Source organism: Emydura macquarii, unplaced genomic scaffold (genome assembly GCF_026122565.2).
Source record: "Emydura macquarii macquarii isolate MOO-44397 ecotype Brisbane River unplaced genomic scaffold, CSIRO-AGI_Emac_v2 contig_2768, whole genome shotgun sequence".
Taxonomy (NCBI): domain Eukaryota; kingdom Metazoa; phylum Chordata; order Testudines; family Chelidae; genus Emydura; species Emydura macquarii.
Window position 1 is genome coordinate 13,181,726 of NW_027132905.1, and position 288,358 is coordinate 13,470,083.

A 288,358-nucleotide genomic window follows, 5' to 3' on the forward strand; every position below is an offset into this window, starting at 1 on the left:
GCGGAGTTGGTGTGTGTGTGAAGGGATGGATTGAAGCATCTCTTAATAAAGTGGAGAAACTGCAGTGGGAGGCCAATTCAAGGACTCAAAACCTGTGTAATACCAGACATCACATTTCAGCAGAATTTCTAGTATATCTTTATTAATAAACATCAGGAAATCCTTGCTTTCTTCCTTCAAAATGTCCAACACTGGAAGCAAAGAAATCAGAGGAGCAGCAAGAAAATAAACATATTAAGAGAACAAAGCTTAAGCCTTTTCCAAAAGTATTGAACTGATATTTTGCTAATGCTTTGACAGCTTGAAGTAAGAAAGGACACAGATAAAAAGAGTTGGCAACAGTTTGATTCTATAGCCAAGTTTTCTAAGTGTGGGACCTAGGGAGTAGGCTGAGAATTCATCCATAGAGAGCTAGCTAATCACAGGGTTTTAGAAAGGTCCAGTGGTTCAGATAGTAACCTAGGACTTAGGCGATCTGGGTTCAAGTCTCTGCTCTTTGACAGACGTCCTATGTGACCTTGGGCAAGTCGCTTCACCTCTTTTCTTTAAGTTCTTCATCTGTAAAACAGGGATAATAGCACTTTCCCTTTTTCACACGGGAGTTGTGAGGATAAATACATTAAAAGATTGTGAGGTGCTCAGGTACTATGGTAATGGGGAACAGATAGAGAGTTCCTCTGCCTTTTTTACAGCTGCTAAACTGACAGCTAAATACTCTTTCATGTCATTTTTCCATGTAAGCAATTGCTTTAGTTGCCATAGGGATGTTCACAATCGTAGAGGGGGAGAGGAATATGTCTTTGTGAACCGAGGAGGAAGTGCCCACAGGACAGTCTGTCTTATAATGGGATCCACTCTATGAAGAAGTTTGAGATGCCCTGATCTGATGTGTTACCCTGGAAGGAGGAAATTACACTGAGACCAATACAAATCTTTCTTGATTGTGTTCTGGTTGAAGGAGGTGACGAGGGTTCCTGCTGAAAGGGAGGAAAAACTGGTTCAGACTGCAAAATTGGAGCACTAAGTGTACAACATGAAGTGGCAATGCTTTCTCAGTCATCACCAGGGTTACCCAGTGCACTGAGGCTTACAACATCTGTGCTAATTTGAAATGAATCCCTTGTTCTTTGCAGGAAATAGAAATCTGAATGGGTAAAGTTGTGAGTTAACTGCTTTGTAATTGAATTCCTATTGATGTACAGATGGGTACAGATGCAGTACAGATGAAGAGGGAGGACAAAAGGCTTTCTTTCTTGTGATCACCTGTGGTGGATCAGAGTTTAGCTTTAGAATGAGCAATACTGCATCAGATATGCTGCAGGCCCACCTAGTGGAGAACTAAAACTTAACAAGTCCTAGTTACTATTTTTTTTTGGTAAAACATAATATAAAATAATTATTAAAACTTAAACCATGCTATTTAGGCTTAGTTTTTAATCTGTACCATTTACATGTATATCACCTGTGCTGTGAGCTTTAAATATCCTTAGAAAACACAGAGATTCTATTTAATTCAAAATAAAACAAAAACTGCTGAACTAATGGAGGAAATAAGCCAATGGTGGAGATTTTCAAAGGTACGAATAGCAGCTAGGAGCCTAACTCCAAGAGACTTTCAACAGGGATTATGGGCTAGATTCACAAGAGAATTTAGACATGGTGATGCTGACTATTGCCATGCCTAACTTTTAGGCATCCAGAAAATCACTGGGATTCATAAAGCCTGTGTTAGACACCTATGCTCCCTATCCAATGAATGTATTGACATATGCACCATTAAGCACTACAAATCACTACATATTTAAAGTCACCATTTTGATGCTACTGTGCTCCTTTTTACATTCACTATTTTACACCTACAAATTACTCACAGTATGTCACACTCACAGACAAAGCACTAGAGTGACTGTCACTACCCACTGAAGCACATGGCCTGGCACTTCAGTCACAGTGAGTGGTCTGCTAAGTGCAGGCCAAACCGGAAGGCACTGATTTTTAGAGTCCTGCCCCTCCTCAAGCATGGTGGGTCCTTGCTGCTCCGCCAGCAGTGCCCCCCGACCCCCATTGCAGCCAGATGTAAGTTGTTCAGAGAGAGGGCTGCCTTCCCACTAATCTCCCATCCCTCTGGCTGCATCAGGGAAACCACATACATTCTGTAGCCCTGTGCACTCCAGCTGGGTCCCTAGGCAGTGGCTCCCTTCTGCAGCCAGGAGGATTGGAGATCAGTGCTCCCCTCCCTCTGACTCCAGCAGGGACCCCAGCACCTATGGACCCAGGTGGAGCGCTTTGCCATGCTCCCTACTACAGCCAGGGGAAGAGGGGAGCGCTGATCTCCCACCCCCTTGGCTGCAGCAAGGCGCCTATGCCGTTCTTGTAGCCCCGCAGTAACATACTCTGCCTCAGGTAGCAGCTCCCTTCTGCAGCCAATGAGAGGGGAGCGGTGGCCACTTTGAAAGACCCCGGGGCCACGGGTTGGGAACCACTGCACTATGTGGTTTTGGCAAGAACCTGGGGAGGAGAAGGATCTCCCTTGTAACATTTAGCTCAGTGGTTGGGGTACTCATCTGAGATATGGGAGCCCCCCTTTTTCCTGAGGAGTAAAAGGTATTTGCCCTCTCCCAAGAGAGGTGCTCTAACCATTGGGATATGGGATATTCTGATGTGGGATTCCCTCAGTCTCTCCTGTAAAAGCTGTTCCAGTTTGGATTAATAAAGAAAGAGTAATTAGGCCAAAGTAAAGGGAAAAACAAACTTGAGAATGAGTTGGTAGCCTGATGGGTTGAAGCACTCATCTGGGAAGTGAGAGATCCAGTACCCCTGCTCCAGTGACTTTTTAAAAATTCTTCCCAGTGGAGCAGCTAAGTCCTTTGTGAATCTAGCCCTAGCTGCCTTACTGCCATTTGTTTCTTTGAAAATACACCCGAAGATTGGACACTTGATGTTGACTTAAACACTCCGATCTTCTGGAGTCTGCAAAACTTGGCTGCAAACCTGCACGATTAGGCTTTCTTGGGAGATTCTGGTAATTTTGCTTTCCACTGGGCCTGAGATGTCAGAAAAACAACCTCATTTCTAGTGTTTCAGCAGAAATAAGGAAGTGTAGAAGTGTCCAAAAAAGTAAGGGTGGAAAAACTGAACTTCATACTTTCTAACCTCCAAAAGTAGTTGGTTCAAGTTTCAGGCAACTGTTCATGTCTCTTGTTCTTACACTTTCTAGATAGAGTAGTGCACTGGAAATCTCATGAGATTTCCAGCCCAGCTGTTTTTGATCCAAGATGTTTATCCAGCATAAATATTGAGGTTTCTATTGTTCCTTAACATATGGACTACAGTGAAAGTGCATCTTCATATTCTCAGCGAGGAGCAGCCTCCCTAAAAGCAGGTGTGACAAAGGGTGACAAAAGGAGATAATTTCATTGCTGGATCAGAATTAGGCTCTTAAACAGCCGAGCCTTTAAAGAGGCACCGTTACAGCTGTGTCCCCTCAGCTTTTGTTTAACATAGCCCTCAGTGAATGATCAAATGGGTTGTTTTCTTTTCAATTTCTTGTTATAAGAAGTCCTATAGTGTGAAACTAAATTATGATTCTGGACACATGTGCTGGCCCAGCATGATTGTAACATAACTGTGAGCATATGTTGTTGATGAAAGATTTATAGCCCAGGAGACTGAAGTCTACAAAGAAAGTACAGGCACAGGCACCAGCTATGCAAACTTTTCCCTTGCAGCTCCACAAGTTTTTTGGCCAGGACAGTTAGTTAAGCATGATTTCACAGATTAAGAAAAAAAATTCAATGGTCTAGACTTTTTTTTTTTTAACATCAAAACTTTGGACAAATAGTAACACTTTCGCTTTTGTCAAACATTTTCTTTGAAATTTCTTTGAGGTTGTTGTCAAAAACCTGTTTAATGCAAATTGAATCCTATCGCCCCTCCCCCCCATAGACATTTAATTAAAAAGCCCATTTTTTTGTCAAAACTTTTTTATAATTAATTTTTTCAACCAGGAACATAGATGCCTAGGGAACTTTTACTGCAGAAACTTAGGTGTTGAGTGAGTTTAGGCACCTGGGGTGGTAGCTGAGCAGGAGTCTTGCAGATCGCAGTGGTACATAAAAGTGGGACTCAGGTGCATAAGTGCCTTTGTGGCTAGCACCCTTTGGCTTTTGATAGGTGGGTAAAATATCATTCTTTTCCATTAGCATCAATAACCAGGATGATTGCAGCTGAGTTGGCTGTCTGGGCTGGTAACATTTCCAAACAATTCTGTGAGGCTGTGGTAAGCTATTTAACAAGAATAAGATTTTTGGGTTTAACCAGTGTTGACTCTTGTATTTCAAAGTCAAATGGCAAAGCCTAATGGTAAATGCAATACTTTTGTCAAATGTTTGACTTAGTCTTTAGTAGTTGTCCAGAATATCTAAGTATTTCAGCCCTGCATGATAAAAGGTGTGTGTGTTTTGTTCCCCCCCCCCCAACCTAATAGAATGTGGATTTATTTTAATTAGTAAAGTATGCCTGGTAGATTTTTCTGCCTTTTCCTTTGTTTAGAGTCCAAATTATGTTTTACCTTTTAATAGATCTGACCATGACCAGCAGCTCAAATATAAACACAACTTCTTTTTTTCTTCTGTTACTCATTCTCTGAGCCCTGCTAGTATTTAGCAGTGCAATGAATTACAGGGGTTAAGGCACACAAGCGATGACTTAATTCCTACAAGTGAGTGTAATTCAAGAGACATGGTGAAAGTGCATCAGACAGAACATCCAACAGACATCAAGTGAAACTAAAATCACGCCAACAAAGCCATCAAAGATCAAGAAAGTCTATGCCAAACATATAATCTTGAGATAATATAAAAGGGCTTTAAAGGGATACTCCGACATATGTCTTTTGGAAGCCAGAAATATTGCTTTTCCTCCCGCTCAGTGTAAGAAACATTACTTTTCTTCTGTATTTTGAATGGAGTTGAAATGTATCAGGTTTTGCATAGCTGTGCCATACCTTAAATGCCTTGAAAACACTAACCCAAATAGAGGTTGCCTCTAAACCTCTTAATGTTTGGTTCCAGATCTCTCCCCTTCCCCAGAGCATGGGGTTGTTAGGGCAAGCCAAATGGGAATTGGGAAGGGTGGAAAACAGGGAGAACTGAATTTAGAGGAAAAATATTCACAGGTGAATTGATCCACATAAAGGCCTTGCTCATAGTTCTGAAGATAGCTAGAGGAAGGGAGAGTCCAAGAAAAGAAACCACTAATTGAGAAGGCCCTCCCTTGGCCTGATCTGGTTCACAGAGCAGACAGCAAGAAAACAATGTTTTATTTTGCCATGGGGAGGCCTAAGCAGAGATGATCATTAGGTCTTGCTCAAAGGGATTTATTAAATGTTAGCAACAAAATAGATGGCTGCTTTTCTTCAGCAATTTATAAAGCACCACTTATGCCAGAAGCATCTTGGGGTTTGTGTACTAGCATAATCAATGCCTGGAGCGCTTTGGGAAGGTTAGTTTAAACAGATGCAGCAGAGCGTAAGCATGGTGTCTCTCAAATCTTTCATTTGGCAAATCCTTCAGTTGGCTTTTTTCCCCTTAATGTGCTGTGAGCAAATTCTCCATGAGATTTAATTTGGGAGGGGTAAAAGAATCATTTAAAATGTTAAGTTTTTTGTTAGAGCTGCTGGTATCTGTAGAAGCCACCTATTGTGTTAATCCTGAAGTTTACAGCATATGGGAACAAGTGTGTTGGATTGTTTTAAATAGTCTCTGTACTAGTTACTTGTCACATGCTTAATTTAAAAATGAACATTCTAATCCGTATTAAACCCATAACTGGTTAGTGTTGTGGGCCCACCTGGTAGAGTCTGGGGGGAAGGATGCTAAACTTATATGGCATAAGGAAATGTTATTTAAGTACAGGACTGGCTCAAGGCCGGGTGAGACAGTATGAAAAGGGAGACAGGCATGGGCACGACCCAATGTTTACTGTTCTCGTAGCACATTTGCAGAGGTGCTACATTTCAGTTTCAGATATGATGGAGAGCTGGGAGATTGCACACAACTGAAATTGACACTATAGACAGCTCAATTATGTTCTAGCAATGGCTCCTGAATAACAGCTACCTCTATATATTTAAAAGTTCCAAATCAGTTAGCGGTAGATGAAAACATTTGTTCTGAAGATTTGTTCATCATCAACAACAATATCCAGTAACAGATCGTGATGCGCCCAATATAAAAACTAAGTTCAACCATTCCCGGAGATGTTACATGCAATTTGATTCAAATTGCAGGCAATAGGTACCTCAAAGCAAGTGACCTGAAAAAGTTGCTGTCAAAATGCCACATTTAAATGGACGAGCCAGAGAAAAGTGACATAACTGAAGACTTGTCACCACTGTAGCGCTTTATTGAAGACATTCCTACGTCAATGGGAGAGTTGCTTCTTTGAGTAATGGTCCCTATGTGGATTCCATCGTGGGTGCATGTGCGCCAGAGCTGGAGCTGTTGAGAGCAATGCCCATCGTCCACGTGGTACTTCTGAGGTCTTATGTGGCTGCAGGGGTCAATGCCCCCTTAGTTTCCTCTTACCACAGCAGGGCTAGTCAAAACATCCTACTTCTCCTCCCTCAAATCTATGGAGCAAAAAAGCCAAATGTTTTGTTAGTAATTAGAGCATAGTTAGAATATAGTTTTAGTAAAAAAAAAGTTAGACAAAGTTATCCAAGTTCTCCCCCCCCTCCTTGTTGTGGGGGAGTATGCCAAGACAAGATGTTAAGAACTGCGCCACATGGCCTCAGTCCTTCTCAGTGAGTGATGAGCACCAACGTTGTTTATACTGTTTGGGTGGGTCCCATATAGTCTCACAGTGATCCATCTATTGCTCCTTTCTGTTGAGAACCCAAGAGGCGAGACAATTCAGGCTTTGGAAATTCCTAATGGAAGAAGCAATGCGTCTGTGTGTGCACCAGGAGGTGGCACCAATGGACCCACCAGAGCGCCCAACAGTGCTGGCGACTCCAGCACCACCAATCACACTGATAGCACAAGCCAAAACTCATAAGAAGAAACATGGCCACAGGCACAAGGGTGGATCGCCGAGAGGGACCACCTCTAAATGCCACGTTCCCTCCCCAAGCCACAATCAGCCAAGCAAGAAGTCACAGGCGGACTCGGAGGTTCTGGCAGCCAAAAGGGCAAAAGCTAAAAAGAAATCAAAATACATTGACACCGCTACTCTGACCGGCACCACAGCCCCCACAGACTACAGATCATTGCTGAGCCCGCCGGATCCGGTAATGCACACACCAGGCCGCTTATCGCCGTTAACCCCCATGGCAGGACTGATGGAGAGCTCTGCACACAAGGAGCACAGAGTGCCATATGGCTCCTGCCTTCAGCTGATGAACCGCTATCACTGTACCACCCACATTTTACCGCTCCGCTGGTCATGCTGCCTCCGTCAGCCCCGCAGCCTCAGTTGGCTCCGCTTGCACCAACGGCACCACCACTACCAGAGTGGTCAGATTCCAACTGGTCTGTCAAACCAGAACAGCATTTTTCCTGGAATGCAGCCTGCAACAACATTATGCACCCTACAAGTGCCACCACAACAGTAGTGGTTCAGATAACCACAGGTCCCAGCCATAAGACCGGACCACAGACCTTACTGGCAGGGATGGGACCCATACTACGATCGAGCAACAACCCTTCTCATCCCTCATCAATATATACCGCACCATTGGTATCCGGGGAACAGCGGAGTGCAGCGGCACTATGGAACCAATGGGACTGATGGATCTACCGCCTCCTACAGGAGTTTCTTCATCACCGGACAAGGCCGTCATTCCGTCATCCACATCTCTACTAGATGATCATGGTCAATATCAGGATTTCCTAAGATGCATGGTAACAACCCTGAAACTGCCAGCAGATGTCACAAAATTGCAGGATGAATTTCTGGACATTCTTCAACTAGTGGGTTCATCCAGGATTGTGTTACCAATCCATAAGGCCATCCTACAGCCAGCGGAAACAATCTGGCACACTCCAGCATCCTGCGCTCCAACACTCAAGTGTGCAGAATGCAGGTACCGTGTCCTGACAAAGAACACCGATTTCCTCACTAGTGGTCCAAGCTGCGATGCAACGAACCAGACAGCAGCATCCCAGAGTCACCCCTCCACCCCCCCAGACTGGGATGCAAAAAAGCTAGACTTTGTCGGCCGCAAGGTCTGTTCATCTGCTGTCTCCAGTTCCATATAGCCAGCTATCAGATCATACTAGCAAAATACGACTTTCAATCTTATTCTAGGCTGGAGGAATTCTAGGTCTCGCTACCAGAAGAAAAACTAGCAGAATTCCAGGCCTTAATTGAGGAAGGCAACCTGGTCTCCAAGGTCTTGCTTTAAGTGGCAGTGGATGCAGCAGATTCAGCAGCTTAATCCTAGCATCTTGTCTTATACTAAGACGAGACTTGTGGCTACAGACCTCCGGATTTCCAAAGGAAGTCCAGATGGCCCTAGTAGACCTGCCATTTGACAACCAAAAGTTGATCAGCAACAAAACAGATGAGAGCCTTCACTCCTTGAAGGACGCCAGGGCCACACTGCGGTCACTGGGTCTTTATACTTCAGTCCCCACAAGATTTCAACATCGGCAAGCATATCAACCTTGGTACCAATCCCGGCCTGCTTATCAAACTTATCAGCCCTACCCTCTGTGTGCACAGAAGCAGCACCGCCACTGGCAACACTCAACACCTCCAACACTCCCCTGCTGTCACACCTGCCACCTCTACCCATCACTAACACCTGCGACAACACATTTGACTCAGCTAAAGAGCTGTGAACCCTCTCCATCCCAACTTTGGTCCGCCCCCCGCCCCCCAGTTTGATTGGGAGGTCGTTTTGTTCCCTTTTTCAACTGGAGCCAGATCACCACTGACCAATGAATCCTAGATATATGGTATGACGAAGTTACTCCATAGCATTCCACACCTTTCTGCAACTACACCTGCCACCAAGGCGGACACAACTCAAATCCATATCCTACACAAGGAGACACTTACATTGCTCCAGAAAGGTGCCATAGAAAGAGTTCCCTCCTGCTATCAGAACCATGCTTTCTACTCCCCCTACTTCCTCATTCCAAAGAAAGGAGGAGATCTTCAACCCATCTTGGATTTGTGAGGTCTCAACAAATTTATCTGCAAGTTCAGCTTCAGAATGGTAATGATACCTCAACTCACCCTTTCCCTCAAACATGGGGCCTGGTTTGCAGCTCTTGACATGAAAAATGCCTACTTTCACATGGACATCCACCCAACCCACTGCAAATTTCTCCACTTCAAAATAGGGCACTCCCATTACCACTTCAGTGTCCTCTCTTTTGAGATAGCGACCGCACCGAGAGTATTCATGAAGTTCTTTACAGTTTTGGCAGTACATGTGCTGCATGGGCCACTTCCCTTATCTAGATGACTGGTTATTGGTGACGTCTCACAAACGCCTGCTATCCAGACTCTACAAGACCTTTTTGCTGGCCTTGGCGTATGCATCAACAAGGACAAATCCACTCTTATTCCCACCAGAAAGCTCACGTTCATCGGAACCATGGTGGACTCCTGAGTAGTGTGAGTGTTCCTCCCCAGAGACCATTATACCGCCCTTACAACCGTCATTACACGGTTGCAGCACCATCCACGAACGAAAGTCTGTTTGTGTGTCTCTCTCCTTGGACACATGGCAGCGTCCACATCAGTCACCCCGTATGCCTGGATCCGTATACAATGCCTACAACAGTGATTACGGACAGTGTACGATCCGGAGAAGGACCACCTGAACAGCTTCCTTCCATGAGCGCTAGTCTCCTTGGCATGGTGGCACGACACATCCAAAGTTCTGGTGGGCATACCATTCCACCGACCCCACACCAGAGACTATCCTGGTGATGGATGCGTCACTTGCGGGCTGGGCACCCATGTGCGGGACCACACAGCACAAGGACTGTGGCCCCCAGAGAGGTGCAGATGCATATCAGTATTTTAGAAATGAGAGCGGTCCTACGCTCCTGCCATGAGCTTCTTCCCCTGCTCCAGGGCAAGCACGTTCAACTCCTTACAGACAATATGTCAACAGTATTTCATGTGAACAAGGGGGAGCCAGATCCCTATCCCTTTGCCAGAAGCAGTCCGCCTGAGGAACTGGTGCCTGCAATACAATATCACACTACAGGTACCATGCTTACCTGGTATGGACAACGTCCTTGCGAATGAGCTGAGTTGCTCCTTCCATCACACTCACGAATGGGAACTCCACGACCCCACTATCCAGGACACCATCCAATAGTGGGGGGAACCCCCAGATGGGACCTCTTTGCCTTGACAATAAACAGCAAACTTCTCCCCTCCTGCTCCGGGGGGTGTTAGGTCTGGGATCACAAGGGGACACCTTCCTCATCCCATGGCCCTACTGCACCTATTGACCCGCCCGCCAATTCCTCTCCCCCTCCTACCAAACCTACTCACTCGACAACACGGCCACATCCAGCACCCAATCCAGCACCACTCCACCTCACAGCATGGCATTTAGATGGGGCTTGCAAATAGACAATGCTTACTCCTCCCCAGCGTGATAGAAAAGGACCTGGGGGTTACAGTGGACAAGAAGTTGGATATGAGTCAACAGTGTGTCCTTATTGTCAGGAAGGCTAACAGCATGTGGGGCTGCATTAGTAGGAGCACTGCCAGCAGATCAAGGGAAGTGACTATTCCTTTTCTGCAGAACTGCTGCCTAGCCAGTTGGTCCCCAGTCTGTATGCACTGCTACAGTGCATGGGATTCTTCCGTTTTAAGTGCAGGACTCTGTACTTGTCCTTGTTGAACCTCAGATTTCTTTTGGTCCAATCCTCCAATTTGTCTAGGCCACTCTATAGCCTATCCCTACCCTCCAAACAAGGCATCAGCATTTCTTCCCTTTGTCCTGCATTGTCTCTTGACATTTCCACACTACTCAATTTAAGCTTTTGAATAAGAATGACAGTTTTATAGATTCCATTGTTACACCCACTCTTCAGATTGTTTGTATTCCCACAGCACGCAGGCCAGGTCTCCGCTACAGACCTATATCGGTACAACTGCATCCCTCAGATATGTGAAAAATCCACACCTCTGAGTGACGTAGTTATATTGAACCCCTGAATAGACAGCACTATGTTGACAGGAGAGCTTCTTCCGTCAACATAGATAATGCCTCTCGGGGATGTAGATTAACTTTGCCGATCGGAGAAGGGAAGGTTACTTACTGTAAATGATGGTTCTTTGAGATGTGTGGTCCCCCTCTGGATTCCATTGTGGGTGTGCATGAATGCCATGCGTCAGAGCTGGAACTGTTGAAAGCACTGTCCGTCAACTCGCATGCATGCCTCGCATCGTCCATATATCGTCCAAGATCTTATGTGGCTGCACGGGTCAACACCCCCTCAATTTCCTCTAACAGGCATCAAGCCCTAAGCAGATAGGGATGTATCTTGAAGAACCATCAGTTACAGTAAGTAACCTTCCTTTCTTCTTTGAGTGATGGTCCCCCTATGTGGATTCCATTGTGGGAAGCGTAGAGGTCGGGCTAGGGCTCTGTGGATGCTAGAGTTTGTGGGATGGCTCCTGAAAGCCAGTAACAGTTGACATAAGCAACCCAGTGTGTACACTCTTGCGTCACCCTAATTTCATTGACCATGACTGTCACTGGGGTAGGTGGTAGTACTAAAGCAGCATAGAGAAGCACTTATGCCAGCGGGTAACAAATTTAAGTGAAGACACTTCCACAGCTAGGTTGACGCAAGGCAGTTTACATCAACTTAACCATGTAGTGCAGACCAGGCCTGAGTTTGAAAAGATAGGGAATACATGACAATTTTTTTCCACAAGTGATACAATACTAAAACCACATTTGAGCATCAATCTTAGAGCGTGTGAATATAAATTTGTATATACTGATGAAAAATATCAAAGTGTTTGAAGGAATCAAGGGGTGGGATGACAGGGAGCATGAGTACGGGAAACTGATAGTTTATCCAACTCTCCAAAATGAGCTAACTCAGTGGGGTCACATTACCTACTCTTTTGGAAATTCACGACATTGAAAGAAATACCTCTCAACCTAATTTAGGCCCAAAATTTAAATTTGACTTTTACAATTGAATTGACAATTTCTACAATTGAAAAAAGTTCAGTTAACACAATTTAAGAATTCACTTCTATAACAATGTGGACCCAAATACCACAATTGTGCTAGTTACCAGTACACGGGAACTACCTAGTGAAATGAGACTAGTTAATTTCAGTGTCTGAGCACAGTAAAAATGGAAAAAGTGAATTTACTTTTTATTGGTAAAAGTTTTTGTGGAAGGTTTTATCCTGACAGTGTCCCTCTAAATGTCAAAACCTATGTTTTATGACTCTAGAAAAATGTGATACAGAAATTGTAAATATTTTTTCCCATTGCTTTGAAGTTTTCCCTATCCAAACTGGTGTGATAACAAGTTAAGACAACTAGTAGACTAGAACAAAAAAATTGATTGTTTTCTTCCTTCGCACTTAATTTTCTTATTGTGTCACAGTGTCAGAAAAGCTATTTAAAAACAGTTTAATGCATAATTAATCACAGTGCTAGCTATCTGCAGATTTAGTGCTAGTTTTCAAACATTAAGCAAAATTTATATATTCAAGGTAGGACTAATTAGTCTTGCTCAAAAATGTAATATGAGTTTTAGAACCTAATGTGCTCAAAGTATTTGAGCTCTGAAATTTATTAGGGGAACAGTTCTGTATTTAATTACTTCTAATTTAAAAAGGTAATCATTTTAATTTACTTGCACAAATACAGGACATCGTGCTCCATCAGCAGATAATGTTCTTCATTAAACAGAGTAGGAACTTTATGCACTGGGGCAGCTGTGGTATTTCCATCTATGATGAAATTTAACTACAAAATATTGAGTGAAATGCTTTCACTTTACGACAAAATTAATTTTCCTAATCTTGGTTTGAATAACTTGTAATAAGGCATTGAAAGGATAAGATTGGCAACATAATCAACTACTCATGAAAAGAAATTCAAAGTTAAGGCATATATATGTATCTACTATGGCCCAGAGCATCTAGCTATATTGTATATGACATTTCAATTCAGTTTTGAAACGTCTGCCACACTGAATTAATAGTATGTAGTAAAGAGAGAATTTTATCCTTTGCTTACTTTTTGTAGATATGGGGGCACACACAGTTCCCATTGATGGCAGCTGCAGATAAGGATATATTCAGCACCTCTGAAGAGCAGGCCCAACTTCCATGGACGCTACTGGGACATAGTTACCTATACACACTTTCCCGCAACAGTGGGAGAAGGGTTAACTAGTGTCATGTACCGTCCCTTCAAAACTCACTATCCATGCAACATTAGATACTTGCAAAGTTATGATCAGAGTTTGAACTGAAAATGGCAGTAGCTTTTAGTACCACTAATTGTTTTGTTAAATCTCCCTTTAAAATAAGACCTATTGTAAACCTAGAATTTACCCTGGTATAACATAACAGAATTTAACAAAAAAGTTTCTAAAGTGCATCCAGTTTGTCAAGAAGTTATTTTTAGGGTGACTGCATTATCTTGGGACATGAGCATTAAATAAAAGCAAACTGTTTAACTGTAAACACTATTAGGGCAGAGAAGGAAAAGTGGAACAATCATTTAAGTTAAAACAGACAACAGCTTTGCTTCTGTTAGATGGTGTCATATTAATCTCACAAAAGTAACTTGGTCTTGATGTTTACACAGAGCAGTCCTTCTGGAAAGATTCTTCCCTAGTCATTGTGTAAGATAAGAGAAGAATGAGAGAATATTTTAGTTACACAAGTTTTAGCTACTCAAAGCCACGAACTGTAGTGTCCAGTGATGCAAAATTTAAGTTTTCAAATTGTGTAAAGTATTTTTGTAACCTGTCTCCACACATACCATTTAACTGGTTTTAAGATTTTATGCTAAGTCATTTTATGCTAAGTCCCTCTTTCAGTCCTATCAAAAAGTATTCAAAACATGTATCATAGGCAATTCAACTCCAGAACTGTAAAAATAGATTATACTGAGTATCTGACAGTGGGTTACACTGATATAAAACTGGAGTAACTACAATGCAGTCAACGGTTACTCCAGATTTATACCACTCTAAGGGCAAAATTTCAGCCTAGAACTTGTATTTGATAAGAAATTTTAGCAAGAAATATTTCCAAAATAGGGACAAAATTTGAATCCTTAAACCAAACTGTGCCTGTTGAAAGAAGAATTTCATAACCACACAGTACAAAAAAAATTTAGAAGTTTCTCTCATGCATGTTTAAAAAATTAGCAGTATATAAACTAAGACTGCCCATCTTCCTTACCTACTTATTTTTTCCATGAAGTTATTACAATGCTGGGTCAGAGTTGATTGTCACCAAAAACAAGATAATGCTTTTACTGCAAGATTAAGCAAAGTAAAAAGCTGTAATTCAAATATATTAAAAGAGTAACCAGAAGAAGGGAGAGTACTACTGTTTTATTTAAGTGTTGTGGTTTATTCCAATGTGAAAGTTCCAATTTCATTTTAATAACTGAAATTCTCTAGTCGTTATGGTCATTCAAAACCATACAGCAGAAAGAGGGTTTAAAAGTCAATTCCAGCACCATCTCAAAATTATTTAGGGGTAAATTTAATCAATATGCATCAAATGATCTTTACAATAACTGCAATACTGACAACCATGACACTTTAATATGTTTTTCAGAATGGGTCCCCCCCCGGAAGTAAATACTTCCAAAAAAAAAAAAAAAAAAGTCTACTTTTGAGTCATTAATATGTGTATTATTAGGACAAGCTCCTGGCAAGTAATCTTAGTAAACCCAAAATAAGGTATAGCCACTTAAACTGATGCTAACATTTAAACACATTCACATTTCAAGTCTGAAACTTATCTGTCTACCTTTGACTAAAGGATGTGTTTTCAAATTAAACCATTTAAATTACATCTTGAATTATGAAATACCAACACATTGTATAAACAATAACAGCTTAAAGAGTATTTGCTAAATTGAATATTTTCTGTATTTTTCAACTTGCTTGAGAAACTCTCTGCAATAGAAGTGACAGGAATTGGGATCACTAAAGTATTTTTTTTAAAATAAAGACTGCAATGTCTGTAGTTTTATTTACTTTTGCTGATAAAAACCTACCAAATAACTGCAACCCCACTCCTCCTGTTCCCCGCCTCTCCACCTCAAAAAAAAACAAAACAAAAAACAAAACCCAAAGTTACTTTACTAAAGGCTGTAGAAATGGTAAAGAAATATTAAATTTTTATCTGTATAAGCATGAAAACTGAAAGCTATAGACACTGCAGATTAATTCAAAACAGTATTCAAGAGTCCTATAAAAGTGAACACGAGACATGTTTGTTTCCACTGCTCCATCAGACAATTCAAGAGTAAGTTTGCATGATAGCAGTGATGTAGCTGTTTGCTGGTCCAATTAAATGTTCCAAGTTGATTTTTTTCAGTTTGGCCCACTGAAGTCCAATAATCAGGACAGTCAATTCAAAACACAGAAATAAGAGCGAAGACTCCGTATAATAAAGCACAGGGATATGCTACTAGAAGCTGTTGTCCTTCCATTGCTAAGGCAGAAATGAAGATTTTGGAAGCAGAAAAACTGCACCATCCAATAATTCCAGCCGTGAGAATAATTCCCATCATCCCTCTGCAACATACAAGAAAAGAACACTTTAGAACATTGTGTGTACATGCTTAGAAGAAAGTAGGAATTAAAATATTTTCTAGTAAGTTAAATATTTCTTTCAAAGGTTGTTTTTAAATTTTATACTTAATTTTATCTTTGAGGGGTTTTTAAATGTACATGGAATTTCAGTAAATATGAAAAAAATAAGTGCTACTATTCAGTAAAGATTTTAGAATGAAACTAGCAGGGAAAAAAATGAAATTCTAGGTACAAAATGGGAGGTAGAATTGAGTAAACTTGAAACGAAGTTTTCGTTTGTACATCTGTACATGTAGGTTTCTATGATGAGTAAGGAAGCTAGTGATTCTTTTATAGGGGCATTTAAACTCAGTTTTCCAGACTCGACATTAAACTATATTACTCAATAAATCATTTTAGTGTTCTATATCCTGATATACAACTTATTTAATTGTTTGACAAGTAAATATGTCCAAAGTATCATAATTTGAGCGTAAAAGCGATTTGTAATAACTGAAAACAGGTAGTGTGAGTAAGTATTCATGCTGTACAAGTGTTTACTTCATTTGACATCCATTATTAATACAGTATAAATTCCATCTAACAGAACTTCCTTCCCACTTCACCCCACACAAGAAAAATCCACAATATATGGAAGCAGGATATTCTAAATAGTTCGTATTGATACTTACTGCAAAGAAAATATAACTGCAAAACTGGAAAGCAGGATCATAGGAAGAAGACAGTATCCCAGGACACTAGCAACACAGCCAAACGAGACGCCCGTCATGCTCATTAAGTTCAGCAGGCAAAATATTCCTAAACATCCAATTGCACTAATTCCATACACATACCCAAACTGAATTTTACCAGCCTAAAGATGAGAGGAGTAACACAAGTTAAACATTTTGTCTTAAAATTGACTAAATATTGCATTTTTACAAATAAAGAGAGGATAAAATTTAGTAAGCTTTGAGCTAGGGATGAATCTGAAGTAGGATTTAGGAGAGAAAGATGAGAGAGGATTAAGAAAAGGTATCCCACAAACAATCCAAATGGTAGAGTACTTGTATACCAAAATGTCCAAGAGGCATATTTACTGTATCAGTTTTCAATTACAAAATGGTGCTTCTAGAAAGCTGCAAACTTAAGTGTGAATATGTAATGTAGTTCTCATTGAACTACAAAATCTTATGAACTTTGCTTGATTTACTCCATTATATTTGCATATTGATCCTACTCTGAAGATTATCTTGGTTTTTTTTTAATCACCACCTTTACTACAGTAATGTTCAAAGGCTAAATGAAAAATGTAAATCAGTGATGTATTGATAAATGCTACATGTGAAATAACTCTTTCCATCTCTACTAGTGATTCAGATTAATAATTTTGCCTTCAATTTTTTGTGAAGTGCCATGCTTACCTGAGTGTAAAATCATAAATTTCAAATTTGTGTGCACTTGTTTATTACATTTCCTATCTAGAATTATTAATACACTGTTTAAAAATCCGATTCCATTAAATTTAGGTATGTATCCTCAGAACATGGCTTGGAGACATGGTTTAAAAGAATGCATGCAATATAGACAGTACTCTGTGACTGCATTAGCTTGACAGATACAAAAATGTTTGAACTACAGCCCTCAAAGCACAAGGAAGTCGTTCTTAGATTTTTTTGGGCTGTCTAAAAATTAGTACCAAATGGTTGAGTGCTTTACAGACATAGTGAGATATCTGGGGAAACAGGCTGTGAACACCATGAATTCTGGACCCACCTACTGGGAGGCAGTATCAGCTAAGTGAAAGACATTGCAAAAAATTCAAGACATTCAATAAACCAAATGCTGAGTTTTATTAAGTGATATACCCACCATTGTAATATCCTCCCATATACCAGTTTCCTCTGCTATTTTAATTTCAGTATATTTTCTATTGTCTTAGACCCCACCTGTTTCTCAAAGCGTGCCTACAGTACACATGACCATCTTCAGATTAGTTTTCAATTCACTCTCAAACTGCTAACATACACAAGCAGCTACTTCCTTCACTCTTAAATTAGTTAGTTACAAAATAAAAACAAATGGTAATGCAACTTAGACTAGTCTAAGGCTATGTCTACACTGATGGTGGCAAATTTGCCGCCGTCAGATCGACCTATCTGGATCGACTGAGCGGTCAGTGAAGACCAGCTCAGTCAATCCAGAAATCGACATATTAAGACCACCTTCTCAAGTGGCATAGCGCTGCGTCGATGGGTGCATTGAAGACGGAGTGCAGAACAGAAGCCGACAGGAATTATGCAAGTTTTTTGCATAGTTTGCGTAACTCCGGTCGACTGCTGCCATATCTCCGAGATAAGTGTAGACAAGCTCTCGGTAACAAATATTCTTGCTGATAACTGAATAAAATGTAGCTGAGCATGTCAAGCAGACACTTGGAAATTCATAAAATAATAATGTTACACCTCATGAATGGTCCTTTACAGAAGGAATGTGTTCCTCTCAATACTAGGGGCTGCATTTTCCTTAAGGAAATATGTTACTGGCAACAGCCATCCTGGAATCCCATTGTTCCAAAACAGTGGTCTGCATGTAGTGGCTATTTCATATTCAATGAGATTTCAGGTCAACAACAAAAAAAGGGTAGTAATTGAAAAAACTTACAAGCTTGAAATTGATTTAAAATATTAACATTTACAGTATGGAGATTGGTTTGTTCCTACTTTAACCATTTATGCTTCAGAAAACTAACTATTGCTTTACACTTCATTGATAATAATGATGAAAGACTATGCTTACTTTTAGCCCTGTACATAGAACAACTTTGTCAATCTTATTCCAATTAAGTTGAATGGCAAAACACCTATTGGCTTCTATGGGAAAAGGCCTATTAGCAAATGTTAACAGTTCTGGACATTGTTTTGCTGAATTTGTGGTAAGTGTTTATTAATACTGACATTAAAAATCACATCTAATGTTGTCAACCACATCAATATAATTTTAAAAAGTAATTTATTAATTGTGATCCTCCTTTATTAAGTTTTCTTAAAGACAATCAGCCAAAGGAACAACCTCAACAGTAAACTAGGTATATTGAACAAAGAGATCACTAAAATAAAATAATCCAATATAAAATTTCAGTGCATGGAAACTGGAATGATAGAAAAATCTACTAAATGTATATATTGAATATGTAGCAAGAGCCAAAACCATGGATAAGGCAACCCAATTAAAACATTTTGTGCAAATAAAATAATTACATTATATTGAAACTGTTTCTAACAGCAAACGACATCTTGATTTGTAGAAGGAGAAGAAATTGAAATATGGTTAAAATCAAAGATTTAACTTTATAAAACCAAGGACAATGAATCATCTGATTTCTTTCCCAAATGGTCCTCAGTCTTCATGACAACAGAAGCCATATTCTACAAAAAGCAAGATACTTAAAGAAACATGGCACATTACATAGGGAGCATGAAAGGTCTGCTGACCCAAAGTGTACTGAGGACAATGGAAAGACTCCCGTCAAGGGGCTTTGAATCAGGCCCAAAATTATGTATTAATGAGCCACAAATCTTTGGTTAAGACCTACTTTGTGACTTCCAGGTGTTAAAAGATTATTCGGAGACTCCCCCCAGGATAATTTGGCTTTTTCCAATGTTTTTGGACTATGATACACATTAATATTTTGCAATCTGTATCTTACCAGCAATAACGTGGCTCCAAAGGCAAGACAGAAGACCATTGGTCCTGCCAAATCAGTCTCATTCATGATGCTGCCATCTGCTACTTTTAATGGGTGTAGCACTGTTAGTGTCTTCTGCCAGATGTGGTCGAAATTGATCCCTAATTCTACAGGTTACATGAAAAAAATTATGCAGATTTGTTTCCCTTTTTATTTCTCCTTTGCCCCCATTTTCTTCACCATTACTTTTTCCTGCCCCTTCATTTTCAAACCTGCTCCAGACTGAAGGCAGGACATAAAGGTTATCGGGTGTCATTCCTCAGATGACCAAAGAATGATAGACAGTCTATCTCCCCTTTAGGGGTTAAACACACTGTCTCTATGGCACTCCAGTTCTCAACTGCTCAGGAGTGAAAGACTGCTAGTCTCGCAGGCCCCGATTCTGCAATCAGATCTGCTTCGATGGACCCAATGACAGAATTGCTTCTAAGACTGACCCTCTGCATAGTACAGTTTTGATTTACCAACTCAAGGAGTGAGACACCATCTATCTATATAGAATAGTAAACCAATTTTGCAAATAGTTTAGTACTAGAATGTACATGATGTGCTTCCATCTGAAGTGTACTTCCCCTGTCATTAGTAACAGGAAGGGTAATCTGTCTTAAAACTCTGACTAACACAATATAACAAATGTAGAGAGAAGGTGGAAAATCCAGCTATCTATCAATTCTGGCATCTTGTATAGGCAGTAATCTATGTAGGACATATCCTACATGTTTATTACTCCCGTCCTCAAATAAGAATTTGGGTTCTAGACATGCAAAACCTGGTATTTATAATTAAAGGGGCAATATCAATTTAAAAACCCTCCTGTTTTTAACCTTTTATTGTTGTAAATAACACCTATTATAACAGACTGAGAAAAAAATGTTTTGTTTGTTTTATTTCTACATTTGACATAACTCTGTGTACTGTCAATTTCCCATTTAATTTATGTGGCTCTTTCACAGTGCAAGGGGGAGAGAAATAACAGAATGGGACTGTAAAACTAGAGAAATTGGCAAGGGAACTCAGAGGCAGACAAGACAGGTACAATTATTTAATTTTTTTTTTTTTAGTTAATTAGATTCACTTGACATTGTTCCAGTCAGAGCAGAAAGTACATTTCCTACTTCTCAGGTTACCCCAAAGTTATGGGTAATTTTGTCAATGAGTAGTAAAGAATAAGTTATACCTTCTAGTAAGGGTGGTTCATCCTCAAAACTGCTTCCATAGAAAGACTGTGCTGCTGTTGGAGTGTATGTTTGTGTTGGCTGGTAAATCTGCCCTGTGTAAGGCTGTTGTTGCTGCATCATCTCTGGAGGGACAAATCCACTTTGCTGAGAGTAGTCATAGCCACTATATTGTCTGTGGAGAACAACAACATATTGGCAGGCACAATTCTCTTTTTTTAAACCTTCCATCAGTTACATAAGTCACTCCTTTTCTATATAACAATTTAGTATATATAGTTTATATAATTTTATAAGTGAAGCTAATTGCTCCCCCCACCCTCAATGTGTACACCCTCCTAGCTGCACAGATGAAGTCAAATCCCTCTCTCCCCCTCCAAGGTGTACATTATGATTTGAAAAGGTATATGGGTTCTATAGACTCCTTATGTCGAGTTCTCTAATTTAAGTAATCAGGTCAAATTTTGCTTAGTTTCAGATTTTATATCTTTTTTACCATTAGATGTCACACGATAGTAGGAAAATTAAGAAGCCTACAAGTAGTAACATTTTCAGGCCAAAACCAACCCAAACCCATTTAATCTGAAAATGACAAGATTGGGCCTATAGCAGACTAGCAAAAGATATCTCTAAATCAATCCAAATATAGCCCGTTCAGTTCTATCTGACTCCTATAAGTTATCAAATGACAGCATGAATTTATACACTCTCAGTATTAAAACCTATATTTAACAGAGCTCACTCTTGAAAGAAGATCTCAGGTCTTCATATTGTTCAAGCTCTCTGTATATTTTCATTGAGCTGAAAGACAGCCTAGTCAAATTCACTATTGTCCCTCTTCCCATAAAACAACTGTATCAACCACTACTCTTAACATACATGTGATAAGGATTATGACATTCAGAGACTAAGCACACATTATGACATCTACCAGCATGACCTGATGCAGATGACAACCTTAGTAATATTTCAATTTCTAACCCACATTTTATCAAACTCTGGTCACAGGAGACTAATTCTGCATCAAGCTTGCACTTTTGAATATAAGCTGTTTGAACTATGTGCTTCTGCCCACACCCTTCAAAACAAGAATATTTTTAACATTTTACTATCTCACTGGTAGCTTGAAACTAGGTCTGCAAAATTTCACTCGCAAAGAATCACACTACTGTGACACCCCGGATGGGTACCTAACCATCAACTAAAGAAAACTCCATGACTGTACAGAGACATTTAAGTAAAAATGAATAAATTTTAGTACAAGGTTCTGTATTTTCCCTCCCTCCATTCTCCTTCTAAAGCCCACCCAGAAAAGGAACTTTCCACATGCAAATCTCCCTTTCCACCCCTGTGGAAGGGAAACTCAGCCACCTTTGCAGCACTGTGATCCTCTTGACCTTCCTGGGGGTGCACAGACACATTTACTTCTCTTCCACATCCACACAAATTCCCCTTTCTTTGCCTACATGCCTTCTTGCATAGATGAACATGATTTGCTGGGGAAAAGTCAACACAGCTTTTGTAAAGGGAAATCATGCCTCACCAATCTATTAGAATTTTTTGAGGCGGAGTCAGCAAACGTGGATAAGTGGAACTTATGATGAACTGGTGGATATAGTGTATTCAGACTTTCAGAAAGCCTGTGACAAAGTCCCTCACCAAAGGTTTTTAAGCAAAGTAAGCTGTCATGGGATAAGAGGGAAGGTCCTTTCATGGATCAGTAACTGGTTAAAAGACAGGCAACAAAGGATCGGAATAAATTATCAGTTTTCACAATGGAGAGACGTAAATAGTGGTGTCCCCCAGGGATCTGTACTGGGACCAGTGCTGTTCAACATATTTATAAATGATCTAGAAAAAAGGGTAAACAGGGTGGTGGCAAAATTTGCAGATGATACAAAATTAAGATAATTAAGTCCAAAGCAGACTATGAAGAGTTACAAAATGATCTCACAAAACTAGGTGATTGGGCAACTAAATGGCAGATTAAATTTACTGTTGATAAATGCAAAGTAATGCATAGTGGAAAACATAATCCCAACTATAGAAACAAAACAATGGGATTTAAATTAACTGTTACTACTCAAGAAAGAGATCTTAGAGTCATTGTGGATAGTTCCTTGAAAACATCTGCTCAATGTGTTGCGCCAGTCAAAAAAAACTAACAATGTTAGGAACCATTAGGAAAGCGATAGATGGTAAGACAGAAAATATAACACCACTATATAAATCCATGGCATACCCATATCTTGAATACTGTGTTCAATTCTGGTCACCCCATCTTAAAAGATACATTAGAATGGGAAAAAGATGCAGAGAAGAGAAACAAAAATGATTAGCAATATGGAACATCTTCCATATGAGGAGAGATTAAGGAGATAGGGACTTTTCAACTTGGAAAAGAGACAACTCAGGGAGAGTAGGCTGGAGGTCTATAAGATCGTGAATGGTGTGGAAAAAGTGAATAAGGAAGTGTTATTTAGTCCATAATACAAGATCCAACGGTCACCCAATGAAATTAATAGACAGCAGGTTTAAAACCAAAAAAAAGGAAGTTGTTCACACAAAACATGGTCCACTTATGGAACTCATTACCAGGGGATGTTGTGAAGGCCAAAACTATAACTGGGTTAAAAAAAGAATTTGATAAGTTAATGTAGGAGGTCTATCATTGGGTATTAGCCATGATGATCAGGGATGCAACACCATGTCTTGGACGTCCCTAGCTTTTGACTGCTAGAAGCTGGGAATGGATGACAGAATGGATCACTTGATAACTGCCGTTCTGTTCATTCCCTCTGAAGCCGCTGGCACTGGCCACTGTCGAAAAGATACTGGGCTAGATGGATCATTTGTCTAACCCAGTATGGACAGTCTTATCTGGAACAACTTTGGGGTTTTTTTGTGTGTAAAAAATTGTACAACTTACTTGTTGTATGGTCCCTCGCTTCCACTGTAATCATAGGAGTGTGTCTGGTCATCAATGCTATAACTTGTTTGGTAGAAATCAGTATTGAAGTTGTCAAACCCAGACATTGCAAATGATCTGTAAAATAAGATCAATGCTTGCATAAGTCATAAATGTTGACTTTGGCTTCTGGCTGTCATACAGCTCTAATAAATTGTTGATGCCTTTATGGACAAACATTTGCAGGCAAACTCAAAAACAACACACAAAAAGAGATTGTGATACTTTAGATTGTGTATATATCTACGTGTGCATGTGTAAATGTATAACATATAGTTTACAGTACCATAATCTCTCAAAACATATTTTTATAACTGGATTTAGGAAGAGTGTTTCCTTTCACAGACACTAATACAAAAATTAAATGTGTCACCGGTGTAACAGTTACACAGACGCGTTAAACAGTTCCGAGGAACACCAGGCTCCATACAGCCAGGAAACCACACCACAAACCTCTCGTGTTTTCAGCATTACAAGCACGAGGCGCAGCTTTAAATAACACCAAAATGTGCACTGTCGACAAGTTGACGGCCCTCACGCCCCAGTCCGTATGCTCGGAGTCGGGGCTCCAGGGGATCACCCCCAATTTCTGCCACTGTCTCGCTGTAACCTGGGGCCAATCGGCTCATGCCTCTACACCTGTTTCCCGCTCTAGAAAGTGGAGACAGCGATCCCGACCCAATCTGCCGGGGGAAGGGAAGTGTGTGTGTGTGTGGGGGGGGGGGGGGGGTGACGACGACATAGGCTCGCAGCAAAGCAAGGGCCCCCCGCTGTTGTGAGGAGAACTCGGGGAGCCGCGGGACGTGGTGGGGCGAGAATCGGGGCAGCGCCAGGGAGAAGGCGGTAGGAAGGCGGGCTGCGGGAGGGATGCACCGGTGGTGTCGGGATAAAGGGAAGGCAGCCCCCGAGTTGGTCAGCTGGGGAGCAGGCAAACGGCTCTGCGGAAGGGCAAGGGACTAACGGCCCGTGGCTTTCCGCAGACTCACCTAACGGCCCCTCCTCGCAGCCCTGAGAGAATCCCCTCGGCTGGCCGCCACCGCCGCCCCTCACCCTCTCCGGTCTCCGCCGGAGCTGCGACGTGTCACGAAACAAATGAACCACTTCCGGGTCAAACGGGATGGGGCATGCGCAACGGCGGCTCCGGCCTTCTTCGGGACCTTGGGGGTTACTGAGCATGCGCGGTAACGATTCCCCCTCTCCCCCCCGCCTTTCAGGCGGGTGAGCATGCGCATTGGAGGGAGCGGGGCGGGGCGCAGGACAGGTGAAGGGATATCTGGGCGCTGTCTGGAAGGTGGGACGAGGGCTAGGAGAAGGGGGACGGTGGGGGAGGCGTTGGTTGCCCCTTGGTTTATTGTTAGGGCCGGTTGGAAACAACGACATTTCAGCAAAGGAGGGGGGAGGCTGCCCAGGGGACTCGGGCCGTTTCCGACCCAGCTCGTCAATGCACAAACCTCCCCCCCCCTTTGACAGGGAGAGCCGCGGTGGTGGCCGAGCAAACTGGAAAGAAAGACAACACCCCCTTCCCCCGCTCATCCGCGCCGTGCGTCCCCTCCCCTCCCCTCCTGTCAGTCGCGGCCGGTCTGGAGGCTGTAGCGGTTCCCTAGTTCATGGTGAATGTCGTGATGAACGCGCTTCCTCCAGTCTTAAAGCACCTAACCTGAGTTGCACGTTCACCTAACGCTGATCTCTGCGGTATCCCGCAAGCCGCCTTCTCTTGTTCGCAGTTTTCCAGCTGCGTGAAGAGGAATGGAAACGTCCAGCATAAACCAGAGCGCCTCACTGTAGAAAAAATGTACCTGCGAAAGGGAATCTGTGATATAAACGATTGCTTGGGGGACACGATTGCAGAAACAAGGTTCTTTTGTATCGTTCCCCATGGTACGATTTGCTCACTCCATTTTAAATTACTGACATTTTGGGACTTCTCTTGAGCTATTGTTCCAGGCCAGTAGAACTCACTGTTTGCAAATATTTATTGTGTATGGTTCTGGACTGGTGTCCTTTCCTTTCTCTCCCATTGCTGCACAATTTTACTAGTGATAGAAATGAGATTTACCTATCGTAACTGCCGTGATTGCAGAGGCCAGAGGTAACTGTCCATAGCAGGGGGAGGCGGAACCTGAAAAAAGAAAGATACAACCTCTGACAGAAATCTGGGGGTGCATGTGACCCCCACATGACCTTTCCTCCTCTGCTGCCTCTGAATGATTGTTTCAGGGAGAAGGAGTTTAGGTTTCTGTGGGGGTTTTTTGTTTTTCATATTAATGATATTAATGATTTTTGCAAACTTCTTGTACTTACGTGCTTTTCCATGATTTTAAAAGAATAATAATAGTTATTAGTTCAGAAAGTAACTCCCTGAGTTAAAAACATGCTGATTTTTATAAAATCTCTTTAATTTTTCCTTTACCTGCTTGTATTTTTTTCATGAGTGACTGAACATATACACTTGTTATGAGATGGTAGCACTTATGAAATAATAAGGTGGAAAAATCATTGTGTATTTCTGCATAGAAGAAAACAACATCTAATAGCTGAAGAAAAAAAGATTGAATCCAGATCTAAAATTTTCTGTACAATTTTAGTTAATGTGAATCACAGTAAGCTTTAACAGAAGGAGGGTAACATTACATGTATCACTAGTGTGTGTGTATATAAAGTTTTCTAGGTTGCTAAGGCTTTTTTATTAGAATTCCTCAGTGTTCTTTTTGACACTGATTCCCATAGTGTTATCTTACAGACAAATTTCAGCTATTTATCATTAGAATTGAATAGGATTCAGTATTTGCCTTTAAGAGTGTCAGCTGGTACTAGTCTTACATGATATGGTATTATCAGGGCTAGTTGCAGCTACAGGTGATCCAAGCCAGACTACATAATAGGAACCCTGGAGATTTTTTTTTCAACAAGAGATTTTCACAAACATAATGAAAATTTGTTGGTTATACAAATGGGGTTATGAGCATTTCGTCTGATGTCTTGTCACATATTATAAACACATTAATGGGTAAACATTGGAAGCTTGGGACCCAGAACAGCAGCGCCAATATTGGTGGATGTTTTTACTTTTTAAAATGAATCTAGTGCTGATAAAATGACGTCACAGGAAACAGAGAGCCTGATTCTGATCACAAGACTGTTTTCACACTGCGGTAATCACATTGACATTGTTGGTTTACACTAGGGTAAGATCAGAACTAGACTCAGAAATCCCATGTTTATCCAAAGGTATATCATGAGTTGTGGCAGAGCAAGCTTCCCCCACATGATAACTACAGTAATGTGCCTCAGCTCTGACCTAGTGGAACTACATCCAGGGAATAGAGATTAGTTTAGTTTCCTTGCCTGTTCATTCTTCAGCATCTTTGCTGAAACTGCCAATAAGAATGCCACTTAATAACTGTGTGGTGTTTTTTATGTTAATTCTTTCCATTATTATGCCATTAACACCTTCCAAATAGGCTATGAAACAGCCATTAGATAGACGGTAAGCAGCAGCTGTTTTTAATATGAGACAAAAATTAACAGAGACACATTGGTTTAACAAATGCACCCCTTCACTTAATAACAATATGTATTGTAATGTTAGAACACTAACTAGTTAATCTTCATAGGAAACCTGTTAGGTATATGACATTTTTAAATCTCCATTTTACAGATTGGGAAACTCAGGAAGATAGGTGAAAGGGGCTAGCCACTGGCTCTAGAGCAAATTAGAATCAGAACTAGAATTAGAACTCTGTCTATTTTTAAGCCTGTGCTTATTATACCTTTGGCCCATGTACTTACTTATGCATCATAAATAAGGTTGCTTGTTTTGATTATCTTCTGAGACTGACCTCATGTGCGACCTTATTTAAACAGAAAAATTCACCAGCTGTTATTTATACAGAACTCAGATAACAACAACAAAATTTACCCTGTCAGGTTAAAAGATCCTTTTTGCCTATAAGTGTGATGTTTTTCAATAATTGGCAATTTCATATTAAAAATAAATCATGGGAAATATTTTGCCATCAAGTGATAAGCAGAATCCCACTGAATTAAATGGAGAGTTTTTCTTGAAATGTAATGGCTTGAAATGGCCTGGTTTTAAATTTCATTACTTTTTTAGGTTATTGAATCAGAAGTTTAGATATTAAAGAAAAATTGTTCTAATAAAACAAACATTTTTATTTTCCTATTGTAACTAAAGATGCAAAAACTAACCTGGTAAAAACAACCAAACAAAAAAACTCAACAGGAAAACTGAAACTAAAAAATTCCCCTGTACATTTTATACCCAGATCTCCTCCTGCACTAAGGAATTGCTTGGAAATGTAATCCTACTGAGATTTTTAATGCAGAATTATAATGCTTTCAATATTCTTGACCCCTATACTCTGCTGCTATTCAAGTTGACTGTGAAACTCCCATTGAACTGAAAGCGGGTATGATCAGTTTTTTTGGTCTATAATAAGAAGCCTGAGATACTGTTAAGTGCAGTATTGTGAATAGTATAGTGTAATACATTTCAAGCCTGTCTTAGCTAATGATGCACTGTGATTTTCTTTTCTGTGTGTATAGTTAGTGACTAAAAATTTCTTTAAACTTCAGTCAACACATTTTTTTACTGAGTAGTATTTAGTTCCATTTTTCTTCAGTTTCTGAAATAGCTGATTTACAACATCTAAGGGCAATAACTCAGGGATGGAGAGGCAATATATGTATTAAAGATTTTTTGAACAATGATTTTAGAGACTTACAGTGATATTTATGTCAGTGTTTTGAAAGAAGATTCCCCATTCTTCATGAGTGAAGTATACAATTTTCTTTTGATGTTGCTGTGGATACCAGAGGGCTCAATCTTGCAAACCTTTCTTCATGTGAGTAACATTATTAAAAACATTGAAACCCTTATTCATGCAAGTAAGGGTTTGTCAGAAAAGGCAGTGTATATTAATCAAAATGTGCAAAGAGTATACTTGTACCCAGATTTAAGACTTTATTTGGGACATTGCCTGGAACAATTTTTTGTGAATCCATTAAATCACCAAAAGGTTTATGTTCATACAGAATTGTTATTTCCTCCTGTTTTATTCTGTGTGATGGATGTTGCAGAGTGTTCTTTGATCAATATGTCTCGCTTGTTTTTACTGCATATTTAAATCTTCCATTAGAGAATGAGTTTTGGATTTGCAGATGTCTGCTTTATGTGTGTTGTAGACAGTATCTTTCCCATAATTCAGAGTCTCATTAAGAATATTGGATCACTTAATCTTGAACTGCAGATACTGCAAACTGATAATCTTTCTGGTTTTTGTTTATGTCATTTTTAAACTTTCAGTTTGAATTACAGGACACTTTTGTTTCTTGCAATCATGCAGAGAGATGTGGTAAAGTCCCAAGTCTCAGTACCTAGTAAAGAAATAGGAAAACACAATACAAAGTGGTTAATAGAGCATTTGGAGATTATTTTTACATCACGTTTCCAGAATCTCATGTACACAAATATATAACATATCTTCAATGTTAATTATTTTACATTTCAGATATCTAAGAGCTGGGTCTGTTTTTTCCCTCTGACTTCCTGATGGTTCATTGTCATCTTTTGATAGCATGAAGAAGTCAAAGCTGTCTGTTTTTCTGCTGATGCATGAGTCTATTGTAGATAACTCTTATTAATGAGTTTTAAATCTTATGCATTCCCCATGCATCAGTGGAAATCGGGCATTTTTATATATTCTGATATGTTGCAAAATTGTTGCTCATCATGAACCCAAACCTGCTTTATTTCTGCATTGTGTTTTGTATAGTCCTAGCACAATGGGGTTGAGGCCTCTAGGAGATATTGCAGTACAAATAAATAATAATAATCTAAATCTCACCCGAGTTCATTGGAAGTTTTGGATACACAAGTAATGCAAGACCAGGCTTCAGGGAGAATTAAAATGATAAAGAATTAGTAGTCACAATAGCACACATCAAAGGGAGTAAGGCACTTAAATACCTTTGAGGATCTGGGCTTATGTCCTTTAGAAATCCTATTGATTTGCATCATCAACTTCTCTGGGCCTCAGATTCCCCATCTATAGAATGGAAAAATAATAATTACAATTCCCCTTTGAGAAAGTGGGTAAGTGCTATATTATTGTTAATTTTTTTATTTTATTTTACTGACCTATTTTATTAGGGCTGGAATTAAAATGTAAAGCTTGATATTGGTCATAATTCCACCCAGCAGTATTACCCTGCAACAGATGGTGAGCACAAACCTGACACACCCATGTAGCCCCTTGCTGAGATGGTGGAGAGTGAATGTGCCAATTTAAGCAGGAAGAGGACTTTCCTTTGTGCAGAAAAGGTTATCCGTGTCAGCTCTGCATAGGTCAGTGTGGAATGTGTCTTGGGCAGAACTGGGTGAGGGACCATGGGATCTGCTTTATATGAATCCAGTGAACCTGCTACACTACAGAAGTAGAGGAGAAAGGCTAGGATTGCTCTTCCAGTTCATAGTCTAGAGTATTAGCATCAGGAGGCAGAGGCTATGGAAACATGCTATAGCCTCATGGCCTGATTCTGCGGTAAGTGTTGATTTTACCTCCCTAACCCTTCTCCCGCTCAGTTTGACTTTCATAAAGCCTGCTTGCTTAAGCTTTATGTGGGTGATGTGAATTTAATCCTTAGTGAAGATTGTATTAATTTTTAATCTAACTTCCAAAGCTAAAAAACACAGACTATCAAGTTTATAGTATGTGCCAAATTCACCATGTTTGCTTCTTTATGCTCATTGCAGTAAGCAACTTTCATCTGGGTGCACACATTTTAGTTTTATCTATGGAATATGAGCACAGACAGCACAAGAGAGGAATGTTTTCACTTTAATGTTAAAGTAGCTGAGGTCGCTGTGGATTTTTTTTTAAAGTAACTTTATTCTGTTGTGAATGGGCTCTGTTTCCCAGGGTATTTGTTCTGTTATTCATTAAATGGAAAAAGAAACCAAACAGAGCATTATTGTTAGACGCATTGTAAATATGGGGAAAATATGGATAAAATCCTTCTTGCTTAAACTGAGCTCTCACTGGCTTTTAATGGGAATTTTCTTTCAGTAGGAGAGCATGATTTGGCCTTTGAGCTTATATACTTTGTATAAAAAAATGTTCATTTGACATACTTTTCCTGAAGCTCATAGCTTAGTAACATGAAGTGGTTTTACCCACAGTGGTACCTCCTTGGGCTATGATCTGCTTAGATTACCTAAATTAAGCAGGGTGAGTTCTGCTTAGTACTTAGATGGGAGATACCACAGGAAACCCTGCATGTTGCAGAAAGGGGTGGATAGTTGGTGCTGGTTTGAAAGGAGACATTGCTCCTTGTGTGATAGCACTGAGCCAAGGCTCCTACATAATGTCCATATTCAGTTAGAGGTGACATATTTTGGAGGAGACAAAATTATATTCTAATCACTTAGTCATTAAAGGTATCACATCACTTCTTGCAAAATTGCATTGTTAGATCTCATGTACTGGCAAAATTCTGTTTACTTTTCATTCTGCCTTCTTAAATTCTCCCTTCATGTTCAGTTAGATACAGTTCTGCCCTTCATTTCCTTTCTTATGGTGTTGCTATTCAGTAGTTATTAGTTGTTGTATCCCAGCACAGAAATGAGAACAATTCTTTAATGGATAACTGATTCTTGTGTATATTGGTTTTGTTGTTTGTAAAGTACTTTGGGATCCTTGAGAATGAAACTCACTATAAAATACAAGGTATTATAACTATTTTTCTACTTAAGCATATGTCAATTTGCAGTATTATATAATACTGTATTCTTGTTAAACTTAGATATAAATGTCGAGCCAGTAGAAAAAAAATAAAATCTATAGATCCTAACACATACAGAACCTTATGTGTTATTCTGGGCAACTCCATTACGTTAAGTTAAAATTGGTACCTAAAATATGCCAAAATTTACTTCCCTCAAAATTCATCTACTGGATAAAGCTATGATACAGTATCTTGATCTGGGAATGATAATATAAAATACTGAAAAGTATAAAAAACCAGGAGAAAAATTATTACTACAGAGCCTTAACTGATTGTTAACAGTTATTTTTAAAATGTGAGCTAGTGATTAAAGCTCAGTGTTGGGGGTCTGCATTCTTTGTTCTATTCCTTCCTCTGCCACTGGCTTGTGTACTCTTGGGCAAGTCACTTAAAGTTGGATTCTCTTACCCTTCCTCATGAAAGAGAATGGGGCTGTTAATGGAGCAAGATTCTACTGAAGATGAGTAAGTGACTAATCCTGTGCCCATTGAAGTCAATGTCAGAACTTCCACTGCCATCCCCACAGAGCAGCTGAGCATGCTCCAGCCCAGAGCTGTAGGGGCTGAGCAGGACTGTCCCTGCAAATGATTCTTCTGTGCACCAGGAGGTGCTGCATTGCTGTGCACAGGAACTGAGGGCAAAGAGACTGTCTCTCCTGTGCTTCCAAAGCCTCTCCCATGCTGGAATGCAGATGGTCAGGGCAGGGGTAGTCAATAGGTGGACTGTGGACCAATTCAGGACTGCCAGACACTTGAATGGACTGCACATTCTTGTCATTATTGTTATTGCAGTGTGAAAAATGTTTCTCTGGGAGTCTGGACCTTGACTATACCTTGACCAAGAAATTTGGACCTTGACAAAATATAATTGACTACCCCTGCAAAGGGGTGAGTGTGACAGATATTGCAAACTTATGCAGGATCTGTGGGGTTTTAACTTTTTAAAGGCTGTTTGTATGGTTGAGCCAGACCTTGAAAGCATGAAAACTTCAAATACTATTATACTGAGATGAGCCAGATGCTGTGGGCCTGTAGAATATTCATAGACCATTGTATCAATACGTATTATGTCTGTGTGTGCCTGACTTGCTGGGTGGATTTCATTTGAATTGGAATCACCAGCGGGATGATTAATGCAAAATCCCAAGGCTGGGTAAGCAGATGTCCAGCCTTTGAATATTTGTCCCCTGAGGAAAGGAGCAGTGACTGATTTTACGTGTTTCAGGAGGCCTGGGGACAAAGGCTTTTGGGGTATAAAATGCAAGAGGGCTGAAAGGCAAAGGGATAAAGGCCCATACCCAAAGAGAGGTGATGGCTAGAGGCCTGAGAGGACATTTCTTGTACAGACCAGTGGGGCTGCTGAAGGTGTCATTACCCCAAAACTGTGACAGTAAGGAGCCAGGAAGAGAGAAAAAGAGTCTGGGGTGGGGACTGGGACAAGTAGCTCAATGGGTTGGGTGTCTGGAACTGGAATGTGGATCTGTAGGGAGACTGGGGCAAAGAGCCAATGAAGAGGTAGGGAGAGGATATGATAGACTGTGACAAGGAGAAGAAGGCTTGGGGGAAGATGAATTTGCACAGGCAACCTTATCGCTAGCATTTCTTAACTTTGGAGTGCTGAACTTTGCAACCACAACATTCTTTTCGAGTAGTTTTTGTATGTAATTATTTAAAATATTAAACACAACACAAGAATGGTTCAGTATGTCTCCAAGGTGCTCTCAAATTGTATAGCTGCTGGCCTGCTGCTAATTTGTCCTCAGAGATCTCCTTTTTCATGCATTCCTTATCCAGTTGCTTATTTACTTCTTCCAGTGTCATCATTTGCTCCCCCTTTTCAGTGTAAGGCCAGGGAAAAGGGCATATTCTCAGACTCTGTGTTAATCAGGGTTTGTTTTTATGAGCTCTGGGGTAGAGCTATTTAGTACAGGATTCACTGCTGACTAAGATGAGCTTCCATGGGAGCAGAGACAAGGAAACCCCCAGCTGAGGTAGTTTAGCTGAGAATTCATAGTGATATGAATCATAATTGCAAGTTTGTTATTGTTGCTGAATAGGTGCATGGTAATAAGGATCAGAAAATGTGTTAACTGAGCACTTACTGACACTTACAATCCCCACTGCATGTGAATCTGATTTGTATGTGCACATTGGGATTAAACATTTGCAAGCTGGGCACATGTGCTTTAGAAAATATGAGCCTTTATTTTTGAAATAAGTGCAATTTTTCTCTGCCTTTGGGTTTCCATTTTTGGAATACGTTTACAGTTATTTTATTATGAAGCTCTCTGCTATGTAATGGTCTCTTGGTGAGATAACTGTACTCACATTTTAGTTCCATTGAAGTCTTTTATCAAACCTTCCTTATAAAACACGCCTTGCAATGAAATCTAAATGCTGGCTCTCCTAAAAGCAGCCCCATTGAAAGTGTGCATTGTGTCTGTGGAAACTGAATGGAATAACAGTGCTGGAAATACAGCCAAAGGTAGGGCAGAGATCAGCAACCACAGCACAGGTTTCTTTTTGCAATTTTATAGTTCAGAGGAATTACTCCTTTGGCAGCTCAGAAGGTACCCAGTTCTCATGGAAAGGAAGACCTTTGGAGCAAGCAGGGTACATCTGATGATTTAGTGACATTTTTGTTGTACTGTATTATTTTGTTACAGTTCACTAGACAGTAAGCTAAGAGCCCCCAATCTCAAATCTCAATCTGCATACTGCTTAAATGTGATTTGGTGGTTAAATTCTCTGTGGTCATAAATCTATTTGGATTCATTTAGATTATTAGACTCTGCTCACAGGTCAGGATAGCACTTTCATTGTCTTAGCTCCCTCTGTTTGCACAAGGCAGAATGACACTACTTCAGGCCATACACTGGTCACTGCAATGGTTAGTGAAAAATTCACTCTCATGTGCAGCAATGAACAGTTGGCTAGGTGCATTAGAGAAGTTTTACCATCTTTTGAAGCACCACATATTGTTCATTGCCAGAAGTAGGATTATAGATCGGTATCGGTGGTTAAAAAGTACCACAGTGATGAGAGCCGTATATGAACCTGAATAGAATTGAATGTAGGAGGGAACAATAGGAGATGTATCCCTTCTCCTCATCTGTATGACATGGGGGAGCTGATCTCCAGTGACCCTCTTCCTTCTGGACCAGTGAAATGAGGATTTACTGAAGTGTGAGCAGCAGGAAGAGCTGCCAGGTTAAGAAGTTTCTGGGCCTGCCAGTAGGTGGAGCAGTAGCAAAAAAGAATGATCTACAGTCCCTATGCCCCTCCACAGGAATAGCTATCCACCACAAGGGGGAGCAGAAGAATGAAACCTGCCACCACCAGCATCCTTTCCCCTATGGAAAAAAGACACCAGTAGGCAGAACCAGTATGATACATAATACTTAGCAATTATGCATAGCATTTTCATTTTGAAATGTCTTAAAGTCTAAAATTCAGGACATTTTTGTGGCTATTTCACAAATTTCTGAGGAAGGACCTTTCCTGAATCCCTGTATCTAGTTTTTTTTTCTGTCACTACAGACTGTCTATTCTGGTCATGCCTAATTGATGCTTTTATGTGAAAGGGTGTGGTCAGGGATATGACCCTTTCTCCATAGGTGTGTGTGCATGCACACACACACATTACCTTTGTATGTACGTAAGTCTGCATGGGAACATGAAGTCCTTCAGATACTTTTCTTCTCTTGTCCTTTATTGATACTTCCTCACAGTAAGATGATCATGCAATGCTGCTGCACTGCACAACTTCAAGAGCCATGGTGATAACCACCAAAACTGGTAAACTCTCCTTTTTATTTTGATTTTTTTTCACCCTGGAAGTCACCTGGTGTGGAGATTCATATTTACCTACATACCACCTGCTCTGGACCAAATCCTAGAATTCGGCCAACTGAAGTGGCTGGGTTGTAGGATAGGAATTCTGTGGCTCTTTGGATGAGGAGGGCTCCTCCCAGCGGGCTATGGAGTTGCAGTGGGGTAGTCCCTGTTTCTGATGCACTCTTGCTCCATGAATGAGATTTAGAAAATGAATTTTAACTGGAATATCATCTCTTTACTATTACCAAGTACATTTCATGCTCTGTCACAAAGACATATTTCCAAACAAAACAAGCCCCCCTCACTTTGGTGTCTGAAGTAAAAGGACAGATAGTTGAGTGCTGCAAACCTCAGCTCTGTATCACTTTCTGTACACACACAATTCAAGAAGGTTGTTATAAATAGTCTCTGTTTCTTTTTTCCTGGCTGCATGTGCGTATTTCAGAGTTCAATAGGAATAGGCTCTATTGTTAAAGTTCTTTTTCTGTGTTGACTAATTTGGATTTAATATTGATTTTACCCTGTGTAATTTGGATGATACAGTGCAGATGCTTCTTCAATAATGCCTTCTTTATATCTGTTTTACTTAAAAGCAAATCTGAGATGTTCAATTTATCAGTAAGTCTCAATGGCAGATTTGACAATACTCTTAATTTTTTAACTGATGAATTGTCATTTCTCTCTGACTTTCTTCTTTTAATACTGTCATTTTCTCAAAGGTGCATGAAAAGTGTCATCCCTTTAAAGTAGTCTTTATTTGCCATCATATAAAGCTAATACAGGCCTTAGCTTTCATGTTGCTGCCATTTACATGGTCTTTTGGGGGATTTTATGACCTTATTTCAGAATAAAGCATTTGATTTTCAAAAGCCTGTCTTGATTTTAAAAAACCTCTGCGTTTTAAAAACATACTGCAGCTATTGAAATTCATACCTCAGAGAATGAAAGAGAAACTCTTGTGCTCCTGTCAGTGGAGGAAGTCATGTGTCCTTGAATTCTTGCTGGGGGAGAGTCAGCTGCAGAATGGGGATGTGCCAGATCACAACATGCTCCTTCCTTTTCCCAAAAGGTCTCCCTGCTCTTCAGAATCTGCAGTAGTTTGTTTCCCCCTTTTCTACAGATTTGTTTGTATGGGCAATAGCGGTCAGTTTTTTGAAAGAAGGTTGCTAAAAGAGAATCTGCTATTTTCTTCTCTTATATACATGTGGGATACATCACTGTAATATCTGAGCATCTCACGATCTTTAATGCATTTACCCTCAATACCTCTGAGAGGTAGGGCAGTACTGTTGTCCCCATTTTACTGATGGGAGACTGAGGCCCAGATCCTAAAAGGAATTTTGCGCCTAATCAATGGGAATTAGATGCCTAAATACCTTTTAGGATCTGGATTAGAGAGACCAAGTGATTTGCCTAAGGTCATAGAGGAGCTCAGTGGTGAACGTGAGCGTTTTACCTGGGGGTCTCAGGCTAGCCCCTAAACACTGGCCCATCCTTCCTCTAAATCCTCTTGTTCATTGAATGGGGGCTTGTATGAACAAGACAAACATAACAAGGCTCATATGCTGCCATGAGACACAGAATGCCAGGAGCTAGGTAATTGAGCAGAGGCAAGGAGCAAGCCTGTAACCTCCAGATGATCCCCTGAAAGACATGGCCTTCCCCTCTGTTACTTCTGCAGTGTGGAAAAAAACTTGCCCTTCTCCCTGGAAGAATTAGAACTCATGGAGTTTTCATTCTATATGTGAATTATTCCTATGTTGGGAAACAGAGGCCCAAGTGTATTTACATGAGATTATGTACCATAGAAATATCTACCATACACTGAGGAACAAATTCTCACTCAGTTGAAACACCATGAATTCACTGAAGTCACATTGATTTAATTGAAGTTGCACCAGTGTAAATTAAAGAATGAGGACCAGAGGCAGAACAACACTCTTAGCTCTTCTTCTTACAGCTTTTCCCGCACTAAGCAGGGTCGCCAAAAAGGTTCATTATGGTCCTTCTCCATCCTATACAATCTTGTGTATCTTCTATCTTAAGCCCAACACTTTCCACATCTCTCTTCAGCACATCCTTCCAACAGGCATTTGGCCTTCCTCTCTTCCGTGGTCCAGGGGGCTCCATTTCCAACACTCTTCTCGTCACATGGTCCTCGCCTCTTCGCATTACACGTCCATACCATCTCAATCTCTTCTCCTTCAACTTTGTTGCTACCTCTATCACTTTCAGAGTCCCTTGAATGTAGTCGTTCCTTATCTTATCCTTCTTTGTTACACCACAAATCCATCGCAGCATCCTCATTTCATTCACATTCAGCCTAGCCTCCTCTTTTAACGTTGTTGCCCACGTTTCTGCACCATATGTTAGTGCTGGTCGGACAACAGTTTTGTATATCTTCCCTTTCAGTTTAACTGGTATTTTCCTATCACAAAGCACACCTCTACATTTTTTCCAGTTGTTCCATGCTGATTGTACTCTGCTTTATTTCTGCACCCATAACACCTTTGTCTTGTACCACAGATCCAAGGTACTTGAAGCTTTCTACCTGTTTGATTTCTCCTCCTTCAATTTTCACTGGTGCCTCCCATTCCTTATGAGTTCCACTAAATTTTCAGATCAGCAACTGGGTCTTTGTTCTGCTGATCTTCATTTCTCTGTCCTCTAGTACTTTTCTCCAGGGTTCTAGGTTTTCCTCCATGTTTTCTTCTGAACCTCCACACAGCACAGCATCAGCAAAAAGCATAGTCCACGGGGGATCCTTTCTCACACCCTCGGTAACCACATCCATTATATCAGAAATAGGAATGGACTCAAGGCAGATCCTTGGTGCAGTCCCACTTTTACCTCAAAGTTCTTCCCTCTTCCTGCTGAGCATCTTACCGAAGTCTTGGTTTCAGAGTACATATCTTGGATCAATCTGATGTACTTCTCAGGAACCCCTCGCTTTTTTGCACATCTCCACACTTCCTCTTTTGGCACCTGGTCATAGGCCTTTTCGATATCTATAAACATCATTCTCAAATGCCTTTGTCCTTCTCGGTGCTTCTCCATTGTCATTCTTAGTGCAAAGATAGCATCCGTTGTGCTTCAGCCTGGCATAAATCCAAACTGACACTGATCAATTTCCACTTCATTTCGTAGCCTTTTGTCTATCACTCTCTCCCATATCTTAAATGTGTGGGCTAAAAGCTTGATTCCATGGTAGTTCTTACATTCTAGTATATCTCCTTTTCCTTTGTATATCGGTACTAGTATACTTTCTCTCCAAGATTCAGGCATTCTTTCAGTGACCATAATACTATTAAACACATGACAACACTCTTAGCTCTACTGTGGATAAATAGGTCACATCTTAAGAGGGCTTTGAAATCAGGAGAGGGTTAGTTCGATAAGGAGTCTGATAAGGAAATATTTTGGGACAAATTAAATAAATCTGCCAAAGGGTAATTGGATGATAAACAATTTCTTTACAGTTTCAGTTCATCTCTGGGTGTTTGTGTGAGTGTGAATGTGGATGAGACCTCTGTTTACTCTACCCATGGGGCTATGCAGTGGTGTACCGTTGTGTCACATACGCACAGGACCATTTGTAGGTCAACCTGTGCTTTTGAACAGAACCAATAAAATCCCAATAGGTTTGCCAACAAAGGATACATCAGTTCCTGGTTGAAATATTGTCTGATGTGCAATGACAGTCACTGAAATTGAATGAACATGCCTCTGCTTGCTGTCAGTTTCTGAAAACCTGGGCCTTGTGTGAGGTGTTTGTCCTTTGGATGGTAGTTGATAAAGGTAGCATGCAGTTTTCTCTGCAGAAGCTGTGCAGACATCCTGTATTTTACATGGTGAAGAAACAATGTTTTCCCACATCCTATTATTTCAGTTGCAGGCTCTCTCTCTCTTACACCTTGTCTACATGCTGAGCAGCTGTGAAAGTCATTCTTTTTCTCTCTTTTCTGATGGACATGCATTATGCACTCAACTTATGAATAAAAGATCTGGAGCAGAATTTCATAATGCCTTACTCTGTATATTTTAATGAATTGTACTTTATGGCATTCAAGCTTTTTGGCTGGCAAGCCCTTTTCTGGGACAAGTCGGCCATTTTGTGTTTCTTTATGTAGTTTCTTCAAAGTGAAAGATTATTAGGACTTCTAGTTCACAAGGATTGCTGAGTTTCAGCAGGTGAGACTTTTACCATGTGTAACTCGTTCTGCTGTATCAATGGGCAACCTGTTATTTCAACTGATTGCTGTACCTTTCCTTGTCATATTCAGCACTTGGAATTCTTTGTCAATTTCCAAAGCTCACTGAGAGATCTGAAGATTGCTGAGTGCTAGGAAGTGAGCACTGAGTACTATGCATTTTATAAACATTTCTAGGACACCTTATTTTATTAAAGGTACATTACTGGAGTAGCTTGGAGCTCGCATCTTCAAGTACTCTTTTGCCTCTCTGTGAAAAGACAATGTCACAGGGTTAGATTGGAGGCTTGATTGGAATTGCTAGAGCAGGGCTTCTCAAACTGGGTGTCGTGACTCCTCAGGGGGTCGCGAAGTTATTATGGGTGGGGGAGGGTTGCGAGCTGTCAGCCCTCCTTGCATGCCGGCAAGGATGGCATGCCATGGGGAGGTCATCACAGCCTGAAATATTTTCAAAGGGATCCCAGAAAAAAAAGTTTGAAAACCCCTGTGCTAGAGTTTGTCTACAGGAGTTGGTGTCTTGTTCTCATTTGCACTAAGGATTCTTTACACTGCCCCTGCAGTGTAAAGGGGCCTTAAAAATGTACATAAAGGCTTAGTGTAAATCATGCTCCCCAGGAACAGCACCATCTGCTGTGATTGGCTCCATTCTCCTAATCTAAGTAGTGTTGGGTTGGATCAGGACGTTAAGTATGAAACTGCCAAAGAACAGCAAGTGCTGAAGGATATGGCACTTTTCCCTCTCAGTCATTTCTGAGTCAGTAGTGATGTTAGAGAGCACTATGCTGTTGGAGTGTGTTGTCTTTTGGGTATCATGTAAAAATGAGATCCTGCTCACTTGTAGTCATCAAAGTTCCCAACTCAAATGTTCCAGCCAAATTCCAACTCAGACTATTATAGTCTTCCTCTTAAAATGAATTCTTCAGTTCCAGTTGGATACTGTATTAAACTACTGATTAGTGTTGCTGTGTGCTGTTAAACAGCTTCCACATTTCACACTGTAGGTGCACTCAGTACAAAGCAAAGTGAGGCAGAGTGAGCCTCATGCCTCTGTAGTATTGCCAAGACCTGCTATCCCAGAGGCTGGGAATTGGAATTCAGATCTTACTCATGGTAGCATGTTGTGCTGTCACTAGGATCTAATTCAGCCCTGGTAGAGCAGGCTCAGCTTTTACTGACCAGTGATGAACTAATCCTAAAATTCCAATCGAGCCTGTCATTGGCCTCGTCTAAAGTAGGATAAAAGATGTGTTGTTGGAACATATAAGTTAACAGGTTCCATCTAACACATTTGAGAAGTCCAGAGAGTGTAGACAAGGTGCACTGCTTTTTAACAGGTGCTAAACTAACTGAGTTAAATCCTAGTAGAAACGTATGCATCAACCCACCCAGTTAAGTACTGTATGTGTTAAACTCTACACTACCTTGTCTGTATTAGGCTTTTCTAATGTGTTAATTCAAACATGATAACTAACATGTTCTAACATCACATATTTAAATACTAGTCTAGACAAGGCCTTTGTGATCTTGGAAATGGCAACTATTAAATTGGTCTAAAGGGACTGCAATTAAGTGACACGAGAGTCCCTATCCCACCTCCTTCTGATGCTCAACTACACAACCTCCATCCACAGTGTCCTGTTGAACTGGGAATTAGAAGTCAAATCCAGAAATTTAATTGAGATACTTGACCTTGGAACCCAACTGTTGCTTCCAACTGAAACCATTTAAAAAAAAATCCAAATTGGAATAAATATACTGAACTCTTCTTTTGAACATCAGATTTAGATTTCATCTTTCACTTTTTAAATCAAAAGGTATTCAAATAAACAATTTCTCCCTTTAATTTTGATACATTACAGTAAAGTGCATCTTTCAAAACACTGTCTTGGTATTTTATTTAAATAAAATTATGGGTACATTTTGAAAGAAATCTGAGTCTGGGCTCTGAAACTGCAGACACAACTTTGAATGAACAATTTTTGATTACCCCATTTTTACAAGCACAAAATCTCAGACTGAGTACACAAATTTACATTTGAATGGCCAAGGCAGGTATAGACAACTAAACCATGCAAAAACGTGGTGATGAAAGTTAAGTTGTGCTTAAAACTGTGCCTTCAGTATTTGAAAGGGTTTTTGAAAATAAGACTTTTATTTTTTTATCACACTTGCAGAGATGTATGAATAGCATTTGTTTTTGGATAAAGAATGATGTGCAGTAGACATAGGATCAGCCTTTCAGTGCATATGTAATTTCAGGTTGATGTGTGTTGCAAACAGGTAAAGCATGTACTAATTATGGATTTGATTTAACAGAGCATTTAAGCTAATGTTTAAGTCCTGTTGACTTAACTTTAAGCATATGCTTAATTCTTTGCTGAATAAGAATGGATTTAAATATGTGTTTTCTTATTGAGGACCTATGTAATCAGAAGTACAGCATTCCATGAGAAGTTGTTTTCCCAACAATGTATAATTGGTATTTTCTTTGAATTTCTGACTTAATTTGAATAGATAAAAAACAAAATGCAAAAATAGTTCACACAACAATGCTTCATGAATGAAAGTTGAAAGCTAGCTAAAGATGTAGAATTACAGCCACCATGTTCTCAAATAATGTAACTGTATTTATATCTCAAAGCCATAAGGTGGCACTGTAAGCATGCTAAATATACTGTAGTCTTGCACTATGAAAAAAGTTATTTAAGCTACAACAGGTTAATGCATTGGTTGAAGAAGCTGAATTAAATATAAATAAGCAATGAGAAGTTTATTAATGTACTGACTATGTAAAGTGATCTGGACATTATTAGCAGGATGGTGACTAAACCAGGCATTATACATGGAAATACTTGTCTTTTAAACAATTTTAAAGATTAAAAAGGTTTAAAATGTGAATCAAAAGTTGTGCATGCCTAGCTGAAATCAGTGTTTAAGTACTACAGAATGTGCAATAGATATATTAGTTGGAACATGATTTTGGCCATGTTTAAATATACTGAGGCTGATGCTGATCTGAGCTACACTGTTGTAAATCATAACTTCAGTGGAAGCCAATGGAGTTACACAGGAGTGAGATCAGAATTTGCCTCATAATAAAGGAAGTAAAATATTTATTAAGTTGTAGGTTTACTTGTCATTTAGCAAGGTGATTGTTTCAGGCATATTTATGAGTCATGAGAAATTTATTTACTTTGTCAAAGGGGTTATCTAGATTGGGAAAGTGAGTAATGTTTTTGAAAATGTTTCAGCTAATATGTGTTAATTAACATTATATTATATACCATTGAGCACATATTGTATACAAAGACAGAAGTGTTTAAAAATGTGTTAGATGGTCACGGTCAATTCTAGGGTCTATACAGGGCCAAAGAGAAACTGAGATATTGTCATGGTTGAACTATTGGAAAACAATGTCCCTGATTCTTCCTTGCCTTGCTGACAATCCAACACTGATGTGGACTCCACTGATTTCAGTGCAGGTAATGCCAATTTACACTATCACAGGTGAGAGCAGATGAAGGCCCCATGCTGAATGGCATTTGTTATATTTTTTGTATTGGCTGAAGGTTTGCTCAAAACTCTAATGGCCTATTAAACCTGATGTACCAGTAAAATAAAGCTAATTAATACATATTAACTAAAAGGTATCCAAACACTGCTCATTTTTCTAGTCTGGACAAGCCCTTTGACAAAGTCCCTATGTCAAAAAAGTCCCTATTTTTAACTCCTGTTTTAGAATTCCCCTACAAATTAGTTTAACTATGAAATTACAGTTCAATGGCAAAATTCTGCTCCTATTCTGATTATTGAAAAAAAAAACCTGCTTCTCTCTTGTACATTCTGTTTATTCCACATGGTTCCTGTAAATTCTGTCAGGGATTTGAGAGAAGAATTAAACTACTGTGATAAATATAGATACGCTCATTTTAAGTCTTACACGTTCGATCATTTTGCTCTATGTATCTGTAGGTCCTTGAGTAAAATCCCATTTGGTTCCATGCTGTATACTACAGAGATAGAGGCATTTTTGTGCTTTAGGAGAAATATATCTAATATTAAAAAATGAATGAAAAAGCCCCCTGTGCTTAGAAAATGAAAGAACTTGAACTTAAAAGCAGAGAAAAAGAAGCAGCACTTGGAATCTCTCCGTCCATCAGAGGATTAAATAGAAAGTCATAGTTCAACCATCCCTGGAGGAGCCTGTAGCTGCTTTCGGAATAACTGTCTATGGCAGCATTGGGCAGTGCTGCTGCTTCTGTAACTTGTTAAAAAATTTAAAAAAAAAGGGAAATGAATCAGAAAGTCCCCCTCTAGGTTCTTCTGTTTTCTCAAAGCCATATTCCTTTAAGATGATGTAATAGTCATTTCCCTGGATGGTTTCTTCCCTGCACTGCTGAAACAACAGCATCTGAACTGCACTGGGAACTGTGGAACCACCCAGCTCAGCAGCCAGAGCAGCAGCTCGGGCAGCAAGAGCAAATCAAGCAGCTACCCTGGGCATCCTTTCAAACTGCTGCAGGCTTGTCTTCTTTTACCCTTGCTGGGAACATGGGGGATTCTTTGCCCTTCCTGCTAGGCAGAATACTACTTTGGGAACCCACTGAAATGTGTCAGTTCTTTTCTCAGATTCTGGGGTTTCTGCAAGTCATCTAAGCCAAGATCCTTTCTGAAACTCTCTCTTAAGGATCCTGATTGGGATTTATTTTGGTTTTTTTCCATCTCAGATACTGTTATATATATATTGGTTTCTCATTGTTACCCATCACATTGAACTTTCCTGTGACTCGGTTTAACTCTTGAGAGCTGCATGGATGGCTATTCCTAAGAGCACTTTTTTTTACCTTTTCTGTCCCTTTCTGGGGTTGGATTCGATATTAATTGGACTCTGTGTGCCTATGTGTGTGTTCTGATTGATTTGAAAATTTTCTTTCCTTCACACGAACTATGCATTAACTGTAACCAAGGTAAGACTTGATGCTCTCATTCTCTCGTTTGCATAGGCTCTAAATTAGATACTTGCTTAAAGTTGAAGTATGTATTTTCTTGTTAAGATGTTATCATATGTATTACCTCCCTCTCCCCCAAACACGGTAATTATTGCTTGGGGGAGGAAAAAAAACTTGCCAAAAAATTAATTTAGCAAAAGATCTTGATTTTCTCCCCTGAAATCAGTACTAGAGGGGGCTTTGTAAACTGATTTCATTCCCTCTGTTTAACTTTTATGATGTTTAGGGAAATAATTGTCTTATTTTGTTTTCCCCCTTCAACAGACCTGTGAATAATCGTAGGCTTGGCTTGACCTTGATTTTTGGGACTTTATTGGAAGATCTGATTGCATTTCATGAAGTTATTGCTCTCCATCCATTGTTTAGGTTTTAAGCCGCTTGCCCAGCTTCTGTGACATGGTCACTTATGGACAATTCTGATTTTTTTAATAAACTAACTTTTTGTTTACCCCTTTCCTAAATATTATGAGCCCTTTTGGGGGTCTGGTGTAGGAGCCTTATTTTGCTCTTTGATGTGATTGATAGTCCTGCGATTCCTCGTGGCTGATTTTTTGTTTTAAAATACAATGGCTCTGAGTGGAAACTGCAGGACTTACCTTCCTCCTAGAGAACAAGGGGCTGGTCTACACTCCTTCCCAGAGGTGGTGGAGCTAAATGTGGGTGGCCAAGTATACTTCACTCGCCATTCCACCTTGGTGGGCATCCCCCACTCCTTGCTATGGAAAATGTTCACCCCCAAGAGAGACACAGCCAATGATCTAGCTAAGGACTCCAAGGGAAGGTTCTTCATTGATAGAGATGGTTTCCTCTTCCGCTACATTCTGGACTATCTCAGGGACAAGCAAGTGGTTCTGCCTGATCACTTCCCAGAAAAGGGAAGGCTTAAAAGGGAAGCTGAATATTTCCAGCTCCCAGACTTGGTCAAACTCCTAACTCCTGATGATGTCAAGCAAAGCCCGGATGACTATTGCCACAGTGACTATGAGGAGGTCTCACAAGGCAGTGACACAAGAATATGCCCCCCATCATCGCTCTTACCTTCAGACCGAAAATGGGGTTTCATTACCATTGGGTACAGGGGGTCGTGCACCATGGGCAGAGAAAGCCAAGCTGATGCCAAGTTCAGGAGAGTTCCACGGATTTTGGTTTGTGGAAGGATTGCTCTAGTCAAAGAGGTCTTTGGAGAAAGTTTGAATGAGAGTAGAGACCCAGATAGGGCTCCAGAAAGGTACACCTCCAGGTTTTATCTCAAGTTCAAGCACCTGGAGAGGGCTTTTGACATGTTGTCAGAATGTGGATTCCACATGGTGGCCTGCAATTCCTCAGTGACGGCTTCTTTTGTCAATCAATACACAGATGATAAGGTCTGGTCCAGCTACACTGAATATGTCTTCTACCGTAAGTACAAGAGATTTTCAGGGAAAAAATAATAATCTGGTTAAAGCCTGTCTGCTTTGGTCTGCCTCTCCTTTTCAAAGCACTAGCAGATTTGATTTCATTGTCTGTGCAGCTGACTGAAGTTTTCTTCTGATAAAACAGAATCCAAGGGGATATGCTTTAGTTTAAGCTTTTAAAATGTTAAACTAATGCTGAACTCAGTGGCATGGTCTTGGCTAGGTGGCAGCACAGACTGTCAAAAGCACCTCTCTTTCACACAACCGAAAAGTGCTGCTATCCTTGGCTTTGTAAATCAGCCATTTGACTACCTTACACATTTCCTGAATACTCCCTGGATGTAATGTAAGCCTTGCAAACACACTGCAGATTTAATTACAGAAAATCTTCAAATGAGATTCAATTTACAAAGGTAATAGATGTTTGATAATAGGCACAGTCAGTTAAGCCATCTGTCAACGAAGCTGACACACTCACATACAGGGAAGTGGAAAAAATGTAGTTGCACTGGCTCCTTTTCAACGGAGATCTTTTTCAGAACTAACTTATATTCTTTAAAATGAGGGTTCAGTGGATAGATAGGCAGGTGGCTACATGCTATTATGAAACATGTTATAAAAAGCAGACCTTTCCTAACTAGAAGGATATGTCCCACTAACTGGAATCACATCAGATCACATACTGTTATACTAATTTTGATCTGATAGCTCTCGCAGGCTCATTAACTTTCTAAATTGATATTCAGCCAGGGACACTGTTACCAATGGTAACATCAGGGTAATTTTGATTCCATAATCCTGTATCAGAAAATCATTCCATAACTCTGGGACTTAAAATATTCTAGCAGTGGGCTAAGCTATTGTACTTTTACTTCAAAAGGGTAAAGGAGAGAATGTTTTCCTAGTCCATTTGCACAAGTGAATTTTATCTTCTTTCTTAAAGGTAATGTGTTGGGCAGAGGAATTGAAAGGTGTATAACATCTACTTCTCTCCTGCTACGCTGTATAACTACTGTAGTCAGTATATCGCCAGTAACATGAAGAGTTGAATACGGTTTCTGTTGAAAGATGTCCCAGAATTGAGTAGTTTATTGACATGTAATAAACTACAGTGCAACACTAGCTTGAGTACCACGTACTCCTGTTACTGAGCTCAACAGGCAGCCCAAATCTGCTTATGTAATGGTGCTTAAGTTAGCTTTTCAAAAAAGCCTCTGTAATTTTGATATGAAACTCATTTTAAATAAATCTATGCATATCAGGACTTCTTGGTAAAATACTTCAGAGGTCTTGGATCATCTCAAACTCAAGCTGAGCTGGATGATTTATATTATTAGGTTTCTAATATTTGAAATCAGTATCTTACATGAAGTTACAGTAGAATTACTGTAATTCCAGACATGTACTGTAGTAAATTATATTTAAATTAAAAAATCAGAAAAATATATAAGCTTTCTGGAATTTTAGCAAGTATTTTAAAAACGGAAGCGGGACCCAAATAATGTTATGTTAATTAGCATACAGATCACTCATATCTTATATTCATATTCTTCAGAACCTTATCCTTCATAGACTGTGCTAGGTATTGGCTTTCTTTTTGTGATTATTTGTGACGATGCTTAGATACCGGGGTAATAAGCACCTTAGAAACATGTGAAAGCAAAAGAAAGAGTATGAGTGTGTGAATTGGACTTGACCCAGCTTCCTTAGTCCATCGGTACAGGCCTGATCCAAACCTTTTGAAGTCCTTGGAAAAACTCCTATTGAAATCAACAGGATTTGTGTCTGACCCTATTTGAACACACTTCAGTTTTATGGATGTTTGAAATTCTAACCTGGTACCAGACCTGAATTTTTCAAATGGTCCCTATTTGTATAATGGGCCAAACCGATGACCAAGATGCAAACTCATCCTCGTCTATCTAGATCCAAATCAGACTGTGGTGATTTGTTTGTTTCCAGTTACTGTAACAATTGCCATTGTTTAATTGCAGGGAATTTACAGCTGCATGTTCATAATTTGGTCCTGGGTAGAACTAATGTAAGAACAGAGGCAATACATTAGATTCTGTCTAGAGTAGAAAAAGCACCTTCGTATCTAATCTCCAAAAGTCATTTTTTTAAGCTTTGAGGACTAGCAAAATTGACAGCTGGCTTTCTAGTGGGACATTACAACTTCTGTGCAGCTGCTTAGCCATAATTATTTAATTAGAAGCTGCCAACTGTGCCTATATAAGCATTAATTCATCAAGCTGCGGTGCTCAGGTTAATGGGCCGAAACCATGGGAGGTGCTCTAAAGCAACTAGTTAGTTATGTGCTAAGATGTTCTTAGCAGAGCAGCTTAAGTATCTCCTGTGAAAATGCAAAACTCAGATACGCCTCAGAGATGGGGAATGTATATAAAAGATGTTCATTTAAAAAAAAAAAAAAAAAAAGAATGGAGGGGAAAATGGTGTTGGTCTCTGACAATGTATGTTCCAAATGTTTGGAATCTGAAAGCCCATAGCTGGCATGCAGATAAAGAATATCCTGCATGGGGAAATTAATCCATTTGAAAGTAGTCAGATGGACTGAAGGAAAATATGCAAAGTGGAAGTTATACAGATAAGTTAACAGTTACAGAATGTGCAGTCAGCAAAATGTAATGTTAATACTAAGGGACATATTATGCATATGTAGGTGCCATTAAGGCTAATGGGAGATTTATGTTCACTGTGGGTGAAATTTACCCAGAATTTCAGAGGCCACAGAAAGCATCCAACATTGCAAACCTGCAGCTGTGCTGCTGAGAAGGGCTGCAGAGCAAACACACAGAATGACTGTGCAACCCCCCGTTTTATGCAGTGCAGCTGGGTTTCCTTCCAGTTTCAAATAGGCCAGTGCAAAGGGGAATTTGGAGACGAGCTATGTTTGTACCGTGGGTCCACAATTAAACAGATCCAGGGACTGCAGTGTCTGTGTAGAGAGTATGCAATTCCTTCTCAGAGGTGGGACAGTAGCTGAGGAAGAGCCGTGCCCATGGGATGAAGGATAGATATCTTTTCATCTACTCAACCCCCTAGTTCTCCTGTGCTAAGCCTATTTAAGCAGAGTTTATATTGGTGATGGATGAATTTGACCCAGTGAGAAGAGTATCAACTCCAATACTTTTGAAACTTTGATGTGCTTTCTCTACTACTACTTAAGTACAGATGGTCCTGAATCAACACCTTACATCCAAACACCCTGATCTTTGAGAGTGTTCATCCTTTGCACTTGAATATTACTTTTTGAAATGTTTTCAGTCTTTACAATATGCTGAACCAAAAGCTTGGATTTGGATATCCCTTAACCTTTGGGGTGTTTGAAATCTGGAACTGGATCAGAATTTTGTGGCATGAGTCCCTCTCTAATTTTAAGGCAATGTGTACATACATGCTTCTCCCCCCCTCGCATTAGGAACATATTACAAAGTAAAATAGAGTCTCAGAGTTATGAACTGACCAGTCAACCACACCCCTCATTTGGAACTGGAAGTACGCAATCAGGCAGCAACCAAGAGGAAAAAAAAAACAAATACAGTATAGTACTGTGTTAAACACAAACTACTAAAAATAAAGCTAAAGTTTAAAAAAAATTTTTTGACAAGGTAAAGAAACTGTTTCTGTGCTTGTTTCATTTAAATTAAGATGGTTAAAAGCAGCATTTTTCTTTTGCATAGTAAAGTTTCAGTTATATTAAGTCAATGTTCAGTTGTAAACTTTTGAAAGAACAACCATAACCTTTTGTTCAGAGTTACGAACATTTCAGAGTTACGAACAACCTCATTCCCAAGTTGTTTGTAACTCTGACATTCTACTGTGAATCATTTCACTTGTTCCCAAAATTACACTCTTGCCAGAACAATTGGCTTCGGTCTCACACAAAAATGTCTCTGAGATCTTAGGAAGTAGGAGAGGAAAGAGGTTGGAAAACTGAAAAGCCCCAATTTTAAATATTAGCTCAGTGGCTCCAAATTGTGCGTGTGTTTGTATACCAGAGTAGTTCAGAGGGTACAGAATAGAGGAAAATAGCAACTTGAAGTGGGATAGGAGAAGATCTATGACCCATATCCCTTCTGCTCCCACTGCAAACAAGCTTCTGCTGTAAGTAAAGCCACTCACTTCTCTCTGCTTCTCAGTGGTGTCTCACATAGCTGGCTGTGGGAGCAGTTTACATGCATATGGCTGCAAGTCTAGACTGTAGCCTATCATGCTAAGCTCCTGTTCTCTCTTCTTACAGCTCTCATTTTAGCTAGGGTGGCACCAACTAATAACCCGATTCACACCCCGAACAACAGGTAGCTTTCTGTTGAGTTGGAGGAGGAATGGAGAGTCACTAATGGAAAGAAAAAGAAACACAAAAAGCTGACAGGGAAAAGAAGAGAAAATACAGAAAAGAATTAGAGAGAGAGAGCAAATGAACAGACAGGAGAGACTGTGACAACTGTGCCAAAACATGGTGCAAGGGGACTTGGGAGGGGTGCCCATTGTCCAATGTATCCCAAGGATTTTCCAACAAAGAAAAAGGTTGTGGGAGCCATTGAACTAGATTAGATTATTGCCAACATAATGAGTACAGTACATGCAAATAAATAGTTCTTCGAGCCATTTTCCAAAGTCTAAGCAAGTATGAAAGTTACTTTTAAATTTGAGAAAATTATGCACATTTCCTTAAGCCTGGCCTTGAGTAGGCACTTCATAGCCATGCACACAGAGCATCTCAAGTAGCTGTAATGTTCAAAGGAAACTTTGAAACTTCCATGGCAATATGACTGTAGGCTGAAAATTAATTGACAGGATTCTTGCTCCTTAAAGACATGCTCTGCCTACAGTCATTATAGCAACTGTTGTAGATTTTTGCCCCATTCTCTCCTTATCCTTTTAACAAAATGCTGTTTGTTGAGGGTTCCCCCCTTCCCCCGCTTTGATGGTAATAGTTTGGTATAAAGATATGGTTGTGGAGTATTCTCAAATTATCCTTATCTGAATAAACATATCCTATTATGTGGGGTTGGACGGGGGAAGAAGTAAAGTAATTGGTATCCACTTAGAATTTAGCTTGACAGCCTTTAACTGGAAGTGCAAAACTCAGACATATAATCTGTATGGTATTCATATGGCATATTTTACCTGAGGTTGATGTAACCATCTGCAGCAGCAGGTCAATGTTTTCATGTGAATACAGCTGAAAGAGCATTTAATTAGTGTGTGTGTGTGTGTGTGTATACATATACTATAAATAACTTGAGCCTTAAGCAAAAAGTTTGATGAACAAAATTCAATGCAAATGTACTTTGAAATCCACAAGATATAAACCCATAGGGATTAGGCATAGAAGAAAAGACTATTAAACTATCTTATCCATCTTCCTGCCTCTTCAAATTGTTCTCTTTATTATATTTTCTATATTTTCTTCTGTCTAATTTAAATGTCTTGAGTGAAGAAGATCAAAATGACCAGAAAAATAACAAAATGAAACTAGGCCCTCAGAATTATTCATTCTTCAGTTCCAGCTGATGTGAGATGTTCAAACCTACCACCCCTCCCCCCAATTGCCTTTCTGATCATCATCATCATCATCATCATCTGTGCATATTCTACTGCTGGATGAAAAGCTTGTTCAGCAGTGCTCCTTGTCTATCATGCTGAATAAGAGGTTTGTCTGAAGTCTCAGTAGGTTTCATTTCTGCACTTTGGTGAGGGTGTGACTGTTAGCCAAGTCTGTTTTACTGCTTATGTTACTTCCAAATCAGAAGTTTTCAAGGGCCTTGCTTAGTGGCACTGTGTCAAAATTTGGGTGAGGGTCAAATTATGTCCAACTTGTTATCTGGACTGAATAGTGTGCTCATCAGAATTTTATTAGAGTGGAACAGTTTGGTTAGAGTCACCCCACTGATCAGAAGTTTGATTATTTAGATGTTGATTCATAACCTGAATAATCAGGTTATTCTAATCTGATTACAAACAAATTGACCCAATGATTTAGGTTAAGGTCTCATTTCAGGAATTATGTGAAACAAATCCCTTGAAAAAATGATTTTGCATGTTTTAAGGAGTCTAATTTCATTGTTTTGTCTTCATTCTTATCCAATCCTATTAAACTATGTATGACTATTGTTGTTCAGGAGATTTAAAGTAGGAGATGGCACCTATTGATGCCTTTCTAGATACACAGTACTCACGGTGAGGAGAAGTTATCTTAAATCTCACCTTGGATATGTCCTATGTAGACTTGCATGTTTAATATAAATAAGCAGACCTATCAGTTTGCTGTAATTAAAAATGCCATTTAATTCCTGGTCCACTTTGAGGGGCTATACATTTGCACTGACCTGCATCAGTGTTAGGCTGATTCCTGGGCAGATTCACCCACGAGCGAAGGTACTCAGTATTGCCACCTCATGCTTACCTAGATCTCCACAAGAGAAGAAGAGCTGTGAGTTATAGTTAGTACTCCTGTGAAGTCCCACTGGTCGAGGCTGCTGAGTGGGTGCATTGATCTTGGCCATATCCTTTTGCTGACTTTCTGCTCACTCAAACCTTTTGCCACTTGGGCTTTCTACCTTTTGAGTGGTAATTTGCTTCATTGTGTTGGGTCATATTGTGCCATCATCTTTTAAGCAGAGTAGCTCAATGATGAAATCTTAAAAGTAGGTGTCATGATCTCTATGGAAAAGTCCTTTAGAATTTAACAAAGGTAAACACAATAGGGTTGTATGGTAATGTAATAGATTTTTTTAGAAATTATCTAGAGACCTATAGAATTTAATAAAGGGTGAACACCTTTCTATAGGTATTTTAACTGTCCTATAAAATGGGTATAGTTTTTTATGAATCCCTATAGGATGGTTTAATGAACCTTTAGAAAGCTTATAATTATCTAATAAATTCTGTAGGGGCTTTTCCATGAAATGATATGGTCCTTTCTAATCTGAAAAGGGACTAATAAAAATGGCACCTTTTTATGTAGTGTTGCAGATCTGCTGTGCATCCCAGCTCACGTTGACTTACCTTAGCGACAAAACATTTTTACTATGATTTCCTTTTCATTAGCACTGCAGATCCACAACAACTTGAGGAATGTGAGCTAAATTCTCTTCTGGGTGTCATCAATTTTAAGGACCTAATCCAAATACCAGTGAAGTTAATGAAAAGACTCCTATTGAATTCAGTGGACTGGATCAGGCCCTACGTGCAAAGCGCAATTTTGTTTTCAGTTATGCCTGCGAAGCCTATTTTCTGCAATGAGGTTAAGAGGTACAAGTGAGGACAGAATCTGGCTTGCAGAATCTTTATTGCTGCTTCTTATGAACAAGCCACATAAATAATCTAGTTTGACTACCAGTGCCCAGTTTGAGTTTACAGGGCTGGCAGTTAGAAAACCCCATCGTTTTAATTGTAAACTGAGCACATTTGATCTGGATGTCAATGAGAGGCACTAACCATGGGATCTCAAGAATGCTTATTTCACAGATTCACTTTTGAGAGTAGAATTGCTCTGTAATTTATATAATCTATGTAATAGTGCTCTGGGGAGTCTTAGCACCAATCTCCCTGGAAAAGACATGGAAGAAAGGAACCCCAACGCTGGACTCTCTAAAGATAATGTGGGAGGAAAATTCCAGTTGCTAGATTCTCTGAAGAGAATAGAATTATACAAATGGAAATGTATTACTGTCATTTTGTATGTTCCCTGAGGACCAGTGCAAAATTGTTCTCAACAGTCTGTTCTCTGGTGCTTTTTCCAGTCTGATGACTTTAGATTTTTTTAAAAGTTGGTTGCACTCTAGCTGTGGTTCTTTAAAAGAGACAACATAAGAAAAAATAAAAGAGTGAAAATGAGAGCGCACAGTGAAGCTACTTATGTTAATTGGATTTTAACAAACTTACAAAATATACCGACAAATGTTTCATTGTGGCAATTGTTTTTCAGTTATTCTGAAATGGTTGGAATTTTTATCAGCAGCATTTTCTCTACTTGTCATTTGCAGCTTTTCAAAGGCTAGGGTAATGCATGGCAGACTTGGAAACTGAAAGCACAATTTAAATTACACGTTCAGAATGAATTAGAGTAACCTTTTATGAATTTTACCGTAAAACATATTCTTTGTGGTAAAGAAAGAAAATAGTTATTGAGTGGGTTAAAGTTGGTGGAATGATTTAAATTGTCTCTAAAAATGAAGTGCGGTGTGAGTAGGCCGGGCTAAGGAACATTATATGAGTGATTTTTTGCCTTATCGCTTTCAGAGGATGTGAACAAGTTAATATAGGGATAAAATAAACAAAACTGAAGACAAATACTAAGCCATATCATACTATTTTTTTTAAGCAAATTTTCCTATTAAAATCACATGCATTGAGTCAGTGTATTACATTTGTAGTGAGCTATATTGGGCTATCGTGACTCATTTAAAAACAATAGGGCAGTGGTCCCCAAACTTTTAACGGGGCACCTCCCTTGCCCCTGTCCACACCCCATTAAAAGGGACCGAGACTGGGGGCTGGGCTGGGGGCCACGGTTGGAACCATGGCTGGGAGCTGAGCCAGGGGCCAAATCCAGGCTTGGGAGCGGAGACACAACTGGGGGTGGAGCCAGAGCAGAGAGAGACTGAATGGCACACCTTCCCTGTCCCCCATTGGGGGCTGGCCCTGGACCGCCACAAACCCCAAACATTCCTCTGTGCCCCAGGGAGGCACACACCACAGTTTGGGGACTTCTGCAATAGGGAATCTGATTTAAAAACTGATGCCTCAATATGGCGCACTGTTTGCCTGATTTTTAGAGGTGCTGAGTACCCCATAGTTCCCCTTGAAATCTGACCACAAACTCTGTCAAGTAAAATGTAAAAGTATAATAAGGAAGGCCAAGAAAGAATTTGAGGTGCAGCTTGCTAAAGATGCAAAAAACTAATAGTAAACATTTTTTAAAGTACATCAGAAGCAGGAAATCAGACAAAGAGGGAGTGGGGCCACTATACAACAAAGGTGTTAAAGGAGCACACAAGGAAGACAAGGTTATTACATGAATGAATGAATTCTTTGCATCAGTCTTTACCGCAGAGGATGTGGGGGAAATACCCACATCAGAGCTATTCTTTTTGGATGACAAATCTGAAATACTGTCCCAGAGTGATGTGTCAGTAGAAGAGGTTTTGAACAAACTGATAAACTAAACTGTAATAAGTCACCAGAACCAGATGGTGTTCACCCAAGGGCTCTGAATGAACTCAGATATGAAATTGCAGAACTACTTACTGTAGTATGTAACCTATTACTGAAATTAGCCCCTGCACCAGATGACTGGGAGAGGTGATCCTGGCAATTACAGGTGAGTCTAACTTCAGTACCCGGCAAATTGGTAGAAACTATAGTAAAGAACAGAATTATCAGACACGTAGATAAATACAATTTGTTGGGGGAAGATTCAACATGGCTTTTGTAAAAGGAAGTCATGCCTCAGAATTTATTAGAATTCTTTGAGAGAGTCAACAGGATTGTGCATAAGGGGGAATCAACTTGATATAGTGTACTTGAGTTATCAGAAAGCCTTTGACAAGGTCTCTCACCAAAGGCTCTCAAGGAAACTAAAGTGGCTATGGGATAAGGGGGAAGATCTTCTCATGGATCAAACCTAGTTGAAAGACAGAGGGGAAAAAGAGGTTAGGAATAAATGGTCAGTTTTCACAATGGAGAGAGATGAACAGCAGAGTCCCCCCATGGATTGTAGTGGGACCTGTGCTGTTCAACATATTCATCAGTGATTTGGAAAAGGGGATGAACAGTGAAGTGGCAGAGTTTCCATATGGTACAAAATTATTCAAGATAGTTAAGTCCAAAGCAGACTGAAAGGAGTTACAGAGAGGGAGCTCACAAACCTGGGCAACAAAACAGCATATGAAATTCAATTTTGGTAAGGTTTCTTGGAAAAAAAATCTAAACTATAGTGATGGGTACTAAATTAATTGTTACCACACAAGAAAAAGATCTTGAAGTCACAGTGGATAGCTCAATCAAAACTTCTTGTCAATGGACAGCAGTGGTCATAAAGGCTAACAATATGTTAGGAACTATTGGGAAAGGAATAGAAAATAAGACAGAAAATATCATAATGCCACACCTTGAATATCATAGTGCCCACATCTTGAATATGTGTCCAGTTCTGATCACCCCATCTCAAAAAAGATATAATGGAACTGGAGAATGTTCAGAGAAGGACAACAAAGATGATCAAGTGTATGGAACAGCTTTCATACAAGAAAAGGCTAAAAAGATTAGGGTTGTTCAGCTTAGAAAGGAGACGACTATGGGGGGAGATGATAGAAGTCTATAAATTATGAATGGTGTGGAAAAATAAAGTAGAGAAGTGTTATTTACCGTTTCACACCATACAAAAACCTGGGATCACCCACTGAAATTAAAAGGCAGCAGGCTTAATGCAAACAAGATGAAGTATTTTTTCACACCGTGCACAACTAATCTGGAACACATTGCCATGGGATGTTGTGATGCCCAAAAGTGTAACTGGGTTAAAAAAGAACTGAATAAGTTCATGGAGGATAGGTCCATCAATGGCTGTTAGCCAAGATGGTCACAGACACAACCCCATGCTCAGGGCAATCCTAAACCTCTGATTGCCAAAAGCTGGAAGTGGAAGACAGAGTTGGATCACTCCATAATTGCCCTGTTCTGTACACTCCCCCTGAAGCTCTGGCATGGGCCACTGTAGGAGACAGGATACTGGGCAAGATGGACCATGGTCTGATCCAATATGACCGCTCTTATGTTCTTATGTCCTTGGCATGCTATTATTCTTGGTTCCACACATAAGCTTGTTGTATTAGCCTTCTAATAATATTTTAAAAGGTAACTAATAATCTGATAATGTGATAAAACTTTTACATTTTACTAGCTGGTTATGAGCATTGTTGAGATACCCATAAATATAAACTGTTCAGTTAGACAGAATGTGATCCCATTGACCGCTTATTGAATATCAATCACATAAAGTGCTTTTTTATGTATAAACCGAATGTTGATGTTGAATACTCTACAGTTGTAATAGACAAACAGGCTTAGAAAGGTGGTTCATAAATTGGTAATATTAATACTTTTATAGTGCTTTTTCAGAATCTTCTGGCGAAGGGATTAGCATTTTGTAGTGCTTCATTAATTAGCTGCTGCAGGCAGTTAAAAAACCCCTACAAAATAATAATAATAAAGAAAACCCTGGCCGTCTTGGTTTCTAACCCATCCTGAAAACCCCTTATAAAACTGACCTTATTTAATAAAGAACTGAACACTATGCTTCAGCTGACTACTGGAGTATTCTGTTTGCTTCCTTTGGGCTCCTGAGACTACTGAAATACTGGTGCTGTGAGCATGGTCAGCACTTTGCTCTAGGTGTTGAGTGTCTAGATGATTTTTAGATTGCTTGGTAGTGGCTCCTGGGAAGAAAATACTTAGTGCTGTAATGTACCTGTTAGCTTTAAAAGCAAGAAGGCCTGATGAAGTAATACCAAATGGCATCTTAGTGGTGTTCAGCAGGAGGGAATGGGAGAGCCTTGAATTTGTCATACTATTTCAGTCCCCGTTAAATGAAGCTTTTCCTTAAGAAACAATTGCTGTTTTTCACTTCCTCACCATTCCTTTTGTTTTATTTATAAGTTGCATTCATTCTTGGAAATATCATTGATGCTCTCTGTTTATTATAGAGGTTTAAGATGCTCTTTTGAACTCCCGTAGGCAAAATTATTGAATAGTATTTTTTTTTTTAAATTTGATAGCTCATTATTAATGAGTGGACAGTGGTTGTTGTTAATTTCCTTTGCTTTCCAGACACTGTAACAAATTCACCTTAGCAGCTCTCTTCTGCTTATAGTTGTCCCTTAACATATTGCTCCTCTCACTGACAACTACTTTTTGTAACCTCAGGAACTACATGATAGTTTGAAGCCTGCTTTCCACATTACAAATCCTCCCCACTCAAAAATCTAGCCCCTGTTTCTCACCCATGTTGTAATCTGTAAACCTGCTCAGCCATGGTTCTGACATGGAAGTTCTGGGATTGATATGGAGATTACATGCTTTACATGAAGATTTTGGGATGTAATTGATACAGAGATCACATGCTGCATTTCAAGGATAATGTAATCTTGTTTGAGAGAACAGCGATATGAGGGTAATCTAAATCTGAAGAGAGTTAGTTTGGGAATGGAGTTCCAAGCTTTCTCTGGATTTATCAGCCTCTGTCCAGATCCTGCAAACCTTATTCAGAATATTCCCATTCTCTGCACACCTTTGCTGGAAACCTCAGCCCCATTTCAAGTGAACATGGATTAAGTTTCCAGCACATTTTGGTCAGTTTATATTTTTACATCAAAGCCAAATCAAGTTGAAATAGAATCAGTGAAATGTAGTGGTTGTGACTTGAGTTTTGTATTGTGTTTTTAAGTTTGGTCAAAGCCAAAATCTCAGAGCAAAACTTGATGAGTGAGAATTTGCTGGGATAGAACCGGAAGAAGTGTTTGCATGTGCTCCTGTTAAGGGAAACCTGCTGAGTTCCTTACTGCTCAGAGTTTTAACTGGCAATATAGGAAGGTTCAGATATTTAGTGCTAGATTTCCAAAGATTGTCACGAGAGCTGCATTTGAAAGCACAGTTGGCTTTCTGCAGAGGTATGCTTTGTGCACTCCTTTGAAAATATGATTATTGATAATAAGCCAGACTATGTGTAACAATGCCCACATCCAACATATGTGCAGATTATTTTCCTTATCTAAATTAGGCAGATTTTTGTCTCATCGTGCGAATGTTTTAGGGACTGCATTAAAAAGGAGGCTTGGACTGGGAATAAAAAGATAAGATTGTAATTCTTGAAAAAGTTTAAAGACATGCTTCACTGAAAAACAAGCAAACAATGCAAAAAGATTTAATTGTGACATGCATAATTACTGTGTTTTTACTGAGCCCATAAGGAAGAGTTTGATAGGTTTGTGCTAATTTACAAGTATTTTGGCTTTATTAATTTGTGAGGTGATGATCAATTCAAGTTGGTGAGCAACAGTCCAAATGGATCAGATGAACTTTAAAAAACAAAGAATTTTGAAAACATGTGGGATGTGTGGCTAGTGCTGAATTACTGTATCTCCTTCAATTTCATATGTTGCACCATAGTACTGGGGCATATTACGCCACTGATTTTTCAGCAGACCTCCCTTAGAAATCTATAATTTCTCAGGAAGTCAAATGGGAATTCTGTTTCAGAATCGATGGCACAATAATAATAATAATACTTTGCATTTATATAGTGTTGTTCATCAAATGATGTCAGAGATATGATTTTCTGTGCTTTATAGGTATCATTCATATTTTGTGTACAAACCCATGGTACTCAGTATATCAAATAATTACATTATTGCAGAAATAAATTATATTTATAGCAAAAATAAAAATATTTTCCTTTCAATACAATATACTGGCCCAAATCTCATTTTAATAGATACCATACATGCAGTATTCTTATTTAACATCTGTTCTTGCCCTTTCTCATACAATTGTTCACTCACTCTGTTCTTCAGCCTTCCACCAAATGGCTCAACCCCTGTAGTATGGCTCCGGGGGTAGAGAAGTAAATCTCCAGCTGGTGTTAATTGGCAAAGCTCCATTGACTTCAGTGGAGCTGCACCGATATATAGCAGCCGAGGATCTGGCCAAGAGAATTGCTACAGTATTTTATTACTGTTCTTACTTATTGCTCCATGCCATTGACAAAGACGTATCCCCAGGTGGTTTGGCTGATTAGAGAGGCTCACTAAGTAAAGATTTATTATTCCTATACATAACAAGTATATCAAGTTTACTTCTATTCAAGTACCTAATTTGGAACACACTTGTGTTTTCTCAAGAGGTTGCTACTTGAGATATTAGAGAAATTAGCAGAGAGACTGGACTAGGCAACCTACTAAGGGTTCCTTCTAATCCTATTAGTTTTATGATTCCATTCTATAGTCTGGTTATATTTACCCTGCTACTCTACCCCTCTCTCACTCCTGTCCTTCTTAGGATGATATAACCTTCAAAGGACCCAGCTGCCAGGCTGCAGAAGAAATTTTGTACAGTGGCAACAGCAGCTGGCTTCTCAGCAAGCTCCTGAAACACTTGGCCTTTCAGTTTGTCAGGGGGTTATAGTGCCCATTGCTTGATTAGACTCTTTCATTCTCTTGGACATTATTTGTCTTTGTATGTTCCATATACTTTTCAGGACTATCCTGTACTTCCTCTGGAGCAGCAATGGTGCACCAAGACCATATGTCTTCTATCCATAGGGCTATGCAGTTTCTCTTAGCAAATTACATAATGTTCTTTCTACAGCAGCCAGTAGACTAGGTCTTCATTTATTTTATTGAATTGGTGTGTTTCTATTACTTGGGGAATAATACCTTGTCCCTATCGTTACACCCACTGTAATGGTACATAGGGATTTATTGTTGTAATTAATATTAACTTTATAATACCTGTAGTGTGCTAGACTCTTTATAGACACATGTAAAGACAGGGTCCTTGCTCCAAAGAGTTTATAATCTAAACAATGTTTACTGATGCCCAGTACCTTGATAATTTTCTAAGTAGCTCTGTGCACTCATCCAGGAATGCCCACATATGTGAAATACACATTTTGAGCCTATGCTTGAGCACGTGTGCCTGTTTAGGTGCCTGTCTGTGAGTTAGACGTGAAAAACTTTTGATGCATGCATACAATCAGGTTTGCATGCAATCTGAATGTGTATAACCCCAATTTGTGTGTGCGCTGTGGGAGTTTTGTATGACCATGGGTGTTTATAAATGTGAATTATAAGCATGCACCTCTTTGAAAATATGGACTTAAGTTTCCTTCGTATGTTAGGAATAAATAAGCAGGTTGTCTGTTCTGTATTGACAATATGCACATTCTTCCCAGTAACCTGTACCTGAGCCATTTCTTTGTGAACCCATGCCTTAGTGTTGCTTGGTAAATGGAGTTCAATCAAAACAACAGACAAGGCCCAGTAAATGCTGAAGTATCTTGGCATAGGCAATGCTCAACCATCTTTTCCTTGTCATACACACGTTAGGTTCTGATAATTCATCATAGGTTAGTAAAACATAATGGGCAATGAAGTTACAACAGTGATAAACTTCACCAGTTTGAAAATAGTTAATTAGCTTGAAGTTCCATAAAAATGATAATTTATAGAATAACCCTGAATTTGGTTGAATTTGGTTGAATAGTCAATGTCTTCTTGAGATCACCTTGGACTCCCCACTCACACAAGGAGCCATTCATGATCTGACTCTCCACTGCAATTAAACAACCAATGTACAGGTGGAGGATGAAGTCCCCCAGCACTTCTAGAATTTCAAGGAGCAACACTGATTGAAACTCAAGCAGGGAAATCTCCACGTTTGTCCTCTCAGGAAGATGCTTAAACATGCAGAAAGTTACATCTGAATCCAAACAAATTTATCTACAAAGTAACCAGAAAATTCTTCAGAGCAAGTAAAACCAAGCTACCAAATACATGGAACAGTTCTAGTATGTATGACTTTGCAAACATTATGCAGATGCAAAGAAACCTTTTTTTGTCTCCCTTGCATCCATGGCATAAATCTTTAAAAATTCTGTGGATTGCAATCAGTTGGGCTCTTGATTGGGACTTTCACACCAGCTATATTTCATGTTAATCTGTCATGTATCCTCTATAAACTATGGTGATGTGGGAAAGTAAATCCAAAAGTGAAGGATATTTAGGAGGCACTGTATCAGTAATCTTATTTTTAAAAAGCGCTAATATTTGAATGGTCACTTCCAGCCCTCTTCTGAACACTTGATCCAGAGTGTGACCATCTATGTATGAGGAGCAAGAAGTCCTGGGGCAGCCTCATAGGTGCTACGAAAGTCTTGAACTCTTGAGTCAAATCAGAAGAATCATTATCTTCTTAGACAGACACTGAAGTCACCTAGCACTTGCAGTGCCACAAGAAAGAGAAACAAAACTAGGGCTTCCATAATGGAGTAGTGAGATCTACACACCAGCATTAACCTTGTCTTCTCTTTATTACAGTGGACAGATACACTCGATTAAACATATTTTTGGAGTAGATAACCTTCTCCATTTGAGACTGTGTGTAAAAAGCACAGCCATTGCTTCTCCCCGATTCACTCTCAGTTTGTGCTGAACTGAGGGTCCAGCTGGAACTAGCGGATCCAATATTGGTCTTGCAATTTTGTTCATCCAGGTGTTATATACCTGCCATCATTACTACCATCCCAGGGACCACAGAAACTTCCATCTGGAAATCTTAAAGTTCTTTAGAAATATGTATGAGTAAAGACTTGCAAACACTCCCTCACTTTTTCCACCCACCATCAGATGGGGAAATTTTCTCATCAGATGATGGAACTGAAATATTGAGTAGTTGTGTGACGTTGTGCAAGTCACTTAAGAAGTCCATGACAGTCTGATGGAATGGATATCTGTAACAGAATGGCTTGCCTTTGAGCTGGATAGCCTGAGGCCAAGCCCTGATTATAGAATGAAACTCACCTGACGGGAGTTAGGCAATTTCCTATAAAGAGCAGGAGGTGGCTGCAATAAGGGGGATGCTCAGGAGGCTGTAGTGAGACTATAGAGAGTAAGAGGAGCTCCTGCAGGGAAGACCCTGAGACCAAGGGAATTGCTCCAGCCAGGAAGGGTGGGGAGTAACCTGCTATGGCAGAAAAGACTCTGAGCAGAGCAGGGGAGTTTGGGCTGTTTCCAGCTGGAGGGAAGAATTTTGTGTTTAGTTTTGAACTTTAAGTTAATAAATCAGACCCTACGGCGGGCTGTGGTGACTGATACTGGAAAAACCCTGTGTGGCCACCGGGGGCACTGCAGGCAGCCACTTGTCTACAATATCCCTTGACTCCTAATCTTATTTTAAGTCACAATACCATTTTTTTCTCAAACTCAGGTCTTGGCTGGTAGAAACCTATTCCACTTACCATTAAATAGTCAGAGAATGTTTTAAGAAGTGTTCTGGTAAAAGGTTTCTTTCAGTAATGATTTATGAGAGAAAATCACTTGCCAGGAAGGATCCCATAGGACAAGGCAAAAGTCAAGGGATATTATTTATTGCAAAAGGGACTGAAAAGCTAATTTTTGTTCTAACTTTGAGAAAACATAATGTTTTCAATGGGATCTTGTGGGAGAAACCAGACCCATCATTACTACTTCTTTACATTCTTCCAGTGAAATTTGCAGTGTATGGGTTTTTGCTAGAATCAATGCACCCTGCTTCTCTTATTTGAGTGATCTTAACAGTCAGGGTCCCTTACTGTGCTCACGACTGGCTTGAGAAAGGTGCTTTTGATTTTAGAAATCAAACCTCTAAACATGCTTACATTTTCTCATGTTATCATAAAAATGGAGAGTTTAGTGGCAATGTTGTTATTCTATACATTAGACAACAGGACTGCCCTTTATGATAATAAATAAAATAAATAAGTTCCATCCTGGAAGGGCTGTATTGTCACATAATTTGAAAATAAAATAGAAATGGATCTAACAGTCTGTTTCTCTTGTTTTACATGTGTTAGATCTTTTGTTTTTGTGATGGATAATTAATATAAAAGAACCCATCTTGCTGTTCTAAGATAAAGCAGAATTACCCAGATGTGAAATTGTGCTGACCATTTTTTTCAACTCATGATAAATCTGTGTGCACTGGATACTGGCAGATCCAGTGGAGATGGTTGCTGATCATGACAGAATCAGAATCAATCTCTAATTTTCACTCTCTTTTTTAATCTCTGTAATTCTTTATTTGTACCTAGGAAACAACAGTATTACTTAACAAAAGTCTTTGGGATTAGGAAAACAAACTAATCTTACACAGACTAACCCAGTGTAGAAAATAAACTTTAAAGTTTGTAGAAAATGATCAATTTTAAGATTCAATAATTGCATTTTTTCCTCAACAGCAGCTCTCACATTTATACTAATACTAAACAGGTGGTGCATTAGCAGCCAAATCATGTTAATGCTTGGAAAATGATGGATTCTTTTTTCTCCCCTAAGCATGTCTTTAATCTCTCATTTCTAAAGACAAGATAAACAGTTCAGACCTCCCGTTCGGAAGAGCACCAGGCCATGCATCTTAGAAGGGTTTCTTCTCTTTTGCCCAGGTGTTGCACACAATTGCACAGCTTGCTATTCTAAAATTAACTCCACTGCAGCATCAGAGAGCTTTGAGACTGTTCATTTGTATAAAAGGTTTTAGTATGCAACAATAACAGAGTTAGGGCCAAATTTAGGCTCGATGTAAGCAGTTAAATCTCTGATTGACTTCAGTAAGAGTTGCATCTGCTTATGCCAGAGTCGAATTTGGTCCATAATCTGCATTTCTTTTCCAAATAACATTCCATCCCATTCAATATTGCATGTGTCTGCTATTTAGTCTCACAGGAAACACAGAAGCAATGCAATAGTACAGCTTGTTATCCCAACATCATATGAATCTACGGGTTTATGCAGAATCATAAACTGAGCCAATGCCTCCCGTGTGAATTCCCTGCTTCCACAACGGACTTTGGGAATTCTGGATTAGAAACATGCTTTGCAACTGGCCCATACATCTATAGTGGATCTAAACACCTTTAGGGAAATCTGGTGCTGGATCAGACTTTGCAGATCAGGCCCATCTCTATTTCAATGCACAAACATATAGATAGATAGATTCAGGTTGAGATTTTCAATCCTGCCTTGAGAATCTGGCTTCCAGATCTTTTATTCAGCTTTAAAAAACCTCAGCTTTAAAGTATAAATAATGAAAATCCCACAAGATGTTGTTTATAGAAAAATTATGTTAGGGTTGAAATGAACCTCCTGGGTTATCTAATCAATTTCTCCAACACTAATGACAGGTTGTCCTCTTCTTTGGTAGCCAAAGTGTTTTATCTCAACAAAAAATACTGTGTGAAGCCCTTCAGTAACTCTGTTAGTGGTCTGTATTACATTTACATTTTTCTAATGGATTTGTTGTCTGTTAGATAGCCTGGAAGATATCTTCTGTTACTCCATATACACATACACATTTCCCTTCCTTTACTTTGTCTTGTCTGTTTAGGTTGTAGCCTTTTTGGGTTAGGGACTGTTTTGTACTCCATGTTTATACAGTGCTTAATGTAATAGGGCCTCAGTTTCTCTTACAGCCTGTATGCACCACTGGGATAATAATGGTAGATTAAGATTCTTCATGATTTTTGTTTGTTTAAACATCATTTTAAAAATAAATTTCATTTTTATTTAAAATTTTGTTGGGTATCAAAAATAACTAATATATCTGAGTGGGGAAGGGAAGCCTATATTTTAGGTGTGAAGGAACTTGTTCTCACACAGGTATGTAGGTAGGATTTTCAAAAGAGCCGAAGTGATTTAGGAGCACAAGTCAATGGGAATTGTGTTCCTAAATCACATAGGTACTTTTGAAAATTGCACCTGTAGAGTACAAACTGATGAGAAAAGTTCTCAGAGAAATACTTTGGGACTGAGCAGAATAAAGAGGCTGAAAAACAGCCTGGTTCTCCGTTTATGTCATTGCACAGAGCTTTATCCCAACTAGTATCAAATGGAGCAGCAGCTGAATGGGAGCTTTCACTTTAAAATGAGGAGCAAATATTCCACAGCTGAATACACCAGTGCTAATGTGGAAACTCTTAAATGCTGGTATTTACTCCCTTGAGTGTCTCATTGAACCTTAGTAGCAACCTAACATGTTTGCATTGACAATGAAGATACAACTCAGAGCTATGCCAGGTTACATTATGCAGATATTGACATGTTGGACCAAACTTTTTAGATTAAAGGTCAAGGTACCCATTTTACTACAGCTGGAACCAAATTTTGCCCATCTCTTTAGTTGCTATCATTCAGCCAGATTCTGTCCTTTGTTATGCACTCTCAGCTCCTATTGAAGTCAGTGGAAGCCATGAGTGTTCATCTGAAGTTTGAAAATACGGAAGCGGGGTGAGAGAAAAATGTTGTAGGTTTTCAGGTGGATTGAGCACTGGTATAAATGCAGTCCAAGGGTCATGAACCTGCATGAATCCAGAACTAGGAGAGTTTTGCTAGTGGCCTCAGTGCAACTGGGGTTAGACCTGAATTCAGTATAAATACATCTATGGATTTTCTTTTATTAGGGTTATCAATATATAGGTTGAAAAACAAGAAATGGCACCAAGCCTTCAGGCAAACCATTTCTGAAAGGTCTTTCTTATCTTCTCTCTGCTAATGAACGTTGAATTGAAGCAATAACTGACCATTCTTTGAATGAAAGCTAAAAGCTACATGACAGGCAATAAATAAATAAATTGCAGTGAAATCAGTTTGTTTGAGGGAGATAATCTAAATTATATTTCATGAACATGCCTATACACTTCTAGTGATCTGAAAAATGTATTTGTGTTGTGTTTGAGGATGTACTTATCTAACTCTATCTCTCTCTTTTATTCCTTTATATGGTCCCCATCACTGTAGTATCCTTGAGAAGAGAACAAAGTCCTATGGATTTTTTTTTTTTTTTTAGTAACTGATTCTGTTTCAAGATATGTATATGATTTTACATACACAATAAAGACTGCCCAAAAACATTCTGCAGGGATGGTTAGCAGATTCTGCAGAATTTTGTGTTAATCTCTGTTTTCCAGTGAACTTCTTGCACTAGGACCAGTGGAAATGGTTTGCAGGTTTTCAGCTGTCTCACTAGTATTATGTAATTATAAGTAATAACTTAGTCATCTGTTTCATGCTACCCTTTACATTTTTGAAATAAGAATAACTGCTATAAGTGCTAATCAGGGGCCCATAGTGATGGGTGCCATAATGTTCCTGCTCACCAGAATTTACAATTTATTTTAATATGTAACATATTACTGACATATATCCACTAGTTGTATATATTAGAGCCCAGCAACATTTTTGATTCATACCTTGTGAGCACTTAAAACCTGCCTTGTTTTGAGTTTGAGCTTCATAACATATTATAATATTTTTTATGCCCATTGAGACATTTGGCAAATTTTTTTTACTCTAGCTGGATAGTAATAAACTTTTGAAATCTGTTGTTTGCTGGTGAATTTTGTATTCAAATTTGAGGGCTCATCTTCAGCTGAAAATCTGGAATGTGTTCATAGGGAACAAGTCACCTGATGCAGGTCCCATGGTACGGCCTTCTTCTTGCTTAGAGGCCAGTAAACCCTGTGTGAATCCATGCAGATTTATGTGAATGTGCATTACCCTGTTGGCCTTGTGAATTTTGCAGAGCCATATGCGGAGGTGTTCACAAAGCTCTAAATTAAACAGAAAGATTAATGATGGGCCTAAATCAGAGCTTCAAACACAATTCCCCTTGAACTTCAGGGGGTTTAGTTTGGAATCCCCAATCCCAATTTGCACTGCAGTTTTGGTTCTGGGTCAGATCCAAAACCACTTAGAAACTGTTTTTCAGATCTGGTTTGTATATAGCCCAAGATGATAGAAATCTTATCAGACCACATTATCTTGCAAGATTCTGACTATATCTCACTGCAGCAGCTTGCCAGCTTTTGGTGCCATCTCAAGTTTTGGGTCATCCATGAAGTCGTACTCCAACCCCTAATCTAAATCGAACTGGGATCTGGATGCAGATACAGATCTGAACACCAACTCTCTTAAAGATGTAAAAGATAGAGGTGTAGCTGATACTAAATTAACTTCATTTAGAGGTGGACATGAGCAATTGGACTATGCTGTTCATACCCCTGATAATGCAATAAGTGGGTGGTTTTAGTCATAACAAAGTGACTTCACACACTCTCCGAACAGTGAAAGGTATCTACTTTTTGTGGGAAGGATTCTTTGGGCAACTAAAGAATGACAAAGAGGCTCTTGGTGCTCGAAGAAATGTCCTGCTCCACAGTCTGCAGAATTGTCTGTTTTCTCACTGGTCTTGTATCTTATACAAATTGATCTTTTCATACTCTTGACTGTGAAAGGGCGGTGGCTACCTGAGTTCCACTAACAGCATGTGTCTGTTTATTCCACATCAGGGCCAATTCATTTTGCTCCAAGCTGGCTGCCTCTAGTTCCCCATCTCATTAAAGTACGGTAGCAAGTTATTTTGTAAATGAGGAGGCTGCTGTCCTTGCTAACATAATTGTGATTTGGCATATTGGTACAGTATTAAAATTCCAATTGAACAGATGGTGTCAGGATTTAAACTTATGCTTATGAGATGCAGATGGCCCAAGTAGTGAACTTGTGTGATAGTTATTTTTATATTGGGCAGGTTAAGCACAAATTACTTTATAATTATTATTATTGCTGTACTTGTCATTTTTGGGGGGTTTTGCAGGTGCTCTCATAACTTGTCTTTTCCTCATAACTTTGTGATTAAAATATCCTCCTTCTCTGTCTAAATTTAATTTTTCTCTCTCTTTATTCTCTCTCCTTTCCCAAGTACCTTTCAATTTCACCTCAAATCTGTTGCTGGTCTCCTTGAAACTCTTGCAGTGATAACTGCAAGAGAAGACCTGCTGGAACAATTACATTTGCGTAGGTTTCCGGAGGTGTCAGTGCTGTGTGTTCAGCTTATTCCCCTCTGAGGGAAAATCACCCTCTTTGTCACTAAGGAGAATAAATCCCATGCCAGGCTCACTGAAAACCAGACATGCTGAGATTTCTCCATGGGGCAGATTCCCAAGAGGGGAGTTGTGCAATCAGATTTTGGTGAATGGAAAAATGAAAGACTGTTGTAACCAAGGAGTCTTGGTCAGGATTCTGAGTCCAGTTACATTGGGGTAACTCCAGAGTTACTGCAGATTTACACTGAAGCAGAATCTGACCCCTGATGTAACCCTGTTTCAAAACAATATTAGACAAGAGAAATAGGTTAACTGGAGACCTTTAAAAAGAACTGTTCTTCATTCTCTATTTTTGTCACAATTTGTAAGACCATGCATTCATTTATAGAGAAGAAAAAAATAATGGGCCAGGTTCTCTGCTGATGTAAACAGGTAAAGCCCAGTTGGAGCCAGTTTCTGAATGTACTATATATTACAACCTTTATGTAGGGATATCCAGGTACTTTAAAAAACTTCATTATTCCTCTCAACACACTGTGAGGTAGGTAGGTAAGCAAGTGGAATATGTAGATTTGTAAACTCGAGCCCAGATTGTTCACATGATATGGCCAAGCTCATTCAGTAAGCATAGAGTAGAACCCAGAACACTTGATTTTAAGTCCCCTGTCAGATCACCACACAGCACTTAGCCACTGCATCTGACTCACATATGCAACTTTTTTATATTGTGTCTCCCTGCCCATCTCGGAGGGAGGCCATGCCCCCTCGCTACATCACCTCATCAAGTCCAGCTCCCAGGCTTTGGGGATGCCCAGGCCTCCCTTGCCCAGCTATGATAGCCCGTCAGCATTTGCTTTCTCCTTACCGGCCCGATGTTGCACAGTAAATGCAATGGCTGGAGGGTAAGGTACTATCTCATAAGTCTGGCATTGTTCTCCTTCATGGTTTGGAGCCACTTGAAGGGTGCATGGCCCGTGATTATGTTGAAGGGGGTAGTACTAGGGGCCCTTAACCACCCACTTAACTGCCAGAGCCTCCTTCTTGATGGTCGAGTAATTGCACTCTTGGGGAAACGGCTTTCTGCTAAGGTAAAGGATTGGGTGTTACTCTCTGTCAGAGGTCTGGGAGAAGATGGCACTGAGTCCCACCTCTGAGGTGTCAGTTTGGACTACAAGTCCATGGGTAAAATCAGTCTGTAGTGTATGGGCTTGTGGCACAGGCGGTCCTTCAAAACCCAAAAAACTTCCTCACATGATGAGATAAGGCAACTCTGGGGCGACCCCCCGGGCATTGTCTGGGTCAGTCTGGCCACGGTCAGCACCACCTTGGCCATGGGGTACGTCTTCACATCCCCGTAGATGCAGCAGAGGGGAATCTGACCATGTGTCTGTCTGTGGGCCGGAATCAGCCACTGATGCACTAAGGTATGCCCACACCCAGAATCAACTGGGGCTTGTAGGTGTAGCTTTCCAAGCCCCCTGTGGACTGGGACCTTGGTGGCACAGGGATGACAGGCATGGGTTTTGCCAGTACACACCTGGACATAGGAGCTGACTGGCTGTTGTCATGAGGCAGGGCCTGCTCCACAGTCAGAGGAGGGTTGGAGGGTGATATCTCATTGCAGGAGCCTTTGACCGCCAGGAAATCCTCCATCAGCCATGCAGTCATGCTCAAAGTGGAGGGCTGGTGTCGCATGACCCAAACCTGGCCTTGCACCCCCAGTCACTATAATAGTTGTTGCTGTTGCTTGATCTGGCAGCTTGCGGTCGCCACTGGTTCTCAGTCCACCATCTCACCAGCTGGTCCCAATCCATGGTGGCCTCTGCTCATGGTGGACTAAGAACGGGTGCAGTCCTCCTTAACTTCAGAGGCAGCGAGATCGATGCCCGCATTCTCCACCACATGTAGGGGTGTGGGGTTGTCCCTCCTTGTCAGTCTGTGAGGGAGGCCACACCCCCCACACTGTCACACCTGTGCAGGCAGGCTCAAAGCAGGGAATTAGCTCTCCCTGTTGCCCAGGCCCTCAGGCAGGGCAGGGTGACTAAGCAGTCTGTGGCCATGGCCCCGCAGGCAGGGCAGGCAAGGCCACCAGACACTGTGTGGCCCTGGGCCCTCAGGCAGGGCGGGGCAGGGATGAGCAGCAAACATTGTTTAGGGCTCACAGGCAGGGGTGAGCACTGAACCCAGTCTAGGGGCCCAGGTAAAGGTCTGAGTGTTAAGCGGTCTAGGGCTCAGTTCTTTGGTGAGGGTTCCTGAGGTTTGGTGTTGTCAGTCTCCCAGGAGTAAATGGCTAGTGGCAGCTCCTCAGCATCCCAGATGGCAGGCAGCTCTGTCAACTCCTCAGCATCCCAGGTGGCAGGCAGCTCGAGGTCAAACTCCAGCAGTGGAGGAGAGATTCCCTTCTCCTTCAACAGCTTCCCCTCAAGTGAGCAGGAGGTCCCACTTTATATTTCCCCTCCGTGCCCTGCCCCTCTGTTTTCTGTAGGGTGGGCGTGGATTCCCTGACTCCGCCTACCAGGGAGTGGGTGCGGGTGTCTCCCTGTCTGTCTTAGAGGGAGGCCACAGCCCTCACTACAAGGGGCTATTATGTCACCAGAGCAGGGTAAAGCAACCACACCCGGAAAAAAGAATTGACAGGGGGAGAAGGCTTGGAGTTTTACAAAGTCATTGGCAGTTTTGCCATACAGGGGAACTGGAATGAGGCATTTTATGAGATCACTTTTACGAGTAGAAGGAGATTAAATAAAAAGAACATGTAATATAAAGCCAAGAACCCAGCCTCCAAAATCCCAGGCAAGCAGGCGTGCAAATTATTTTATGGTAATTAGTAGCTGTCAGATTGGCACCACAGGGGATGGTTTGGTTTGGTTTGGATGCTTGGTTTACTTGGAACTGCAGGTTCACATGGTTGCATGGTTGATTCAGCTCATTATTTTTCCAAGCTAGATAAGCAGAACTCCATGTAATATACTGGGTTAGGGTCTCTCTAATAAGAACTTAATATAATAAGAACTCATCTGCTGTACATGGGTTTTAAGGATCCCAAGGCACTTTTCATAAGAGGAAGGCTTTGCTAAAGTTGTTTCTTGCCACTATGCTGGTTGTGCTGTTGCACTCCATTCCAGAGGTGGCTGCGTGTCAATGGCAGGTTGAGTGATTCTTATTTGGGGTCCTACAGAATGTGAGCTCCTATAAAAGATAAGATACACTTTATTATCTATAATTATTTGTTATGCCACAAATTTAGCCTGGTTAAGACTGGAATTTATTGTGAACCCACCCGTTGTTCTTAGGTAGTGTAGCCCATTTGCTCTTCTTTCAGAATATCTCAGAAGAGTGAGCCATATACTGTGTAACATATAAGATGCTATTTATAGGTATGGACAGGTCATTTAAGGACACAGTTCAATCTGTATTTTGCACTTAGTGGCTTTTGAGGTATTTAAATATTTAATTATGTGAAGGTGGGTGATGGGAACTTGTTCATGAATAACAATTAAAATGCTGTATATAAAAGCAACTTATGTCATCGTATCATCACTGCCACTTCCTTACTAAAGATGGTATTTTTTTCTTTTTGGTTACCTGATGTGGAGTGAACCATGAGTCAGTGTCAGAGGAAAAAGTACAATGCACTAATTCAATGTGCCATGTTTTGCCTCTGAAGCATAAATATTTGAAAGTTTGCATTGCTATTTCTGAATGAATGGATTGAGTAGCTATGAAATATTAACGTCTGCGCTTTATGCTATGGTTGAAACATCATTACCTTCAAAAACAAAACCACTGTGCTCTGTGAAACATGAAAGGTGTCTCCTCCTTCCCTCCCTGCAATTTGCTTCATTTAACACTTTGCAGCCTGAAATGATACAGCAGGAATTGGCCTCTCTGAGTCCAAAAAGCTGCAAAAAACCTCCCCGGTTTCTCTGTCAGATAATAGCTGACTTCAAAGATGAACCAAAGCAGAGTTCCCTTTCCTCAGGACTTGCATGATCTCCCATTAGCACAGGCAGACAGCTTGTAAAGAGCCATGTTGTCATTGCTCTGTCTGTGCCCTGTCAGGGATCACACAACCAGCACTTCAGTATGCATGCTGGAAGTTTAAAGCGAGTATTTTTACCTCTCCCTCTCTTTTATGTTGCTGCTACATAAATAAGAAAGTGCATGGCCTAGTGGGCATTTTCCTTTCATCATGCAATAGTCTATGATAGAAAACTTGTCACCAGCTCTCACAGCAGCGTGCACCATCTGTATAACATTGGTTTTGAAAGATAATACTGAAGCACTGTAGTATGAAAGCAGCTTCCCTCACTCAGACAGGCGTATCATATAGGCTTCAGTAGCATTCAATATTTTAGGATAAAGGATGATGGGGAGAGGGATCCTAATAATTCAGGACTCGCATATTTGCAGAATGTATTTCACCTGTATCTTGTCAATATAATTGAGATTAGCTAGGGAATGTTTCCCTCAGGATAAGGGCAGTTTTAGGACTCGTGTGAAACGCTCTTCTTTGCAGATGCTTCCCAGAGGCCTTCTGTGGCCGACAAATTCCTCACGGTTCTGCAAGAAGGCATTCTGGAAATCAATTTAAAGTGCTCTCTAGACCACTAGTGATCCACAGACCATAGTGTGCAATCCCTGATGTACCCCAGGGGATGCCCAAAGCGAGGCCCATAGGCTTGGTATGCTGTAGTCTTCTGCTATGAAAGAGTCATTTTTCCCATGTGTGGCCTGCTTACAACAGCTGCATCATGCTGTAAGAGCTGAAGGGTACATTAGTCTCTGACTTCTGTTTGATCCCATCAGTTAATAGGAAGAGAGAAAGGAGGTGACCGTGAAGCAGAAATAAAATCACATTTCACACTGAAAAAGATTGTGCAGTAAAGCAGGTAAGCTCCCAAGGGACAGGTGAGCAAAGAGGTAGCAGCATGAAGTAGTGTAATATGCCAGTAGGAAAAAGAAGGAGTAGAAGCTGCAGCTGAAAAAGCAGCAGTATTAGTGAATGCAGCAGCATAGGCACCGTAAATGTTTTCAGGCACTATAAACCAGTTTCCATTTAGTACTGGTTTTATAAGCAGGAGACTTCACCTGTTTTCTTTTTAAACATGAAACCTTTTGCTTATATAGAAAGGTTCCCTCTGTCTGTAAGGGAGCCCTCTGTTTACTTGTCTGGTCCACTGGTGGATGTGGGGTTGGTAGGCTTTAGGCACAATACCTCATCAAACCACTAAATTGATAATGTGTCCAGCAGTAACATTAAGAGAAAGCATTTCTGGCATGAAGTGATCTGTTCTTCACATGCAGGAGATGCAATGTGAGAACAATCTGCATTTTAGATTTAAGAGGCAAGCAGTTTAGGCTGCTGCATTGAATACAATGCATAAAGCTTTCTTTTTAGTGGGAATTTGGAAATGCCTCTCCTAGAAGGATCTAAGAATCCATCACAGATCTTATAAAGAAAAGCTGAAAACTTCCTAAGATATATAGTCTATGGTCCTTTGTATAGTGCTGAAGCTGTGTTTGCCAGACTTGTTTAAATGTGAATTTTGCTAAGACTGTTTCACTTACTAGTGTAGACAGAGCATGCATGTAATAAACATTTAACAAAATTATCTACAAGTATAAAATGATTATCACACATTCACATGCTGCTTTCTGCAAGTGTTTGATTTGGGCACTCATCATCAGCATCCCTTCCCTTTTTGTGTTTGTACAATAAGGCCAGTGTATGGGAGATGTATTTGTTGAATAGTTGTGTATATGTTTGAGGTTACAGTACACCGCAGATAGGAGGCTGTACTGATGATTATGCTGCTTCTGCCTTTTTACCAAAATCAGCATCTTTCTGGCCACACATTTCAATATTTAACATTGTCATTTGTCATTGTGCATATGCCAAGTGTAGCCATTGTGTAGGTTTGGGAATTTAGCCTATGGGAGTTTGCCACAATCGCTGTTGTGTGTTTGGACAGCAGAATGGGAATGTGCATGCAATTCTTTAGCCCTTCTTTTGTGATTGCAGCTGCCCAGCTATTATTGCTGTGGTCAGGTCAAAGTTCGGGTATCTCATTGTGACTCCGGTATTAGTCATGAAGTTATTTTTCAATTGGCTGTGAAAATTCTGGAGAGGAACAGATGGGCTGGGACTTAGACTCTATCTTACATTGTACAGCTAGTTCCTCAGCGGAGTGAGGGTGTTACATGTTTTACACTACTCAAATTACTCCACTTAGGATCTTAAGCATTATCATTCCCCTGTGACTCTGTGTGTGACATAGTGTGGGTGTAGCTTTACAATGATGGGTGCTTGGTTTGCTTTCTGCTTGAGTTACAGCAGTCTGGGGCAGTTGTGCTTTATGCTAACTATTAGTAAACTATCTACTGGGTTGCACTGTACTGCATCTAGTGTGATACAACCTTTCCCCCTTTCAAACTTAGCACTCACACACGCTCCTCCTCCCCATTTAACTTCAGTTATATCTGCTTTCACCATCTTGTAATCCAATACAGCTCTTTTCAGGCTTCAGCCTCACCTTTCGCATTACCATATGCTGCGGTGTGATGACCTGAACTCGAAAAAGGAAGTGGGTCACACATCAGTGGACATACATCTGCTTGCACCTGGTCTGAATTTGGCCCTTAAGTCCCATTTAAGTCTTCAAAATAGAGCTAATGAAATTTAAGTGATACGGAGGCCTTATGTAGGTTCTATGTACAGGAGTGACTCCTACTCCCAAAGTGAATTTCAGATGATCATAGAATCACAGACGTGTACGGTTGGAAGGAACCTCAAGAGATCACCTGTGCTGAGGCAAGACCAAATATACCTAGGCAATCTCTCTCTGTCTAATAATCTGTTCTTAAAAATCTCCAGTGATGAGGATTCTATAACCTCCCTTGATAACTTATTCCAGTACTTAACTATCCTTATAGTTAGAAAGTTTTACCTAATATCTAATCTAAATCTCCTTTGCTGCTTCTTTGCCCATTACTTCTTGTCCTACCTTCAGTGAGACATGAAGAACAACTGATCCCCATCCTCCTTATAACAACCCTTAACATATTTGAAGATTGTTATAAGGTCCCCACCGAGTCTTCTTTTCTGGAGACTAAACATACCCAGTGTTTTTAACCTTTCCTTACATGTCAAGTTTTCTAAATCTTGTATCGTTTTTTTGTTGATTTCCTCTAGAATCTCTCCAATTTGTCCATATCTTTCTTTGAAGTGTGGTGCCCCAACTGGACACAATATTCAGCTAAGGCCTCCCCAGCACCAACTAGAGAGGAACAATTACCTCATGTGTTTTAGTTCCAACAGTCCTGTTAATACACCCCTGAATGATATTAGCCTATTCTGCAACTGCATCACATTGTTGATTCATATTCCATTTGTGATCCACTATAACCCCCAAAATCCTATTCAGCAGTGCTACCACCTAGCCAGTTTTATACATTTGATTTTTTCCTTCATAAGTACTTTGCACTTGTCTTTATTGAATATAATCTTTATAGAATTCTTCAATTTGTCAAGGTCATTTTGAATTCTAATTTTGTCCTCCAAAGTGCCTGCAATCCCTCCCATCTTGACATCACCTGCAAATTTTATAAGCATATCCTTTGCTCCATTCTCCAAGTAATTAATGAAAATATTGAATAACACCAAACCCAGGACAGACCCCTGCAGAGCCCCACTGGATACTTGACTAACAACAAACCATTGATATCTGCTCTTTGAGTGTGGTTTTTCAACCAGTTGTGCACCCACTTTATAGTAATTTTATCTAGACCACATTTCCCTGTATTGCTTGTTGGAATGTCATGTGGGGAGTGTGTCAAAAGTTTTACTAAAGCAAATGATGCACTCAAATGTGGTATTCCAAATCCCCACTGTGTTACATAAATCATCCACCCAAGGAACAGAAACAATTCCATGTGACTTATGTACGTAGCCAATGCAATACAAATTGCAAAGTTCCAATATGAAAAACTCACAAAGAAGTGTTTATAAGCTATTTACACAGTAAACCATTTAATGAAGAAATTCAGGAAAAATTGTGGATGAAGATACTTGGGAATTTCCTGATCTGTTTGTGAACATTTCCCAAATAGAGAGGGAGTTGAAGGGAGAAAGTGAAGTTTGATAAATAGATTATTAGTTAGAATTTATTTGTTCAGCCTTAAGGAAAACTCTAGTTAAATACCATATTATTTATGTTTGTAGATGCAGTTGTTACAGACATGGGGCAATAGCAGAGATCAAAACATTGTTTGGAAAAGTGATCAAAGATTATGTTTGCACTCATTTGGTAGCTCATACTTAAATACTGAAAGCAGTTTTAAATCAGTTTGTACTGGTAATGGAAATATAATGCCTGTTCTTGCTTGTAGAGATCCTGATTGCATCCACATTTAATGTGCTTGTTCCCAAGAAATGAAGTGACTGAAGAGAGCAGATTAAGTTAAATGCTAATGAAATATTAAAGTATGTTTTGTGCTTCTTAGGGAGAAGGATATGCTCTATGGAGGGAATTGATTTACTTTGACAACAATTATTAGGTGTTTGATTGTTTATATTTCTAACTGTTTATCCAAATGACAGTTCATGTATATGGCACTGGGGCTTACTTATCAGTGTACTTTTCTGGTTTCTGTGACACTTAGGGCCAAATTCTGGCTCAGGAGTCTGCATGACCTATAGTCAGTGGTATTAATCAGCCTTGTGGAAGACTGTAAAGTTGTTTCCTGTTAAATAATAAGAGCACTAGGGAGGTTCAAAGGCCCCAAAATGTGTTCTAAATGGGTATCTAACGATTCCCCTGGCATGAAAGAATCCTCCATTGGTATAAAACCAAAGTAACCAGATCTGTGGCATGTCCTTCCACTCCTTCCCCCACACCATTCCCATCATAGGGGATGTACCTGAGGCAGCTGATGATATTTCAAGGAGAGGCGGGAGTGCACTGCACTTTGATGATCCTTGCTAGTATAATGGCACATGGTCAGCCCCTGGATTGGAGGAAGGGAGTACTTGGAAAGGTAGCTTTGTCTTTGCCTCTCCAACTCAACTGTGCTAAACTTTTTTCTAGTGCCACTAAGGATTTAGCCTGTAGACTTTAACTGAGTTAAAAACTTTGGACCCAAAGCACTTTCTGTTATACAGATTTAAAAATACAGACAAAAAGAAAAACTCAAATACATTTTGAGAAATCCTTTGTATGTTAGCCTGCCATTATCCACTTTGCAATGCAATGCACCTACTTAACCTGTAGTGACACAGCATTATCTCAAAGATACATCATGCTTGAAAAATTCAAAGACACATAGTTTGCCAAAAGCTGTTTGAATATATGGTATCCAAAATTTTAATGAACTGCTAAGTACATGCCCATCTGAGTATAAAGGGGATGTAATGCATCTGCCTGAAAATATCACCTCATATACAATTACCTCCTTTTATAGCAAAGGAAAAAAGTTGAACTTGTCTGATTATCTCTTGATCATCGATGCTTAGAGCTTGCATATACAAATCAGAAGGCCCTTGGTGAAATCTTTTCATAGCTGTTCTGGGACTTGGAATCAAACTGAGCTGCAAAAGGTCATTACACTAGATAGTCCCATTTCAATTAATCCTTTAAAATATCCTAAGCAGACACATGCTCTTATTTTATTTGTTATATATTGCACTCCAGGTTTTTTGAGGCATCCTAATGGAATTTGTGACTCCCAAAGCTGAATTGCTATTGATAACTGTCTTTCAAAAGTTAAAATGACATAACCAACTAACCAGTCAAAAACCAGTGAAAATTCTCCATTAGATCCAAGCATGCTTAGCATGGTTCTCTTGGATATGCCTCCTGAAGATTAATCTACTTCTTCCACATATGAATTTCTCCAATTTCAATTTGGGTGCAACTTTAGATTTCCCTGCCTATTAGAAATCTGAAAAGGTCACAATAATTCAAGAAAGGATGTCAGAAGATTACCACAAGTATAGAACTGGTTTATAGAATACGAAACAGAAGCAAGAATTTTCTTAAAATATGTAATCCTTAATGAGATAAAGGATGGTGTAAATAGGCTATTCTTTTCAGTGTGCTCTCTGTGAGTGAAAACATTTACTCCTGGAGGGGCTACTCTCTACTATGGCCTTTTATTGGGCCTGGTAGCTCTATCCTGCAAGTTGACCCATTTTGACATATCCCTTCATGGACACTCAATGGCCATGGGGCCACCTGTGGATCACTTTGCAAGACTGGGCCTGTGTTTGTAAAACTGAAGGCCTGCTGGTATCTTACTACTTGTATGGCAGCAGTATTGCCAGCCACAATGATTCAAAAATCATGTGAGCCTTGAGGGTGCACTTTTCATGCTTTTCTTTGCAACCATGAGGTCTAAAAACTTAGCTGTTTTTTTTTTTTTTAATGAAAAGTGAGATTTGCATGTAACTTCCTGACCCCAGGAGCTGGAGCTTTAATTAAAACACCAGATATCATGAGACGTCATGAGATATCATGATAGAATCACAGAAGTTGGCAATCTTTTGCCAACAGTAATCTATGTAATACTTTTTATACTCACCTCAATTAAGAAGCATAACCTTCCCTCACATTCTCCCACACAATCAACAGACTGGTCTCTGATTTGGAAATTGTTAGCTTAAAAACCATGGTCCTATTCCAACTAAAATCAATGGGAGTATTGTCACTGAATTTAATGGGAGCAGGAGCAGGCCTCAGATGTTTTAAACAAATATGTGTATTTGTCTTACTAATTACATCTTAGATTATTCAAACAGAAAAGACTCCAGTTTGACTTTTTGCTATTTATTGGGTTTTCTTTTTACGTATTTCTCCTCTTCAGCAATAGCAATCAATGATAAAAATTTCACTTTTGTTTACAGTGCGAAATATCTGCCATTTCCTGGCGCTGTGATGTTTGGGTTGCAAACACTGCAGATTAATGTGTATTTGTTTAAAAATAACTTTAGATATACATTTTAAAAATTTTTTGGAAACATTTCTATTCTAGTGAGTAGCTGTCACTGTAGTGTGCTAACATCTATCGGAAGAAGTAATTAAAACAACACGAGTCACTTGCTATAAGTGAAGTTATGTGAATTGAATGGAATGTCGTCAGAGAATGATTTATCTTCTAAAAATAGACATCTTGGTTTCACATCATCATATATTCTTGATAAATTATTCAGTTTGCCCTCTCATTTGTTTATTAACAAGAGACCATCATCCTATGAGAGTGTTCTGTGTCCCATTGGCATTGTATCTCAAGTAACTTTTGAGGTCTGTAAGAATGGCATCATTAATAGTTGTTAGCAATGCCTTTGAAATCCTCTTTCTGTCTCTCTCTCTGGCTGCATGAATGAGTCTCTCTTTTTCTCCATCACTTTCTTACAATCACCACCATCTATGCCCATCCTTATCTATTTGATACAGCTTTTACTTCAAAAATCACAGCACTTTCATCCCTAGTGGAGTTAGTTTAGTTACACAGCCTAGAGTGAAGACCATCTGTGATATGTATGGAGAAGGGCACTAAATGTGAAGTTATGAGTCACCATCTGATCTGAATCCAAACTTTGGGAGTTCTGGTTTGATCCATATTAGAGATAAATCTAAGTGATGAATTTCAATGGGCACTGACTCTGATGTCCCAGCTTCAGGCTCAGGATACGTACAGGGTAAAATTGACTTGATGAGACTTTATTTAGTTCCAGTGTATGATTCAACTGTACAATGAGCTAAATATTTGCAGCAGTTTATGCACAACATAGTCGCTGCTTAGGTGAGACTATGAAAAGACTTCAGTTTTTGAAAAGTGAGGATAAAAGAATCTGGGCAGCCTCAGAAATTACTGTTCTCTTTGATCTCTCACTTGATGCTCAGCAGCACCGAATTCCACAGTGATGTGAAAGTGAATCCTCTTCTCCACACCAAAGAGTTGCTAAGTCACTGCTGCTTCATACTGTGCTTCCTTACAAAGTATATTGTACACAGACTTGGATAGACAAGTCAAACTGATCATCTGAAAAACAGATTATTGTTTTTCTTTTTCAAGCCATTCTGGTTGCCTGTGATTAACATAATGACAGTGAGATGTCTTAATATTCTGTTGCTTTGAAAGAAAAAGAATGCAAATTAGGCATTTCAGACATCTGTACGGATGTTGTTAACAGACAGTTGGTCCTTTGCACGTGTTGGTCAGCTGTACATCATTAGTACAGCACCTGAAGTTCTCTTTCCTTTCCTTTGAAGATGATAGTGCGTACTCTATAGGCTGTGTCTTCCTTTCTAGTACAGTGTTACACTGGTAGGCAATGGGGAGAGAGGAGGAAGTGGGGACTGCGCCCAGTAATTTTATAAATGGAAAGCATGTTCAGTCTCAATCTAAATTGTTGCTGATTAAAGTGATATTACAAGCTTTCATTAGGATTTATTCTGTTTTGGGGTTTTGTTTTGTTTTTGTACTCAGGAATTCTCTGCCAAGTCTCTGCAGTTTCTTTTCCTAATAACTTACCTGATATTGGCATCTCTTTTGATATAAATGTTGCTAGATTGATTGGAACACAGAAGGATCACTTCCTAACTCCAAGGCATAAGTGTACCAGTACTGTTCAAATGCTATAATAACTATGAGAAAGATGAAGTGCGTGAGGGACTCAAAAGAGGTTATGATATGCATTTTATTGAAGAAAATGATAGAGAAATTAGGCTTTTGTCTATTTCCCCTTCTGACTTTAAAAACGAGCTTCTGGCTCTGTAAATTACAGTGCAGCTCATGGTGAGACATTACTTAGCTGAATTATTTATAAAGCTATAGCAAACTGCAAACTCTGGAAAACAAACCCTGTAAAGCTCACAATCCATCTGTTTATTTTTGCCTAGTGGGCTCAGTCTTCACCTAAATGCTCCCATTTATCTCAATTGTGCAGAAGGATGAGCCCTGAAAATTTCTTCCTAAATTTGGTCCCTCAGGAAATTCAGGCTGCTCCCAAGCACATGCAGCTGAAAGGAAAGCTAAGGAATATTTAGAATGAAATTTCAGTCTACACCAGGGGTTCTTGATTGAAAGTGCTTACTGCGCTTATTTTCTGAGTAGTACTGTGGCCAGGTACAGTCAGGTGAAGTGGTACTTGACCTGACTACGTGACCGGAGTGGTACTCGGGGAAAAAAAGGTTGAGAACCGCTGGTCTACACTAAGATTTTGCCTCAAACCTGCAGGTCAGGGGTGAACTGCATAGCTTTGGAGTATGATAGAAAGCTTGCACTGTGTCTCCAGGAACTAGGCCTCACACAAGCCTTGTATTGAGAATCATAACTTAATTCCAAAATTAGCAGCAGACATGTTCATGTTTGGTGTTTCCAGGACATAAAGAAGAAACACAAGGAGCCTGGTTCTGACTTCACTTTGTTTTTACACAGTTTCAGTTGTTTCCATTGATTTCAGTTGAAGTTCTCTTGATTCTCACTGAGAGCAGACTCAGGCCCACATTTTCGTTTAAATATGCTTGCATAACACCCGTTGTATTAATCAAAGTAATGTGCATACGTCAGAGGAAATTAATCACTTACAACCTGATCCTGCCAGGTGCTGAAAGCCTCTTGTAATGTGCTGAATGTTCTCTGCTCACCAGAAGTGTGATTTGTCCCAGTGTAGAAAGAGTACATCTTGAAATGCATGTGCGATACTTTCCTGGCTCTTTGGAGTTCCTTGCTGTACTCCTTATCTTTAAATAGTGCATTTCTGTCACCCTTCATTTCCCCTACAAATCACATCTTCAGTAAGCCAGTCTTTTTTTTTTTTTTTTTCCCTTAAACAAAGTCCAATAAAGTTATAGTATCTCTGAAACCCAGTTTTGTTGGAACTGTACTTCTCAGTAAATCGACAGTTCTCATTCTCCTCAAAATGTGAACATTGCTCAGATAACACAGTATTCACATTAAAAGATTTCTTGAAATTCTGTAAGTGCACATTAAAATGCAAATCGGTCTTCTTATTAAAGATTTCTGGAATTTCTCTGACAACACATTTAAATGCAAATCACTGAAACGTAGACTCAGTATTAAAAACCAAACAATTATTTGATCCACATGCTGAAAATTAAAATGGAAAAGCATTATACATCTTGGTAAAGTCAGTGCAGTTTTAACAGTATATATGAGGATGCTCAGCACAAGGTCTGTTTGGCCTCCTAGTCACTGAGTCATAAGCAGAGCTGGGTGAACGGTTAATGAAAAAAACCAACCTTTGCAAATTGGCTGGTCTGAAGTCAACAGAGCTATATGTCACAGGTTCAAGTTCTGCAGGCTTGATGTTGGGAGGTGATTCATTTTTTATTTTAGTGTCATCGTTTCTCAGTGTCAGTTCACAAGATCCCTTCGGTTCGCCCTTCCCAGAGAGGGAAGGAATACTCTGGCCACTTCCCCACATGGATTTCTTGCTCCTGTGTTCCATTATTGAAATGTGGGCTCAACCACTATGGTGCTGGACATGATTGTTTTTATGTCATAACATTTCTCTGGAATGTAAATGCCATCATGTAATGTTGACTGGATTCTGGTTTGCTGAACCTTGTGACTAGGAACTCATAGCTGAACTTGATGTTTCTGAGGGTTGTATACCCTAATAAAGCTGTTCTTTAAAGCTTTTGTTGTCTTGAGTGAGACTCAATTTCCATGCCTCATGGAGTTTTGAGATGGGAGAATGAATAGGGATCTTCTCTGATGGAATGCAGATGTTAAGATTTCATTTTAAAGTAAATATTCTCTTCTTGTGAAGTTTGGAGACAGAGATGTCATCAACTTGTATGCAGGGATAAGAAGCTGGGGGCCCACAACTCAGCTTGCATGGGCTCAAAGACTTAAAAACACACAGGAGTTGCAAGTGGGGCCAGTGGCAGTTTTAAATGTAAGAGAATAAAATTGAATTTTGAATATGACCTTTTTTCCTCTTTTTTTTTAACCTTTCATTAGTCTAAATGTACTAATATTTCTAAACGAAGTAATTTTGACTCAAATCCCCAAAACTTTCTGGTTCAATAATTTCAAAACATTTTCCCCCCAAATTTTTGCAAGTTGGGAGATTTTTAGAAACTGCCAACAGATTCAGTTTTGACAAATAGGCATATTTTGGCAAAAAAAAAAGAAAAAAAGGTTTGCTGGATAATTACCAACCAGCTCTAGATACAATTGACCATCAACACAAAATGCTGTCCAATGCACTATGTAATCAAACAGAAGAAATAGAGAAAAATATTTTTTCTAATCTATTTCTGTTCTAATGGATTATGTGTAATAATAGTTAGTTTAGAGTTTTCAGATGGAAATGTGAATTTCAAGTGGACAGTACCTCTTTAACTGCATTACCTCTACATAGATATACCTGGAACATTTGGAGAAATGTACCTCAAGAACTGAGAGAGTCCTCGCTGGGGCTTTGATTTAGCAAAAAACTGAAGCAGGTTGAAGACCGGATACTAAAGCAGATGGACTATGGAGCTGATCCAATATGGCAATTTCTATGTTCCTACGAATCAGTCTGAACTCTGGCACTTACAACAATGCCACTGAATGCTGTTGCTGCTGCTGCTGCACATGTATTGCAGCCCCATTTGACAATGAAAGGGTTAGCAAAAGCACAAGGGGTCAGAGTTGAATATTTACAAAGTTAAGACCTGATCCTAAGAGATTCTGAGCATCTGCTGAGTATCAGTGAAGTCAGTGGGAGCAGCAAGTGCTCAGCATTTCTCAGGACCTTGCCTATTATTTTATGCAGCAAATTTCCCACTATCTCATTACCCCATCAATCCTCTTTTGCTAAAATCATGTGAAAAAGCCTAACAGAGTCCCACTTGCCTATGCATGTTGCTGAATTATTTTCATGCAGAGGACCTTGCTACCTGATGTAGGATATGGAAGAATAAATTAGGATTCTCAACTTGTACATTCCTTGACTGATAATAATAGCCCTTCCTAAACTGATTAGATGATATTCTTTCTGACCTCAGTGCAATTTAGCAATATGATATATCTAAGAGCATAATTAAAGGATTAAAGTAATATAAAAATAATCAAATGATGGGATATTGTTGGAAGAAATATATTATTTATGTTAGAGTTGGTCATGTAGTATTTGACAAACACCAAATGAGATTAATTTAGCCTTTCTTTGTTAATCATAAGCAAACCATTACTTATTTCTTCAACTTTCTACACTATTAATATTCACTGAATGGTTTGGATGAATAATTTCCACACTGCATGTGTTTCACAAGCTATTTGCTGGAGCTGTTCACTATTTCTTATTCACAATTTGGGGACTTATTTTTTCATATGGTGTTATTTCTGCTCCTTTGTTGGATAATTTAGTGTTTTAACAGGAAGAATGAAAATACTTCTGGAATAAATTATTTAAACATTAAAGTTTTGCAAATATTTTCATGGACATTCATTGTTCAAATATTCATGAATGATTGTGTGATCTGATACAATGATTAATATGTTCCCATGAATTGAAGTGACTCGAATATGAGTTGTTTATTTACAAATATTTACAAAACTGTTTTTTCATTATTCCACCAGCTCTAATCAACAAGGAGCAAATGACTGGGCGCTCTGTAGTTTCACACTGTGATGCTGATTTGATACATCAATTTTTATGAATGACTGATGTGTATCAAACATCTCAAATTCTTCCCCAAAGAAAAAAAAAGTCAGATTCTCCTCCCACAAACAAGCTTCACAAACACTAAGGGCTTTATTTGGGGATATTTACACTTCAGGAACCTGAGATTTTGCTTACGTTTGGATGGTTATGGTATTTCATGTGCTAATCAGGGCCTTTTATCTCTACTCTTTGGCAGTCAAATGCTTCTTGATGAGGATGAGCAAAACTGAAGTATTTTACTGCTCAGCATATATCATCATCAGACTTTTTTTAAAGAAAAATGCTTTTTCACATTTTCAAAGATAGGTTAAAAAAAAAACCTAGGGAAGTGGTATTGTACAGATATTCTTGTAAACAATATTGAATCCCAGGGACAAAACGAATCTAGTCATTTTCCCCTTATGCACTGTTTTTGTGCTTACATGAAAAATAAGTATTACTCCCAAATAATAATAAGTGATACTGTACAGGCAAAGTGTACTGTAAGCTACCAGTAATTGCTGCTTGCTATATTTCAGTATTTTAAAAGAATATAAAGAACAGAGCCGATTTCAGTTCTTTTCTTGGACATATATAGCCAAGTATCATTTGTCTTTCCCTCTCTTTTCAGACCAAATGCTTTTGTGTTTTGAAAAGCGAAGCAGGAAAAGTATTGTAAATGACAGAAAAAGGTGCTAAGTGGATGGGAGCCTTAGCAAAAGAAACACTTATAAAAAAGTGTCCAGAGGCAAATTCTCCTTTAAGTTTCACCTGTGTAAATCCAGTGTAAGTCCAGTCACTGGAGTCAGAGTAGAGTTACTTTGGATTTACACGTCTAAATGAGAGGAGAATTTGCCCCCTCAAGTCTCCAAGGACCCAGTTGCTCACTGCCTTGCACTTTGTCATGTTTTTACATTTTCATTTCCAACTGTGCAAAACGATAGTAACATTCTGACAGAAAAGTAGCATTCCGTGTCCTTTTCACACTCACTGTGCACAGATATCAATAATGACACAAGGTAGACAAACATGCTCTATTTTTTAAATATAGCCTGATGGTCAAATTCTGTTTTCACTCATTCTGCTGTAAATTATGAAATAATTCCACCAAAGTCAGAGGTATTTTAGCTAAATTCCCAGGGGACAGTTTTAAATGCATTTCACAGAAGCACTTCTTGTACGTTGCCACAATTGAGCATTTAGCAGAGGCATGCAGGTGAGGTAGCATGGAGTCTAAATTGTTTCACAGGAGATTGAGTCACTGCTTATCATAGCTGAAGCCATTAGTAGTGTGAGGAGAGCATAGAGCTGAGGAATCATTTGATGACTGCTAGCAGCGTGCTTTGAAAATACATGCACTGTTGGTGTACCACCAAAATATCTGAGGCAATCAGGTAATCCTATCAACTGGGTTAAAAAAGAAAACCCAAGCCTAATCAAAAATCGCCATGAGTCGGATATTCAACATCATATGAAACTACATGAAAAATGACAGTTAGGAGCCACAGAATAAAGTATCTTCTCCCTAGCGATCAGTACCACTGCCAGCAAACAAAGAAGGAAAAAACATCACAGAAACAATTTTATATTCATTACAGATGGAGTCCCAGTGACAGAACTATTAGGGTTGTTGAATTGTTTCCACTGTAGTCCCATGTTTGCTTACTTTCTGAAAGTTTCACTTTGGATGAAATTTGCCAGGCCTGATGTCTGCACAATGGACAATTTTACTAGAAAGTCTGAGCAGAGAGGGAGGAAGAAAGTATAATTTCTCAATATATTTTTCAAAATAGCTTTTACCTCTGAAATGACTGTGGCATGTGTGTGAAATATGACAAAGAAGTAGCTCCCATGGAGGAGAAATGGCTAGAGGGTTCTTAACTTCTTGGGCCAAAATCCATTCTGAGTACACCAGTGCAACTCCACTGATTTACATGGAGTTGCAACTGTGTAAATAAGAGAAGAATTTAGCTTCTTATACACAGAAGAAAGGTTGCAGATGTGCAAGTTTCTCTAGTCTGGGCCATCTTATACTATGGATTTTGAAGCACAGTTCCCCATTAAAGTCAGACGAGAGTTCAGCTTTAAAAATCTATTGAACAACCAATGCCAGATTCTGCTTCATTTATTACACCAATGTAAATCAGAAGTAAAGTCCATTGATTTTACTCTGGCCTTATGTGTAATTTACACAGCCATTTACATCATCTCAGAATTTGGTACAAAGAGTTGTCCATGGAGTTGCTCTCATTTACACGAGCATAAACCGCAGTATTTTACTCCATGGCTAATTTTGCCCAGCATTGTTGCCTAAGGGAATGTTTCCCAAATTGTGCTATGGACCTGCTGTGCCTCATCCTGATCTCCTTAAAGTCAATTAGAGTTCTGCTTCCAGTGGGAGTAGGATTATTCTCCTCTCCTTCAATGAAACCCTTTAGTGAGAGGGCCTATAGAACACCTCCAGATATTGGCAGATAATGGGTTAACTCTCTCAGTCTAGCTAGAGGTAAGATGGAGAACTTGACTAGCTGTGAAAAATCAATGAATTCCCTCAACCATTGTGTAAGTGGGATGTCTGGCAAAGGGGCATGATCTGTAGGGTGAGAAGTTGAGCTAGGTGGATTGAGTTCCTCTTTGCTGAGCTGAAGGGAATCATGCTGCAGACCTTTGTTTTGTAGGGGCTGGAATAAACCTCACTCTTTAGCTTGGATGCTGGCTGAGGGGAGCCTTGTTGCATTGATGTGTATGCTTTATAGGGCCAGGGATTTACATTTATTTCTCTGATTTACAATGAAACCCACTCAAAGGTGTATAAGCAGAGTAGTGTTGTATCTTTCTAACTCCCCCACAAGAGAAAGAGCTGAGCTTCAGATATGTTTATCAATGAGAAAAAAAGCTCCTCTGCTTTTCCTGAGGTTCTAAGCCAGAAAGAGATTATATTATATAAAAAAAATCAATTATTTTAAAGCTAAAATATTGAGAGTCATGCCCTTCAGACTGCATCAAACAGCAAGAGCTTACATTTATTCTTGGTGGTCAACTCAGGAGAGGTAATATGAGGACAGTGAGTCTTGTGAGATATCCCTCAGTTATAACCAGTTTTAAGAAGTGTAACAAAGACACAAAAGCAAGGAAATACAAAAATATCAATGATCCCTGAACGTGCCAGTCTACGTGATTCACACACAAGGTGTTGTGTTGGAAAAATATATTGTTTTTGATGCAGCAAGATTTACAAATTTTGACAACAACCAAGCCCAAATGACCTATTTATGGCTGGGCTTTATTTCTGGGTTTATCCTTTCTCATTAAAAGCAATTAAAAGATAGCAATTAAAAACAACCCCACAACTCACTTTCATATACTTTACAGATATTTAAAGTGCAATGTTGATTTTTAATGAAGATCTGAGCTAGTTGTTATCAGTTTTGTTCTTTGAATGTGCTCCTCCCCAGCATCAGTGTTTTCTATCTCATTGCCAGATGCCAGCTAAAACAATTTCTGGCGGTGCTGGGAATTCATAGAAAGCTCAGATCATTAAGGGCAATTTTCTTTTGGAGCCACAGAAGCTCTAAACTGCTTAGGGAAAACTGCACAGCTGTTGGTCATCTGAGTATATGTCCATTTCCAATGGGTAGTCTCAGGCAGTGGGGGGGGGGGGGGGAGAGGAAGTACACCCATATTTGGAGTTACCTGAGCTATTGCCAACCAATCTGGCCTATATGTAATACTTAGTCTATAGAAAGAGAGGTTATTTGTTGTAGCTTTACTTGCTAATATTTCCCTAACTTTCACAGACCCAACATCTGACTATTTTTATTGGCTTGAAACTCCATTTCTGATATGTACACTTCCTCTTTAAGTGCTGCTAAAGCATGTGTGATTTCATTTCCTCCTATTATACTTACTTAGTATAAAAGAGAAACCTACTATTTATTGATTAGTACCTCAGTCTTTTCCTACAGGGAACTGCGGCTGTGCCCAGAACTTTGCTTGCTACGGCATTTTACTTGGAGGGGAATGAAGTAATTTACAATCACTAGCTATAAAACAGCTCCCTTCATCCTGCTGTATGAAAGCAGAACACAGCTCTAGCCATTTCAGTCTGCATTACATTTTCCAGGTCTCTCTCTAAAGCCTTTCTATTAAGATTTTAGGAAAATTGAAGTCCAAGGCAGTGAGCATGCAGAGCCATAAAAATTTCCTTAGTGCCAAAGCCTATGTAGACATCTGTCTGTAGAGACTGCTTATTATCTACCTCTCATCAGTCTTTCTTCCTTTGACTGGTAATCGCCTTTCTTGTGAGAACACATGCTTTTCAGGTCCCAGAGTGGTATCTGCAAACATTTCTTTCCTCCTCTCACTTCCTTTGCTCTTGCTTTCACCGATCGCACAAGGCAGGCTACCCGCATTGTGTTATGGAATCCATTCTCTGCACTGGAGCTGACTGAGAAGGCAGAAATATCCAATGACTGGAATTCATTTGGTGTTTCTTTAAATGAAAATAATAAAAAACCCCACCCTCCGCTCCCAACACATTTCCCTTATTAATGCACAGGATGCATTTCTCTTAATAGAAATCACCCAGCCCACTCAACATGCCCTAGGTAATAATGGCCAAATGCATTTTCTCAAATGTTCCTAGAATAGTAGTCAGTATTTAACAGTATTTCTGTAAAGCTGCCTTCTGTGCTCTGGGGGAAATGCATAAAGAAGCAGTCAGTGGGAAATGTGTGAGAAAAGCAACTACATAGAATCATAGATTATTAGAGTTGGAAGGGACCTCAGGAGGTCATCTAGTCCAACCCCTTGCTCAAAGCAGGACTAACCTCAGCTATATCATCCCAGCCAGGGCTTTGTCAACCCTCAGCTTAAAAACCTCTAAGGATGGAGATTCCACCACCTCCCTAGGTAACCTATTCCAGTGCTTCACCACCCTCCTAGTGAAAAACTTTTTCCTTATGTCCAACCTAGACCTCCCGCCCTGCAACTTGAGACCGTTGCTCCTTGTTCTGTCATCTGCCACCACCGAGAACAGCCTAGCCCCATCCTCCCTGGAACCCCCTTTCAGGTAGTTGAAGGCTGCTATCAAATCCCCCCTCATTCTTCTCTTTTGCAGACTAAACAAGCCCAGTTCCCTCAGTCTCTCCTCATAAGTCCTGTGCTCCAGCCCCCTAATCATGTCATGTCATTAGTAATTTATTTTATTTTTTTACTCAAGGCATTGAAATCTTCCTGTCTTGGTAAAGTGTGCAAGGCCCAGGTTCTACAGTTGGCTCAGCACAGATGGATCTGTGCACCCTCACAGATCTGGTTACAGGATTGGATCCAAAATTATCAGGAAATTTCCAATTTTTACAACAAACAGAAACCTAATGGCATATTTTTTCATATTTATGCTACTTCTATGAACCCCTTCCACAGTTCTCAATTTTCTCTTCTTCCACTCTCTTCTGTGCATCCTAAACCTCCAGTGCCGCTTTGTCTCCCAGATCTCATTGCAATCTCCTTGGCAGTCTTCAGTACGTTGTGATGAATGTCCCCTGGTTTAGATGCTGGTCTCTGAATGGGAGATGATCTGAAGATTCTAAAGCATAATTTTGCTTTTATTTGTTGAGAAAAAATTAAGATAAATACACAACTTTAAAGCACTGAATGAACCCAAAGTGAAGTGTGTCAAGGGCTGCTTCTCCCTTCATTGTCTCCCATAACAGCTACAGTTATCAGATACTGTAGTTCAGAGTCCCCTGGGCAAAACTCTTGAAGTTTGGAGGCAAGGTATTCTCCATGGAAGGGTGTAGAGTAGACTATGGAATTGCTATCCACAAGAAATTAGGTTGCTGCTTTTAGGTGTCAGTAAAAGAACCTATTTTAAGGGGTACAGAATAGCCTCTCCTAGGTTCTGGGGCAGTATCATAAAATGATTCCACACATGAAAGAAGCTAGATTCTATTTCTTAGAAAAATATTACATCTCTTACTTAGGTATATGGAACCTATGTGCTGTGGTAATGGGGTCAGTAGAGATACACAGATGCACAGTTCGATAGAATTGCACAAGCAACTCCATTTTGGAAATCCATCCTTAGGGCTTGAACTGAAATTTAAACCCCAGACAAAACAATGAGGAGAGAAGTGGACAGTGAAATGGGAAGTCTGTAACTGAGCTGGTTGTATCTGGAATGTCAAACAGCTCAATTCCTACAGCTGTTAAAATGCTAGTGTATCCCGCATGCATGCATTGCCACTTAGTGTTGTAAATGAGGGAAGAAACAATTGGGAGGAAATATTTTTGTTTTGGGAGACTCTGTGTGCCTATAAACTTGCTGTAGCCAGCCTGGGTGATAGCTGGATTGGCCAGCACAGGGCCAGCTCTAGCCAAATGGTGCTTCAGGCAAAGAGCATCTTCGGTGCCCTCCTCCATTTGTTAAACTTTTGAATACTTTATTTTTTATTGCAGTTATAGCCCATTTCATTACTTTGATGCACAATTTGCATACATGATTTATCTCTGCCATATCAGATCATAAATTTGCATGCTAGGATGTGTAAATCTGTATTTATTAATGCCATATGTAAGCAAAAATATGTTGTTTTCTCTAAATTATAGAAACTTTTTAATTTTCAGCATAACTGAAATGTAGTAACATCAAGAAATTGAACTGTGCCCCAACATGGGGTGGACCAGTATTAAATAGTGTTACAGCCGTAGAATGTTAACCATGTCTTTTAATTCAAAAGGTTGCTTTTCTCACCTTTTTCATCAGAGCGATCCAAAAAATGGCCAATGGCATTTTCAAGCGATAAAATAGCAAGCAATGTCAGTCTCTCATTGGCCATTGTCAATTGAAGATATGTTTTAATGATCCTGATCTTCAAAAAACTGCACTCACCACTTGCAACTGTGACTTGCAGTGTGAGCAGGATCCTCAAAGCTAATCCACACATTAGGAAAAGTGTCCTTCAGTTCTGCATCATGAATGAACAGGAGAACTTGAAGTGGAGAGTGCTTCCCATGTGGCAAAATGTGATAGATGTTGTCCAATTTGACACAGAAGTCTTTATCATTGATGTCCAAACATTCCCCACATGTCAGCACCTGTTGAAGTACCGTACAGTTGTTCAAGAGTGTTTTCTGTTCTCCAGCAGCTTACTAAGGTCATAAAAAAGCCAGGTCTTTTTGTGGTGCTTCATTTGTCTGAACCTTTTTTCAACGGACACTCAAGCAGTGTCAATGAGTGAACAAAAAAAATCCCTCTTGAATTTTTCTTCCGAGCTTCCTATCACCTCATCTCTGCCTTTGTAACCACACTGTCTCTTCTTCTGATGAATATGAGTTTCCTTGAAGACAGGCTCAACTCCTAAGTTTTCCGCTATTTCTTTGGCCGCAATGCATTTTCAAATCCAAAGTAACAGTATTTCTTTTATATTGTTGTATAGATAAGTTTGATAAATATCTCTGGCATCTCATTAAATATGTGCTTTATTAGTCGCTACCTACACTCTTCAAGTCTTAAAACACACGTACATTTTCACAATTACACAATAAAACACGGTTCACAATATTGCAACTTCACTTCAGTTCATTCTTATATCTCATTGACTGACTGGTTATGCCCTGCCCCTTACATACCCATGAGGGCATGGCTGACAACATTCTAGGAGGCTCAATATAGTTCTCAGAAAATATACTTCTCAGAAAGTTTGTAAGATTTCAGAAGATGCTACAAAGGTCCAGAATATTCTAGCAGGTTACTGAAAAATGAATCCAAATATAGAATACCTGAAACATTTTACTTCAAACATTCTATTTTTCCTTTTGTTGCTAAAACAAAAAAGAACCCCCCAGCCTGGCATCCCCCAAGCCCAGTACCGCAGGTGGTTTTCTGGGCTGCCTGCCCCTAAATCTGGTCCTGGGCTAGGATCACCAGAAGTTGGGTGTGGCAGACACTAGGTGTATTCATTAGCTGTGAAACTGCTTGCTTGTCCCCAACCATCCAATCTAGTAGGACACACCTAGAGCCACTCTCTGAGTGTAGAATCAATAGGAACTCCCGGGGATGGTGAGGAGTATATAAATAAAAGGAGTGGGAGCCCAACTGAAAAAACAAACAAACAAACACCCTTACTACAGGAGCTGTGCAAGGCCAGAAGGGACTAGTGTAAGGGTTGTATTCCAGGGATTTAGAAAGTTTGTTGGGTTTAGACTGCAGATCACCTCATCTCACTGGAGAATTGGACTAGAATTATGTTAGGTTGTCCTGGCAGAGATTCAAAGGGAGTTTGAAGAGACTAGGTTTATCACTTGTTTCCTAGATTTTAAGGTGTTTGTCTCCCAGATTTTAAGATACCATACAAAGGGCTTGGACACCACCATTCCACAGAGACTTAGAAGACTAAATCTTCCCAGAGAAGTGCCCTAGAGGAGGAATATATATGCATGTGAAGAAATGTGTTGTCTTTGAATGAGCTGTTAACTCTATTTTCAAAGGTTACAAGTAAACTGTTATGTTTTTATATATATTCAACATTTTGCTTTAGAGATTTTGTGCCAGTCTCCTTCTGTCAGTGATATAATATGCATATATAGGGAGGTAGCTAGATATATATCAAAATCCTGAAAAGACTATACTCTGGGCTATACCACAGCAGAAATGTCGGCAGAGGTGCAAGAAGGTGAAAGAAATACTGTATCTGCCATTAGCAGAAAGCTTTTCCCTGACCTGTTACCCTAGGGTAGCTACAACTGTATTTTGATAAGTGAAATATACATTTTCATTTTTTTAGACACTTTATATTGTTAAACATGAACAGAATTCAAATTTGAGCAGGCCATTCCTTGACAGCTATTTTGCATTAGTCAAAGACTCTCTGGTTAAGCTAAATAGGCAGTAATAAAATAAGTAATATAAGCCATGGAGTCATTTGAATTGAAACTTCATTTTCTCTTGTGGATGAACATCAATAGGTTTTATCTTGCTTTGTTTCTTGTGACACTAAAGCGAAAATACTGACAGTAACAAAAAAAAAAATGACTTTTTAAATCTCTATTGACTTTCTTTCTTTCTATTGATACCAGTAAAATATATGCTAACACCTAATACTTTCCAATTATGATATGAGTACATCTCTAATATGCATCTGTTGCTGCAGCTACAAGTCTATAATAAGACATGCAATACCAGTCAACAGGTTTTAATGTTTTCCCCTTGAGATAGAGTTCTTTATACCTTTATTATGAGAGTGTTTCTACAATCTGATTTATCCTGTACAAAGAAGTCTCCCATCTGCAGAATTTGTTACAGGCATCATTTCCACTAACTGCAAAATAACTGCACATGAAGGATTCTGGGGAACATTGCTAATAGCTTAATGTGTCTGTTTTTGATTGGCAGCTAAGTTTTTTGTTTTAAAAAAACCTCCCTTCACTTTCTTTCATACAACATCCTTGGGCTAACACAAACGCTTAGGCTAATAGGTGGAAACAGGATGTATGGCATGGCAGATCTCTCTGAAGCAGGGCCCTGTCAATACCAATAACTGCTTATCTGGTTCAGTGGCGATTTCTCTCTTTGAGGGGACAGATAGTATTGATGATCCAGACACGGCCACTATAACTGACATTTCTGCACCCAACCTGTGGCTCAAGAAATCCAACTGTATAATCTCACCCAGGTGTAGAGGTCTTTATATAAAATGGTTGCTGACAGGAACCATATCACTGTATAACCACTGAAGTATAAGTTGCTAATTTAGTTGTGGCTGCAGAACATGGAAAGTAAGGAGTTATTCCAGAAAATTTTAATATTACCCTTTGTTTTTTGTAAGAAGATTTTTCATAGCCTGTTGAAGGTTCTCGTGATTCTAATTAGCTGTAATATTGAATGTTTGCGTTTTTTGTCTTCTTTTTAATAATGCCTGTTTGTATGTGCTGCCTCATTCTAAGTATCCATTACTCTTTTTAAAGCATCTTAAGGGGTGAATTCATAGTAGTAAAGAAATTGTTGCTGCTAGACAAACTTTTTAAAATATAAATATTACTGTAATAATAAATCTTTACTGATTCTTTTATCTGAAGACAGCACTCAGGAACTATTGTGATGATATAAATAACTATATGGATAAAGAGGTAAATAATGCTTTACGAACATTGATGAAACTTCCAAGCCATGGTTAAGTATTATACTTTTTTTACAGTCCCAGGTACAAAGTGGTTACGTGACTTGTTTAAAGTCATACAGCAAGTCAGTGGTAGAACTGGGAAGAGACCCCCTAGATTCTTAACTCACAGACTATAACTTGACCCATTGGCCACACTTCTCTATACGTATAGTTCGTCTACTAGGAAAACTACTTGCTACACATCTTGCAATTTATGCAAGATCATGATTCCTACTCAAGTGTCAAGATTACTCCCGTATCTTTGTGAGTGATATCTCCAGCACTTCAGATCAAAAGGTTGTGAAAGCTTGATTCAAATTAACTGTTTCCATTTACTACTGATTCACTCTAAGGATTCAGTTTTAATCATTTCAGGGAAGGGAGAAATTTGCCATGTGTATGACGTTCATTGAGAGAAATAATATATGCTACAGTAGTTGCAATAGAAGGAAAGATTTTATTAATATAATCCATTAGTGTCAGGAAAATACCTCAAAAAATCCCCAACACCACCAAATCATTGATACTTTAAAAAAATTGATTTAACATATTAGTTCTTATTTTACCTACCTTTGTTGAAGACACACAGTTAGAAAAAAAGGCTAAAGAAATGAGTTATATGATTTTGTGAAATATGAAAATCAGTAAAATTTATAGGAAATCTAATTTATTTTTATGGATCATTTATCCAGCCTTTCTTCTCTCCTGTATTATTTAGTATTCACATTATGTAATAGACCTCATTAGGATATTGATACTAGCTTTCAGATGGTAATATACTCAGCTCACTACTAGCATTATTGACATGCAAGTTCAAGGCATTACAACCAAGGCAGGCAAATACTCTCTCAAAAGCCAGGGAACAATTTTAATTTTTATTTGTGTATTTATTTGCATTTATAAAAATACAACCAGCCCAAAATTTTGTGTGACTAGATATAACACAAACCAATGCCTGTAAACCTATTGTTTGAGAGGGGACACAAAAATCATAGTACAGCCTATAGATCATCAGTAGATGTTAGTAACTGCGCTTCAAAGCTTTTGATTTACTTTCTGTACTCATCTAATTGAGTATTTAAGTATGGACTCTTAACACCCTCTTCAATATAAAATCTCAGTGTGCATTTGTATTAATATTTCTGTGCTCACTGCTGCAGCCTTTGTGTAGCATTGGTATTTTGAAGGTCTTGTGCTAGCCAATTGTGCACCAATAGGAAATGATTAAGCACTTTCACCAGAAGTATTCACCAAGTTATTTGCAACAGGTTGCAACTCTGCTAAATAAGTTCCACTCATCCACTGCCTCACTCTTACAGGCCAAGCCCATTGCTATTTATCCACTGGGGAGCATAACATCGGAGAAAAATTACTAATTTAGGACTATAGCCTTCCATTGATTGATACTGAAATCAAGGGAAGTTTTGTGTAAACACATCAATGGCATGGTATGTTTAGTATCAACTCTAAGTCATGCATTTTGCAGGGGGCATACCGTTTCTTAGCTGCTCATGAAGCATCAGGCAAGGGCCATCTATAGTTCTGCTTCTTCAGCTGCTGCTGTTACTTGTATTTTGGTCTCCTCTAGTAGAATGTATGTTACATAATTGAGGGTCATGCCCCTGCAGATGGAAGTATTGTTGCCTTCCTTCCAGTAGCTGCTTTAAACATTGATTATTTTATAGAGCTGTATAAAAAATTTCCATAATCAATTTTTTTTAAGGCAATAGCTCTTTTTTCTTTGAGGAGAATAGCTATTTGACCAAACACCTTTTGAAAAAAATGAATTAGTTATCATGGAAAACAATTTAAATTTTCAGCAACTGAAAATTTTCAAATTAACTTTAGATGACAATAAACAATATTCTGCTCTACTCTTATTGTCTGCATTTCCCCTTATATGGGTTGGCAATAAAATTTAAATAATAAAGAAAGGAAGAAAAGTGTAATCTTCTAAAATGGGACTGTAGTGACAGGTAAAGTGCCTTGGCAGTAAAGAAACTTGAGCATGTCCAGTACTCACAGTAATTCATTTAGTACACTTGACAATGGTAAAGAGAGGTAGGATGCTATCAAACAACCGAACAAACAATGAAAAGGATAATAAACGTGCAGAGAATTGCATCATACTAACACCACAATAGAAAAAATATATGAAGCAGTTGACAACTGAATCTAGGACTTGATGCTTCACCCACTGAAGATAAAGGGAAATGTCCCATTGATTTATAATGGACCAGGATCAAATCTCAAATGTTAAACTGATGGTAGATAGTGGGTTACATTTTAAGGGACAGGGGTCAGAGAATATGTGCTTAGTTAGTCCATTGATTTTAGATAGAATTACTCCAGATTTACACGAGGATGACTTAGAGCAGAATCTGACCCCAGGATTTTAGAACAGTGTATAGTAAAATACGTGCATGCATTTTTCATCTGTACACGATTGCCACGATTGCATGGGTAATCTGAATAACCATACTTGAAAATGACCATCAGTAATCTGAATAACTGTACAGTAATGTTGAAAATGACTACTTAGATATATAAGAACTAATTTCTATGAGTGGGTATTATGGTCGTGTGTGTGTGATTGCCATAATTACGTGCAGAAAGTATCTCTGCATGCGATATTGATGATCTGGACTTAAAATGAGAATAGATTGAATTACATTTCATTTTTTGAAAATGCAGTAGTTGTATTCTGGACCTTATTATGCACACTGTTATCTTTAAAGTTTGAATTAGCCTTCATAGCAATAGTAATTTTGATTATTTTGAAAATTGTTAATAATATTGATTTAAACTATGTTTGAGCCTCTGTACAACTCTGCAAACATTGACATACCCTTGCTATTCCAGTTCTGATCCTCTCTCGATCAGCTGCTGCTAGTCAGGACAGACAGTGAAGTGGTTTTGTGACGTGAGACAAAGTGGGACCAGAATGAGAAAACAACCAGAATTTTCATTTGTGATCCAAGTTGATGTTTTGTATCCTGGTTTCCTAATATACAGCTCCTATCTACCAGGCGCCCATATGTAATGATGATGGATGCCAAATAAATGCTCATAATAATAACAACAATATTAACTCCTATGGAAAGGATAATTCTAAAATAATGGTATGAATATATATACTCCTATGACTGTTCAGCATGTATCAGTTTAGCTTAACATGCATGAATGATATATAGCAAATGTTGCCTGTGGGAAACATTGTGGATTAATGAAACATTGGGATGTGTGTCTGAGGGCTGAAAGAGGCTGAAAAGATGTATAAGTTTATTTTGTTGTGTGTCATTTATTCTAAGAAGATATAAGTATGTGCATATAATGGGCTTCTATGGTTGCTATAGTCAATAATCTTTGTTACAATTCAGTAATTGCTTTACTTTGCTGCTATTCACTGCCTCATTAAGTCTACATAAGGCAGAAGTCTGGTCTTACCATCTTTTCTGGTTGCCTTTCCTCCATTAAAGTCATTTTCCTCAGGCCACGTTTCAGCCAGAAGATTTATCTAACTTGCAGCCTATATACCTTGTGCTCTACATTCCTGCATTTGAGGATGTTTCAGTTATATTCTTAGTTGCATATCTCTTCATTTCCATCAGTGCTTCAGGGTTTCAATATCTATGAGTGCTGGTTCTTTCCTCCTCCAGGAAAAGTAATTTGCAGAGAGGAAAAAAAGAATGCAGCGCCTCAGTTTGAACTCAGTTACACCAGATTTAACTCCATTGATCTGAATGGAGTTGGTCCTGTATGTTAGTGTCGATCAAAGCCAAAGAAGACTCATAATGGGGGAGCTGTTTCTACACTAGTAACATAGGTTAATTTCCTTGGTATTTTATGGTAACTAAATCTGATTGAGTGATTTTGCTGAGTAAAATAGAGTAACTATGTGAAATCTCATAATAATGCATCACAGCTTAATGGGACTAAATCGGGAGGGGGTGGGGAGGAAGAAGGGATAATCTCCATTCAAGAATATTGAAGGAATTAGCGCATGAAGTTGCAAGCCCATTAACAAGATTTTTAATGAATCTCTAAACTCAGGGACTGTACCATATGACTGGAGAATTGCTAACATAGTTTCTATTTTTAAGAAAGGGAAAAAAGTGATCCAGGTAACTACAGGCCTGTCAATTTGACCTCAGTAGTATGCAAAGTCTTGGAAAAAATTTTGAAAAAGAAAGTAGTTAAGGACTTCGAGGTTAATGGTAATTAGGATAAAATACAATATGGCTTTACAAAAGATAGATTGTACCAGACCAACCTGATCTCTCTTTTTGAGAAGATAACAGATTTTTTAGACAAAGGGAATGCAGTGGATCTAATTTACCTAGATTTCAGTAAGGCATTTGATACGGTTCCACATGGGGGAATTATTAGTTAAATTGGAAAAAATGGGGATTAATATGAAAATTGAAAGGTGAATAAAGAACTGGATAAAGGGGAGACTACAATGGATCTTACTGAAAGGTGAACTGTCAGGCTGGAGAGAGGCTACTAGTGGAGTTCCTCAGGGATCGGTCTTGGGACCAATCTTATTTAACCTTTTCATTACTGACCTTGGCACAAAAAGTGGGAATGTGTTAATAAAGTTTGCAGACGACACAAAGTTGGAAGGTATTGCCAATACAGAGGAGAAGCGGGATATCATACAGGAAGATCTGGATGACCTTGTAAACTGGAGTAATAGAAATAGGATGAAATTTAATAGTGGAAAGTGCAAGGTCATGCATTTAGGGACTAATAACAGGAATTTCTTATAAGCTGGGGACACATCAGTTGGAAGTGACAGAGGAGGAGAAGGACCTGGATGTATTGATTGATCACAGGATGACTATGAGCCACCAATGTGATGTGGCCATGAAAAAAAGCTAATGCGGTTCTTGGATGCATCAGATGAGGTATTTCCAGTAGAGATAGGGAGGTGTTAGTACTGTTACACAAAGCGCTGGTGAGACCTCATCTGGAATACTGTGTGCAGTTCTGGTCCCCCATGTTTAAGAAAGATGAATGCAAACTGGAACAGGTGAAGAGAAGGGCTACTAGGATGATCCACGGAATGAAAAACCTGCCTTATGAGAGGATACTCAAAGAGCTTGGTTTGTTTAGCCTAACCAAAAGAAGGTTAAGGGGAGATATGATTTCTCTCTATAAATAATTCAGAGGGATAAATACCAGGGAAGGAGAGGAATTAGTTAAGTTCAGCGCCCATGTGGACACAAGAACTAATGGATATAAACTGGCCATCGGGAAGTTTAGACTTGAAATTAGACATAGGCTTCTAACCATCAGAGGATTGAAGTTCTGGAATAGCCTTCCAAGGGGAGTGCAAATGGGAGCAAAAAATCTAGCTGGCTTCAAAACTGAGCTTGATAAATTTATGGCGGGAATGGTATGATGGGACAGCCTAGTCTGGCAATTGATGGATCTTTGACTAATGGTGGTAGATATGCCAATGGCCTGTGAAGGGATGTTAGATGGGGTGGGTTCTGAGTTATTACAGAGAATTCTTTCCTAGGTGTCTGGCTGGTAAGTCTTGCCCACATGCTCAGGGTTTAATTGATCACCATATTTGGGGTTGGGAAGGAATTTTCCCCCAGGGCAGATTGGCAAAGGCTCTGGGGGTTTTTCACCATCCTCTGTAGCATGGGCCATGGCTCACTTGCTGGTGGATTCTCTGTACCTTAAAGTCTTTAAACCATGATTTGAGGACTTTAATAACTCAGTGATAGGTTAGAGGTTTATTACAGGAGTGGACGGGTGAGGTTCTGTGGCCTGCATTGTGCAGGAGGTCAGACTAGAAGATCATATTGGTCCCTTCTGACCTTAGAGTCTATGAGTCTATGTGAGAAAATGATACCGAGCATCACTATTGCTGTCATATGTAGCTCTAAATCACACACTGACTTATCAGGAGTAGATACCAGTTAGTCATGGGCTGAAAACAAATTGATGATTCAAGAGCCCTTTCAGGGAAATGATTCTTCAAACGCCACGTCAGAGATGCTTCCTGATTCTCTGTCCCCTGCAGTAGCCAGGGTCAGTCCATGTTTTTATTCTATAACAACTGCCTCCCTTTTACACTCTACAAGTAAGTTCAGTAAACACATATGATTTCATTCTATGTGGATAAGGGGGGGGGAATGTTGCATGGGGAAAAATGATGGGCAGGACAAGAATTTAAGAGGATCTAGATTTTGTATAAATGAGAGTATTCTAGCACGGCAGCCAAGGAACAGGAATGATGCTGAAGGGGACTGTGCAGCAAAAGGCCTCATTTGAATGTTACGGTTGTAGTTAAGCCCATGTCTCCTGTGACACACCCACACTACACCTACCACCTTATTCTTGTCCTACTTTTTTATTGTAACAAAGAAAGCATGCAAAAAGTTGGAGACTTGCTACCTCTTCCATAGCACTTCACCTTCCCTGCATCCCTGTGTAGCCTCTCTGCACATTTGGACTGAAACACAACATCCTGGCACTTACTGCTCTGTACCATGCAGGATCAACGGCATAGTGCAATGAGATCATTCCAACTCTTCACATTCTTGCTAGAAAACAGAATAGGGCGAGTCCCATAGTTCTTATTCAGGCAAAGCCTCATTGACTGCGTGAGTAAAAAGTGAAAGAGCACTACAGGGTTTGGCCCAGTTGTTTCAGTTTGCTTGTTCAATGATCAACCAAACATTACTCTGAATTTACACTGCTGTAAACGAGATTAAAATCTGTTCCATCGTGTTTAAAAAAAAATCCTTTAAATTATACCTAGATGGACAGACATCACAGTGATGGGTGTGGTACTGCAACCTAAATAGAACGTAATACACTCAGCTCCTTTGGAGACGCATCAGTAGGGCACAGAAACAAGCATCCATATAGATCTGAGTGGGAACATCAGTTACAGAAGTGCAGAGAAGAAACAAAACAGTTTTCTAAAGCCACAGCGAAGAGACAGCCAAAGAGGAAACGTCTAACCTAAAACACAAGTTGTCCTTCTTTCCTGTCTCCTGTCTCTTCTAGTTCCGTCTGAGTCCTTAAGGTGTGAAAACAAGGCAGGCCTTTTCCTAGTATGTGAGTGTTGAAAATCTGGAGCTGGAGGGGAGCTGGATTTAGGATGAGAGGGTGAAGTCATACTAAGAAATAATTCTCATCATATAGAGATTCAGACCTATGCAATAACAATGAATGTGAATAGCTTCATAATGGTGTATTCCATACAGGTCACATCTTAGTAAGATAAGAGGTATATTATTGAGCAGCCAGTAGGAAAACATGCACTCTCTCAGTTGGTCACAAAGGAGATTGAAATGTAGGCACTCAGTACATGCAAGTCTGTATAATAAAAGAGAATTAAGAGGGTAATACTTTTCCATTGTGTCATTTCAACAACAGTAACCAACTTGGCCCTGTAAAGATCCAAGGACAAAGATTAAATGGAACTGTGGGAAGCCTGTTTTTAGATCTATGCTGTGGATTGAGTATAAAATACACTGGCTAAGTCTGTGTCATTCTGAGTCGTACCTTTAACTCAGGAGGTGGAGACCTAAGCTCTTGAGACTGGATCCAAAGTACACTGAAGTCAAGGGAAAGACTTACTGATTTCAATTGGTTTTGGATCAAGCTTTTGGGTTTTATAGGTCCCAGGTTCCATCCCAGGTGATAACCCATACTGGGAGCGTTCGTTGGTTCGTTCTTTCTTTCTTTTTTTCTTTCTTTTTCCTTCTGCTTCACTGATCTGTAATGAAGAAAACTAATGGGCTGTAGATACAATTTTTTGTCAAGAAGCGAATGTATGATAGTATGCATAAGTATTTGTGTATAATTTTGTCTTTCTGTAGCCATGCTAATATTCCATTTGCTCTTTGTCACAGTGAAAATATCACTTCTGTATCTAATCCTGCATGTATGGATTTTCTGAGTGCCAATTAAATTATAAGCAATTCTTTGATTACACAATTTTCACTGGCTCCTTCATTCTCCACCTTATCTTTGATGGCTCATAAGAGTTATAAGGTGAAAGAACTGCACTTTCAGGGAATTTTCTCAAAACCCGATAATTGTTAATTTCCTCATTGATTTGTTACTTTTATACATCCTCTCTATGACAGATTCAGAGACAAGAGTGTCACATCACAGAGAAGGTAATGGGGATCATAGACTATTATGTTTATAATGCATATGCCAATTACAAATGGCAACTTTCATGCCACCTCAGGAGAAAAACAGTAACATTTGCCTTGTTTTGCCACAATGACATCAACATAGTTCCAATAGCTTAAGGATCTCAATGATTCTCTTATTCTTAATTCATTTTCCATATTATTTTTTACTTTGGTTGTGTAGTGCTGTAATGTAATTATCTTGTATTTTGATTTGATGACCTTATTTTATTAGTTAAGATGTGTTAATTACTCTAGTTGCTGTGTGTGTTGATAATTGCTCCATATTACCATAATAGTTTCAAGATCATGAATAATATGTAAGACCTCATCTTCTGAGCCATTATTAATTTGTATTGTAAACTGCAGAAGAGTTTAAACTCATTTTAAGGCTCCTTTTGTGGTGTAGAGATAATATAATGGGTGCGATAAAAGTGATAAAATTCCCATCTCCAACCCTTTTTAGATTTCACAACAAATGTCTAATTATTTTCTCGACAAACTGACCCATTCTGAACTTTGTTAATTTCTGATATAAAAATCCAATTTCCTGTTAATATTTCTAAAATATGTTAATGAACTGCTCATAAAAATTAAAACCACATACAAGATAAACATAATGGACCAGATCCTGAAGTCCCTATTTGGTGCTAAATCATGGCATTGACACAAGTTCTGCATTGTCGTGCTACTGCATGAGCAGATTTTCAGTCACAATGTGCCTTTGGTTCTTCTCTTGCTCTCAGGGGAGGTAGCCTGCACCAGTACTAGACCTGGCACTGTGTACTTACATTGGTGCATCTATGTTGTAGAGCCATTGTCCATTCTTCTCCTATTCGTGCCCAATAGAATCTTTTGAGCAGAAGTTGGGATATCATGTTACCTCTGTATTTGGCATTAATGCTACTGCTGCTGGAATACTGGTGTCTGCAGTTCAATAGGGATGTTGATAAATTGGCGAGGGTTCAGAAAAGAGCCTCGAGAATGAGTAAAGTATTAGAAAATATGCCTTATAGTGAAAGACGCAATCTATTTTGCTTAAGAAGAAGAAGGAAAAGGGGTGATCACAGTCTGTAAGTACCTACATGCAGAAAAAATATTTGATAATGGGCTCTTCAATCTAGCAGATAAAGATATAACAAGATCCCATGTCTGGAAGTTGAAGCTAGACAAATTCAGACTGGAAATAAGGCATAAATTTTTGACAGTGAGGGTAAATAACCATTGAAACAATTTTTCAAGGGTTGTGGTGGATTCTCTATCACGGGCAATTGTAAAATCAAGATTAGATTTTTTTAAAAGATAAACTCAAGTTAAAATATTGATTATTTTGTAGACATTCTCTGTCCTGTGTTTAATATAGGAGGTCAGACTACATAATCACAATGGGCCCTGGGGCCTTGGAATCTCTGAATCTATAAACCATGGTGGTGGAGGCACAAAGCCAAGACTCCTCCCCTTCCTGCCCACTCCAACCCACATACATAGAGGGGATATAACTGCTCTGTAAAGGCTGTTTTCCTTCGTTCCCATGCAGCTATCTGTGTAGCCTGTGAAGGGGAGCAAGGGGCAGGCAAGATGTGCCAAGTTCTTGTCCTCATTTTTCAGTCAGTGCAAATTCTCACTGAATCCACTGAATTGACAAATCCTGGAATCTTTACTTAATTTTTACACAACCACTACTCAGGCAGAACTTAGTAAGGATCCCAGAATTTGGCCCTATAAAAGTTTTTAAAAAATAATAAAATCATATTTTGTACAGAAATGTAAAATAAGAACAGTGGGCCTGATCCAACTTCCACAGAAGCCAATAGGAATTTTTGACTGACTTCAGTGGGCTTTGAATCAGGCCCTTGGACCTGTGTCAGTGAGTAGCAATTCCAGTAAAATCAGTTATGTTTGTCTAGTGAGAGAAGAATCACATCCAGTGTATCATATTCTGCTCTAATTTATTTTTTTAGGAGATCTTACATAGTAAAATATGAAGACTCATTTTTTCTCCAACTTTCTCTTTTTCTGAATTATTTGCACACTCAAACATGGGAAATCAACAAAGCCAGCTCTCTTGGCACAAATTAATTTTGTGACTTTCCAAAGTAATTCCGGTGGTTTCCATGGAAATACTCCAGATTGACACAGATGTAAGGGGGAGTTGAACTTGTCTCAGTAAACATCATAGCGAAACTGCCACAACAAAAATCCTATCACACATCTCCTTACTTATGTTAATAATATCTTCTTAGATTATTAACACCCTCCAAAACCACATCTCCTTTAGCAATCTAATGTCCTTTGCACCATTTACACTCTTTTAAAAAAACTTTTTGCACATTACTACATTTGGATAACAAAACCAGATTAGCCACTTTTCCTGTTTATATTCCGTTTTATTTCTGGTTCTTCTGAACTAGCAGAATGCTGTGGATGTTGTTGTGTTTGAATGTGAAGAACTGCATGGGAAGGCTTACATTTAAAACCAGGCATTATTGTCACTGTCAGGTGTGTTTATGTTTATGTTTATGTTTATTTTTTTAAGGAAGGGAAATTATTTTAATAATTTTAAATGGAATAGAAGAATTGCCATACCAAGTCAGGCCAGTAGGGCATATAATCTTCGAATTAATTTCTTTGACAGCAGCCAATACCAGATGCTATAGAGGAAGATGCAAGAAACCTTGCAACGGGTTTTTGTGGAATCACTTGCCCATAGAGAAAGTTTCTTCCTAATCCCCATGAATCAGAGATAGGTTTATGCCCTGAAGCATGAAGGTTTATACTCTTGGGTAATTTATTTTAAGACTTGCTACTATAATTATGATATTCCCATTATTCATATAAATGTCCAATCTGCTTTGATTCCTGTTAAGCTCTTGGCCTCAGTGATACCGTGTGGCAATGAATTCCACAAGCTAAATACATATTGTATGAAAAAGTATTTCATTTTTTTATAGATCCTAAAATTTGGGCCTATATTGATTGTCCATTGTCCCTTGAAAAACAAATTAAATGCTTCAGAGGCAGCTTCTAAAAGACAGATATATGAAGATACCTATTATTTCACCTTTCTTGTACTCTGCAGGGCTTTTTTAAAGACTAAAAGAAAATGGCATAAAAGAAGGCAAATCCATTGCTTGAGGCAACATTTCCTGAAATGTATGTATCACTACTGAAAATATGGCACTTAATGAACTTGCTCTGTAGTGCCTGAACTAACAAACAGGAAGAGAAAAGAGAAAAAACAGAAATGTTAATAATTGTTTGGGTAGGAGTTAATTAACCTGCATGAATTTAGCTAAATAGGAATTCAACATTTTACCTAGAGTATACACTGTCTTCGTTTTTCATTTATATGCAAAATTGTTCCGTCTTCTATCTGTGCATGCTACTTTGGGATTTTTATTAACTGCAGGGTTTTCATTAACTGCTTATAATTAAATCTTTATGAACTATAGTGTATATTGCATTTCTATAAAATATTGAAAATGGGAAGCAAATATGTGTTTAGGATACAAGAAAGTAGGTTATGATGGTGGTGCCTGGTGTTTGTTGTAGTACTGCACCATGTTTCTTTTCCTTAATTTTTGCTTGCCACAGAGTAACTCTTACCCTTCATTCTTGGAAACTTTCAGTTCTGGAGCAACAGAGATTGGGAGTCTTTGTATGGGAATATTTTCATGACTATTCCCCATTGTATTGGGGCTGTTACTTAATTCCCGTTAGCATTAGAATCAAGAGAGATCTCATCTGGGGAGTAGCATCTGTTGGGGAGACCCAAAATAAACATATTAGGTAAATTTATCATTAGACAACCTAGATGAACATGAAATGAGAGGCAAAAAACCAATCTGGCTTCTTTTACAGAAAATTGTGCCTCTCCAATCTACTAGAATTCTTTGAGTGCATTAGCAACATAATCGATGAAGAAGATCCAGTTGACATAATTTATTTGGCCTTTCAAAAAGCCTCTAACTAAGTGCATCACAAGACACTACTGAGGATATTGTTTGCTCACAAGAAGACAAGTAAAATATTGAGGAGGAATATTCAAATTTGAATATTCAACTATTGAGGAGGAAGCCGCATGTGGATGCGGCTCATGTGGATGGAAAGGGGAAGTGAGGAGCCAGAACCTACTGGTGGGAGGACAGGATTGAAGAGACTGGCAACTTCTGTCTCCTGGCTAAGCTCACACTTCCTCTGAAAGCCTGTAAAAGTGGTACACTGTGGTGAGTACCAAGCAGCAATGGGTGGGAAGGGGGATAGAATTCATACCTCCAATCCATTGGCACATCAAGTGCTGCAGCCCAGATCCTGTAGAGCTGCTACTTCAAGCCTTAGGCTGGAACATCAACTACTGCTGCTTTTCACCCTATACAAGGTGTTAGGACCACTGGATCTAGGTTAAGACCACTGGATCTAGGTTAAGGCCACTGCACTTTGCAGCTGCAGGGCCTGTGATCCCCCTCCCAAACCTCCGCTGCATGCCAGCCTGTTCAAGACCAGTGTGATGCCTTCTTTGGTGGTTTGTAGGGAGTGCAGAGACCCTGCCCTAACATGGCCTCCTTATGTACAGTGCCACTATGGCACTTAAGGGCTACAATAGCCAGTTTTTGCATGAAGTTGGCAGCAGGAAGTGTTAAATTCCATTATAATTCGTGCTTGTCATTAAATCATGAGCTTTGATTGCTGCCAAAATTAAGTCAAAGAAACACAGACCATACAAAATAAGTACACCATGGAAGTCAAGCAACAAAAGTACACACGCAATAGCAAACATCTCCATGTATGCATTGCTATTTTTCTCTGATTTATGCCTTCCATCATGGTATGTACTATTTCATCATGGGTAATCTAGTGTTTAGCATCTGCCCTATTAAATTTCATTGTCGGTGTCTGTGGTTTAGTCTAGTAAAATAAACTGGAAATATTTGTGGCATAGACCTTACAGGGCCATAAAATATGGGAGATGTAATAGATTTGATCAACAGAATGAAATGGTCTTCATCAAACTATTTCTTTAGAGAAGTCCAGTTGTAAATATTCTTCATCTACCCATGTTCACTAATGCAGTATGGTCCTCAGGGAAATGATTCTCTTTGCCAAGAGAGCTGACTTTGTTGATTTCCCACGTTTGGGTGTGCAAATAATTCAGAAAAAAGAGAGCATTGGAGAAAAAATTCATATTTTACTATGAAAGAACTCTTAAGAAGAATATAAAAAAGGCCTTCAGCACCAGTCAATAACGTATCACACTGAATCTGTGGAAAACTGTCAGACTGTGTTCACAGAAATGCAGTTTTCATTTCCTTCTTCCATTCTGTAGTGTAACGTAAAATATTGCATCTAGTGCACCAGGCAGTAATCAAGTTTGTTTAAATTTACCAGGATTTGGTTAATTTCCAAAATTTAGTGAGAACTTCTGAGAAACAAGGAAGACTGAATAAAAAAGACCAGAAGCCAAATTAATTCCTTGAGTTACTCCAGTGAAATGGTTCGCCCTATATATAGGCAGAGAATTAAACCATCTATTCTACATTTATTTGTGGAAGCAAAGTTCATTACAGCTTGATACACATGCCGATGTTCAATTGCCAGGGTGGCAACTTTGGACTTTTTGGCCAGGAATAACTTTTGTCTTCTTAATTGGGTAATGGGTGTTTGTTTGAGCAATGGAAGAAATAGACTATTTTTCCGCATTTGGTCTTTCTAATACTTGATAAAATATTGAATTTTAGGAATTTGGGCAGAAGTCTCAGCTGGTGTAAATCAGTTAACTCCTTTGATATCACTGGAACTACATTGATTTACTCCTGCTGAGGATCTGGTCCATAGGCTTTTGTGGATTTTCTATTGGATGGATCTTTTTATTAGTAATACAACTTAGCGTTTATAGAGCCCTTTGCAAATATTAACTTAGTAGTCTTCAGAGCATCCTTGTGAGATGGATAAATATTATTATGCCCATTTAACAGACAATTTAGACACAAGAAGTTAAATTAGTTTTCCAGTACCACACAGCTAATGCTTAGATTAGAATCTGAGAGCACATGGCTACCAGTTCATGTTCAATCCACTAAACTATGTTAATGTTTTAATTTGGAATGGATTCAGTTCCCATGGTATTAATTATGGATGATAAATGGACCTGAATGATTCAAAGGGTCAGTTCAGTTTGCTTAAGATAAGCACCCAAAAGTTTGGAGGTTTGTTTTGAATGCTGCCAGGTGAAAGTAGAGTAAATATAGACGTTATGGGGGGACTTTCAGAAAGACTGTACTCTTTCCAAATGTGCTACATTATTAGAAATGTTGAATATATAGCATTTATAACATTTGAAAAGTATCTGATATGAGACTTTTGTATAACTTTGTGAATTAAAAACATCTGCATAGGTACAGCTTGTCAGAGTTAATTACTGGACAAAGGCATGAGAAATTCTAAATGAAAATCAAAAACTTGCAAACTTTACATTTCATTTGGCACTTTTAAAAGGATCCATTAATCAAAAAAAAAAACTAATATAAAACAGTCACTTGGTTGAAATGTCTGAAAAAATAAAAATTCTTCTTTGGGAAGTAGCTCAGACCAAAATTGTGAAAATATAGTGAAAAACTGATAGTCATTTTCTTAGATCGAATAATGGAATATGAAGTCTTCCACTTCTAGGTCACTGGGCAGGTTGTATTGACTGGAAGCTGTAGCAATTCAGTGGCCTGCATGAAATTGTTTGATAATCTCAGTTCAGTTTTGTTGACAGCATGGAGACTGAACCACCCTCTGATCCCTCTGGTTCATTTAGGTTAGAGAAGTGGGGCATGAGGGAGGAGGGAGGAATCTAACATTGCTTGTGCTGAACCTATTCTGTAAATGACTGCAAGGCTGTTTTGCAGTGCTGCTAGTCTTGCACCTGTCATCACTACTGAGTTCACTTTTAGAAGGAGGGACAAAAATCTAACTTCTGGGCTTCTAAAACCCTTTCTGTGTATGTGAATCAAGCCCTAAATTCTTCGTCTTCTGCTCACTAACACTTCAGCCTAATCCAAAGCCCATTGAAGGTAATGCAAAGTCTTTCTTTGACTTCAGTAGGCTTTGGACCATGCCCTCTATTAGCCAAGTGTTGATGTTGCTGTATCCAGGGCTAATAAAGCCAAATTATAAACCCAGGTGTAACTCCAAGAAAGTTATTTCAGGAGAGTAGTCCTGATTCTGACTGGCCCTTCACACAATTCTGCCAGGGTGAGGAGGCCACAATCTGTTCAGTGTAAATGAAAATCAGGTCCAGTGAATTTGTCTCATAATATTTTTGGAAAGGACAGGTTCTCAAACTCATTGTGTTGTGCTTAATGGCATATGTCTTGGACATTCTCTGGACACCAGGGTTATTTTTATCCAGACTAGGCCTTACTGGTGTATGACATATAAACATGTCACCCATGAATATTAAATCATTTAGGCTCAAGGTATTGAGTACTTAGTTTCTTCAAGACAATGCTCCAACAGTGTTTATTCATTTGGAGTCGTGTTTGTGTGCTCCTCTCACATAACAAATCCAGTTCTGGGTAAAAACAGATTCTTGTAGATCAAGTGCTTATTCCTTCCCCTCTGAATAATCTCTGCCCAACTGGTCCTCACTGACCAGCCCAACCCAGATGTACTAGAGCACACAGATTACTCGCTGTCACTAAATTCTTACTTCTTATTAGCCTGACTCGTTCACTGAGGTCAGCTTTGGCATAATAATTCAAAGGCTGCTTCTGCTATGCAATCTGATAGGATTTATGGTCCCAATGGCAGAAAATAAAAAATAAGTTCTCCAGAGTTTTGTTTTGTTCAGGTTAGTGTTAATGTGCTAGCCATATTTATGCACTGGCTCTGTGGAATATAAAAAGTAAATCAGCAGTAGAACACTAGATGATGGTTCACATTGAGAGATATGTCATTTTTGCAAGCCAGCATCTAGGAAACTGGGAAATATCATGAATGCCAATAAAATGTTTAACTGATTCCAGAGTCAAAGGAAAACCAACCTGCACCTCCAAACCAGAAAAAAATGACCTCCTCTCTTGCCTACTCCCCCCCCCCCCCCAAAAAAAAAAAAAAAAAAAACCAAACTCAACAGGTAACAAACTAGATCTTTTTGGCACAGCAGAAACAATGGGTAATAATTATCCCTGGTGTGACACCCTGAAGCATCCAGGAATGAATTTGCCCCAATCTCTTGCTAAGTGAGTTTGGAGAAATGTGTATATTAAAGGGATTTAACAATGAAGTTCAATTATAAGAAATGAGGTCTCTGTTGTCACCATGAAGTAAAAAGTGAGGTTAAAGAAATAAGTGCTGTATATCTTTTCTCACTTGAACTCATAAATACATTATCTTTTATATGAATATAGAACAGTTCTAGCCAATCAGAGAGCAGGGATGTTGAACAATTAGCAACTCACAACAGTATGGTAGTTTTGATTATAGCATGGTCTGAAAATCCCTTTAATTGGCTACAGACTATACAATGGGATCTGTAGCTGTTCATGATAGCAAATTTCTCCACTATGCTTTCTTAGTGCCTTCAGAACACTTCTAGCCACAACAAACATGACTGCCTTATTCTGAAGGGAAGTAGTGCGACTAATCCATGGTTTTGATATGGTCTCCAGTACCTGAAAATAGTATTTCTTTAATTATTTAGAAGTATAAAAATAGAACACAAAAAAGTGTATGTGTCAGGGTCTAATCACTTTTATCAGTTCTTTAAAAATATGGTTGAAAACATGAAGAGAGACTCAGCAGCAACTTTCACTCTATATGGCAGTAAATAATTAAGCCTTTCATCTAATCAATGAAAAAGAACCCTCTCTGAATATTACCCCCATAGAGAAAAGTCCCTTTAAAAAGTGGTATCATGCCTTGAACACATATTTGGGGAATGAACTCCAGAGCTGAGAAATCCTCACAAAGAATGCCCTGTCAGTGGCTCTCTCTTGTTTATATTGAGGGATAACTAATTGATTTTTGTTGAGGCAATATAGTTCTCTCCCCCACGCTGGATGCTGCTCTGACATTTATCAGGTATCTTGCTAAGCTCTGTCTATACTCTCATTAATTCCAGCCTTATACTAGTTAGTGTTTTAATGACCAGACAAACGGAGGACCGGGAGAAGGAAGAGAAAAAAAAAGAAAGGAAAACTGTCAGAAAATTGCTCATTGATAGTACTTGGAAATATTGTTCTTAAACCATAAACTCAATGGTATATGTAAAAGAGTCTGTCTTCTGGCATTAGTAAATTGCTCTTTGAATAATTATATTATGTACTTCAGTGCTTCTTTGATAAGATATAATTTATCTGAGGTGATAGTATTTCAGTAATCCCTGATGTTTCAAATCTTTTTAGAGAGTTCCATTGGTTGAAGCCCATGGAACTAAAATATGCTTACTGTATTGAGGGAAAATGTTATTTGAAGCTTAATTAAGGTGACCCTTACATGTAAAGCATGATACATTTGCATTATTTGTGATGTAATGGTGCATGCCTATATCTATCCTTAGCAGAAATGGATTAATCCCATTCACTGTTCTGAGACTGGGATATTGCCCCCTAGCTTGATCCACCTAAGGAGAAAACAAACAAACAAAAGTATGGGTTGGATGAATTGATTATAAGGTGGATAGAAAACTGGCTAGATCATCAGGCTCAACGGGTAGCAATCAACAGCTCAATGTCTAGTTGGCAGCCAGTAACAAGCCGAGTGCCCAAACGGTTGGTGCTGGGGCTGGTAATATCTTTATTAATGATCTGGAGGATGGGATGGATTGCACCCTCAGAATGTTTGCAGATAACACTAAGGTGGGGGGAGAAATAGATATGCTGGAGGGAAGGGATAGGATACAGAGTGACCTAGACAAATTAGAGAATTGGGCTAAAAGAAATCTGATGAGGTTCAACAAGGACAAGTGCAGAGTCCTGCACTTAGGATGGAAGAATTCCATACACTGCTACAACTGGGAACCGACTGGCTAGGCAGTAGGTCAGCAGAAAAGGACCTGGGGGTTACAGTGGACAAGAAGTTGGATATGAGTCAACAGTGTGCCCTTATTGCCAAGAAGGCTAATGGCATATTGGGCTGCATTAGTAGTAGCATTGCCAGCAGATCGAGGGAAATGATTATTCCTCTTTATTCGGCACTGGTGAGGGCTCATTTGGAGTACTGTGTCCAGTTTTGGGCCCCCCACTATAGAAAGGATGTGGACAAATTGGAAAGAGTCCAGTGGAGGTCAACAAAAATTATTAGGGGGCTGGAGCACATGACTTATGAGGAGAGGCTGAGGGAACTAGGCTTGTTTAGCCTGCAGAAAAGAAGAATGAGGGGGATTTGATAGCAGCCTTTAACTACCTGAAAGGGGATTCCAGGGAGGATGGAACTAGGGCTATTTTCCATGGTAGTAGATGGCAGAACTAGGAGCAATGGTCTCAAGTTACAGTGGGGGAGGTCTAGGTTGGATATTAGGAAAAATGTTTTCACTAGGAGGGTGGTGAAGTACTGGAATGGGTTACCTAGGGAGGTAGTGGAATCTCCATCCTCAGAGGTTTTTAAGGTGCGGCTTGACAAAGCCCTGGCTGGGATAATTTAGTTGGGGTTGGTCCTGCTTTGAGCAGGGAGTTGGATTAAATGACCTCCTGAGGTCCCTTCCAACCCTAATCTTCTATGATTCTATGAAAAACAGCTTCCCTACCTAAGCCCCTGCAGACTGCCGAGGGTGCAAAAATCCATTGGCTATATTTACCAAGTGATTAGACCATTAGACCACATTGAAATACGAGTGAATTTCGTTGAAATAAATCTGGAAAAATGTTCTGAAAAAACATCATGTGCATTTTTATCTTCATTTTATGGATGAAAGATGAACCTTCATTACTGCTACTCCAGTCCTTGGGTTGTTCTCCCCAGTGAGTAAATCTTACAGCTGCTCAGAAAACTGAAAAAAAAGTTTTTACTTTTTATGTTGAATTTTTTTGTCAAAATGTCCTGATGAGCTGTAGTAAAGATACCATGGATTCTTAAAAGATTCACAATTAAAATAAAATGAGCAGTGCCTTTTGCCCACTTGATTCTATCCATGGAATGTTTCTTGGCTCCTGTCTCTCACTTTACAGCAAAGGGCTTTGTAATATTCCCTTCAGGGTGGTTGTGGTGAAGTTCCATGTAGGGTAATTGTAGCATAAATCAAAATTGAATCACAGAGAGACAGCTGAACATATTGATAATGATTATGATGATTTTATTGGCTCGGAGCCAAAATCCATTGATGTTAATGAGAATTTTTCCATCGACTTCGAGGGGCTTTAGATGAGGCCATATAGCACTTTTAATTTCAAAGCACTTGCCACATAATTAATACCAGCACACACTGGTGGGGGTATCATTACTCTCATTATACAGATGATGGGGGGTGGGAGGGAGAAGTCGAGTGATTTAGCTAAGCCCATGGAGCTGGGATGTGAACTCACAAACCTGTACTCAGACCTGACCTCTTTTATAATGGGTAGCATCATTGGCATTTTGATCATCAGCATGGCTAAGGTTGGTAGTTAACACTGCCTTGAGGTGTACAAAGGGGGCATGCATATGGGGACATTTTCCTTGGGCTTTTCTTTTAATCTTTCTGGCTCTCCAGTTTTCTTATTTCATTGTGTTACTACAAGAAGGAGCCACAGAGGATAGAGCAACACTATTTTTTATTAGATGACATCTTTAAACAAAACAATGCTTGGCATAAACACAGTGCAGCCTCGTTTTAAAAGGGTCTTGGACAGTACTGATTTGTAAAATCAGGGCTTTATTCATTAGTCTCCAGCTCATTTGCTAAGATATTTTATGGGTTGATTTCAAACACCTTGAGGTTAGGAGCTATACAGCATCATAAACAGCAATAACAAAATTGAGCAAATACAGGTGGTGTGGAATACAGAGCATTGTTTTTCTTTTTACTGCATGTGTATTAAATGTTGCTACTTTAAAACTAAACATGCTGTACAAGATTTTGGTGAAGAGCCAAGAATAGCATCTGCATTTTCATTCTGTTAATTAGAAAGCAACCGATCTCTAGATAGAATCCATGTGCACCCCGCACCAATCCAGTCCCTATGCCCTCCAAAGTAGTCTTCAAACATCTCATTGTGAATAATGTTGTCATTCTGACTAGTGTACATCTAAAGCTTCTTCCTCCTTGAGCTGATCATCGAGGGACTCTGAAATGCATCCTTTAGAGTATTCCGTGTAAGTGGTCTCATTCTGTTCTGGAGAGATAAGTGTAGGATGGGTCCAAAGAAAGGCTGATTTTTCACTTTGTGATATTTTTTTCCTTTTTGTTAGCAAAACAGAGAGTTGGGTTTTTTTACTGGAAAGAAAAGGACAAGGATTTGTGTGGATTTTTAACTACCACGAATGATACACAGAGCACAGCAAGCAAATCAGACAAGAGCTTTTTTGAATTACATTAGCCCTCTGCAGCACACATCAGCCTTGTACTCAGAGCTAGAATTTTGTGAAAATCAGTGGTTTGGCTTGATACCAACAATGAGTTTTGGGTAGAGCTAAATTCCGAACCCACTAGAAACTGGGTTTCATGATGAAACCATATGAAAAAGTAAATGTTGGATGGCATTGACGTACTGCCAGAAGTTGTCCTTGGTTAGCTCTAAAGGCCTATGGATCTCAGTGATGTCCTGCCAAAGTCTGCACTGAATTTTATGTTTCTTCTACAACCAGACAAGTTCTTCAAGTCTTGGGGGTTTTGTAACAAAGATTTGGTGTAAGTCTACAATGGACAGCAGAGGAAGTTGTCATGTCACATTCACCCATATATATATAAAAGGGTGGCCCGGCTGAGTTGCCAGAGTCTCAAGCTGCAGTTAATTTGTATATAAATTTATAGAATGTTTAAAATAAACAATAAATGTATGGAACCATAAATATTTGCTTGGACAGTGGATGCCATTAATGTATTTTGCCACTTTCTAGTGATTTACGTTTCTGCTCAAGCCAAGTTACCACAAGTGCCACAGATACATGGAGCAGTAAAATGTGATATTTTAATGGCATCCACTGCAGTTGAATCTTGGAATAAAAACCTGCAGCTGATCACTTTTTTCCTCAACCTCTAGTTACAGGGACAAGTCATCATAGGCTGCAACATATGGCCTAATTGTCCCTGAGATTGCATCTTGGACATCTTTGGTATAAAAACAAATAACAGAGTGGCTGGCAATTGCCACTGTAGCATTGTGAGGCATCAGCTGTGTGACACCAATCAAACCAAGCTTCAGGTTATTATGTAGCAATTTTTTTCCCTTCCCACTCTCTCATATAAAATAAGTGAACCATTAAGAGTGACCCAGTTCTCCAAACCAAAAGGAACTGAATAGCAACAGGGAACTATAACTAGTGAAAGTGAGCCTAGGGCAAAGAGCACTTTTGTTAAAGCATCTCTCTCTTCCATCTCCTCTTTCTTTGTTGGATCAAAAGATGAAAGGATCCTGCCTAAATTCTGTCTTTCTAAATAAACTGATATACTCAGCTTCCACAGAGAGGTTCCTCTTTCCCTTGCCGTTAGTGTCCCTACAATGTTTAACACAGTATGTTAAAATAATGTGGACCCTGGGTGGGATTTTCAGAAGAGTTCAACATTAGCCTAACTCTGCTCCCACAGAAGTCAATGAGTAGAGCTAAGCCAATGTTGAGTGCTATTGAAAGCCCACCCTTGGAGCCCACATGACCTTCAGATAATTGCAGGTTTAAAACAGAGAGTCAGGTCCTCAAATTGTGTAAATTGTTGCAGCTCAATTGAAGTCAATGGAGCTATGACAGTTTACACCAGCAGAGGATCCGGCCCTGAAAAAAACATAATAAAGGCAATAGCCCTCTTGTAATCCTAGTCTCCTTGAAGTCAGTGGCAAAACACCCACTGACTTCGAAGGGGCCAGGATTTTACCGTCTTTTTTCTTTCTCCAATATGAAATTACAGAACTACTAATTGTGGTATGTTACCTATCGCTTAAATCAGCCTCTGTGCCAGATGACTGGAGGGTAGCTAATGTAACATCTATTTTAAAAAAAGACTTCAGAGGCGATCCCAGCAATTACAGGTCAGGAAGCCTAACTTCAGTACCAAACCAATTGGCTGACGCTTAGGAAAGAACAAAATTATCAGACACATAGATAAACAGAATATGTTGGGAAAGAGTCAACATGGCTTTTGGCAAAGGGAAATCTTATCTCATCAATCTATTAGAATTCTTTGAGGGATTCAACAAGCATGTGGACAAGGGTAACCCAGTCGATATAGTGTACTTGGACTTTGATAGGCCTTTGATCAGGTCCCTCACCAAAGGCTCTTAAGCACATAAGCAGTCATGGCATATAAGGGACTGTCCTCTTTCATGGATTAGCAACTGGTTAAAAAATAGGAACAAAGGGTAGGAGTGAATGGTCAGTTTTCACAATGTAAATAGCTGGGTCCCCCAGGGATCTGTATTGGGACATGCGCACTTCAATATATTCATAAATAACCTGGAAAAGGCAGTGAACAATGAGGTGGCAAATTTGTGGACAATACAAATTTACTCAAGATAGTTAAGTCCAAAGCTGTTTGAGAATAGTTACAAAGATGTCTCACAAAACCGGGTGACCAGGCAACAAAATTGCAGATGAAATTCTATATTGATAAATGCACAGTAATGCACATTGGAAAAATAATCCCAACTATACATAGAAAATGATGAGTTCTAAATTAGCTTTTACCACTCAGGAAAGAGATCTTGGGGTCATTGTGGCTAGTTTTCTGAAAACATCTGCTCCGTGTGCAGTAGCAGTCAGAAAAACAAAAATGTAGGTCCCATTAGGAAAGGGATAGATAATGAAACAGAAAATATCATAATGCTCCTATATAAATCCATGGTACGCCCATATCTTGAATACAGCATGCAGTTCTGGTCACTCCATCTAAAAAAAAAGACATTAGAAGTGGAAAAAGTGCAGAGAAGGACAACAAAAATGATTAGGGGAAGGGAACAGCTTCCATATGAGGAGAGATTAAAAAATGGGGACTTTCATTTTAGAAAAGAGACAACTAAGGGGGCATATGATAGAGGTCTATAAAATCATGAATGGTGTGGAGAAAGTGAATTGGGAAATGCTATTATCCCTTTACACAACACAAAATCTAGAGATCATCCAATGAAATTAATAGGCGCAGGTTTAAACAAACAAAAGGAAGTACTTCACACAATGCACAAACTATGGAGCTTGTTGCCATTGGATGTTGTGAAGGCCAAAAATATAACTGGGTTCAAAAGAGAATTAGATACTTTTATGAAGGGTAAGCCCATCAGTGGCTATTAGCCCAGACAGTCAGGGATGCAACCCCATGCTCTGGGTGTCCCTAAACCTCGAACTGCCAGAAATTAGGACTAGATGACAGGGTGTGGATCACTCAAAATTGCTCTGTTCTGTTCATTTCCTCTGATGCATCTGGCACTGGCCACTGTTAGAGACACTGGTCTGACCCACTATGGTTGTTCTTATGACAAATGTAACTGGCTGCATGCTGGGTTTCCTTCACGAATCAGGAAATGGGTAGCATTTGTGCTGAGCAATGAACTTGCATGTTGCAATTGATTTAAATTTGGCCTTGCCCTTCTTGAAGGAGTTGGGATCCTTTTAAATGTTCTCTGCTTAGCAGCATTGAAAAAAAAGAGAAGAATTTGGAAGATGGTTCAAGACCATTTTAAAACAAAAGGACATAGAAGCTGAAGTTGCTTATGCAAATAAATTATCAAGCATCTATAGTGGGTTTGCTCTGCTAATATTTTATTCATCCATTTTTTAGTTATCATGAGCATGCAGAATGTCTGTTGTGATGTGCGAATGTGGACGTGCAGTCCTGTATCTGTCTGTTTGTGGATAGCGTACCAACCTAAACTTCACATTGAATTAGGCTTTGCTCGTTGCTCTCAAATTTTAACACGTAATATACTTAAGCTTCGTAAGCCTTTGTATTGTGAATAGCTTCAGCTCTGACACTGGTCCTTAGAGATGACTGAGCTAAAACTAAAATATCCACTAGTTACTTTACCACTAGGTACTTCCAAAATTATATCCATATATAAAATAGCTGTTCCATCTGAAAGTTCTGTTGTTCTACTTTCAGAAGTACCTTTTCTGCAATAGCTCTGATACTGAATTCACCTATGGCTTGATCAAAAGCTCACTGAAGTTAATGGAAAGGCTCCCATTGACTTCAGGGGGGGTTGGATCAAGACCCTAGTCAGCATGTTCTGTGCAGCCATTATGTTCCTGAAGGGAACAGCCCCTTTGAATAAAATGTTGTGGCTCCCATAACAGATAGATTCTCTAACATTAGTTGCAAAACTCCCATTAACTTCATTACTACAGACACTCTCCTCCCATCTGCTTTCATGGCATACCGAAACATCACGGATTCTGCGTCTAGATGACATTGTAGATTTTGTCATTTACACCATTCTATGGTAGCAATTTACACCCACTTTATACTCACTTTTTGATGATATAAATGGCTACTCACGGTGCCAGGCAATGGAGAATCAGAGTCTCACTGGGATCTTTGATCTCAGTGGGCGTTTAGCGTGAATAAAGACTTCAGCAATAAGGACTTGGATCGTCAAGCATTTTGGGTATGATCCAAAGCCCACTGAAGTCAATGGAAAGACATCTATGAACTTTGGATCAGGCCCTCAGTGCTGGATTTACTTCACCGATTAAGAAGAGATACTGATTCTTAATGCATTTTTTGTCAGCTTCCCTGGGGTTTTTATTTACTTCAGCTGCTTTCTTTGCACACTATAGTGATTCATTTAGTTTAATCCTTGTCATGTTGTTTGAGCTAAAATTGAGATGCAAATGTACAGCAGCTATTCCTCTTTTTTTAATGTGGAAACAGACATTGAAAGGATAATTTACTGTAGTTCCCTTCGAGCACATATTGATGAGAAGCAAACACCAAAACATCAAAATAAAGCCTTTTTTTTCCATAGCCCTTTTTAAAGCAAGAATATAATTATGCTCCATGCATCTCATAAAAGCACAGATCAAAGAGATTAAGTAATTGCTCTTGGCATTTTGACTATGGTTTTGAGTGGCTATGTACTTGCACTGGCATATAGTATTTATAATGATGTCACTGGGAAATAGCTGTCACCTCAGGGAACTCCTCCTTCTCCCAGGAAATGTTCAGTGTGAGCTTGGCTTGTTGTCATAATAACTGTGCTTGTATGAAATTACTGCCACCTGGAAGACTTAGGAATGGGAACAGAATCAGATTTACAGACCCCTGGGAAGGTTGAGGCTGGGCCCTTTCTATAACAGTATAAGTGATTTCTGAAACAATGATATGAAACTTCTATATTTTAGCACACAACATTCCTTTAGTACTGAAGGCTAAATAGATGGTCTTATAGAAAACTTCTCCCACTTTGGGTTGCTGTTCTGCTTATTTCAACCATTCTGGAGAAGGGCCTCAGGCAAACCTTGTGCCTCAACACCTTTGAATTTTGGGGGTGTTTGAAATACAAACCAAGTTCCAGATCCATGTTTTCCAACCTACTTTAATGAAACTCTGAGTGAGAACTCCAGATCCGAATACGTCAGACCTTCAGAATGCTCAAAGTCTGGTTTCAATCTGAATTTTGTAGCTGGTCCCATCTGTAATTTCCACTTTCTGAAAAAAAGAAATGCATAAAATACAGGGAGATGGAGATGGGTGTTATATATATATACTGCTCAATAGGGTTGGTCTCAGTTTTTCAAAAAAATTAATTTCAAAATGTAAGTCATGGGGGAAAATGTCAAGGATGTTTTTACCAAAAAATGTTTCTGTATTATTCAACAAATATAGAACCAGTCAAAACTTCTCAAATTTTGAAATTTCAATTTACTTTTGAATTAAAAAAATCCCAACCAACCAGGAAAATGTTTTTGAAAAAAAAAATCATGAATTTCCTCCCTCTCTCCTTTTTTGATCATCTCTACTGCTTGCCTCTTGTGGCAGTTTGAGAATGAATTAAACCTTTGATCTGAAAGTCTAGATTTCTCATAGAAAATGGGCAATTAAAACTGTCAAACTTTTGTGTAAGTATTGGAAGCTAAATATGTAAATGTATTTCTTATAAAATTGTAGACAATAGAGATGGAAGATGCCTGGTAGATGTTGGTTAGATGGATGAATGATAACTAGGTTGTTAAATAGAAGACATTAGCTAAAACTTAGGCAAAAATTGCCTTTTTTCTCTTTCACAAGTTTTAATAGATGTTTTCCTTTCATTATCATAGGTATTTTCATACCTACGTTTTGCAATATTTTGACACAAAAAATCATATTTGCTTGACATGAGCTCAATTTTAATTGTAACAAAATTTAGGAAAATCCCAGCAACAACAAACAAAATAAAGATGCTTTTTGAATGGTGATGTATTTTGTTATTTTATTATGGCTATTTTGCACACCTTGAATATAAAGTATGATTCTCCTATGGCCACAAAGGAAAAGACTGTATCCAAGTCAGAAATACTATGTCAGAATTCCTTGTTCCCGTATCAATTATCAGATCATTACACCGCAAAGGAGTTGGGAACCTAACTCCTTTAGTTACTTGAAAATCTCATGCCCCAGCTTTCTCTTTTAAATGAATGCCTTTTAAATGCACAGTCACTGGTGTAGATGGCAGGTGTATGTTTCTGCAAGATCATACCCTTAAACCTGTGAGAAGCTCTGGGGAATGGCTAAGCAGAAGGTTTTTGAGCCATGCTGCCTATATAGACCAGGATGGTTTTGGGAGTCTGTGGTGCAAAACACTGCAGTGCTCCTTAACACAGCTCCAGAAATGAGTACCATGAGTAGCAGCATGCATGCAAGGATGATGGCTTTGTTTTACCTACGCCTTTTGGGACCACAGAGGTCCACCTGACTTGTTAGTTGTATAGCCTGTCTAATCTTCAAGGACACAGTTGGTCCCTATTCTGCCCTGTTCCTGCATGCATGACGCACTTTCCTCCCCCAAAGGAACACTGTCCAGAACTTTGTCTCAGATCAGGAGCAGAATTCCTCTTTCTGATCCACAATGTGAGTTTGAGGCACTGCATGTGACTCCCTGTGTCCACCAGCGTATTGAACACACAGAAAATACACAGTGCAGAAAGACGCAGCATAGATCAGAGCTGCACAGTGCTGATCAGAATGGAGAATCTTGCCCTGGGTGCCCAATTCTACAATTCTAGAAACCTATCTGCCACTCCATAGTGTCATTCTTTTGGAATAGAAGATTTAACTAGTCTTACCTGCACAAAGCAGTAGTTTCACAGGCTGCACCTCACTTGTTTTCCAGCCAACAGATAAACTATCACAAGAGGAGGAAGTATGAAAAGAAAGCAGAACAGATGAGAGGGAAACAATCAGTTAAAAGAGAGGAAGTAAAGTCATTTGAATGCATGTGCTCTATATTCAGAGACTAAACACTGAGCAAAAGGCAGGTCTGAACTGCTCTGGGCACTAGGAATCTGTTTGGATGGGTGAGCAAGATGCTGAATAACATCAAGAAAATCATGTCAGCTCTGAATAAAAACAGAAGAGTTTATGTTTGACCTAATGCTGCTTTTAAATCGATCCACTTAGGACCAAGTCATTTGCCCATTTTGCAAAGGCCTGTATATAATTCTAAAATTGGCCATAAACAAAAGGAATGGACGGTGGCAGGGTACAATGAGTGGTGTGATGACTACATCCAAAAGTTTGTCCTTCAGAAGAAATGAGGTCATGAGCACTGTGTTGACTATCCCTACCCCTAAGGTCTGGGCCAACACCAGGGATGGGACAGAGAGGCACAGCTCATGCTGCCTTCCTGGCTTTACCTGCTAGCACAGGGTCATCCACAGCACTACCAATGCAGTTCTTAGTTAGTGCAGGGTAATGAGAGCCAGGGCACACCAGAGTTTTGTTCCTGGCTGCTGCCCGTTGACTATGGGCCAAATTGTGACTGACTGCTACCGAAGTGCTACAGGAGGAGAAAGACTCCAGGTACACTTTTCTGCTTGTGTATACATAAGTGCTTGTCACAGTTGCCGTTCTTGTGCTTGCCAGTGGAGTTACATCCTGGATGGATTTGGACCATGGTATAGAGTTAAAAATAATGCTTAAAAATATAAATTAGGGTCCTAAAATACAGAAATTTAAAATGACTGCTGCTTTGAAATTTGGAGCAAATACTATTTTTCTACAGACTAGCTTTCTTTATGTGGTATTTGTGATGCAGAGATGGTTGAAAAAAGATGAATGAAGAAATATAATTTAAAATGGGAACAGTTTTTTTTTTATTTTTTTCAAACACGTTAATGAAAAATACATCAAATTTGTTCACTGGCTGTGGAGCTGGTTGAAATTCAGAATTTTCCTGTTTAGGAAAAAAGAAACAATTATTTTTCCCAAAAAAATATTTTTGTTTTTTGACCAGCTTGACTGTGAAGGGTCTTGCCCCCCTATCTGAGTGCAACTTCATTACCAGAAATTTAGACTTAAATTCAAAATGACCCTGAAATAAATAAATAAATAACAATTAAATAAAATAGTAATAATACAAAAATATGAAATACTGGAGATGCAACTTTAGAAACTAATGATAAGATGCATACTTTCCCCCCTATGGTTCTTGTAAAATCAAGCAAAGAGCCAAAGAAACAATAAATTAGTCACTGAAAGTCACCTGTCTTTTGTGCCTTTGAAAATCTCCTTCTAAATGGAAAAATAAGAATCCTTTCTTATCCTTCCATTGTTAGCCAGTCTAATCATTTGTATACTATAATTGCATGGAGGTTTAGTAATAGTACGAAGATTTGAGCTACTGTGTGTGCACCTGCAAGTCTTGAATCTGAACCATAGCTACTGCTTTGCTAAAATAAAAAATGCTTGCCAGGCACAGTGGCTGCAGCAAATTTTACCTTAACTAATTCAGGCTATTTTCTCTCTGGACTAATCAAAAGACTCTTTGATTGGACTGAAAATTGTTGTTCAGCACAGTGCACACAATACCAGACGACAATCCTTTTTGCTCTCTTAGGGATACAATTCAAGCACTTAGTGTGACCCTAGAAGAGACAGGATTAAAAGTGTACTTTATTTGTTGAGGCTTCAGTAACTATCAAGGCATTTATTAATGTTTAATTACATAGTCCTTACATATTTATGCTCTGCCGATTACATAATTGGAGTAACTGACTGATTTATCGAGTGTAAGAACAGTTTGGCATGTTCACAGAACCATGCACTGTATTTAGATCACAATTGGCATGCTGTGAGTAAAAGTAGTAACCAGTAAAATGAAAACCAACAAGTAATTGCTTTATAATTATTTTGAGAAAGAAATTGTTTCAATGAAAACAACTGGAGATAAACAGATGAATCTGTAATTTGATAGGGTAAGCTATTCTCCAACTGAAATTCCATTGCAATATGTGTCAGCACAGTGTGGAATCATGTTTTTTAAAATTTCCTGGGTTGTGCAATGGAGCAATTGGTATTAACCAGAGGCAACACCAAGGGAAACTTGAGAACACACTATCCTTTCAGAGTAATTCTCGCCTCCAAGAAACTAGGAGCCATGAAATGAATTGGATGACTAGCCATGTAGCTGCTGTTGGTTTTGATGGAGGATAGCAGATCCTTTCCTGTATTCTCTGATGCTCTCCTTGGATGCAGTTAACACATCCTAATTTCACTTCAGGTTATAACTGTAAGAATAAGAGCTGGGCAAGTAGCATTCCAGCAAACACTTAAATGGGCTGTTCAACTCTGTAAAGTTTTCTTTTCCTTTTTAAAAAAATCACCTGCATGTTTTTCCATGCTTCTTTCTCCCTCCTTTTTTCTAAAGGCTGAAATTTTTCAGAATGACATGCGTGGGACACTCCCTTTGCACAGGTGTAAATGACTAAACAAGGCAGCAGAGAATCAGGCCCAGTGGCTCTGGTAATTGGCAATACTGTGACACCTGTGCAGTGGATGTGCCCGCCTAATGAGGCTGCAAAGTGGGTGGTTCTCCCCACTGAGATGTAAGGGGAGCTCTGTGGTGGTGTAAGGCTAGTGGAGTGGCTATAACAGCTTGCTTCACAATTCCTAGCACAGGGACATGCTAAGGCTCTGTCTACACTATGGGCACTATATTGGCATAGTGATGGTATCGTAGCAATGCTGTCTTAACCTCACAGTGTAGATACAGCCTACACTGATGGAAGGGCTTTTTCTGACAGTGTAGGAACACCACCTCCCTGAGAATGCTTCCATCAGCCTAGCTGTGTCTACACTGGGGGTAGGTTTGCTGCTGAGTGATGGAGCTACGTTGACCTAAATTTTAAGTGCAGACTGGAATTTAGGGCCTAGCTGGGAGTGGATAGAGGGAGGAGGCATTGCAGAAACACACACTGCACTCTTACTAGTCTGGGCTGCTGGTGGGCTGCTTGCAGGCACATACATTAGAGCAACTACTCAGGCTGTTTGAGCATATGCCACTACAGGCGGGGAAGCACAAAGGTGATGCACAGACACCTTTGTCTTCCCCTTGGGCTGCAACAAGTTCAGCTCAGCAGCAGCTCCAGAAAAGGACCAATGTCTTTATACAAGCCAATTTCCATGGTAAGAAGGAGGGGGAGGAGCCCATAAACCTGGCCCAGAATTGTCAGAGTATAGGCTCTTCAGTAATAGTAAAGAATACCAACAGACAATTCTTCATTCAGATCACATGGTTTCCATTCAGTGAAGCATTTCAATTCTACATTTCCAAAAAAATACCCCAGTTTATAGGGCCCCCAAATGTGCTATCTCTAAGGCAACTGCCCCTGCTGCCCATTTATGGTTGCATGGGAAACAGCTGATCTGTTTATCTAGAAGGTGCCTACAGCCCTGGCAAGCAGAATTTTCTCCCATTACTGCTAATTAGATCAATAGGGATCTTATTCACAAGTTATTGAGAGAGACAGTTGTAAACTAATTAAGCATACTCTGGTTGAACAATACTTTCTCTCACTCCCCTCTTTTTCCTGTGTGCAGTTAAAGTAACCACAGAATGCTCTAGGCTGAAGCAATGGCACAGATCGTTTGCTGCAAGATGATATGTTTTAGCCAGTTTAATTCCTGTAATACCTTATGGGATGTGTAATGTTGAGGAGATGAGATATGGGAAGTGGTTGGGCTGCAAGCTGATGTTTAGCTATATTCACATGAGTCAGGATGCCTGATCTGAGTGAAGTCAGTGGATGACATGGTAAAGGGTTAAGACCAGGCAGATTTAGCTCACCTGAGCACTCTGTTTTGCACACACTGCAACAAGCATTTAACAGCAAAATAAAATACCCTCAATATATGCATCCAAGCGAATGCTAGGATGCTTGCCTAAATGGTGATCTATTGCATTAGGATAATTAGGGAACAACACTGTTTGCTATTTCAATAATTTTCTGTGTCAGATGTTTTACTATTAATTTGAATACATGGGGCTTGCTTTAATACTGTTTAGAGTTTCAGTGTTAAATTATGTTTTCTTCAGATGCATGATAAATCACTTAATGGCATTTCCCAAATGTTTTAAAATTAAGTTTCTATTTTCTTAAAGCATGTCAGTTTCATAGCTGTAATGGAAATGATGTGAGGTAGCTAGGGAACTTTCAAAGCCTACAAACTTATTTCTCTACTTTACTGTTTAAATCCAATTTTTACAGAAGTCCATGTCCTTCACTGACTGTGTGGAGGAATACTCTCTGTGGATGTGAAGGATCCTGTGTTAGACCCATTAAAGAGTTAATGGGTTCTCAGTAACTGCTAGAAGCAATGGACCAACACAGGCAGCTCAGATCTGAACTCATTTAAATTTCAAAAATGTTCAGACTAATATTGCTGAATTGGACTCGTCCTCTACAGTTTTTGTTCCAGGCTTTATTCAAAATCAGAAGAGGCCTCATTTCCAGTTTGGGTCTGGTTGAAATCTCACCTGAATAGCTGTTCTGCCATGGCTCTGGACCTGGATGGTGAAGTCTTGTGAGGATAGCTAATGTCACTTGCAGGGCTGCCCATGGTGCTGCTTTGGTGTGCTGAGTCAGAAGCAGTGCCAGGGGAGAATTTCACACTCCAAAGTCTCCGTGAAGAGACATTGAGGTTTCCCCTCCCACATCAGGCACCTTGTACTTTACAATTCCAACTCCACCCCAACCCTCTGGCTTCCCTGAGAGCTGCCCATTCCTGGCAAACTCACTTGGTTTCCTCAACACTCTCAGTCCCTCAAGCCCCCCCCAACCCTGCTATCTCTGCCTGCCTCCTCACATCCCCAGGGAATCAAATTCCACATAATTACATACAGCATTAAAATGTCCTCTTAAGAGTTACTGAGCTACATGTGGAGACAAAATTCATTCATTAAAGTATGACACAGAAGGGTGTATAACTCAAATCTCCCAACAGTTCATATGGAAGACACAAAAATAAATGAAATAAATACTTACTAGGAGTTTTCACCACGGTGGGAATTAAGGGATGGTGTTTCAAGCTTGTTTTCATTTTGTTTAAAAGCAAACCAACTGTACAATGCACCTTCCAGGATTACACCTCTCATGCTTCGCAGCACTTTCTGTGACGGCCAGCCAAGAGACCTCTGTTTAGGGACCAAGAAAGGATTTCAGGCCTCAGTCCCTAATGTGTCATGTTCACCCATTGGCAAAAGGAGTCAGTGATCTTGCTGCTTTTGCATGCCTACTGGTTGATGAAAGGAGAGGCACTGAGATCATTTACATATCTTTCAGCTCAAATGAAAGCCACTGCAGTGACAATGCCTGTCTGCAGTGGGCAGAGGAGGGGTGAATGAAGGAGCAAGACCCGGAGAAAAGAGTGCATAATCCTGAAGGCTCTGGTTTACTGTGGAGAAAGGGGTGCAGCTAAAAAAGCATCCCAAATGGCTTTTAATTCAACAGAGAGACAAGGTGGGTGAGGTAATATCTATTGTTGGACCAACTTCTATTGGTGAGAGAGACTAGCTCTTCTTTATCTCTGTGTGGCTCAAAAGCTGGTCTCTCTCACCAACCTCATCTACTATGTCTCCCAATACCCTGGGACCGAAACAGCTACAATTACACTACTTTTAATTCAATAGTCATGCAGCCTTGATTTGTTTAAAAGTTGCCCATGGGCTGTGAAGACCTCCAAATACGATTCTACATAGAGAAGATGTCAGGATTGAGGCTGAGGCTTTCAAAAGATGAATCCACATTAGCAGCACTAATTGATTTTGAGGATGCATGTAACTGACATCTGCCTTTGTGTTTTGATGCCTGTTTGCTTTGTCCTTGATTTCTTTTCTGACAGTGCAACGTGACTGTAAAGTTTGGTAGGGGAAGCAGTTCAGCAGTCAGTTTCAAGGCTCCATTCTCACTTTTAGGATTTACATGTGTGTCAGGTTTTCTCCCCTGCACGGTCCTCAGCGGGGGTTGGCAGTTGCAAAGCACTGTAGACAAAGAGGCTACCATGCACAGACCTAGGGTCACGTTTTAGTCAACATTTATCCATGAAAATATCTGCAAATCACTTGTGTTATTTATGTAGCTATGTCACATAGTAAACTCAAAGTAAATGGGCTTGCTGAGGATCAAGCAGGTGGACCAGGAAGCTTCATGCTGTCTGTTGAAGAAGAGTTTGTTGGTGCCTAACATATTTCAGAACAATTAATCCATGTGAAAAACACCATAAACACATCTGATTTCAGTGAGACTGTTCAATGACCTGCTACATGTAACTGAATGTCACATAGATTTGAACTGCCAGACGGCCTCTTTAACACACGCAGCCATAACCTTTCAAAACTGAAAGATGTTTGGAGACCAAATGGAAATTGCTGGTTTATGTGGATCTGTTTTTCCCCTGTTTCTGTTTTCACTCTCATTCCTTGGACACGAGCTAGGAGAAGAGATGAAGGAAGGAGGAAGACAAGAGACACTCTTTTTGTTGAAACTAAGTAAAAAAAAGCTTTTTCTTCCTTTCTTTCTGTCCAAATATGAATTTGTCTCTCCTAACATATATACTGAAATGAGGATCATAGAGGGTATGTTTTGCAGTTAAACAGCCAGATATGTATTTATTTTAGAGCTAGGTGGACAAATGTACTTGTTGAATATTCTTTTAAATCACAATATAGACTGAATAAGTTATTCAGTGTATAGTATTTGACCATCATTAATTATCCATATTTATCTTAATATGTTTTTAGAGGATTAAAATAATTTAGTGAATAGATAGTATATGGATAATATTTTACAGCTGTTAAATATGAAGAGCCTGATTGTCACCTACACTAAGGTCTGGTCTATCCTACAGACCCTATATCAGTATAACTATGTTGCTCAGGCGTGTGAAAAATCCACACTCTTCAGCAACGTATTTATATTGACCTAACCCCGCATGTAGACAGCACTATGTTGTCAGTAGAAGCTCTCCTGCTCACATAGCTACTGCCTGTCAGGGAGGTGGATTAACTACGTTAACAGGAGAGCTCTCTCCCATTGGCTTAGAGTGTCTTCATTAAAGTGCTACAGTGGCACAGCTGCATCTGTGTAGCTTGAAGTGTAAACTTGCCCTTAAGCTCCTATACATCATTCTTAAAGTGTAAAGGGGCCTTCCTGTGGGAATAAATTACATTTGTACCTACTTTTTAAGCCCTTGGACACTGCCAGAGAGGTGCAAATTGGCCTTAGAGTAAACGAGAATCTGACCTTAAGACTCTTTATGTCTCAACTTCTGCAGTTCTACTCAGAACAAGCTCACACTGAAGTCAGTGGAAATTTTACTGGACAAAGGACTGCAAGATTTGACGGTATGGACAGATCCTCAGCAGGTGAAAATCGTTATAGCTCCATTGACTTTCATGTAGCTATGACAATTTACCCTAGCAGAGGATCTGTTCCTATTTATTGCTGTTAATGATCAGTTGTAATTGTAATTGAAATAATGCAGCTTCAGTTTCATTTAGATTGAAGAAGTCAGTTAGCATATGCCGTTTAAAGCGCTTTTCAGCCTTTTTGGGCAGGACCATTCCACAGAACTGAATAGAAGATAATAGTCCTACTATAGAATTTTATTAGATGGTTCAAAAAATCTACAAAAAAGATAGCATTCTTTATGAAATTCCATAGATTTTTAAAGTGGTTTCTATTGAACGTTAATATGTTTCCATGATAGAACCCCCCAGTTTGAATCTCTGTTATCTAGAGTGTTTTCCATAAGGGCTTCGTTGATGTTGCAAGGCAGAAGGCCAAAGGATGAGTGACTTTAACAATGCATGAGATGCAGTAATCCCCTAGAAATGCCCTGCCTGGAAGGTAGTTATACTTGTATGTCTACTGAATGCTACTGACAAGGGTCTGATGTCACTGACAGCACATCAAGAAAAATCTATAGGCCATATTCCCTGCTTTGCTCAGTTTATGCTCAGTGAGCAGTGATGGGAGGAAGACCATACAGGGGCAGGTTACAGCTCCCTGATTCTCTGCCTGGTCCTAGCGCTGCTCTCAGCTGTGTATGAAGGCAACATGAGTCTCCAAGGGACTATCCACGAGCTGAGGATAGCTGCAGTGCAGTACCATGCCTTCCTTCCCTCCCTGATTCACACCCAGCTTCAGTAGCTGTGTGGAGGGTCAAATAGGAGTGAGCTATATCTATTCCTGTATGACCATTAAATCCCCACACCAGGGGTGATTTCTGCTCCCTGTATGTCTGCACAGCTGTGCAAAGGGAGCAGATCGGGACAGAGAATTTGCAGCTGCATTTGTTTCCACAGTTCTAAAGCTTTTTCCTACTAAGGTAACAACTGTGCAATAAAATGTCATCTATTCCCTAGTTGCCCAACCATGTTAAATACATTTGTTTATATTGATTTGTTACTTATTTAATGTGTAAGAATCATCCAGTAAAGTCTAAATGAAATGCATAGATAAGCATAGTTAAGACTTCTTATACAAGATGTCACTGTGATAGCATAACGAGTGCAAGCAGCTTTTGCTTTGGTAATGGTAGTGAGATAGACCAGTAGTTGTAAATTTTTCATGTAAGGGACTAATGCATCAGACATTACAGAGCTGTGCCAAAATATTACTCAGCTATTTGTTATGCTTGACTGCAATATAGACAAATGATTGCTTTGTCTTAGGCAGTATTTGGTAATATACTGGTCTTAAGATAAGACTTATCATAGCAGAAATGCAAGAATCCATGAAATGAAATTTCACTATATTAAATATTTTGTATTAAGAGATTTGTCTTCTATAATAGATACCAATTTACTTTATTTTTCAAGGAAGTGGGATGAACTGTGAGGATCTATAATGAAATATTAACCCCAGGATGATACACATATTGCCAACCCAAACATCTGGTCACAAATATTATATGCACTGTAATTCAGGAGCCCACAATTTATTTAGATATGATCTGTACACCAGCTCCCAGATAAAGTATTAGGTTTTTTCCCCTTTTTTTTCTAAAGTAGGGAAGTAATCATACCAGTTAGATGCGGGCAAGTGTTCTGCATGCATCTCCCACATAGTTCTGCCATTGCACTTCAAATTTGATATGCCATATACCTTGCAATTCCAGTCCCAGGACCTCCACACATCTCTACTACTATAGCCGAATCTTGGCTTGCAGCATCTTTTGCTATTTCATGTCCTGGCCTCATTTGAGCACAAGCTGCCAGCTGTCTGGATTTGTGCTAAAGTACATATGGTAATTTGTAAAGTGGACACATTATCTCAGGCTCAGCAACACCCTTTACAAATTACACCCGCTATGCATTTGTACTCTCTCTTGCACGAAATACCTAGTCTGACCCTAGAAGTAGAAGACATGTAGAGCCTGATTCATCATTGCATTACCATCATATATGGTGGTGTGGTTCCATCGATTTTTACGGAGGTAGGTTGGTATAAAATTGATTTAACTCATTGATAAATCAGCCCAAAAGAGGCTAATAGGAAAACTATTAAAAACTCTAAGGCATAGTTTTTCTGTGACTCAGTAACTTATATAGAGCTAGCTGGAAAATGTTGACACTTTTTTAATGAAAAACGTAAATGAAATTTTTTTGCATGTTTGTCCTTTCATTGCTCCAGCTAGCACAACACTCCAGGGCTTGATTGACCAGAGTGCTAATCCCATTTTGTGCTGGTGCAACTATATTGAAATCAACTAAATTGAAGCCAATGGATTTACTCCAGCATAAAATTGGAATAATATAGTGGTGAATCAGGCCCAAGATATTTATCATGTTTAGGCTAAAGATAGCCAGATTCTCTTATTATTACTTTCCTTTTGTTGTTGAGCCAATACACCTTTTAACATCCAACCTATTCCAAATAACTCAGTGATCCAGATCTGAATCTCCTGTTTGGACAAATAAAAACCAGAAAACGCTGAAACAACCAGATCATGAACATGGGGGCATGGATGGTCTTAGAATATAATTTATTTGTGCTGGAAGAGAGGCTCAGGTTGGAGCATTTGGCTTTCATCAAGTGAAACTGAAATAACTGTAGCACAAGGACTTCAGCTGAGTTCTGTGTCCACATCAATGAGGAGTTAAAGGGACAATTACCTCCAAAACTCAAACCCAAATCTGTCCCCTCCCCCAAATCTATGAATTAACCAAGCTATTTCCCCCATATTCCAGAAAAGGAGGAAAAAAGAGAGAGATTTCTGTTGTTTGTATTTTTAAATTCTTGGGTGGTTCTCAACTGGGTGGAGAGGAGTGGTGAAAGGGAATACAAGTATGAAGGAGGCGAGAAATTTGAACTCAGTGTCTCTTCTGGTATCAGTACCTTCCCTGTAACTGTTAGGCCTTATTCATTCATCTAGGCAATGGTCTTGAATTTTTAGAAGCAGCATCTGGAGGAATGGGCAAAGAGTTATATTAGGTTCTGACCCTTCATTTGATAGCACAGTGGCAGATTGTTGTGCCTGAAAAGAACCCACCTGAAGTCAGTAGGACTTCATGTGGGATCCTCAATGCACCCAACTTCTATCAATTGTTTTCTATCAAGTTTTCACAAGTGTAACTGTACTGATTTCAATGAAGTTTCTTTGGTTTTGTATATGTGTATCTGAGAACAGAATTTGGACCATTGGGTGTTTTGTCCAAACAAGGATGAGATAAGAACTGAGTAATTTTCTCAGCATTTAGCCTAAAGAGAATTTTGCCTACGGATGGACTTCAGAGTTTGACCTAAATTGAGTTTGGCTCTTTATCAAAAAACATCCTTCAGTTTGTGGTGTAAAATTAATATACTGAAAATGAATGTCCTTGTGGAATTTTGTATGTCCTGAGGGGTCTCCCCGGTTTCTAATCCTCAAACTTATTTTAAGAAATTCAATAATATTTTCAGAACATTGCTTCGGGGCTCAGGTAAGAAACCTAGCCTGGCTCTGAATAAATGACTGCTCCCCCTATCACTCAGAGGATTTCATTTTCCCAACTTGGGAAATTAACATATCTCCTTTTAGTTAAGCCAGGCATTGTTGTGACTGTAAGATATGAACACACAGACCCCACCTTGGGTTCAGATTGAATGAGAATTGATATATCTCTCCCCCGTTCAGGCATTGTAGTATCAAATTATTATAGATATGATTGCTCCAGAACTCCCACAATAATGGCTGAGGACAGCTTGGTCAAACTTGGCTAAAAACTTCTGCTTCCATCCATTTTTCCATGCAAAAGCAGTCCTCTGAAGCCATCCTATCCTTAAAATCAGTGGCAAACCCTTGATAGGAAGAGATTGGATGGAGAAAGGAATTATGACTATGTCACAGCTAATTGACAATGATAAATTTAAACCATTTGTCGATCTTCAGCAACAAATTGGCTTTCCCTGCTCCGGAGTGTGGAAACATCTCCAATTAAAGCATTTACCTTATAAATGTATTTGGACTGGGATGCACTGAGAAATCCAGACCCTCCAGAACTTTTATTATTTTAAAGGGAACTTCCTGGATTTACTTGACGAATGGCATCTTTTTATGACTTTCTGGCCCAAAAAACTCTGTTGTAGATTGATAATTTGAAAGTTGTTTGGATATACAGAGATTTGGATATACTATTATCTCTGACCCATTGAATACAATTGTATCTAATGTGAAAGCAACTATAGACCTGAGAGAGACACTTTTGTGAATATATTTGTCTCCACATAAGTTAATGGTAAAGAGGCTTCATAAATGCTGACCTCTGTAGATAGTGTAACTCCCTTGGTGCTACATTAGCTCATATGTTTTGGGATTGCCACTGTACCAAAGGACCAGTGTGATATTGGATGCCCTCCTCCTTAAGTTTCATTGTTGGATATATTCCTGATTCCTGGAGATTACTGGCAACAAGGTGGCATGGTTCCAATGTGCCGCTTTGGGCACTAAAATATTAATGCTGCAAAGATGGAAAAGTCAATCCCCACCAAATATTGATGCCTGGCTCAGTGATATGGCTGATTTTGCAGCTAATGAATGACTTGGCATTCTGCAGAAAGGGAAAAAGGCCCAAAAAATTCAAAGCAATTTAGGCTGACTTTTTAGAGGTTTATGTTTCACGTAGAGCCTGAATATAGATATGTTGCTCGCTTCATCCCAATCCTCTTTGTTTACTATTATGTATTATGGTGAATTTGGTATTTTGGCATATTTGTTGTATTCAGAAAAATTAATAAAAATTATAAATAATAAATCCTCCCAGTATCTCAGTTTAAGTGCAAAAGTTGCACCTTGAGTACTAATAGGCATCCACGACTATTCCCATGTTCAGTGAGAACTGGCAATTTTAACAAAACACAAGGTCCTCAGGACAGGAAAAACAATCTGAGGACTCGTCATTAATAGCTCAAGAGGTATACAATTGCCTACTATTGCTGTGACTCCTGACTTGACAAGTGTGTCTAGGAATTGAACTGGTTTCTTCCACCCTGTACATTGTAACTTCCCTTGACATGCAGAACTTCTGCCTCTGACCTTCCTTCTCTGACCGTACTGAGTTATTCTGTGCCAGACAAAGCCCCTTTGTAATATTGAGGAGTTTGAGGAGTAGGTGGGATGGAAAAGTAGTTTTCCTGTGCCAGTGAACTTCATCATGTGTTAGTTAATAAGCTTTTTGCTTGGCTAAATTACTTTGTTTCTATAACTGATCTGAAGGCAAAAAGGCCCTAGAGGATGCAAGGGGAAGAAGGAAACATTCTCAAGTAATTAGAATGATTAGAGCAGCTGAAACCCCTGCCTTACTAAAACTGCATTATTTTCTCAGGAGATTTTTACTATACGATAGCCTGTGTGGCTTTATTATGGATGTTTTCCAGTCAAGTGGAGACTGGAAATCTTTCATTATAGAGCAGCTTAAGCAGCATTCAGTGGAAATTTAAAAACACATGAGCATTACCAGCCCGGGGCGCTCAGTTCAGTTACCTCCTCGGCCTAACGGGTTTGTTGCCTTATGTTCCTGCTTTCCTGATACCAAGAGTTCAGAGTGACTTTCAATGAGTTTAGGGCAGTGAGGAAATAAAGGATGTTGGGATAAATAGCTAAAATCACATTAATGCAAAATGTAGATACACATGCTGTCTGTCTGGTTGAGGGGAGCACAATGGAAAATGCAATGGATGCAAAATGTCAGTTACAAGAACTGATTTTCTATGGACCAGTCACTCATTGCCATGAGATGTTTCAGTTACACACAGAAATCAGTGCCGAAACTAAGGGTTTCTCCATGCTGTGAATAGCTCTGGTATATACAGTTTGTTCCACACTTTCAGTGTCAGCCCCATGTGCAGAATAAATGTAGAATATGCAGTTGAAATAGCTGACCCTATAGTCTCAAATAACATCACAGTAACTTTCTATGTCTCATTTCTGTAGTTTCCAATCCCATTGAATCAGGATGATCATTTATTAGTATTATTATTAATTGATGATTTGTTAAGCATCAGAAAAAATGGTCAGCTCAGTACCCCACAAGATACACAATACAGTCAGTCCTTGCATGACCATGTCTAGGTAGGAAAATAGATTGTGTTTATAAATGCTTGCCCAAGAGGGAGCTGCATGTTAACCATGACCACCTAAAATATTTTACTGTCCTCACTAGTTTAAAAATGTGTTGGTTAAAATATGCTAGTTGACGTGATAACATGACCCATTTTCCTAGATGGTGGCTGCTTTGTGGGTAACCAGAAGGGCCTGCTAGAGATCAGCTTTTTGTCTTCTCCAGAAACTAATAGATATATCTGTGAAACTATCCTTTGTAATTGCTTTTCATCCTAGTTGTATGTGAAAAAATCCCATTCCTAATGGTGTTCTGTGGGATGGGTGATTGGATGTAATAAGAGCACACTAATAGCTCTGCTGAGATCTCTGCTCCACCCTGATGGATTCTGTTTAAACTAGCCTGTCTCCTAGACATATATGCTTGTTTTCCATTAAAACACACAGTCAACGAAAAACAAGTTTGGAATAATTTAAGGGACACTCTCAGCCCTGAAGCTGCTCTACATTATTAATTATTTGTACTGGAATAGTGGGCAAAGGCCCAGATCAGGGATCAGGGCCCTGTTGTGATAGGCAGTGTACACACATGCTAATGAAAATTCAGACCCTGACATAAAGAGTTTAAAATCTAAACTCTGGGGCCCATCCTGGTCCCCACCAACCCCAGGATTGATGGAAGTATAGGTGACATAAAACTGCCTTTGCTAAAACCCACCTTGAGTTGCACTGTCATAGCTCAGTCATAGCCTAGGTATGGGGTCAACATTTGTAAAGTACTAGTTTAAATCCTAAACCTCTCTGGTATGTTTGCAAAACCCACCAGTTGTTGGGGACCCAATAACCCAAAACTCCAGCCTTTTGCGGCTTTTGTCTCTTGCAAAACTCTTCAAAGCATTGGCAGATATGCATAGTGCCTGGTACAGTCGGCTGAGCTTTGCTTATCCTGCAGTAGTTGGCTAGGAGAGGGGCAGGTTTTTGCAAATCTCACTCCCCTTCCGATGCCCTCACATAACTCCCACTTGGTTCCCATCAAGGAAATGAGTACACCTGCAGGGAAACTCACTTGAGAATCATATTCCATCTCAGTTTTGAACAGCTACAGTGAATGAAGCCAAGGAATCCATCTCTCTTCTTGAAAGAAAAAAATAAATTCTTTGGTACTGTAACATTAGCAGATTTTGGCAATCGATCTTTGTTCAAATGCTACAATTATAGCACAAGAAAATATACCCCTCCCCACAACACATACACAGACTGACACAAGATTTTACTGCTCTGTGCAGTATGCAAAGTATGCAGGCATGCATGGAGTATAAAGGAATTGGATACACAGATATCCATTTAGGTTCTTTCATCGATGTATCTGCTAAAACAGTTTTCATTTTCTTGGTCTGAATTGTGGATTGACAGAGTCAAGATGGAGTTTTGGGGGCACTTTTGGTTTTACTGCCCAAAGTCATGCCTGAAATTGCAGCATTTTTCTCACCCTGCTAGCCAAAGAATATGGTACCTTGTTGCCTGTGCCAAAAGAAATGAAACAAACCATGATTAATGAACTACAGGTAATTCATTCTCAGATAACAACAAGAGATTAAATGACTTCCATAGAGCTAAAAAGAAGTAAAGATATGAGGACAGAGTTTACGTAGGGATAATATGCTTGTTATTATCACAGATTTTTCAGGCAACTTTGGGAAAAGCAGGCTTTCCTAAAGGAGACCTACCCTGTAATAATAACATAGAATATTTAAATAACAATGAGATATGCATTGGGACTGAAATTGAAGTATCTAACCTATAATGGCAATTGTAAGGCAGTATTTGATTTTTGCCAAGAGTAATAGTACTGCCCTTTTATCACTGCAGCTAAATAGTTATACACATTTTATAAAATGTTAATATATATGAATGAGAGTATTTTTCAATCCAGAAGCATTTCATAGTGAAAAGTTACTACTTCTAACACAGAGAGACTTGCCAGCAAAAAACCGTATGCAACGTTTACATTGAACTAGTTTAGTTTTAGACTCTTGTAGGCAACTCTGGGTTAGTGTGCACTGATGACATCTAGTGGTCCAAGGGAGGAAGTTCATAAGAAAATAAAGAAGGGAGAAAAAGCCTGGAGGTAGAACCTCAGTGAATGGGTGTGGAGTGGAGGAAAGTGCAGACTGTGGGGAGGGCAGAGATTATCCCGTTTAAAGAGCGATGATTCATTTTTCTTTGGATATTTTACTATTTTTTATGAAGTGACGCTTTGTCACAAAAGGTCTGCTAGCTTTTGTTTCTAGCTGTAATAATTTCCAGACATGCCATTGTAGTTTAAATGTGCATCTATTTATCTATTTTACCCATGGGAATGCCCAATACTGTATTTATGCATTAAAAGTGAGATAGGTCAGTCAAGTAAAATCTGCAAATGGAATGCAAAAAGAGTTAGAAATGTATTCACCTGTCTTCAGTTTAAAGGTCCAGGGATAAGTGGGGCATTGTGTATATTCTTGATCTCCACGATGTCCATAGACACATTTTTGATGAAGATGATTGACACTTAAAGAATTAACTCTTTCAGAGAAGTTCTTCATCATGTGCTCCTTTGCTCACGAGCTGGCAGGAGTGAGGTCCTGGGACAACATTTCAACTCCTGAAGAGCCCCTTTCTAAAGGTTACTTTCAATAATGCTACTTGAAAATGTCCTGTCTTTGACACTTTTGTTGCACAGTCCCTGCACAGAGGCTTTCTCACAGGTCATGTGGTCACAGCTGTAGGTCATGATCTCACAACTGAGCCATGGCCAGTGGTCAAGAGGCAGGCAAAAAAAGCGCTTCAAAGCCAACTTGAAGAAGTGCAATATTGACATAAACTCTTGGGAAACCCAAGTCTTCAAACAACCAAAATGGGAAAGGACTTTGTGGCAAGGATGCCAGTATTTTGCGATCCACTGGTGACAACAGGAAATGGAGAAACAGAAAAGGAGGAAAGTACATGCTGCAGCCCGACTTAACAATTTAGATCCTCCCTTTCCACTGGGAAGTATCTGCCCCAACTGTGACAAGGTCTGTGGATCCCAAATAGGTCTTTTTAGTCACCTGCGGCTCCACCAGTGATAACAGGCTATCATTTTTGGAAGACAAAGGCTAGATAACAGGCTATTATGATTGGAAGACAATCATCTTCAAACTCTGAGGTATCGCCGACGACAGAGGCCTTCTCTTGGGAAGCTATGTAGGCCATACAGTTGTCACTGGTTAGTTCCAGAACAGGTGTTCACTGGAACTCTGCATTGCAAACTTGATTTGTAATTGGGAGAGATTATTATTATTGTTAACATATATATTACAGGAGCATCCAGAGGCATCAACTGGATCGGGACCCCATTGCATTAGGCACGTAGCAGTTCTTACCTACAATCTAAAAGGCAAGACATTACAGGTGCATGATACTAAAAGTTAGATGGAGAGGGAGAAGATGTGGGGAGAAGACCAATTGGATGTTTTAGCAAAGGTTTACTGTGTGCTTAATTCTTAGCTAATCAGTAACAGCAAGCAGATTCATCACTTGCCTAGCCATTATCCAATGGCAGTTTTCTGTAGGCATCACAGCAGAGGAGAATTTTGAGGGGTTCGCAAAGGAAGATAAGGTGGAAATGGAAGATAATTTAAAATGTGAGCATACTGTGTGCAGCATACCCCTGACCTTCTGCAGCTCTCATAAACTGCCCTGTTTCACACATATATAGGATCCCAGAGAGGGTCAGCTCTTAAATCTACAAAACTAAATTTGGAAATGACATAACCCCTGTTGTTCCAGCTTCGAAAGGTTCATTTCCCTTTACAGTTTCAACTTATCTCTAGCATCTTCCTTTTCCTGAATCCTGCAACTCCTTTCAGTCCGAAGCCGGGATATATAAATATATATAGTCTGTGAGCCAGATCCGGGTCCTTGTTCCAGCCACTTTGCCCAAGGATCTAGATTCTCTCTCCCCCCTCCTGGGGATTTCCCTTGCCTAAAATTAATTCCCAGGAACACAGAGATCTGTAATGGCTACTGTGTCACCTTCCTCCTAGCCACTATCCTAGGTAAAAGGATTACTGGAAATAAATTCTTTGTTTGAGCCACCCATGTTTTCTACTTGCCCCTAAAAGGTATATGTGGCCCATGTGCCATTTACATTCACTTCAGGCAGTTCTTCAAGCGTTTAAATGCTTTGCAAAGTTGCGAGAGAAAGAAGAGTTAAGTGACTGCTTTATTTTACTGGAAAATGCAGCTTTCATTTCACATTAATTTTTTGCATTCTCTGTGCCAATTTGCAACAGCTTGTTTCTCATCCCCACATTTGTTTAAAGCTCCCTAACAGACTGATTCATTTTTTCATGCTGTTTTTTAAGTTAGAGGAACATGACTTTGCACGTGGTCGGGAACCCAGATAAGCCTCCCCTCTGGAGACAGTGATTGGCAGCTGCCCCCGTTGTGCAGATGTGAAACTGGGAAAGCTGATTTTCCAATCTGACTTTCTAGTTTCTATTACTATCTGTCATTTTACACTGCCACTCATTAAAGCCAACTCCTTGCCAGATGGAACTCTGCCTGCTTACAGGGTGTCTATTTTCTGCCACTCATGGATCATGACAATGTCAGACAATATGTCAGTAAGCTCCCTTCCATATCCTTTCCGTGCTGGATGGATTGGTGACATTATGTAAAATACCTGCCATCAGAGGGGCCCCTTTCTTAATGTAATTTATTGGGAGTGTGTGGCTGAAGGGGGCATTGTATCCACTAAGGATAATTTGCCGGTAATATGGATTGAGGTGGATGACAGGCTGCAGCAAGAATGAATCATTTTGCGACCACAGATGATCTCTCTAAAGTGAACAGGAACAGCTAATGACCCATGAGAACAATATAGGACCTCCAAGTGCTGATATGTGAACTACTGGAATAAGTAAATCATTTGCTTGAGCTGAGTGACTATTACAGCTACAACTAGGAGAACTCCAGTTCCAGTATTCCCTGCCCTACACATACTCCCCACCAAGACAGGTGACTTAGTTGAACTGCATTAAAAGATTCAGAGGCTTGAATTAATATCCAAAAAATTTGATATATCTTATTCAAATTATCTGAATCCTTTAAGTCAGCACAAATGGATTGGATGCCTCATAAAGAACAGGCTTCTTTCCAAGATTTCTGGCTCTTTATTATTGCTTAAGTGCTGACGTGCTGCTCAATGCCATGCAAAACTCAAAATACAAATGTTCCCTACTCCATATAGACACAGAGTAAACAGGAAACCCAAAGAAAGAAATGATTAAATGTGATGGGATGTGCCAGCACACTGGGCCAGAAGGGGTTAATATAATAGTGCACTGAAAGGTTGGTATGTGAGGTACCTACAGCCAGTAATGCACTTTGTCTTAATCGTGGTGAGATGGAAGAATGGACGATATTTAAGGAATTATGTATCTATACTGAAAACTATGTTCTTATGGTATGTAAGTTAAGGCAGGTCACCAGAAAGTGATAAACATGTTCTGTTTAGGAATGGGGTAGAGGATGCTGATCTCTCTTTGGCTAGTCATTGTCCATTGTGTGGCTTATAATGGAAGTCTATTTGCATATGGAGCCGCCCGCTAATCAAGGTTGTAAAATTGACAAGAGATCACAAAATTAACAGGAAGGCATGCCCAGCAGGAGGGTCTCCTGCTTATGACTAATAAAATTATTCTGGCGTATGAGGAAAATGCAGTGTCACAAGGGGACACAGGGTATCTTTCATGGAGGAGACAAATTGAGAGCATGGCTTGTTTCATGAAAAAGGGATCACAAACTCTGGAAAACGCTGGGGAGCGATACCATAAGGCAGTGCCCAACCTTTTCTCTGCCATGGCACACCTTGATATCTTTAATTATTTTGAGGCACACCACCATATAGTCTCCAAATGAACTCATCAATATTCATGAGCATCCAGAACTCTTCAAGTAGTTTTTCAAAAAAATTCCGTGGCACCCCTGCTCAGGCCTGATGGCACACCAGGGTGCCACGGCAGCACACTGGTTGGGAAACACTGCTGTAAGTGGCAGTAACTAGCTAAGTAAGTTTAGGTTTTAGAAGGCATGTTTTGATTTTATTTTACATGTAACCATTTATTTCCAATATTTCTACTTGCTATCATTCAAATGTCTGCTCTTTGTTAAATAAACTTTCAAATGTTTTCACTATAAATATATCTAAGTGCTGTGTGTTAAACAGAGCGGTGACCTGCGGTGACACTGGTAAGCTGCGTCTTCGGGAGCAGCTGATCTGTGAAATCTGGAGTGTCCAGTGGAGCAGGAGTTGGTCAAGCCTGGAAAGAGGCTGGGGTAAAGGCCCAAGACAGGGCAAGGTAGGAATTGGTCCAGGGAGGCAGCAAAGGCAATCAGTGTAGTTAGGCCTTGACTGTCTCTTCACTGGTCCCTGAACCAGAACCTATTGGAGAGGGAGGGCCCATGTTCCCCCACCAGCCCACCAAGGAAGGTGGGGTCAAAACCCCTCTGACAAGGGCTACACAGTCCTTAAACTCCCTGAAACCAGAGTAAGGACTAGTGAGTCTAGGATCGGACTGAGGGTCCAATGTACAGTTGAAGGACTTTTAGCTATTGGACTACTGATTTTACCCCAGGAGGGGCGGGACTTTATGTGACCCAGCCGGAGTGCTGAGACCCAAGAAGAAGCAGACCATTGCTGGGCCTCCATGTCTGTCAGCAGGGGACGCTACAGGAGGACACATGCTACACCATGCTCAGTCACTGGGCACATGCTGGTGAATAAGTCACACACTTATGTTAAGGTTTTTCTTTATAATTATTAGCACTGTGGACTTCCTTTGTGTAAAGAGAGCCAGTGTGGTCCTGTGAGAGTGCTGGATAGGGAGTCAGGAGAAGGCCAGTCTCTGCCACTGACTCACTGTGTGATCTTGAACAAACCACATCTTGCTGTTCCTCAGTTTCCCTATCTTTAAAATATTTGCCTGCTTTGTAAAGCATATTGAGATCTATGGATAAAATACTAAATAAGACATAAGTATTATTGTTCTTGGAGGCATCATGGAAGAAGTGAATCTATAGGAGGGACTTGAATGAAGAGATGTTGACATGAAATAGAGAGAGCATATCATACATAGATAGTGATTTGTAAAAGGCACAGCAACAACTGCATGGCTGGTGGAGTGTAGGCAGAAGAACGTGGTTTGAGATCTAGACCATCACAGAGTTCTGTAGGACCTTGAAAGTGACCTCTTACTTTTTAGGCATGCTGAGAAAAACAAGACAACATATTATTTCTTGGTAATTTAGTTCTCCCCTTTCCAGACTAAGCCAGAGCAGGAAGGTACAAAAGAAATTAATATGGAACATAATGTGGGAAAGTGTTACCCAAATGTTTTCAATGTTCAGAAATAGTTTGGTTTAGTTTGGGGCAAAAGTTTGAATCGGTTCTCTTTTAATCTGAATAAGTTCACTTAGCCTTACTACAGCTCTCCAATCTCCCCATCCTTTCTGGGTCATAACGTGGAGTATCTGAAGATCAGACAGTATTTCAGTGCATTCCTTTTTAAAGGGCTGAATGCAGAAATGTAGGTGAACAGGGTTCAAGCTGGGTTTCACTGAGCTGAGGGCTCCATTTCAAAAGTGACATGGAAGTGTTTTCTGTAATTTATGCTTGCGGACTGCTAGCTGAAAGAAATACATTTCAGTCACTCCAGAAATGCATTACAAATACTTCCGATCAAACCTAAAATGTAACACAGGAAATCAAGAAAATGCAAAAAATATGTTCAGCTTCATCACAGCTCCACCAGTTTCAAACAGACTGAGGCAGCACACCTGCACACTGTGCTGGTACTTCAGAGAAATAGGAAACTACTTTGCAATCACTTTGACATGAATGAAATATAAACAGTGTGGTAATGCATTACTATCGAGGGCTTGTTTCTTTCAGTATAAGGTTTCCTTTGCAAAAGTATATTGCGTCCTCATCTGTAAATGCACAAGCAACCAGTAGGATACCTGAATGACAGTACTCAGTAACCCCTTTAATGCTGGACTGCATACCTAGAATGGACTATTATGTCAAGGAATTGGTAAATTGGTTTTGGAGGGCTGACCACTATCTTAGTAGTTTCTAGAGTAATTAGAGTATCTATAGAAAAACAGTACAATAAAAAGGAGTGTATTGCTAACCTTCAGTTAGTGTAGTCTTTTAGAGGATGATGACACAAAGTCCACTGAAATCAATAAAAAGGCTCCCATTGTCTTCAATGGCATTTGGATCAGGCTCTTACATATGTGAGAGATTATTTAACTTCTGAATTTAACTTTCTTCTGAAATGTAGGACAGTTGGTCTGTTTTCCCCACTGTTTTCAATGCATTCCCAGGTGCTAGCCAGTACAAAATTCCCTTCTTTTAATCTTTTAAGGCATCTGAAATGTTTGGAGTGTTTTTGTGAGCAATCATGAAAGTGCAGGATTGATAACCTTGCTAAGTACCAAGATCTTTAATAAGGATAAAGCCAATGGGTTCTATGGAAGTGACTCTCAAAACCTGTAGAGTTTGATAGGAAATACTAACTTCTCTACAGTTTTTGTACCATCCTTTAGAATTCAATGGAAAGATATAGCTTTCTGTTCAGTTCTATGGGATAATTCAAAACACTATAGAAAAGGTATCATTTTCTATTAGAGTATATGGGGCTTTTTCATAAGAGCAGAACAGTCAGCAGCAGTCCCATATAATCAGCAGCAGTCCCATCTGCCACACACTGTCCAGCCCAGAGGGACCGCCTCTAAAAATGAGTTCATTTCATTCTCTAGGTCCATTAAGAAAAAGCCCTATAGTATTTAATAGCAAATGTGAAGCTTTCTATAGGGTTTTTGAATCATCTATCAGAATTTAATAGAAATGATATCCCTGCTTTAGAATTTTATTGGATGGTTTAAAAGACTTATTGAAAGGATACTATTCTCTAACATATTGTATTTGTTTGTAACAATAATAAACGGCTATTTGTTTTGTTCTCTTACTGTGCAAGGATTTATTGATTAGTGAGTACAAAGTTGTATTATTAGATTGTCCTAGTGAAACTGCCTTTGCCTAGCACTTAATGAAACTAAAGATGCTATTGTCTGCCGAGTGAGGGTCAGAGGACTATACAGTTTATATCTTCATTTATTAAGAGCTGAGTTCTGCAGTTTCTGCACACCCAAAGCATGCAGCATAGAAAAACCTTATAAGCTTTCACATGGGAGCAGACAAAATAATCAGTTTTTGAGTTATTTAATTATTTTATATTTGGTGCAATGTGTAAAATCTGAATGCAGAAAACCAAGGGATCCCAAGCCTGCAAATGGTATTTAGAGGGAATTTGTCCAGTAATGCTTCTGGTATGCAAGGAAAGACCTGTTAGTGGCTCTGAACTTTACTCAGCTGAAAAGATTTGTAACCTTGCACTTAGCATGTGTCTAGAGATCTGGCTTCTGTGCCCAGCCGAGCCATTCATCTGAAAATCAGCCAAGTCACACATGCCTCTTTGGCTGTTTTGCTTTTCCTGGCCATGGAGGGATTAGAGAGACTTAAGACTCTCTAGACAGATGAGTCTGTCTCTGCATCACCTTCCAGTCCGCACTATTTCTGATTCATGTTATTCAGAGCATCCTTTCCATCACTTGGGCATGAATGCTTTGTTTTGTTTTTTAAATGTCATTTACTCCAGATCCCACTTGGATTTACTCCCACAGATCAGGCTCACAGGTGTTACTGATTCATTTTATGGAAATACTACTCACAGGGCCTGATTCTGCTTTCCCTTCTGCCCACAAAGCTCCTTTTAAAACAGCGTTTACATGGGAGATAAGACTTTGCTTGGTTTCCTACTTTCATTCTTTATACCTTGCAAAAATAGAAGCTGCCAGTTATAGCAAAAGCAACGTGTTCACGTTAACTCTGTGTGTTGGGAAAAGCTTCTGAATGACCTACATAGAGACCTGCTTTGTGTGAAGGAAAACGAACAGGGCTTTTGCATTTCCTTTCCTTGTCAGGTTGCCTGCATCAGCAGCAATGCCACGCTTAATGTACCCTAAAGCCTTGTTTTTCTGGAACAGAAAAGCTGCTTTTTGGGAGTGGATGGAATTGTTCAGACATTTGATCACTAATTCATCTTGATATTGATGCTAAAAATGTTTAGAAAAAACAGCTGGATATCTTTTTTTAATAAAGCTTTATGCGGAGGGTCTCCTGCCACATGTGTTTATATGATGGAGAATTGATCTACTCTAGAAGTTTAGGCTGATAAACCAATCATTTATTTTTCAAGTTCAATACACTACTTACAGGAAGAAGTAAACAACATTAAACAGAAAGATACAGAATTTAAGGCATAGCCTTCTTTCAGTCTCCCTGTGGTGAAGAATGTTTCTCACACATAAACCCAGTTTATCTCTGCATAGCAGGCAGCTCTTTTATGGGGGACATAGCAAAAGAATGTAAAAGCTTCCTGAAAGAGCTGGCCAGACACTTCTCCAAGAATGACCAGACTCACCTGTGTTCTAAGTAAAGCTGTGCCCCAAACAGTTTATACAAAAAATCACCACCTGTATCTAAGTACAGGGCTACCCAGAGTTCCCATCAGCACAACTCCATAGATGCAGGCATATTGGAAACAGCCACCATAACCTGATAGAGCCTCAGAATTCTTCTCCTCTCTGCTTGGTGAGGACTGCTTTGTGTTGCAGTTTGTCAGTCATGCTCAAAACACTCAATTCACAAGCAATATTCCTTCGGGAGTCTGCCCTGCAGGACTCCTCCTTATAAAACATCTTTCACTTTTTGATTTTCTTTGTAACAAAAGTGTATCTAGATGCAATTGATTAGAAATGTATGTAGAACAAAAGCAAAACTCCTGCAGTGCAGCACAGTATGACACTCAATAGCAGGGCCAGCTCACTGAGAATTGATGAGTAACCGAGGCCCAGGTTTTTATGGGTTGTTGTTGATGGCGCCGGATGCATACACCTGACACTTCCATGTGCTTGCGATCAATTGACTGATTTGCCAGTGCCACACAATGTTATTGTTAAGAAGTCATTTATGAAAGATGAGGGTTGGTTTGATGCTATTGAAAACACACTGTTACTGAAAAGAACGAGTTATTTATTAGTGCCCGCTTTGAGAGGGAAATACCACAAAGGATTCTGTGTGGTGCTAAGCAGTGAGTATGCGGTAAATGCATTACAAGCAAGGTTAGCCATGCCATGCAGTAAATCTTGAGTCTGTTGTGATGTTAAATCCCAATAACTATGGAAATAATTCATGACACCACTCAAGGACGACTCCCGAGGATATAAAAATGATGTTTCAGTTCAATCAGGGAACATGAAGCAGAGTACACCCTCTTTGGTCAATAAATGCTATAGCCACAAGCCATGCCTCTAGGTCTGTAATTGATGCTTCCCTATCATAGGATGCAGTTGGTTAGTTCCTCTTTTTGTACAGTATTTATGGCAAGCAAAGGACGTTAGATTATTTCAAATGGAGCTAAAAGAAAAACAAATCCTAGCAATTAGGGGATTAATAATGGTTTTCATCAGGAAAAAGACAGTGATTTCCAAAGTTTATTGTTTTCTCTAAACAACTTCCCCTTCCCCCAATTGCTATCCACAGTCTTCTTGGCAAATGTTCATTTATTAGTAGCAGTGACGTGTCTCCCTGGTTTGCCGAACTCTAGGCTTCTTCTCCCCTTTTATTGTAGCACTATCCAGATGCACAAGTTACGGTTCATCTCCTTTCATAATAAAAACATACATCACATCACTGTTGATAATCAAGAAAACACCTGTTTCCCTGAGCCCTGCCAAATAGCAGCCGTGCTGCCACAGACTGCAGCAGGGAATCTACAGCAAATTGAGCTGGACTTAGGCAGAAAGGACTGCCTGCTGTTAATGAACTAATTGTATGTTAGTACATATATGCAGGTAGTAAAAACGTCTTCGTTGCCTGTGTGACAGTGCTTAATATGTGTCGCTTCATCCTCCCTGATATTTTCCTACACAAACCTTAGAGGACACGACAGCAGACATTTACAGTGGGTTCTGCAACTGTTATCATCTGAAGGCTGTGAGTGGCCCACATGAAATGCGGTGGTTCACTCAGTCGTGTTCTTACTGGACAGATATTCACAAAACTGCTGTCTCAAATGACCCACATTAAGCAGAGAAGGGATTTGAGCCTGGGTCTCCCGCATCCTGGGTGAATGCTCTAGCCACGGGGCTATTGGGTAAAAGGGGATGTCTCCTCCTGTGTTTTGTGTGGGGCTTGATCTGATAGCACCATCTGCACACCTACTGGATTGGGCCCACCAGACAAATTAAGCTGAGGACTGTTTAGATTGTGTATATCACCAGATTTTAAGTGGGGTAGGCACCGGGTGTCACTTAGGCAGCTGAGTGCATGCCTACCAGAAGAAATTTAGGCACATAAGGGGCTTTACCAGTGGAAACGTAGGTGCCTAGGGAATTTAGGTACCTACAGGTTTAGGCAACAGCTGAGCAGTTTTGAGGATATATATTTTGGATTTAGACACCTAAACTCGGATGCCTAAATCCCTTTGTGGATCTAGACCCAAGTGAATGGACAATGGAGACTGAACCATCTTCTTATCCCAATTGGTAAGATGCATGGGCAAAGGGGGAACCCAGCCTGGGTTTGAACAGAAAATTTCTCTCTCCAGGAGTGTCAACAACACTTTCTAAGTGTCTCCGAGACTGTCATTTCAGCAGTCTTCATTCATATCTTAATTTTAAATTCAGAAAACACTCCCTCCCACACACATTTTCCAAATTGTGACGTGTATCACGGATAACAGCTTATTGCCTATCGTTATTAATAATAATTATTGTTAATGTATATAGCACCATAAATGTGTTTGGAATATAAGGAGGCTTGGCAAAATTTGATTTTTATTTTTCAATAACTTTGATATTTAATTTTAAGCATTTTTTGATATTTTATCAAATTGAATTTTTACAGTTGTGCAAAATTGTGGGGTTTAAGCACTTTAAAATTTTTATCTATTTACATTTTCCCAGATGTGGGTCAAACAATGGTGCTGTGTGTGGTTGGACAATAATTTAATTACAGTAAATGTTGAGATTCAAAAAGTTAAACTGTTAAAATACAGATGATCAACATCACATGACAGACTATACAAAGTAAATATTCTTAAATCAAACTCCAATAAGTTCTCAGACTGCATTTTACTTATTTTGCCTGCGTGTGCATATTGATTATCACTGATGGAAATTTTTTTTGTTGGTTTGTGTGTGTACAGTAAAATTGACATTTACTGATAAAAAGCTAATCCTTCCAAGCCTAAGAATAAGAAAACAAACAAGAAGTCAATAGCCCTAAACTCACACACTCAGCCATGCAGTTATGTGAGGGTCTGGAAACATCAGTGAAGAGATCCAATTATGAATGGCTCAGGTGGAAAGTAAATTTTAAGAATGGAATTGAAGGAGGACAGAAGAGGGGATGAGAAGATGCTTCAGGAGAAGGGGATTGTTTGGGGCAGAATATGAGATGAAAAGGCAGGAAAGACAAATTGGAGCAGCATAAAGAGAATGATAGAGTAGGAAGAATTGAAAACAAAGATGTAGGTGTGGGTGAAGTTATACAAGTGAGGATGAGGAGTTTGGTGTGGTAAAAACAGGAAGCCAATGAAGAGATCCAAAGAGGTATAAATAGTAATGGGAGGGAAGGGAATGAATGATGTATGTAGTTGAAGGGACAGGAAGAAGAGATTAATTCAATAAGACTTTTGGATAGACTGGAGGGGAAGTGGAGATGTTTGTTTTATAATCTTCTCCAGCTGGGAGAATGGTATGTCATAATCAAAACCTGCAGCACAAGTTCTGATCTACAAATAATTTGTGTTAGTTGTATCCAGTTCTATATCCCGTCTGAATGGAAATTCCTCATCTGGGTATTATATATGTTAGATAGCTCTCTGCCTATGATTTCCCCATGGCACATCACAGTGAAATACAAAAAGTGCTGTCAGACTGGTACCTCTCTGAATATTTACATTAAACTGCTAGTTTTTACAGGAGCATTGGACTTGCTGTAGTGTATCAGACCCCTGATTCTGATAGCAAAGCATCCTGCGTCCAGCAGCAGCCAGTGCCTGATTGTGTGAAGCAAGGCAACTCTTGTCTCTGCAGTGCATTTAGCCTATTTGTAAAGCTTTACAGTTATTTCTTTTGACCTACATGTAAAAAATTACCCAAACCAGGATTTCTGGGGCTTTTGCTAAAAAATAAAATTGCAATCAGATCAAATATAAAGCCCTTCAAGAAACAAAATTATGATCCACAATAAATCAGATCCAATCAGTACTCCTTTTCCGCACAAACATCAGCCCCATCATACCCCTCCTCCCACAAAAGCCTGGTTGGGCTTTGCAGTGACCTTCCCCAGAGGTTTGGGTTACTTCAGACCTATAGGTCCATGGGGGATGAGTTCCTGACTCCTTCAGGCGATCAGTTTCAGCTCTGAAGCATTATGCATTAGTGTGTGCATTTCTACTAATGTATTCTAGTTATTATTGTATTTTTGTTACTTTATTGTTTCAGTTTGCATACTAATATGTCACCTTGTATTTTACCGGTAGTGGGATCTGAGCCACAAAGTTCAGATATGGGCCTGAGCTTTCCCATATTCAGGGGTTTGTGGTAGGGTTGGCTCATCCCATTAGCTCTGGTTTTTTGTTTGGGCCCATCTGTTATACTAAAAGTAGGACTATTTTAATGTCAGATAAACATTTCTTCCTTAGCTCCATCCTTACATTTAGGAATTACTGACTGGCTGATGACATGTTTTATTGACTATGCCTATTTCCACAAATGGCCCATTCCTCCAGTCCTACTCAATCTAACTTTCCACTGACCACAGTAGGAATTCTGCCAGATGAAGGATTGCAGGATTAGGTGCCTTTCCAGTGGATGACACACACCCATTCGGCCTAATCCTTGCTGCCCATATTTCTGCTGCAAAACACTTGTTCTTCACCCTGCCTAGGTCTGGAAACTATACTAGATCTCCAAATTGTCAGCTCAACATGTTGTCATGGTGCTGCACAAGCAATGCTATTGGGAAAATACTAATTGAGGGCTATTTTAATCTTGCTTTTTCTCTGGGTGGTAAAAGTAAAATGGTTTCTCATTTCTTTAAAGAGTCTGTGGCATATTTCCAAAAAACACCAAAGAGATACAGGAGGTCAGTCTTTCTTTCTTTCCTTTGCAGGGAAGGAGTGGAGTTCTTTGCATTTGTGTCATTAATGGTGGAAAAAAGCCCCAAGAAACTGTTTCACATTATGTTGAGTTCAACTGCAAGTCTTTAAATAGTTCTCAGTTACCAATTGATTGCAATTAATTGGAACGACATGGGCTAACATGATGACTCCACATCTCTAGAGTCCTTTTGAATTCATGAGTCCTAATTTTTAAAAATTCCAAAACAGAGATTCCCATATTAACCCTAGTAACCATCAGCCACCAATTTGTAATCTATTTCTCCTAGAAGTAGGTCTTCCTGATAGCACACATGTTGCCTTTGTTAATAAAAGCAAATGTCCACAAGGAATGCTGAACGGTAAGCAGGAAGTTTAAAGGGGGCCCATTAGCTGCAAAATCACACTTGTGTCTGCATGTGTTGTATGTGATACTTATGATCACTATAAAAAACTATTTCCTATCAGATCAGTACTCTCCACCATCATGAATCTAAAGCAACTAGAAGCAGAATATGTTGTAGTGGCAATAATGGAGACTGGAAATCAGAATTTTTGCATTCTTGAATCCTATTTATAGCTCTCATTACTTTGCTTTGTAACCGTGGGTAAGTTAATGAGGTTCTGTTGACTCAGCTTCCCCATATTTAACTAGGGATAATATTTATCTCCTAGCACATCAGTTTGTGTGCTAGTTGTTTTTGCATTATATATTCCCTAAGGGATTAACCCCCTCCCTCCACACACTGTTTAAAAAGAGCATTAAAGATGCAAAGGTAAACATTCAAATGTTCAGTTTAATTTTGCCCCACATGTGAATGCATTATGATAGCTTTTAATTACATGATCACCCAGTATTTTCCTTGCCTGAGTCATCAAGATAGGTTTGGACCCAGATCCACAGCACAGACTCAACTACATGAGCAAAAGGAATAACTGGTAGCAGAAGTAGGCTGCTATCCTCTATATGGGTCAGCCTATTGAAGTGGACATGATGTGCACTTTACAGGAGACTTATACAACCATTTGTGAGACAATAGTGGGATGTTGGGTATCAGGATTCCTGGGTTCTCTTCCTATCTCCGGCAACAGTGGGGTATAGAGGCTAGAGTAATGGTTACAGATAGCATCACCAAGTACACAGATTGACACATTCTTTCTGAAACACAATGTGGCTGAGACGTATATCTTAGCTCTGCCAATAGTAGTATTGTGCAATCTCTTAATTACGTGTTTTGTAAAATGTGGGAAATAATAATTACTTGCCTCCTGGGAGGATAAGAGAAAGAGGAAAAGTGAGAGGCCTTGGTTGTGAGATGCGCAGAAATATTAACTCTAGTCTGTAGAAGAGATGAAATAAGATCTCATGGTCTCTTGGCTTCTGGCTAAGTCCACATTCTTCCCCTAGGTTAAAGGATATTCTGTGGACACACATATACACACAAAATGCATGAGCTTTTTCCTGGGAAGCAGCAGGCATAGCAGCTTTGCCAAATGTGTGACTGTTATGCAAAATGTGCAATATTGGAGAGGTCTAAATGACTTGTATTAACACTAAATGCAAAGTGAAATCCAAACAAATTAGCCAGGCCTAACAATTCCAATTAAAAAAAAAAAGACTAACTTTCCCTGGCTTGTTATGTTAACTTCGTGATGATGTGGCACTAAATATCATGACAGGCCCCACATCCCATGGCCCTGAAAATGCAGCACATCACTCTCCACAAAAGTTGCTATAATTGACTAATAGGGCTAAAGCACATTTAGGGCAAAAGCAACATAAATGTCTGTTCAGAAAGTCACTCTTTTGGCATAGCAAATTTACATTGAAACTGCAAAAACATTGACGTTATTGATCTTGACCAAGACATTTTCATCCAGCAGATTATCACTTGTAGTCGATGAGACAGATCATGGCCTTTGCACGGGCACAGCTCCAATGGTGCAAAGGAGCTGCAGAGCATCCGGAGTCTTCAGAAATCCCTTTTCAGGGAGCATGTCTGGGAGAAAAGAAACATAGTCAGACATCCCTATGGTCCAGCAATCCACTGAGGCTAGCCAGCCAGTTGAAAATTAAAGGAACCCTGATGTGTGTACTAACTTATTTCAGGGAGGGGACTGGTCCCTGGCTATTATGTTAGGTATGAGATTATCTCTGATAAATGTATTAGTATGCATGTGGGTTCTTTTTATTGTTTTTGATGTTTTTCTGTGTTGCTTTTTACCTTAAGAAGAAAGTAGTTTATCTTAGAAAACTATGTGTAGTAACTTATATCAGTAGTAATCACACTGTTATCAGTCTCTGAAGAGAAAGCAAGCAGGTCTCTTTAGGTAGACTGTCTTTGTTGGGAAATACACAGTGAAGGCAGGCAACTGTACAGCCTGGAAATACCCGGGAGAGAATAGAGAGGCGCAGCTCTCTACCCAAGACAGTCAACAGCTGGGGAGTTGGAAGCCTGCCGTTGTGGAATCACTGAGGGCAGATACAGCTGCAGTTGCTCTGAACTGTGATAAGTGCTCCCCACTTTGGTTCTGTACTGAGTGCAGTTTGGTTTGATTGTGCCCATCACCTTAGTATCCAATTCTAATTCTTCATTGACTTGGAGATAACTGAGGATAGTGCAATAATACTAAAGTGGATGCTTTTACAACCAGGATATTTTTTAGGGGTGGGGATGAGGGGTGTCATGTCATCCGCTTTCAGGTCATTCTGATTAATTTGGTTTTGCCTATGATACTTTTAATTAATAGAAGATTTGAATTTTGGATTCTGTTGTTAATTCAAATGGCTTCTGCCAAGAAAAGCCCTCTTTCTTTTTAATCCAAATGGACTCAATTCAATCAAAAACAACTTCAACTTTTCAAGTTTAAGTTAAATATAACAGAAACCTAAAAAGAAAGATATCATTAAATAAGCTTTAACAAACCTATTACAACAAGAATAATAAACCAAAAAATATAGGGGGAAATGAAATTACAGGGAGCTGTAGAACAGAGGAAGCAAGAAAATATTGGTAGAAGCAGATATTAATTATCTGTGCACAAAACTTTAATTAAATAGACCATTAGAGATAGCAGTGTGGGGGGGAGCAGGGGAAAATGAGAGAATGCAATTTTTTGTCCTATTTTACATCAACCTGTTTTTCCCAGAGAAGATGCCCTCAAATACTATACTCCTGGGATTGTCAAATTATTGTACCAGCAACATTGTCCCGAAAGCAAAGTGTGGAACTTGGAATGCTTCAGTACTGAATTTCTCTTCTGAATGTGTCCTAATTGATGTTCTGAATATAATGAAACCTCTGCAACTCTTTCTATGAAAAACACTTTGTGGGTACTTTATGTTTCTTCTCTAGTCCAAATGCTTACCATACAATAGCATGAATAAGAAAGGCGGGTAGAAATCTGAGAAATGTTCCTTACCTATGTTGGTTGGCTTTAGCCAAAGTTTTTCTTTGTGAGTGGGATGGAGAAGTAAAAGCAGATAAAACTAGTTTGTAGAACCCTAAGGATTTCTAAAGTCCTCCACAAAAAACGGTATCATCAAATGGATAAAGATAGATACAAGAAAGCCATCAATTTAAAGAGGCCACTGATCGAAACAATTAAAAGTTGTCAGGTGACCAAATTCAATGGATAGAAACATTGCAGAACAATCAACACCTATCTGTATAATAACAGATAGAAACCTGAAGTCAGAAATAATTCACACAGATACTGAATGCACATACACACAGGGCCTAATTTGAAGTAAAGCGCAGGACTCCTATTGACTTCAGTGAGCATTGGATCAGACCCAAAATGAATATCTGAGAATCACAGATTTCTGTCCTATCACATTGATTTTTCACAGATTGTTCCTCTTGTATTGTGTAATCAATAGATAGATAGAAGTATAGTTGTCATTATCACGCTAAGCAGCTGCTAAAGAACAAATAAAATAAGAATGTTCTGCTTCCAAACCAGAACTATAAGTAACATTATTGTTCACAATCACAGGTTTTTATGAAATAGATAATGTGTTGAGCAGAAAAATTCCACTGACTGATATTTACCAGTTTCTCCCAGCTCTGGATGGCATGTCTATAGTCAGGCAGTATCTACAAGCAAGCAGCACATCCCTGCCAATGTGACGTTAGCTGCCAGTCTGGGCAAAGCAGTGGTACTGTGGAACAACTTCCAGATTCAGCGGTCCCCTTCCTTCTTCACTGAAATAAAGCTCAATTGTTAAATGGCTGAAGCCAAGTGCCTGTGATTTTGAGCTAATGTGAAGTAAAAGTGCTTGTCAAATCCAGTCCCCACGTTTTTATTGAAATATGCAGTTGATCTTGATGTGCACATATTTGTCTTCAGAGTTGGCAACACATTCAACAAAGACAGCATTTCTCTTCATATGTACGTCTCACCCCTTTATTAATACAGCCCAAATTTTACTTTTAAAATTGGTCTCTAGCATTTTAAAAATGAAATAATATCGTACCCCACTCTTTGGATGAATCTGGCTTACTAAGGAACTCAGCAGTGCCAACTCCAAGCATTGAAAATCATGAAACTTGATTAAAAATAATGAGATTTTTAAATAATCAATGTTGGATCTTTTTATTTGCCTTTTGATATTTTAGCCTCTCGGATTCATGTTTTCACACTTTCTCTGCAAGTATGAGGGCTTACTTCATTTTTAATGAAATGTGAGATTCTCATAATCTCCTGACTTCAGGATTTGGGACTTTTAAGAAATGTCATGAGACTCATGATAAAAAGTTCTCTTCTGTGGTGCCCTACAATAGAGTTCTATCACACCATGGTCAATTGAGGAGGTTATGTGCAGTTGATTTTTGTCAGGCTAGCATGTGTACATGGGTAGAGAAGTTTAAACAAATAGGTATAGATATGGGATGGAATCCATCTTTGATGGGCTCTGGTATAGTTGTCTCTGGAGAGCCATCCAAATTGAGGCTACATATGGACATGGATTTTTATAGAGAAGTCCCAGTTGGTTTCATTGGGGAGTTATGTATTCAAATCCATAGCAAAATGTGGAAGAGAAGAGGGCAATTTAGAAAGCTGGGGTTGCTGGTACAGATGCTGCTGCACCCAAGTAGAGCAGGTTGGAAATTTTCTGACGAAATGTTTCTCGTTGGCAAATGCAGATTTGTCAAAAGTTATCAATTTTGATGAAATTTTTGTTGGGAAGGTTTCTCAAATCCTGGGAGGAATTTCAGGCCAAACCAGAGAGAGGGAGACTCCAGAACGGCACAGTAGTTAGGGAATTCAGACTCAGGTAGGACAGGGACTTAAACCTGCGTTTTCTATATCTTAGATAAGTACCCTACCATTGGGGTGGTTCTCTCCCTCTGTCTGGTTTTTTTCATGAAACATTTTGAAGGTCTTGGTTTTATCCTGCTGCACACTGAAACCAAATGTCAAAACCTGGATATTTCTCATGAAACAAAATTCTTGGTTTTTGGTAATCCCTATACCCAAGCCGCCTGTGACTCCACCTTGACTGTACAGCAGATCGTGTTCCAGTATCTGACACCAGATGGTACATTCCCATGAATCCATAATTGTTCAGATGACTACTGTCTCTGTGCATATGGGCCAGTTCGAAGCAAATTAAATGATTATCAAGCCATTCCTTAGTCTTGTTTGTGTGCTGGACTTTTAAATACTTGATCCTATACCCAAATAAATCTACTGCGTATCCTCCCAACACCAACTGCACTACAACAGTCAATTACTTACATGGCATTTGTCATTGTTCCTAACCTTTACCTTGGTAATTTTATTTAGACAGTGGCATTTTCTGCTGATAAATCTAGCTAGATTACCAAGTCAGAATATATTTATTAAAACACCAATTAGATCTTGCTCTCTCATCAATCACAAGACTTTTAATTCATGCGTGGATGCAAAAGCGGTTTGAGACATTGTGTATGCATGAATGAGTGATCTAAATCAAATTGTCACTTTACCAGCATTACTTTACCTCTAGACCTAGAGGCAATCAATTTTTTATTTACCATAGGAATAATGTGTGATATTTTTAAAAGCCTCAATGTTTCATTTTTTGGTGTTGAAAGGAGAATACATGCTTTTCAAGGCTGCAAACAAAGGTGACTGTGGAGCTGAGTGAAACAGGCTATGAGATTCTCTAATGAGAAGGTGATTTTAGGTGAAGTGAACCATAGTTAGATGAGTGTAAAGAGTACCAGCATGAAGCCAAATAGCTCCTCTCTGCATGAGTGAGAAGGGGCTATGTCCTCCCTCCACTGCTTATTGATTTGGGCTGATCTTCTCCAACATGATCTGTTTAGTTTTCAAGGTTTTTAAAAAAAGTTGAGATCAATTGCTGCTAATAACTCAGGTAGTTTTTAAAAGCTTCTTCCAGTTCCTTGTCCTCTTGCTGTTCCTCTCCTAAAGTGGCTCATTTTTTCTGCTGCACTTGTTCAGCGCCTTCAGAGGCAGTAACTCCCTATTGATGGACAGATGTTGATGCTTCCAATGTGTGAGGGAGAATGGAACCAAGAAGGGAGAGGGCACAGGAACAAAGGTGGATGATAGGTGAGAATAAACTAAGGGGAAGAGAGTCATGGAGAGAGGGTAGAAAAAAAGGAAGTGAAGTAAAAGCAGCAGAAGGGATAAGTAAGGAGAATGATAGGATAGAAAGGGAAGAAAAGAAGAAGAAAGAAAAGAAATAAATGAGGCAGAATGAAGAAAGAGAGCAAATGGGGTTGTAGAATGGGAGAACAAAAAGGAGCTGGGGAAAAAGGAAGAGAAATGAGTGAGGAGAATGGAGAGTGGGGCAAAAAAAGTAAGTTGGTAAAACTGGAATGATCACAGACCCTAAACAAGTTCTTTTCCAGATATGGACTGTACCAGGGTGCATGGGATGCTGAAAGCATCCTTGACTTCCCAGTAAATAGCCTGTGATGGATGGTTTCTTTGACCTGACTAAGAGCTAGTGAATCATTTCAAGCTATATCAGCTCCTGAAATGTCTGTTCTGCCATATACCTCTAGAGGACTGGGAATCCCTGCTGTCCAGTAATGGATTGCAGAGCTTTCTAGAATAGATGGTTCATGAGGCATCAGAACTTGTTTGCATTATAGTCTTGCAAGATACGTTGCCAAAACAGGAGGAAAGTGCAGAATTCAGCTGGAATGTCTGCAGAGTGGCCATTGTACTGAGGCAAAGCAAATGATAACACATTCCTCGTTCCCATGAACAAGTGGATGCTGGTATTTTTGGTCCCCAACAATCAATGGTCCGAACTATTTGGTAGAGCCAGTCAAAAAATGTTCAGTTCTGAAATCGTTCTATGAAAAATAAAAGAGCTGGAAAGAGTTGGAAAATTTCAAATTTTTAAATGTTTTGACCAAAAAAAAAAAAGAGAGAGACAAATTTGACCTAAAATGGTCACTACTATTCATCTCTACCCAATAACTGATGTTCACTGTGCTAGATTTTGTTTATTACTTTCAGTTGCACACCATATTCTGCTTCCTTTCCAGTTCTCTTGTATATTTTACTGTGCTCTATGAAACATCTGTTGCGTTCCATCCTGAATGTGAATGCATCCGAGAGGTGACTAAATTGATTCATGTTGGCAAAATGTATTGTGATCATGTGGGGTAAAAGGAGTAGTATGAATACCAGGCACCAATAATAATTTATTTATTTAAATTAGGGTAATATTTGGTCTTTCCGCAGCCTTTCATGGCAGGAACTGACCCACAATATTGAGGATTTAAATTCCTAGAAATATCAGTATCAATGTTATGTAAAGATGGCAGGTATCCAAACCTGCCCTACTGCTGCGATGCATATCACGCTCGTATGGTACAAAACGCTTGCACCTTCTCATGTGCATGCATAAAATATACAGTATCATTTCATTGCAAATTGTCTTGGCATTGTGTTTGGGAGTTCGGATATTATGATAATGCGGAGCCATCTAAGTATCTAGCTCTCTCTCTCCATCTAGTTATTTATCCAGGCTTATCATTGCAGTATCTCTGCACCTTTGTATCTGAGATGGGATTACTGTGTCTAGTTTCAAGGTCCATCAATCATTCCTCACAAAATATTCTATTGATTTTTGGGTTCTGAGGTTTTGTGCTAATGTGGTAATTTTTCTTTGAAAAATCAGAACTGCTATAATTTCAGTAGATTTATATATACATAAGAGGCAGATTCCTTGGATGGGATGTTTACCCTTGTTGAGTGGGAGTGTCTGTATGCATGCATTGGAAAGAAGGGAGAGGAGAAGAGAAATGCTGGAAGGCTAATATTTTAGGTGTCAGTTATACATCAGAGGTTTAATGCTTCTGCAGAAATATTTCCATTGCTTCTAATAATAGAATAATAATTAGGACAGTGGGAGAGAGATGGCAAGAGAGCAGGCTAAAATTAATTAGCCCTTTTTATCCAGGAATCTCAAACCACTTAAACATTAATTAATGGATCCTGTTGTTAAATTAGTAGCATGTCCAATTTACTGAAAGGAAGGATGGTCCTGTGTTTAAGGCACTGAACTGGGACTATGGAGTTTTGGATTCACTTCCTGACTCTGCTGCAGACTCTTTGTGTGATCCAGGGCAAGTCACTTAATCTTTCTGTGCCTCGGTTCTCCACCTGTAAAATGGGGACAGTAATATTTCCTTTCTTCCACCCTTTCTCTGTCTTGTGTATTTAGATTATAAACTCTTTTGGGGAGGAACCATCTCTAATTATGTGTATGCCTAGCACAATGGGCCCTTGATCTCCAATAATAATAATGATAAATGGCATAAATATTATCGTCAAGAACAAAAAACATAGGTGAGACTTACAAAATGGGGAACTCTATCACAGGAAGCAGTGATTCTGAAAAAAAGATTTGGACGTCATGGTTGATAAGCAACTGAAAACAAGCTCCCGGTGTGACACTGTGGCCAAAAGGACTAATGTGATCATTGGATGCAGGGGAATCTCAAGTAGGGGTAAAGACGTTATTTTATGTCTTCATTTGGCACTGCTGTGACCGCCAGCTGTAGTACCCACAATTCCAGGAGAATGTTGATACATTGGAGAGGGTTCAGAGAAGAGCCACAAGAATAATTAAAGGACTAGAACAGTGGTTCTCGAAACAATTTTTTTGGTGGCCTCAGAGTGCGGCCACCAACTCTTGCTGGTGGCCGCATTGACACTTTTCCCTAATATACTCCGTTAACATTAGGAAAATCAAATAAACATGCATATAGACATGTCCAAATAATCAGTTCTGGGTTTTGATGCATCAATTGTGTGGATCAGAATATTAGCAAAAGTTGAGGAGCTCTCTGAAGGGAAAAGCTGCTTCACTTGCCCCACTCACCTTTCAGGTGAGAAAGGTGAGTGGCGTGCATGAAAAACTGCAGCTCCTGCCAGGTGGCTGGAGGGAGTTACTTGTTCTTCCCTGCAGAGCAGCCAGTCTGGCTACATGTGCAGCAACTGCCCTGAGCCACCTGGCAGGAGGCAGGGAGGGGGCTGCTTTGCGGGGGGAAGAACTGCAGCTTAGGGAGGGGACTGCTGGGGGCTGGGGGTCACATGCATGCAGGGAGGTGGGGGGTAAGTGGGTGAATACAAGCACCCTGGAGGCAATCAAGCGGCTGGCAGGGAGGGAGGGAGGGAAGAGGGTAGAAGTCGGGACCCAGAGGCATTGGCGTGGCCGGCAGGGAGAGGGGGTGAATGGATGAATGCAAGGAGTCGAACCCGCATGTGGAGGCAATTGAGCGGCTGGTAGGGAGGAAGAGGGGGTGGGTGCTAGAAAGGCAGGGAGGGAAGGCGTGGAAGTCAGGACCCCAGGCACTGGTGGGCAGCCAGTGGCTGGCAGGGAGGGGTGCGGACCCCAAGGCAGACACACAAGGGATCACTTACCTGGCACTGCAGGCCGGTGGCGGAAGATGCTTCTGGGAGCCAAGGGCCAGGGGTTATTCACCCTGCAGGGGCTGCTCCCAAGAAGTCCTGGACTCCCGGGTTGTGGTCAGGTAAAACTTGGCTAGGCCGGGTGGATCCTTACCCCTCCCTCCCTGGCATTTGAGAACCATTGGACTAGAAAACATGTCTTATAGTGATAGACTGAAGGAGCCGAATCTATTTATCTTAACGAAGAGCAGGTTAAGGGATGACATACAGTTTGTAAGTACCTACATGGAGAACAAATATTTAACAACGGGGCCTTCAGTCTAGCAGAGAAAGGTATAATGCAATCCAAGGATTTGAAGTTAAAGCTAGACAAATTCAGACTGAAAATATGACGTAAATATTTAATGGTGAGAGTAATTAACCATTGGGACAATTTACCAAGGACTGTGGTGGATTCTCTGTCATTGACGATTTTTAAATGAAGATTGGATGTTTTTCTAAAACACTCTCTATGAATTATTTTGGGGAAGATCTATGTCCTGTGTTATACAGGGACGTTGATGGGTTATTGATGGGTAAGGTACATACTGTAGTAGTCAGGAATTATCATATTCCTTTTACTGGAGGGTAAGCAGGCAAGTTTAGTAACTTGCCCAAAGTCACATACCAAGTCAATGGCAGAGTTGGGGAAGGAACCTGGTAGTGCTAGTTACCAGTCCCTTATTCTAACCGGCAGCTCCCATTCCCTCCCTGTGGCGTCTGTCATCATTTGCTTTTCTGGTCTGCATCTCGGCATCTTTAAATGGAGAGATGCTCCATTCCCTGCTGCAGCACAGCTGCTACTCTGTATTCTGATGCAGGTTATACTGACACGCCATGCCATCTTATGCAGACCTTTCTTCTGTTCTTTCTTGCATTGCTGTCTCAGTCTAAAGTCCAACAAAAAGGATATTGTTACATTTTGGGTATGGAAAAGTACACCCCACTGATTTTCTGCACTCCCTCCCAGACTTTATATGATAAATCAGTACCATCTCTCTTTCGTCTGACACCAGAAGCATTCTTTCTGGCAGAGCATTAACGTCCCAAGGATTATAATGGCTCTGAAGGATGAGTGGAAAATATTTCTTTCTGCTTTCTGACAGCACCAAGTAGCAGCCCTAAACTCTGTTAATCTGTGAAATTGTTTTCCACTTTCCAGCACCCCAAAAGCTAATTGCTTTCTACAGTGAACAAGACTATCTACCGATCTGGCCCCATGCTTGGTGAAATTACTCACCTTTAGCAGTTAGTTTATCCTTCAGATTCTACCACAAATGTTTATTATACAGGACAGTAAAACCCAGAAAAATAAATTGACCATTCAGGCATTTGTACCTTAATAGGCAGGCTTTTGTTATAAAGTATAAGGAGGTTTCCCAGCCCATAAGAATTATGCCCATCCTGGCCGCCTCAATACAATGGTTACATTTTGACACTTGACATAGGATTTAATGACAGAATTGTCATTCACAGAGGGTAGTTCATACTATGCATCAGATATATTTATTCTACAAATTATGTAGAAGTTCATAATTCACAGAATAGCACCATTTAAGTGAATTACAGTAATCCATTTAAGGTATAGAAAGGAATACAAACGATGTCTGGGAGGGCCGGTGTATCATCTCATTGATTTATACCCATATTTTCAATCAGGTTTGATAGGATATTATGCCTTTTGATGTGCTGCCAGGAATTTGAATGCAGGAGGACAAATCTGATAATATGAAAGAATCACCCAAAGCATGCTATTCCATTTTACTGTAATTAGCAAGTCTACTTCATTATTACAAATGCCACAAGCCACCATGCAGCAGGCAATAGGATTACGATGATGTTTAGTTTTACATCAAAGAGTGTACAAAGAGAAACAATTTGACTTGAGGGTGAAATTCATCTGGGTGTAGGGAGGTAGTACAAGGCCCTCTGTACCACTTAAATTTTACACAAGAACTGTGCAGAAGGTTACTTTGGGGTTAGCTGGAGCTACTCGTGTCTCACGGGCATTTCCTGTTACACACGGTCACTCCAGAACACTTGCAAAGAAAGAACCACCGGATCAGGTCATCATCTGGCATAAGCTGGCAAAGCTCCGCTGAAGCTCTGTTGGTGAGCCTGAGACTGTGAGCTGCTGAGGCAATGGAACTAAGGGTACGCAGTCCCTTGCAGGAGACGCACTCAGCATCTTGCAAGACATCTGTGAGCCTGATTCTCACTTTCTCCCTCTCTGGCAATGCACTCTTGGCAACTGAAGCCCTGGGGCTGGGAGCTGTGGCAGTAAACAGGATGTACATGAAAGGAGATGAAAGGAGCAGGGGCAGCCTCACACAGAGGTGAACAGGCCAATAGAAACCTTATTGGAGGAGAGGTATGTGGTGAGAACCTGATAGCATTAGATTTGGAGGGGGACTGAAGAACTAGTGTAGGCATAGGTGACTCGTGCGTCTAAAGCATGGAAGATCAGCAGTGGTTAAAACTTGACTGAGAAGAATAATAGAGCATTTTGTGGCAAGTGGACGTACCATCTGGTCTGATCTTTCCATGTCATTTCAATGCGGCAGGAGTGGAATATGCTGCTGCTGAATAGAGTAATGAAGCATGGTCAGGCGTATGTTAGAATTGTCATCAAGGCAAAGCTCTCTGTACAATTAGCTGGATAGGAGCATGTCATAGCAATAGAGGTGGAAAGTCTGCATTTCCCAGCAAGCGTCTTCAAGGATTGTTTTGCAGTGTTCCAATTCCCGTGACGAGAGCAGCTCACACTATCTTTGTATTTTGCATTGCAACTGGTGCATCTGATAGAAGTTCAGAGCATCTCTCTCTTGTTTTCTTCACGGCACTGATGGACACTATAGCACTTGCTTCAGAGCACACTTCCTAATGAAGTTGCAAACATGAAATAGATGTTTGATGGGATCGAAAGGGTAGTACTCTATAAATAGTCTCAACTCATGTAGCGAATGAATGTGTAAATTAACACGGCTAGCAAGTAAACACTTGAAAGCAAGTGCAAGAGGAAGGGGGAAAGTCATTAAAAGACTAAAACATTAAAAGGCTAAAACATGGGTAGATCCATATCAAAACAAACTTAATCCTGGATTGTTTGAAGGGAGCAAATGCATTTAGGGGGCCTCTGAAATATGGCAACTTCTATGGGAACTAGAATAAGCCATTTTATTAGCATCACTCCAGACTTCATGTTTTCCTAATTAAATCTTTCAGCTTGATTCATTTAAGCTCAAAGCAAATTTTCAAAGTGAAACACAGGTCTGGGACGCTATCTTGGGGTGCCCAGGATTGTGAGCCATCTTGTTATTCCCACCTCAATGAGTGAGAGACTTGTTTGTTTTTAGCTGGGTGTCGCCCCCAGTCTGTTAACCATCCACTCAAACCTCTGCCAGGCCTTACTTTGCCATGCAGGTTAACAATAGGTGCAACCCCAAATCACTCTGAAACCACCCCCCTCCCCCCCATAGTATCCAGCACCGGTCAATGGACACTCAAAGAAATTACCAGGTAAGCTGCCTCTGAAGAGATTGTGTAGACGCAACTTGGCTGGCACAACTCAGGTTCAGGTCCTTTATAACATTACAACACTGAAATATATTTATAGTGGAACAATCATAGTTTATCATCAATGGTTAAGTTTTAAGAGATGATAAGGATAATACGTGGAAACAGAAATGGTTACACTTATAAAACAAAACGTAAAACACAATCCTAGGTCTACACTTAATAACGGCTACCTTTCCCACGTAATAAAGTAGATTTTTTCCAAGGATTAAGTCTTTGAAAGAGCTGCTGGTTTTCAATCAAAACCAGGAATCAAGATTTTCATGAATACCCCCACACAATTCAAGGGGTTTTCCTCTATGAATGGATGACAAAATGTCTCATTTGTTTTCCAGTTATAGTCCAGTAAACCTTTGAAATGTCCTTCTGGTGTTTTTTCTCTGGTGTCCTCTTCCCTGTTGATTTCACATCCCCCTATTAGTTCCATATGCAGATGAGACTTCCATTATATTGACTTAAAATGCTTAATTTACATGTGACTGAGAGATACACATCTTATCTCCTGTCTGGAAGAAACCTTTTTGTCAGCTATGCCTGAGACAGTCTAGTCTAAACATATCTTCAGTACATACACACAATTCCTTTAAATATCATCTCTACATATATCTCACAAAGATTATGAGGATCAGTAAGACATAAACTTCTGTTAGATACCTCACTTCACTATCTTTGGATAAATAATATGAAAGCAATGTGATGGATGTAGTGAGTTTGTCAGACCTCTCAAGAATTGCTTAGTTCTTTAGCTCCACCATAGCAAGAGGTAGGAGGGCTAAGGAAAGGAAGACAGCACAGACAGCAAACCTCTAATTGAAAGCTGGACATTCAGATACTACATCTTGATCCAGCTACTCACATAAATAACCAAAATGTAAATGAACTGACCCAGAATTGTCCTGATTGCCCTGAAGCTGCTAAAAAAAGCAAGCTGGCCTCTTTGCCTCCTTCAAGTGATAACGACCTCAGCCCAAATACTGAACAAGGATTTTAAAACCCAGAGCTTCCAAGTGAATGCACCAGGGCTTTGTAAAGTCGTCATGCTTCAGAAATTTCAAAATGCAAAGATCTTCATTGGTGGCTATTGGGAAGGATCTTGGTTTTCTGATAACATGCTGAGGGGAGAGAGGCTCTGAATAGGTTGCAGCAGCAGAGTCATTCCTGAAATATCTCACTCTCTCTGAGACACACGGTTAGTAAATCCATCCAAACCAGGCCTCTCAGTCGTGTCTGGAGTGAGACCTCTCTGAAGTGATCTGGGCTTCTGACTGATTGCCACTGTGAAAGAAGTGCTCTCAGGAGTGCTTCAGTGTCTTAGATTAGATAAGATGGGGCAGAAATGATTCCACTGAGTCAGAGGGCTGGATCACTGTGATTTCCTAACTTTTTTCTCCATAATCTGCTTCTTCAAGGGAATATTTTCCTGCATAACTCTTTAAAACATTCCCCCTCAGAGTAAGCCAACTTTTCAGTGCTGGGAATAGTGGTAGAGTTGCAAACCCAATCAGTTAACCTTGATTGAGACATGTATAGGGTTGAGGCATTTTGAGTTGTTGATGGTCTTCCCAAATAGTGGAACTAGGGATGGTGAGCTGGTTTGGGGAAAATAGGCATTAAACTTGAATCTACTCCCCAAACTCAAAGACACTTTTTCTGAGGTTCCAAAAAAAAATCCAACAAAACCCACAGACAAAAAACCCAACCAGTCCAAACCAATGTTTGAATTATTTTTCATTTCTTGCTGTACTGGTACTTGTTCATTAGGAGCTGGATTGAGACCGTCAACTCATTTCACATAGGCCATCAAGCAGCTTTCAGGTAGTATTGATGTGTAGTCATAGTTCTGGACTTGATTTGCACTTCTGGGCTAGAGGTGAAATATTTTTGTATTCCATTAGCAACCTCATGAGCCATCAAGTCCCACAGTAATTTTTCCTTCTTAATAGCAGTGCTAAGGATTTTATTTTTAATAGACTTTAAGGGCATGCAATTACCCATAATTCAGGGGTTATGGGCTGAATCACTGCACTAGGCTAACTGATCATTTTCATTGGCTTTTATGTCGACCATTTTGCTTGATGTAACTGAGAGGACAAATTAGCCACTTAAGATGATAAAATTATGGCTTCTATGCTGTCTAAAATTTTAAACTCTCTTCTTCGCCTTGACAAATTATATTTTTTCTGTATTTCCTTTCTTCCTACTCTGTGAAACTTTACTTTAGGAGAGTCTTAGTGAATATAGACATTAAAAGAAAATAGCACACTCTCCTACATTATGACTGTAAGATTGGAATTTAAACTTGAAAGAGAAGATGAGGGTGGGATTTTAAAAATATAAGTGAACCTGGCATATTCCAGCCCATCTCGGCTTTCTAATATTCAGAGCAGGTATTAATCTGGATTAATTCTACTGAAGTCAATGGAATTTCTTCATATTCAGAGGGAGATCAGAATCTGGCTCTTAGATTGTACTAAACTCTAGAATAACATTATAGTGAAATCTGAACTATATGCACCTCTCAATAGATTGTGCTGAATTGCTACCATCTTGCATGTTGTCACTTTTCTCTATGCATCATTCAATGAATTCATTTAACTGGTGAATGCATTTTTGACAGATAAATTCATAGTTGGTTCAGATTTTGGCTTTTAAATTCCTTTTGGTAGGACTGCTTTGAAACTGCTTAGAAGCCTTCAATTTCTAGGGGGCGAATGCGTAAAAAGCCAGTTTACTGAGCGCATATCTGAATGTTGGCTTGTCTAGAAATAATAAAACTAATTTGCAATTTAATAGCCTCTTCCATCCAAGGAGCTCAACATGCTTTGCAATAAAAACAACGAGAATCCTGTAGCACCTTAAAGACTAACAAATTTCTGCGGGCATAAACTTTCGTGGGCTGCAGCCCACTTCATCAGATGCATGAAGCAGAAATCACAGATAGGAGGTATATATATATATACATCCAAGGGCAAGAAACAACAATGGGGAGGGCAAGTGCTAACAAAGTCAATTCAGTTAGGGTAGATGAGGCCTATTCGCAACCGTTGATTAGAGGGTGAGAATGTGTGAACAGTGATAATTACTTCTTGTAATGAAATAACCATTCCAAGTCCCTATTCAGACGCAGTCTGATTGTGTCAAGTTTGCATATGAGTTCCAGCTCTGCAGTTTCTTGCTGAAATCAGTTTTTGAAGTTTTTTTGTAGAAGTATGGCAACTTTCAAGTCAGCTACAGAGTGTGCTGGGAGGTTGAAGTGCTCTCCTACTGGTTTATGGATGTTACCATTTTTTATGTCTGATTTGTGTCCATTTATTCTTTTGCGTAGTGATAGTCCGGTTTGGCCAATATACATGGCAGAGGGGCATTGCTGGCACATGATGGCATATATTACATTAGTAGATGTGCAGGTGAATGAGCTCCTGATGGTGTGACTGATGTGGTTAGGACCTGTGATGGTGTCACTAGAGTCGATGTGCGGGCAGAGTTGGCAACAGGGTTTGTTGCAGAGATAGGTTCCTGGGTTAGTGTTCTTGTATGATGTACGGTTGCTGGTGAGTATTTGCTTCAGGTTGAGAGGCTGTCTGTAAGCAAGGATAGGCCTGCCTCCCACAGTTTGAGCGAGTGAGAGATCATCTTCTAGGATAGGTTGTAGATCCTTAATGATGTGTTGGAGAGATTTTAGCTGGGGGCTGTAGGTGATGGCCAGTGAGGTTCTGTTGTTGTCTTTGTTGGGTCTGTCCTGTAGTAGGTGACTTCTGGGTACCCGTCTGGCTCTGTCAATTTGTTTCTTCACCTCCCCAGGTGGGTACTGTGGTTTTAAGAATGTTTTATGGAGATCCTGTAGGTGTTTGTCTCTGTCTGAGGGATCGGAGCAAATCCGGTTGTATCTTAGGACTTGGCTATAGATAATGGATCGTGTAATATGTCCAGGGTGGAAGCTGGAGGCATGAAGGTATGTATTGCGGTCAGTTGGTTTTCGGTATAGGGTGGTATTAATGTGACCATCCCTTATTTGTATTGTAGTGTCCAGGAAGAGGATTTCTTGTGTGGACTGGTCTGGGCTGAGGTTGATGGTGGGGTGGAAATTATTGAAATCCCGGTGGAATTCTTCGAGGGACCCATGGGTCCAGATGATGAAAATGTCATCAATGTAACGTAGGTAAAGAAGAGGTGCTTGGGGACGAGTTTCGAGGAAGCGATGTTCTAGGTCCACCATAAAAATGTTGGCATACTGTGGGGCCATGCGGGTGCCCATAGCTGTGCCACTGACTTGAAGGTATAGATTGTCTCCAAATCTGAAGTAGTTGTGGGTCAGGACAAAGTCACAAAGTTCATCTACTAGGTGTGACATATCATCATCAATGCTTTGCAATGTTAACAAATTCAGTCCCAAAAATCCACTGTGAGGCAGGAAGAACTAATAACAATACCCAATATTTATATACCACTTTTCATCAATAGAGCTCAAAGTGTTTTACAAAGTAACACTATCCTCAGTTTACAGATGCAGAAACTGGTACACAGAGGGGTGAAGTGACTTGCCCAAGGTCACACAGCAGGCGGATAAGAAAGCCAGGAAAGGAATCCAGGGTTCCTTATTCCCAGTCCAGTGCTCTATCCATTAGGCAACACTGCCTCCATTGTCCCTAGAGGGAAATTGAGGGACAAAGAGGTAAATGACTTACTGAAGGGCACCCAGTAAGTCAGTGACAGGACCAAGAAAAGTACCCACTTCTCCATACTTTTAGTCCTATGCCATCTCCACAATATCATCCTTCCCCTCCAATTTAAAATAAAATTCCTGCTTCTTTGATAGCCCTTGCAAGGTAGCTCCACTCCTGCCCTTCCGTCTGATATGTTCAAGGAAGTGGACACTGTGCTCTCCCCCAGTTATGCAGCCACGGGTCCCAAAAGATTTCATTCGGTTCCATTGCTGCAACTGTGATGACCACATACCTCGTTCTGGAGGGGAGAGATGCCCAGTATGCACCAAACTAGTTTTCCCCAGAATAAAAACTGACTTCCTAATAGCATGGTGCACGTTAGGACATCTTTTAGCCTCTGGATTCAAATACCCATTGCAACTGTTGCAGCAGCAGTTGAGTCCCGTGGAGCCTGCCAGGTCCCGCTGAAGTAGAAAGACTTGAGGCAATTTATAGTTTGCAAAACCCTTTTTTAAAACAAACTTGCCATTTTTTTTTTTACCAAAATCAATTTAAAAAAAGTGAGGGGTTTTGTTTGTTTGTTTTTTCATTTTTGTCAAAAAAAAATGAAACATGTACACAGGTAACTTAAAAAAAAAAAAAAAAAAAAGGATTTTTTTCAGAATTTCCCTTGAAAAATACTAAGCATTTTTCAACTAACTAATGTGTGTATAGATGAGAGAAAAAAATTGTGCCAGATCCTCCAGTACTATAACAGCTGTGGATTTGGCCCATGGTTCAAAGTTAAATATATGTTAAATTATATTCTTTAATATATATGAACTATACTGTAGCTTGTTCAGTCTCACATGTCTGTAGCAATAGCAAACTGAGGCAGGTTTGTCCCGTATGTTGCACCTAAATGACTACTTGTGTTTGATGAAATCAGATGAAACCCATAGGGAATATCTACTTCCCAACTCAGTTGGTAGAAAAAGTTTATTAGAGTTTGAGAATTAGGGTTTCCAGGGGCCTGTTCCTGCTTCTGATACTGACATGTGCATGTGTGATATTGGGTTAATCCCTTTCTGTGTCTCAATTCTTCCATCTGTAAAAATGGAGATCGTAGTGATATTGTCTTACCTTAAAGGGAGATGAGGAGTTGTGAGGCTTCATTCATTAATGTTATTAAAGAGCTTTGAGATCTTTCTATAAAAAAAAAAAGGTCAAAGAATAATCTAAAGCTACAAAAGTGGGATAGTCTGAGGACCAGCTCCTGAGAGATTCTGGGAGCCTTTGCTGAAGGCAAATAGTAACTAAAGGTGCACAGCAGGTGCTTAGCAGCATTTAGGCGTTGGCCATGGGTACGGGTCTGTCTGATCTGTTTTACCACAAGCAGATCTAGTCACAACCGGAGGAATGCAAGATCAGGTGCTAAGACGTGACATGCAGATGAAAATGAGAAAGTTGATATGGCACACAGGAAGGCAGTCATTAACTGAAATGCATATTTATCCTAGTCTGTCATTGTTTACAAACAATATAATGAATCCTGATTGTAGAATTAGACTCCAGGCACCTAGTCAGTGGAGTCAATCAAGCAACCCACAACAGGTGTGCAGGAACAGACGGCCTAACCTAATAAGTGCTTTAATGTATGGTATAAAGAGAGACAAGAGCTGTCAAACTGGCCTTCATGGCATAATTGAACAGTTAGTGTTCTCTTCTTTCTGTTGAACAAAAACATTTTTCTTCTTTCCAAACCAAGACCTGAATTTCAGGCCAGACTCACCCACGGTGGACTCAAGGACTGTTTTATTTAGCTCAGTAGACAAGCTGGCCTCCACTGGTTGTGTTGGCCTTCCTGAGCTGGCAGCTGAGCTCTGTTGGCTGGTGGTCCAGGTAGCTTCTCTTGACTGACTGTTGAGATAGTGGCCCTCTGGTCTCTTCTCACTAACCTCTGTTTCTCCCCATTTTGCTTCTCACCTCCCCAGTGGTTAAAACAGATCCAAAAAAGGGGAAGGGAACGCAACAATTGTGGTGGCTCTCGTCACTGGTGTCGACGTGATGATGCCACATTGAATCATCACCTAGTGTCAGGATGTAGCAAAGGGAAGAGAATGGGGACAGGATTAAAAATCTGTCCGAAAGGCTCTGCTTTCCCCAAGTAGGCCCATAAGCAGCAAACAAATATGTGGGTGTGTGTTCTTTGTGTACAGCTGGTGAGAGGCACAGCCCTGGTCCTCCCTCCTCCCTTCTTTACCAGGATGGAGCATTTGTGTTGATCAAAACATATCTGCTAAAAGGGGAATGAAGTGTGTGTCTGAAAGCTTCTTCCCCAGAAATTGGTGAAACACCTGATGCAGCGTCCAGCCTGTTAGAAGTTTAGAACATTTCAAGGAACACGTGTTATGCAAAATGCTGCAACTCTTGTGAGGGTTTCTTTCTTTTCACTTCCTAAAGTGAATGGGGACCCAGCAGGTGAGGCAAATCTTCCTGTAGAAGAGAGGTTGCTGCTTCTTCTGACCCCCTGACAAGAGGTTAAGTCCTCAAAATCCCCCAGCCAGGCACCAGGTCTTCCTGCTCCTTCCATTTCAGAGTCCTGTGCCTGATGAGCCCTCACTTCATGAGTCACAGAAGGGGAGTTCAGGGGAAGCAGGGAGACATGGGAGAGCTCTCTCTATGCTTATCCAGACATCTCTTAATCCTGATTTCCTAATCCTGAGCCTGCACCACTGAAGTCAATGGGAGTTTGGCTGTTGACCTCAACAGACACAAGGTCAGGCTTTAAGTGCAGATCAGAACCAAGAATTTAAGTAAAGCTTTTGGAATCCACAGTGTGCCTGAGAAGGGTCAAAATTGCCCAAAGTGAGTTTGCAAAATAACAAACTGGAGAACCGTGCACACAGGCAGCCCTTTGCATGCACAGATATACCTTGTACACATGAAAAAAAAGGCTATACATACATGACTGGCACTCACACTGTTTTGCAGACGATGCACTCACCTTGGAAACTCTTTTTTTCCTTCATGTTTCAATTATTATTTATTTGCACATTATTGACGTGGAAAAAAATGGGACCAGTTTACCCTTCTTGTGGTAATACTGCTGGGCCTTCGAATGACATTTAGAAAAAAGGACTGTGAGCTATGAAGTCAATGTAGAAAGGACTAGGCTTGAAACTGGGATTTGTGGCAGAAATATGGCATGCAGCACTATTTGAACTAACATTTGGAGTACTAGTTAAGCTGCACAGTAATTAATTGGGTACTGATTTGCACAGATATGTATTTTATGCATGACTGCTGAATTCTGAAAAGCTTCCTTCCCCCCCTTTCTATTCCCAGAAGATGGTCTAATGAAAACTATTTTTCCCCACTTCATTAAATGTTTAAGGGCAATTCAATTTCCTCACTTGCTTTCTTCTTCTTTCTCTATGTTTCCTTCTGTACTGGTCTGACTAGTATGACATGTTATCTTTTTAATGATGATGCCATGGGGTTTTAGTGTAAAGCCCTGAGGTTCACACAGCTGTAGCCAGAAACCAATAAAAATTACACCTATGACACTTTATGTAGCCTGAAAGCCTTGGCGTGATTCTGATTTCACTGACACCAGAATAAATTAGGAGTAACTCCAGCAGAAGCAGTTGATTTACAGCAGGTTGAAACCAGTAAACTGGGCCCCTTGATCTTTAAGAGAATGTTTAGCAGAGTATCACACCTTTATCAAAACTGTCAAAAATATATCTATGAAATGGAGGCACTATAGATTTTCTTTCTCCTGTTGTAAATGTGTTTTCAACATAGAGGATGAATGGGCATGGCAAATAGAAAGGTCCCTGCTTTTAACACTCCCAGTTGATTCTCTTAGGGCCTAATCCTGTGAGGTGCTGAATCAGTCAAGTTGTTTTCTTTGACTGCACGTGTTTTGTATACTTTTAACTCTAGGCAAAAAGGAGGTCAGTGTCCTGAGCATTTGCAGTTGATGAGACTATTCCACAGATGCAGTAATCAAGGCATTGCGACAGAAAGCTAAATACACTGAACAAATGTGATGGATTCTGAGTCAGGGTTACATATTGCACTCCCAGAAATTCTGCCTGACTTTCCACTGAGAGGGAAGGTTTTAGAGGACTAAAGAAGGGTGAAGATCCTAAAGCTCCATGGGGAAAGATGAGGAGAACCCCACAGATCCCAAGTAATCTCAATGAAGCCCTCATGCTTCTGTGTTGCTATCCTGTGCCGCGGGACAGATTCCTTTGCAAACCTCTGAGGGGTATAGATGCTCGTCCTCTCTACCCGTGCTGTGGACCTTAAACCCTGTGGGGCTGAACAGTCAGCACTCCAAGGTCTCTGGAGGCATTCAGATGTCCACTATGTAGTCACCATGAGAGAACGGTTTCTCCCTTGGGATATGCAGTGTGTCCAGCTGCCTAGGAATTCATCCAAAGCCAAGCAGCTGTCTCAGGGCTCAGGATATGGCCTGTTTTCACAGTTTTGTTGTCTGGGTAGATTTTTAGTTTCTTCCTCTTAGTTTGGTTGTCATGTGCCCATAATTCCTGAATATTCATTAAGTGGAATTAGCAATTGTTAGATCTTAATTAATGTACAAAAAGCTTATTCTGTGTCTAATTAAGTATGCACTTGAAGTGTTCTGATTGCAATTTGGACATGGTTCTACTCTTCATCAATGTGATCATCTTAAATGGAAAAATGGAAGTAACCAGAGGAGCATGGTGACTAGTTCTGTTCTCTTTATTAGCTTTCGTGGGTTGCTTCAAATCAGATATCACAAGGGAGCCAAGAACACCCTTATAAATATTATTATAAAGCTGGCTAAGAAATTTCAGGCTATTTAGTTGTTTAATTTACTGGTCATTCTAAAGAACAGAGCTTGTGGAATTATACAAAATGTTATTAGAGAATACTTTAATGAGTAATACAAAATAAAAAATGACATGAAGAGAGGTTGGGCAGTGTAAATAATCTTGTGTCATAATACAAGAACAAGGGGGCAGTCTATGAAGTTGAAAGAGAGAAATTAAAATGGATAAAAGGAAATGCTTTTTCACACAAGGCCTAATTAATCTGTGGAAGTGACTGCCAAAATAGATGACTGATGCCAAATACTTAGTGGGATTCAAAGCTGGACTGGATAACAAGAATAGCCAGTTACAATAGTGAATAACAACAACCACAAGAGTTCGGGAAGGGAGCTTCAGTGCAAAAGCCAGCTTCTAACTTTGGGAGTTAATAGTACGTTTTTCACGTTTAGAGGGCATCCCAGAACTGCCTACTTGCATCCCAGAACTGCCTACTTGCCTCGCATTGAAGCAGTTGGTACTGGCATTGTCAAAGACATGATACTGAGTTATAGGGGTCATTGGTGGTGATCTGGCATGACAGTTCTTACATTCCTAGTAGAAGCAGTGTGTTCTTTTGTTTGTGATGTCATGTTCTTCATTATTTAAGAGCATCTTCTGAGTATTCAGTAAAATATTCAATCCTGAAACTCCTGACTGTTTCAGGGATTTTAGTATCGATGCTCCATCTGGAAAGTCATACCAAAAATGACGTAGTCATTTAAGAAGTTCTAGTCATCTAACAAGAGACCAGAGCAACATCCTCTGACATTGGGGAGTCTACACTGGAGCTGGAGAGTATAATTTCCAGTTTGAGGAGACATACTTGTGCCTAGCTCTGACTGAGCTAGCGTTTTAAAAACTGAAGTGTCGCTGAGGTAATGTGAGTGGTGAAAGGGGCTACCCATCCCCAGTATGTATCTAGAGTCTCACATGGGATTGTACTTGGGGCAGCTAACTTGTCATGCCACCCATGCCACTGGGCCTACACTTCTATTTTTAGCATGATGGCTTGATCAGATCAAGCCTGCTCCAGTGTAGACATAGCTTTACTTGCCCAATCACACAGCATGACTGGTAGTTTCCAGACAGTTAAAGTGAACAGGTTGTGAATTAAAGGCTAAAATTTGATCACATAAACCCATTTGAGGCAGGCAAAATCCTGCATTTCTTACTTAGGTAAAGCTGCCATTGAAATCATTGCAGGCCACATCCTCAGCAAATTGGCATAGCTCCATTGTCAGTACATTTACATCAGCTAAGAATCTGCCATGGGGCTTTTGACCTGAGAGAAAGCAGTAGTATTGGACCTAAATAGGGAAATGACGGCCAAGTCTGTACGTTTTGTTTAAACTTTTTATTCAATGCATCTGTGGAATGGGGTATACAATAAAAGGATCCCAGACATATCACTGGAGCAGTGTGACGAATTCATAACAACTGATTTATTTAATTTCACCTCTTATCCTCTTTGCAGATGGATTGTGAATAGAATCACAATTTTCTTGAGTGAATTTGTTCTCTGAATAATGTCTTAAAATAATTCTCGGTCAGTAACTGGTTCACTACCAGCTGAGGTGTCTGATATTTAAAATGTGAGCTGTTTTGATTGCTCATATTGGTCATATGTTATGGCTTTGTTCCCTGATTGGGTGAGTGTAGTTTTTAAAATCCGATTTCCTGTGGGATTACTCAGGATTACCGATTCTAAATACGAATTCTCTGAATATTCATAAATATTTGCTTAAAGTTTGCTTCCTAGGTAAATAGTAAACTTCTTTGCTCGAAGTCAGCTGAAGGGGTTGGGTGGAGAAGGCACATAATTGCAGTGCAAGCCTGACTTGCTATCCCAGGATTCTCTGAATAGCTATCTATCTATCTATCTATTTTTTTAAATTTAGTTGAGAATCTGCTGCAGAGCCTTTTATTGCATATGCACAAACACAATCTGATCTGTGTCTGTTTCTGGGATGCATTCAGACTCATCTTTTAAGGTACATGCTGAAGCTTTCTCCCCATGGTGGCCCTGTTCTCCCCTCTCACCCCCCACTTTTAGGAAGGATGGAGGGAGCAACCCCTGTGTTCTCCTGAGTGCAGGGACTGTGATTATCTCTAGTCCTTGCATGGGATGTGCATGGCAGGCTCTCTTTCCCCTCTGTGCACATTTGCAATGGTCAAGGCCAATCTGGGCCAGATCCTCTGCTGGTGTAAATGGCATAGTTCCATTGTTGTCCATGGAGCTGTGCTGATTTACGGCAGCTGAGGATGTGGCTCTTAAGCTGGTAGATGGGGGTTATAAATAGGGAATAATGACATGAAGTCTAGGAAGGAGAAATTCAGGCACAGTATAAAAAAAGCCTTGCTGCTGAGGAGATGGATGTATTCATTTGTGGAATGGCTTCCCAAAGGAAGTGATTGAAGCTCCATCACTAGGGGCACGTTAAGCCTGATGTGACAGAAGTCTAGAGACTATGCTATAGGGAAGACTCAAGCACAACAAGGAGATAGGCTAGGTCTCTAGATTCTGTGGATAGCTTTGGGACTCAGAAGAGTTTGTTCTCATGCTGGGCATGGCCACTGGCCTGCGGGGTGATTTTAGGCAAATCAGTTTACCCCTCTGTGCCTCCATCTGTAAAATGGGGATAATGATGCTTACCTCCTCTGTAAAGCACCTTGAGATCTATTGATGAAAAGTGCTATAGAAGAGATGGATAGGAGAAGTACTACTAAAATGTGTTTCCCCTTTACAAATTTTAGTTACAGAGTCATTGTCAACTTGACATCTAGTCAACCAAATAAACAAACCAGATAAACCTAGTGTCCTACGGCTGCTCCCGAGCTTCCTCTGCTAATTTTTATGGGTTTACAACAGTATTTTTCTAGATAGGTAAATGTTTCCCTTCTATAGTTGCTTTATGAAAGATGCATACAGATAACAGGGAGAAGTGACTGACTGTGTAGGGGAATACAATGAAAGTAGTTATGCACAATGTGCTATCAAATGCACAAAAAAGAAAAAAAGAGAGAAGCTTATTTTTCTTTTAATCTCTTTCACTTACATCAAACTTAATATTTTCAGAAAGAAATGTGATTTTTAAGTGAACAGTGTCTCTTTAAGAAAGCTGTTTACTGGATTCCTGATATTTTCCAAGGGTCCAGCATGCAGTCACGTACATCCCTATCAGCTAGTTTGCACCTGATGGATTTCTGCCTTTTGAACACATGCGGTTGCTTGCTGGAATAAATCATTTTCTGTTTATGCAGTACAGGAGTTCTGTACCAGTTTTCTTCTTATCAGGAAACAATGGGAGTAACAGCAGAGGAAAAACGCCGTCAAGTTAAAATGTCAACCACAATAAGAAGGTGCAAATCAATAAGGCTCATGGATGCGTTTTTCCAAAGTTCACACGATCAGTTTGTACTGAGCCTCGTGCGTGCAAGGTCTGGGAGAATTATAAAAAAATTTCAATTTAGCCATTATTGACTTTTTCAGACTAGATACAGAACCAGTCTTGAAGCAAGTCTATGAATTAAATTTAGCCACACAGACTGCGAGACTCCTCCATCATTGACAGAGAACAGCGAGTAACAGAGTGGGGAAGTTTTTTTCCCAACTGTTTCTATAATCAATGTGAACTTTGTTCACAGCTGCTAGCAAGATGGAGAATTTGAAAGACAGGTGTGGCAGGTTTCAGCAGGGCGTCTCTTTAAAAAATGCATAAGCGCTCTGTGAGCTTGCAAAGTCATGTTTCACTCCAGTGGGCTTGACTCTCTCAAGGAAACAAAGTCAGCAGCTTCTATTCAGTTATGTATTTTAGTATGTGCCCAAAAGCCATGGCCCAGCTAAGGCTGCAGAAAAATCCCTTTACAAAAGGGCCTGGGATAGCTAGCATCGGAGACAATGGCAACACTTCTATTGAGTTCAGTGGACCTGATTCACCATTGCCCTGCCTTGCCCTTGATTTGGTCATTGACATCAGTGCAAACTGAGTGTCAGGTAGAAATAAAATGCTACCGTTCTGATTTCTTAGTGCTTTACACCCACCCAAGGTTCAGAGAAATGGTAAAAGAGGCCCCATCGGAAATGGAGCAGGATCTCTGTGTCCATATTTTTCAAAAATACACAGCCAGGTGAGAGAGTTCTGGCGTGTAAAGAGGCCACAAAGTAGATATGACTTTAGTGTGCACCTTCATTTTAAAGCCCCTTGACCACAGCGGCATAGTGTAGTGTAAATGAGAACCCAGCCCGAAGTCTTCATGAGAGAAAATATTAATCGCTCCATAACTGAAATGAAGCACAAAATGGCAGGTGACTCCCAGAAGCCTCTGCAACAGAAAGGGGCACATTTAAAGATACAGAAAACAGAATGACAACTCCTTCCAGTTACTTACCTACAGCTTTCGCAGAAAGCCTTTGGGGCTTTATCAGTCTTTCTATAAAGTACAAACCACTTGCTTTTCTTTCTGTTTCCTTCAGACAGTGTATATTGCAGAAAAGCTCCCATGGATGAGTAACGTGTGAAGTATTATGTGCGCAGCATTAAAAACTGTGCCCAGTTTCTGTTTTATGGCTGGAATAAAGTGGTGTGTTGTTGATATAAGGCTGTTCATCAGCATGCTGAAGTACATTGTTCTTCACCTCAATAATGGTACCAATCTGCACATATTGGAGGTGATAATTATATTTACTTGGAAGATGGATGCTTCCAAATGATCTTTCCAAATTAAATCCATGATTAAATCTAGCAGATTGGTCAGGAAACAGTTTTTATCAACGCCAGCTTTCCCTCTTGGTCATGGATTATGGCTATTGGACAGTTCTCCAGTAGAACATGAAAAAAAGAATTCTCTGTGCTGGGGCAGGAAACAAATTGAGACATGTTGAGCTTGTTTCCTAGGCCTAATGTGCTTCTGTGCATGCATAATCAACATTTATGAGGGCATATCTGACAGCCAGGTAGGACATTATGTGAATTAGATGCTCAGTTTCAGGTTTTGTATGTGCACACATTGGAAGACATTTGAAAATTTGGTGTCTCTGAGGTGATAGCACCATTAATTAACTACTGGAACAATTTACCAAGGGTCATGACAGATTCTCCGTCAGAGGCATTTTTAAAATCAAGACTGGATGTTTTTCTAAAATAACACTCTTTAGGAATTATTTTGGGGAAGTTTTGTAGCCTGCGTGATACAAGAGGTCAGCCTAGATGATCACAATGATCCCTTCTGGCCTTGGAATCTATGACCCTGTGAATTATAGCGCCCTCTTCTGTCCAAAGTGTGCAGTGTCCTTGACCTAGGCTTAAAAATATACTGTTTGGGGAAATTAAACAGCTACCCGTGCTTGAATAGATAATTTCCTGTATCCTGTGGCCAGGAGACCGTGTGGCCAGAGACAACCTTCTTGTAATCAGCTACCTTATTTTCAGTATATGACTGTTGTGTAACTATTTAGCATGTGTGTTGTAAGAGATGTTTATTTCACATCAATAGTCTGCAATAACCAGGACTTTATTGCTGCTTTTTGTTTCTTTTAAAAAAAGAATGAATAGCTGCATTTAATTTAATGAAAATATAAATATGATGGTGATTACACAGTAAAATAATAATGACAGCATCTTTCTGAATAGCAGTTGCAGGCAGTGGAAGCATTATAGTCTGGATTTTATTTTGACATAGAGAGCATTTTGATATTTCCCTTGGAAGAAGTCATATTTCCAAGACAATGCATTGGGGTATATTTTTGTGTGAGTGCACATAGATGTTGGCTGCACTAGATTAAATTCTACTCTCTGGGCTCCATTGTGAGAAGGATGCTACTTTTGAATGTAGCTCTCACTGTTTGCTTACAGTAGGGATATGTCAACTGTCTCCAACACACTCACAGCCTGCCCTGGACTGCCGAGAGCAGTTGTTCTTGCTCTTACAACAAATAAGATAGCAGGATTGCATCATGCTCCAGAGTGTCACCAACGCATTCATTACGTGCAGGGTTTTTTTCTTGATGGAACCACATGATGAAGCAGTGCACATTGGACTGTAAGGAGACAATGACAGAGAGCAGCAGCAGTGTCTGCAAACGACATGGCTCCACGAAGCACCCCCACTTGTTCTCTGCACCCAGACTAGTTACTCAAATGAACCATTAGGCAGAGGAGTTCTTCCAGCTTTGTCATGTAGGTTTGTTTGTGAGTGCTGGGCTGTAAACTCCGGGGATGAAATCCTGGCCTTATTGAAGTTAATGACAAAGTTCCCATAGGCTTCATTGGAGCCACGTGTCACCCTACTGTGTCACTTTAGAGATGAATGCCCTACCTTATTATTTTAGGACTGTCTATGAGTGCTAATCTGCACAGCCTGGTTTGTTGCTTGTAGGGTTGCTCATGAGCACTAAGCTGTGCACACTGTTTTGTTATTGTGGGATTGCTTGTGAGTGCTAAGGGTTTTGGCTTTCGTATTTTGTTTTACAAAAAGATAACTGCAGAATTCTTTAAACACAGAAAGAATCAATGGACATTACAAACATATAAGCAAAAAGGATAGGTTGGGTTTTGAGCCTATCAAAATTGACACCCTACTATTAATGGGGAAATTTGAATAGGACATAGAATAACATTTGATCAATCAATACCTGAACAGTGTAAATATCCTAAGTAAGACAATTCCTAGATCTATGCAGGTGTTTCCAAGATAGGTTGATTTTTACTCTAAGACATCTATTCTCTACACAAGAATTATATCTGCATTCCTTTCTCTTCAAACATGTTTTATTCCTTTCTGCCTGGCACTTTATTTATTAAATCAAAACCTTTGGAAGACCAAGTGCTAGAATGAACTTCTAGACCATTCAAACTTTGTGGAGGCAATAACTTTGGCTATGAATTGGCATCAAGCAACAGCACAACCAGTTGGATATTGGCTCCATTTTTTTGTCAGTTAATAACTTTTTTTAGTAATCTTGGGCTAGATCCTACAACCTTTATTTACATAAGTAATCTTATTGGCATCAATGGAACTACTAATGTGAGTAAGTTTGAAGGAATGGGCTAAGGGTTGAAGACCTTACTCTGATTTTACTCAGGTCTTACAGTCAGTGGGAATTTGCCTATGAAGAATATGAGTGGGTGTCTCAGGATTTGGCCTGTTAGTGAAATGCTATGGCGTTAGCACCCAATAAACCACGCCTCAGACTTACCCCTGGTTTTCTGAAACAATGATCATTCACTTTTAAGAAAATAACAACATAGTCCTTTGCATTGATATAGTGGTTTCATCTCCGGATCTCAAAGCACATTTCAAACATTCATGAATTGTCTCACAACAAAACCGTTTTACACATACATGAACTGAAATACACAGAAACAGATTCTCACTTGCGCAAAAGGCATTTGCCCTGCTGTGGCAATCTAAAGGGGCCTTAGAGTGGACATTAATGTCCCTTTACATGGCCAAAGTGGAATAAAGGGACATTGTTGCTAATGAGAATCAGGCACAGGGGGCTTAAGATTCTGATTCAGCAAAGCACTTCCACACGTATGTAAGATCTTGGCCATACTGATTTACCCAAGATTATCCTGACAGTCAGAGGCAAAACTTAGAATAGAACCCAGGAGTTCTGAGATGCTTTATCCTGCTCTAACAACTGTATGAGATTCCTTTCCTCCCCATTTTTCTCTGTTAGCACGAGTGTACTTGATAGTGGTTTATTTGGTGGCATATGAAGGAATATCCTGCTGTGTGTGCATGACAGCCCAGATGTCTGTGCTTTTTGTAACCCTATGGTGTGCTTTGTTCCTTCTTTTAGGTGAGCCTTCCAGGTGGTCTTCATCCCATTGTGACTGCTGCTGCAAAAATGGCAAAGGAGATAAAGAGGGGGAAAGTGGCACATCTTGCAACGAGCTGTCCACTTCCAGCTGTGACAGCCAATCAGAAGCTAGCTCCCCACAAGAGACTGTCATCTGTGGCCCTGTCACCCGCCAGTCCAACATACAGACTCTAGATCGGCCAATCAAGAAGGGCCCGGTGCAGCTACTCCAGCAGTCTGAAATCCGAAGGAAAAGTGATCTGCTCCGAACTCTCACCTCTGCCTCCAGGGAATCCAACTCTAGTAAAAAAAAAGCAGTGAAAGAAAAGCTCTCTATTGAGGAAGAGTTAGAAAAATGCATCCAGGATTTCCTTAAAATCAAAATCCCAGACAGGTTTCCCGAAAGGAAACACCCCTGGCAATCCGAACTGCTACGAAAGTATCATCTATAAGAGCGGGGCAGGGTGGGGGAAAATAACCTTATTACAATTTACAGATCAAGATCCTTAATGAAAAGGAATAACAACAATTTGTTAGTTCACAAAAAAAATACATCTTGATAGTACTGCCTAATTCGCCTATTTCACCGTAACATTTCTAGTCACAGGGTAACGATATTTTTCCAGTTGTGGAAGCACAATGAAAACTGCTTTTGTGTGTAAGCTCTTAGTCTTACGCAAGCTGAATACTTTATACACTAAAGGCACAACAACATCACCAACTAAAGAAATCCACATGCAGATGTTCCTGGTGCCGGTGGAGAAAGTCCTACATAAGATCAGATGGTGGCCGGGGCGGGGGCGGGTTCTGCCAACGGCATGCCTTTTGAGTTCTCCTTTTAATTCATTTATTTGGAGGAGTCAGAGAAGGGCAGATGTACAGGATTTAAAGAAACAAGCTATGTCGTGCCAGTTTACATTAAGGATGTATGTATATATACACATGTGTATATGTGTGTATATGTATATTGCATAATGAATTTTTCTGGTTCTCTCCTTATAACTGCACTTTCTCAAAGGAAAAAAAAAAAAGCAATTGTTAGCACTCTTTCTGCTCCATTTCCCCCTTCAGATTTATGAGGTGTGAATAGTAGAAGACTGTCTATCTCCATCTGTTATTTTTTTGTGGGGTGGGGTTGGAAGGAAGCACTGTAAAAGTGCCTGTGTCTATTGTAACTGTGGGCAAAATATTCCATTAGTTTTTGACAACTCTGTATATTTTAATTTCCTTTGTTCCAAACACTTCTTCCCTAAAGCTTCTGGATGACAAAGGGTTCATAATGGAATGATTCCAATTGGAAAGTGGGATCCCGGGATGGCGGGTCAAGTCGCTGAGTCAGTGAGCTCAGCTGATTTATGTAAGCCTGTCAGACACTGCTGCCGAAGAGTCTTTGGCCCAAACAAATGGGGCCATCCATTCCCATCCAACGCAGATGCAATTATAAGAAATTATAAACCTAACAAGATGCAGTTTGTGCTCTGACTGGCCAGAAGTTGATTGTTAAAATGACAGGCACCGCGCCACTCCAGCTAGATACATTTCAAAAGGAAATTAAAAAACGCATAGAAACACACTCTGTAATGGAAACTGCCTTATCAGCATCCTTTCTTTAGTCAGTAGTATAACCCATTGGGTGGCAGGCTTCATTTAGTACTAATTGTTACCTATAATGTGTAATAAACAGGGAAATATCAGCAAGCTCAGTTTGAGGGGAGGAGGGGATGCCACACATAGGCACGGAAGTACAAGAACCTACAAAAAAGCATGGTCCTTCCTTGACAGGTTAGCCTATCTAACTGCACCGTAGCTATCATTCAGGAGCTCATTCTTTCAGTGGACCAGTCAGAACCTGATGTCTCTCAACAGACTAGTGGAGCCAAAGGTCCCGTGGATGGGATTTGAAAAATTAAGAGTCAGGTAGCAAAGGGGAGGCCAGGGGACAGACTGCAGCCAGTGGGATGAAAGAGGTGTCAATAACAGTCTGTAAAGCAGTTACCTAAAGATGCATTGCACCAGTGACTCCGTGTGGGCCTTCACAGGCTGCAGATGGGAGCTGATCAGCTGGGGAGTTTGGCACATGTCAATCAATGGCTCAAGAAATAAAGTGAGAGACACACCAACTAATAAAGATGATAGCTTTAAAAGCTGTGATATTGACTTGTTTAGCATCAGTAACCTTTCTATAGCTTCAGTTTCACTGTCTAGCATACCCAATTCACAACGCTACAAGGGAGATGACTTCAAGTGTGCATAGAATAGAGGTAAATTTGGATTGGACACAGTATGCTTGCAGGTGCAATTTGCTCCCACATAATTTGCTTACACTTTTTTTTACACCTGCAAAAAACCGTGGGGGCAAATCCGCATAATCAGGTAGTTAGAGGTGCTATCCTTCAGACTTGTGCCCACCATTGAACTGCAAATGCAATGCAGGCACGGGTTTTGTGGGTGCTTATTGCACGTGCAAAAGGAAAGTGACATGTTTCAAACTGTTGCACACTGTGAGATGGTTGTGCACAGAGTTGAGCATGAACCAAACACCCAGATCAACCCCCTCTCCTCCCCCCAAATTATGGGGATAGGAGCTCTGGATTCTGCGGCTTGGAGTCATCTCTAGTTAAGGTTGCAAGTTTACCTAGCTGTTTTACATGATAGTGGGATGCTCATTCTAGTGAATCCTAATTATTGTCTTGCGTAAAGATGATAAACAAGAGCCTGACCTGAGAGGTGCTGAGCTAAATTGGACAGCTCAGCACTTCTCAGGATCAGGCACTAAACTAACTCAGTTGTTAAAACTCTTGCTCACACTCACACACACGCATTTCCAGATGCACACCTACCCACATTCACAGACTTGTGCACACATTTTCACGTGTACACATTTTCACACCCACCTGCACAAACGCACATGCTCGCACACATACATACTCCTCCTCTCAGCTTGCCACAGCTTTGCTTTTCCTCTTTTTGAAGACAATGATCTTTCTTCTACATTCACTGGTCCCTACTTGCAGCTGCTGTACTGGTATCATTCGTGAGAGAGTGTGTTAAAAAGTTTGCCTGCGATTTCCCTTATGTGTGAGTGTCAGTGCAAAGCAAGACCACCAGGCTGGCTTCCAAGACATACGAATTGGCTTAAATGGTGCTTTTTTTTCTCTCTTTCTTCTTATGTGCATACCAGAGAGCAGCTCCATTGTCTCTGACACTTTAAGACTTGGAAACTGATTTTTCTATTTTGACCCAGTCAGTATCAGCCAGACATGCCAAACAGAGGCAAATTGGAAAGTGAGCCTTTTCCCTTTTGCAAGGTTTTGATACTATCAGGCATTATGCAGAATCCTCCTCCACGATCAGTTCTGCTCTCCGTGAAGCACGAGGAAGAAGTCTTTTACATTAATTTATCGCATTAGCATATTAGGGAGAAAAATGAACAGAGGGTTGACTCTCGCTGTCGCACTTCAGCAGATATTTATTTTGAGATTTCCATGCACAACACAGACCGTTTCTTTACTTAGAAAGCTCAGAATGGCGAGACCCTTGCATCCTCAGCTTCAAAGTTTCACTTTTTTATTTAATCCCCTAAAACACTGCATTACAAAATATGAGGGACAAACAGAGGGAGTCTGTACACTGTTTTTTTTCCTTTCCCTCAGAGTTTGAATGGACTTAGACTCAATTTGCACAGGACTGTACAATGATTAATATCTGCAGGAAAAATTAGACCAGATGAAATACACTAGAATGAGTTTGATTTATGTGGCCTTCATATTCCCAGTTTTAGATTAAATGGTTATTACTCTTCACCACTACCGAAATCAGAGTCTTAAGCATTAATAATCACTAGCCAGAAAATTTATATATATATATTCTGCTTTGTTACTGTAGGATACTGGGATAGTGTATCCATTCCTGGGACCAAATTCATCCCAGGTTTAACTCCATTGACTATAGTGGCGTTCCATCAGAGATAGCTTTATCCCCTGGTGACTTCAGCTGTCTGTTTCAGGTCATGCTTCTCATTATTTTAGTTGAAAGAGCGACTGCTTCACTTGTGTAGCATCAGTATAGACACTCTGGGTCTGACTCTAAGGGCAGGTCTACACTAGAAGTGCACCGATTGCGCATCTGGTGAAGACCCTGTATGCCGACTGGAGAGCGCTTTCCCGTCGGCATAATTATTTCAACTACGCGAGAACAGTGCTTAGGTCGCTGTAACTTGCATTGCTCAGGGGGGTATCTTTTTCACCCTAAGGGTATGTTTATATTTGGAGCTAGGGGTATGAGTCCCAGCTCGTGTAGACATATTCATACTACCTCTCACTGAGCCAGCGTGATAAAAATAGTACTGTAGTCACTGTAGCATTGACAGCGGTGAAAGGTGGGAGAGGCTAGTCAGCCTGAGTACAAACCCATCCGGACCCTATGAGTCTGTCCTCATGTGGCAAGCCTGAACTGCAGCCCACACTATTGTGGCTACACTACTATGCTGGTTCAATGAGAGCATGTTGGGAATTGCATGCCAAGTGTAGGCATAACTTTGCACTGCTTTGGCAATGTAAAGTCACCCACTTTAAGATTGGTTTACTTTGCTGGATTGCTGTACGAGGCCTTAGTGAAAATGAGAAGCAAGCCCCTTCATGAAATGCTTTTTGTCCAGCAGAGTCATAGGTAAATTCTTCTGTCTGTGGTAAGTGCAACCTTGGGAGAGCTCTGCATGGGAAGTATCCTCAATACAGCCCAGAGAGGACTAACGTCAAACTTGTCCCCACAGCTGCCTGCTTGTGCCAAGAGTTTCCCTTCCTAGCCTCAGAGCTAAGAAGTGGAGGTGGAACTCAGGTCTCCTGCGAGGCACTTTAAGTGTTGTACCACTGTGCAGAAACAAATGCATAGGTTTCGGTTTTTTACAGCATGTTCCACAATACAAGATGAACCCTAAACATAGCAATCTTCTAAAATTAGGCACGACAAGACAAAATAATTCAGCCAGGAATATCAATTTTGGAATTAGGAAAGCAGGAGAGTAAGAAATAGCATGCCCTGAGGTGGTGCTGTGAATCAAGTCACAGCAAAAAGGCCAGCCAGGCTCCCTCCAGGTTATTGCTAGTTATGGCTGGGACTTAAGGAAGTTAGGTACCAACTTTCAACAGATGATAAATGCCTAACTCCCTTATGCCCTTTTGAAAACCAAGTCTCTATCTTCCCTTGTTTGCAGGAGCCCCCACAACGTGGTTGATGCTGTGCTAATGATGGAGGGCACAGTTCCTGCACTGACAGGCCTGCAATATAAGAGACAAGCAGACGAATAGACGAACTGCAAGGGGAACATGTGCAACGTAAAACAGCCCTGAGCACCCTGTACTTTGTAGAGTGAAGGAGCTGTTTGCTTTCTCTACTCAGGGAAAAGGATGCTGAAAAAGTGGTGGGATCTTGGCTCTGCACCTCCCCCCACTAGCTGCAGGCTGGTACACCAGGGGAACTTGTTCCCGCCCACACTTCTCCTCCCTCCCTCCCTGGCTTCCCCTCCCGTGCACACAGAAAAGCTCGGGGAGAGATTTGCCTGTCTCTCTGGTGCTTCTCCTGGTGTGGAGTGGGGCTGTCCTTCCCACTACTCAGGCCTGAAGCATAAAGACAGAGTCTAGCCTTAATCGTTTGGGGTATTGGTGGAGGGGTTGATATGTGGGAAGCTTACACTACTTCTGTCTCTGATGTGCATGTTCTGTGGAGAGAGGACTTTGGGCTCTAGCAGTGTCACTCTGGCACCTTTCATTAGCATTAATGTACGTGAAATGGGGGGAAATTACGTACCCTCAAATTAGGAGCCATCGTGGACATTGTCCAGACAGGGGATGTCATTTTTCTGTTCTTCAGTGTGACGGTGGAAGTCACAGTTCTTACATTCAGATATCAGCTCCCTTCACTGCAAAGGCTCTTTTTTTTCTTGTCAGCCTGTTATCAGCGCTGGCCTTTTTGTCCATTTACATGCAGCAATGGTTCAGAACAGAGCAGCAGGTCCTTTACTTGTCCCCATAATAAACACACGCAGCAGACAGTACAGAGAGAGGTAACGAGGAGCTGATTTTTTCCTTAGCTGAGAACCTCTGATATATAAAGTTTGGAAGACGTGATCGGTGTGTGCGCGTGCAGGTGCGTACATAAGCACACACAGCGCTTTACTGACTTGTTTGTTCTCAGAGAAGTATAGGGCACAGGACGACTCAGAGCATTCAGCTGGAAGATGCAGGAGTAATTCCTGCAGAAGGCGGTAGCAGAATTGCACTGGTCACAGCTGTCAGAGCTGTAATGGAAGTGAAATGTTATCCTTACTCAACATTTAAGGAGCCTTTTCATTTCACGTGGGCCTTTCAAGCATTTTCCCCTGGCTACACAAACAAAACGAGGTAGCAAACGATTGTCAGGGCTGCAATCCAATCTAGCCTTATGGACTTGAATGAGAAGACTGAAAGAGGGGAGAAGAAAAGATAATAGAAAAAGAGAGGTAAAAAAAAACCCACAGAGGATTTAGGGTGGCTGGCTGGGCATGAGGATCCTGTTCCAGTCTCTGTTGCCCTGCACCATGAGCAATCATTTACACTGGTGCAAAGAACCTATCCTTTCAATAGAAATAACCCTGCCTAATGGCAAAAGTCTCATTGACTTCAGCAGCAGCAATATTGTCCCTACAAGCTTAGCCAACAGGGGCTTAAGAAATTAGCCTATTTTGGAAACAATTAACTAAATTGTGCCCTCATACACCCATGTGCAACTCCCACTGATGTCAACAGAACCTTTCCATGCATACCTGAGGGTAGAAGTTGACCATCACCTATTTCGATTTCACTCTTAAAAGTAACACATTCTGTAATGTGTCTCCAGGTTGGTTGTGCACTTTTGACCTGGGAATTTGCCTTTTTCACCAGAATTTTCTTCCATTGCAACTGTGAAAAGCACTGGGCAATTCCGAGGCAAAGTTATTATTTAATTTTGCCAACAACACATTCCTTTCTTCCTTAGTAAAGACGTAAGTTTCTGGTTAGAACAAAGGATCATACACCAGATACTGATAGCAAAAAACAAAGCGTTCTGTATTTGAAACTTAGGGTAACATATCAGCTGCTTACAAATATTTACATACAGTTGCAAGAGGCATAGAGTCCAGTCCAACTCTTGTTAAAATCAATGACAAAAACTCCCAATGATTTTTAATGGCAGCAGGTATCAACTTGGAAGTAAAATGCAGTGGAATGTAGTAATTAGGGAAGGGCTAAGGTTGGTAAATTCCATTTGGTTAAGCATGCTAACTTTTGGATGCTTATACATATAGGTTTGGTCTAGAAACAGAACAAGATATGTTGTGAGACTAGCCTGTCTAGTGACATTTCCTTTCCTGTTTTGCTTTAGTTAGAAATACCCCAAAATTATGCTTGTCGTTTTCTGTTTCCACTTCTGGTTGACACCAGGTAATATATAGAGTGTGAAAATGAAACGGAAATAATAAAACTGAAGAGCTAATTTTTTTTTGAGCTCTAAACATGCTCAATTCGAGCTTGAGTTTGGATTGAGAATTTGGGTTCAGTCATTTTTAGTTTATTTTTCTCCAGACATGTATGCCCACAGGTAGAATATTTGTGGTCCTTTATATCATGGACATGATGCCAAATTGCAATGTAATTAATGGTGAGTTAAACTCTTTCTGAGATATTTGGTTAATAAACTGGGTATTGGAGTTATTTTCCACACATAATAAGGGGCAAATCCAAGTTCCTTCGAAGTCCATTTCAAAACTTACATTGAGTTCACTGGGACCAGAATAACAAATGAAACTTCTCTTAGTAATAAAAAGGTGTATGTCTGAGAGTGAGTGCGAGGAAAGCTGCTAATCTTTAATGTGGCACAAATCCACCTGTATTACCTACACCTTGTGGTGAAGAGGCCTTCTCACTTCTGGGAGGCCATTGCAAAATCAGTCTTTGGTTACCTTGTTCCCTTTTGTGGTCTTTTAGGTACAGTTGCTGATTTGCTTAAGACATAGTTAAAAAAGGGTCTCTTGTAAATAGCACAAGTGCACCTTGGAATGAATGTATTCTGAATACCTTATGCAGCTGCCATCACATATCTTTCACAGCCATGATGGTGTGTTGGACCCCGGTGGTGTCCTGGTTATGCATGTTTTTAGAGACTGGGGAGCCATCCAGTGATAAATTCACCACTGGTGTAAGCAGATGCGGCTCTGTGGGCTTCCATGAATTTGTGCATTCTAACTCAAGAAATGGATTTGGCCTGCAGGTACTAAGGTGGCCATCTGAAAAATAATCTTCTCCCTTCTGAAGATGTTTCATTTTTCTAAATTCAAACACAGAGCTATACACCTAGATAAACTAAGTAGAACGCAAAGCATAAGAGGGAGGGAAGAAAGAATGCATGCATCTTCGTAAGCCCCAGGTCCTTTTTTCCTAGGTATCTGTAAGCGCAGTACTTCCCAGAGTTGTGTAAATGATTCAGAGCAATGTGACAGTGGACAGGTTTTGTACTTTCATTCCGGTTCTGAGGGGTTCATTTGGTGTTTCTTTTTTTTTTTGCAAAGCATTGTGCTGAAGTAGAAAGTGAAAACAAGCCTGATGGCTATTGGCAATGTAACCAAGTGATTTCCCCCCTCCCCCATCCCAACACTTCTTTGCCCTAAAAACCTTAAGAAAATATTCCCATTTCTTACCCTTCCATACACCCCGTTTCATCAGTTGTGTGTATGCACGTAGACGTTACTTTACAGATACCTTATGCACAAGGCCCCATGTAAATTATGGTACAAAACACTGCCAGGTATCATGGATTGTTCATGCCCCAAAGGGATTTTATATGTGGAGTATTGGAAAAGGACAGGAAAGCACTCTAAAAATCATTAAAAGACATACTTTATGTTTCTTGGCAGTGCTATCACGAATCAAAATCAGCAGATGATTATGATATTGTGAATTTTAATGCATGACAAGGAACAAACAAAAAGTAAGTGGTCTTTAGAACAGAAACAAAACTACTGATGTTAATGGGTGCAGGATCGGGCCCAACTGATTTAAAGGGCAAAATACTTCTCTCAGCGCCACATAGAGAGCCTCGCTCTGGTTCATCTGTAGCTCTATCATTGACATCATTCGTGGGAGCCCCTCACATGCAGAGACGCCAGAGTTTAGGAGTGAATGTGAGAAGAGGATTTTGGTCCTTTGTCAGCAGTTGGAACTGACCTAACCAAAAACATAACTCAACTCTTTAGATTTCATATAGACACACAACCTTAGAGGAGTAAATGCAGCTAATGCAATATTTTCGCAGCAAACATAGGATTATGTGTTTCTTTTGTGACTTCTGTGAGATTGTGATCTATACGGGGCCTTGCTCATGTTACATTTTCTGACCTCATACAAGCACTTAATGACTTTGCCGGGGCTGAGTCAGTCTGTTGCACATTGATGTATAGCAAGTGGCACCCACTGAATTACCTCTTCTACTTTCCAATGTGGTTCACTTGTACATAAGTGTAATGTCAAATTGTTTACAGGTTATTTTGTGCGTAATTGTGAAAAAACAGTTTTAACTAAAAGTTTCAAGGACTCAATTTTACTGGAAGGTGTTTAAAAAAAAATGAATGTGCTTAATACAGTATAGACATAATTGACTATGGTCTCACATGAATGCATGTATCTCCATGTTGTCAGTCCCCACCAGTGAGGTTACTTGGCAATATTCTGCAGTCTGTGAATAGCAAATATACATAAACTACTGTGACTCTAGCAAATATAACTCAGTAACTGTTTTTACTGTGGTATGTAAAAAATGTAGCTTTTAGCCTGCTGTATTTCCCGGTTAAAAATAAAACCCTGAAAGAAAGAGATGCTTAGGGGGAGAGACCTGTGATCTGAGAGCAGTCATTCTTGGTATGGCACCTGCTGGACTCATTTGGTCCAGCTACTGGACCCGCTGCCTATTTATAGAAGCAGTGGGTCTTAAATGGTAGATATAACTAGCAAACATTCTGCCCAAGCTGCACTTCTGGCAGAGAAACGGTTTTGTTTAGAATCACTAGCAGTGAAGAAAGCAATTAGGTATTAATAGCTTCCATATACTGTTTTAGTCCTTATACAGTAGTCTAGCAAAACCATACAGCTATCAGTATTGTGAAATTGTGTGGCTGCAAATCTGCTACTATTTTGTGTCTAACCATTAAAAAAAATCATTTCATATACATTGTAATGGCACTAATCATAATAAATCACTTGGTAGCATTTAGTTGTCATCTATAAAGATGTATACATGCTTACGTGTTACGCTAGAATTAGCATCAGTTGATGTTACCTAATATGTCTTAGTTTGGAGGTCATTCCCCTGGAACTCAGTTTGAGAGATTGGCTGAAAATTATAGGTCAGCGGAGACGGCAGCTTGTGTAATACCTGCCAATCCTTCTGCCTAAGGTTTTTTCTGACGCCACTGCTGAGAGTACTGTCGCCAAAAAAACCCACTCATGGGAATGACCTCATCTCATCATGGACTACCTGCCACTATGATATTTCCAGGGTGAAGCTACATGTTACAGCTGGAACTCTGAGAGCTTAGGGAAGGACCACATCTGAAGAGGGAGATCTTTGTTTTTCTTCTGTACTTTTGAATATGGCTTGACAAGGCGTCTTCTTCAAAGACAATGGGTGAATTACAAATGGGGAACATGTAGGGCATTGAGCAGAGGAAGTGAAGGGTCCATAAGGAGGGTTGTGATGCAAAGAAAAAGGAACAGCTGTGGGACTTTCTCTGTGTTGGGTCTCCTTGGCATCACCCAAGCCATATGTCACATTCCATAGCTGGCTCAGCAATGCACACTGGTGTTCAGCTGTGCATAGAGCAGTTAGATCTTTAGAAGATTTCTCCCATAGGTGTTGCAAAGATAGGAGAAGGAAGCTGTTGGGGGTGAGTGGGAACTTTTTTTAATCCTTTCCCACAACAGTCTTTTGCATTTGAATAGCACACACAATTTGGGATTGCTGTCGTATTTTTTCCCTTTTCTTCACAGCTATCTAGAGGATAATTGGAGCTCAGTCCTGCTAAACTTGTCATATTCTCTGGTATAGTCTGATTTCACACCCCACCCATTACTCCCAATTCACATCAGTCCTAGTGCAATTCCAGTTTAGTCCCACAGCTGTAAGCAATCGAGATATGAAAGGGGCAGGAGAAAGGGACAGTAGTGCACTTGTGTTGTTCAGTTTTTCAGATTGTTATTTATCACTGATACCTTGCCGTTCTTCAAGGATGGTTCCTTCTAATGGCTAGTTATTGAGAGACACTGACAGGATCCAGGATCTGCAGATATCTCTGCAAATGGTGTGTCCCCATGTTACAAAATCCACACAAGCGTATGGAAAGCCAATTGTTTATGGAAGTTAAATGGTGTCACATGATGCGGCATGGTGGAAGAGTGGTGCACTGCACTGGTTTGAGTATTATACCATAGTGTGCCGAGCCTTGGTAACTGGCAGCCTACTCAGGACTATGGCTTCGTAGCAATATGGGCCTGATGAGCTAATTTATGTCTCCCTAACTGATATGATTCTCTCAAGAACATTATTGCTTTGTGTTATCTGCTCTCTCTCAGCTCTGTAGAACCAGCAATGTGGGTTTGGTGGATTTTAAATTGTTTCCTTTGTGGTTTCCAACAGCTATTCTAGATGTCAGCTGATTTTTTTTCTAAACTAACAAACTACTGGATGGGGCATGGTGTAAAACAGAGAAAACAGGACAGGCAGGAAAATTTGTGAGGACATGTTGATAGATTGTGATGTTGTAAAATGAAATCTATGAGCAAGTGGCCAAACTGTCTGTACAACACAGGCAGTGTGAGGCTAGGAAGTCCATCACATGTCCATCACTGTTCACTTGCTTCATGTGCAGTTTCCCAGACAACGCTGTCCGCAGTAAGTCTTGATTCAATCGATGATCCATGTTAGTAGAGATGTAGGATTAGTGTAAGGTAGTGATTTTTGAAAATACTGCAGCAGATAGTAAAACGATGTAGATAGCACAGGAAATAAAGACAGATGTGACCAGCCCAATTTACAGCTGGCTGTATTATTGTATAAATAATAATTTACTCAGTCGACTTCACCTTTCCCTTTTCTTCACTCCAAATAGTGTTCATCAAATGGAACCCTCAATCCACTGAAATATTTCTTCCTAGTTAACATTAAGGAAATTCTACTAGGCATAACACTATGTCACGAACAACTATTGTGTAGCTTTTTAAAAAAACAAACATTCTATTAAGCCCTTAGAATGATAAATGATAAACTGTGACATGTCAGATGTCCTGAAAGAAGCTCCCAGGCTACCAGGATATCATCTAAAAAACTGGAACGGGCTCAGTAGAACAGGATTGCGTGGCCACTTTTAGAACTGGCTACAAGACAATTCCATTTTGCAACAACTTTTGTCGTTTCAACATTTATTTTTGTTCCACGGGCTAATGAAAATACAATCTTTCAAACGTTTCCGCAACATTTTGGAATTGTGTCAAAACATTGCGTTCCAAAGGTCATGTTTTTTATTTGGCTCTCTCTCTCCGGTCAGACGTGGCTAGAGAACCCTGGACCTCAGCAAACACGCCCCTTGAAAACTTCGTCCAAATTAATACAGCTCCACAAAAGGTTTTGGCTGTGACGAAACAGCATATTTTGACAGAGATGTTGCACTGAAAATGTACTGACCGGCTCTAGTCACTTTTCTTAAACCCAATTTAACCCTATTTTAAAGTGATGCACAAGCCTGTGCAGGGCTTCTGCATGGGAATGGATTTCAGCCAGGAGTGAATGGATTACAAGATGACTCTCTTCATTCATACCCATCAAAATTCTTTTAAGACTTTTGAGTCCATGAAATCTCATTGAGGACCACACCAGATCCATGTTATTTTCATTGGCTGGTATGTCATATGCACAAAAACAAAAGAACCCGCTCAAGGACTGAATGTTTTAGTTGCACAAAAGTTCTTTGCTTTCTTTGCTTTCCCTTTAATGTCTTGAGAAATCACGAAGCACAATGTAGTAAAGTCCTACTAAATCATTCAGTTCTTTTGGCTTTACTCAGTTAAGATAATACTTTATTCTGTATTAGTCAGTGCTTGGTGTATGCTTTGCAAAAATGGTGCCTTTAATGATCTGATGCTTCACTATAATGGTGTCACTGCTACCAAATTTTTGTTAAGTGACAGTCCTTTTTTTTTTTTTTGGAGTGGATTATGCATAATAGAGTTTAGCCAAATGCAGATTAGCAAGGTTCTGCTCTGTGAGTAATGAACTTCCAGGAGAAGGAAAGGAGTGGCTTGTGATAATTCCCTTCAGTGCTCACAGGAAAACAACTCCTCTTCTGTACTGACCAGCGATGCAAGGAGGAAGCACAACAAATCAGGAAGAAAAGAAAACACTTTGAAGTACTCTTGTGATTCAATCCACTCTCTTCTCCTTCTTTTGCCCTCTCCAGTGCACATGTAAAAAGCTCTTAGAATGGGCTCTTGGGGCTTAATACAACTCTGCCTCACTCTCTCAATCTCTGATTCTCAGAGAAGGGGAAAATAAAAATGCATTTAAAATTGCTCCTTTGGCTCTTTTTCCAGGTTCCTCCCTGTTCCTATGCTCCTGCTCTCCACCGTCCTTTCCCTGCTCAGCTCTACTGATGATCAAGCATTGGCTCTTACTTGGCATCCTGGGGAGGTTTCAGCTGTTCTGTTGACTACTATATATAGACCATTTTCAATTTCCCTGGTAGTTGGTGGTGTAATTCTAGCAGGAACTTGAGTTTTGATGTAGTAATCCTAAAGGGGGGGAAGGGTGGAAGGATGGCACGTGGTTTTTATTTTCTTTAATTTAAGGCTGGTGCTGATTTGTAGTGTGAATCTCTGCCCAATAGTTAGCTGAAGTTGTAATCACAGTCCAGCCATGTGCTGTGTTGTACTCTACATGGGAAGTACAAGGTTATTTTCTTCGATACCATGTGGAATCAGCAAGAAGTTCAAGTCCATCCATCTCTGTTTAACGGAGAGCACATCTCATATTCTTTTTTCTGATTCCTTATAGTCCTCCTAGACTGTAGGAAACGGCAAGCTCAGTAATCCTAGTTTAGATTTTAATCTTTTCCTGCACTGGAAATGAAATTATGAAATTTTATTTTAAAAGGCTGAACAGGTGCTTGTGAGTGGAAAGAATAGCACCCAGAATGAGTCACTTGTCCAGAGCTTTGTCGGAGACAGGACAGCTCCCTGGAGATGTAATGCATCTCTCACCTAGAAAATGAAAAGCTGTCTGAGCATTTATTGTATGGAGATGGAGGGCTCTGACTGGAAGGTTGCAGGTTAATATTTCTGTTACTCTCTCCACTCTCTGGTATTAGCAAATGCCACAGGATGCGGCTTTCAGGCAGGGAAGAAAATAAGTTAACTGTCAGAACTGTCCAAAGAATCAATAAAAATGGGAGTAAATTAATACCATGTCTAAAAACTCAATAAAACTGGAGTCATTTAAAACCATGGAAATTGGCATGATATAACGCACAGTGAAAAAGGATCCTTTCTAAAGATATTAAGGCTCAGGGGTGGGACTGGGATGGTTTGTGAAACCTCATCAGCTCTGAAAAGTCATTACATGTCTCATTCCACAACGGAATCGTTGGCCTTCTTTAAAGATGGCGGGAACAGGGCAAAAATTAAATCTACTTCAGGGATTGCAGGGAATAGAGACACTGTCCTGCTGGCTCCAGCTAGCGCAGAATGTAGCTGAAGTCTGCATCTTGCTCTGTTTCAGATTGCCATTCCTTATGAAATATGCTGGGGCAGATTCTTTGTGCAGCCCATCAGTGACTTGGCTGGTGGTGACTGTCCTTCTAATCAATATGTATGTGGAGGTGGCGAGAGAACTCTGTAAATACAGCAGGTTAAAAGTTGGCAAAGTAACTGCAGAACTATATTTAATGCAGATGTTTCCCATGTTTTGTAGTATTGTTTTATTGATAAATAAAAATCAACCAAAGACCAAAAAAACAAACAAACAAAAAACCCAACAACTTGGCATTGTATGTGTGACTTGGAAATGGGATTAACTTTCTTGGTGGTACTGAGGGTATCAGGCATCATACTGGGAGACATATTGTGCTGGAAAGATTCATGTTCCAGAGAGGATTGAGGAACAACTGAAGGAGCAACAGCCCCAGAAGAATTCAGTAATGCTGTTGCACAACACTTCGGAGCTTGTTCTAGCTAGGCGACCAGCAATGCTGGAGACAGAAAAGCTGCTTTTCTTTACTTTCATACTGAGTCTTAGGCTGTCTAGACTGACGCTATCAGATGGATTTATCTGGTTTGATTGAGCGGCAGTGAAGACCCGCTCAATTGATCTGGAAGTCGATCTAATAAAGCACCAAAAAGCACAGCGCTGTGTCCATGGGTACGCATTTCCCGTCGGCACAGAGCAATGGAGATGGAGTGCTAAACGGCAGTTACGAAATCGCTGGGAGTCACACAAGCTGCTCTGCGTGGCTTGCATAACTCCCATCGACTGCTGCCGAATTTCGTCGGCAGTGTAGACCAGGTCTTAGTATCTCAGTTAAAGATTCCCAGTAACTTGAGAAAAAACAGAAGACTCTCCCTACCTCACTGTACCCTTCACTAAGGCCTGGTATACATTAGGATTTGTCCTAATTGCAGCCTCTGGTGGTCAGTTGCTTCAGTACAACTCCCAGTGAAACTATTATATGTAGATAATGCATTCTTTGTTCTTTCTCTTCCAGATGCGAAACCCATCTGTTACTCACTTTTTCCCTTTCCCATTTGGAAGTGAGCTCTAAAATTACTCTGTAATGACCTAGTGGTAATGGCAGGACACTCTCCCCCTTTCCTTGTTCATGACTATGACTAGATTAGACCAACATGATTAGATTTAATGGCCTGATTCTACTCTTTTTTTTACTCATACATTTACAGTGTGAAATCAGTTGATTTCAGTGGATTAACTCCTGATTTGCACCAATTGAAATGACAGCAAAATCAGAGCTATAACCTGTATATGTTATCCTGGGACCACTCTTATTCAAGTCAGCACTTTAAGATCATGCACATTTGTTGCCGATATACCATTAGTCAAGTAATGTCCTATCATGGTAGTACACTGACATCTCAGCACTCCTGCTAGTTCATTAATTCATTATAGTCATCAGGAAATGCTTACAGATAGGCTGCTTCAAACACAGCGGTCATTAGAAGCCATTTAAAGGCTCAGTAAACATTTCCTTTATTCAGAATAAGCAATGACCTCTGCAACATCTGTGTGTTGGAGCAAAGCAAATGGACCAGGTTGACTTTACATTCCATGGACCTAAATTTTCCAAAAGCTCTTACGACTTTTGGATGTTCAACCTCAGACAATTTAAAGGGACCTGTTTTTCAGAGGTGGGGTGTCCCTAGCACTTCTGAAAATTAGACATCTTTAAGGTGACTTGAATTGGGAGCCCTAAAACAGAAGTACTAGTTACTTCTGAAAACTTAGGCATTATACAGTAAAACCTCAGAGTTACGAACACAAGAGTTACAAACTGACCAGTCAATCACACACCTGATTTGGAACCAGAAGTACACAATTGGGCAGCAGCAGACACCAAAAAATAAATAAAAAGAAAAAGAAAGAAAATACAGTACAGTGCTGTGTTAAACATAAACTACTAAAAATTGAAGGGAAAGTGGAAAAAAAGATTTGACAAAGTAAGGAAACTGTTTCTGTGCTTGTTTCATTTAAAGTAAGATGGTTAAAAGCAGCATTTTTCTTCTGCATAGAAAAGTTTCAAAGCTGTACTAAGTCAGTGTTCAGTTGTAAACTTTTGAAAGAACAACCATAATGTTTTGTTCAGAATGACAAATTACGAATTTCAGAGTTACAAACAACCTCCATTCCCAAGTTGTCCATAACTTTGAGGTGCTACTGTAACCCTGTCCTAATTGCAAGCCCTCAGAGTTGCACAGGTAGCATGATGATGGGTACGATACAAGAAAACAGACAAATAGATGGGTAGATAGTCCCTTGCCCTGGAAAGGACAGCTCCTTCTTGTCCTGACTCAGCAAAGCACTTAGGCACATATCTAAGACCATCCTTGTAACGCAAGGCACTTAAATGTTGGGCTTATCTTTAAGCACCTGCTTACAATCCATTGAAGTCATCAGATAAATAAAGGGCTTCAGTCTCTGCCCTTGTTAATCCAGCACCTTTAAAAAGATACCAATTGACCAAAAAATCTTGAACACTCACATGTTCCTTCTTCATTCCTTCTAATGAGGGCCATCCCAGCACCAGAGGGCAAAAGTTCTCATCATTCTGCTAGAGACAACACATTTTCGCTGGCATACCTTATTTCTTTTGTTTCCCACCTCCTTGTCAGCAGCTTTCTATTAAGGATGGTGCCCCTTGAGACCTCGGCTGGTACATGTACAATTAGGACTTAGGGATGGGGATGTTGACACAAGCCTTACGCCTGGCCTTATCTCACCCAAGAAGGATGAATTCCATATTTGATCCCAAACTTCTGTTTCCCATCAGCTGGGGAATTTTTTGCATGCCCAAAACACGGTTGTGACAGCTGTAGTTAGGAGGGAAGAGAGAAGAGACTAAACACTAAGGAACCGGTTGACATGCCAGTGTGAAATTCAATGCCGTGTGGAGTGAGGTAAGAGCTGCTTTGTGCTGTCTGAGAGCCGAGTGCTGACAACTCCAATCCTCCCGTGTGGAATCACAAGCTCTTTATCTTTAACAAGAGTATTGTTATGGAGGTTCCTGGCTCCTTTTGTTTAACAGGAATCCTTCAACCACTAATCACTTAATTCACTCCATATATGTACACCAGTTCTACATACGTTACTGAGTTCCACACTCTCCCATCTCTTTAATACAGCTGCCATAACATGTGAACATCAGGGCGTGGGTCATGCCCTAAACTTTGGATAGCATCTGAGAGGATACAACTGGATGATTTTTGCCCCTTGATTAGCTTGCTTTGACCCTGACTACCATACACTTCTTTGTCTCTCCTCTCCACCTCCACCCGCCCTGAGTCGTTGCCAACACAATCTCAGACTCTGGATATCCTAGTATATCTCATACTCCAGATATCCTCCTAGACCAGGAAAATTGCCTCCATAAAGGAAACAGTCATTAAAAACATCTCATAAAAAACAGAACTGTAGCCTTTCTTTTCACTGGAGCTGGCAGCACAATGACGCAGCAGACTCACTTCACTTGAAAAATGAAATATGGTTCTAATCCAAAAGGAGACTGTTGAAATCAGATTGCACATTTCAGTGTTAGTTTCTCTGTAACAAATATAGCAATCTGCTGTGATTACTCTGGGATCACCAAGTTCAGCCAGGAGAGAAATAGGGGCCTGAAAATGAAACATACAAGCACTTGCCTTATTTTTGGAAACTGAATGGTGCAGGTATAGAATGGTGCTGATGTAAAAGTGACCCAGAGATGAGGCATTCCAGATTTCGTTTTTAGGTCTTGTGGGTTCAAGATGAGAAATTTATTGAAAGGACTTCAGATATGCGACTGCGTGTTTCGGAACCGAATAGTACAGTTATTGCAAATGAATTTTGAGAAGCGTACCTTATAGCCCCATTGACAAGACTGCAGCTATGTCCTATGATAGGAAAATGACCCGCTCACGGAGACTTTCACCACTTACAGTGAGATATTAAGAACGTTTCTCAGCAAGAACAAAAACAATGTCAACCCACTGTAAATAAAATCTCCCTGGGGAGGACCCCAGGGAGCTGGTAATGGGATACAAAGCCTTTCACCTGAGAGTAAGTCATTGCTTCGAATCCAACTCTGGTGTTGACTGAAAGTGCATGTCACCTGATAGCTGGTGCATTATGTTTAAATGAGGTTTGATTTCAGTCTAGTCTCTAGTGGACACCAAGTTGGGCCTGTGATGTTGTCATCAGGGTCTTCCCTGATTGCTTAGTCTAGACTAGGATTTAGGGATATCCAGTGTTTGTGTAGTAAAGTGGTCATCAAAGGGTTAACTGGGTTACACAGAGTATTATGGGTTGGAGCCATGCTCCACCTCTTCCTTACTTTCCTCTTTCATTAGGGGATGTTTTCCCCTCACTCTGTTTGATATGCAGTTGAATAGAGCAACATATTCCCTCCCAGTCTGCAGTACTTGTGTGTGCACTGAGTGGTCCTTTACAAAAGTTGCATAAGTATTCTTTGAACATAGGTAGCTAAACAGTTTAATCTTTAGAGACATTATCTAGGCAGCCCATGACCTGGCTGTAATGAATAAAAAGGAGATTCTTTACTGAGGCTGCTGGATTCAGATGGACCCTGTCATTCTTTCTGGATCCCTCGCTTCTTGACTAGCTAAACACAGGAGCTAGAGGGACAGAAGGAACCATAAAGTCCATCTGAATGTGGCGTCCTCAATAAAGAATCCTCTTTTTATTCATTACAGTCAAGTCTTTTCTATTCTGTGGTCTGTTGTGAAGGGCACTACAGAGTCTGAACCAAAGCCCCTGTGCCGACATTTGAAACCTAGAGTTGAATTTCAGGACATATCTAAACTACTTTCTCTATGGTTTGTCTAAACATAACTTTCAGATGTGTGGGTTAGAAATCCAGATCTGAACATGAACTTTCCCAAACGTGGAGCTGTTCAGAGCCAGTATTCAGATAAGGCTGTTATAGAAATTGGGTGGCGATGCAGAGTCAAAGCCAAACGAGGCTCTGGATCAGGAGTTTGGTTCAGGCCTGTTTTTAAAAACATAAAATAAAACACAGAAAAAATACAGTTACTATTATACTAATTGGCACCGCTGTTGACAGTCTCACCGGATGGGTCATGGACTTAGTGTCCAGGAAAAGCCTTTTCTTTTAGAGAGATTGCTCCAGCCCTCTCCAAGGTGAGGTCAGACTAGATGATCATGGTGGTCCCTTCTGGTTTTAAAATCTATAGGTGAGACACACTGATGGAGTAAAGTGCTGCTGCCAGTGCTCAGGGAGTCAGCACCTTTCACACGCATTGAAAATCCGCTTTAAATATTAATATAAAAATGCCACTCAGACAGGCAGCATGATTGAATGAACTGAGTTCAGGCCTGAGCGTTAGGAACGCCTGAGATTTCATTCCTGCCTTTTCCTGTGTGTCCTTAGGCATTTCACGAAGGGACACATTTTCCTAAGTGGTCTCTTATTTTGGATGCCTTTGTTTTGTGGTGCGTACAAGTTTGGGGAGAATGGGGCATCGGGGGGGGGGGCCGGCTTCTTTAGAAAACTTTGGATTTGCCTGAGAGGTAAGAGATCTTATGGGGAAATGGGACTAAAGGCTTCGGGTGGAGATGATCATAAACTAAATACTGATACCCCTTTTACAAGTATTAACTACATTCTCTCTTTTTTTTCTATTCTCTTCTCCCCCTTTTTTTCTGTGGCAGTCAGATCATCCTGGCTCACCAGGTAATAGCTTGGTGACACTCCTCTTTAGAGGGGTTGAGCACCCCCCAAACCTCATTGGATTCAACTGGGTATGAATTAGAGGAATGCCATTTAAATGCCTGGATGTTCCCCAGCATTGGGCAAATTTCAGAATTTGTTCAAAATGTCAACGTTTCCATGAGTGGCCATAGCTTTGTATGGCATAAAGAGTAAAATTGTACATGGAACTGTTTGGGCTCTGTGTGCTCCCTGCCTGAATTATACATCTGCCATACAATTTAATTTAGATACTTCCCTTCCCCCCAAATTTTTCCCATAGTACACATCATCAATCTCTGTGGAGCCATCCCTACTGCAGCCGCTGGCCCCGGTGCTTTGTTCACTGAGTCTGTGCCATGCTGTGCCCCTTCCAGCCCGTCATACCTAGCTGCAGTGTCATTCCCCAGCCCTGAGAGGGGACGTGGGCAGCTGGAAGTGGGACAAGGCCAGGCAGGCCCCTGGGGAAAGCCTTGATGCAGGAGCCAGCCCCACAGCAGCAGCAAGAAGGAGCGGGGGGCTACCCCACTGTCACCTCACTGGCACATTGTCGAGACGGAGAGGCTGCGGGGCCACAGCTGAGTGAGTGGCCTTATCACTTGCCGCACAGGGATTGCAGAGCCAGTTAGGTTTGGACCCGCAGCCTCCCCATCATGGTGAAGGGGACGCAGGGCCAAAACTGAATGGGCAGCGTCGGCCAGTGATCCGACTCCTCTCCGCTGGTGTCATTGTGGTGTAGGGTCGTGGGGTGCTATTCCTCGTTCCATCCCACACGTGCGTGCCATTGAGTGATGGTTGAGGTCAGTAGCTTGACCCTGGTGTACATAAAGTTTTTTAATTGGGATCCTCCAGAGGAGTAGAGCTATGGAAAAGTAAGAAAGTAATTATGATTATTAATGAGGAAATGTGAAAATGTAGAGTGTTGCGGGTCGGTAGCAGCAGGACATATGTAATTCTTTTCATGATGGAAATATTATCTGTGAACTCTTTGCTTTGCCACAAAAGTATCGGAGGGCAGAGTCTGGTGAAACATTTGAAACCAGGACGCAAGAAAACACTAGACTTCAGTTAGAATCCTGAGCCCAAATTTAGGTCGGAGGGACCGGATCTAATTTTTGGATTTTGATCAGATATCAAGCTAAGGAGTTGGGCTTTTCCATTTCCAGATTGGGAGAAAAGACCACAAGGAGGATAGCTTTTTTAAAGTAGTTCCTCCTTTCATGGCCTTGTTTCCAGGAAGTAGCATTTTCATGTGTAATAGATGAGACAGAGAGACAGCTCCGGAATTTGGGAGGATGGGTGTGCAAACGGGAGGGAGGCCCAGCTGCTGAGGGAAGGATGGTATCTCAACAAAGGAGGCACAGAGATTGAGTGAGAGGAGAGATGGAGGATTATGATTTCAAGGAGACAGGTGAAATAGTAAGACACTGTTGTGGAGGGGGAGAGACAGGCTCCTCAAATGAAGATGGAGATAGGGACAGGGGAGGGAGAGAGATTTTATTTGTGCCATAGGATACCTCAGGGGTGGATTGTGAGTGACACCAAAACTATCATTCTGGTGACCCCAGTCCTGTGAATAATGAGGGCTTTTCATTACTTGTCAAAATCTTTGTTACACTGGAATCCAAGTGTTACTTACTGCACACTGTGGAACGAAGAAGCTGTGTTCCTTTTAAAAGTAAAGGACAAAACTAGTTTAGCTGGAAGTCAGAAGGGCAGTGTGTCCTTAGATTGATTGATATTCAGGGTTTTGTAAGCCGCTCTCAGGAGTGCAACGTTGTGTAAAGCTCACATTTTCTTCACAGACGGAGAAGATACATTTAGCGTAAAAACAATAATCCCCCATATCTCTGATTTAACAAATGGCATGTGTGAAGCTACCAGTGAACCTGAAACAGTCAATTTACTAACACAAGCTCGCAGCTTGAATCACTGGGAGGGTCTTTGCACAGTTTGTCTTCTTTGTGATGGGAAGTATTCTTTTGGTATTTTTAACCTGAAAGAGACAGATACTGACATGGTTCTTGTACACTCTGATCCAGTTTAGTAGTGAGCACTGGGGCACCTATCTAATCTGTCTGTGGTGTTTACTACATACCAAAACCAACAAAGTCTATTTCTGTAGCACCTTACATGCAAGCTCTGAAACCAATTTACAAAAATTAATAGAGTGACTCCTGTGGTCACCCTGTGAATTAGGTTAACATTGCTATCACCAATTTCCAGATGGAGATACACAAAGGGAAAAGCCAGTGTTTTCATTAGCGGCTGCTATCTTTGAGCACCTCAACTTGTTACCCCTGGATCGTGACTTTCAGAGCACACTGACCTCCATTTGACGTTAATGGCAATTTTAAATGCCCAGCTCACCTTTGGCCCTCAGTGTATCATGTTGGACACCCAAAATTAGTGGACACTTTTGGATTAAGTGATTTGTCCAAGGTCATATGGGAAGTCTGTAGTGGAAATAGAAATGCAGAAATAGAACCAAGATCTCCTGAGTTGTACGGTATTGCTGTAAAACAGGACCGTCTTCCCTCCCAACTCTTGTTTAAGTCAATTGGCCAAATCCCGGAACATGCTGAGCAACACTCTGCAACAGGCCCTGTATTTAGGGAGGTCAAGGAGTATTAAATGGATGCAAGGATAGATTCCCCTGTAAGGTGGAGCCTCTCTTTGAAAGACAGCAAAAAGCCAAGATGAACGACTATGCCCATTCATACACTGGTGTTCATGAACCAAGGCAGCGAATGAATAATAAATCAGTTAACTTCATTTTTCTAGCTGTGGGCTCCAGGGACACTTTTCCTGATCTCAACTGAAAAGAAAGAATTAAAGTGTAAGCCCTGCTTTGTAAACTACACCAAATTGCAGAATTTAAGCAGCTAAATGGTGAACATTAAACACCAGTCCCTGTCTCATTTAAGTCAACAGCAAAACTCCCAGCAACTTCAGTGCGGGTAGGCTCAGGTACTACATTATTTGCTGTGGATACATCTTGCACCTTCGAGAGGACTGTAACAGGATTATTGGTGTGATATTAATTCACTGAGCAGAAGTTTTCCTCTGTGGGAACTTCACTAAATGTTGACAAATCATCCCAAATGCTCAGCATTTTTAAAGCATATCAGGTCAAACAAAAAATGGAGGAACTGAGTTGCAAGTAGATTAGCTGTATCCCAAAGGAAAGCCTTTGAAAAATGGTTTCATCCGAGACTCATTAAAACCATTGAAAATATTATGCACATGTTGTCTGTGGTATACATTTTGCATTGGAGATCTGTTATGTTAATAAATAATACTTGGCATTAAATTTTCATTATGCTAAGTGTTTATTTGTAGGCCTCAGAGGCCTTTATACAGGGGTGTATTCCTATGTTTATCTTACAGAAGGAGAAACCGAGGCACAAAGCTTTGAACAACGTCCAAGGGCATACAGAAAATCAGGGGCAGAATTGGGAATAGAGCCCATTTCACTTTATTCCTGGTCCTGCTGCCAAATGTAGAAGCCTTCACTCATGACTTTACTTAAGTCTTTACTAAAGCAAAATTTCAACTGATTTTACTGAGAGCCTTGACTCAGGCAGTACCAGGACTAGAACCCAGACACTGTGCCTCTTACGCCCCTCCCCATTAACCCCTAGTTAGAGCTTGATGAACTAACTCCAGCAAACACTTTATGCTCCAAATGTAACCTGCTTTTCTTTATGTGAAGCACCCATAATCGGACTTCAAGTTTTACACATGGGTTAATTTCCTGACACCATGTAATGAATGTTAATGTAAACAAATGTCAAACCATGGATTTGTTATGAATTTCAGACCAAAGCTATTCTGAAGAATATCTGCCATTCGTAATTCACTACCCTCTGTCTGATCCATCAGTTGGTATTGTTGCTGCACCCTGAGTGGATGATGATTGAAAGTTTTAGAAACAGGCAGAGGGCTCAAATAAAGTCCCTGTGGCATGAACACATTCTCACCAGTAGCTGTGATTCATCTGGTGTGAACACACATTTGAAGGGATGGTCTATTTGGTTTGTTTTTTAAATTGCAGCTAGCACAATGGGGTCTTGGTCCATTACTTGGGCTTCTAGGTGCTACAGTAATGCAAATTCATAATAATATATATTCCCATAGCTAAACATGCCACATTCGCTGTCTATGAACATTCTTGCAACCCCTGTGAATAGCCAGGGGAAGCCAATGGAAAAGTCAATGAAGAAAAATTCAAGGTTTTTCGCAAGTGAATGTTCACAAATCCTTTTCCCCCAAGTATTGCCTCAGCTTTGAGCTGGACTACAAGCACCAGTTTCTCCTGAGTTGCAGGCTACAGGCAGCCTACTCTAAAATGGACGCAAAGGAAAGATTTAGGCTAACTGAATACAGGCAATCACTCTGAACAGAACTCTGCTTGTTTCATGCTGCTGCTGAGGTTATTTCAGTGTCTAGTGGTCAGTCAGCCATCCCAACAAAATGACTGATGGTAAGTGTCCTCATCAAGTGAACTAAGCCAAACAAAGCTAATCATTTCATTCCAGACTTTCAGCACGCAAAAAAAAAGGTGCCTTTGGCTTTAAAGGAGAGAAATGAAATCCTCCCAACATTATTAACTCCTGTGTTTCCCCAACTTTTGTTCCCTTGCTTATAAATTGTGATAAAATGAAGATAAGCTAGGACAACAGATGAACAATAAGAGACAAAGGGATTCAAGCATGTAACGGACTACACACATTGATTTCAAAGGAATAAGTGACCTTGCCTGCATCTTTGAAGACAAATCAGTTTCATTCTTTTATTTATTCACAGCCCACAAATTAAATATAATACAGCTTGTTATTAAAACAGCTCCTTTGTATTCCATCTACTTGCAAGACTACATGCATTTATAAAGAATTTAACATTATTTATGGTATCACTTTGTGATGTTCCCTTCACATTATCATTCTTGAAATTTTCTTATTAAAATGTCTCAGTTAATTACAAATAGGATTCAGCTAAAATTTTAATTTAACGTATTGTGTAACGTATATGGTTCAGTGATATTAACGATGAAAAAATAAATGGTGCATTTTCATCCTACCTCAGTACTTATGTGCCTGTTTGAATCTGTAGTTGAGGTTTTATTATTGTCAGACTTCGCCCGAAGAGCTGACAGTGACACACTCATAATTATTCATTACAATATTTTTATTTGATCCCAAAATAAACCTTATTTTTCATTCTGCCATAAAATGCTGTGGAGCGTTGTAGTGGTGGAGTGTTGAACACTTGCTGTGTTCTACCCAAGAGGTGGCTGAATTTCACCAATGGCTGCAGTGCAACATACACTGCTTGTTCATTTTATGTCTATGTCTACAGATATATTCTGAACAGTGTATGTTGTGGTGATATCCACATAACAAATGGTAGAGCCATGTGATAAATAAATGTATCATTTCACTTCTAAAATCACAAATACTACTGCTTCTTGTAACCAGTGGGCTCCCCATAGCACCTCCCATCAAAGTACTAACCTGGTCCAAACGTTCCTGACCTGTGAGGTGTGAAGAGAGCTCAGCCTGACATGGTATATCTTTGATCACTGCCATAAGTGACACTGAGTACACATGCAAGGCTGCGGTTTCAGAACAATAATAACATAAGTGTGATCTCCAACAGCTAATGTAGACAACTTGCTGAACTTCTACATCACCCAGTTAAATGGTTAGCTTTAAAAGACCAAAAACAAAACAAAAACGCGTCTCTGCCCCCACACACAGCAGTAGTAGAATTGCAAACTAAGGATGACTAAGTCCGTCATCACTCACTTAGGACCAGTTCCTGCCTGAGTAGCTTCACTCATCCTTTTAATCCAAGTGATCTTTTAGGTGGACCAGTCTGTCTATCACACTCTCGAGCTGCTGAAGGCTTCCTGAAGGCTGGGAAGCTGTCTATACCTCCCTGGCTCAGCCTTCCCTATCCCCAGCATCCTTGTTTTGCTATCACTGAAAGGGAGGTTGGGGAATCAAGACAATTTACTTTCCTAAATGATGCTTCATACTGTAGATGTATCCACTTCCTCCCCTGCTCAAGATTTGCACCTTACAACTGCCTTCTGTACCCATATGACACACCTGATGAAAACATGCACACTAATTACCGCATTCTTTCCCAGAATGCCCTCTATTAATCACCTAGTGGACTTTTTGACTGAATATGTGAAGGGGAAAACAAGTGTGGATGGAGAGACCGATTGCTGCCTTATTACCTCCAGGGATGCCCCCCTGTAAATTATATCACCCTGCAGAAATCAGAGAACTCCTATGCCCGTCAGAACAATGTCCTCATACACCCAAATCCACTGTTCACATAGCAATTCCAGGCCCAGCTGACCCATAAGAGTCTTGTCTGTTTCACCTAGCTAAGTGGTTAAGTAAAGATTTCTGTGGGAACACTGATTCCTTTAATACCCTTTTTGGTCATTGTTTTCGGCTATTAGAACTCCCACAGATGGGCCACACAGAGGCAGCAGCCTTACTGTATGTTCTCTAATAGAAAATGTTATCAGAGGGTAAAACTGCTATTGACCTCAAGAAGAGTAAGATTTAGCCTTCCGAAATAGAAGGACAAGTGTCTTTAGCCAGCCTAAGCGAAGGCCACGCACATAACACCTACCCACATGTCCACCTTGTTTTTCTCCATTTTTGTCTCCTGTTTGTGGCTGTCATTCTAAAATGTTATTCATAGCCATCTGTTGCCACTTGTTTTAAAACACTATAGATTGCAATTTAGTTCTCTTTTGTTGTCTGCAGATCTAGTTTATTGATTAGATTATCCACTGAGCAGTCATTTTTTGTCATGCTCTTCATGCACGCAGCCATGCTTGTTTATATAACTTGTAGCCTATGCTGTAACTCCTTTGTGTGAGACGGAGTTTTTGCCTTGGGAGTCCTGTCTTAAGAGAACGGATTGATTTTTAGCTTAACAATATGCCAATTTTGTCGGAAAATGACTCACACAGTTGTCAAATAAGGTTGCATATGGTGTTGTATTTTATGCAATTCTATTCTTCCATAATCATTCCCTACCTGCTTCAGGGGAGGCTTTCAGTGCTGCTCCTGTTTAATGTTTTTAATACGTATCCCTGGAGATGGGGCTTGGCTAAGTATGTCATGTCTCCTCTCTAGTGGCAGACATAAAGGGCAAGAGCCCACTATGGTTACCATCTAATTGAGTTACTCTTTTAGCTCAAGTGGTAAAGGTTTCTCCTTTTGTTATCTGGTTATCTGGTGTTCAATCCCTACTGACAAAGACAAGGGCTTTTGCAAAGTCATGGCCCATACAATGATACGAACACCTGCATTGCTCAGGATCAATTCCCCTAGTAAGAGGAAGTATATAACATACTGAGTAACTTGCATTCCCCTCAAGTGGCTAGTCCAATTACGTAAGAGGCTATTAATTCTTCCATCTCTTCGAGTTACTCTTGTAGCTGAAATGATTAAGGTCTGGGTTGAACTTTCCATGTTAGCTTAGAGACCCCCCTCTTTATCACCATGGATTCCTTCTTTCTCTTTCCCATTTCACTCAGCCACAAGTTCAAAGCAAGTTGGTACTGTAGGGGTGATGTGGAATGCCACAAAGTATGACGCTTTTCTGTCCTCTCTTCTTTTGGGCCAACCCTCCTTTTACCTCCCTTCAAATCCTTCAACCAGTCAGATCTTTATGCCTTCTTTCACGCTATAACTTATGACTACAACAAGCTGGACTGAATATAAGACAAGGGCCTCCCTAATTTCGCTAGAGAAAGTATTGAAAGCCCACATAACCTAGGAAGCATCCAGTTACAATGATCACATCTGTGACTGCCTATGACACTTATTTGTATTGTTATGTCCTGTCTTACATCCCTCTAGGCAGGAATTGTATCTGGCCAACTGTAAAGTGCCAGGCACATTTTCCAGTGCTGATGATAAATAAGAATAACGACTAAGAAGATGGAAATTCAGCTAATGAGGCAATATTGGATAAATTGGTTGGATTGGTACAATATGCTAGGAATTCTCTCCCCATTGTGCAGTCACGGTGAGTATTCCTTTCCTGGTACATTGATGTGGTAGCTACTGGTCATCTGGCACTCGATGCCTTGGTTTGGTCAAATTGTGCTCAGGGCACAACAGAAGTGGGAGAGGTGTGGTGGCTGCCACCTCCTTTGCCCTCCCCCAGTCATGGAGTCAGCCAGGTCCACAGCATAAATTAGAGCAGCTTCAAGGCTGCTCTATTTACACCCAGCTGCCCAAGGCCCCCAGGGGCTGATTGCAATCTGGGGATCCTGACACGCCCGCAATGCTCCAGCAATGATTTCTGTGCCAGCACTGTAGAGGATGGTGTCGGAACTGTTAAACTGATTCTTTGCTACCTAGGTATTATTATGCACAGTGAGCATCCCCAAGGAGCCAGTTAAACTGGTTTTCCAGCTCCTTTGTGTTGCCAAAGTGATCCAAGGCAGATAGAACAGATCAGTGACTCCAGTTTTTAATCTGGTAATTCAGGAAAGGATTATTAACTGAAGTAAAATTTCATTAAGATGTCAGTGTAGAAAATAAAAATAGCCTATTAACTGAGCGGAAGCCCCTAAATGAACCAAATTCAACATTTCTCTAAGAATTCACCATGTATTCTGACAACTTTACTAGGTGCATCTAGGAAAATGCACCCCCCTTGTGTGCTGATTATACCATGTACATGCTGATATTTAGTTGAGAATAATTAACTAATAATTAAAATAGTTAAATAATTAAATCTGTTATACATCACGAAAACATATAAGCAACTCTACCAGAACAGATCTGGCAGTATTTATGAAGTCCCCATCGCTGCAGTATCTAAGGCTTTAATGGTTGTACTTGTGCTTAAAACTAAGCACCTGCCTAAGTGGATTGCTGATTCATGGCCTGAGAGCTGTACATATAGAGAACTGCTTTGTGTGGGAGTCTCGTGTAATCTTGGTGTAATTATGGGTGTACTCTTGGTCTGTCAGTTGACTGAGACATCAAGTTCCAGCACTGCTGTAGGTTTAATCTTGGGCTGTTATTTACAAGTGGGCCAACAAATTAGTTTCCTTTGTTCCAGTTAGTCCAATACCATTTAGTCCAATTGGCCTAGATGTGGTCAATACGTTTTTTTTTCCAATATGCTCCATAAAATATGTCGCCTAATGTGCATTAATACAAAATTGGGAAAATCCTTCCCTAATCCCCTCCAGTGATTAATTTCTGCTCTGACCAAAGTGTGCAGCTCTCCCATAGAACTGTTGCATCTACTCATCAGAGCTGCAAATGTTATTCTAGTTCCCATAAATACCGAATTTTTTTAATTTCCTGTGAAAGGACAAAGCATTTGAGCTCTGTGTTTTGTGACTATTCCTCGAGACAGACCCAGTTTTCATCCTGCAGCTCTATTTTAGGACTGTTATAACTAATAATTTCTTCCAAGTTAAACCTCCAAAGGTGTCCCAGATCATGTATTTAAATTACAGGAAAAATTCCCTCAACTCCTTAAACTTAATGATCTTCATTTTCATTTGCCACATATTTTAACCTGATAATAGCGATATACTAAAGCTTCAAGAATTTTTTATAGTTTCACTGAAGGAATATTTGCATAATTATTAGTTTATAATCTGCTTTAATAGTTCCTACTGTTTGGGGGGGGGGGGGTTGGTTTTTTTTTTTTTGGTTTGTTTTTTTACTATTACAGTTAATATATGTGGTGTCAAATTTTGGGACTATAATGTATGAGACAGTTCCAGTGAAATTGTTTATAATGGAAAATAAAATGCACACCGGCTCTTCAACTTTTGTCTAGTATAGTGCCAACATTTTTACAGTAATGTTGACATTATATATTGCTTAAAGCAGACAAAATTATGATGTCCTTATTCATGTACTTCTCATTATGCTGTATATTACGGCCCTTCCCTTTCTTTCTTAGACGATTCCAGCGTTACTGGTAATAGTAAAAAAAATACAGTATCCACAAGTCCTGGGCAAGGCATTCCACCTTCACAGTCATGAAGAAAATTCACAGTTTAGTATCAGTGTTTCAAGCACTGACAATGCACTCTGAGTGAATGCTCAGATAAGTTATTCATAGCCGCTTTGGCCATAATGTATAAGGCCTGGTTCACCTCTGTGCTACTTAAGGCACTATCTCAGGAATTGCGAGGAATTTGTGTCTTCTCTGAACAGGAGGGATTGGTGTGTGCCCTGAAAGAAGTTAGGGAAAAACCTTAGAGCTGCACCTAATTGTGCCCCTGCGCCATTGGCCAGTATGAGGTAAGCAGGGACACAGAATTGAGGTGGGGAGATAGGAATGCCCCAATTCCACCCTTCTCATTGCCCAAATATCCTCCTCTGGCCCACCCAGGGCCTGCCCCAGCACATCCCTGCACTGAGGGTTGCATGGCGCTGCCAGAGCCGGCTCTGCCGTTGGTGGTAGGCACCTTGTGCTCTGAGAATATTCCTTGGGGGACCCTAATTCTGTGCTTTCTTTTATGCCAACTTTTCTCTCTTCTCGGAGAAAGTATCACAAAGGCATTGATTATGTTTTTCTAGCAGTCCTTTGAAATTCCCAGCCTAAGCAAATCCATTCTTTGGAATTTATATTTTGTAAGTAGACTCTAAACCGTGACTATAATAACTCATGCAGAAAAAGGTGGAGGCTTTAAAGTAATATTTTGTTTCAGCATGACTTTTTATGTCATATATTAAGTAAAGAAGCTCAGAAAGAAATGCACTTAGGCCTGGTCTACACTGGCAATGGAGGTCAATGTAACACTGCTTATGTCGACCCCCTAAAGTATGTGTCTCCACTGGCATATAAATTCCATCGATTTAAAGCGCGGTAAAAGTCGACCTAGTAAAACCATCTCTGCAAGTGGCGAGCGCTGAATTCGAATTCCATGGGTCAAATTTGCATCAGTGTAGGCAGAGCGCAACATAAGTCGATGCCATTGGCCACTCGGAGGTATCCCATAATGCCCTGTTGTGACTGCTCTGGACATTCACGCTCTGCTGTAATGTGACCATGTACACAGGAAATAGCTCCTCCCCTCAAGCCCCAGGAAATTTTGAATTTCCATTTCCAGTTTGGTCAGCGTGGAGAGAGCTTTGTAGCTGAACTGCTCATGGCGACTGCATGACCCAAACGCGCTCCAGCTTTGAGTTGACCAGAGGTCTTGGATCTCATTGGTCTGTGGGGCGAAAAGTCTGTTCTGGCTCATCTCCGAGCCAGCAAAAGAAATTTAGATATATACGAGAAGATATCTCGCAGCATGTTGAAGAAGGGGCACAACAGGGAGGCTTATCAGAGGCAGGCTTATCAGAAAACTAGGGAAGCTAACAGCCGTTCTGGCTCCTCACACAAAACATGCCGCTTTTTCAAGGAGCTGCATGCAATTCTCGGCAGTTATCCCACCACTGTGCCACCAGGCAGCATCGATACCTCTGAAGAATCCTACTCCAGGACGAATGAGGAGGACTATGTGGACAAGGAGGTTGAGGACAGCATGGTGCAGGAAAGTAGGGTATCCATTTCCCCTGAGAGCCAGGACTTGTTTGTTACCCCAGGCCAGCCACACACAAGACAGCGGAACTGAGCGAGATGCAGGGTAAGGCACATCTAAAGAGCACGTGGGGCAAATCTTTTTTTTGCGGTTCTGTCCCCAGTCCAGCTTCTTAAAAGGAGTTTGTGTTTTTGAGGGGAGGGTCTTACTGGCTGTTGGCACAGTTCAGTGGAGGGTTACTCCTGGAACAGACTATTTATGTGCAGAGGTATGCTCCAAGAATCCTCTGTGGATATCTCAAGGAAGCTTTCATGTAGGTAATCTGTTAACCTTTGCAGAAGGTTTCTGGGGAGGGCAGCCTTATTTTTTCTGCCACGGTAGGAGACTTTTCTCTGCCACTCTGCTATTAAATGAGCATGCATCATTGCGGGAACACAGCACAGCAAATCTTCCCATTCCGCCTCCGTTACCCTCAGGAGACTGATATCACACATGGTCACCTAGGGAAGATGGTGCAAGTTTAAATTACCCGACCAATATAGTCACTCCGTGTTATTCCTCTGCCGTGGATGGAATCCCTGGGTGCCTCCCCAAGACTATTCCTAGTCCTAGTACTGTTGCAACAGGCATTATGGGTTGGGACAGTGGTTGCCCTATGTTTTCTGCCGCTACAATTCACCCACAGTGTCCTTTAATCTGTTCTGCCCACCTCATCCCAAACTGGTCTTTGGCATTTGACAGGGGAGCCCCGTGATCCCTCTCCCTGTTCAAGTGTGGATTGTGGATTTTAATGCTAATGAAGCCTCTCTATAACAGATGCAAGGGCCCTTTGCTTACCATGTCTGTAATGCCAGTCTGACCCTTCCAAGATGTACAGAATGGAAGGTGGGTCTGGCTTAGCCTTGTGAACATGAAGGGGAGTTTTTTATATTGTAACATTTCCTTTACTGCTTTGAGTCAGCTAACAATGGCGACTTTGTGCTTTGCTTATCTTACAGTAGACACCTCAGCCTTCAGCCCCCCCTTGCCGAACTCCAGCTGAAAGACTTTCCCAGATTAGGAAGCAGAAAAAAACCGCGCGGGATGACATATTCAGCAAACTAATGAACACCTCCGCGGCTGCTGACAGAGCTCAGAGCCTGGAGGATGTCCTTGTCTGAAAAACTAGACATGGACATGGAACACAGAAGATCTGCACAGGAGCAGGAGCGTGATACACAACAGGAGATGTTGCAACTTATGAGGGATCAGTCCAACATGCTGAGGTGTCTGGTAGAGCTCCGGAAGAGCAGTGACAGGACAGACTCCCTCTGCAGCCCCTCCAAAACGCTCTGCTTTGTTATCAGCCCCCACCCCTAAGTGGTCTAGGAGGAGACTGAGCAGGGTGCAGTACATGCTGCATTCCACACTGGTGGAGGCGACAACAGCCCCTTTAAGAACTGGACGCAACCACAGTTGCTTGCACAGTGACACTTTACAATGTAAACTTATCCTCCTTTCCCCCCATTCAAATGGGTCACAAATAAAACTTTGTAGCATTAAAAAACATCTGTCTTCATTCATTCATAGCTCAGGTGGGGAGAGAAGGGGAGGGAGCCAGGGTGGGGGATGGGAAATGAAGACACAGCACAGACATACATTACTGCAGTTCATTGCAAAATCGGTTTTTCAGTTCTTCCTGAAGTTGAATCGCTCCGCGGTTGGCTCTGAGCGTGGCGCTGGAATCTGGCTGCTGAACATTTGCAGCCAGCCTATCAGCCTCCACGGCCCAACCCTGGGGGGAACTTTTCCTCCTTCGTTTCACACAAATTATGGAGCACACAGCACGCAGATATAACTGAGGGGATGTTCTTTTCACTGATGTCAAGCCACATAAGCAGACATCTCCATCTAGCTTTTAAAGAGCCAAATGCACATTCCACCACCATTCTGCACTTGCTGACCCTTTTATTGAAATGCTACTTCTCGCTGTCCAGGTGCCTGGTGTAGGGCTTCATTAGCCAAGGGAGCAAGGGGTTTGCAGGATCCCCCAGGATCACTATTGGCATTTCCACATCCCCAGTGTTTATATTTTGGTCAGGGAAGAAAGTGCCTGCCTGCATCTTATTGAACAGACCAGAGTTCCTAAAGATGTGCACATCATGTACCTTTCCAGACCACCCCACATTGATGTTGGTGAAACCCTGTGAGCCACAAGTGCCTGCAACACCACTGAGAAGTATCTCTTCCAGTTTATATACTCCATGGCAAGCTGATCAGGTTCTAGGATAGGAATGTGTGCCATCTATTGCCCACCTCCCAGTTTGGGAACCCCATTGCAGCAAACCCGTCCATTATGTCCTGCACGTTTCCCAAAGTCACTACCCTTCTTAGCAGAAGCCTATTGATGGCCCTGCACACTTGCATTACAGCAGCTCCCACGGTGGATTTACCAACTCCCAATTGATTCCCAACTGATCGGTAGCAGTCTGGGGTTGCTAGTTTCCACAGAGCGATGGCCACTAACTTCTCCACTGTCAAAGCTGGTCTCAAGAGAGTATTCACATGCTTCAGGGCTGGGGACAGCTCTGCGCAAAGTTCAGTGAAAGTGGCCTTTCACATATGAAAGTTCTGCAGCCACTGCTCACACATTCATAATGATGCGATCCCACCAGTCTGTGCTTGTTTCCTGGGACCACAACCAGTGCTCCACGGACTGAAGATGATGTGTGGCAGCCTGAAGCAAACGGGAATTGTTCCGCTCTATGGCTTGTAGCAGGGCCACGTCAGTAACATCGCTATTTTCCATGCTGCAGCTCCTCTCTCTCTTTTGAAAATACTGCAGGATAAGCCGTGAGGTATTTGTGATGTTCACAATGATAGGGCACAGCTGAGTGGGCTCCATGTCTTTCTGGCAACAGCGTGTGCATGGCATAGAAAAATGGCACAAAAAAAGCATTTGTAGTTTGTTTGGGACAAGAAGGGAGGGGGAAGGAGCACGTTGCATCATGGGAGGACGACAAGCTTCCCAAAAACCTCTGTGGCTAGTTGCACTATGGGATCACTACCCACGGTGCACTGCTTTGAATGGCGACCCAAACATGGTGAGTGGGAATGCAAGAGCCCGATGCAAGGAGCGTGGGTGAAAGTCGATTTAAAGTAAATCAACTTCAGTCTGCAGTATAGACATACCCTTAGATAACCAGTAGTGCTTAGAACTGCAATTCTTTGAGTGGCCTACTGGGATCATGCTATCCATTGTATCTACCCTATGTTATTTTTCTGAAACACTGGCTTCCTTTAAAAAATAAATATAAACCGGTTCCAGTGTCGTTAGCAAGATACAGGAACAAATGTATTCCTTCTGACATTGGTTCTGGTTGATCAGTTACTACAGAAACCAAATGCTGTTTTTGTTGTAGTGCAAATGTCTAATCTCAAATTGTCTGGTGCCTACTCAGCTTTGATTGTGTCTGCTACATTCTCTTTGCAAGAAGCCAGAACAGGGCCCATCTTGGGATTTCATTTGGAAGCAGCACAGTAGAATTAGCTCTAGGAAAAAAATATAAATAAAAAGCTTGACATAGCTTTTATTCGGGCAGAAACTGTGTATGTGCTGCAAGAAAGCATCAGACCTCAGCAGAGAAAGCTGCTAGCCAATGAAGGACAAATCTGGCCTGCTTCTCAGAACAGCTGTTGGAAGCCTTGTCTATATTCAGCCTTCATTACACTCTTGCTCAATAGCTTTGCCAGTTCCTGAGAAACATAACATTGACGCTCAGGTCTATTATGCAGATCCTGATAAGAGCATTGAGGGAATATGGTAGCTGAGGTTAAATAGCTGTGGTCATGATTTCTGCACACTCACTGTTGGGGTTGGTTCAGTCTTATTATTAACAATGCATACATTTTTTTTCCTTTTTAAGTCAAAAGCTTGGAATTTAAAAAAGCCAAGTGATGAGAAACACCAGTTCCACTTGCCACTTAATTTGAAGAGGAAAAGCGGCCAAGTGCTCAAAGTGTTTTACAGAAGATACAGTCCATCAACCACACTAGCCTTTCCAACTGCAATATCTCTTTTTCACCATACAAATGACTTCTGCTTCCCATGAATGCTCCTGTACCCTCTTGCCTAAAATGAGACAAGAACTATCTTTTCTCTTCTGTGGATGAAATTATTTCACCTACTTATCATCTGTATCCAGACAGCGACAGTTTTGGTTTGTTTGTTTTGCTTCTGCTGCTGGCAGAAAACCTGACCCAGAAAGTATTGTTAACTCATTCAAAGATGCAGGGCAGCAATGCCCACTGAGAGCATTTCAAAGCCAGGGCAATATAAAAAGTCACGCTCACGTATTGGTGTTATTATCATTATTTATTTGGATTATACTAGCGCCTAATGGCCACAACTGAGATTCAGGGCCCGTTGTGCCTACGCGCCATACAAACACATTGGTCTTGCAGTACAGGATCTCCTTGCATTGACGTCATTTAAGGAGGCCTGAGATGAAGGGTTCCAGAGAGAGCAATGTTATAGCTTGTTTGGATTCATTGGATAACCCACCTCCTATGCAAATCCTAAATTAAAAGATATCCTATAATATCATTGGTATATGTCACATTGCTTGGAGAGCGCAGATATCCATCATTACACTGTACAGCTCATCGTATTACATCACAAGTCTTATGCATTGCCCATGTCATGGTACCTCTTGATTACTCTGAGCTGCCAGTCTGACAGCTCCAGTAACGTGTAGCAGGGCAGGGTGGAAAAGGATGGTCCAGTGGTTAAAGCATTAGCCTTGGACTTGGACAAGTCACTTAGCTTCTCTGTGCCTCAGTTCCCCATCTGTAAATTGTGGCTATTAGCACTTGCCTGCCTCAGACTGGTGTTATGAGGATAAACATACTAAAAAAGAATGTGAGGTGCTCAGCTACTACAGCAATGTTGCCATAGATAGTGGTTTTGAGTCAAAACATTCTCCTTCGGCCATTTTGCACTCTGCTCATATTTGCTTGATAAACAGTCATGCCATTTTATTTTATTTAGATTCTCCTAATATACACTGATCAATGTTCCTCTCCTTAGGACTTGGCAAGACTGGAGGGGATTGATACACTATTCCGAAGGCAGGAGCAGAATATTCTGCATAGTATCTGCCATTGTGACACATGACATAAATAATGTTCTAAGGCTAATCTGTACTAAACGGATTTTATATTTAAACAGCCTGCAACAGCAGTCAAGGTATAAATCTCATTTCTTTATCAAAATCATTAAGAAGACCATCTTGACCTGTGAAATCTGGGAAATAAATATGGAAAGCGATATAGATATCCCACTTATAAAGTGGTATATGTTTTGTGTACTGTAAAAGTACTGTTAGGAGAGCTGTTTATTCTATGCTGTTATGTTTCTGAGAATTGTCAAAGATATGTTAGTACCAGTTATAAGATATCAATCCTTCCCACCTCTGAGCCTTAAGGTTTGGAAATTTCTGTTCTGTACGAGGCCTGAGCTCACCCTCGATGGTAACATCATCATATCTTATTAGGCGTGAAGGGGCTTGAGTGGTAAATACTCCATCCTTCAAATAAGACAATAAATGATCATCCTTTACATCTGTCTTGATGGAAGCTAAAGATTCCAGGCCAATTCTGAATAGCAAAAGATAAGCCCCGGTCGTTCCAATTGGCTTGTAGTCTTTTTCTTTACAAAATAGGTTCAAGGGTTCAAAGCATTTTAGGAGTTATTGAGGTAGAGGGCCAGATCCTTAGCTGGTGTAAATCAATGTAGCTCCACTGGTTTCAAGTTATCAACTACAGCGTAGCTTTAAAAAAAAACTATTTTAAAGTCTTTGCCTTCAATGGCGATATGTTGAAATTGCCTTTGTTACTCTGAGCCACTCTCTTCCTTTCGTGCTCAACTCCTCCCATTGAAATCAATGAGAGCTGCTGGAAGGCAAATTTGACTCTTTGAGATAGAAAATGATAAGGGGAAGCTAATCTGACAGGTGTGGTGAAGTGAGCTGTATAAATCCAAGGAGGGAGACAAGCAGGCACTAAGGAATTAAAAAAAAACTGTTTATATATATATTTTTAGGAACATTGGATTTAAGAAACCCTCTGTAAAAGAGGAGAGATGGTCCTGTGGTTAGGGCACTAGCCCAGGGTGACCTGGGTTCAAGTCCCTGCTCTACCACAGCGTACCTATATCTTCTTCAGGAAGCACTCCAGGCTAGCATTTTAAAGGTGTTTAGGTGTCTAAAGATGCTGAGGCATCTTGTGGGATTTTCAAAATTTCCCAGGTGCCTAGTACCTGGTGTCCCTCAATTCCCATCTGTAAAATGGCATTTTCTTACCTCACAGGAGTGTTGTGAGGATAAATACATTACAAGATTGCGAGGTACTCAGTTACCATGGTACTGGCTGCCATGTAAGTACCTTAGATAGAAAGAACCTCTGCCGAGACCTGCTTCAGCAGTTCTTCCGTATTTGATTAATTGTGTGTGTGTATGTATGTAAGAGGTGCTGTATAGTTGAGAATTTGATTGTGCACATAGTATCACTGGGACAGTGAAGCTGGTTATGTTATTAATGGAAAGCAGAATAGCTACTTGGCACCTGAACAGCAAATGCACATGGATAACTACCCAGAATTGCTCTTTCATATGTCTTCAGACTTCTTTTTCTTTTCTTTTTTTTCTCTCTCTTTGTATAGGGCTATAACATAGCAGAGACAGTTTCTAGTCAGATAACTTCCATTGTTATCTTTAAAGTTCAAGTACAGATTTTTATATACATATAAATAAATAAATACATAAAGCTGATAAAAGTATTAACACCTTCTAAGATCTGATGTACCCTCACTTTTCCTTGGTGGAAGGCACGTTAATAATGAACAACCTTCTGCTTGTTATATTACTTATTCTACTCCTGGGATTCCAGACTGGTGAGGTGCTGCACAGTGCTCCAAATTTGTTCTTGCTTAACAGCTAATAAATAACATTAATTACTAGCCTTTCAGATACATACAGTCAACTCCAGTAGCTGTTTATGACTTTTTTTAAGAACAGGCCCTGTCAGAATAACATGATTAAATGTTGCTGTCATGCTTAAAAATTGTGTTGCACACTATAATCCTCAAGTTTTTTTTCCAACAGTTTGATAGCACCTTATTTCCATAATAACAGATAAACAACCGTGTAGTACAAGGCTATAATTTCATTGATTGTTCCAGGCAACATCATACACTATGACAGCTGATGTTGCTCAAGTGATTTTTTACTAGCTTCTCAAGATGGAATGTTCCCGTATTACATTGTTCCACATTGTACATATAATCTGTTTACCTGGCAGAGTCTCACAATAAAAAAGCTCCTATAAGAATCTCATATTAATACAGTGTGATACCATATCCATACTACAGACAATGGGCTCAGGACACCTGGTTGGTGAGGGAGGCCAGAGGTAGCTTTATACCACCTTTCTGCTCCACTTCCTTCCCAATGAACCTGGGTCCTTGCAGCATGAAGGAGACTTACTTGAGGCTGAAGATCTAGCCCTGTTACTTTAACCCATGGCCCATATTGTGAGGAAAAGCCCTGGAGTCATACTGGGCAGCTTTGACAATGCAGTGTATAGCCCCCAGCTGATTCAGAGGGTTGGTGGCTTCCCAGCCTTGTTCTTCCTACTCCTTTTGTGGTGAAACAATCACAGCGCTGAACGCAAAGGCTACAACTCTGGTTGACCGTAGCACAGAGCCACAATGGGGAGCTGGCATTTGCACCTGCTGCCCACTCCTCCACTTTTGTATACCCACTCAGGGCCAGCCACACATGAGCACCACCATGAATTTTATGTCTTCCAGGTGTCTAGAGGTATTTCTAGAAACTATACACAATAGCATCAGTCACCTGTGCACGCTACCAGGCACTGACGGTTCAGTGTGAGCCTCGGTATCACAAACCAGTGATCACAGCTCTTCTTTGTAAATGACACAGTTGTAATGACTTAGTTAATGGCTTCTGGATAAATAGATTTATTGATGCAATTTGGCTTTACATGGCTAGGATGAAATACTGGTGTGTTTATAAAATATTTACATATCTTAACATTTTGCTTTGCTGTAATGGAATGGGAAACGATTAACCAATGTGGGGTCTTTGTCAGCACTGTTTCACATGCCAGATTTTTGTTTTGTTTTGTCTTGTCCCTATATTAAGTTTTCCCTCATGATAAATTGATCCAGATCATTAGTTAATAATTATCTCTTCAGTGTAAAATCAGATTTCTTAAGCTAGCACAATTGGTTGTGAATTTAAGATTATGCATAAACCTGTGTGCATTTGTCTGCTCCATATTTAAGTCATTCCACTATTCATCGAAAACCTCATCAGGATAGATAATAAACCACTTCATGAACAGATGTGCCACTTATTCATCTAGTTCTGTAATGATAATGAAGCAAATTTAATCTGGAGAGTCTATGGAAGATGATCTAAAAGACAGATTGGTATGAATAATAAAGACTCTACACTGGAATTTAAAAACTGACATGAAAAGGCAATCATTAACTACTCTACAATGCTGCATTTGATATCGTCCAATAGTGTATAAAAACAAGCACCTCTCGGGTGTTGGACTCCACAAGGAGCTACTATTTCTACAGATGTAAATGTTCTAAATTGCTTTTACTTTAAAGGAGCATAAAGGATAAATTCTTTTACAGCTGGAAGCAACGTCTGACATTGCAAAATGCTGAAAATATGTTGAGGAGAGATTGGAGATTTCAGACACATTCAAGGTGAACTGAATAACACGTGTAACTGAATGTCTTGTTGGAGAAATAAGCAATGCAGAGACAAGTGGAAATTTGTGAAACCGTCTTGCTGTGGACAATGATTTCCTCCGTTCATTAATTGGATATATACATCTATAGTTGTTTTGGACATCATTGCCTCAAAAACACAGCCATTGGTTCCTGTCAGTACAAAAAAGGCAGGATTGTAATATAGCCAGAAGACATTCACTGAAGAAATGAATATTTTCAATGAGTTGAATGGCGGTATCGAGTCAAATTATTTCTGTTAACCTTAAAAAAGCTGAGTAGCTAAACCCCATCCAACTCTTTGAAGAAAAGAAGCCATTGTATTTAATGCTGGTAAAAAGTACCAGACTGATAACTGTGAAGAATAAAGAACAGCCAAAGCACAAGCCATGGCAGTGCAAGATTCTTGACCTAAAGGGACCAATCCTAGAGATGAGAAAGGAGCATAGGCCTGGTCTATACATAACATTCAGATTAGAATGCTTCTGTTGACCTACCTACCATCATTTGGAGAGGCGATGTTCTTACACTGATGAGAAAACCCCTTCCATCTGTATAGGCTGCATCTACACAATGGTGTTATGTTGGCATAGCTATGGCAACATAGTTATGCTGGTATAGTCTCTGTAGTGTAGACGTACCCTTAGTCTTCATGCCCATGAAATCAGAGAAACACAAGCTTTTAGGCGGGCCAGAACAAGAGCCATTTGCAAATGTACAGCTCATGATAGGTATGTGAACCAGACCAATGGGAAAGTTAGCTGTGTGAAAGAAAGAATGGGACGTTTCTCACAGCTTTACCAGCAGTAGAATAGCAGGGACAGAAAATTGTAGGGCTGGATGAATAGTCACTGGCAAAGATGTGGGGAAATTTGGCACTGGATCTTGGAGGTGCTGTTGCCCCTCACTTTGACTAAAGTTAATGGGACCCCTCACACATGCACTTATTCAGGAAAGCATTGATGCATGTGCTTAACTTTAAGCATGTGCTGAAGTCCTATTGCAGTTAATGGGATTTAAGTACCATTCCTGAACAGGGATACATTCCTGAATTGGGATCATAGTAACATACTACTCAGGAGGAGTAAGGAAGGCAGAATCAGTCCCTGACTCACTAGCACATTCAACAGAGAAACAAACGCTGAGCAAATAAATAGATGTTTGTGTTTAGTCATAATGCTGCTTGAAATTACATGCATGACTACCCAAGATGTTGCCCCTGCCCCTGAGTCTCACTTCCCATGTATGTTCTTGTGCTGTATTCCCACAAGTCCTTAACACTGACAGAATTAAAGTTATTCCCTGTAGCAAAGGAACCTGAGGGAAAACAGGCCAGTTAATAGTAAATCTTTTTTTAACAGTTTGTCAACAAAAAAATGTTGCATCTGGCACTAAGAATGTTGCCAATCTCTTTTAGCATCTGTCTCAGAAGCAGCAGCAGCTGAAGCAAATTCTGGGTTAAAAAGATGCGACACAGCTGTGTTGTTTGTGAGGAGAATTGTGGAAGTTGGGTCATGTTCTCCTTGGGTGTAAGCATTGAAACCAGTGGACATTGCACCTGCATACACCAGGGTTGAATTTGGTCCTTAGCATTTTGCATATTAGAACCTATTAGATAAGTGCCCCTAACAGAGGATGGGCACCTATAAGTCAGATTTCAAAATTTGGAGAAATAATAGGTCCTCTTTGCTTCACTTGAACAAACAGTCTCCTTTATTTCATTCTGTGAACAGCTGGGGTCCTGTAGGAAGCCGCTGTGGCCTCCCACGGAGCCAGAGCCTGAGGAAGGACACGAGGGCTCTGATTGGCCCAACTCACACCCTGCCCCAGAGTCTGCCCGGCAACAAGGGACCCGGGCTGTGATAGGGCCACCCGGCCAGGCCAATTGGCAGCCGTGGGGCGGAGCCCCAACAGGAAGGGGAAGTACAAAAGCCTGGCCCCTGAGCTCAGTAGGGCCCAGACTGCTGCCAGAGGCAGATGTGCTGCCCCGCCAGCAGAGGCCTAGGCCAGAGCCTAGCCACTGCCGCCGACGAACCCCAGCCCCACCCCACCTGGGCCCGGGGATTGGATAGGGCCCTCAAGAAGCTGAACTAGGCAACCCGGCCAGGATGACTGGGCCGAGTTACCCTGACCCCGGGGCCATGCTCTGGAACCGCCAGACTGGGCCCAGAGCAGCCCGAGTGGCGGGCACCCCTGGAGGCTGGGTCGGATCTGGAGGAACTGCCGGCCGCTGAGTCTCTCCCTGCAGCGGGGCAGGACTTGGAGGAGCTGCCTGAGGCTGAGCCGCTCCCAACATACAACGACCTAGAGGAGCTGCCCCCTGAAGAGGAGTTTCCTGCCTTACCCCCAGTCGATGAGGAAGGACTAACGGCGCTACCCCAGGTGGACTATCCTTGCGACACAGAGGAGGCAGGTACTAGGGTCAGTGGGGAGGAAGTAGCCCAGGGACAGCCACGGCCTGTGGCTGAAGCCGCCTTATAGTCGGTGTGTTGCGGCGGGAGCCCCGCTGACACAGTGGCAGCTGCTAGGGCCCTGGGCTGGGACGCAGTGGAGACAGGTGGGCCTGCGTCCCCCTCCCCTTCCCCTTGTCCCTAGCCACCCCAGGAGAATTGCTCTCCTGACCCTGCCTGAAGCCATTACCGCCTCTGCTCACCCTGCCTAGGGGTTGGAGCAATAGACTCCTGTTTGCTCGCCCTGCCGGAGGGCCTGAGCGATCCGCCTCCGCTCACCCTGCCTAGGGGTTGGAGCAATAGACTCCTGTTTGCTCGCCCTGCCGGAGGGCCTGAGCGATCCGCCTCCGCTCACCCTGCCTAGGGGTTGGAGCAATAGACTCCTGTTTGCTCACCCTGCCTAGGGGTTGGAGCAACAGACTCCTTGTTTGCTCGCCCCGACTGGGGGCCTGAGCGGTAGACTGAGTGCTCACCCTACATTCGGGTGAATTGCCTAAACTGATCACTCGCCAAACGCGAGCTATTCCCTTGTGTGTAGGAAGCCGCTGTGGCCTCCCATGGAGCCAACACGCTTACAGGTCCCCATAAAAAACACATGCACAACAGGGCCTTATCCATAATGTGTGGATGGGAACAATCAAAGTAAAATGGAAGTGGGCGTTTGCTATAGGTTTGAGCTGGGGGTTATGGTAACTTAGTTTTTTTATTTATTTTCTTCCATTCTCAGTGGTTTCTTTTGAAATTCTGGGACAAATCCTGGTCAGACTGAAGCCAATGTGAGTTTTGCCATTGACTTAAATGGCGCTAAGATTTGATGTAATCGACTGGAACTCCGACCTTGATTGGCTCAATGGCTCATCTTTGGCTCAATGGAATGCACTCTTCATTCTTACCATCTACTAAGGCAGAGAGGACCATGGAGTAGATGCTGTATGGATGCAAACCCTAAATCATAAGAGTACAAATATACCAGTAGTGGTACACATTATTATTTTTTAACATGTGCATTTGTGCTAGTGCTGGTGTAATAATTGGGCCTACAAATTTTCCCTAGTTGTGAGCTCAACTATGAAAAGTGGTAATGGTTTTAGGAACTGTCACGATGACTTGTTATATAAAACTGTTTAAGAAAAGGTGTGAGAAGGAGACAGGCTGAATTAATGTAAACAGAAAGGGCTTACTGTGGACTGTAATAAGATTATGAAGGGAAAACAAGAGGAAGAGAGGACTGGAAATCAATGGACCAAAGTTGAAATTAGGCCTAATTAGCGGGCAAAATAATGAACGGATGGATTATTCCACCCATTGCCTTTTCGGGGCTCTTATGAAGAGATTTTGGGGGAGAAAAAATATTTACCATTACTGTGGGAAGGGTTATTGCTGTGACACCAGACCCTGATACTCCAGTGGGGACGCTTGATCATCATCACTATTCCAGTGAGGACCCCAGTTTGATACATGTGAGATTCTGCTCTGTCTTCCCCTGCTCGTTTGTTCCTTTCCATACTCCAATATTCTCCTCCTGTTCTCTCTTTCTCAGTTGTACTGCACAGCAGTAGCACAGCAAGATAAAATGGCCCATGCAGCTCTGCTCAACCTGAGAAGGACCAGTGAAGGAGTGGGTCCAAACCAACCAGATGATATCCCTCACCAGGGAAGTGTCTGGGGTCCAATATGCCAGCCCAAAGTCTGTGATTAACCAGCTGCTCTGTATCCTGAGAACATCAACAAAAGCTGTATTTCCCCCATCTTTACTATCCTTTCCACATTTGTCTGTCTTCCTAAAAGCAGAAAAGTAACTATCATCCCCAACCCAGAATTGACCAGCAGAAATAACCCTTTCTTCCCCACCAAGGAGGACTGGTCAACTGAATAAAAAAGCTTTAACCAATATCCAGCATCTCCGAAAAGGAATTTTGATAGATTTGATTGTTTTGTTTAATGACTCAATCTCAGTGCTTTTTTTTTTTTGCCTTATTTTGATATTTTCCCCTTTTTCCCCTTGTGTGTATTTTAATCAATACATTTCTAACCTTTCGCATGAATTTTCTAATGTTCTTGCCATAGTACTAAGTGGGTTGAGGTCTCTGTATACCAGCGGTTCCCAACCCTTTTGAGTGAAAGCCCCACTAGTTAACACTAGTTAAAACAGGTACCCCCCACCAGCCATAAACACATATAATGATAATAATAACATAAATTACATAATAAGTTACTCTTACCTGAATAGGAAGCTAAGGCTACCTGGTGCAGCTGTCACTGCACACCCTTTACGGCCCCACCTTTTCCCATGCCTCATGGACTGAGGGTAATGAAGGCAGGCTCTGGTGGGTTGGCCGGGGCTGCTGAAGGTCCCCACCGCCGTGGGGCTGCTCCTCTCTGGCCAGGACCCCAGCCCGTGTGGGGCTGGGAGCAGCTGCTCCTCCGCTGTGGCTGGAGCGGAGTTCAGGTCTGCTGCTCCGCTCTGGGCGGCATAGAGCTTGGCGGGGGGGCTGCACCCAGCCGGCATGGAGCTTGGGGGGCAGGAGGGGCTGCTCCTTCATTCCAGCCAGCACGGAGCTCGAGGCTGCTGCGCCCGGCACTAAATGACCTCAATATATTGCTGAAACCTCCCGGACCCCTTGTAATCTTTGGCGCCCAGGTTGGGAACCGTTGCTGTATACCAAATCTTGAACCTTATTTAATATGGGCCAGCTTCAGAGTCAGGTTAACATCTTTGACTCTTTGGTCCCCTATAGTCCATCTAAATGAATACAACAGTGCCTAGAGGCAGCAACAAAGCAAGGATTTCATTTTTCTAGGCACTGTTCAAACATATATTACCTGCTTCCTGATCAAGAAAAGCATATTGAGTGCACAGCGTTGAGGGAGCTCAAAGAAGCAACTATTATGAAAGAAAACAATGATAATGAGTGAGTCCTTGCACATAAATTGGCCATATGCCACCTGGGGACAAGATGATGGAATCTCCACCTCCCAATTGATCTGTCGTCGTCTCATGTCATGCCTTCATACATGTGTAAAAATTCAATATGGATTCATGAGAAGGCTTTAAGCAATAGAAGAGAGGAAGCTGGAAGTTTCATTGCCTGGAAGCGCTCCGTGAAAGGCATCTTTCCTGTTTCCTTGATCAAAATGAAGTGTAAGTCAAATCTGCTGCTGCCACCCGCTAGCAGTGTCCAACTGAATTGCAGTAACGATTCAGAGAGCCCTAGGGGCAGCAGTTTAAAGAGGGTCTAATATGTCAAATCTAAGTCAAAACAAATTAGTTGTTATTTTGAATAACACCATCAAATCTTTGCAGAGCTTTCAAGTGGCACTTATTAGTATGGTGCTGCAAGACCTTGGCTTCCCAAATGTTTGCAAGGACTGGGTCTGAAGGGTACAACACTTAATCTTTAAATGATGTAGCCAGCATTTTAATAAGTAAGTAGATTGCTTTCCTACTGTAATAGCTTCACTGAAGATACACCTTCCTGAGGGCAAATAATTAGTCCAGCCACTTACAGCTATTTGTCAATAAGAATGACCTTGAGACTGGTGAAAGTTCACAAGGTACATTGTGAGTTACCATTTGAAAGAAACAGATCTATTTCGCTCTGTGACACACAGGTGAAATTGGCATTTGTACAGATGAACAACATGTCATTTATATCCTGAATCGGAATAAAATGTAATGACCTAAGCTAGGTCAAAGATGAATAGATGAAGAATTTATAGGCAACGTTGTTGCTCCTCTGGGAAAGAAATGCTAGACCATATGTTTTGAGAAGCTGAGGGAAAATTTGCTACCTTTGGATCTGTGGTACCATACAAATAAAGGTTTCTATAAAGGAAGTCCAGCAGATTTCAGTGCAGAATTACCCATTTGTTGCTACACTCACAGAATTTGCAAAGGCAATGAATGAGCCCTGAGAACATTTAAATGACTATATTTCTACATTTCCAAAGTGCTGAGGACACGAGACCAAACCATCTGTTGTTACTGGCAGCTGTCACAGATCATACAATATTGCAGCATATATAAGTCCAGATGACAAACTGTAGAAAAATGCACATTTAAGGATGATGATATATATCTATTTAGTCATATGTTTGATATGTACTGTACAACAGGCCCACATTTACGTTGGTATGGTATAAATACTTCCTGAGGCACACATTTGGAATAGAGGGCCAAATGCTTACTCAGGTAGCCAGCATGCACATTTTTGCCAGAACTCCACAACGTCTTAGCCCCACACTTTTCTTAGCCTAAGACTCCAACCCCCTTGTCCCATTGACTTGTATTACAGAGGAGCTGCTGTGGAATGATATCAGGATGAGTCTCCCTTGGCTTTCCTGCATCGAAGGTAAGGTCTCTCTGGCTGGCTGACAGCTGAGGAGTCAGGCGTGGAGGGCATTTTGCCCCGGCCAGCAAAGTTGGCCAACAGTGCTGAAACAGTTTACAAATAAGGACACTCAGGAATAGAGAGGTTAGGTGACTTGTCCAAGGTCACATAGTGAGTCAGTGGCAGAGCTTGGCATAGACTCCAGCTCTCTTGGCTTCCAACCCAGTGTCTTACCTACAAAACTATTCCTTTTCCATATTTGTTTAAAGCCTGTTTGGACCATACCCTTGATGTATGTGCCATTTTTGGTATCTTCCCACTTTGGTATTAGGGCTGATAGACAGACTGAACATCAGAAAATGGGGCAGTCTGATTTTCAAAATCCTGGAACAGCCTTTCATGTGCAAGCCATTTATTTAACTCTTTGAATCCCTAACATATCAAGAAAGGAAGCAGCTAGCTTTGAGATCCTGCTTTCTCTTCTCTCTGCCCTGGCAAAAGACAGTATTAAAACAGCATCATGAAGTTCCATCACCAACCAGTTAGGTATATTGAAGCCTACTCTCTATGTGGCTGTAAGTAGAAAAATGCAGATCTGGGGCGACCAAAACAATTTATGAATCTGGGTTAAATTCATCCAATTGCTTTGATTGGGGGGAAAAAATCACTAGAAAGCAAAATGTTTCATTTTGGCATTTTCAGAATGAAACATTTTGATTTTTTTTATTCAAAACACCTTTACATGTTGAATTTTATAATATAATTAAAAAGTGTAAAAATCCCTGAAAAATGAAACAAAATAATTGACTTGACCTAAAATGATTTTTTAAAATGTTATTTATTTTTTTTGGTTTGACAATTGAACCAAAAAAAAAAAAAAAATCTCGTTTATTTGCACAGCTCTAGCTATAGGGAAGTTTCAGTGCCAGTTTGTTAATCCAGATTAACTGTATTAGCTCCACTGTCTGACAAGTGCATTCCGGTCAACTGAATCAGTTCTGGGCATTTATGAGCAATTAGGTTTCCTAGTCCTTGATTCCAAAGAAATCACAGGAACATGTAGGTGCCCTATTTGTATTCCTGGGAGGACAGTTGATTTGTTCCTTGTCTGGCTCCTCTCCAAATCAGCTTTGGCAACAGCAAAATCCCTGATTATTTTGGTACTAGGCATGAGCTGCTGCAACATTGTTAAATCTCATTTCAAGAACAGGTGGATATTATATTACCCAGCGCTTTTTTTCAGCACATCATTCTGCCCCAGAAAGATAATTGAGACAGTGGGAACTGGACAGCGCCACAGTAGGTCATGATGCAGTGGTATCAGTTTACTCCAGCATGCATGTGCCTTTTGCTGTGTAGTGTGAACCCAGCACAGTCTAGTTACAAGTACTTGTTTCTCTATAGCACCTTTCATATTGCAGGTAGATTTTTATAGAGCCAAAATCTAGGGGTCAGTGGTACAGTGTCTGTATGATCAAATATGGTCATCAGTTAGCTGCACTCTGATGGCTCCCACCCATGGATATAACACCCACTCCTTGGATATAACAGGAGAACCTATTTCATTGAGACAAGAATTGTTAAGCAAGACACCCTGGACACCCCTCTTACCTTAGAGTATATCTACAGTAGAAATTAGGGCAACTTTCAGCCACCACGTTAATTACTGCAGTGGTGCATCTACCCTCCTTGGGTTGGTGGTGCGGGTCCTCATCGGGAGCATTTCCATCGACCTAAGAGGGGCAGCGTGGGGAGCTGAGAGGCTGGTGGGCTGCCCTGCCCTCAGCTCCCCATTCCCTGCTAGGAACAGGGGAAACCCGCTTGGGCCTTCTCGCTTCCCCCCCCCCCCTCCCCCCGGGAGCTGGGGGAAGCTGCCCGAACTACACCAACACAAGCCTTACACCTCTCCTGGAGGTGGAATTATTAGGTCGGTGTAGTAGGGAACTTACATCGACGAGAGGAAGGCTGCAGTGTGAACGCTGCCTTAATTAGGTCGATGTAAGCTGCCTTACGTCGACCTAACTGTGTAGTGTAGACCAGCCCTTACTGACAGTTATCTTTGTCTTCTGCCTGGATAATAGCCCCAAGCATGGGCAGCAGGAATGGTTGATTTAACATCTTAATTGAAAGGGAGAAAAGTCTTTTTTTAGGTACAGCCACGTGGTGTCGCAATGGTCATCTGGGGTTACTGCACGTTGTCCAGTCCGTTTGTAAAGAATCAGGACTTATACATGCAATTTAGGGCATTTTGGGACCTGGTTGCCTGTTGTATTAACCTCTTGCTAATTTGGTGGCTGGCAGCCTGGATTCTCTGCTATTTATGCCTTTCCTTCCTGACATTTATATCTTCCAATAAGGGGGGAAGGGGAATGTTCCTGCCTCTGAAAAATAGATTGTAAGCCCTATACTTGCATATGCTCTCAGCCTCAGCAATGCTGCCATGTAGTTTTGCTTGTTAATTGCTACTACATTAAGGAAATCTATCAGCTTTGGCCTTTCCTTCTTTCTTTTTTTTTTTTTTTTTTTTTTTTTGTAATTTGTCCAGTGCTCCCTTTCTTGCTGGGCAACAAATGCAAGGAACTTCTTCCAAATGCTTGAAAACACAACACCTTAGTGGCTGTTTAGCTTGTTTTATTTTTCCTCTGACGGTTTGGCAGGGTGAAGTTAGTTAATGCCCTGTTCCTGCAGAAAGCTAAATAGGGCAAAACACTATCAACTCTGCCAATGCATTCAAAGGAAAAATGACGAGAGAGTGTTAACTACAAGAGTAATTGATGTGGTTCTTTTCAACCCATTCAGCCGTTTGAGACAAAAGTGGAATTCTTTGCAACTTTACAAACGGCCAGGTTTGTACAGTGATTGAGTCAATGCTTGAAACAGACAAACCAATTCCAGATAGCTGATTTTAAACTAGGCCAGCGTGTGAGTGACATTTTAAAAAATAATTCATCCCTTATTTTTCATTAAAAAGGAGAAGAAAAAGCAGGGGTGAAACTGAGGTGTTCAATGAGAAACTAAATCTGAATTTTAAACAACGACTGATGGCAAAACAAACAGAACGCATCCAAAAACCTGAATATTTTTTTCTCCTACATTTGTGTTTTGATGGATTCTAAGGCCAGGGTCTATTGTTCGTACTCATCCTGAGTACAAATTAATACTCATGGTATAAGGTATTAAAGTATTGTGTGGCTAGTACTAATCAGACAAAGTAAGAGTGGCAGAATGTGATATGTGACATATTCATGTGACATTATAGGTGCTAGAAGACAAATACTATTCTCAATTACATTGGCATAAATCAGATCTAAAATATTTCTGATTTAAACCAGTGCAAAAGGGAACAAACATTGACTCCAGACTTTTTAGGTTGGTAATACATTTTCAAAGTGCTATACAATAAGTGACTGTAGAAATACTAATCATCTTCTTTAAAACTAGCTAACTTGTCAATATATACTTACTTAATGGAAAAATGCCTGGATGTCCTTCTTATAAATTCAGTGAAGGTTTAGGGATTTCCCTTAACCACAGAAGAGTGGAGAAAAATTGGACATAGTAATTAAAATAAAGGCCTCGGTGGATGCCAGTCTCTGTCTACTTTATCGGAAGATTACTTCTCATATGCACTGCACGCCAAGGTAGAAATGTAAAGAAACAGGGCTCAGATCCTGCACTGGGACCCATTTGTGCCACATCACTGGTACTACTAAAAAGCCTTAGAGTCAGCATAGGACCACACCCAGAATGGCATAAAGACAGCAGAATGGTCCTGCATCAACCTTCAGATGCCCCAGTGTGTATGACTGGGAGAAAGGCAGAGGTGGCTAGGCTGAACTGCAGTCCACAATCCATCACTGATATATTGGCTCTTTGGGGCTATCGTGTTTCTGTTGCTCTAACTCATGCCAGAGGCTCTAGCCTGGTGCACCACTAGTGAGGGGAACCCAAATCTGACTGAAAGTCCCTTCCTTCCTTTCCTACTCAGTGAGTTGTGCTGTGTTCTCCTGAGCTTCACTGACTGGCTGGTCTGGACTGTTTGGCATTTATGCGCTGTACACAGCTGATGTTCATAAAAATACAGGACTGCCTTCATTCGAGCTGCATACGCACACACCCTGTTGGTAGAAATGATTTCCCTCTGCCTAAGCCAAAACTAATGGAAGAGGGTCTTGGATGTCTCCAGTGATGGCAATTCTAGTCTCACCTTGCATGTCTCCAATTATGGCAATTCTGCCTTCCTCCTTGACAGTTTATTCTATCGAACGGATCAGGAATGTTGGGGAAATGCTGCTCACACTCTCACCAATACAAATCTATCAGCTATGTGTCAGTGAGAGTAGAATTTTGCTATGATGTTTTTATTTAATTGGTCCCTGTCGCACTTTAATCACATAACCTCTGTTCTCACAGACTAGAGATTATGTTCAAGGCTTGCTTTCACCATATCTGTTTTTCTAGAGAGAAACAATGCTTGATTTGTTGCTCTACAGGTCATGCTGCAAACCTTGTTTTATCTCAGGATTTCAATCAGAGGGAGAGTTAATGGTATTTTGAAGGTGCTCAAAAACAATGAGAAAGGCCTAGTCTTGTTACATTTCCAATCTACTTGGCTAAAGTCTAGATTACAGATGGTCATAAAATGGATTTTCCATGCTATGAGAAATTTTAAGATTTTAATTATTTTTCATCATCAATGAGGAAGAAAAGACAAAATTTCAGAATGTTTTACTAAACAAAATGCCAGCAAAATTCCAGAAAAAACAAAGCAACCTGCTTGGGACAAATTAAAACAGCTCATTCTGATCATTTTGAAATGTTTCATTTCAATTCTGACCCTTTTAAAAAAATATTTTTAAATACAAAAAGTAAATTTTTCAATAAAAAAGCCATTTTAAAATGAAAAATTGAAACTTTCCGTTCTGAAAATGCCAAAATAGGATGTTTTGACATGTTTAAAATATAATTTTTTCCAAAATGAAATTTTGTCAACATCAATATGATTTCGCAAATAAGATCGGTTTCAACGAAGTGGCATTTTTCCGACAGAAAGCTGCTTTGATGAAAATTGTCCAACCGACGCTAATCTAGACATCCCTGGAAGATGCTTAGATGCCTTATTCTGAGTGGTGCTGAATGCTCTTGACTTCTATTGATCTCACATGGCCCCAAAATATTTGGGTACTTTTGCAGCCCAAACCAAACATTTGGGAGTTTACCCATGCTTCACATCTGTAGGTAACTGAGGCAGTGGATGTAAGTTATATTTATTTTGAACATGAATATTCTATGTAGATAAAGGGTTTTTTAAATGTATTATGTCAAACTGTGACTGCACAGTGCACTGGTTACATTTCTCTTCCAGTTACCATGGTTGCTAATACTTGAGAAATTGCCTGAGAAAGGAGTGGAATTGTTCTCTTCATGCTGGGATGTTTCGCCCTAGCTCATTTGTGCCCACGTACTGCTGCTCTGTTCTGCAGATGTGAGGCTTGCAGAGATATAGAGAGCCAGGTGTGGAAGACAGCTCCTAGCTGCTTCTAGTTTATCATAATCAGCACTCTGCCAGTACAAGTCTCTTCATCTCTGCTCAGTTCTTATGTAGAGACAAAGCTTTCTTATTATAGCTTCTGGCATACACGCCTTAGGAGACAAGAGAAAGCCCCTGGCATCCAAAATAACCACTCATATCTCATATTCCTGGCTTGAGCCATCACTGTATAGGGCTGGAATGCTATACATATGAACACAAGTTTAACGAATTTAGGAACAGAACAGGGAGAAGAGGCAAAATTGATGCAGCATTAACTATACTGTTGTATGGCCACCAGGTCACTCTCTTGGTAAAAAGGGTGGGCAGAGAATTGGTGTGACTGAGGAAACATGGATTCAAGTGCAATCCTCATTATTCAAATGAGGGGCATTGCTATACGCTCCCCTTTCTGTCTTAGTCCCGCTAGTAAGCAGGAGTAGCATTGCTCCACCCTTGCTGTCATTGCTCTGCTTATTGCATTGTCCCCTGCACTTATAAATGAAAAACTCCATATTGTGCCCTAAAGCAACAAGCTCCTACAACATAACCTGAGAGCCACCCCAACACAAGTGCAAAAACCCCTTGTGCCCTGCTGTGCATTGCACAAGAACCTGCAGAATCAAGAGCAAGCGCCTTCCCCATACAATGTGCTATTCTTAAAAGTATCTCCTTTGGGGAAATGTTCTCAATTCCCTAAAGATGGGCCGACAATGGCCATTGAATTTCCAGCAGGCTGAATTCCCTGGATCTTTATATGAAGGCCCCATCCAGCTGCTGACAGTTCATTCTCTGATTTCCCCTGGAATCTAATTTTTGGTTTTATGAGACTTGTTTGAGTCACTTAATGAAGATATCTATGGAAGTAGGAAGATTTTCCTTTACGTTGTTTCTTCAAAAGAATTAATTGTGGCATTTGTTTGCCCTTTAAATTTAACACCTTCTATTGTGCCTTCCAAGCTACACAGACTCAAATGGGAGCTGCAGTGGGATATGAACATCCCAGACAAAATAGCAACACAGAAGGCTTAAAATTATGTCATGCTCATTTCATTAGCACAAACAATAACCTCAGATTTACCAGTCTGTCTTTTTGAGCACCATAATTGATCATAATAAAAGTGGTAGCAGTAGCTTTACATGGAATCAAGATGACTGGGAATCTGAAATGAATGGCAACTTGATAATAAGGGACAGTTGTAGCAAGTTATTTATGAGGGTATTTTAATGCAGTGTCGTAGACTGGTAGGGAGATGGCAGAAGCTTGTATAAGTGAGTGGCATAAATCTCCTGAGTTATCATTGTTTTATTACCCATGTGTTTACTCGCCATCCTCACATTTTGGGTGAAGCATGTATTACGTTACTGTCTTCAGTAAAAATAATTTAAAGAGAAGTAAGTTTGCATTGCAAACTCTTGAGAGTTCTGGGGAATTTGGATCCAATGTTTTGTTTCAGTCCATTATAAAGAGAAGAGTCTGCTGTGAAATTTGGATTTAGTTCAGAGTGCTAGTTATTCAGGCACACCCAAAGCTGGGAGATGTTCAGATCTGGGCCAGTAGATTCTACCCCATCTCTGCTGACTAACCAACTTTATTTATTCATTAGAATTTATTATTTGTGGGGCACCAATGCCTAGAGGCTCCATTTGGGGATTGTGGACCCTATTCTGCTAGTCCTTGTATGCACATACAACAAAACATATAACATACAACGTACAACAAAATGCCCCATCAACCCCACACACGATACAATTCTGTGGTGACCTGGAATCTTACTTTTTCCGTCTCCGACTCAAGGAATATTTCCACCACACCAATGAACAACACACTAACCCACAGATCCCTACCTACCAACACTACAAGACAAAGAATTCTGCATGGACTCCTCCTTACGGCTGAAACAACAGACTAGACTTTTACATAGAGTGCTTCCGCCGACGTGCACAAGCTGAGATTGTCAACAAACAACACCGCTTATCCCATAACCTAAGGCTTGCTGAACGCAACGCCATCCACAGCCTCAAAAACAACTCTGACGTAATCAAAGAGGCAGACAAAGGAGGCGCCGTTGTCATCATTAATAGATTGGATTATGAACAGGAGGCTGCCAAACAACTCTCAAACACCACATTCTACAAGCTACTACCGTCCGATCCCACTGAGGAATACCAAAAGAAATTAAAACATCTACTTAATAAACTCCCTAAAGAAACACAGGAACAAATCTACACAGACACACCCCCCGAGCCCCGACCAGGGTTATTCTATCTACTACCCAAGATCCACAAACCTGGAAAACCTGGACATTCTATCATCTCAGGCATTGGCACTCTCACTGAAGGACTGTCAGGCTATGTGGTCTCTCTCCTCAGGCCCTGTGCCACCAACACTCCTAGCTATCTTCGTGATACCACTGACTTCCTGAGAAAACTACAATCCATCAGTGATCTCCCAGAAAATACCATCCTAGCCACTATGGATGTAGAAGCTCTCTACATCAACATTCCACATAAAGATGGACTACAAGCCATCAAAAACACTTTCCCCGATGATCATATGTCACACCTCACAGCTGAACTTTGTGACTTTGTCCTGACCCACAACTACTTCAGATTTGGAGCCAATCTATACCTCCAAGTCAGTGGCACAGCTATGGGCATCCGATGGCCCCACAGTATGCCGACATGTTTATGGCTGACCTAGAACAACGCTTCCTCAAAACTCATCCCCTAACACCTCTTCTTTACCTATGCTACATTGACGACATTTTCATCATCTGGACCCACAGAAAAGAATCCCTTGAAGATTTTCACCAGGATTTTAATAATCTCCATCCCACTATCAACCTCAGCCTGGACCAGTCCACACAAGAAATCCACTTCCTGGACACTACAATAAAAATAAAGGATGGTCACATTAATACCACCCTATAATGAAAACCAACTGACCGCAATATGTATCTTCATGCCTCCAGCTTTCACCCTGGACACATTACACGATCCATTGTCTATAGCCAAGCCTTAAGATACAACTGGATTTGCTCCGATCCCTCAGATAGAGACAAACACCTACAGGATCTCTATGAAACATTCCTAAAACTACAATACCCACCTGGAGAAGTAAAGAAACAAATTGACAGAGCCAGACGGGTACCCAGAAGTCACCTACTACAGGACAGACCCAACAAAGAAAACAACAGAACCCCACTGGTCATCACCTACAGTCCCCAGCTAAAATCTCTCCAACACATCATTAAAGATCTACAACCTATCCTAGCAGATGATCCGTCTCTCGCTCAGGCAGTGGGCGACAGACCCATCCTAGCTTACAGACAGCCCCCCAACCTGAAGCAAATACTCACCAGCAACCGTACACCCTACAAAAAGTCCAACCCAGGAACCTATCCCTGCAACAAACCCCATTGTCAGCTCTGCCCACACATCGACTCTAGCAACAACATCACTGGTCCTAACCACATCAATCACACCATAAGGGGCTCATTCACCTGTACATCCACTAATGTTATATATGCCATCATGTGCCAGCAATGCCCCTCTGCAATATACATTGGCCAAACTGGACTATCACTACGCAAAAGGATAAATGGACACAAATCAGACATAAAAAATAATAACATCCATAAACCAGTGGGAGAACACTTTAATCTCCCAGGGCACACTGTCACTGACTTGAAAGTTGTCTTACTGCTCCAAAAAAACTCCAAAAACAGACTTCAAAGACAAACTGCTGAGAAGGAAATGATCTGCAAACTTGACACATTCAAACTTGGTTTAAACAGAGATTTGGAATGGCTCTCTCATTACAAGATGTAAATTGCTTTGCTCACCCATTCTCACCTCCTACTCAATGACTGTCATTAGCCCTCAAGTACCCAGCTTTCATCCACGTCCCCCATTGTTCTCTATGCACTTGTATATCTATGTTTCCTATTTACTATATCATTCTACCTCTGCATCTGACAAAGTGAGCTGAGTCTCACGAAAGCTTATGCCTACAAAAATTAAATTTGTTAGTCTTTAAAGTGCCACAAAACTCTCGTTGTTTTTGCTGTATACGGACTAACATGGCTACCCCTCTGGAACTGTTCAACAAAATGATGGTCTCTGTGCCAAAGCAGAGGTCTCTGAAATCTAATTATATGATGAGAGACAACAGTGGATACAACAAACAGACAGATGAAGTCAAGGGAACAATACAGTGATTATGATTAGTTTATTAAGCAGAAGTCACAGCACATCAGCTGTCTAGTCATTGCCTTTTGTAAGAGCCACAGGACGACTGAGTTTTTAGGCGAGAGATTTAAAAACTCACCGCCTAGCCTAGATGCTTCATCAGCAAGCACTGGAAGCAATAAACTGTCTTATGAACAGGGACATGCACAAAGGGGGCAAGCAGCCTCCCCCCAATAATCATCAGGGTACAGAATGCCTCTGGCCCAGGGGCTGGGGTGGCAGAGTGGGGGGGGGGAGAAGGAAGCTCCTGCCAGGGCTGTGTGGGGGTGTCATCAGGAAGAGTGAGCTCCTGCCACGGGGGATCTGGGGGGGGGGGGGGAGGAAGTGAGCTCCTCCTGGGGGGGGGGGGAGGGCGGGGGCAGAGCGAGCTCCTCTGAGAGGGGGGGCACAGAATGTTCCCTCCAAAAGGAGTCAAATTAAAATTTTTGCGCACGCCCCTGCTTAAGAACAGATATATATTTTTTTCAAAAAAGTAAATGATTTATTTGTGTGCGTAAAGAGTGACTCATCCTTCTCCCTCAGCTTCAGTCTTCAGTGCTAAAGAGAAAACAGCATCATTTATTATTAATAGATCCGGTCAAGTACTCAAAAATAGTAGCTGCAAACTTTCTTTCCAATTCTCTGAACAGCTGTTTGATTTGATTGTTTTGTTTCCCCTTTGCAATTGGCTTTTCATGAATGTTTTCACTACTGGCCTTTTACCTGCTCCAGTGTATGAAGAATGTTTATATACTTCATATGAATATCCATATTTGCAGATGAATGGGTATATTCATGTCCAAACAACAGTATTCCCTGTTGGTTACTCTTCAGCTGTAAAAAGGTTGAGTCACCCAACTACGGAAACAATAGCATATGATGTAGGTGATCTATCACACTTCACAAAAGGTAGAAAAGAGTGGTTTCAAACAATTCACAAAGCTGAGATTTGTTCATTTGAAAACAGGTTAATAAAAAACCCAAAAAGACTGAATCTCCTCTCGAGTATGGCAACTAGATGGAAGTTTCCCATGGGCCATTGGTATCCGATGAAGTTAAATTAGTTGATACGGAGTCTGTCATGACACTGGCATCGCACTGAGCTGATTGGCAAGTGGTGTCCCTTCTTGGGGCTAATGCTAAACAGAAAGTAAACAATTCGCAAACAGAAAAAAGGGCTAAAAAGGGAATAAATAATTCTACTATCGCTATTAATTACAAACACAAAAATACACGAAAAGAACATTATTAAGGTTGCGAAGTCCAGCACTCGGAAGTGAGGAAATGCCAGAATTAAGATTGCCTCTGCAATGTTATTTTGCCCCCCTGGCGTGTATGAATTATGAGACAGTCTTTAATTACATGAGCACATACTATTGTTCCACAGGACCCCAGCTTATCCTCCAGCTCAATCACAAAGTTCTAAGTATCTGAAAAAAAGCGCTTATAATAAGAAGTGTTGAGCAACTTTAATAAGAGGTAGGGCTAACAACTGAAGAATGGGAAGCTCAGCCCTTAAAGTCATGGTGCCTCTCACTCCCAATACAACATCAACATAATATAGACTTAGGTCAAAATATAGAGCTGGAGAGCAGAGCAAAAGTAAAGGATGCCTGAACTTTACAGAAAAAGTTGAATTGTACATGTGAATGACCCATTCTTTTTCCTTCTTTCACCTGCAAGCTTCTCATCTTCTAGTTCTTTCTTTCAGTTTCTGCAGTGGGTTCTCATTAGTCAAGTGGAGCAACTATGCCCCTATCTGTTGTGCCTATTTCAGATCCTATGAATACCCGCTTCCTTTGAGTCCTGGCCCAGGGCAAAGTTATAATTGTCTGCGTGGGAGGGGAGGAAAAAATGGTTAAAGGCAAGTTCAGTGGCCTTACAGGACCAGCAAGATTTCAATATGAATCGGAAATAGCAGCTGCTATATAAAGCCTGCCCATGGAACTGTGATTATGGCATCCCATCACTCTTTCTGGATGGACACTTGGAAGGAATGGGCCATAACTATAAAGATCACATGAGGCAGGGTGCTGTAGAGACCTTGAGGTAGACAAAGAATAAGAACCCTCCTGTAAGAAAATGAAGACAAGCCACTGATTAGCTTTCTGGATAGGCCCCCTAAGACTCTTTTTATGAATCTCTTCATCCCTAGTAGCACTCACAATGCTGTTTTATAGCTGTTTTTCCCATGATAGGTTTGAGGAAGAGAAACTCTCATACTGCATATAGGCAAACATTCAAGGATTTGCTTTCTGCTCAGTGAGTGCAACAAACTCCCCATTATCACTAATGGGAGATACACATGCAATTTCAGGGCAGGGAGTGATGCAGTGTATTTATAGCATACAGCACTTTTAATCTGAAGATCTTCAAGTAATTACAAACATTCATACATTAAGACTGAACTCAGCCCTATGGGGGTACGTATTACTACATTCATTTACAGAATTATAAACCAAGCACTGATCGGTTCTATGAAAAGTCATAGAACAAATCTGTGGCAGAACCAGAAACAGAACCCCAGAGTCGTAGCTTGCGGTTTCCTGCTTTAACAACTAGGCGACACTTCCTCTCCAAAAATAAGATGCAAGATACACTAGCAAAAAAGGAAGAGATAATCCCTATGTAGGAGTGTATGTGTCTGACCATGAAGCATGATTATGCATGGTAAATTATAGCTAGACACGGGACCTGGAAGTTAGGAATATTGGATTGTTATCTGAGTAAGGGTCTATGCCTTGCTTGAGACATGCAAACTTATCTCCTTATTTTTTTAGCTTTCTCACTTTATTTTTTAAATTCAAATACTTGTGAAAGGCGGTATGCACTTAAATTAAAGAGGGCAATGGGTTCTAGTGGGTGGGGATTTACTTTTATGCTTATATCTGATTAAATGTTTTAGATCATTTGCAAGTTACTTGGCCAGATGCCGTAGTTACAGGTTGGGATACCACAGACTGTATATGCAGGAGGTCAGACTAGCTGATGACAGTAGTTCTCTCTGAGACTGAAATGAATAACAGTGGTGAGTTCAGGTCCTTAAGGTTCATTAAATCCCCATTATTCATTACTTATGAACATCTGGACAATTGTTGGCTATTCATGAAAATATTTGCAATTCCTTACACATTTTAGCATTCGTTTAAAGATTCATTCTACACGTTCATTGTTCATCTTTTTTTTTTTTTTTGTTTTCCTGTTTTACGGTCATGAAGCAGAAAAAATGCCAGGTGAATTAGGGGACAAATCACACATTTATAGTGCTGTAGCACTAAAAGGCCCCAGTCAGAATTGAGGCTCCATCATTTGAGGTGCTGCTTAAAGACATAGGATCCTTGCCATAAGAGCTATAGCAGTCTAAGAAGACAAGTATAAGAAGGGTGGGAGAGTGGGATACACCAGTTAAATATAACTGGTAATAAATATGACACTGACTGTCTCGATTAAACAGTTGACAAACAATCAATAGGCTGATAATTACACATTGAAATGAATCAGCGGATTTTACAAATAGTGACTACGTTTGCAGAAGACTTTGTATGCCTGCCCTACAAATGCATACATATTCCCAGTGAATAGTCCTAGCATCATCTCTAGTCAACGCCATGCACAGCTACTTCCTGTCAGAACCGATATCCAGCAACTTTCAGAGAGGCTAGCACCCTCGAGTAGAGGAAATAGCAGAGGGTAATACCGTTCCCATCACTTTAAGAGTGAGCAATGCTGAATCCTGCAGGCCCCCTCAGGGATAACACAGAGTCCACACTGATGATGGTGCCAGCCCCCAAGCATGCCTGCTGGCATTTTTAGAAACGCATGATTGATTTTTTTTTTAGCGAAGTCTATTTGAACACATGCTCCTTTCAATAAGCAGGCCTCTCTGACCAGCTATGGGGGGAAAGGAACATAACTTTATCCCTCAATGTGATATATAAAACACTGGCAAAGTATATAATGTATGCAAGACATGCACAGAGAAGTAGGGCACTTGAGAGCCATCTCAAGGGACGTTTTCCAAATGTGGCATTTCACACGATCAGATCAAATAATGTTTTAGTGAGAAATTATAAATATTAATATAGCACCTGTTTCAATTACTTTCAACTAGCAGAAGCAGACATGCCCCAGTGTGTACTGTGACACAGAGAGAATGCAGTTCATGACACATCTCACATGTTTATTTTCATGGCCTTTGTAGAATTGCATCGGGCTTCTTTTTTAATTGGCACTCTGGGGTAGGTGTAATGATAATCCAGTCCTGGTCTGAAGGAGGTGAACTTTCAGAAACTAATCACACTCGCCAAAATACCTTTGCACACAGTAGGGGTCCAGTCCCTTTAGAGAATGTAGGTTACTGGCTTCCACTTTCTATACCCTGCTTTCTGATGTGTAGGTTGCAGGGCCACTAACACTGGCCTGAATTTTCCTTTGATGCTGGCCTTTGACCTTTAAGAGCTCTTGCATGCACGTGATACAGCAAATGTTTGAGAAACAGCCATTTTATATTGTTTTAACCAGAAATTTTCAATAGAAGTTATTTCTGCTGTGTAATGTGGTTTTTAAAAACTTCTAGAACCGCATTTTTACAAATTACCAGAAATCAGGAATCAAACATTAGCACCAAGAAAGAATATACAAGTAGTGGAAGGTCTGCAAAGAATTTAGGTTCACCGTAGCTGTGTGCTTGAATTTCATATGTAGTAGTATATCTAGGTGCCAGACACAGATATAATCCAGCTATTGCACAAACATGTGGAGAAGTTGTATATACAAAGTACCACAATCACTTGTTTGCAGTGGTAATTAAAGTTGAGCTTTTCAAAGCTAATGGGAAGATTTAGATACACTGAGCTCATTAATTACAAAGGGAGTTGTATGTCTAAAACAATCCTCCAGTTAGCTTTGAAAATCTCAGCCTCAGTACAGAATGACATGCTCATTGAATATCCAGTCATTACAATCCAGAACAATCCAGTATACTGTATACTTTATTCCTCTCCAGCTAAAGATAATGTGGGGAGGGAAAGCAAAGCCAAAATAATGATCTATTCATTACATTCAGCACACTGGGAAATAAGGAAAGCTGAGGAGACAGTATCCTATATAGACACTCACGCAGCTGTGTTATACTTAGAGATGGATCCTATATCAAATCCTTGGCCCAAAAAAGTACAGGATGTGTAATCCAAACTTGGATCTGAATCTGAGTTTTGCAGCTTGCCTCTATATCTGTAGTAGACAGAACCAAAATACTGGATCTAGACAATGCCTACACTTTAGGGAGGCTCAGAATCTCTTTCACTGACAAATTTTTGAATCAAGATGGGATGTTTTTCTAAAAGATTTGCTCTAGAAATTAGTTTGGGGAAATTCTAAGGCCTGTGTTCTATAGTCAGACTAGATGGTTGTAATGGTCCCCTCTGGCCTTAGAATCTATGAATCTGGATCCAAGTATGATTATTTGGGATTGTCGCCAACTAGATCAGATTTTAACAGCACAGTCTAAACATATTTTCATAGCATTCCTTCTGGAAATCCTTCCAGACAGCACTTTCTCACAGATGTGTATCGGGTCCTCAGAAAAGAAGTGTTCTGTTCACACCAGAGTTTCAAGACTGGAACGTGGAAGGTGATTTAGATTTGAGCTATGTATGCCTAGGAATGCCTCTGGCTACCTGAATTATTCAGGAATTGCTCACATATTCCCTCACCAGTCAACTGCACCTCCTATATATGGTAAGAAAATTCAGCAAGTCTTAAATCCAGCCCAGAACTCAGTGTCAATAGATTATTGCTCCGTGTGTGTCCTATAAGACACTAGTTTGTCACTTGCTCTGAGAATCTCACTATAAGCAGAAGAATATCTAGGTTAAAGCTCCTTATAGCTGTTACTCTTCTGTAATAGAGAAATTAAATTCTGGGGTAAATGGCAAACCATTCACCACCTCAATTTTGGCCACTCCTGAAATTTACAGCTCTTGAAAGCAAGCTACTATTTATCATCTACTCCTGAATCCTTCTCACGTGGCATCCAAATTGAATTTTACCTCAGAATTTAAAAGTAACTATGATTGCTCCATCCCTTGGGTCTCCCAGAACAGTCTGTCTTGTCTTACTTTTCTGCCTCTTTGACTCTAAATTCCCTGAGCTAGAAACTGTCTTGTCATTTGGGTCTTGTATAGCACTGAGCACATTGTTGGAGTGCAAAAATAATACATAATAATGACAACCCAACTCAGTTTAAAATATGAGTGAATGAAATGTTTAGTAATCACACAGTATCTTTCATCCATGGATCACAAAGTGCTTTTGTAATCATTAACTCTCTCTTGACATACCACTGTGATATAGATAATACTAAACACACACCTTGGCGCTAGATTTGTCAGTTTAGTCAACAGCAAAATACTGAAATGCAGCCACTTCTCAGGTGGAACAAACACATATTGAACCGTGCCAAGTAACACACTACAAAACAGTGTAGTATAGGAAATGAAGAATACCATATCCAGCTAAAATATAAGGGAAATTTGGCCAGGTAGATGACAATTGCTTATGTTAGAACTTATCCAGGTTGTACTCTTCTGCCTGGATCTTTAATAGTCTCAAATGATCAGGCCCTTAGTTTTAAACTTCACCCAGCGGATAGCACCTCCAAGAATGCTTTGCTCCCTAAAACTCGGCAGTAGTTCAATACATATTCAGAAGGGAAACTGCTACCTATTGAATCAAAAGCTCCACTCCCCACAGGACCTGTGATATCTCCCACCCAAATATTGACCAGACACAAGGCAATTTAGCTCAGTGATTACAGAACATGGAGTCATGGCTGAAAGCCAGAAACTTTTAAAAAAAAATATTAGTGCTTTTAATTAGTACTTCCAAAACACATTGCACATTGCTGCTCTGGCAACATAAAGAAAACTTTAAACTAGTATGAGGATTCCTTTCCTTGCAGGCCCTGGGGTAGGCAGAGCCAAGGAAAAGGACCCATGGCCAGAGCAGCTTTTACACTGCTGCAATCCTCACCTGCTGGACCGACCCCTTGGCAGCCATTGCAGCTGGTGCAATTTAGAGTAGCCTCAGACAGGCCCAACACAGCCTGAGATTCAGATTGGTGCAGAAGGGGTTTACAGCACGGTGACAAATAACAAATCTTGAGGAACAGGTCCATCATGTCTCAAAACCATCAAGGAAACCAGAAAGTTCATTAGAGAGTCAATCTGAGCCATATGTGCAATAATATTAGTGCTCAGTAGGAATATATGTGATAAATAAACTTCAAACCTAATTTGTTGACAGACCTAATTAAAAAAGAAAACATCCAAGTGGAAATAAATAAAGAATTTTACTGACATTTATATGAAGAGCAAATTCATTCATGGTTTTGTTTTTTTAAAATCCGGTAGAATTGAGTTCTTAGCAAATTTATTATTAGAGACAAATGTCCTGTATTATTCTCCTCTTGAGCTGTTCTTCCTGAGGCACCTATCCTACGAAGTTAAGAATGTTTACATTTCCCAAAGTCATAATAAAAAATGCAGAGACTTGCGATGGTGCAAAACTTTAATTTAATCATATGAGCCCATCGCCCCACGCAAAGTGTAAAGCCATGAGGTAACCAGATTAAATGGAAGTTACCATACAATTAATTGGTGTTCCCCCTCCCCCATAATATGCTTTCAAAAACCCTAATTAAGCGAGACTCTCTTTCTTCTATATTTCAAAGATAAGCAATGCATACTGGTAAGGTTGATTGAAAGAGTTTTGATAAACAGGGTTACTTACCAGTAACTGTTGTTCTTTGAGATGTGTTGCTCATATCCATTTCAATATAGGTGAGTGCGCATGGGGTGCGAGAATAGTGACCTCCCTTCCATCGTCTGGTGGAAGGCCAAGATGGCCGCCAGTGCACCTTCAGGGAGGCCAGAGCTAGACCCTGCAGCTTCAGGTGGAGCAGGTATTCCAAAATCGCCTGTATGGGCAAACAGCTCGGTGGGATACCCCGGGATTCCACCAAACAGGTAAAGCGCTTCCACTTGGCCCAGTACACCACCTGAATGGAAGGTTTTCTGCTACCTAGCAGAATCTGTTGGACTTGCACCGAGCAGGCTCTCTCTCCCTCCATCAGCCAGAGAGTCTCCATGCTGTCAGGTGGAGGGAGTCCAGGTCCGGGTGTAGCAGGTGACCCTGGTTCTGGGAGAGCAGGTCGTAACGCCTCAGGAGCAGCATCGGCATGGCAATGGACAGATCCAGCAATATGTTGAACCAGTGCTGTCTTGGCCATGCTGAGGCGATCAATATTTTCAGGAGGACTTTGGGCAACAGTGGAATGGGGGGGGAAACGCATACATGAGGGTCCCCGTCCAATCTATAAGGAATGCGTCGGAGATGGAGCCTAGCTCGCAATCCAGTGGGGCACTCCGCACCAAGGAGACGCTCAGTGCCATAGGGGATTGCGCTGGTTCGGAATCCGGCCGGAGCGCGGACTCCATCAAGATGGCCTTAAAGCGCGCATCTCTCTCCTTCTGGGTCCGCGGATTGAAGGCCTTGCAAATTTTGCACTTGTCCTTGCGGTGCTGCTCCCCGAGACAATGGAGGCAGCGGTCATGGGGGTCGCTCACTGGGAAAGCCTTGCCGGAAGCGGCACAGGACTTGAAATCAGTTGAGCCAGGCATGGCCCAACCTTAAGCCCCTGAAGACTATCTATCTATTGTTCTAACTATACTACTTAACTATTCAAACTACACTGCTATACCTAACAACTATTTACTAATTAACAATGAAACAACGGGGAAGCTACTTGCTGTCAGCAAGAGGCAGACATTCCAGTAACCATCAACGGGCAGAAAGAAGGAACTAAGGGCCCACAGAATCAACGGCGCCTCATATAGCACGGCATGAGCGCGGCACTCCAGGAGGCGCCTGAGCCGGCCCTACAAGGCTTGCTAAGGGGAAAAAAGTTCTGGGAACCAGTGCACGGTGTGCGCACTCACCTATATTGGAATGGATATGAGCAATCACTCGAAGTAGAACAGTTGACTCCAAAACTTAATTGGGGAGTAGAGGGAAAAGTAGTTACCCAAAGGGTTGTTGCAAATTATGCTGGTTGCAGCAGTCCCATAGGAACAACCCTCCATCCAAGGATCAGGCTGTGAGATTTTTTCCCTCCTACCCATGCAGCTGATTTTATCACTGCCCTGGAGGGCTACTGAGCTGCCCCTTTAGGGCTGCTTTCTGGCTGCAGAGCCTCAGCAATGAAAAACAGCTATCCACGTTTGCATCACACATGAAGACACTGGCTGTTTACCTATATCTGAGATGCGATGGAAATACAGGAATTAAGATGTGCATGGATAATACCACCTCTGGTTATTAAAAGATTAGAATCTCTTTAGATGCATAAGATTCTAAGGCAGATGCACCTCCATCTTCAAGAGTGAAAGGGATTTAGTAAAGACATTTGAGAAACTTCAGCAGACAAGCTTACTAACCTCCAGAGAACTCCCAGAAGCATGGGAGGAGGGGACATATATCGGGGGAGGACTGCACTCCCTCAGGCATGAACAGCTTGCCTGTCAGAGCTGCTAGACTTTGCAAAGGGAGCTTCAAAGGTAGGGGGAACTGGAGGGCATGGGGGTTATTAGAAGGCAGCAGACCATGGGGGCAGGGGCAACTAAGGTATGTTGGTTGGGGACACAAGAGTCTGAGAACTCATTAGAAGAGAAGCAAGGAGCTGTGGGAAGATTGTGGGGAAAGAGGGATGGATCTGCAGCAGTACTGGGGGCTAGAGGGAGGGAGCAGAGGAGAATCACTAGACTAACTTGATCCTGAAGAGAAGTTTAGTCCAGTTTTTGAGAGTAGGCTAATGTTTTACCCAGTCCCTGTTTTTTCTCTCTCATTTCTCTGGCCCTACTTTTCACTAGAACTGAGCATACACAGATATGAATAATGAATAACATGCCTTTGGTATTATGGTGTTGGACTGCTGTATGTCAGTGTTTTGGGACCAAATGCCAGGTGTTTCCCCTATGCCACTGTTTCCCCTGTGTCTTTCCATTTTAAGCAAATGGAAATACAAACAGAGACATGTACACCTCCCATTAAAGGTATTGGATTTTAGTTTTATTATCGCATCCGTTTCTCTGATCTGTTCTTGGAAGCTGCATTGCAACATCACTAACCCTCAAGCCTAAAGTGGTTTGACTGAACAAAAAGGAAAATTTCCACAGTAAATCCTGAAAAGCCTTCAGAAAGTCCCATGTTTCTGAGACTTTGCAAACAGGATCAGGAATTAGATGGTCTGAAAAACTGATCAAGGTCATACTAAAGAAAAAACACACACGCATCAGTCCAGTGGTGAAGAGAAGATGGGTGGTTGAGAAGAAAACAACAGGATTTTAGTAGTGTACCACGTAGTACAGCAGAAAAAAGAAACAAAAGTTGCAGAGAGCATAGGAACAGCAGCACGAACTGAGAGAGAACTTCAGGGTTTAGTGGAGGCTGGGATCTACAACTAGTCACAGACATGAAAAATGTTCCCTTGCACTTATAATACAGTCTAATTTTAAAATAACTCTAAAGGATCACAGATAATTAAGTTCATCATTGCTTTATGTTCCTCAATAAGCCACGTACATCAGGCACAATGTACCTTCTATGCTGCCACCTACAGCTAAGAACGTCAGCAATCAATGGAAGGTTCCTATGTGACATTGCAGTGAATGGTGCTAAATTGAGGCAGTGTGCAAAACACACCTGGACCAGTTCCCAATGCCTGCTGAAATGCATCACATCGCCGCATGTTAACACTGGCAGGAGATGAGTCATTAAACCTGTATGTACCACATGGAAAATGTACCCCTAACTTTAAAAAAACCCCAATCAAATAACATGTTCCTATGCCACAAATAACGTTCCTATGCCTAGACATCAGCACTTGCCAGTGACACACCTCCACGCCTTTTCCTGTATTTTCATATTCTTTTGTCAGATTCTCTCTCCCATTTGCCTAGAAGAGATCAGAATTGGAACAAGAAGGTGAAAAGCCGTCTGTTGCCTTAGGCGCACGCTTACTCACTGCAGATCCTTCTTGTTCTTCTCAGTGAACAGCTGGTTCACTGTTAATGGTTCATTTGCATGTGATTACCAAGGGAAAAATCATTTCTCTCCAATCCCCAAATATCCAGTTTCTGTGGGGGTTCCAAGCTGGTTTCTGGCTCTGAGACCATTTAAAGGCCAGCTCCCCCGTGACTTGTTACCAGTTGGTTATATTACTCATGAATAGGTAGCAAGGATTTTTTCTATTCCAGTTTTGGGCCCTGATTCAGCAAGGTACTTAAGCACATGCCTGACATTAAGTATTGTCATTGAATGCAGTGGGGTTACTCACATCCTTACAGTTAGGCACATGCTTTAGGGGGTCTCAGATATTATTTTAAAGATGCTCTTTTGTTTTCATAACTGTCTTCTCTTTGAGTCAGTAGTGGGAGGAAGCAATTGTTTTAGCGATATTAAAAAAACCTGAGGCCAGGACTCAAAGTGTATGATTTTTGGTACGCGCAACATTCTGGATACCCTTCTATCCATCCACAATATCTATGGCTTAACTAATTCCTCAGCTTCACTGCCTTTTTTTTTTAAGTTGCTATTGATTTATAGATCAATATCCAAGCAACTGAAACATGTTTCCTCAACATAAACTCTACTTGTTGGAAGTCAAAATTGAATCTAATTGTGTGATTTCATTTTATTTGTGAAACCAGGAAGGTGGGAAAATCCAAACCAAAACCAAAAAACCCCTAAAACGCACTTTGGTATGTTGAAAGCTATTTTCCTCTGTGCTTAAAAAGATGGCAGACTTCACATCTCACATAGCAGAAAGATGCTGGAAATATTTACCACAGACCCCCTTGGTCTGTGTCATAAGATGTGAGTGTTGCTGGGTTTCAAATGGCTTCGTATGCCACTGCCAGAGCGATACATAACAGGAAACTTGTTTGATACTGCTGACCATCCAATATAGTTCCTCACATACAATCTAAAGTTAATTTTGCCCTTTCACAAAGGATCGAAATGAAAAGTAACCCTGGATACATTAGTGGACACCAGCGTATCTCACTCATTGAGCTACGCCTGGCAATATATACATCTCAGTCATGAACGGTGAGGTTAAGCTGCAGATTAGAGAATTTGAGGCATATCTCTGGTGCTGGTGGCAGATGAGACACATGAAGTTGATAAAAAATAGGAAAGAATCTGGGAACCATTTATATAACCTCACTGAATAGTTGCCAGGAGTTTGATAACAAATAAATGTATCTGAACACTCAGCATTGCCTCTTATTTTGTTTGTTTATTTATTTATTTTTATATTAGCCATTTTAGACAGAGTAGGTGGGTTTATAAAATAAGTATCAATGTATCAAAGTTTGATTTGAAGCTGATCAGACGAGTCCTGGTAATAATGGGTACATTTGGTATTCAGCGGACACCAGATTGAGCCCTAAATAACCAATACCTGACAGGTCTAGGTCATAGTTTATCCATGGATCTTAAAGTACTTTGCAAATTTTAATGAATTAAACCTCACAAGCCCCGCACTTCGAGGTAGCCAAGTATTATCACCCTGAGTTTAAAAGGCAGAACGGTTTGATGACCTACTCAAGTCCATACCCCCACAGTGTTGGGAACAGATCCTTGGAATCCTGACTTCCCCCAGCTCCCAATTTAACCACTAGTCTTAAGCCAGTAACCTGCATATTTTCTATAATTCCCGGTTACCATTTCTTGCCATCTGTTGCCATTATTGCACTGCCATATGCTTATATTTTACATGCGAATACTAGGGTTTCAAAGTGAATTTTGCTGTTACGATATACCATGGCAATGTTATGAAAATACAGTAAGAAATAAGTTCTGAAATGCATTAATGTGATTCTTTGTATGGAGTGGGCCAGCATACATCACTGAGCTGTTTTCCACTGGATATAAGGGGTTTTTAATCGCTGTGCCTACTTGCCATTTATCTTGGGTCTGTAGGTTTGCTTTCTTTCTTGTCACATTATGTTTGTAATGAATTTTCATTTTGTACATTGTGGAGAAATCTCTTTTTCAGTAGTCAAGCAAATATTACCTTCTTGTTTCCCCATCTAATAATTCAAATGCCAACGCTATAATTTTCAGGTAGAGAGGAAATGATGTTTTTGAAGATTGTATTCTGTGCAAAGTAATTCAAAGTACATTACATTTCTTCCATGTGAGAGCCTTGATCACTGGTTTCTCCTTTCTATTAATAAGCTGTTATCAGTAATAGTGAAATTTGATTTCTGTGAGAATGCCACAAACCTACAGCTGACGGTGGAACTCACTTGCACTGACTGTATCTCAGCCGGATGAAGCTAAAAAATTAGAGGGATCCTTTCCCCCAACCCCACCAAACAAATAAAAACATTACCAAAGCCTTATTATTTGCTTTAAGCTGATTTTCTATCTCCGACGTTAAACATGAAAGCAATCCAGATTTTTTAAACCTAATTCTTTGAATAGGCATCTCATAAAGTTCTGCTATAATTCAGTGGTGGGAGCAGCATAAAAATGAGAGAGAGATATTTGATCATTGAGCATATCTGTTTTCTACTATGTCACATTGTTATTTTGATGATTCAATGTTCTAGAGCTAAACTGACTTTCTGGAATATTAGTGTTGTTCCGTTTCCATAGTTTTAAGATGGGGCCATTCCCAAACTTTGACTAAATTTAGGTGACATTGGCAGCTAGATCTAATTGACATAAAATGGACCTCACTGCAGCTGCTCTCATTTCTGGTATGGAGATATTACTTGTCGAGACTACAAATCCCACCATGCAATCTTCCTGTGCCATGGTTCTTTTATCAAGATGGGGCATTTCATATTGTGTATTTGCAGTGCCAAATTCTCTGAGTTACCCCAGTGTAAATTCCAAATAACTTCTGCTGGCTGTGATTGCTGAGGAAAAAAGGAGGAAGAAAGCAAAGCAGATGAAACAAATTCCAAATCTGCTTCCAGTCTTGTCTAATTTCCCTCCACTACCACACTGATCTCCCCTAGCCTGCAGTTGGACTTTAACAAATCTGATAACATTATAATTATTATTATAAGACTCCACCTGGCCACACTCAAATGCATGACACTGGCCTATGGGATGTAAGACTGAGATCTAAAGCAAGAGACACTTTGGTTCCAACCCATCCTTGGTGTAAATCCATTGAAGGCAGGGATGAGGTGAGTGGAAAAGAGCTGAAACAAGGTGATTCTAATTTCTTAGCAATGAGTTTTCTGTGAACGCAGTGACAATGGGTCAGCCTTTCTGCTGTCAGCAATTTTTACACTAAGACCTGGTGGGATACCACGCCTGGAACTCCTGTGGGGTGCAAGCAGAGTGATAGCCCTCATAATGAAGCTCAGTAGCAAACTGCATGGAGTCGGCTGTTGCTGAACCCTGGCTCATTACAGCCTGAAGTGGAATACTTGCTTCTGCTTAAATCACAAAACAAAAGCTCCATGCAGCTCCCATTAAAAGCCTCACTGACCAATATCCTGGTGTGTATCCAGGTGATAAAACCAGTGTAGCGTCAGATCTTAATGCTGAGCCAGGCAGCTCTCCACAATGCCTGATTTTCAGTAGGTTAGATTTACTTTGATGGCTCAGATTTGGTCACTGCTTTTCTTTTTTTCTTTTCTTTAAAAAAAAAAAAAAAAAAATCTGCCGTACTCAGACTGGAAAATTAAATAATCTCTCCACTCAGCTGGCAGGAGTCAGTTAATTATTCAAGACACTAACAGTGTTTTAAAACACATTAAACAAGTCAGCAAAGTAACTGTTCGTGTGAGGATGCCAGGGAATAAACTGGGCAATGATGGACTTCAGCAAAGCAGCCTGCTCACAGATCCATCTCTGGCCCAGGGTGTTGTCCCTTAAGAGGTAGCAGGGCTTGAAGGAAGGCTTGGAACGTCTGGAGTCAGACAGGCCTGAGGTCCACACCAGCACTTTTGCGGACTCACTATGTGGGTTGGGGCAAATCACTGTTCCTCGCTGCCTCCGTTTTCCCCCTGTATAACAGGGATGACAATAGTACATTTCTCACAGAGCATCATGAGATTTAATGAATTAATCTTTGTAAAGTGCTTAGAGCCTTTCAAGTGTTATGGATCTAATCCAAAGGCCACACACATCATTGGGAAAACTGCCATTGACTTTACTGGGCTTTGGATGAGACCCTTTATAAATGTAAAATATTAGTATTAGTAGGTGAAACAATCCTCTTATAATCATAATGCAATTAGGTATACAGCAAGCCTTGTTCATGGCTCTAAAAGCACTTCATAAATAACAAAGAATTAAACTGAACACCTACCTGATGAACTGAATTAAGTAGTTTGAGCTGCCGTTAATGTGGGTCCCCTGACTTCCAGCCCTGTACCTTCAGAGGTAGCATAGTTTAATACAGCTAGGATGAGCTCAGCCGGAGATGGGAGGCACAGACAAATCTCTCAATTACGCTTCAGTATCTCAGCTTTCCTATTTTAAAGAAGTATATATCTAGCTATAATGGTTGTAAAGAAAACCTTCAAAAGATGAAGTGAGCTATCTGCCAGAGTTTGCAGACAGCCTCAACTCCCGTATCTATTTTAATGATTGCTTGCTTCGTGGGCAATGATTATATTTTAAATGTCAACATTGTTAACTATTTTACTTCTCCACAAAACATGCAAGAAAGGAAAGGAAGTATCATATTCTGAAGAACTACACCTTCATTCCCCAGAAGTGGGGACTGGGTGCATGTGAAAGGATAGCTGATGGGAATAGAAGATGTAAGAGTTAAGATTCCTGACTCATTGTGTGACCTTGGCTAAGTCACTTCACTTCTCGGTGTCTCAGCCCTTTTATAAAATGATTTTTCAGCTTCCCACTTTGTAAAACATTTTTAAATCCTTGGTTAAAAGATAATACATATAAGTGGAAAATATTCATGGTAATTAATTATTAAGAACAACTAGAATTTGCTTCCTCTGGTAGCTAGAAGCATATGACTATAGGCTTCCTTGTGATTTGCCCGGCTTCATCTATAAGATTACATACCCAGAAGGGTATTTCAAAGATGCAGTGTGTGTCCTGATTTTGACTGTGGTGTCAACTGTCACTTGTTGGGCAATCTTGTGTTTAAGTCCATCTCAAAAGAAATAAAGTTCTGGGGTATTTCATTTAATTAATTTATTTATTTTGCTGACCTCTTTTCTGCATTACATTTCCACTTGTTTTGTGCTTCATTAACTTTGCATGATACTATCTAGTCTTCAGTGGCTTTCAGTAAGTTTGCCAGGAACTAATCCTATATGGATTGGAAATAACCTTGCAAAATAATAAGCAGATTTTACTGGAGTTACTTATCTCATCGTAAGGCAACACAATTAGCAGATGAGATGACTGAAAAATTAGATGTTGCTGTTGTGGGAGGGCAGGGAATGGACGTAGAGAGATAGATAAACTGAAAGCATAATTTGCCCACAGTAGCACAGGAGTAAAGATCATGAGACCACTAGTGTTTGACAGAGGGGAGGTGTGACATGATTGTGGAAGTATTCACAACTTCATCAGTCTCTTTGTTGATTTGCTACTTACTAAGAAAACAGCATTCAATGTTATCCCTTTGCCAATGAATCTGTATCTGGAGTGATTTATAGCCAACTAAGATGCATGTTATCCACCCATGAGAGCTGGTAGGAAATTTTCTAAATGATTTTTCATCAGAAAATGTAGATTTGTCAAAACCAAAACTGTTCGCAGGAAAGAGTTGGTTTAAACAAATCTCCTCATTCAAAAATAAATTGGAAAAAAAAAGTTTTGAAGCAAAACATTTAGTTTTCAGGTTCGAAACCACTTTTTGTTTACAAATTTTAGTTAATTTATAGTAAATAAAAAAGGTTTAAAAATGTCCAACTAGTCCATTCCCCCGCCATAAGTGCAGAGGGACTGGGCTAGATGACCTCTCAAGGTCCCTTCCAGTCCTATGATTCTATGTAAACAGGCCCAAAGCAAGAAAAAAAAAATTCAGGAATGGTCAAAACAAAATATTGATTGATCTGATCCAAGAAAAAAATTGGTTTGTCAGATGGTGAAACTTTTTGGAGGTTTCAACTTCAACCAGATTTGGGATGGGAAAAAATTTCAAAATTTTGAAAACTGTCATGGGATGGAAAAACTGTTTCCCACCCAGTTTAAATGTAGCATCCAGAAGTCTCTACAGTTTTACTTTCAGTTGTTCATTTTCACATATAATTCTATTCCAAAGCATTCAAGTCCACAAACACTGCACATAAAACTTGCTGCTGCTAGAGATGTGTTGAATAAACCTCCCCAGATCTCAGCACCACTAAACTGAGCATGTCTAAGATTCAGCTCTGAATTTTACAGCATGAACAGTCCCTAGTTAATAGACACTTGGTAAAGCACTCCAGCTGGGATGTAGCTCCTGGACCTGACAGTGACTTCACTCCAAGTGCTTTAAATCAGGAGCCACTCTATGGGCAGGTATAAAACACAATCAGAATCAGCCATTCTGGATGAAATCCTGCCTCTATTGAATGGAAAAAATCCCATTGACTTCAACGGAGGCAGAATTTCACCATCCATGTTAAAACACAGATGTTAAATTACAGAGATGGTTGACAGCAGGAAGAGAAACATGGGATTTGTTAAAAATTATTTTCTCTTTCCTCCAAAACAAACATTTTAAATTATGGAAAAAAATACACTCAGCCTCCCTGCACACTGCAAAACATGATAGTGGTTAAGCAATTCATGGCATGAACCAATTTGTATGCACTCATATAAAGAGGTGAACAGGTGCTTTTTTCTGTTTTTACACTGCAGTTTTCTTCCTTGGAGGATAAGCATTCATAGTTTCTGGAAACAGGCATCCCACAGAGGCTTTTCTCCAGACAAAGAGGCTTTTTCTGTTGCATACTGATCCTGGGAAGAAATGGTTTCTTTCTTTTAATAGATAGATATGAAGATTAAAGGCCCCAGTTTACTAAAGGACAATATCATACAAAAATATTAATGCAAGTAAGTGCCCTCCATCCAACATTCAAGAGAGCAAAGTGCTTGAAGAAGCTCTCTCTACTCTAATGAAGATGGTTTTATTGTTTATCTCTCTTTCGCTCCCTTACATAGCTAGAGAGAACAACCCCGAAACTGATATGACTTTGTTTTACAATCACTTTTATTGTGACATCTCCCTTTATTCCATTGTCCTTGAAAATAAATGTCCCCCTCACCTCTTCCCTAAATTAAAATGAGATTTGCCTGGAATCCTTTAAATCACTAGTGCTTTTGCATGTCTCCATTTTTGGGTGTTCAACTGGAGACATCTTTAGGATTTTCAGAAAATGCGGAGTCCCAAACGGTTTCAAGTTGGACTCCCAAAGATGGAGGCAACCAAAATGACAAGTCACTTTTGAATATCTTGGCTATTAGTCTGACTTAAAAGTCTTGGCTGGGATTTACAAAAGGTCTTAAGTGAGTGAGGTAGCTGTAAAAGGTTCACAACAACAGACCGTGCTGCCTAGTAGTCAGGCAGCGGTTGGCGGGATAGCTCCCCATTGAAGGACAGTCCTGTCTGTCAGCGACCTCATCTAAGGATTTCTAATCTTCCCTCTTAGCACAGAAATTTTGAACAGTCACAGTCTTTTCCAGCCGGCCTCTCACCAGAGACAAAGGGTCTTGTTGTATTGTCTTCTCGAAGTGGGTAGGAGAGCCCAGGCCCACCTTCTCCACCGGACTCTGGTCCGGGGCCCAATGGTGGGCAGCTATACCTAGACCACGTCTTACCCCCCGTCTTTTTCAGCATCCCAAAATAAATCACTCCAATCATGTGTCTCATCCACACACTCCATCCCCTGCTTCTCCTTTGTGGGTTTGTTCAGCTCTGTGTTGTCGGGTCCCGAGCAATGAGCTCCAGGGTACTACTTTCTGCTCACATCAGCCACCTGCTCTCTTCCACTGCCCACCTCTGAATTGCTCTGCTCCCCTTCTTAAATCCTTGCCTCCAGCCTATTTAGGCTTCACAGGTGTGTCTGGGCAGGGCTGCCTGGGCTCAGGGCTGTTCCTTAACCCTTTGCTCTCCAGTGTGGAGTCCGTATAACCTATCACAGTGCCCAAATCCCATAGGATGGGGGCTCCTTCCTCCCTTATTCTCCTTTGAAAATCCCTGCCGTAGATAGTCAAAGCAAAATCATCTAACTAACTAATCTGTTTTTTCCTTGGTTTGAGAGATTTGGGAATGCGTGTCCTCGTTACTCAATACCTAGCAAAGCTGATCTCTGCCAAATTAGTGTGTTGTAATTTAGCTTTCTCTTTTGTCCAGTCTTCCAGAAAGGTAGAGGGACATATATGAGATCAAGTGATTTGGCACTGGCTAGATACGGGGCTCCTCAATATATCACTCCAGAATTAGCCTGGTGCCCTGACTGCTTGCCTCAATCATTTTGTGTCATAAATACTTTGAATTTCATGGAAGATTAAAAAAAAATCTCTGTATTCAGTATTTGTTTTTACTAGAGAACTACTCTGACCTGTTGGTTAACTGTGACCCTGTCTACACTTACCTCCGGGATTTGGCGGCAGTCGACGGGAGTTACGCAAGCTACGGAAAAAACGTGCGTAACTCCCGTCAACTTCTCTGCTCCTCTTCTGCACGCCGTCTTCACTGCACTGCACCAATGGGAACCGTGTTCCTGTCGATACAGCGCTACGCCACTAGAGAAGGTGGTCCTAGTACGTCGATTTCTGGATCGACTGAGCTGATCTTCACTGACCTCTCAGTCAATCCAGAGAAATCAATCTGACATAGCCATAGCTGTGTGTTCACTCATACATTTTGTAAAAGGCATTGGTCAATACTTTTCAATCTGGGCCCCTAAATAATTGGTCTGATTTTCAAAAGTGCCAAGAGCTTGCAAATCTCATTTCAATGGGAATTGCGTAAGGACAGCACCTCTGAAAAATCAGGCCACTTGTTTAGGTGCCTAAATATAGATTTAGCTGCCTAACTTTAGAACCCAAGTTTGAAAATTTGGGCCTATGTGATGTGTTCAAGATCGTATAGCATAGTAATCACGGATAGGACTCTGGTCTCCTGACAACCACTTACCTGGTTTAAGCATTAGATATGCTGCCTTACTTGACCTTACTTATGCTGCCTTACTTACATTAAGTAAACAGACACATATGAACAACTTCTGCTCCCAATTACATCAATTTAAATTCAAAGTAAATCAGTGTTCAGTGCTGAAGGAGTGAAACACTATTAACATGTCTAGAAACAGGCAGACTCAAGCAGTAAGTAACAGGAATGCAGAATGAAATAAGACCCAGTCCTGTGCCTACTGACCTCAAGGGTTAAATGCACATTGATTTCAATGATAGGAGGATAAAGCCCTCTGTCTGATTAGCTTGTAGGACTGGCAGCTATGTAAGTACCTATGAAAAGCCTGTCTGATTTCACAAACACCTGAAAAGACTTGAGGGATCAAAACTAAATTAAGAAAAATAAACAACCTGTGATATCTGAACGGCGCAGATGCTGGCCCTTAGACGATGCAATTTCCTGTGAACAGAAGGCAGTAATTTGGTTGGAGAGTTGATCTGTTCCCTTGTTTTCAATACAGTGATGAACTGTCTCAGGGGATCATCCTGCTACTTTTAATGCCAGGTAACTGTCAGGTCACTTCCTTATGCCAATAGCACTTCTAACCACATGATGGTGTGTCTTTTCATTCAGGAGCATGAATGATACATAAGATGCTTTACCTATGGCTCCTGTGAGTAATATTGCTTTTATATAGTTAGTGTGTTTCATACTCAGAGTGTCCCAAAGTTCTTACAGATCAATGGGTTAGACAGTAGTAGAATAATGATTATTGAAAACAGAAGATTGGTCATTTTATACCATCAGCAATAGCTCACACAACACCATGGACATCAGCTAATCTAATTTTAAGAGAGGGTGTGTTAACAACACATCTGAAGAAAGCCACCTCTATCAGGGAAGCACTTACCTAATACAAAACTGGATACTTAGGGAATGAACTTAAGTTCCACTGTAGGATTTCAACCTAAAGATTTCTGACCAACAGCTGAAAATGAGCTAATGTTTAAATCCAAGTTCTTTCTTGTTTCTAGGGCACCACAGTCAGCTCAAGTCTCCCCATGACAAACGATATTTTAGTTTGAACTGAGATTTTTGCTGGCTTTAGTTAAAAATACACAGATAAATGATAATGCAAGACATGAAAACAGATACCACTCCCCCAGCCACTAACTCGGGACAAACAAACAGATTATTTTAATAACTATGGAATATGTGTTCCAATGCATTTTAAAGCAGAACTCCCTAAATTACATCAATATAGGTATCATCATATAATATGCCATATCTGGCACTACTTTACTGTTTTGTGAAGGCAAAGTCTGGGTCTTGTGGGGAATGAGACTGGGATAGAGAATTTAGGTCACTGCTGTTAATTTGGCTCACAAAATTTTTCACCAGCTGTTGACTGTTCACTGGAGGGCTCCCTCTGAATGATTTCTGTGTTTGAAGCAGAACAAACATATAGGGTATGGAACATCCAGGGCCCAAACATTTTGTCTGTTGCATTCTGATACTATGTCCTGTGTGATATTTGCCCTTTGTAAATTGTGCATTTCACTGCTCACTCCACTAAATTACCAGTGAATAGCTTTATTACTAGCAATCACTGAAATAAAAATCATTCCGTTTGGATAAATATCATAAAATGTCAATGTTCTTTGGCTGGATTTTTTAAGCCCGCAAATGTAGGTTGGACAGCTCATGACAGCAATTTTTGTGATGTCATTTGGGTTTACTGGGCAGACCTAGGCACATGAAGATAAAAAATAATGTGCAAAAAAAACCAGTCGAACATTGCCAAACCAACCATGAGGGATCCATTTGGATTTGGGCAGGGTTTTATTTTACCTTTAACTACTTCACTCGCGCCTGTCATTAATGGTTTCTTTATCATCTTAAAACAAAAATTCGAGCTCTTTTGTTGTTGATGATGATGACAACTTTGCTGCAGCTGAGTGTAAGTGGGGGAATGGTCCTGCTATTGTGGGGAACTTTCCTTGCTTATACACTACCCCGGTGGAGTTGGTTAGCAAAAGGATCTGAGTCCCTGTTCCCACTCTCTTTACCCAGAGGCCCACCTGACCTCGAGGGCTCCCCTCCCGCTCTCCTGTGTGGTGGGGTGCCTGTAACACCGACAAGCCTGGGCCCAGGATTCCTGGGGCTCAACGCCCAATCTTGCCGTGGGCCCTTTCGGCAGGGGCTAGGGTGTCCCCACTCCGGGAACTAACTCTGCATTGGATGCTTCCCTGACCCACTAATCATTACATACAATGCAAAGCAATATAATTTATTACACAGAGAGCAATCAAAAATAAGAGAAGCGGAGAAAGGTTAAAGGAAACACCCAACACTGCCCCCTGGCACGGGGACACCACAAACAGTGTTTCTTGGGTGTAAGGGAGGTTCACAGACTGTGTCACACGTCGCAGGCCCCCTGCCCAGGCCCTGGCTATGCTGCAGGGAGGCAGCGAGTCAGACACTTGCCCTGGCAGTAGCTACACACTCCCAGAGTCCCCCTTGCTCTCCACAGCTGCTCACCGCAGCTCAGTGCAGCTGTGCTCAGCTCTGTCCCTCTGGATCTGCTGCTCTGGGTCAGCTCAGCTCAGCTCAGCTCAGCTCCCTGGGCTCCTTCTCTGGCCTCCGCACCCAGCTCCTGCTTGGCTCTGCTACAGTGCAGCTGCACTCGGCTCGGCTCTCTGGGATGCCCCTCTCGTTCTGCTGCTGTGGCTCAGCTCAGCTTTCTGTGTTCCCCTTCTGGCCTCCCAGCTGCTGGCTACTTTGTCCTTAGCTTGGCCCTGCTCTCTGCCCAGGCATGCCCAGGCAGGCAGCTCCAGCTCACAAGGAGGACGGGGCTCCCCCCACCCTCCTGGCTCCCTCACTGGCCTGCCTGCCCTGTCAATCAGGCTGACCTGAGTTGGTCTCTCTCCACTGGCCCTGGAGGCTGTGTCTGTTTCAGAGTCCCGCTTCCTCCAGAGAAGGCCAACCAAAAAGACCCACTAAGTTTCAGTAAGGGGCCAAAGATCCCTTACATGAGTTTAAGCTGTCATCTACTCATGCTCTGAAGAGATCTGCCTGCTCTCGGGAAACATCAAAGGGCAAAGTGTCTATTTTGTGTGCTAGGATGTAGAAAATCAATTTTAATACTCTAGAGGAGGAACAGTTGGTGCAGAAACTCACCCAATGCCATGAGCTCCTCTATGGCATTGACAGCTTGAAATGGAGGGTCTAGATGGATGTGGAACAATGTCATGTGCTATCTCGGTTTCACTGATAGAAATGAGACTAGGAGATGGACCACAATAAACATAATTGTAATAGTAAATGTATCTTATCGTTATACAGCTCCCTTCACCCCTCAGGATCCCAAAGAGTTCTACATATTGTATTGACGTTCGGTACTTCTCCATTAACACAGCCTTTACTCTTGCTGAATGCGGCAAATGAATCCAAGAGGGCTACTCATCAGTTAAGAAGCCTGTTAGTGCTAAATATGTTGAGAAAATTGTTCAGGAACAATTTTTTGTTTCTCCACATTTGTCTTCAAGGTTGATTCCAAGTTGAGCCATAGGTTAAAGAGCCCAAATGTGACAAATTCCACAGGAAAAAAGCTTTCACTTTTGCACCTGGAGAAAAATTCTGGCTTCATTGTAGTCAATGAGAGTTTTGACATTTGCTTCCAAAATGAAGCCAGGATTTCAGCCCTGATATCTCTGTTCTTTTCATTTTCACAGATAGGTGGACTTTGCGTGTTGTCTGGAATGGCTCATGGTCTTTTACCCATATTCTTCTCACCACATGAACCTCCTACACCCTACCATCAAACGCTGAAGAGGCCTTCCCCAAAATGAGCATTAATAATAGTATTTGTGGTACCTATTGCACTTAGAACAGGAAATACTGTTATAAAGTCAAGTATCTTGATGTGATAAATGTTACGATTTTACTGGCAACCATTGCAGCAGCAGAGTACCCTGTTGCATTGCAAAGATATATACTAAAGTGGAAGAAGATTGATTTAGTGTACATCATGCAGTGGAGGCATGACAATATAGTGCATTATTCATCAGAGGCTCTGATGGCTTTCCATTTAATCTATGTGAAAATTGGATTATGGGGGAGGAGTAAGAGCAATCTGAACATAACCCATAAAACTGGAAAAGTCATATTCTTTCTCCAGAAAGCAATTTTTAACAGCTCTGCTGGGTGCTCGTTTGCAGCAACATTGCAAAAATTTTGTCTCTGCTGTTTATGACTCTTGCTTATTTCTGTAGGAGAAGGGGGCTTGGTTTTTGGAGTACATCTCCATTGGTACTGTGTTTGCTGGGTGTTATTTGCTCCAGAGACTCTTCTGATATGTAGACTTCTGCTGTACTAATGTTCTCATTAGCCTTGATTGTCTCTGTAGGGGGCGATAAAGACTCTTTTAGCAAAGTGTTTTGCAAAATCCTCCTTGTTCCTGTGATATTCCTTAGTAATATTTTCCTCTTTTTTGTCTGTATGTATGCAATATCTTATGTTGTTTTTCTTTGCAGTGATTTCTAGTGCTGTTCTTTGTACTAGTTTATGTTTCTACAAGGTAACTGGATTCTCTTTTATAGGGGTACAATGTTAGGGCCTTTTATTTTTTCACAGGAACAAAAGAGTTCTCTCCTTATTTATTCCTCGTGGTGTCCTCGTTTCTTTTAGGACACTTTTACAGTTACTAAAGACATACAGCTTAAAACCATAGGTGACTTATATGCGCTTATCACATACTACATGGCACTGTTAGAAGATGCTGTGAGAAAAAAATTCTAATGGGAAAGCAGAAACATGAATGTTGAGAAAATAATTCCACCGAGAATATCGTCACTAATCCAAACCTTACTGGTAGAGTAATGAAATGGGAGTGGGTGATAGACTAACTTCAAAAACATCAGAAGTTAAGCTAAATCACTCAAAAGTTCAGATACTTATTTGTACTATGCAATCCAGTGGGTCTGGAAACTGAGCTGAAAATATCATTAGAAGCGGTTTCCTTGTGAGACTACAGGTACAGCTACTTGGAATTTTTTTGTCAAAACAATGTTTTATCAGGAAATGCTGTTTCAATGGAACTAATTTTTTTTTAAATCATGTCTATTTAGATTAAATTTCCTGTGAGAAAATTACTAAATGAAAAAGTCATTATTTAACATTTTGTTTCAGAAAATAATTGAATTTTTTTTTCAAAATGAATTTTTTGCTTACAATTATTGTCATTCATATATATATATATATATATATATATATATATATATACACACATTATTTTATTATATGTCTGTAGAAGTAGTAAATACTATGACATAATATTAGTCAGGGCATAACATGACATAATGAGGCATGTCATATTATGACAAAATAGTTGAAATATTCTATTTTTTATTTTATTTTATTTTATTTTTTAAATTAAGGTTAGTTGCTACTTACTACAGGAGACATTTTGATCTACAAAATAAGGTATATATCTATCTCAAATAGCAGCTGCCATTCATGGTTTTTTTTTAATAAAATAAAATATATTTTGACTATTATATTGAATTGAATTGACTTTGAATTAACATCAAATTAATAAAAAATAATGTAAAAAGGAAAACCTCCTAATATAAAATACATTTCAAAACAAAAATTTCATTTTGAAAGAAATTTCAAATTTTTTCCTGACACAAAATGTTCAAAATTATTTATTTTCTGGAATTTTCATTCCATGGGAAAATTCAGACTTTTTTTTTTGTTCTGATTTGGATTGAAAACAAATTTTGAAATGTCAACATTTCCTGTGAAACAGAAATTCCAAGTTTCAACCACGTCTAACTACACACAATTCTAGCTTGTATTTAGGCTGGAAATTATCTGAGAATGGCTTTTTCTCATGGAATGGGAAGCAGCATTGTCTAGGGGTTAGAATGGAGAATGGATAATTAGGATACCAGCCTCTCTTCCCAGCTCTGTTACTATGGGTAAGTCACTTCAACTCTCTATATCTCAATTTCTCAATTTGCACAATGAGAATAATACCCCTTTTTGTAAAATGTTTTGAGACACCAGAACAAAAGGTGCATTATATCTGCACAGTAACAATAATGGTACTTTGGATCCTGACCAGAATCAGAAAGTGAATGTGAAAATGAATAATCATAAAAAAGAAAAGTTAATTGAAGTTTTTCAGGCTCTGAAGTTTTCAGTGAAAGTTTGGCGGAATTTCTTAGTTTATCCAAACTGGTTTTCCAAACCCTTTAATAGATTCTCTACTGATGTAACATCTAAGGATCAGATCAGCCTTGCTGGAACATTGCAATATACTAAAGATACCACAAAGTTTGGATCTGAACTTTCTAAAATTTTGGGGTGATCAGATCCAGGGTATTTGTTCAAGTCCATTTTTGGCGTATTCTGTTCACACTCTAAAGAAGAATAGATTCTGAGCTGGTGTAAATAGATATATCTCCATTGACTCCAAGACCACTCACATTACATCCCAGTAAAAGGCCACTTAAATGACCATGCCTTATAGAAACATAAAATAACACCAAGAGCAAACCAGCAACAGCTGCAGAGGAAAATGAGGCAAAGAAATAGAGGCAGAGGAAATTGTTCTTTACCAGTTGTTGAAATACAAGTTATTAGTCTTTCTATTCTCTCAAAATAAATATTACGCAATGTTACTGTTTGATTGTTAATTGATTTCTTGCCTTAATCCAAAGCACAAGAATAACAGTGCCGCACAATTCTCTTCACTCACAAGAGAGATTAAGCTAAAAAAGTGTTGAACTGATCCTCGCTATCCAACAGCTTTACCTGGGTGTACTATTATCCATGTTGGAATTAGGCTACCAGGCATATAATAGGTGCCAACAGATTAAGCACCTCCTTTCCCTACCCAGCTTGATTCATGACATCATCTCCCGAGACAGACTGGTGCGTTATTAATTCCTTCCTTATTAATCATCCACTATCCTGATCACCTCTGTGCTTTATACAGGGAGGCCAAAGAGTCATCAGACAAAGGAAGCAATTTGGTTCAGTGTTAATTGTACTTGGAACTAAATTGTGGCAATGGGTAGTGACACATCCCCTTAAAGCAGTGGTCCCCATGCTGTTTTCACAGGAACATTTGTGGGGGGACTGCAGCGGAGCCCAGGCCAGACCCCACAGGGCACAGGGAGGGAGAGCCACCCAGCCCTGCTTTACCCTCAGCTTCACCCCTCTCTCCCCCTCAGCTCCAGCTGCAGATCCAGGTCCAGCCCCGGTCCTGGCCTTGGCTCCCAGCAGTGGCTCTGGTCCTGGCCCTGGCTCCAGCCACAGCTCCGCTCCCGGCCACGGCTCTGCTCCTGGTCTTGGCCCCCGACTCACAGCTCTGACTGCAGCTCTTGGGGGAGGCGCAGACAGAGTCCATTATGTATAAGGGGGGCGCGACATAAAATGTTTGGGGATCATGGCCTTAAACACAGGTGAATGTGCTCAGAATGGGCAAACCACTGGGACATTTCTAGATTGTTAGTCAGCTCTAAACTGTACCCCCACTCCCACATCCAGCTGATGCTCATGTCTAGGCTCTTGGCATCCTACACACTCACCCATCTGCCTGGATGGCATACACTCAGAAATTGATCAGACCCTTTCACTAGGTTCCACATGCCAGGCAGCTCTGAGTTGCAGCTGAGCAGCTTGCATCCCACTTCGGTTTTTCCATCTCTTCTGAAGGAAGTCTCTCCTCTGGGACAATACTGCCACATGTCTGTTTACACTGGGATCATACCTGTTGTCAGCTGTAGACATGACCTAAATAAAAGAGAGGACCAAGTATAACACAGCAGCATTACCGGGCTTTGCAATGCTTCGAGATCACCCTAAAAAGAAGGTTCCAGAGGGAACGGGGGGTTCTTTTAGCATGAATCTCCTATGATGCTTTTTTTTTTTCCCTGTGCATTTGGAGGATGCAGATAAGAGGGCCATCAAATCTGAATGTTATGCTAATAAGAACATCTGTGTACTTAAATCAGCACTGAGCAGCTGGTATATTTAAAACCGCCCTCAGCATGTCTAAATACTTTGTAAATACAAAGTCAATATCTCCTGAGATCAATATATCATTAATAAGTTATAAAACCAGGATTTCACGCATGCTGAAATAAAATTAGTGTGGGGGGAAAAAACAACTAAAACCAGCCTGTTCTTAGTGACATGCATCTTATGTGACCAGACTAGTCAGAGAAAGCAGTTATTATAGCTAAGATGTATTAGATTATTCTCCAAGCCCTAGCTTGAAATACATTTCCCAATATATTTTCCTCTAGATGGGCACATTAGGTCCTGATTGTAACTTATGTAACAACAATTTTCATGATTAAAAAAATGTGCATTTAAGACAGACAGTCACTGACATATTTTAATGAGGAGTGAACGGAGACTTCAATAAGCATCTATTTCAATTTTTAGGGGCTATTATCAACTATCAGTGAATATCACTCTGCTTAGAAATTATTGTTAGCGACTACAGAGAATATATTAAAAATGAGTCATAATGAGATGAGAACGTGCAGTCCATCCTGTCACACACAGATGTAGATGTCAGAGGAAAAATAGGCAAAGCTTTAAATAGGGAGCATAAAATGCCCTAGTCTGTTTTTAACGCTCCCAAAGTGCTGCTAAGATCATTGCAATCTGACCAGCTCAATCAGAATTACAAAGTACCCTGCAAATGAAGGACAAAAGTTTTAGGTCATGATTTCCCAAAACAGACACCTCCAGTTAGGCTCTGGAGCCTACTGATTTGAATTAGTACTGAGCAACCTGCTGCTTCCATCAACTTTATTGGGCGATGCTGAATGCTCAGCATTTTGGAATGATTTAGGTACCTGAATATGGGCTCTTATAGTCTTACTTCAAGCAACCATTTTGGAAAAGCCTTGGACTTTTTATATCCTATATGCCACATAGCAATAGGCCTGATATATGTCACACCTACAGAATGATTGCACCTTCATGGCCCTTTGTGTGTGCCAGAGGTCCTCATGCCAGACCAAATACAACCCTAATGTAACCCCGCTGGCTTCAGTAGGGTTCCGTTACAGATGATTTTGGCCTGTGATGTCACAGCTTGCTATCATGGCTCAGGTTTGCACATCATGCAATGCACACGAGATCAGCACCGGAAGTGGCCAAGAAAAAACGTATTTTTTTGTTCAGATAAATGCAGTGGTAGAATTGAAATGTAGGGTCACGAAATTTAACATGATGCCTCCATCAAATGCTTTTAATTATGGACCAATTGCATCTATTGCTGAGCACACCCATAATGGGCACAAGCAATTACATTACTGTAGGAGAAGACATGCATGAGGGAAGGCCAATTTCTGCTCTTGTTTATACCAGTGTGATTCATATCTGAGCTGTCATCCAGCAATAATGGCCCATCAGGCTAAAAGCCCCTTTACATCCATGCTCCCTGCTAGTATTCCGGGGCAAGTGGTGCATACAGCAGAGCCTCCTGGACCACTTCAGTCCTTCCCAAGCTGACATTGAGAAGAGTTGTTGGGTGAGTCCATTGATCTTATCGGCCTCGCATTGCTAGGACTTCAGTAGCTTGTACAGAACTTCTGTAAGGCAGACGTAGATGTAGGCTTCCATGGAGGCTCACTGCTTCTTGCCCAGTTTTGGGAGTCCCTAGGAACCCCTCTGATGGATTCAGCCATTTTGTGTCCCCTGTTGTCCTGGCCTGACTGTCCTCAGAACTCACTGTTGAACTGCCCTCCCTGGCAGAACGGGAGCTGCCTGCCCCTCAGGATTTAGCTCTTTATGTATATGTGGATTCCTGGTCTCACATGCCTAAATAAATCCATCTGTTTAACTTAAGGCTTTTAGACTAAATACACTGTGAGAACAGCATGTCTCAAAGAATCTGGTTAGTGTCTGAAACTGATTTGGCCCATTTCTGCATTCTACCTACCCCAAAATAATAAATAACGAGATAATTACTATGCCAAAATACATACTGTCGACGCTCATTAGTAGCAACATATCACGGTCCTTTTGCTATGTTGCTGCTAAGCGGCTGTTGCTGGTATGGGGAGTGTCATCTGACCAAAGGATATGAAGAGGTAAGTGTTTCAGAAGGGGTGAGGTAGCCACGCTGGGGGGGGGAAGGGGGGGGAGTTTGGGGGAAATGCGGCAGTCAGCAAAACAGCTGAGTGAGCCTGGCTGCTGGGGGTAGGCCAAGCATGCTCCCGCTGGCAGAATCATGCCGCACTCTCGTGAGGGATGGATGGCAGCTCCTAGCATGGACAGAGGAGATAGGAGGGGGAAGGGGACAGGTCAGTGCAAAACAGAACACCCGCACCCTGCCACCAGCAACCAATATAGAGGGGACAGCTCAGTGCATGGGGGCCCCCCCGATACTCCCCACTGCAGCCTCCCCTCCCCCGCTGCCTGTAAGCCAGATGCTGAGGAAGGGAGAAGGAAACCTTCCAGCATCACCTCTGCTGTTCCTCTGAGCCCAGCTCCCCCCTGAAAAAAATCACTGTCTTCCAGACCCCCTCCCCTCAAACGCCCACTCCCCCCGCCCTTCCCCCCCCCACACACGCTCTCCGCACAGGCTCTGGCAGGCAGGGTAAGTGGATGGGGTTGCAAGCCCTGGAACTGTGCTGAAGGGCCGGAGGTGGGAGGGGAGTGGAAAGATGCAGCTGGGTGCATGGATGGGGGTGGAGGGGAGTGGGGGAAGCACAATTGTTGCTCTTATGTGGCAGCGGTGTTGCTGTTACTGAGTGGACAATGCACAGCAGGGAAAGTGTTCCCAGGGGAAATGTTGCTCCTAAGCAGCTTGGCTGTTTGTCTTACAAGATGTTGCTGCAAACAAGCATCTATTGTAGTTTTTTTTCTCTTTTGAGGTCAGATAATTTGGTTTGAATCAGCATCAGGAATTTTTCCTGTGCTTCAATAGTTAGGCTTCCCCAGTCCATAAATTGGTGCCTTCTTTATCAAACGTATTTTATGCATCTTATCACCTCAGGAAAAACAGCATGTTTCAGGATCAGGAGCTAGGCTGAGCCAGTGGCATTATCCTCAATGTTATGTACATGGTAAAACTAACATACTTTTTTACACATTTGTTCCATCTCCTTTCTCTCCCTCTGAAATTCTTTCATCTCACTCCAGTAATTGCTGGCACAAATCACAAATAACACAAGCACCTGTGTAAACCTTATCAGCTGGGTTACGTTTGCATCATCTCTCTCCATCTTCATGTGGTCAAATCTTGAGAGTAGATGAATACCTAGCACTCCTATTGAAGCCAAAGGGAATTGCAGGTCTTCATTATCTCTCAGGATTTGGTCTACTGAAACTCCTGTAGGGAGAGAGATAGGGAGAGTGATGTAGAACTCAGAATTGGAGAGAGACAACTGTATTTTACCACCTTGAATTTTATTGTGTTTTTAAACTATGTGTGGATAGTTTTCATATAAAAAAGGCACATATATGTGATGACTTCTGATTTTCTCCAGTTCCTCCCGTTCTGGAACACACGATCTGATGGATCAGAACAGCTTATATAATCTGGCATTTTGTGGTCTACCTTGGCCTCTGCAAGAAACTTCAAAGTGAGACCTAAGCCTTACAAAGTACATTGGTCAATTGTGCTTTACTTTACCACAGAATTATTCCCTTTCCACTCATTTTCTGATCAATCTGCAGGCCTAGGAAACCTATACATGTCTTCTAGATGCACATCCGCTGTAGCAGGGCAGTGTCAAATGGCCATGCAACTTGTATGATTTACTATTATTCAAACTCACTTAAATTGCATGAAGCATGTGAAAATCTGACTGACACTCTCCACAAATGATGGGAGAAGCAGGCGGGGAAGAGTAATTTTCTCTGTGCATCTGTTTAGATTGGAGTCATTTTCCAAAGAGTGCTGTCCTGCCAGTTGGTGTGGCTGGGGAAATGAGCTACATGTTAAGAAGTTTTTTCGTTTGGTTCTCTCTTCCCGGGGGCCTAGTTCTGATTATGATTCATTGAAGTTTCTAGGCTAATTTGTTGCCTAATATCGTCATGTAAAATGTAAACACAGCATTAAACTTAACATGGGGGAAAGGGGAGGGAGTTCAACTTTTTGTAAGCACAAAGATATATTAAATATGTTAATTAAAACTACATAGGAAAATTGTCTGTCTTACATTTTTCCTAACTTCTATTCTCCTCACAGGGTAACTTTAGCTAATCTAGTCATTAGCGATAAAAACTCCTGCAAAGCCAGAAGCTAATTCCTGCACAAAACCCCCTTTTTATGTTTAATATGACATTGATCCCAAAGTTTCCTGAATGGTACCAAGGTTTTAGCACTGTGACTCCCACTGATGTGAAAGGACAGCCACATGCCTGAATCCCTGTACATGCTGCTTTGAAAACTGAACAGCATAAGGGGCTGGTATGCAACACTATATGCTAGGCATGTTATCTGGAGTAAGTAAATGAAGGCAAGAGGCTGTGATCCCATCTTGCATGTACTGCCCTCTCTTTCTCTGGCAACAAGAGTTCTTTGTTTGCTGATTTTGGATTGAAATCACATGCTTTTCTCTGTGTGCATGAAACACGTTATAAATGTATCCTAGGAGAATGCATTTTTAGAGTTGGCACTCCTATTCCAAGTGCTGTCTCTGTGATAAAAGTCACTGTTCTGAGGTCCATGATAAAAGCCAATAATGTAATTTAGCAGTCCAACAGCACTTTGCATCTTCAAAGTGTTTGAGAAATATTAATTGATTAGCAATTCCCCCAACAGGGAAAGAGGGACGTGCTGTCCCCATTTTATGGCTTGAGTTAGCTTTACATGTATAAAATGCACCCAGTGCAACATCTTCATGTGAATGGACAATGTGGAAAACAATGTGACATTTAAAAACAAAATACCCTTCTCCATAAGATAACACACACATATACCCCCTTCTTTTCTGTTTGACAAAGATCAGATAAAAGCGATGGGCTTTGCACTATGCCCTCAAGATCAAACAGATTGCGGCTCTGTCTTCTCAGGACCAGAAATAAATCCCAGCATCAAAGGGCCTCCATTCAGAATGCCTAACCCTAGATTAGCTCAAGCACATCAGCTGATCTCAGTTGTCATAGTGGGACATGGAGAGCAAAGTGGCCAAGACATGAGCTGTATAGGTCTTTATAGAACAACAGCTTGGAGTAAACCCTGAAGTGAATTGAGCCAGTGCAAATGGAGAACTTCACAGCACGCAGAAATCACAAATGAGGAACAAATTTCAAATCCAAAAGAGAGAGCTGCAATAAATAATCTGATTGCATGGACATGAGAAAAAGGCACTGCTGAGCACCTAGGCATCCAGGAGCAGTTAGGGATCCCAAAACACTTCCAAAACTGCAGATTCTTGGACAATGGGTGAATGATACAGGAACCAGCGCTGCTATGTCCTCAGGATTCTCCATCTCACCCAGATGGGGAACCTGAGATGGAGAGGTTAAGTGACTTGCTCAAGACCGCAGAGGGAGTCACTGTCAGGAATACTGGGTTGCTGGTCCTTTGCTCAGACCGGTAGACTGCCACATTTTTTCTCTGGCTAGTAGTGGCGGAGCTACTAGAGACCTGGCTGTTTAATTTGTAGACACACCCTAATGTTAAAGTGCTTAACAGTACTGGCCAAGTCTATTGTGTCAGAAAAACTGAGCTAGAAGTTGTGTAAGATCAGGCTTTTTTCAGATGCTTCCAGTATTCTCTGCTTCTAGCAGTAGTGTAAGATAGGATTCTCATTAGATCTTGTAGTAATTCCACTCTTAGTTGTAGACAGCAAGAAAGGGCAGAGGCACACAACTGAAGTTAAGCATAACTTTTACGTGAATAACAGAAAAAGTTTGTTTGAGTTTGGTTCTAGTTTTGGCTGATGTTCAAGACTAGGGCTTATTTTATCCGATCTTGTATAGCTGCCTCCATAAGTGATGTGTGTAGAGGTTCATAAAGACAGAATTGACCAGGGGGCCTAAGCATCCCAAACAGAAACATGGCAAATTGCAAATACTAATGAAACCAAGAGATAAAAAATGTTTATCGTGCCACTGCAGTTTAAATAACATGCTCCTTTGACAGGGCAAGATGGCCATAACTCCATAACCAGCTTACTTTGCTGGAAGGGGAAAAGAAAACAATTTCTCTTGCTTTATATATTGATTTAATGAGCAGGTCAAGTCACCAGTTGCCAAAGGATGTCAGTGAAGGTTAACAAACAAGTAACTCCAGCCAGCCATACTTCAGAGGAAAAAGCAGCTTTTACCACATGAAGCAAATCAAAACTGATGCCTAAAGGACCATCCTGAGAAATACAAAGAAATCCATCAATTTATAAACAGCACTTAATAGCTGAGCTAGTCTGCATCCTATAGCAACTTGAGCAAGAGACAGGAAGAGCTAAAGGGTTGACACTGACTTATTTACTGAATTACTGCAATAGTATTTCTCAATGACTCCACCAGAAACCAAACTACATGATAACTCAATGTGTTATCCAGTGATAAGGAGATAAACAACTTTGACTTAGCATTGATATTTAAAAGCTATAACATTCAGTTCTAACCATGACCAGTGGCTTGATATAGTCATTGACAGACCATTCACGTTTTAACAGTTCTGGTTTTATCCTTGTGGTTTGAAATACAGGAAGTTGGGGGCGGGGGAGATGGGGAATATATATATATTTATATATAGCTTTTAGAAAAAACTCAAATCAATTAACTCTGATCAAAACTAACATTATGTACAACATCAGTTCTGACACTATTGATTCAGACCTCCATTGATCACAAAGTAATCGTTAAGGCTGAATATTTTCTCTCTTATTGCTTCAGGGTTGAAAACATTTTTATTCTCATGATGAACAGTTCACTTTCAATATGATTCTCAATGCACAGGATTTAAAATTGACCCGCAAAGGGGCAAAAATAGTATTTGCAGCCTACTTGGGGTGATTTTTTATGGGGATCAGTTTTGAAAAGAGCTCAAGGCCAGATTTTCAAATGCTCAGCCCCCAAAAATGGGGACAGATTTTTCCAAAGACTTCAGGATTCAGCACCAATTGTAATATTTATGAACAGATTTTCAAAAGAAGTCAGCACAGTGCATGCATGTTGGGTGCTGAGCACTTTTGAAAATCTAGCCCGTGATGTGAAAAGGACCAAACAATTTTTATTTTGTTTTGTTTTTTAAAATCTGCTTGATTTTTTTTTTAATCTCGGCAGTTTGGTTTTGCTGAAGGACTTGGAGGATTCTGCTTACAGGCCAAGGCCAGGTCTTGCAAATGCAAACACGTGGACAGGCTGCTGTTATCACTCCAAATGTCATTGACTTCAGTGGGGCTCCAGGCAGGCATTGCTGTCCCACCTGTGTGCTATCAGCTGAAGGTTTGAGGCCCAAAATCTCTTTGTAGGCAAGATCATAGGAGAAAATGCATGAGACACTGTTTTTAGGCCTCCTGAAATTGGTACCTCGTCCTAAAATGAATGCAGTGATACTGGAATAAAGGTCCCTTATATTGGTACAGCTTATCACTGCATTCACACCAAGGGTTGTATAACTATTTTAGGAAAAACATACCCTGGACTGAAATAGTTAATCTCATACCAAAACAGGCCAAAATGTTTTCCTTAGGAGGATAAATTACATAGGGATGATCAGAAACAGCCAAGAGTTTTAAATACCTTTAGTAAAAACAACTTCCTCTACTGATTAACCAGGTTTCACTAGCTTTTTATTTCTGATGTCATAAAACTGCTAGTTCTCCAGTTGCCCATAAAATTTTTCAGGAAAAACTGGGTTGATAAGACCCAATTTATATAAAAAAAGAAGAAAAAAAAGCCCTTATTAAAAAAAAAAAATACACCTTTCAGGGCTTTTTTTTTTTTTTTTGTATAATAAAGTGTAAATGGGCAAAATGCTATGTTACTAGAGCAATAGACTGGGCCTCAGGGGACCTGTTTCATATTTCCAGCGCTGCAGTGTGTGTGTGTGGGTATGCGAGATGTTAGGTAAATTATTTCACACCCTCTGTTTTCCTAGTTGTAAAATGGAGAGACAGTTACTGACCTCCTTTGTAAATGCTTTGAGATCTACACTTAAAAAATGCTATAGAAGAGCTGGATATAATTTATTATTATTATCATTTTACAGGTTACTTTTAAAACAATTCTATAGATTAGGAAAATAGAAATAGCAATGCTCTCACTAGAAATCTGTGGATAGAATACAGCTACACAACATGGTTATGGCAAGGTGTGAGTGACCCTGAGGCTAAAAGTCCAATAATTTCCTCCCGCTGGACTCTTCTCATTGATTTTTTTCCATAGAAGGGATAATTCCCACATCCCAGTCGACTTCTAATGTCTCTCTGAGATGGGGCTTTAATTTCCCTGGTTTATTTACTTCCAGTTTTGTGTTCCAATCCAGTGCTTTTCCAATCCTAGAACTCCTCTCTGCTATTCTGCTCACTTTGTACTCTATATGGTGCTGTTCCCTGCCATTTTCCCTTCCTGGTCCCTCTGTCTTTATTTTTGAGCTGTTTCAGCTTACACAACTGCCTTTTTATTGCTAGCCTGCAGACACTGAAGGGTGGGAATGCATATTCTGGCACTTACTGCTAGTTTTATTTTATTGGATCATTTATGTAATCTAACAAATATAACCTTGTTACAAGCTTTTGGGGTAATGATACGGCAGCATTTTTCTTCCAATATATATCTCATGCCCTTTAGTCAATGAGGTTTTTGATAGTCTGAAGTTGTCTATTTAAAAAGTGCTTGGAAGATCTGATGGCTGTCTTTATCCTAATATTCCTCTTAAAATGGCTTCGGTCGCCCCTAATGTTTTCACATAGAAATAAGTCAGAGTGATTCAGTTAATAAAAGACATACCCTGTCTTCCATTGCAATCTGTAAAGAGAATAGACTACGTGATTACGAGAAGCTTTTATGTGGTTCTCTTTCCTTGTGCACTGGACTGACAATACTTTCATTATTAAGGGCCTTTAAAAAAAAACCCCAAACACTATATTCTAATACATTCACTCCTAGTCAGATACAATTTCAAGCCATATTCATTCCTGTACTAATTAAAAAAAGCCACTGAGAATTATATCCTTGTTGTAAGTTAGCGGGGTTTTGATTAAAGTCTTGATTTTCCTTGGCCTGATTAATTATTCAGGGCTAGCTTGTCAGTCAATCCTATACTGTCCTGCAGAAGAGCAGGATGGTTTCAAGTCACACCCTTTCCCACCCCAACATCCCTGTCAGGCTTCAAAGAGCAGGGTGTGTATGTGTAGGAGAAGCAGAGACTACAGGAAAGGGAAGATTATGGTCTGTGGCTCCTTTCCCTCCTCCTGCAATGATCAGTGGCATTGGCTGGCCACAGAGAGGAGCAGACACTGCACTCTTTTAAGGCACAACGCCTCCTAAAACTCCATGTGGGGCAGCATAGCACATGGCCTGCGCTGTACAGGCACAATCAGGCCCACGCTGTATGGTTCATACTTCAGACATGAGCTATAGCAGCTGTTTTTACATTCATGTTTTCCATTACGTGCCACTTTGTCTTTATTGTACCCTTAAGTCAGCCCAACTAAACAAGCCACGGAGCTAATATGTTCTTCTCAGCAAAAACTTATTGAGCCAAAGGAACTGTGGCTTCACTGGAACAAGTAACACCTGATGTCCTGACCCTACTTCCTGATGTTCAATGGGATTTTTGCTGTTGACATAAATAGCAGTAGGATCTGGACCTTAAGAGTATTTTCTCCCACCCAACCTTTTCTCCCTTGCACTTCTTCACATCGTATTAAACACAACAAATGACCACACAAGTCCTTTTCTTTGCTATCAAACAACGTTGCAGAATGCACTTCTCACTAGAATTTCATATTAAACATCTTTACACAACTATGTCCATTTCGTGGGTGTTTAAATGATTTGCCTTGGTTTCTAAGGTATATGTGTTGCACCCTCGCAGTTATTCCTTCCTTCCTGAGAACCCTGCTTCAATCTAGATATATAGGCTGAGATGTTCAAAGTTGTTTAAGAGGGTTAGGTGCCCAGTTCCCAAATCCCAGATATAATAGCTGAGGGCCTCATCTTGAAAAGTGTTTTGCTCTTTTTTAGCAGCTTCATCTTCAGAAGGCACTTCTGAGGAAAAGGAAGCTGCATTCAAGTGCTTATGTATGTACTCCTATATACTTTTTCTTACCAATGTTTTCTAGATGGCCATGGGTTATGGCTGGAAAATGAGGATATTTTGGTTTTGTGTTGTTCTGGCTGCATGCTTCCTGGAGGGAGATGATGACTATGTAGGAATACGTTTCTGTATCTGTTACTGAACTGCTGAGGTTAAAATAACGAAAAACACTTTATAGCACTGGGGGAAAGGAATGACAAATAGCATCAGCCTGTTTTTCAGCAAACTGTGAATGGGCAAATGCGCACATGAAACCCAATGGCTTTTGCACATGCCTGTGTTTAGAAGGGCACCTATGAGGCCATCAGCAGGTGCAAAGACCCAGTGAACCTGGAAAAATGCCATGAATATGCCTGCACCAGGCACTGAAAATCAGGCCCGGTATATTAAATTGAGACTAACATTTATATCTCTCACTCTTAGCTAAAACTGCATCATGTAATAACATTTCATTTGTGCATTTACTTATTCAGAAAAGACCTTACCCAATAGTCAGGGCACAGGACAATGATTCTGCAAACATTTAATAAATACAAGAGGCCAAAATGATCATAAAAGGCCCGCTCAACCATCTAAAATGAAATTCTTCCCATTATACAAGTGGCACTGGCCATCTCAGAGTCCCACCTCACAGATTATTTCCGCTAGGAATACAGGACAGTTGTATGTGACCTTACCCTATATCCTGAAAACCCTCTTCTGGAATGTTTCTCAATAGCATCTGTCAGGGCAAGTCTCCCAGGTTCCAACTGTGAGTCATGAAAGTAGAAACTTCTGACTACAGGTTTTCTGATGTGCAGCTAGAATCTTGTTCGTTGTCTCTATCCTAGACGGAAATGGTTAACAAGGACCAAACCCTGCAGTCCATAGGAGTTTTGCCTGAGTAAGGGCTGCAAAATCTGGCCCTAATAATGTAAAATAAACAAACAGACAACATTATTTTAGGTTTTAAAATTCATAATAGCTAGGAAAATAATCCTAACAGAAAAAAAACTGGTTGTTTACCCTCCTCGCAGTTTTACTGGTAACTTTATTGCTGTCATTTAAATTGATCTCAGCAGATTTTGTCCAAATGCTTTAAACTGAAGGACTTATTTGCATGATGCCTGAGAGGAAATGATTCTGGGCTGAACTATTGACCATTTAGTTATAGTCTGCACTCCATGACTGTCAGTTTTGACTCTGGACATAAAAACCAGATGATAGTCATTGTCTGCAATTGCACAGCTGATGTCAGGGCTTGTGACAAAGAATGTGCACAAGGAACAAAACCATTACATATGTAAATAAGAGAGAGGCACTAACCCTCTTTAATTTATCTGCTGCAGCTAAATGCGGCACAGGCTGCAAAGCAAGATAATGCTTCCTGCTCTTGTGCAGATAGTGGCCGGTAGCATCTTGTCCTTTCTTGGAGTAGAACAATGACTACGAAAAACAAAACCCCTCCTGTGATTTGTCTGAAGAATTTTTGGTAAAACTGCTTCAAAGGATGTCTCTAGAGGTAAACAAAAATGGTACTTTCCCAGATGTGTTGCAATATGGGGAGAGGATGACTTCCCCCCCTCCGTATGGCCCTTGTTATTTATCACTGCACAGATTGCATTTCTCACAGGTCAGTGGTGTGGGAGCTGCTGTTTAGTTTGGGTTTCAGCAGTGAATGTGGCTCAGAGAAAGAAATATTGTCATATCTCTTTGTGCTAATGGTATAATTACTATGAAACGGAAATAAATTAAAAATGCTGTAATTGGAACATGGCAGATCAACATGGGGGAAGGTTTTAAGAACAGCTATGTTTACTTGTGTCTCGATTTGTATGCTTTTTGCTCTTTGCATCACTCCCTCATCTCTAATGTCGCAATCTCAGCACTCAAAATGAGCTACTGGGGATAGGCTGAGCTAAGGACAGGGACGGATGGAGAAAAGAGGAAATACGAGGAAAATGTGCAATTCCATCAGATGATCTAGTGCAGGAGGTTCCAAACTCCCTGGTCAGATTTGTTAGAGTTGGTGTATTCATCTGCCTCTTCTATGACTTATTCAGAGCCTGCAGACTTGTCTTTAAAAGAAAACCCTATGATCAATATTTTGGAAACAGGAAAAGTGTTCAGCAGAGCTGCTCTAACTTCTATCAGCTGACCATCTGGCCCAGTGGGAGCTACTGAGAGCTCTGCAGTTTTGAAAATTAGACAGTATATTTAGGTGCCTGAGTATGGATTTAGGAGACTAACTTTAGGCACCCATTTTCCAAAATCTTGGCAACGTTCCTAAACCAGGATTTTCAAAAAAGCTGAAGAGAGTTTGGCACCCATATCACATCCAAATGCTCTTGAAAATCTCAGCCCTGGCTCTTAACTAGTCTGATGTTAATTATCCAAAACTTGAGTTATTGCAGCACTGTCCTAACTTGCAAAATAATTAAAGATATGTAGGACACAATGGAAAGTTACCATCAAAACCCAGGTATGACATTCTAAAGGACATCTTTTTTTCTTATTGTGCACACAATTTGTGCAATAATGTGTGCAAATGAGGCAATTGTGCACTCAAATGACCAAAGAAACAAGACCTGTACGTAGTGTAGTTATAGCCGTGTTGGTCCCAGAATAGTAGAGTGAGGTAATATCTTTCAAATCTTGTCTCAGACGTTGGTCCAATAACAGATATTGCCTCACCCAAATAAACACAGGTCAGAAATATCACTGGTTCTAAAAGTGCCTTGCATCATTTTCCCCCAGTGATGCTGAATGTATGATGAACTTTGCCGTCTTTATACCCTTGACCTTTATGCAAATCTCCCAAGACGTGCATTTGTTCAAGTCTTGTCAGCAGTCTGTGCCTCAGGACCTCTATGTAGGAAGTGGGGCTAATAATACTCACCTACCTCTAAGGGTAACTGTCAGGCTTAATTTATTAATGTTTATAAAACACTGAGATCCTCAGATTGAAGGAATAATGTAGTATTATTGGTAAACAGTGCATTCTTAACAAATATGTGCATAATAGACAAACTGCAAAATATGAAGGCATACCCATTGTAAGCATTGAATTTTATATTTAACAGAGCTACATCTTGACTCAATTCTCTGATAAATTAACTAATTGCATAGCTGTAGTTCTCTAGATTTTCTTGTTCTTTCACTTCTCTTCTTCTATGTGCTTGGTAGCTGAAAAGTGTAAAGAAAATTATCACTAAAAAATTAGGTACAGCCCTGGACTCAAACACCCCTGAACTCTGGGCAGGGTCAGAGCTGGAAAAGAACTTGCAGTTTCAGCTCATCGCTGGGCTGTATAGTAAGAAGAAACAAAGGATTCACACATTTTGGTTTGATGGCTATAAATCCAGAGTCCCTAGACATTGCATGCGAAAGATTCCCCCAAGACATAAAAAACATACTGCTTTGTAAAGTCATTTCCACAAACGTTATATGGCACTGTCATTCTTATTTCTGTATGCAGAATGTACTTTGTATTCCAGGGGTAATAGCGATGACATTGATGATAGCAGAAACAGTTCAAACTGTGCAGTTAAGCTCATTTAGGCTATTTAAACTTACATTTCTAATGGCCTTTCACTACTTTCAGTTCCTGTTCTTCCTTTGGATTTTTCCTCCTCTACAATTGACTACATTTTGAAACTGTTAAATTATACTCAGTAACCCAAGAATAATTGGGGGCAACAGGTAACAGCTTATTACCATAGTGTGGTAATACTGTGGGTACTGTGGGTAGTACTGATTATAATTCAGAAACATTTCAAGCAGTGCAGTGGGTTGTGTCACTTAATGTTGAAATGTATAGCTCAGTTTCAGAAAATAGAAAAGCAGGTACAGCCATTTTTCTTCTCCTTTCACTTCTGTGCAAACTAATTATTTTTATTCATTCATAACAGAGCGAACTCTAACCTGAAATACACTGATTGTTTTATCTAATTCTGTCTTCTCTCTGATTCAGCTTCTATATCAGCAGGAGTTAAATATTTAAATTATTGATAGGTTGTCAGTCTCATATTTCCCATATAATCTCAGTTATTTCTTTGAAAGGGTACTGCTACACTTAATTGAAAAGAAATGATCAAAATGAAAAAAAAAACAACCAAACACCTTTGCTCTTTAAAATATAAATAGTATAAAAAAGGTAGGATGTCTTATTCTTTCTAATGCCATATTAAACAGATTGACAAAAGCGAACTTAAGAACATAGTAAATTTATTCAACAGAATGGGAACAGCCATCAAATAACAAAATTCTTAAACTAAGATATTATAAGTATAACTGCAAACAGACACACAATGACAATGAAGTGCTCATAAGGTATTACTGAAATATTTAATAGATTGTAGTGTTTTCTGTCTTTCCCAACCTGGCTATTGAGATTAGAAAGGCAGATCAGAAACGTAGGATTCCAATCCAGTCAAAACCAATTAATCATTGACTCTTGTTACATTCAAACTCTTGAAACAATATGTAAACCAATGAGCTCATCAAGTATTAGAACCTACTCTGTGAGTTGAGAGGCCTCAGTGTTTCAAAGGTTTAATAGCAGGAATTATGAAACATATGGATTGTTCAGACAATCTGACATGGCTTTTTAGAAATGATATTTTACAAGAAAAAAAAGGTCCAATGGACTGTTTCATAATAACTGTATGAATAAAATCTATTTCTAATCTTTCATCAACATGGTATCTGGTCACCTACAAAGTTAGGCCTCGATCCTGCAAGTAAGTATGCATGCTCTTAAATTTACTCACAATGGTAGCTCCAATAAATTCAACTAGGCTACTCATGTGCTTAAAATTGAGCACATGTATTTTCAGGATTGGGGCTTTACCTACCTGACCACACAGTGCGAAGAGATATATTTTACATCTCTCTCCCACATACTCTGACTGTGGTGATGGACGGCATTATAAGAAGATTAGACAAATAGCTAGATCGATGCCAATTGAGCCTGCTTGTTTTTGTTTGTTTTAAAATTATATAAAATGTCTGAATATTCTGATAAAACTGTGTGTGAATAATTTATAAACTGATTTTGAAAAGCAGGGAGTGGGGTGTTCTAATAATCAGAAATCAAAATCCAAAGTAATTAGAAGTTTCTGTTGGTGTTACAAGTAAACAAAACTATGTTTTAAAATGTGAAACAGTCTTGCCCAGATTACTTGCATTGCATCTGCTCTAACGGTAAAAGGGATTTGATGGGAACCAATTAACACTTGTTAAGGGGCAGTTTTGGATCTAACTTGCCACCGTTTAAATCAGGTATAGCCCCAGTGAAGTCAATGGTGTTATGCTGGTACAAAACCACCCTAAATGAGAACAGAATCAAGTCCCATGGCTTCACGTTATGAATAGCAATGGCTGTAAATAGAACTTTGGGGGTGTGTCTTCACAACCTGCAGCAATAAGCTTCCCAGCCCAGGTCAGTAGACTCAGGCTTGCTCTATCATGCTAAAAATAGCTGTGTAGACATTGAGGCGTGGGTTGGGAGCTTGGGCTCTGAAGCCTAGGGAGGGGGTAGGCTTCAGAGCCACAGCTCCTGCCTGAGTTCCAACTTCACATCACTGTCTACCCAGCTATTTTCAGAGCGGTAGTGCGAGCTCAAGTTTATTGACCTGGGATGGGTGGTTTGCTGCTGTGGGCTGAGTAGATATGCCCATAAGAAACAAATATAGGATCAAATGTCCAGTCCAGCCTTAACCAGGCTTTAAGCGTCACCTTTATGGAAAAGGGCTCGATTCGGCAAACACTTAGTCACTTGAGTAACATTCTCTGTGAGGCTAGTCCCCTTGCAGTAAGTGTTTGCCAGATCACGCATATAGAATTAGTATGGAGTGAACCCAATCAGGTTCAATAGGAATGTAATAGAAGTCTAACGTATTTAATTTAAACACTTATAGAATGCAATAGAAAAGGATCTCCTTTCCAGAGATTTCTTTGAACCATCGTATGAAATTCTATAGCAGGAATATAACTTTATATTAAATTCGATTTGGTGGATCAATAAAATCTACAAAAAAATCTGTCATTTTCTATTAAAGTTCCATAGAACTTTTCCAAAAGGCTGCGAGCACTGAGTTCATAAATGGAGATCAGCTTTTTTGATGCATTATGTTTCAATGCAAATGCCCTTCCTAATAAAAAATGATGGGAAACAAAAATAGATTTTCTGTCATAGGTGGAATTGTTTTTTTAAACAGAATGAATTCCAAACTTTTCCATGAATCATCATCTGCTTTTTAACTATATATTATAGACATCACTGAGGCTCAGTGAAAAATCAATATAGTTTGTCAATGAGTAAAATATTGAAACTAATCATCTTACCTATTTCCTATATAGCTATTGATTCTTTTATTTTTTTACCCACAATAAACATCAACATCCTGCAACAACATATAGTTAAAAAATCTTGTACCCACTGCTCCATGATCTGGATTATTGGACTGGACAAGGATTCAAACTAAGTGCTTTGCTTTAGGCTGCCAAGGGTAAAATCTGCTATGTGCTTCTATTTTTCTAACAGGTTTGCTTTCGCTTTGAAATCAATAGGAACTGCATTATGAATATACGATGTACTATATCAGTCTAAGTAATCTGAACAATCAAGTCCTAGGCATGTCAAATTGAGCACCCAAAATTAGAGTAAACTTTTGGTCTTAATCTCTGTGTCTCCATTTTCCATCTGAAAAATGGGTAATACTACCCCCTCATCTCACTAGGATTTTGTGAAAATAAATTCACTAATGTTTTTGAAGCATTCAGATATTATAGTAATGAATGCCATAGAAAAGCCGCTGAGAAAATTAATAATTCTGAATTCAAAGCAGGTTTGAGTACTGAGATGTAAATAAGGCATAGGGTCACACGTTGGACAATGAAGATTAAAAAAAATATTCTGTATCTGCTCATTAACTGAGCATCATCCATTCTGGGCACTGAAAAAGGCAGGGCTCCTGTGGAAAACATGCTATGTAATTAAAGACAGTATCATAAGGCATAGCCACAGGGAGGCCTAATTAAGGTTGCACAGGCAAATTTACCTCTGGCATTTCCTAACTTTTTAGTGTTTAATTTTACAACTCTAGAGTTAAATACACACACACACACACACATGCACACACAAACCAACCAAAAAAACCAAAACCACAAACAACCCCCTCCCATCCAGCGCTCTCTTTACGTCAGTTTGAATCCATCCCAGCTTTAGCTGGATGACCAGAGCTTGGAACATACAGGCACTTCACATCCTCTCTTTTGCTTTCTGACAAAAATAATAATAATAATCTATAAATCTATAAATATATCCATGAGTTTTTCATGACAAATGCTTCAGTGGTCTTTCTCCCAAATAAAAAATAATTTGTACCAATATCTGATAGCTCATGTGTCATCACACAATAAAAAACACTGTGAACAGGTGATGTAAACAATAAACTGTGAACAGGTGTTTAGTAAATCAGCACAAAATTGATCTCAGATTCAACCTCCTAAAGGGTACTACAAATAAACTAGGGGGATGTTTTAAAGAAAGTAAAATACATTGATGCGAAAGGCCAAAATCTACTTTCATTTACACTAAAGTAAATCTGAATAACTCTGTAAGCTTCAGTTGAGTTATGTGGATTTACACCCGTGTAACTGAGACCAGAATTTGGCCCATACTGTGGTTTCACATGAGTTTGAAGAACTACAGCACTGTGGTTATTTATTTATTTTTATCAGTTGAAGCAAAGCACCGTGGACAGTTACAAAATCTCCCACCTCTGTGGACAGCAGCTGTAGATCTTATTTAGTACCATTAATTATTCCTTTATGAGGCATAAAGAAAGCATCAAACATTTTAAAAGTTTTTTTTCTTGCCTTTTTTTAGCACTAGTAATATCATACTCTAACTTCCCTAGTTCGGCTACAGGACGTCACACATGTTTGGAAGACTAGAAAAGGGATGTCACAGGAGGCCAAAAGCTGCGCTATAGATCTCCCTGTCTTCAAATAACTAGGGAGAGTGTTTGGACTCCCAGAGCACAAACAGTTTTTTCCAATATGCAGTTCATCTTGAAATCAAGATATTTGTAGAGGAAGGATGCTCCATTAGTTAGGACACTATCCCAGGACTTGGGAGACAGTGGTTTAATGCCCTGACCAGTCATAGACCACCTGTTTGACTTGGGCAAGTCTCTGTTTCCCATCTGTAAGAAATGGAGATATTAATACTTTGCTACTTCATAGGGGTGTTGTGAAGATAAATACATTAAAGATTGTGAAATGCTCAGATACTGTGGTAATGGGGGCCGTATGAGTACCTTTGATAGACAGTGTAGTTTTGGGCCCTTTTGAAAATTTCACTTTAAGTGACTTAGGTGCCTAAGTCCCATTTTCAAAAGTGATTTAGGCACTTAGAGCCAGATTTTAAAAACATTTTTAGGCCTCTGAGTGATTCAAATGGGAATTAGGAACTTAAATACATTTTAATATCAGGCCTTTTGTCTCATTGGTACAGGTTCCTAATCACTTTTGAAAATGGGACTCGAGATTCTAAGTCAGTTAGCCCCTTTTGAAAATTGTATCCCTTACACTCAATAGCTCTGTCACATTAAGTGTCTCCAGCAAGGTCTTCCCAATATTGGCAGTGTCAAACAACCTATCTAGCAAGTATACAGAGATTTCATAAATCCTGAAAACTCCTCTTCTTCCTTCAGATCCTTTCCACCTCCAACATCATAAACCTTCTCCCCAAGGAGCAGGTCATGAACCCTCAAAATGCCTATTTCATTGAACATCAATATTTTAATTAAACTGGTGCCCGGACACTCAAAATGTCTATCGTGTTGGACATCATTCTGTTAATTAAAAACCTGAAGGAGTCTCATCACAGAGTCAGACAATGTCAGCTCGTTCTTGCAAACCACCAACGTGAGTGTAAAGAACAACACTGCAAGCTTCCATCAGCTGGTGCTGGCAGTTACCATGAAACTTAGCTCTGGAGTTTATTGCGGCTGAGCAGTGACTTGAAAAATTAGCTGTATTAAAATACATAATCATTATCACTTAGTTGCAGTCCATTAAATAGGCAGACTTATCTGAGTTCAGATTCTTTGTGTCCATTCTATTATGGATTAAGCAGAACTGCAGGAGAAAGTCCTTAAGAAGTTTTGTTGGTCATATCCCCTCAAGCAGCAAGATGAAATGACTTATGTGTGTATTTTCCACTAGCTGAGGGCTAGAAATATTTAGAGCAGAGAGTTTTCCCACAAAGAAATACTCTTTTATTGATACCACCATTTTTAAAGGGAAAATGTCCATTTGGATGAAAACTTTTAGTTTTCCCATGGGAAGTTTCAAATAAAAAAATTTCTTTTCAAATTGACTGAAATAAAAATGAAACATTTTATTTTCTTTCAGTTTAAAATGTCATTTCATTTAGCATATTTGGTTAAAAAATACAACCTAAAATGAAATGACCATCCGAAATGAAACAGATCTTTTTGTTTAAACTTAAAATGTTATTTCATTTAATTTTTTCATGAAGGTGAAATGAAGTAACATTTTAAGTCAAAACAAAACAACAACAAAAATCATTTTGAATCAGGTCAGATCGGTTCAAAACTTTCCACTGGGGAACT

At 40.4% G+C, this 288,358-nt stretch overlaps 2 protein-coding genes across 3 annotated transcripts; one reads left to right on the forward strand and one right to left on the reverse strand.

The window, feature by feature from the left end:
• Window positions 1-14,584: 14,584 nt before the first annotated feature.
• On the reverse strand, window positions 14,585-24,781 carry YIPF5 (Yip1 domain family member 5). Of its 2 annotated transcripts, none has more exons than XM_067566711.1 (6): window positions 24,657-24,781; window positions 23,632-23,748; window positions 20,705-20,877; window positions 19,489-19,634; window positions 16,472-16,537; window positions 14,585-15,782 (listed from the first exon to the last, which is right to left on the reverse strand). In XM_067566711.1, exons 2-6 carry the CDS (start codon window positions 23,736-23,738, stop codon window positions 15,615-15,617), a joined length of 660 nt encoding a protein of 219 aa, XP_067422812.1. In that variant the 5' UTR covers window positions 23,739-23,748; window positions 24,657-24,781; the 3' UTR covers window positions 14,585-15,614. The 2 variants fall into 2 exon arrangements, with proteins under 2 accessions (XP_067422812.1, XP_067422811.1); XM_067566710.1 differs by having other exon boundaries at window positions 16,472-16,653.
• A 20,317-nt stretch (window positions 24,782-45,098) lies between these two features.
• On the forward strand, window positions 45,099-183,396 carry KCTD16 (potassium channel tetramerization domain containing 16). Its single transcript, XM_067566572.1, has 2 exons — window positions 45,099-45,930; window positions 182,837-183,396. Exons 1-2 carry the CDS (start codon window positions 45,099-45,101, stop codon window positions 183,286-183,288), a joined length of 1,284 nt encoding a protein of 427 aa, XP_067422673.1. The 3' UTR covers window positions 183,289-183,396.
• Window positions 183,397-288,358: the final 104,962 nt, after the last annotated feature.

What these genes read in the sequence shown, in the direction of transcription:
- YIPF5 (XM_067566710.1), bottom strand. Translation starts at nt 23,738, where the DNA reads ATGTCTGGGTTTGACAACTTCAATACTGATTTCTACCAAACAAGTTAT. An exon ending in AGCGAGGGACCATACAACAA is followed by an intron (nt 20,878 to 23,631) that starts GTAAGTTGTACA and finishes TGTTCTCCACAG; the next exon opens with ACAATATAGTGGCTATGACT. An exon ending in TGAACCACCCTTACTAGAAG is followed by an intron (nt 19,635 to 20,704) that starts GTATAACTTATT and finishes TGTAACCTGTAG; the next exon opens with AATTAGGGATCAATTTCGAC.
- KCTD16 (XM_067566572.1), top strand. Translation starts at nt 45,099, where the DNA reads ATGGCTCTGAGTGGAAACTGCAGGACTTACCTTCCTCCTAGAGAACAA. An exon ending in CACTGAATATGTCTTCTACC is followed by an intron (nt 45,931 to 182,836) that starts GTAAGTACAAGA and finishes TCCTTCTTTTAG; the next exon opens with GTGAGCCTTCCAGGTGGTCT.